We start from the raw sequence: 279430 nt of genomic DNA on the forward strand, positions 1-279430 counted from the left end.
CTCTGTTCTGCAGTGTTCCCCACAGTTCCCCACTTTTTCCAATCGGTTCCCCCTGCTCCCTTTGATTACCCTCTGTCATTCAGTGTTATCCATGGGACCCCACTTTTTCCAAACTGTTCCCCTTGTTCCCTTTGGTTCCCCTCTGTCATGCAGTGTTTTCACAGTTCCCCAATTTTTTCCTATCTGTTCCCCCTGATCCCTTTGGTTCTCCTCTGTCGTGCAGTGTTGCCCACGGTTCCCCACTTTTTCCAATCCGGTCCCTCTGCTCCCTTTGGTTCCCCTCTGTTCTGCAGTGTTCCCCACAGTTCTCCACCTTTTCCAATTCGTTCCCCCTGCTCCCTTTGGTTCCCCACCTTTCTGCATTTTTCCACACGGTTCCCTACTTTTTCCAATCGGTTCCCCACTTTTTCCAAACCATACCCCCGGCTCGCTTTGTTTTCATACTGTTCTGCAGCGTTCCCCACGGTTCCCCACTATTTTACAATCTGTTCGCCCTGATCCCTTTGGTTCCCCTCTGTTCTGCAGTGTCCTCCACGCTTCCCAACTCTTTGCAATCCATTCCCCCTGCTCTGTTTGTTTCCCCACTGTTCTACATATTTCCACACAGTTCCCCACTTTTTCCAATCTGTTTCCCCTGCTCCCTTTGGTTCCTCACTGTTCTGCAGTGTTCCTCACGGTTCTCCAAATATTTCCCTACCTGTAGCCACTGCTCCCTATGGTTCCCCTATGCCCTGCAGTATTCCCCATGGTTCCCCACATTTTGCAATCCATTCGCCCTGCTCCGTTTGTTTCCCCTCTGTACTGCAGTTTTCCTCACGGTTCTCCACATTTTTCCAACCTGTACCCCCTGCTCCCTATGGTTCCCCTCTGCCCTGCAGTGTCCCCCATGGTTCCCCACTTTTTCCAATCCGTTCCCCCTGTTCCCTCTGGTTTCCCCTCTGTTCTGCATTTTTCCACACTGTTCCCTACTATTTCCAATCCGTTCCCCCTGCTCCTTTTGGTTCCTCACTGTTCTGCAGTGTTCCCCACGGTTCTCCAAATTTTTTCTAATCTGTTACCCCTTCTCCCTCTGGTTCGTCTCTGTTCTACATTTTTCCACACGGTTCCCCATATTTTCCAATCTGTTCCCCCTACTTCCTTTGGTCCACCTCTTTTCTGCAGAGTTACCCACGGTCCACTTTTTCGAATCCTTTTCCCCTGCTCCCTTTGGGTCCCCACTGTTCTGCAGAACTCCCCACGATTCCCCACTTTTTCCAATCTGTTCCCCCTTCTCCCTTTGGTTCTTCTCTGTTCTGCATTGTTCCCCACGGTTCCCCACTTTTCCAAACTGTACCCCCTGCTCCCTTTGGTGCCCCTCTGTTCTGCAGTGTTCCTCACGGTTCCCCACTTTTTCCAATCTGTTCTTCCTGCTCCCTTTGGTTCCCCTTTGTTCTGCATGTTCCACACGGTTCCCCTCTTTTTCCAATCTGTTCCCCCTGCTCCCTTTGGTTCCTCTCTGTTCTGAATTGTTCCCCACGGGTCCCCACTTTTCCGAGCTGTTCCCCCTGCTCCCTTTGGTTCCGCTCTGTTCTGCAGTTTTCCCCACTGTTCTCAACTTTTTCCAATCTGTTCCTCCTGCTCCCTTTGTTTCCCCACTGTTTTGCATTTTTGCACAAGGTTCCCCACTTTTTCAAAACTGTTCCCCCTGCTCCCTTTGGTTCCTCACTGTACTGCAGTTTTCCTCACGGTTCTCCACATTTTTCCAACCTGTACCCCCTGCTCCCTATGGTTCCCCTCTGCCCTGCAGTGTCCCCCATGGTTCCCCACTTTTTCCAATCCGTTCCCCCTGTTCCCTTTGGTTCGCCTCTGTTCTGCAGTGTTCCCGACGCTTCCCCACTTTTTCCAATCCGTTTCCCCTGCTCCCTCTGGTTTCCCCTCTGTTCTGCATTTTTCCACACTGTTCCCTACTATTTCCAATCCATTCCCCCTGCTCCTTTTGGTTCCTCACTGTTCTGCAGTGTTCCCCACGGTTCTCCAAATTTTTTCTAATCTTTTACCCCTTCTCCCTCTGGTTCGTCTCTGTTCTACATTTTTCCACACGGTTCCCCATATTTTCCAATCTGTTCCCCCTACTTCCTTTGGTCCACCTCTTTTCTGCAGAGTTACCCACGGTCCACTTTTTCGAATCCTTTTCCCCTGCTCCCTTTGGGTCCCCACTGTTCTGCAGAACTCCCCACGATTCCCCACTTTTTCCAATCTGTTCCCCCTTCTCCCTTTGGTTCTTCTCTGTTCTGCATTGTTCCCCACGGTTCCCCACTTTTCCAAAATGTACCCCCTGCTCCCTTTGGTGCCCCTCTGTTCTGCAGTGTTCCTCACGGTTCCCCACTTTTTCCAATCTGTTCTTCCTGCTCCCTTTGGTTCCCCTTTGTTCTGCATGTTCCACACGGTTCCCCTCTTTTTCCAATCTGTTCCCCCTGCTCCCTTTGGTTCCTCTCTGTTCTGAATTGTTCCCCACGGGTCCCCACTTTTCCGAGCTGTTCCCCCTGCTCCCTTTGGTTCCGCTCTGTTCTGCAGTTTTCCCCACTGTTCTCAACTTTTTCCAATCTGTTCCTCCTGCTCCCTTTGTTTCCCCACTGTTTTGCATTTTTGCACAAGGTTCCCCACTTTTTCAAAACTGTTCCCCCTGCTCCCTTTGGTTCCTCACTGTACTGCAGTTTTCCTCACGGTTCTCCACGTTTTTCCAACCTGTACCCCCTGCTCCCTATGGTTCCCCTCTGCCCTGCAGTGTCCCCCATGGTTCCCCACTTTTTCCAATCCGTTCCCCCTGTTCCCTTTGGTTCGCCACTGTTCTGCAGTGTTCCCGACGCTTCCCCACTTTTTCCAATCCGTTTCCCCTGCTCCCTCTGGTTTCCCCTCTGTTCTGCATTTTTCCACACTGTTCCCTACTATTTCCAATCCGTTCCCCCTGCTCCTTTTGGTTCCTCACTGTTCTGCAGTGTTCCCCACGGTTCTCCAAATTTTTTCTAATCTGTTACCCCTTCTCCCTCTGGTTCGTCTCTGTTCTACATTTTTCCACACGGTTCCCCATATTTTCCAATCTGTTCCCCCTACTTCCTTTGGTCAACCTCTTTTCTGCAGAGTTCCCCACGGTCCACTTTTTCGAATCCTTTCCCCCTGCTCCCTTTGGGTCCCCACTGTTCTGCAGAACTCCCCACGATTCCCCACTTTTTCCAATCTGTTCCCCCTTCTCCCTTTGGTTCCTCTCTGTTCTGCATTGTTCCCCATGGGTCCGACCTTTTCCGAGCTGTACCCCCTGCTCCCTTTGGTTCCGCTCTGTTCTGCAGTTTTCCCCACGGTTCTCCAAATTTTTTTAATCTGTTCCCATGCTCCCTTTGGTTCACCTCTGTTCTGCAGTGTTCCCCACAGTTCCCCACTTTTTCCAATCGGTTCTCCCTGCTCCCTTTGATTACCCTCTGTCATTCAGTGTTCGCCATGGGCCCCACTTTTTGCAACCTGTTTCCCGTGCTCACTTTTGTTCCCCTCTGTGCTCCAGTGTTCTCCACGGTTCACCACTTTTTCCAACCTGTACCTCCTGCTCCCTTTGGTTCTCCTCTGTCATGCAGTGTTCCCCACGGTTCCCCACTTTTTCCAATCCGTTCCCTCTGCTCCCTTTGGTTCCCCTCTGTTCTGCTGTGTTCCCCAAAGTTCTGCACCTTTTCCAATTCGTTCCCCCTGCTTCCTTTGGTTCCCCACCTTTCAGCATTTTTCCACACGGTTCCCTAACTTTACCAATCGGTTTCCCACTTTTTGCAATCTGTTCCCCCTGCTGCCTTTGGTTTTCCTCTGTTCTGCCGTGTTCCCGACGCTTCCCCACTTTTTCCAATCCATTCCCCTGCTCCCTTTGGTTCCACTCTATTCTTTAGTGTTCCCCACGATTCTCCACATTTTTTTCCATCCTGTACCCCCTGCTCCCTATTGTTCCCCTCTGCCTTGCTGTGTTACCCATGGGACCCCACTTTTTCCAACCTGTTGCCCTTGTTCCCTTTGGTTCCCCTCTGTCATGCAGTGTTTTCACAGTTCCCCAATTTTTTCCTATCTGTTCCCCCTGATCCCTTTGGTTCTCCTCTGTCGTGCAGTGTTCCCCACAGTTCGCCACATTTTCCAATCCGGTCCCTCTGCTCCCTTTGGTTCCCCTCTGTTCTGCAATGTTCCCCACAGTTCTCCACCTTTTCCAATTCGTTCCCCCTGCTCCCTTTGGTTCCCCACCTTTCTATTTTTTTCCACACGGTTCCCTACTTTTTCCAATCGTTTCCCCACTTTTTCGAATCTGTTCCCCCTGCTCCCTTTGGTTCTGCTCTGTTCTGCAGTGTTCCCCACAGTTCCCCACTTTTTCCAATCTGTTCCCCCTGCTCCTTTGGCTCCACTCTGTTCTGCAGTTTTCCCCACGGTTCCCCACATTTTCCAAACCATCCCCCCGGATCGCTTTGGTTTCATACTGTTCTGCAGCGTTCCCCGCGGTTCCCCACTATTTTACAATCTGTTCGCCCTGCTCCCTTTGGTTCCCCTCATTTCTGCAGTGTCCTGCACGCTTCCCAACTTTTTGCAATCCATTCCCCCTGCTCTGTTTGTTTCCCCTCTGTCCTGCAGTGTTCCCCACAGTTCCCCACTTTTTCCAATCAGTTCCCCCTGCTCCCTTTGATTCCCCTCTGTCCTGCCGTGTTCCCCATGGGCCCCACTTTTTACAATCCGTTCCCCCTGCTTCCTTTGGTTCCCCTCTGTCGTGTAGTGTTCCAAACGGTTCCCCACATTTTCCAATGCGTTCCCTCTGCTCCCTTTGGTGCCCCTCTGTTCTGCAGTGTTCCCCACGGTTCCCCACTTTTTCCCATCTGTTTCCCCTGCTCCCTCTGGTTTCCCCTCTGTTCTGCATTTTTCCACACTGTTCCCTACTATTTCCAATCCGTTCCCCCTTCTTCCTTTGGTTCACCTCTGTTCTGCAGATCTCTCCACGTATTCCCACTTTTTCCAATCCGTTCCCTCTGCTCCCTTTGGTTCCCCTCTGTTCTGCTGTGTTCCCCACAGTTCTCCACCTTTTCCAATTCGTTCCCCCTGCTCCCTTTGGTTCCCCTCTATTCTGCAGTGTTCCCCACGATTCTCCACATTTTTATCCATCCTGCACCCCCTGCTCCCTTTGGTTCCCCTCTGTTCTGCAGTGTTCCCCACAGTTCCCCACTTTTTCCAATCGGTTCCCCCTGCTCCCTTTGATTACCCTCTGTCATTCAGTGTTACCCATGGGACCCCACTTTTTCCAAACTGTTCCCCTTGTTCCCTTTGGTTCCCCTCTGTCATGCAGTGTTTTCACAGTTCCCCAATTTTTTCCTATCTGTTCCCCCTGATCCCTTTGGTTCTCCTCTGTCGTGCAGTGTTGCCCACGGTTCCCCACTTTTTCCAATCCGGTCCCTCTGCTCCCTTTGGTTCCCCTCTGTTCTGCAGTGTTCCCCACAGTTCTCCACCTTTTCCAATTCGTTCCCCCTGCTCCCTTTGGTTCCCCACCTTTCTGCATTTTTCCACACGGTTCCCTACTTTTTCCAATCGGTTCCCCACTTTTTCCAAACCATTCCCCCGGCTCGCTTTGGTTTCATACTGTTCTGCAGCGTTCCCCACGGTTCCCCACTATTTTACAATCTGTTCGCCCTGCTCCCTTTGGTTCCTCACTGTTCTGCAGTGTTCCTCACGGTTCTCCAAATATTTCCCTACCTGTAGCCCCTGCTCCCTATGGTTCCCCTATGCCCTGCAGTATTCCCCATGGTTCCCCACATTTTGCAATCCATTCGCCCTGCTCCGTTTGTTTCCCCTCTGTTCTGCAGTTTTCCCCACAGTTCCCCACTTTTTCCAATCAGTTCCCCCTGCTCCCTTTGATTCCCATCTGTCCTGCAGTGTTTCCCATGGGCCCCACTTTTTACAATCCGTTCCCCCTGCTTCCTTTGGTTCCCCTCTGTCGTGTAGTGTTCCAAACGGTTCCCCACATTTTCCAATGCGTTCCCTCTGCTCCCTTTGGTGCCCCTCTGTTCTACAGTGTTCCCCACGGTTCCCCACTTTTTCCAATCTGTTTCCCCTGCTCCCTCTGGTTTCCCCTCTGTTCTGCATTTTTCCACACTGTTCCCTACTATTTCCAATCCGTTCGCCCTGCACCCTTTGGTTCCCCTCTGTTCTGCATTGTTCCCCACGGTTCCCCACTTTTCCAAACTGTACCCCCTGCTCCCTTTGGTGCCCCTCTGTTCTGCAGTGTTCCTCACGGTTCCCCACTTTTTCCAATCTGTTCTTCCTGCTCCCTTTGGTTCCCCTTTGTTCTGCATGTTCCACACGGTTCCCCTCTTTTTCCAATCTGTTCCCCCTGCTCCCTTTGGTTCCTCTCTGTTCTGAATTGTTCCCCACGGGTCCCCACTTTTCCGAGCTGTTACCCCTGCTCCCTTTGGTTCCGCTCTGTTCTGCAGTTTTCCCCACTGTTCTCAACTTTTTCCAATCTGTTCCTCCTGCTCCCTTTGTTTCCCCACTGTTTTGCATTTTTGCACAAGGTTCCCCACTTTTTCAAAACTGTTCCCCCTGCTCCCTTTGGTTCCTCACTGTACTGCAGTTTTCCTCACGGTTCTCCACATTTTTCCAACCTGTACCCCCTGCTCCCTATGGTTCCCCTCTGCCCTGCAGTGTCCCCCACGGTTCCCCACTTTTTCCAATCTGTTCCCTCTGCTCCCTTTGGTTCGCCTCTGTTCTGCAGTGTTCCCGACGCTTCCCCACTTTTTCCAATCCGTTTCCCCTGCTCCCTCTGGTTTCCCCTCTGTTCTGCATTTTTCCACACTGTTCCCTACTATTTCCAATCCGTTCCCCCTGCTCCTTTTGGTTCCTCACTGTTCTGCAGTGTTCCCCACGGTTCTCCAAATTTTTTCTAATCTGTTACCCCTTCTCCCTCTGGTTCGTCTCTGTTCTACATTTTTCCACACGGTTCCCCATATTTTCCAATCTGTTCCCCCTACTTCCTTTGGTCCACCTCTTTTCTGCAGAGTTACCCACGGTCCACTTTTTCGAATCCTTTTCCCCTGCTCCCTTTGGGTCCCCACTGTTCTGCAGAACTCCCCACGATTCCCCACTTTTTCCAATCTGTTCCCCCTTCTCCCTTTGGTTCTTCTCTGTTCTGCATTGTTCCCCATGGGTCCGCACTTTACCGAGCTGTACCCCCTGCTCCCTTTCGTTCCGCTCTGCTCTGCAGTTTTCCCCACGGTTCTCCAAATTTTTTGTAATCTGTTGCCATGCTCCCTTTGGTTCCCCTCTACTCTGCAGTGTTCCCCACAGTTCCCCACTTTTTCCAATCGGTTCCCCCTGCTCCCTTTGATTACCCTTCTGTCATTCAGTGTTCGCCATGGGCCCCACTTTTTGCAATCCGTTTCCCGTGCTCACTTTTGTTCCCCTCTGTGCTGCAGTGTTCTCCACGGTTCACCAATTTTTCCAACCTGTACCTCCTGCTCCCTTTGGTTCCCCTCTGTCATGCAGTGTTCCCCACGGTTCCCCACTTTTTCCAATCTGTTCCCTCTGCTCCCTTTGGTTCCCCTCTGTTCTGCTGTTTTCCCCACAGTTCTCCACGTTTTCCAATTCGTTCCCCCTGCTCCCTTTGGTTCCCCACCTTTCTGCATTTTTCCACACGGTTACCTTCTTTTTCCAATCGGTTTCCCACATTTTGCAATCTGTTTCCCCTGCTCCCTTTGGTTCTCCTCTGTTCTGCAGTGTTCCCGACGCTTCCCCACTTTTTCCAAACCATTCCCCCTGCTCCCTTTGGTTCCCCTCTATTCTGCAGTGTTCCCCACGATTCTCCACATTTTTTCCAACCTGTAGCCCCTGCTCCCTATGATTCCCCTATGCCCTGCAGCATTCCCCATGGTTCCCCACTTTTTCCAATCCGTTCCCCCTGTTCCCTTTGGTTCGCCTCTGTTCTGCAGTGTTCCCGACGCTTCCCCACTTTTTCCAACCCGTTTCCCCTGCTCCCTCTGGTTTCCCCTCTGTTCTGCATTTTTCCACACTGTTCCCTACTATTTCCAATCCGTTCCCCCTGTTCCCTTTGGTTCCCCTCTGTCCCGCTGTGTTCTGCACGATTCCCCACTTTTTCCAATCAGTTCCCCCTGCTCATTTTGATTCCGCTCTGTTCTGCAGTGTTCCCCATGGGCCCCACTTTTTGCAATCCGTTCCCCCTGCTCCTTTGGCTCCACTCTGTTCTGCAGTTTTCCCCATGGTTCCCCACATTTTGCAATCCATTCCCCCTGCTCCATTTGTTTCCCCTCTGTTCTGCAGTGTTCCCCACAGTTCCCCACTTTTTCCAATCTGTTCCCCCTGCTCCCTTTGATTCCCCTCTGTCCTGCAGTGTTACCCATGGGCCCCACTTTTTACAATCCGTTCCCCCTGCTTCCTTTGGTTCCCCTCTGTCGTGTAGTGTTCCAAACGGTTCCCCACATTTTCCAATGCGTTCCCTCTGCTCCCTTTGGTGCCCCTCTGTTCTGCAGTGTTCCCCACGGTTCCCCACTTTTTCCAATCTGTTCCCCCTGCTCCCTTTGGTTCCCCTCTGTTCTGCATTGTTCCTCACGGTTCCCCAATTTTTCAAAGTGTTCCCCCTGCTCCCTTTGGTTCCCCTCTGTTCTGCATTGTTCCTCACGGTTCCCCACTTTTTCAAACTGTACCCCCTGCTCCCTTTGGTTCCCCTCTACTCTGCAGTGTTCCCCACAGTTCCCCACTTTTTTCAATCGGTTCCCCCTGCTCCCTTTGATTACCCTCTGTCATTCAGTGTTCGCCATGGGCCCCACTTTTTGCAATCCGTTTCCCGTGCTCACTTTTGTTCCCCTCTGTGCTGCAGTGTTCTCCACGGTTCACCACTTTTTCCAACCTGTACCTTCTGCTCCCTTTGGTTCCCCTCTGTCATGCAGTGTTCCCCACAGTTCCCCACTTTTTCCAATCTGTTCCCTCTGCTCCCTTTGGTTCCCCTCTGTTCTGCTGTTTTCCCCACAGTTCTCCACCTTTTCCAAATTGTTCCCCTTGCTCCCTTTGTTTCCCCACCTTTCTGCATTTTTCCACACGGTAACCTACTTTTTCCAATCGGTTTCCCACATTTTGCAATCTGTTCCCCCTGCTCCCTTTGGTTCTCCTCTGTTCTGCAGTGTTCCCGACGCTTCCCCACTTTTTCCAATCCATTCCCCCTGCTCCCTTTGTTTCCCCTCTATTCTGCAATGTTCGCCACGATTCTCCACATTTTTTCCAACCTGTAGCCCCTGCTCCCTATGATTCCCCTATGCCCTGCAGTATTCCCCATGGTTCCCCACTTTTTCCAATCCGTTCCCCCTGTTCCCTTTGGTTCCCCTCTGTCCCGCTGTGTTCTGCACGATTCCCCACTTTTTCCAATCAGTTCCCCCTGCTCATTTTGATTCCGCTCTGTCCTGCAGTGTTCCCCATGGGCCCCACTTTTTGCAATCCGTTCCCCCTGCTCCTTTGGCTCCACTCTGTTCTGCAGTTTTCCCCATGGTTCCCCACATTTTGCAATCCATTCCCCCTGCTCCATTTGTTTCCCCTCTGTTCTGCAGTGTTCCCCACAGTTCCCCACTTTTTCCAATCTGTTCCCCCTGCTCCCTTTGATTCCCCTCTGTCCTGCAGTGTTCCCCATGGGCCCCACTTTTTACAATCCGTTCCCCCTGCTCCCTTTGGTTCCTCACTGTACTGCAGTTTTCCTCACGGTTCTCCACATTTTTCCAACCTGTACCCCCTGCTCCCTATGGTTCCCCTCTGCCCTGCAGTGTCCCCCACGGTTCCCCACTTTTTCCAATCTGTTCCCCCTGCTCCCTTTGGTTCGCCTCTGTTCTGCAGTGTTCCCGACGCTTCCCCACTTTTTCCAATCCGTTTCCCCTGCTCCCTCTGGTTTCCCCTCTGTTCTGCATTTTTCCACACTGTTCCCTACTATTTCCAATCCGTTCCCCCTGCTCCTTTTGGTTCCTCACTGTTCTGCAGTGTTCCCCACGGTTCTCCAAATTTTTTCTAATCTGTTACCCCTTCTCCCTCTGGTTCGTCTCTGTTCTACATTTTTCCACACGGTTCCCCATATTTTCCAATCTGTTCCCCCTACTTCCTTTGGTCCACCTCTTTTCTGCAGAGTTACCCACGGTCCACTTTTTCGAATCCTTTTCCCCTGCTCCCTTTGGGTCCCCACTGTTCTGCAGAACTCCCCACGATTCCCCACTTTTTCCAATCTGTTCCCCCTTCTCCCTTTGGTTCTTCTCTGTTCTGCATTGTTCCCCATGGGTCCGCACTTTACCGAGCTGTACCCCCTGCTCCCTTTCGTTCCGCTCTGCTCTGCAGTTTTCCCCACGGTTCTCCAAATTTTTTGTAATCTGTTGCCATGCTCCCTTTGGTTCCCCTCTACTCTGCAGTGTTCCCCACAGTTCCCCACTTTTTCCAATCGGTTCCCCCTGCTCCCTTTGATTACCCTTCTGTCATTCAGTGTTCGCCATGGGCCCCACTTTTTGCAATCCGTTTCCCGTGCTCACTTTTGTTCCCCTCTGTGCTGCAGTGTTCTCCACGGTTCACCAATTTTTCCAACCTGTACCTCCTGCTCCCTTTGGTTCCCCTCTGTCATGCAGTGTTCCCCACGGTTCCCCACTTTTTCCAATCTGTTCCCTCTGCTCCCTTTGGTTCCCCTCTGTTCTGCTGTTTTCCCCACAGTTCTCCACGTTTTCCAATTCGTTCCACCTGCTCCCTTTGGTTCCCCACCTTTCTGCATTTTTCCACACGGTTACCTTCTTTTTCCAATCGGTTTCCCACATTTTGCAATCTGTTTCCCCTGCTCCCTTTGGTTCTCCTCTGTTCTGCAGTGTTCCCGACGCTTCCCCACTTTTTCCAAACCATTCCCCCTGCTCCCTTTGGTTCCCCTCTATTCTGCAGTGTTCCCCACGATTCTCCACATTTTTTCCAACCTGTAGCCCCTGCTCCCTATGATTCCCCTATGCCCTGCAGCATTCCCCATGGTTCCCCACTTTTTCCAATCCGTTCCCCCTGTTCCCTTTGGTTCGCCTCTGTTCTGCAGTGTTCCCGACGCTTCCCCACTTTTTCCAATCCGTTTCCCCTGCTCCCTCTGGTTTCCCCTCTGTTCTGCATTTTTCCACACTGTTCCCTACTATTTCCAATCCGTTCCCCCTGTTCCCTTTGGTTCCCCTCTGTCCCGCTGTGTTCTGCACGATTCCCCACTTTTTCCAATCAGTTCCCCCTGCTCATTTTGATTCCGCTCTGTTCTGCAGTGTTCCCCATGGGCCCCACTTTTTGCAATCCGTTCCCCCTGCTCCTTTGGCTCCACTCTGTTCTGCAGTTTTCCCCATGGTTCCCCACATTTTGCAATCCATTCTCCCTGCTCCATTTGTTTCCCCTCTGTTCTGCAGTGTTCCCCACAGTTCCCCACTTTTTCCAATCTGTTCCCCCTGCTCCCTTTGATTCCCCTCTGTCCTGCAGTGTTACCCATGGGCCCCACTTTTTACAATCCGTTCCCCCTGCTTCCTTTGGTTCCCCTCTGTCGTGTAGTGTTCCAAACGGTTCCCCACATTTTCCAATGCGTTCCCTCTGCTCCCTTTGGTGCCCCTCTGTTCTGCAGTGTTCCCCACGGTTCCCCACTTTTTCCAATCTGTTCCCCCTGCTCCCTTTGGTTCCCCTCTGTTCTGCATTGTTCCTCACGGTTCCCCAATTTTTCAAAGTGTTCCCCCTGCTCCCTTTGGTTCCCCTCTGTTCTGCATTGTTCCTCACGGTTCCCCACTTTTTCAAACTGTACCCCCTGCTCCCTTTGGTTCCCCTCTACTCTGCAGTGTTCCCCACAGTTCCCCACTTTTTCCAATCGGTTCCCCCTGCTCCCTTTGATTACCCTCTGTCATTCAGTGTTCGCCATGGGCCCCACTTTTTGCAATCCGTTTCCCGTGCTCACTTTTGTTCCCCTCTGTGCTGCAGTGTTCTCCACGGTTCACCACTTTTTCCAACCTGTACCTTCTGCTCCCTTTGGTTCCCCTCTGTCATGCAGTGTTCCCCACAGTTCCCCACTTTTTCCAATCTGTTCCCTCTGCTCCCTTTGGTTCCCCTCTGTTCTGCTGTTTTCCCCACAGTTCTCCACCTTTTCCAATTTGTTCCCCTTGCTCCCTTTGTTTCCCCACCTTTCTGCATTTTTCCACACGGTAACCTACTTTTTCCAATCGGTTTCCCACATTTTGCAATCTGTTCCCCCTGCTCCCTTTGGTTCTCCTCTGTTCTGCAGTGTTCCCGACGCTTCCCCACTTTTTCCAATCCATTCCCCCTGCTCCCTTTGGTTCCCCTCTGTTCTGCAGTGTTCCAAACGGTTCCCCACTTTTTCCAATCTGTTCCCTCTGCTCCCTTTGGTTCCCCTCTGTTCTGCTGTTTTCCCCACAGTTCTCCACCTTTTCCAATTTGTTCCCCTTGCTCCCTTTGTTTCCCCACCTTTCTGCATTTTTCCACACGGTAACCTACTTTTTCCAATCGGTTTCCCACATTTTGCAATCTGTTCCCCCTGCTCCCTTTGGTTCTCCTCTGTTCTGCAGTGTTCCCGACGCTTCCCCACTTTTTCCAATCCATTCCCCCTGCTCCCTTTGTTTCCCCTCTATTCTGCAATGTTCGCCACGATTCTCCACATTTTTTCCAACCTGTAGCCCCTGCTCCCTATGATTCCCCTATGCCCTGCAGTATTCCCCATGGTTCCCCACTTTTTCCAATCCGTTCCCCCTGTTCCCTTTGGTTCCCCTCTGTCCCGCTGTGTTCTGCACGATTCCCCACTTTTTCCAATCAGTTCCCCCTGCTCATTTTGATTCCGCTCTGTCCTGCAGTGTTCCCCATGGGCCCCACTTTTTGCAATCCGTTCCCCCTGCTCCTTTGGCTCCACTCTGTTCTGCAGTTTTCCCCATGGTTCCCCACATTTTGCAATCCATTCCCCCTGCTCCATTTGTTTCCCCTCTGTTCTGCAGTGTTCCCCACAGTTCCCCACTTTTTCCAATCTGTTCCCCCTGCTCCCTTTGATTCCCCTCTGTCCTGCAGTGTTCCCCATGGGCCCCACTTTTTACAATCCGTTCCCCCTGCTTCCTTTGGTTCCCCTCTGTCGTGTAGTGTTCCAAACGGTTCCCCACATTTTCCAATGCGTTCCCTCTGCTCCCTTTGGTGCCCCTCTGTTCTGTAGTGTTCCCCACGGTTCCCCACTTTTTCCAATCTGTTTCCCCTGCCCCCTCTGGTTTCCCATCTGTTCTGCATTTTTCCACACTGTTCCCTACTATTTCCAATCCGTTCCCCCTGCTTCCTTTGGTTCACCTCTGTTCTGCAGATCTCTCCACGTATCCCCACTTTTTCCAATCTGTTCCCCTTGCACCCTTTGGTTCCCCTCTGTTCTGCATTGTTCCCCACGGTTCCCCACTTTTCCAAACTGTACGCCCTGCTCCCTCTGATTTCCCCTCTGTTCTGCATTTTTCCACAGTGTTCCCCACTTTTTCCAATCCATTCCCCCTGCTCCCTTTGGTTCCCCTCTGTTCTGCAGTGTTCCAAACGGTTCCCCACTTTTTCCAATCTGTTCCCCCTGCTCCCTTTGGTTCCCCTCTGTTCTGCATTGTTCCTCACGGTTCCCCACTTTTTCAAAGTGTTCCCCCTGCTCCCTTTGGTTCCCCTCTGTTCTGCATTGTTCCTCACGGTTCCCCACTCTTTCAAACTGTACCCCCTGCTCCCTTTGGTTCCCCTCTATTCTGCAGTGATCCCCACGGTTCCCCACATTTTCCAAGCTGTTCCCCCTGCTCGCTTTGGTTTCATACTGTTCTGCAGTGTTCCCCACGGTTCCCAACTTTTTTACAATCTGTTTGCCCTGCTCCCTTTGGTTCTCCTCTGTCCTGCAGTGTCCTCCACGGTTCCCCACTTTTTACAATCCGTTCCCCCTGCTTCCTTTGGTTCCCCTCTGTCGTGCAGTGTTCCAAACGGTTCCCCACTTTTTGCAATCTGTTCCCCCTGCTCCCTCTGGTTTCCCCTCTGTTCTGCATTTTTCCACAGTGTTCCCCACTTTTTCCAAGCTGTTCCCCCTGCTCCCTTTGGTTCCTCACTGTTCTGCAGTGTTCCTCACGGTTCTCCACTTTTTTTCCAACCTGTACCCCCTGCTCCCTTTGCTTTCCCTCTGTTCTGCAGTGTTCCCCAGAGTTCTCTACCTTTTCCAATCCGTTCCCCCTGATCCTTTTGGTTCCTCACTGTTCTGCAGTGTTCCCCACGGTTCTCCAAATTTTTTCTAATCTGTTCCCCCTTCTCCCTCTGGTTCGCCTCTGTTCTACATTTTTCCACACGGTTCCCCATTTTTTACAATCCGTTCCCCCTGCTTCCTTTGGTCAACCTCTTTTCTGCAGAGTTCCCCACGGTCCACTTTTTCGAATCCTTTCCCCCTGCTCCCTTTGGGTCCCCACTGTTCTGCAGAACTCCCCACGATTCCCCACTTTTTCCAATCTGTTCCCCCTTCTCCCTTTGGTTCCTCTCTGTTCAGCATTGTTCCCCATGGGTCCGCACTTTTCCGAGCTGTACCCCCTGCTCCCTTTGGTTCCGCTCTGTTCTGCAGTTTTCCACACGGTTCTCCAAATTTTTTTAATCTGTTCCCATGCTCCCTTTGGTTCACCTCTGTTCTGCAGTGTTCCCCACAGTTCCCCACTTTTTCCAATCGGTTCTCCCTGCTCCCTTTGATTACCCTCTGTCATTCAGTGTTCGCCATGGGCCTCACTTTTTGCAATCCGTTTCCCGTGCTCACTTTTGTTCCCCTCTGTGCTCCAGTGTTCTCCACGGTTCACCACTTTTTCCAACCTGTACCTCCTGCTCCCTTTGGTTCTCCTCTGTCATGCAGTGTTCCCCACGGTTCCCCACTTTTTCCAATCCGTTCCCTCTGCTCCCTTTGGTTCCCCTCTGTTCTGCTGTGTTCCCCAAAGTTCTCCACCTTTTCCAATTCGTTCTCCCTGCTTCCTTTGGTTCCCCACCTTTCAGCATTTTTCCACACGGTTCCCTAACTTTTCCAATCGGTTTCCCACTTTTTGCAATCTGTTCCCCCTGCTCCCTTTGGTTCTCCTCTGTTCTGCCGTGTTCCCGACGCTTCCCCACTTTTTCCAATCCATTCCCCTGCTCCCTTTGGTTCCCCTCTATTCTTCAGTGTTCCCCACGATTCTCCACATTTTTTTCCATCCTGTACCCCCTGCTCCCTATTGTTCCCCTCTGCCTTGCTGTGTTACCCATGGGACCCCACTTTTTCCAACCTGTTCCCCTTGTTCCCTTTGGTTCCCCTCTGTCATGCAGTGTTTTCACAGTTCCCCAATTTTTTTCCTATCTGTTCCCCCTGATCCCTTTGGTTCTCCTCTGTCGTGCAGTGTTCCCCACAGTTCCCCACATTTTCCAATCCGGTCCCTCTGCTCCCTTTGGTTCCCCTCTGTTCTGCAGTGATCCCCACAGTTCTCCACCTTTTCCAATTCGTTCCCCCTGCTCCCTTTGGTTCCCCACCTTTCTATTTTTTTCCACACGGTTCCCTACTTTTTCCAATCGTTTCCCCACTTTTTCGAATCTGTTCCCCCTGCTCCCTTTGGTTCTGCTCTGTTCTGCAGTGTTCCCCACAGTTCCCCACTTTTTCCAATCTGTTCCCCCTGCTCCTTTGGCTCCACTCTGTTCTGCAGCTTTCCCCACGGTTCCCCACATTTTCCAAACCATACCCCCGGCTCGCTTTGGTTTCATACTGTTCTGCAGCGTTCCCCGCGGTTCCCCACTATTTTACAATCTCTTCGCCCTGCTCCCTTTGGTTCCCCTCATTTCTGCAGTGTCCTGCACGCTTCCCAACTTTTTGCAATCCATTCCCCCTGCTCTGTTTGTTTCCCCTCTGTCCTGCAGAGTTCCCCACAGTTCCCCACTTTTTCCAATCAGTTCCCCCTGCTCCCTTTGATTCCCCTCTGTCCTGCCGTGTTCCCCATGGGCCCCACTTTTTACAATCCGTTCCCCCTGCTTCCTTTGGTTCCCCTCTGTCGTGTAGTGTTCCAAACGGTTCCCCACATTTTCCAATGCGTTCCCTCTGCTCCCTTTGGTGCCCCTCTGTTCTGCAGTGTTCCCCACGGTTCCCCACTTTTTCCCATCTGTTTCCCCTGCTCCCTCTGGTTTCCCCTCTGTTCTGCATTTTTCCACACTGTTCCCTACTATTTCCAATCCGTTCCCCCTTCTTCCTTTGGTTCACCTCTGTTCTGCAGATCTCTCCACGTATTCCCACTTTTTCCAATCTGTTCCCCCTGCACCCTTTGTTTCCCCTCTGTTCTGCATTGTTCCCCACGGTTCCCCACTTTTCCAAACTGTACCCCCTGTTCCCTTTGGTGCCCCTCTGTTCTGCAGTGTTCCTCACGGTTCCCCACTTTTTCCAATCTGTTCTTCCTGCTCCCTTTGTTTCCTCTTTGTTCTGCATGTTCCACACGGTTCCCCTCTTTTTCCAATCTGTTCCCCCTGCTCCCTTTGGTTCCTCTCTGTTCTGCATTGTTCCCCACGGGTCCCCACTTTTCCGAGCTGTTCCCCCTGCTCCCTTTGGTTCCGCTCTGTTCTGCACTTTTCCCCACTGTTCTCAACTTTTTCCAATCTGTTCCTCCTGCTCCCTTTGTTTCCCCACTGTTCTGCATTTTTGCACACGGTTCCCCACTTTTTCAAAACTGTTCCCCCTGCTCCCTTTGGTTCCTCACTGTACTGCAGTTTTCCTCACGGTTCTCCACATTTTTCCAACCTGTACCCCCTGCTCCCTATGGTTCCCCTCTGCCCTGCAGTGTCCCCCATGGTTCCCGACTTTTTCCAATCCGTTCCCCCTGTTCCCTTTGGTTCGCTTCTGTTCTGCAGTGTTCCCGACGCTTCCCCACTTTTTCCAATCCGTTTCCCCTGCTCCCTCTGGTTTCCCCTCTGTTCTGCATTTTTCCACACTGTTCCCTACTATTTCCAATCCGTTCCCCCTGCTCCTTTTGGTTCCTCACTGTTCTGCAGTGTTCCCCACGGTTCTACAAATGTTTTCTAATCTGTTCCCCCTTCTCCCTCTGGTTCGCCTCTGTTCTACATTTTTCCACACGGTTCCCCATTTTTTCCAATCCGTTCCCCCTGCTTCCTTTGGTCCACCTCATTTCTGCAGAGTTCCCCACGGTCCACTTTTTCGAATCCTTTTCCCCTGCTCCCTTTGGGTCCCCACTGTTCTGCAGAACTCCCCACGATTCCCCACTTTTTCCAATCTGTTCCCCCTTCTCCCTTTGGTTCTTCTCTGTTCTGCATTGTTCCCCATGGGTCCGCACTTTACCGAGCTGTACCCCCTGCTCCCTTTGGTTCCGCTCTGTTCTGTAGTTTTCCCCACGGTTGTCCAAATTTTTTGTAATCTGTTCCCATGCTCCCTTTGGTTCCCCTCTGCTCTGCAGTGTTCCCCACAGTTCCCCACTTTTTCCAATCGGTTCCCCCTGCTCCCTTTGATTACCCTCTGTCATTCAGTGTTCGCCATGGGCCCCACTTTTTGCAATCCGTTTCCCGTGCTCACTTTTGTTCCCCTCTGTGCTGCAGTGTTCTCCACGGTTCACCACTTTTTCCAACCTGTACCTCCTGCTCCCTTTGGTTCCCCTCTGTCATGCAGTGTTCCCCACGGTTCCCCACTTTTTCCAATCTGTTCCCTCTGCTCCCTTTGGTTCCCCTCTGTTCTGCTGTTTTCCCCACAGTTCTCCACGTTTTCCAATTCGTTCCCCCTGCTCCCTTTGGTTCCCCACCTTTCTGCATTTTTCCACACGGTTACCTACTTTTTCCAATCGGTTTCCCACATTTTGCAATCTGTTCCCCCTGCTCCCTTTGGTTCTCCTCTGTTCTGCAGTGTTCCCGACGCTTCCCCACTTTTTCCAATCCATTCCCCTGCTCCCTTTGGTTCCCCTCTATTCTGCAGTGTTCCCCACGATTCTCCACATTTTTTCCAACCTGTAGCCCCTGCTCCTTATGATTCCCCTATGCCCTGCAGTATTCCCCATGGTTCCCCACTTTTTCCAATCCATTCCCCCTGTTCCCTTTGGTTCCCCTCTGTCCCGCAGTGTTCTGCACGATTCCCCACTTTTTCCAATCAGTTCCCCCTGCTCATTTTGATTCCGCTCTGTCCTGCAGTGTTCCCAATGGGCCCCACTTTTTGTAATCTGTTCCCATGCTCCCTTTGGTTCCCCTCTGTTCTGCAGTGTTCCCCACAGTTCCCCACTTTTTCCAATCGGTTCCCCCTGCTCCCTTTGATTACCCTCTGTCATTCAGTGTTCGCCATGGGCCCCACTTTTTGCAATCCGTTTCCCGTGCTCACTTTTGTTCCCCTCTGTGCTGCAGTGTTCTCCACGGTTCACCACTTTTTCCAACCTGTACCTCCTGCTCCCTTTGGTTCCCCTCTGTCATGCAGTGTTCCAAACGGTTCCCCACTTTTTCCAATCTGTTCCCTCTGCTACCTTTGGTTCCCCTCTGTTCTGCTGTTTTCCCCACAGTTCTCCACCTTTTCCAATACGTTCCCCGTGCTTCCTTTGGTTCCCTACCTTTCTGCATTTTTCCACATGGTTCCCTACTTTTTCCAATCGGTTTCCCACATTTTGCAATCTGTAACCCCTCCTCCCTTTGGTTCTCCTCTGTTCTGCAGTGTTCCCGACGCTTCCCCACTTTTTCCAATCCATTCCCCCTGCTCCCTTTGGTTCCCCTCTATTCTGCAGTGTTCCCCACGATTCTCCACATTTTTTTCCATCCTGTACCCCCTGCTCCCTATAGTTCCCCTTCTGCCTTGCAGTGTTACCCATGGGACCCCACTTTTTCCAACCTGTTCCCCTTGTTCCCTTTGGTTCCCCTCTGTCATGCAGTGTTTTCACAGTTCCCCAATTTTTTCCTATCTGTTTCCCCTGCTCCCTTTGGTTCCCCTCTGTTCTGCATTGTTCCTCACAGTTCCCCACTTTTTCAAACTGTACCCCCTGCTCCCTTTGGTTCCCCTCTGTTCTGCAGTATTCCTCACGGTTCCCCACTACTTCCAATCTGTTCTTCCTGCTCCCTTTGGTTCCCCACTGTTCTGCATTTTTCCACACGGTTCCCCACTTTTTCCAAGCTGTTCCCCCTGCTCCCTTTGGTTCCTCACTGTTCTGCAGTGTTCCTCATGGTTCTCCACATTTTTTCCAACCTGTAGCCCCTGCTCCCTATGGTTCCCCTATGCCCTGCAGTATTCCCCATGGTTCCCCACTTTTTCCAATCCGTTCCCCCTGTTCCCTTTGGTTCCCCTCTGTCCCGCAGTGTTCCTCACGGTTCCCCACTTTTTCAAACTGTACCCCCTGCTCCCTTTGGTTCCCCTCTATTCTGCTGTGATCCCCACGGTTCCCCACATTTTCCAAGCTGTTCCCCCTGCTTGCTTTGTTTCATACTGTTCTGCAGTGTTCCCCACGGTTCCCAACTTTTTTACAATCTGTTCGCCCTGCTCCCTTTGGTTCTCCTCTGTCCTGCAGTGTCCTCCACGGTTCCCCACTTTTTACAATCCGTTCCCCCTGCTTCCTTTGGTTCCCCTCTGTCGTGCAGTGTTCCAAACGGTTCCCCACTTTTTGCAATCTGTTCCCCCTGCTCCCTCTGGTTTCCCCACTGTTCTGCATTTTTCCACAGTGTTCCCGACTTTTTCCAATCCATTCCCCCTGCTCCCTTTGGTTCCCCTCTGTTCTGGCTTGTTCCTCATGGTTCCCCACTTTTTCAAACTGTACCCCCTGCTCCCTTTGGTTCCCCTCACTTCTGCAGTATTCCTCACGGTTCCCCACTTTTTCCAATCTGTTCTTCCTGCTCCCTTTGGTTCCCCACTGTTCTGCATTTTTCCACACTGTTCCCCAATTTTTCCAATCTGTTCCCCCTGCTCCCTTTGGTTCCTCACTGTTCTGCAGTGTTCCACACAGTTCTCCACATTTTTTCCAACCTGTACCCCCTGCTCCCTTTGCTTTCCCTCTGTTCTGCAGTGTTCCCCAGAGTTCTCTACCTTTTCCAATCCGTTCCCCCTGCTCCTTTTGGTTCCTCACTGTTCTGCAGTGTTCCCCACGGTTCTCCAAATTTTTTCTAATCTGTTCCCCTTCTCCCTCTGGTTCGCCTCTGTTCTACATTTTTCCACATGGTTCCCCATTTTTTCCAATCCGTTCCCCCTTCTTCCTTTGGTCAACCTCTTTTCTGCAGATTTCCCCACGGTCCACATTTTCGAATCCTTTCCCCCTGCTCCCTCTGGGTCCCCACTGTTCTGCAGAACTCCCCACGATTCCCCACTTTTTCCAATCTGTTCCCCCTTCTCCCTTTGGTTCCTCTCTGTTCTGCATTGTTCCCCATGGGTCCGCACTTTTCCGAGCTGTTCCCCCTGCTCCCTTTGGTTCCGCTCTCTTCTGCAGTTTTCCCCACGGTTCTCCAAATTTTTTGCAATCTGTTCCCATGCTCCCTTTGGTTCCCCTCTGTTCTGCAGTGTTCCCCACAGTTCCCCACTTTTTCCAATCGGTTCCCCCTGCTCCCTTTGATTACCCTCTGTCATTCAGTGTTCGCCATGGGCCCCACTTTTTGCAATCCGTTTCCCGTGCTCACTTTTGTTCCCCTCTGTGCTGCAGTGTTCTCCACGGTTCACCACTTTTTCCAACCTGTACCTCCTGCTCCCTTTGGTTCCCCTCTGTCATGCAGTGTTCCCCACGGTTCCACACTTTTTCCAATCTGTTCCCTCTGCTCCCTTTGGTTCCCCTCTGTTCTGCTGTTTTCCCCACAGTTCTCCACCTTTTCCAATACGTTCCCCGTGCTCCCTTTGGTTCCACACCCTTCTGCATTTTTCCACACAGTTCCCTACTTTTTCCAATCGGTTTCCCACATTTTGCAATCTGTTCCCCCTCCTCCCTTTGGTTCTCCTCTGTTCTGCAGTGTTCCCGACGCTTCCCCACTTTTTCCAATACATTCCCCCTGCTCCCTTTGGTTCCCCTCTGTCATGCAGTGTTTTCACAGTTCCCCAATATTTTCCTATCTGTTCCCCCTGATCCCTTTGGTTCTCCTCTGTCGTGCAGTGTTCCCCACGGTTCCCCACTTTTTCCAATCCGGTCCCTCTGCTCCCTTTGGTTCCCCTCTGTTCTGAAGTGTTCCCCACAGTTCCCCACTTTTTCCAATCAGTTCCCCCTGTTCCCTTTGGTTCGCTTCTGTTCTGCAGTGTTCCCGACGCTTCCCCACTTTTTCCAATCCGTTTCCCCTGCTCCCTCTGGTTTCCCCTCTGTTCTGCATTTTTCCACACTGTTCCCTACTATTTCCAATCCGTTCCCCCTGCTCCTTTTGGTTCCTCACTGTTCTGCAGTGTTCCCCACGGTTCTCCAAATTTTTTCTAATCTGTTCCCCCTTCTCCCTCTGGTTCGCCTCTGTTCTACATTTTTCCACACGGTTCCCCATTTTTTCCAATCCGTTCCCCCTGCTTCCTTTGGTCCACCTCTTTTCTGCAGATTTCCCCACGGTCCACATTTTCGAATCCTTTTCCCCTGCTCCCTTTGGGTCCCCACTGTTCTGCAGAACTCCCCACGATTCCCCACTTTTTCCAATCTGTTCCCTCTGCTCCCTTTGGTTCCCCTCTGTTCTGCTGTGTTCCCCAAAGTTCTCCACGTTTTTCCAATTCGTTCCCCCTGCTTCCTTTGGTTCCCCACCTTTCAGCATTTTTCCACACGGTTCCCTAACTTTTCCAATCGGTTTCCCACTTTTTGCAATCTGTTCCCCCTGCTCCCTTTGGTTCTCCTCTGTTCTGCCGTGTTCCCCACGATTCTCCACATTTTTTTCCATCCTGTACCCCCTGCTCCCTATTGTTCCCCTCTGCCTTGCAGTGTTACCCATGGGACCCCACTTTTTCCAACCTGTTCCCCTTGTTCCCTTTGGTTCCCCTCTGTCATGCAGTGTTTTCACAGTTCCCCAATTTTTTCCTATCTGTTCCCCCTGATCCCTTTGGTTCTCCTCTGTCGTGCAGTGTTCCCCACGGTTCCCCACATTTTCCAATCCGGTCCCTCTGCTCCCTTTGGTTCCCCTCTGTTCTGCAGTGTTCCCCACAGTTCTCCACCTTTTCCAATTCGTTCCCCCTGCTCCCTTTGGTTCCCCACCTTTCTGCATTTTTCCACACGGTTCCCTACTTTTTCCAATCGTTTCCCCACTTTTTCGAATCTGTTCCCCCTGCTCCCTTTGGTTCCCCTCTATTCTGCAGTGATCCCCACGGTTCCCCACATTTTCCAAGCTGTTCCCCCTGCTCGCTTTGGCTTCATACTGTTCTGCAGTGTTCCCCACGGTTCCCCACTTTTTTACAATCTGTTCGCCCTGCTCCCTTTGGTTCTCCTCTGTCCTGCAGTGTCCTCCACGGTTCCCCACTTTTTACAATCCATTACCCCTGCTTCCTTTGGTTCCCCTCTGTCGTGCAGTGTTCCAAACGGTTCCCCACTTTTTGCAATCTGTTCCCCCTGCTCCCTCTGGTTTCCCCTCTGTTCTGCATTTTTCCACAGTGTTCCCCACTTTTTCCAATCCATTCCCCCTGCTCCCTTTGGTTCCCCTCTGTTCTGCATTGTTCCTCACGGTTCCCCACTTTTTCAAACTGTACCCCCTGCTCCCTCTGGTTCCCCTCTGTTCTGCAGTATTCCTCACGGTTCCCCATTTTTTCCAATCCGTTCCCCCTGCTTCCTTTGGTCAACCTCTTTTCTGCAGAGTTCCCCACGGTCCACTTTTTCGAATCATTTCCCCCTGCTCCCTTTGGGTCCCCACTGTTCTGCAGAACTCCCCACGATTCCCCACTTTTTCCAATCTGTTCCCCCTTCTCCCTTTGGTTCCTCTCTGTTCTGCATTGTTCCCCATGGGTCCGCACTTTTCCGAGCTGTTCCCCCTGCTCCCTTTGGTTCCGCTCTGTTCTGCAGTTTTCCCCACGGTTCTCCAAATTTTTTGTAATCTGTTCCCATGCTCCCTTTGGTTCCCCTCTGTTCTGCAGTGTTCCCCACAGTTCCCCACTTTTTCCAATCGGTTCCCCCTGCTCCCTTTGATTACCCTTCTGTCATTCAGTGTTCGCCATGGGCCCAACTTTTTGCAATCCGTTTCCCGTGCTCACTTTTGTTCCCCTCTGTGCTGCAGTGTTCTCCACGGTTCACCACTTTTTCCAACCTGTACCTCCTGCTCCCTTTGGTTCCCCTCTGTCATGCAGTGTTCCCCACGGTTCCCCACTTTTTCCAATCTGTTCCCTCTGCTCCCTTTGGTTCCCCTCTGTTCTGCTGTTTTCCCCACAGTTCTCCACCTTTTCCAATACGTTCCCCGTGCTCCCTTTGGTTCTCCACCTTTCTGCATTTTTCCACACGGTTCCCTACTTTTTCCAATCGGTTTCCCACATTTTGCAATCTGTTCCCCCTCCTCCCTTTGGTTCTCCTCTGTTCTGCAGTGTTCCCGACGCTTCCCCACTTTTTCCAATCCATTCCCCCTGCTCCCTATAGTTCCCCTCTGCCTTGCAGTGTTACCCATGGGACCCCACTTTTTCCAACCTGTTCCCCTTGTTCCCTTTGGTTCCCCTCTGTCATGCAGTGTTTTCACAGTTCCCCAATTTTTTCCTATCTGTTCCCCCTGATCCCTTTGGTTCTCCTCTGTCGTGCAGTGTTCCACACGGTTCCCCACTTTTTCCAATCCGGTCCCTCTGCTCCCTTTGGTTCCCCTCTGTTCTGCAGTGTTCCCCACAGTTCTCCACCTTTTCCAATTCGTTCCCCCTGCTCCCTTTGGTTCCCCACCTTTCTGCATTTTTCAACACGATTCCCTACTTTTTCCAATCGGTTTCCCACTTTTTCGAATCTGTTCCCCCTGCTCCCTTTGGTTCTGCTCTCTTCTGCAGTGTTCCCCACAGTTCCCCACTTTTTCCAATCTGTTCCCCCTGCTCCTTTTGCTCCACTCTGTTCTGCAGTTTTCCCCACGGTTCCCCACATTTTCCAAACCATTCCCCCGGCTCGCTTTGGTTTCATACTGTTCTGCAGCGTTCCCCACGGTTCCCCACTATTTTACAATCTGTTCGCCCTGCTCCCCTTCGTTCCCCTCATTTCTGCAGTGTCCTCCACGCTTCCCAACTTTTTGCAATCCATTCCCCCTGCTCTGTTTGTTTCCCCACTGTTCTACATTTTTCCACACGGTTCCCCACTTTTTCCAATCTGTTCCCCCTGCTCCCTTTGGTTCCTCACTGTTCTGCAGTGTTCCTCATGGTTCTCCACATTTTTTCCAACCTGTAGCCCCTGCTCCCTATGGTTCCCCTATGCCCTGCAGTATTCCCCATGGTTCCCCACTTTTTCCAATCCGTTCCCCCTGTTCCCTTTGGTTCCCCTCTGTCCAGCAGTGTTCCTCACGGTTCCCCACTTTTTCAAACTGTACCCCCTGCTCCCTTTGGTTCCCCTCTATTTTGCTGTGATCCCCACGGTTCCCCACATTTTCCAAGCTGTTCCCCCTGCTTGCTTTGGTTTCATACTGTTCTGCAGTGTTCCCCACGGTTCCCAACTTTTTTACAATCTGTTCGCCCTGCTCCCTTTGGTTCTCCTCTGTCCTGCAGTGTCCTCCACGGTTCCCCACTTTTTACAATCCGTTCCCCCTGCTTCCTTTGGTTCCCCTCTGTCGTGCAGTGTTCCAAACGGTTCCCCACTTTTTGCAATCTGTTCCCCCTGCTCCCTCTGGTTTCCCCACTGTTCTGCATTTTTCCACAGTGTTCCCGACTTTTTCCAATCCATTCCCCCTGCTCCCTTTGGTTCCCCTCTGTTCTGCGTTGTTCCTCATGGTTCCCCACTTTTTCAAACTGTACCCCCTGCTCCCTTTGGTTCCCCTCACTTCTGCAGTATTCCTCACGGTTCCCCACTTTTTCCAATCTGTTCTTCCTGCTCCCTTTGGTTCCCCACTGTTCTGCATTTTTCCACACTGTTCCCCAATTTTTCCAATCTGTTCCCCCTGCTCCCTTTGGTTCCTCACTGTTCTGCAGTGTTCCTCACAGTTCTCCACATTTTTTCCAACCTGTACCCCCTGCTCCCTTTGCTTTCCCTCTGTTCTGCAGTGTTCCCCAGAGTTCTCTACCTTTTCCAAGCCGTTCCCCCTGCTCCTTTTGGTTCCTCACTGTTCTGCAGTGTTCCCCACGGTTCTCCAAATTTTTTCTAATCTGTTCCCCTTCTCCCTCTGGTTCGCCTCTGTTCTACATTTTTCCACATGGTTCCCCATTTTTTCCAATCCGTTCCCCCTTCTTCCTTTGGTCAACCTCTTTTCTGCAGATTTCCCCACGGTCCACATTTTCGAATCCTTTCCCCCTGCTCCCTCTGGGTCCCCACTGTTCTGCAGAACTCCCCACGATTCCCCACTTTTTCCAATCTGTTCGCCCTTCTCCCTTTGGTTCCTCTCTGTTCTGCATTGTTCCCCATGGGTCCGCACTTTTCCGAGCTGTTCCCCCTGCTCCCTTTGGTTCCGCTCTGTTCTGCAGTTTTCCCCACGGTTCTCCAAATTTTTTGTAATCTGTTCCCATGCTCCCTTTGGTTCCCCTCTGTTCTGCAGTGTTCCCCACAGTTCCCCACTTTTTCCAATCGGTTCTCCCTGCTCCCTTTGATTACCCTCTGTCATTCAGGTTTCGCCATGGGCCCCACTTTTTGCAATCCGTTTCCCGTGCTCACTTTTGTTCCCCTCTGTGCTCCAGTGTTCTCCACGGTTCACCACTTTTTCCAACCTGTACCTCCTGCTCCCTTTGGTTCTCCTCTGTCATGCAGTGTTCCCCACGGTTCCCCACTTTTTCCAATCCGTTCCCTCTGCTCCCTTTGGTTCCCCTCTGTTCTGCTGTGTTCCCCAAAGTTCTCCACCTTTTCCAATTCGTTCCCCCTGCTTCCTTTGGTTCCCCACCTTTCAGCATTTTTCCACACGGTTCCCTAACTTTTCCAATCCGTTTCCCACTTTTTGCAATCTGTTCCCCCTGCTCCCTTTGGTTCTCCTCTGTTCTGCCGTGTTCCCCACGATTCTCCACATTTTTTTCCATCCTGTACCCCCTGCTCCCTATTGTTCCCCTCTGCCTTGCAGTGTTACCCATGGGACCCCACTTTTTCCAACCTGTTCCCCTTGTTCCCTTTGGTTCCCCTCTGTCATGCAGTGTTTTCACAGTTCCCCAATTTCTTCCTATCTGTTCCCCCTGATCCCTTTGGTTCTCCTCTGTCGTGCAGTGTTCCCCACGGTTCCCCACATTTTCCAATCCGGTCCCTCTGCTCCCTTTGGTTCCCCTCTGTTCTGCAGTGTTCCCCACAGTTCTCCACCTTTTCCAATTCGTTCCCCCTGCTCCCTTTGGTTCCCCACCTTTCTGCATTTTTCCACACGGTTCCCTACTTTTTCCAATCGTTTCCCCACTTTTTCGAATCTGTTCCCCCTGCTCCCTTTGGTTCCCCTCTATTCTGCAGTGATCCCCACGGTTCCCCACATTTTCCAAGCTGTTCCCCCTGCTCGCTTTGGTTTCATACTGTTCTGCAGTGTTCCCCACGGTTCCCCACTTTTTTACAATCTGTTCGCCCTGCTCCCTTTGGTTCTCCTCTGTCCTGCAGTGTCCTCCACGGTTCCCCACTTTTTACAATCCATTACCCCTGCTTCCTTTGGTTCCCCTCTGTCGTGCAGTGTTCCAAACGGTTCCCCACTTTTTGCAATCTGTTCCCCCTGCTCCCTCTGGTTTCCCCTCTGTTCTGCATTTTTCCACAGTGTTCCCCACTTTTTCCAATCCATTCCCCCTGCTCCCTTTGGTTCCCCTCTGTTCTGCATTGTTCCTCACGGTTCCCCACTTTTTCAAACTGTACCCCCTGCTCCCTCTGGTTCCCCTCTGTTCTGCAGTATTCCTCACGGTTCCCCATTTTTTTCCAATCCGTTCCCCCTGCTTCCTTTGGTCAACCTCTTTTCTGCAGAGTTCCCCACGGTCCACTTTTTCGAATCATTTCCCCCTGCTCCCTTTGGGTCCCCACTGTTCTGCAGAACTCCCCACGATTCCCCACTTTTTCCAATCTGTTCCCCCTTCTCCCTTTGGTTCCTCTCTGTTCTGCATTGTTCCCCATGGGTCCGCACTTTTCCGAGCTGTTCCCCCTGCCCCCTTTGGTTCCGCTCTGTTCTGCAGTTTTCCCCACGGTTCTCCAAATTTTTTGTAATCTGTTCCCATGCTCCCTTTGGTTCCCCTCTGTTCTGCAGTGTTCCCCACAGTTCCCCACTTTTTCCAATCGGTTCCCCCTGCTCCCTTTGATTACCCTCTGTCATTCAGTCTTCGCCATAGGCCCCACTTTTTGCAATCCGTTTCCTGTGCTCACTTTTGTTCCCCTGTGTGCTCCAGTGTTCTCCACGGTTCACCACTTTTTCCAACCTGTACCTCCTGCTCCCTTTGGTTCTCCTCTGTCATGCAGTGTTCCCCACGGTTCCCCACTTTTTCCAATCCGTTCCCTCTGCTCCCTTTGGTTCCCCTCTGTTCTGCTGTTTTCCCCAAAGTTCTCCACCTTTTCCAATTCGTTCCCCCTGCTTCCTTTGGTTTCCCACCTTTCTGCATTTTTCCACACGGTTCCCTAACTTTTCCAATCAGTTTCCCACATTTTGCAATCTTTTCCCCCTGCTCCTTTGGTTCTCCTCTGTTCTGCCGTGTTCCCGACGCTTCCCCACTTTTTCCAATCCATTCCCCTGCTCCCTTTGGTTCCCCTCTATTCTGCAGTGTTCCCCACGATTCTCCACATTTTTTTCCATCCTGTACCCCCTGCTGCCTATTGTTCCCCTCTGCCTTGCAGTGTTACCCATGGGACCCCACTTTTTCCAACCTGTTCCCCTTGTTCCCTTTGGTTCCCCTCTGTCATGCAGTGTTTTCACAGTTCCCCAATATTTTCCTATCTGTTCCCCCTGATCCCTTTGGTTCTCCTCTGTCATGCAGTGTTCCACACGGTTCCCCACTTTTTCCAATCCGGTCCCTCTGCTCCCTTTGGTTCCCCTCTGTTCTGCAGTGTTCCCCACAGTTCTCCACCTTTTCCAATTCGTTCCCCCTGCTCCCTTTGGTTCCCCACCTTTCTGCATTTTTCAACACGATTCCCTACTTTTTCCAATCGGTTTCCCACTTTTTCGAATCTGTTCCCCCTGCTCCCTTTGGTTCTGCTCTCTTCTGCAGTGTTCCCCACAGTTCCCCACTTTTTCCAATCTGTTCCCCCTGCTCCTTTTGCTCCACTCTGTTCTGCAGTTTTCCCCACGGTTCCCCACATTTTCCAAACCATTCCCCCGGCTCGCTTTGGTTTCATACTGTTCTGCAGCGTTCCCCACGGTTCCCCACTATTTTACAATCTGTTCGCCCTGCTCCCCTTCGTTCCCCTCATTTCTGCAGTGTCCTCCACGCTTCCCAACTTTTTGCAATCCATTCCCCCTGCTCTGTTTGTTTCCCCACTGTTCTACATTTTTCCACACGGTTCCCCACTTTTTCCAATCTGTTCCCCCTGCTCCCTTTGGTTCCTCACTGTTCTGCAGTGTTCCTCATGGTTCTCCACATTTTTTCCAACCTGTAGCCCCTGCTCCCTATGGTTCCCCTATGCCCTGCAGTATTCCCCATGGTTCCCCACTTTTTCCAATCCGTTCCCCCTGTTCCCTTTGGTTCCCCTCTGTCCCGCAGTGTTCCTCACGGTTCCCCACTTTTTCAAACTGTACCCCCTGCTCCCTTTGGTTCCCCTCTATTTTGCTGTGATCCCCACGGTTCCCCACATTTTCCAAGCTGTTCCCCCTGCTTGCTTTGGTTTCATACTGTTCTGCAGTGTTCCCCACGGTTCCCAACTTTTTTACAATCTGTTCGCCCTGCTCCCTTTGGTTCTCCTCTGTCCTGCAGTGTCCTCCACGGTTCCCCACTTTTTACAATCCGTTCCCCCTGCTTCCTTTGGTTCCCCTCTGTCGTGCAGTGTTCCAAACGGTTCCCCACTTTTTGCAATCTGTTCCCCCTGCTCCCTCTGGTTTCCCCACTGTTCTGCATTTTTCCACAGTGTTCCCGACTTTTTCCAATCCATTCCCCCTGCTCCCTTTGGTTCCCCTCTGTTCTGCGTTGTTCCTCATGGTTCCCCACTTTTTCAAACTGTACCCCCTGCTCCCTTTGTTTCCCCTCACTTCTGCAGTATTCCTCACGGTTCCCCACTTTTTCCAATCTGTTCTTCCTGCTCCCTTTGGTTCCCCACTGTTCTGCATTTTTCCACACTGTTCCCCAATTTTTCCAATCTGTTCCCCCTGCTCCCTTTGGTTCCTCACTGTTCTGCAGTGTTCCTCACAGTTCTCCACATTTTTTCCAACCTGTACCCCCTGCTCCCTTTGCTTTCCCTCTGTTCTGCAGTGTTCCCCAGAGTTCTCTACCTTTTCCAATCCGTTCCCCCTGCTCCTTTTGGTTCCTCACTGTTCTGCAGTGTTCCCCACGGTTCTCCAAATTTTTTCTAATCTGTTCCCCTTCTCCCTCTGGTTCGCCTCTGTTCTACATTTTTCCACATGGTTCCCCATTTTTTCCAATCCGTTCCCCCTTCTTCCTTTGGTCAACCTCTTTTCTGCAGATTTCCCCACGGTCCACATTTTCGAATCCTTTCCCCCTGCTCCCTCTGGGTCCCCACTGTTCTGCAGAACTCCCCACGATTCCCCACTTTTTCCAATCTGTTCGCCCTTCTCCCTTTGGTTCCTCTCTGTTCTGCATTGTTCCCCATGGGTCCGCACTTTTCCGAGCTGTTTCCCCTGCTCCCTTTGGTTCCGCTCTGTTCTGCAGTTTTCCCCACGGTTCTCCAAATTTTTTGTAATCTGTTCCCATGCTCCCTTTGGTTCCCCTCTGTTCTGCAGTGTTCCCCACAGTTCCCCACTTTTTCCAATCGGTTCCCCCTGCTCCCTTTGATTACCCTCTGTCATTCAGTCTTCGCCATGGGCCCCACTTTTTGCAATCCGTTTCCCGTGCTCACTTTTGTTCCCCTCTGTGCTCCAGTGTTCTCCACGGTTCACCACTTTTTCCAACCTGTACCTCCTGCTCCCTTTGGTTCTCCTCTGTCATGCAGTGTTCCCCACGGTTCCCCACTTTTTCCAATCCGTTCCCTCTGCTCCCTTTGGTTCCCCTCTGTTCTGCTGTGTTCCCCAAAGTTCTCCACCTTTTCCAATTCGTTCCCCCTGCTTCCTTTGGTTCCCCACCTTTCAGCATTTTTCCACACGGTTCCCTAACTTTTCCAATCGGTTTCCCACTTTTTGCAATCTGTTCCCCCTGCTCCCTTTGGTTCTCCTCTGTTCTGCCGTGTTCCCCACGATTCTCCACATTTTTTTCCATCCTGTACCCCCTGCTCCCTATTGTTCCCCTCTGCCTTGCAGTGTTACCCATGGGACCCCACTTTTTCCAACCTGTTCCCCTTGTTCCCTTTGGTTCCCCTCTGTCATGCAGTGTTTTCACAGTTCCCCAATTTTTTCCTATCTGTTCCCCCTGATCCCTTTGGTTCTCCTCTGTCATGCAGTGTTCCCCACGGTTCCCCACATTTTCCAATCCGGTCCCTCTGCTCCCTTTGGTTCCCCTCTGTTCTGCAGTGTTCCCCACAGTTCTCCACCTTTTCCAATTCGTTCCCCCTGCTCCCTTTGGTTCCCCACCTTTCTGCATTTTTCCACACGGTTCCCTACTTTTTCCAATCGTTTCCCCACTTTTTCGAATCTGTTCCCCCTGCTCCCTTTGGTTCCCCTCTATTCTGCAGTGATCCCCACGGTTCCCCACATTTTCCAAGCTGTTCCCCCTGCTCGCTTTGGTTCCATTCTGTTCTGCAGTTTTCCCCACGGTTCCCCACATTTTCCAAACCATTCCCCCAGCTTGCTTTGTTTTCATACTGTTCAGCAGCGTTCCCCACGGTTCCCAACTTTTTTACAATCTGTTCGCCCTGCTCCCTTTGGTTCCCCTCTGTTCTGCAGCGTCCTCCACGCTTACCAACTTTTTGCAATCCATTCCCCCTGCTCCGTTTGTTTGCCCTCTGTTCTGCAGTGTTCCCCACAGTTCCCCACTTTTTCCACTCAGTTCCCCCTGCTCCCTTTGATTCCACTTTGTCCTACAGTGTTTCCCATCGGCCAAACATTTTACAATGCGTTCCCCCTGCTTCCTTTGGTTCCCCTCTGTCGTGCAGTGTTCCCCACGGTTCCCCAGTTTTCCAATGCTTTCCCTCTGCTCCCTTTGGTGCCCCTCTGTTCTGCAGTGTTCCCCACGGTTCCCCACTTTTTCCAATCTGTTTCCCCTGCTACCTCTGGTTGCCCTCTGTTCTGCATTTTTCCACACTGTTCCCCACTTTTGCCAATCCGTTCCCCCTGCTTCCTTTGGTTCACCTCTGTTCTGCAGATCTCTCCACGACTCCCCACTTTTTACAATCTGTTCCCCCTGCTCCCTTTGGTTCCCCTCTGTTCTGCATTGTTCCCCACGGTTCCCCACTTCTCCAAACTGTACCCCCTGCTCCCTTTGGTTCCCCTCTGTTCTGCAGTGTTCCTCACGGTTCCCCACTTTTTCCAATCTGTTCTTCCTGCTCCCTTTGGTTCCCCACTGTTCTGCATTTTTCCACACGGTTCCCCACTTTTTTCCAATCTGTTCCCCCTGCTTCCTTTGATTCCCCACTGTTCTGCATTTTTCCACACGGATCCCCACTTTTTCCAATCTGTTCCACCTGCTCCCTTTGGTTCGTCACTGTTCTGCAGTGTTCCTCACGGTTCTCCAAATTTTTTCTAATCTGTTCCCCCTTCTCCCTCTGGTTCGCCTCTGTTCAACATTTTTCCACACGGTTCCCCACTTTTTCCAATCCGTTCCCCCTGCTTCATTTGGGTCCCCACTGTTCTGCAGAACTCCCCACGATTCCGCACTTTTTCCAATCTGTTCCCCCTTCTCCCTTTGGTTCCTCTCTGTTCTGCATTGTTCCCCACGGGTCGCCACTTTTCCGAGTTGTTCCCCCTTCTCCCTTTGTTTCCTCTCTGTTCTGCAGTTTTCCCCACGGTTCTACAAATTTTTTCTATTCTGTTCCCATGCTCCCTTTGGTTCCCCTCTGCCCTGCAGTATCCCCCATGGTTCCTTACTTTTTCCAATCCGTTCCCCCTGCTACCTTTGGTTCCCCTCTGTTCTGCAGTGTTCCCCACAGTTACCCACTTTTTCCAATCGGTTCCCCCTGCTCCCTTTGATTACCCTCTGTCATGCAGTGTTCGCCTTGGGCCCCACTTTTTGCAATCCGTTTCCCCTGCTCCCTTTGGTTCCCCTCTGTGCTGCAGTGTTCACCACGGTTCCCCACTTTTTACAACCTGTACCTCCTGCTCCCTTTGGTTCCCCTCTGAAAATGCAGTGTCCCCCATGGTTCCCCACTTATTCCAATCCGTTCCCCCTGTTCCCTTTGGTTCTCCTCTGTTCTGCAGTGTTCCCGACGCTTCCCTACTTTTTCCAATCGGTTCCCCACTTTTTCCAATCTGTTCACACTGCTCTCTTTGCATCTCCTCTGTTCTGCAATGTTCCCGACGCTTCCCCACTTTTTCCAATCCGTTCCCCCGTTCCCTTTGGTTCCCCTCTATTCTGCAGTGTTCCCCACGATTCTCCACATTTTTTTCCATCCTGTATCCCCGGCTCCCTATGGTTCCCCTCTGCATTGAAGTGTTACCCATGGGACCACACTTTTCCCAACCTGTTGCACTTGTTCCCTTTGGTTCCCCTCTGTCCTGCCATGTTCTCCACAATTATCAACTTTTTGCAATCCATTCCCCCTGCTCCGTTTGGTTCCCCTCTGTTCTGCAGTGTTCCCCACGGTTCCCCACTTTTTCCAATCTGTTCTTCCTGCTCCCTTTGGTTCCCCACTGTTCTGCATTTTTCCACACTGTTCCCCAATTTTTCCAATCTGTTCCCCCTGCTCCCTTTGGTTCCTCACTGTTCTGCAGTGTTCCTCACAGTTCTCCACATTTTTTCCAACCTGTACCCCCTGCTCCCTTTGTTTTCCCTCTGTTCTGCAGTGTTCCCCAGAGTTCTCTACCTTTTCCAATCCGTTCCCCCTGCTCCTTTTGGTTCCTCACTGTTCTGCAGTGTTCCCCACGGTTCTCCAAATTTTTTCTAATCTGTTCCCCTTCTCCCTCTGGTTCGCCTCTGTTCTACATTTTTCCACATGGTTCCCCATTTTTTCCAATCCGTTCCCCCTTCTTCCTTTGGTCAACCTCTTTTCTGCAGATTTCCCCACGGTCCACATTTTCGAATCCTTTCCCCCTACTCCCTCTGGGTCCCCACTGTTCTGCAGAACTCCCCACGATTCCCCACTTTTTCCAATCTGTTCGCCCTTCTCCCTTTGGTTCCTCTCTGTTCTGCATTGTTCCCCATGGGTCCGCACTTTTCCGAGCTGTTCCCCCTGCTCCCTTTGGTTCCGCTCTGTTCTGCAGTTTTCCCCACGGTTCTCCAAATTTTTTGTAATCTGTTCCCATGCTCCCTTTGGTTCCCCTCTGTTCTGCAGTGTTCCCCACAGTTCCCCACTTTTTCCAATCGGTTCTCCCTGCTCCCTTTGATTACCCTCTGTCATTCAGTGTTCGCCATGGGCCCCACTTTTTGCAATCCGTTTCCCGTGCTCACTTTTGTTCCCCTCTGTGCTCCAGTGTTCTCCACGGTTCACCACTTTTTCCAACCTGTACCTCCTGCTCCCTTTGGTTCTCCTCTGTCATGCAGTGTTCCCCACGGTTCCCCACTTTTTCCAATCCGTTCCCTCTGCTCCCTTTGGTTCCCCTCTGTTCTGCTGTGTTCCCCAAAGTTCTCCACCTTTTCCAATTCGTTCCCCCTGCTTCCTTTGGTTCCCCACCTTTCAGCATTTTTCCACACGGTTCCCTAACTTTTCCAATCCGTTTCCCACTTTTTGCAATCTGTTCCCCCTGCTCCCTTTGGTTCTCCTCTGTTCTGCCGTGTTCCCCACGATTCTCCACATTTTTTTCCATCCTGTACCCCCTGCTCCCTATTGTTCCCCTCTGCCTTGCAGTGTTACCCATGGGACCCCACTTTTTCCAACCTGTTCCCCTTGTTCCCTTTGGTTCCCCTCTGTCATGCAGTGTTTTCACAGTTCCCCAATTTTTTCCTATCTGTTCCCCCTGATCCCTTTGGTTCTCCTCTGTCGTGCAGTGTTCCCCACGGTTCCCCACATTTTCCAATCCGGTCCCTCTGCTCCCTTTGGTTCCCCTCTGTTCTGCAGTGTTCCCCACAGTTCTCCACCTTTTCCAATTCGTTCCCCCTGCTCCCTTTGGTTCCCCACCTTTCTGCATTTTTCCACACGGTTCCCTACTTTTTCCAATCGTTTCCCCACTTTTTCGAATCTGTTCCCCCTGCTCCCTTTGGTTCCCCTCTATTCTGCAGTGATCCCCACGGTTCCCCACATTTTCCAAGCTGTTCCCCCTGCTCGCTTTGGTTTCATACTGTTCTGCAGTGTTCCCCACGGTTCCCCACTTTTTTACAATCTGTTCGCCCTGCTCCCTTTGGTTCTCCTCTGTCCTGCAGTGTCCTCCACGGTTCCCCACTTTTTACAATCCATTACCCCTGCTTCCTTTGGTTCCCCTCTGTCGTGCAGTGTTCCAAACGGTTCCCCACTTTTTGCAATCTGTTCCCCCTGCTCCCTCTGGTTTCCCCTCTGTTCTGCATTTTTCCACAGTGTTCCCCACTTTTTCCAATCCATTCCCCCTGCTCCCTTTGGTTCCCCTCTGTTCTGCATTGTTCCTCACGGTTCCCCACTTTTTCAAACTGTACCCCCTGCTCCCTCTGGTTCCCCTCTGTTCTGCAGTATTCCTCACGGTTCCCCATTTTTTTCCAATCCGTTCCCCCTGCTTCCTTTGGTCAACCTCTTTTCTGCAGAGTTCCCCACGGTCCACTTTTTCGAATCATTTCCCCCTGCTCCCTTTGGGTCCCCACTGTTCTGCAGAACTCCCCACGATTCCCCACTTTTTCCAATCTGTTCCCCCTTCTCCCTTTGGTTCCTCTCTGTTCTGCATTGTTCCCCATGGGTCCGCACTTTTCCGAGCTGTTCCCCCTGCTCCCTTTGGTTCCGCTCTGTTCTGCAGTTTTCCCCACGGTTCTCCAAATTTTTTGTAATCTGTTCCCATGCTCCCTTTGGTTCCCCTCTGTTCTGCAGTGTTCCCCACAGTTCCCCACTTTTTCCAATCGGTTCCCCCTGCTCCCTTTGATTACCCTCTGTCATTCAGTCTTCGCCATAGGCCCCACTTTTTGCAATCCGTTTCCTGTGCTCACTTTTGTTCCCCTCTGTGCTCCAGTGTTCTCCACGGTTCACCACTTTTTCCAACCTGTACCTCCTGCTCCCTTTGGTTCTCCTCTGTCATGCAGTGTTCCCCACGGTTCCCCACTTTTTCCAATCCGTTCCCTCTGCTCCCTTTGGTTCCCCTCTGTTCTGCTGTTTTCCCCAAAGTTCTCCACCTTTTCCAATTCGTTCCCCCTGCTTCCTTTGGTTTCCCACCTTTCTGCATTTTTCCACACGGTTCCCTAACTTTTCCAATCAATTCCCCTGCTCCCTTTGGTTCCCCTCTATTCTGCAGTGTTCCCCACGATTCTCCACATTTTTTTCCATCCTGTACCCCCTGCTCCCTATTGTTCCCCTCTGCCTTGCAGTGTTACCCATGGGACCCCACTTTTTCCAACCTGTTCCCCTTGTTCCCTTTGGTTCCCCTCTGTCATGCAGTGTTTTCACAGTTCCCCAATATTTTCCTATCTGTTCCCCCTGATCCCTTTGGTTCTCCTCTGTCGTGCAGTGTTCCCCACGGTTCCCCACTTTTTCCAATCTGGTCCCTCTGCTCCCTTTGGTTCCCCTCTGTTCTGCAGTGTTCCCCACAGTTCTCCACCTTTTCCAATTCGTTCCCAATGCTCCCTTTGGTTCCCCACCTTTCTGCATTTTTCCACACGGTTCCCTACTTTTTCCAATCGGTTCCCCACTTTTTTGAATCTGTTCCCCCTGCTCCTTTTGGTGTTGCTCTGTTCTGCAGTGTTCCCCACAGTTCACCACTTTTTCCAATCTGTTCCCCCTGCTCCTTTGGCTCCACTCTGTTCTGCAGTTTTCCCCACGGTTCCCCACATTTTCCAAACCATTCCGCCGGCTCGCTTTGGTTTCATACTGTTCTGCAGCGTTCCCCGCGGTTCCCCACTATTTTACAATCTGTTCGCCCTGCTCCCTTTGGTTCCCCTCATTTCTGCAGTGTCCTCCACTCTTCACAACTTTTTGCAATCCATTCCCCCTGCTCTGTTTGTTTCCCCACTGTTCTACATTTTTCCACACGGTTCCCCACTTTTTCCAATCTGTTTCCCCTGCTCCCTTTGGCTCCTCACTGTTCTGCAGTGTTCCTCACGGTTCTCCACATTTTTTCCAACCTGTAGCCCCTGCTCCCTATGGTTCCCCTATGCCCTGCAGTATTCCCCATGGTTCCCCACTTTTTCCAATCCGTTCCCCCTGTTCCCTTTGGTTCCCCTCTGTCCCACAGTGTTCTGCACGATTCCCCACTTTTTCCAATCAGTTCCCCCTGCTCCCTTTGATTCCGCTCTGTACTGCAGTGTTCCCCATGGGCCCCACATTTGCAATCCGTTCCCCCTGCTCCTTTGGCTCCACTCTGTTCTGCAGTTTTCCCCATGGTTCCCCACATTTTGCAATCCATTCCCCCTGCTCCGTTTGTTTCCCCTCTGTTCTGCAGTGTTCCCCACAGTTCCCCACTTTTTCCAATCAGTTTCCCCTGCTCCCTTTGATTCCCCTCTGTCCTGCAGTGTTCCCCATTTGCCCCACTTTTTACAATCCGTTCCCCCTGCTTCCTTTGGTTCCCCTCTGTCGTGTAGTGTTCCAAACGGTTCCCCACATTTTCCAATGCGTTCCCTCTGCTCCCTTTGGTGCCCCTCTGTTCTGTAGTGTTCCCCACGGTTCCCCACTTTTTCCAATCTGTTTCCCCTGCTCCCTCTGGTTTCCCATCTGTTCTGCATTTTTCCACACTGTTCCCTACTATTTCCAATCCGTTCCCCCTGCTTCCTTTGGTTCACCTCTGTTCTGCAGATCTCTCCACGTATCCCCACTTTTTCCAATCTGTTCCCCTTGCACCCTTTGGTTCCCCTCTGTTCTGCATTGTTCCCCACGGTTCCCCACTTTTCCAAACTGTACCCCCTGCTCCCTCAGATTTCCCCTCTGTTCTGCATTTTTCCACAGTGTTCCCCACTTTTTCCAATCCATTCCCCCTGCTCCCTTTGGTTCCCCTCTGTTCTGCATTGTTCCTCACGGTTCCCCACTTTTTCAAACTGTACCCCCTGCTCCCTTTGGTGCACCTCTGTTCTGCAGTGTCCTCCACGCTTCACAACTTTTTGCAATCCATTCCCCCTGCTCTGTTTGTTTCCCCATTGTTTTACATTTTTCCACACGGTTCCCCACTTTTTCCAATCTGTTCCCCCTGCTCCCTTTGGTTCCTCACTGTTCTGCAGTGTTCCTCACGGTTCTCCACATTTTTTCCAACCTGTAGCCCCTGCTCCCTATGGTTCCCCTATGCACTGCAGTATTCCCCATGGTTCCCCACTTTTTCCAATCCGTTCCCCCTGCTCCCTTTGATTCCGCTCTGTCCTGCAGTGTTCCCCATGGGCCCCAATTTTTGCAATCCGTTCCCCCTGCTCCTTTGTCTCCACTCTGTTCTGCAGGTATCCCCATGGTTCCCCACATTTTGCAATCCATTCCCCCTGCTCCGTTTGGTTCCCCTCTGTTCTGCAGTGTTCCCCACATTCCCCACTTTTTCCAATCAGTTCCCCCTGCTCCCTTTGATTCCCCTATGTCCTGCAGTGTTCCCCATGGGCCCCACTTTTTACAATCCGTTCCCCCTGCTACCTTTGGTTTCCCTTTGTCGTGTAGTGTTCCAAACGGTTCCCCACATTTTCCAATGCGTTCCCTCTGCTCCCTTTGGTGCCCCTCTGTTCTGCAGTGTTCCCCACGGTTCCCCACTTTTTCCAATCTGTTTCCCCTGCTCCCTCTGGTTTCCCCTCTGTTCTGCATTTTTCCACACTGTTCCCTACTATTTCCAATCCGTTCCCCCTGCTTCCTTTGGTTCACCTCTGTTCTGCAGACCTCTCCACGTATCCCCACTTTTTCCAATCTGTTCCCCCTGCACCCTTTTGTTCCCCTCTGTTCTGCATTGTTCCCCACGGTTCCCCACTTTTCCAAACTGTACCCCCTGCTCCCTTTGGTGCCCCACTGTTCTGCAGTGTTCCTCACGGTTCCCCACTTTTTCCAATCTGTTCTTCCTGCTCCCTTTGTTTCCCCTTTGTTCTGCATTTTTCCACACGGTTCCCCTCTTTTTCCAATCTGTTCCCCATGCTCCCTTTTGTTCCTCTCTGTTCGGCATTGTTCCCCACGGGTCCCCACTTTTCCGAGCTGTTCCCCCTGCTCCCTTTGGTTCCGCTCTGTTCTGCAGTTTTCCCCAATGTTCTCAACTTTTTCCAATCTGTTCCTCTTGCTCCCTTTGTTTCCCCACTGTTCTGCATTTTTGGACACGGTTCCCCACTTTTTCAAAACTGTTCCCCCTGCTCCCTTTGGTTCTTCACTGTTCTGCAGTTTTCCTCACGGTTCTCCACATTTTTCCAACCTGTACCCCCTGCCCCCTATGGTTCCCCTCTGCCCTGCAGTGTCCCCCATGGTTCCCCACTTTTTCCAATCCGTTCCCCCTGTTCCCTTTGGTTCGCCTCTGTTCTGCAGTGTTCCCGACGCTTCCCCACTTTTTCCAATCCGTTTCCCCTGCTCCCTCTGGTTTCCCCTCTGTTCTGCATTTTTCCACACTGTTCCCTACTATTTCCAATCCGTTCCCCCTGCTCCTTTTGGTTCCTCACTGTTCTGCAGTGTTCCCCACGGATCTCCAAATTTTTTCTAATCTGTTCCCCCTTCTCCCTCTGGTTCGCCTCTGTTCTACATTTTTCCACACGGTTCCCCATTTTTTCCAATCCGTTCCCCCTGCTTCCTTTGGTCCACCTCTTTTCTGCAGGGTTCCCCACGGTCCACTTTTTCGAATCCTTTCCCCCTGCTCCCTTTGGGTCCCCACTGTTCTGCAGGACTCACCACGATTCCCCACTTTTTCCAATCTGTTCCCCCTTCTCCCTTTGGTTCCTCTCTGTTCTGCATTGTTCCCCATGCGTCTGCACTTTTCCGAGCTGTTCACCCTGGTCCATTTGGTTCCGCTCTGTTCTGCAGTTTTCCCCACGGTTCTCCAAATTTTTTGTAATCTGTTCCCATGCTCCCTTTGGTTCCCCTCTGTTCTGCAGTGTTCCCCACTGTTCCCCACTTTTTCCAATCGGTTCCCCCTGCTCCCTTTGATTACCCTCTGTCATTCAGTGTTCGCCATGGGCCCCACTTTTTGCAATCCGTTTCCCGTGCTCACTTTTGTTCCCCTCTGTGCTGCAGTGTTCTCCACGGTTCACCACTTTTTCCAACCTGTACCTCCTGCTCCCTTTGGTTCCCCTCTGTCATGCAGTGTTCCCCACGGTTCCCCACTTTTTCCAATCCGTTCCCTCTGCTCCCTTTGGTTCCCCTCTGTTCTGCTGTGTTCCCCACAGTTCTCCACCTTTTCCAATTCGTTCCCCCTGCTCCCTTTGGTTCCCCACATTTCTGCATTTTTCCACACGGTTCCCTACTTTTTCCAATCGGTTTCCCACTTTTTGCAATCTGTTCCCCCTGCTCCCTTTGGATCTCCTCTGTTCTGCCGTGTTCCCGACGCTTCCCCACTTTTTCAATCCATTCCCCCTGCTCCCTTTGGTTCCCCTCTATTCTGCAGTGTTCCCCACGATTCTCCACATTTTTTTACATCCTGTACCCCCTGCTCCCTATAGTTCCCCTCTGCCTTGCAGTGTTACCCATGGGACCCCACTTTTTCCAACCTGTTCCCCTTGTTCCCTTTGGTTCCCCTCTGTCATGCAGTGTTTTCACAGTTCCCCAATTTTTTCCTATCTGTTCCCCCTGAAACCTTTGGTTCTCCTCTGTCGTGCAGTGTTCCCCTCGGTTCCCCACTTTTTCCAATCTGTTCCCCCTGCTCCCTTTGGTTCTGCTCTGTTCTGCAGTGTTCCCCACAGTTCCCCACTTTTTCCAATCTGTTCCCCCTGTCCTTTTGCTCCACTCTATTCTGCAGTTTCCCCCACGGTTCCCCACATTTTCCAAACCATTTCCCCGGCTCGCTTTGGTTTCATACTGTTCTGCAGCGTTCCCCACGGTTCCCCACTATTTTACAATCTGTTCGCCCTGCTCCCTTTAGTTCCCCTCTGTTCTGCAGTGTCCTCCACGCTTCCCAACTTTTTGCAATCCATTCCCCCTGCTCTGTTTGTTTCCCCACTGTTCTACATTTTTCCACACGGTTCCCCACTTTTTCCAATCTGTTCCCCCTGCTCCCTTTGGTTCCTCACAGTTCTGCAGTGTTCCTCACGGTTCTTCACATTTTTTCCAACCTGTAGCCCCTGCTCCCTATGGTTCCCCTATGCCCTGCAGTATTCCCCATGGTTCCCCACTTTTTCCAATCCGTTCCCCCTGTTCCCTTTGGTTCCCCTCTGTCCCGCAGTGTTCTGCACGATTCCCCACTTTTTCCAATCAGTTCCCCCTGCTCCCTTTGGTACCCCTCTGTTCTGCATTGTTCCCCATGGGTCCGCACTTTTTCCAATCTGTTTCCCCTGCTACCTCTGGTTCCCCTCTGTTCTGCATTTTTCCACACTGTTCCCCACTTTTTCCAATCTGTTCCCCCTGCTCCCTTTGATTCCCCTCTGTCCTACAGTGTTCCCCATCGGCCCAACTTTTTACAATCCGTTCCCCCTGCTTCCTTTGGTTCCCCTCTATTCTGCAGTGTTCCACACGATTCTCCACATTTTTTTCCATCCTGTACCCCCTGCTCCCTTTGGTTCCCCACTGTTGTGCATTTTTCCACAAGGTACCCCACTTCTTCTAATCTGTTCCTCCTGCACCCTTTGTTTCCCCACTGTTCTGCATTTTTCCACACGGTTCCCCACTTTTTCCAATCTGTTCCCCCTGCTCCCTTTGGTTCCTCACTGTTCTGCAGTTTTCCCCACGGTTCCCCACTTTTTCCAATGCATTCCCCTGCTCCCTTTGGTTCCCCTCTGTTCTGCAGTGATCCTCACGGTTCCCCACATTTTCCAAACTGTTCCCCCTGCTCGCTTTGGTTTCATACTGTTCTGCAGTGTTCCCCACTTTTTTACAATCTGTTCCCCCTGAAACCTTTGGTTCTCCTCTGTCGTGCAGTGTTCCCCACAGTTCCCCACTTTTTCCAATCTGTTCCCCCTGCTCCCTTTGGTTCCTCACTGTTCTGCAGTGTTCCTCACGGTTCTTCACATTTTTTCCAACCTGTAGCCCCTGCTCCCTATGGTTCCCCTATGCCCTGCAGTATTCCCCATGGTTCCCCACTTTTTCTAATCCGTTCCCCCTGTTCCCTTTGGTTCCCCTCTGTCCCGCAGTGTTCTGCACGATTCCCCACTTTTTCCAATCAGTTCCCCCTGCTCCCTTTGGTACCCCTCTGTTCTGCAGCGTCCTCCATGTTTCCCAACTTTTTGGAATCCATTCCCCCTGCTCCGTTTGTTTGCCCTCTGTTCTGCAGTGTTCCCCACAGTTCCCCACTTTTTCCAATCAGTTCCCCCTGCTCCCTTTGATTCCCCTCTGTCCTACAGTGTTCCCCATCGGCCCAACTTTTTACAATCCGTTCCCCCTGCTTCCTTTGGTTCCCCTCTGTCGTGCAGTATTCCCCACGGTTCCCCGGTTTTCCAATGCCTTCCCTCTGCTCCCTTTGGTGCCCCTCTGTTCTGCAGTGTTCCCCACGGTTCCCCACTTTTTCCAATCTGTTTCCCCTGCTACCTCTGGTTGCCCTCTGTTCTGCATTTTTCCACACTGTTCCCCACTTTTTCCAATCCGTTCCCCCTGCTTCCTTTGGTTCACCTCTGTTCTGCAGTGTGCCCCACGGTTCCCCACTTTTTCCAATCCGTTCCCTCTGCTCCCTTTGGTGCCCCTCTGTTCTGCAGTGTTGCGCACGGTTCCCCACTTTTTCCAATCTGTTTCCCCTGCTACCTCTGGTTCCCCTCTGTTCTGCATTTTTCCACACTGTTCCCCACTTTTTCCAATCTGTTTACCCTGCTACCTCTGTTTCCCCTCTGTTCTGCATTTTTCCACACTGTTCCCCACTTTTTCCAATCCGTTCCCCCTGCTTCCTTTGGTTCACCTCTGTTCTGCAGATCTCTCCACGAATCCCCACATTTTCCAATCTGTTCTCCCTGCTCCCTTTGGTTCCCCTTTGTTCTGCATTTTTCCACACGGTTCCCCACATTTTCCAATCTCTTCCCCCTGCTCCCTTTGGTTCCTCTCTTTTCTGCATTGTTCCCCACGGGTCCCCATTTTCCGAGCTGTTCCCCCTGCTCCCTTTGGTTCCGCTCTGTTCTGCAGTTTTCCCCACTGTTCTCAACCTTTTCCAATCTGTTCCTCCTGCTCCCTTTGGTTCCCCACTGTTCTGCATTTTTGCACACGGTTCCCGACTTTTTCACAACTGTTCCCCCTTCTCCCTTTGGTTCCTCTCTGTTCTGCAGTTTTCCTCACGGTTCTCCACATTTTTCCAACCTGTTCCCCCTGCTCCCTATGGTTCCCCTCTGCCCTGCAGTGTCCCCCATGTTTCCCCACTTTTTCCAATCCGTTCCCCCTGTTCCCTTTGGTTCGCCTCTGTTCTGCAGTGTTCCCGACACTTCCCCACTTTTTCCAAACCGTTCCACCTTCTCCCTTTGGTTCCCCTCTATTCTGCAGTGTTCCCCACGATTCTCTACATTTTTTTCCATCCTGTACCCCCTGCTCCCTTTGGTTCCCCACTGTTGTGCATTTTTCCACAAGTTACCCCACTTCTTCTAATCTGTTCCTCCTGCACCCTTTGTTTCCCCACTGTTCTGCATTTTTCCACACGGTTCCCCACTTTTTCCAATCTGTTCCCCCTGCTCCCTTTGGTTCCTCAATGTTCTGCAGTGTTCCCCACGGTTCCCCACTTTTTCCAATGCATTCCCCTGCTCCCTTTGGTTCCCCTCTGTTCTGCAGTGATCCTCACGGTTCCCCACATTTTCCAAACTGTTCCCCCTGCTCGCTTTGGTTTCATACTGTTCTGCAGTGTTCCCCACTTTTTTACAATCTGTTCGCCCTGCTCCCTTTGGTTCCCCTCTGTCCTGCAGTGTCCTCCACGGTTCCCCACTTTTTCCAACCTGTACCTCCTGCTCCCTTTGGTTCCCCTCTGTCATGCAGTGTTTTCACAGTTCCCCAATTTTTTCCTATCTGTTCCCCCTGATCCCTTTGGTTCCCCTCTGTCATGCAGTGTTTTCACAGTTCCCCAATTTTTTCCTATCTGTTCCCCCTGAAACCTTTGGTTCTCCTCTGTCGTGCAGTGTTCCCCACAGTTCCCCACTTTTTCCAATCCGGTCCCTCTGCTCCCTTTGGTTCCCCTCTGTTCTGCAGTGTTCCCCACAGTTCTCCACCTTTTCCAATTCGTTCCCCCTGCTCCCTTTGGTTCCCCACCTTTCTGCATTTTTCCACACGGTTCCCTACTTTTTCCAATCGGTTCCCCACTTTTTCCAATCTGTTCCACCTGCTCCCTTTGGTTCTGCTCTGTTCTGCACTGTTCCCCACAGTTACCCACTTTTTCCAATCTGTTCCCCCTGTTTCTTTGGCTCCACTCTGTTCTGCAGTTTTCCCCACGGTTCCCCACATTTTCCAAACCATTCCCCCAGCTTGCTTTGTTTTCATACTGTTCAGCAGCGTTCCCCACGGTTCCCCACTTTTTTACAATCTGTTCGCCCTGCTCCCTTTGGTTCCCCTCTGTTCTGCAGCGTCCTCCACGCTTACCAACTTTTTGCAATCCATTCCCCCTGCTCCGTTTGTTTGCCCTCTGTTCTGCAGTGTTCCCCAAAGTTCCCCACTTTTTCCACTCAGTTCCCCCTGCTCCCTTTGATTCCACTTTGTCCTACAGTGTTTCCCATCGGCCAAACATTTTACAATGCGTTCACCCTGCTTCCTTTGGTTCCCCTCTGTCGTGCAGTGTTCCCCACGGTTCCCCAGTTTTCCAATGCTTTCCCTCTGCTCCCTTTGGTGCCCCTCTGTTCTGCAGTGTTCCCCACGGTTCCCCACTTTTTCCAATCTGTTTCCCCTGCTACCTCTGGTTGCCCTCTGTTCTGCATTTTTCCACACTGTTCCCCACTTTTGCCAATCCGTTCCCCCTGCTTCCTTTGGTTCACCTCTGTTCTGCAGATCTCTCCACAACTCCCCACTTTTTACAATCTGTTCCCCCTGCTCCCTTTGGTTCCCCTCTGTTCTGCATTGTTCCCCACGGTTCCCCACTTCTCCAAACTGTACCCCCTGCTCCCTTTGGTTCCCCTCTGTTCTGCAGTGTTCCTCACGGTTCCCCACTTTTTCCAATCTGTTCTTCCTGCTCCCTTTGGTTCCCCACTGTTCTGCATTTTTCCACACGGTTCCCCACTTTTTTCCAATCTGTTCCCCCTGCTTCCTTTGATTCCCCACTGTTCTGCATTTTTCCACACGGATCCCCACTTTTTCCAATCTGTTCCACCTGCTCCCTTTGGTTCGTCACTGTTCTGCAGTGTTCCTCACGGTTCTCCAAATTTTTTCTAATCTGTTCCCCCTTCTCCCTCTGGTTCGCCTCTGTTCAACATTTTTCCACACGGTTCCCCACTTTTTCCAATCCATTCCCCCTGCTTCATTTGGGTCCCCACTGTTCTGCAGAACTCCCCACGATTCCCAACTTTTTCCAATCTGTTCCCCCTTCTCCCTTTGGTTCCTCTCTGTTCTGCATTGTTCCCCACGGGTCGCCACTTTTCCGAGTTGTTCCCCCTTCTCCCTTTCTTTCCTCTCTGTTCTGCAGTTTTCCCCACGGTTCTACAAATTTTTTCTATTCTGTTCCCATGCTCCCTTTGGTTCCCCTCTGCCCTGCAGTATCCCCCATGGTTCCTTACTTTTTCCAATCCGTTCCCCCTGCTACCTTTGGTTCCCCTCTGTTCTGCAGTGTTCCCCACAGTTACCCACTTTTTCCAATCGGTTCCCCCTGCTCCCTTTGATTACCCTCTGTCATGCAGTGTTCGCCTTGGGCCCCACTTTTTGCAATCCGTTTCCCCTGCTCCCTTTGGTTCCCCTCTGTGCTGCAGTGTTCACCACGGTTCCCCACTTTTTACAACCTGTACCTCCTGCTCCCTTTGGTTCCCCTCTGAAAATGCAGTGTCCCCCATGGTTCCCCACTTATTCCAATCCGTTCCCCCTGTTCCCTTTGGTTCTCCTCTGTTCTGCAGTGTTCCCGACGCTTCCCTACTTTTTCCAATCGGTTCCCCACTTTTTCCAATCTGTTCACACTGCTCCCTTTGCATCTCCTCTGTTCTGCAATGTTCCCGACGCTTCCCCACTTTTTCCAATCGGTTCCCCACTTTTTCCAATCTGTTCACACTGCTCCCTTTGCATCTCCTCTGTTCTGCAATGTTCCCGACGCTTCCCCACTTTTTCCAATCCGTTCCCCCGTTCCCTTTGGTTCCCCTCTATTCTGCAGTGTTCCCCACGATTCTCCACATTTTTTTCCATCCTGTATCCCCGGCTCCCTATGGTTCCCCTCTGCATTGAAGTGTTACCCATGGGACCACACTTTTCCCAACCTGTTGCACTTGTTCCCTTTGGTTCCCCTCTGTCCTGCCATGTTCTCCACAATTATCAACTTTTTGCAATCCATTCCCCCTGCTCCGTTTGGTTCCCCTCTGTTCTGCAGTGTTCCCCACGGTTCCCCACTTTTTCCAATCTGTTCTTCCTGCTCCCTTTGGTTCCCCACTGTTCTGCATTTTTCCACACTGTTCCCCAATTTTTCCAATCTGTTCCCCCTGCTCCCTTTGGTTCCTCACTGTTCTGCAGTGTTCCTCACAGTTCTCCACATTTTTTCCAACCTGTACCCCCTGCTCCCTTTGCTTTCCCTCTGTTCTGCAGTGTTCCCCAGAGTTCTCTACCTTTTCCAATCCGTTCCCCCTGCTCCTTTTGGTTCCTCACTGTTCTGCAGTGTTCCCCACGGTTCTCCAAATTTTTTCTAATCTGTTCCCCTTCTCCCTCTGGTTCGCCTCTGTTCTACATTTTTCCACATGGTTCCCCATTTTTTCCAATCCGTTCCCCCTTCTTCCTTTGGTCAACCTCTTTTCTGCAGATTTCCCCACGGTCCACATTTTCGAATCCTTTCCCCCTGCTCCCTCTGGGTCCCCACTGTTCTGCAGAACTCCCCACGATTCCCCACTTTTTCCAATCTGTTCCCCCTTCTCCCTTTGGTTCCTCTCTGTTCTGCATTGTTCCCCATGGGTCCGCACTTTTCCGAGCTGTTCCCCCTGCTCCCTTTGGTTCCGCTCTGTTCTGCAGTTTTCCCCACGGTTCTCCAAATTTTTTGTAATCTGTTCCCATGCTCCCTTTGGTTCCCTTCTGTTCTGCAGTGTATCCCACAGTTCCCCACTTTTTCCAATCGGTTCTCCCTGCTCCCTTTGATTACCCTCTGTCATTCAGTGTTCGCCATGGGCCCCACTTTTTGCAATCCGTTTCCCGTGCTCACTTTTGTTCCCCTCTGTGCTCCAGTGTTCTCCACGGTTCACCACTTTTTCCAACCTGTACCTCCTGCTCCCTTTGGTTCTCCTCTGTCATGCAGTGTTCCCCACGGTTCCCCACTTTTTCCAATCCGTTCCCTCTGCTCCCTTTGGTTCCCCTCTGTTCTGCTGTGTTCCCCAAAGTTCTCCACCTTTTCCAATTCCTTCCCCCTGCTTCCTTTGGTTCCCCACCTTTCAGCATTTTTCCACACGGTTCCCTAACTTTTCCAATCGGTTTCCCACTTTTTGCAATCTGTTCCCCCTGCTCCCTTTGGTTCTCCTCTGTTCTGCCGTGTTCCCCACGATTCTCCACATTTTTTTCCATCCTGTACCCCCTGCTCCCTATCGTTCCCCTCTGCCTTGCAGTGTTACCCATGGGACCCCACTTTTTCCAACCTGTTCCCCTTGTTCCCTTTGGTTCCCCTCTGTCATGCAGTGTTTTCACAGTTCCCCAATTTTTTCCTATCTGTTCCCCCTGATCCCTTTGGTTCTCCTCTGTCGTGCAGTGTTCCCCACGGTTCCCCACATTTTGCAATCCGGTCCCTCTGCTCCCTTTGGTTCCCCTCTGTTCTGCTGTGTTCCCCACAGTTCTCCACCTTTTCCAATTCGTTCCCCCTGCTCCCTTTGGTTCCCCACCTTTCTGCATTTTTCCACACGGTTCCCTACTTTTTCCAATCGTTTCCCCACTTTTTCGAATCTGTTCCCCCTGCTCCCTTTGGTTCCCCTCTATTCTGCAGTGATCCCCACGGTTCCCCACATTTTCCAAGCTGTTCCCCCTGCTCGCTTTGGTTTCATACTGTTCTGCAGTGTTCCCCACGGTTCCCCACTTTTTTACAATCTGTTCGCCCTGCTCCCTTTGGTTCTCCTCTGTCCTGCAGTGTCCTCCACGGTTCCCCACTTTTTACAATCCATTACCCCTGCTTCCTTTGGTTCCCCTCTGTCGTGCAGTGTTCCAAACGGTTCCCCACTTTTTGCAATCTGTTCCCCCTGCTCCCTCTGGTTTCCCCTCTGTTCTGCATTTTTCCACAGTGTTCCCCACTTTTTCCAATCCATTCCCCCTGCTCCCTTTGGTTCCCCTCTGTTCTGCATTGTTCCTCACGGTTCCCCACTTTTTCAAACTGTACCCCCTGCACCCTCTGGTTCCCCTCTGTTTTGCAGTATTCCTCACGGTTCCCCATTTTTTCCAATCCGTTCCAACTGCTTCCTTTGGTCAACCTCTTTTCTGCAGAGTACCCCACTGTCCACTTTTTCGAATCATTTCCCCCTGCTCCCTTTGGGTCCCCACTGTTCTGCAGAACTCCCCACGATTCCCCACTATTTCCAATCTGTTCCCCCTTCTCCCTTTGGTTCCTCTCTGTTCGGCATTGTTCCCCATGGGTCCGCACTTTTCCGAGCTGTTCCCCCTGCTCCCTTTGGTTCCGCTCTGTTCTGCAGTTTTCCCCACGGTTCTCCAAATTTTTTGTAATCTGTTCCCATGCTCCCTTTGGTTCCCCTCTGTTCTGCAGTGTTCCCCACAGTTCCCCACTTTTTCCAATCGGTTCCCCCTGCTCCCTTTGATTACCCTCTGTCATTCAGTCTTCGCCATAGGCCCCACTTTTTGCAATCCGTTTCCTGTGCTCACTTTTGTTCCCCTCTGTGCTCCAGTGTTCTCCACGGTTCACCACTTTTTCCAACCTGTACCTCCTGCTCCCTTTGGTTCTCCTCTGTCATGCAGTGTTCCCCACGGTTCCCCACTTTTTCCAATCCGTTCCCTCTGCTCCCTTTGGTTCCCCTCTGTTCTGCTGTTTTCCCCAAAGTTCTCCACCTTTTCCAATTCGTTCCCCCTGCTTCCTTTGGTTTCCCACCTTTCTGCATTTTTCCACACGGTTCCCTAACTTTTCCAATCAGTTTCCCACATTTTGCAATCTTTTCCCCCTGCTCCTTTGGTTCTCCTCTGTTCTGCCGTGTTCCCGACGCTTCCCCACTTTTTCCAATCCATTCCCCTGCTCCCTTTGGTTCCCCTCTATTCTGTAGTGTTCCCCACGATTCTCCACATTTTTTTCCATCCTGTACCCCCTGCTCCCTATTGTTCCCCTCTGCCTTGCAGTGTTACCCATGGGACCCCACTTTTTCCAACCTGTTCCCCTTGTTCCCTTTGGTTCCCCTCTGTCATGCAGTGTTTTCACAGTTCCCCAATATTTTCCTATCTGTTCCCCCTGATCCCTTTGGTTCTCCTCTGTCGTGCAGTGTTCCCCACGGTTCCCCACTTTTTCCAATCTGGTCCCTCTGCTCCCTTTGGTTCCCCTCTGTTATGCAGTGTTCCCCACAGTTCTCCACCTTTTCCAATTCGTTCCCCCTGCTCCCTTTGGTTCCCCACCTTTCTGCATTTTTCCACACGGTTCCCTACTTTTTCCAATCGGTTCCCCACTTTTTTGAATCTGTTCCCCTTGCTCCTTTTGGTTCTGCTCTGTTCTGCAGTGTTCCCCACAGTTCACCACTTTTTCCAATCTGTTCCCCCTGCTCCTTTGGCTCCACTCTGTTCTGCAGTTTTCCCCACGGTTCCCCACATTTTCCAAACCATTCCGCCGGCTCGCTTTGGTTTCATACTGTTCTGCAGCGTTCCCCGCGGTTCCCCACTATTTTACAATCTGTTCGCCCTGCTCCCTTTGGTTCCCCTCATTTCTGCAGTGTCCTCCACTCTTCACAACTTTTTGCAATCCATTCCCCCTGCTCTGTTTGTTTCCCCACTGTTCTACATTTTTCCACACGGTTCCCCACTTTTTCCAATCTGTTTCCCCTGCTCCCTTTGGCTCCTCACTGTTCTGCAGTGTTCCTCACGGTTCTCCACATTTTTTCCAACCTGTAGCCCCTGCTCCCTATGGTTCCCCTATGCCCTGCAGTATTCCCCATGGTTCCCCACTTTTTCCAATCCGTTCCCCCTGTTCCCTTTGGTTCCCCTCTGTCCCACAGTGTTCTGCACGATTCCCCACTTTTTCCAATCAGTTCCCCCTGCTCCCTTTGATTCCGCTCTGTACTGCAGTGTTCCCCATGGGCCCCACTTTTTGCAATCCGTTCCCCCTGCTCCTTTGGCTCCACTCTGTTCTGCAGTTTTCCCCATGGTTCCCCACATTTTGCAATCCATTCCCCCTGCTCCGTTTGTTTCCCCTCTGTTCTGCAGTGTTCCCCACAGTTCCCCACTTTTTCCAATCAGTTCCCCCTGCTCCCTTTGATTCCCCTCTGTCCTGCAGTGTTCCCCATTTGCCCCACTTTTTACAATCCGTTCCCCCTGCTTCCTTTGGTTCCCCTCTGTCGTGTAGTGTTCCAAACGGTTCCCCACATTTTCCAATGCGTTCCCTCTGCTCCCTTTGGTGCCCCTCTGTTCTGTAGTGTTCCCCACGGTTCCCCACTTTTTCCAATCTGTTTCCCCTGCTCCCTCTGGTTTCCCATCTGTTCTGCATTTTTCCACACTGTTCCCTACTATTTCCAATCCGTTCCCCCTGCTTCCTTTGGTTTACCTCTGTTCTGCAGATCTCTCCACGTATCCCCACTTTTTCCAATCTGTTCCCCTTGCACCCTTTGGTTCCCCTCTGTTCTGCATTGTTCCCCACGGTTCCCCACTTTTCCAAACTGTACCCCCTGCTCCCTCTGATTTCCCCTCTGTTCTGCATTTTTCCACAGTGTTCCCCACTTTTTCCAATCCATTCCCCCTGCTCCCTTTGGTTCCCCTCTGTTCTGCATTGTTCCTCACGGTTCCCCACTTTTTCAAACTGTACCCCCTGCTCCCTTTGGTGCTCCTCTGTTCTGCAGTGTCCTCCACGCTTCACAACTTTTTGCAATCCATTCCCCCTGCTCTGTTTGTTTCCCCATTGTTTTACATTTTTCCACACGGTTCCCCACTTTTTCCAATCTGTTCCCCCTGCTCCCTTTGGTTCCTCACTGTTCTGCAGTGTTCCTCACGGTTCTCCACATTTTTTCCAACCTGTAGCCCCTGCTCCCTATGGTTCCCCTATGCACTGCAGTATTCCCCATGGTTCCCCACTGTTTCCAATCCGTTCCCCCTGCTCCCTTTGATTCCGCTCTGTCCTGCAGTGTTCCCCATGGGCCCCAATTTTTGCAATCCGTTCCCCCTGCTCCTTTGTCTCCACTCTGTTCTGCAGGTATCCCCATGGTTCCCCACATTTTGCAATCCATTCCCCCTGCTCCGTTTGGTTCCCCTCTGTTCTGCAGTGTTCCCCACATTCCCCACTTTTTCCAATCAGTTCCCCCTGCTCCCTTTGATTCCCCTATGTCCTGCAGTGTTCCCCATGGGCCCCACTTTTTACAATCCGTTCCCCCTGCTACCTTTGGTTTCCCTTTGTCGTGTAGTGTTCCAAACGGTTCCCCACATTTTCCAATGCGTTCCCTCTGCTCCCTTTGGTGCCCCTCTGTTCTGCAGTGTTCCCCACGGTTCCCCACTTTTTCCAATCTGTTTCCCCTGCTCCCTCTGGTTTCCCCTCTGTTCTGCATTTTTCCACACTGTTCCCTACTATTTCCAATCCGTTTCCCGTGCTCACTTTTGTTCCCATCTGTGCTGCAGTGTTCTCCACGGTTCACCACTTTTTCCAACCTGTACCTCCTGCTCCCTTTGGTTCCCCTCTGTCATGCAGTGTTCCCCACGGTTCCCCACTTTTTCCAATCCGTTCCCTCTGCTCCCTTTGGTTCCCCTCTGTTCTGCTGTGTTCCCCACAGTTCTCCACCTTTTCCAATTCGTTCCCCCTGCTCCCTTTGGTTCCCCACATTTCTGCATTTTTCCACACGGTTCCCTACTTTTTCCAATCGGTTTCCCACTTTTTGCAATCTGTTCCCCCTGCTCCCTTTGGATCTCCTCTGTTCTGCCGTGTTCCCGACGCTTCCCCACTTTTTCAATCCATTCCCCCTGCTCCCTTTGGTTCCCCTCTATTCTGCAGTGTTCCCCACGATTCTCCACATTTTTTTACATCCTGTACCCCCTGCTCCCTATAGTTCCCCTCTGCCTTGCAGTGTTACCCATGGGACCCCACTTTTTCCAACCTGTTCCCCTTGTTCCCTTTGGTTCCCCTCTGTCATGCAGTGTTTTCACAGTTCCCCAATTTTTTCCTATCTGTTCCCCCTGAAACTTTTGGTTCTCCTCTGTCGTGCAGTGTTCCCCTCGGTTCCCCACTTTTCCAATCTGTGCCCCCTGCTCCCTTTGGTTCTGCTCTGTTCTGCAGTGTTCCCCACAGTTCCCCACTTTTTCCAATCTGTTCCCCCTGTCCTTTTGCTCCACTCTATTCTGCAGTTTCCCCCACGGTTCCCCACATTTTCCAAACCATTTCCCCGGCTCGCTTTGGTTTCATACTGTTCTGCAGCGTTCCCCACGGTTCCCCACTATTTTACAATCTGTTCGCCCTGCTCCCTTTAGTTCCCCTCTGTTCTGCAGTGTCCTCCACGCTTCCCAACTTTTTGCAATCCATTCCCCCTGCTCTGTTTGTTTCCCCACTGTTCTACATTTTTCCACACGGTTCCCCACTTTTTCCAATCTGTTCCCCCTGCTCCCTTTGGTTCCTCACTGTTCTGCAGTGTTCCTCACGGTTCTTCACATTTTTTCCAACCTGTAGCCCCTGCTCCCTATGGTTCCCCTATGCCCTGCAGTATTCCCCATGGTTCCCCACTTTTTCCAATCCGTTCCCCCTGTTCCCTTTGGTTCCCCTCTGTCCCGCAGTGTTCTGCACGATTCCCCACTTTTTCCAATCAGTTCCCCCTGCTCCCTTTGGTACCCCTCTGTTCTGCATTGTTCCCCATGGGTCCGCACTTTTTCCAATCTGTTTCCCCTGCTACCTCTGGTTCCCCTCTGTTCTGCATTTTTCCACACTGTTCCCCACTTTTTCCAATCTGTTCCCCCTGCTCCCTTTGATTCCCCTCTGTCCTACAGTGTTCCCCATCGGCCCAACTTTTTACAATCCGTTCGCCCTGCTTACTTTGGTTCCCCTCTATTCTGCAGTGTTCCACACGATTCTCCACATTTTTTTCCATCCTGTACCCCCTGCTCCCTTTGGTTCCCCACTGTTGTGCATTTTTCCACAAGGTACCCCACTTCTTCTAATCTGTTCCTCCTGCACCCTTTGTTTCCCCACTGTTCTGCATTTTTCCACACGGTTCCCCACTTTTTCCAATCTGTTCCCCCTGCTCCCTTTGGTTCCTCACTGTTCTGCAGTGTTCCCCACGGTTCCCCACTTTTTCCAATGCATTCCCCTGCTCCCTTTGGTTCCCCTCTGTTCTGCAGTGATCCTCACGGTTCCCCACATTTTCCAAACTGTTCCCCCTGCTCGCTTTGGTTTCATACTGTTCTGCAGTGTTCCCCACTTTTTTACAATCTGTTCGCCCTGCTCCCTTTGGTTCCCCTCTGTCCTGCAGTGTCCTCCACGGTTCCCCACTTTTTCCAACCTGTACCTCCTGCTCCCTTTGGTTCCCCTCTGTCATGCAGTGTTTTCACAGTTCCCCAATTTTTTCCTATCTGTTCCCCCTGAAACCTTTGGTTCTCCTCTGTCGTGCAGTGTTCCCCACAGTTCCCCACTTTTTCCAATCTGTTCCCCCTGCTCCCTTTGGTTCCTCACTGTTCTGCAGTGTTCCTCACGGTTCTTCACATTTTTTCCAACCTGTAGCCCCTGCTCCCTATGGTTCCCCTATGCCCTGCAGTATTCCCCATGGTTCCCCACTTTTTCCAATCCGTTCCCCCTGTTCCCTTTGGTTCCCCTCTGTCCCGCAGTGTTCTGCACGATTCCCCACTTTTTCCAATCAGTTCCCCCTGCTCCCTTTGGTACCCCTCTGTTCTGCAGCGTCCTCCATGTTTCCCAACTTTTTGGAATCCATTCCCCCTGCTCCGTTTGTTTGCCCTCTGTTCTGCAGTGTTCCCCACAGTTCCCCACTTTTTCCAATCAGTTCCCCCTGCTCCCTTTGATTCCCCTCTGTCCTACAGTGTTCCCCATCGGCCCAACTTTTTACAATCCGTTCCCCCTGCTTCCTTTGGTTCCCCTCTGTCGTGCAGTATTCCCCACGGTTCCCCGGTTTTCCAATGCCTTCCCTCTGCTCCCTTTGGTGCCCCTCTGTTCTGCAGTGTTCCCCACGGTTCCCCACTTTTTCCAATCTGTTTCCCCTGCTACCTCTGGTTGCCCTCTGTTCTTCATTTTTCCACACTGTTCCCCACTTTTTCCAATCCGTTCCCCCTGCTTCCTTTGGTTCACCTCTGTTCTGCAGTGTGCCCCACGGTTCCCCACTTTTTCCAATCCGTTCCCTCTGCTCCCTTTGGTGCCCCTCTGTTCTGCAGTGTTGCCCACGGTTCCCCACTTTTTCCAATCTGTTTCCCCTGCTACCTCTGGTTCCCCTCTGTTCTGCATTTTTCCACACTGTTCCCCACTTTTTCCAATCTGTTTCCCCTGCTACCTCTGTTTCCCCTCTGTTCTGCATTTTTCCACACTGTTCCCCACTTTTTCCAATCCGTTCCCCCTGCTTCCTTTGGTTCACCTCTGTTCTGCAGATCTCTCCACGAATCCCCACATTTTCCAATCTGTTCTCCCTGCTCCCTTTGGTTCCGCTTTGTTCTGCATTTTTCCACACGGTTCCCCACATTTTCCAATCTCTTCCCCCTGCTCCCTTTGGTTCCTCTCTTTTCTGCATTGTTCCCCACGGGTCCCCATTTTCCGAGCTGTTCCCCCTGCTCCCTTTGGTTCCGCTATGTTCTGCAGTTTTCCCCACTGTTCTCAACCTTTTCCAATCTGTTCCTCCTGCTCCCTTTGGTTCCCCACTGTTCTGCATTTTTGCACACGGTTCCCGACTTTTTCACAACTGTTCCCCCTTCTCCCTTTGGTTCCTCACTGTTCTGCAGTTTTCCTCACGGTTCTCCACATTTTTCCAACCTGTTCCCCCTGCTCCCTATGGTTCCCCTCTGCCCTGCAGTGTCCCCCATGTTTCCCCACTTTTTCCAATCCGTTCCCCCTGTTCCCTTTGGTTCGCTTCTGTTCTGCAGTGTTCCCGACACTTCCCCACTTTTTCCAAACCGTTCCACCTTCTCCCTTTGGTTCCCCTCTATTCTGCAGTGTTCCCCACGATTCTCTACATTTTTTTCCATCCTGTACCCCCTGCTCCCTTTGGTTCCCCACTGTTGTGCATTTTTCCACAAGGTACCCCACTTCTTCTAATCTGTTCCTCCTGCACCCTTTGTTTCCCCACTGTTCTGAATTTTTCCACACGGTTCCCCACTTTTTCCAATCTGTTCCCCTGCTCCCTTTGGTTCCTCAATGTTCTGCAGTGTTCCCCACGGTTCCCCACTTTTTCCAATGCATTCCCCTGCTCCCTTTGGTTCCCCTCTGTTCTGCAGTGATCCTCACGGTTCCCCACATTTTCCAAACTGTTCCCCCTGCTCGCTTTGGTTTCATACTGTTCTGCAGTGTTCCCCACTTTTTTACAATCTGTTCGCCCTGCTCCCTTTGGTTCCCCTCTGTCCTGCAGTGTCCTCCACGGTTCCCCACTTTTTCCAACCTGTACCTCCTGCTCCCTTTGGTTCCCCTCTGTCATGCAGTGTTTTCACAGTTCCCCAATTTTTTCCTATCTGTTCCCCCTGATCCCTTTGGTTCCCCTCTGTCATGCAGTGTTTTCACAGTTCCCCAATTTTTTCCTATCTGTTCCCCCTGAAACCTTTGGTTCTCCTCTGTCGTGCAGTGTTCCCCACAGTTCCCCACTTTTTCCAATCCGGTCCCTCTGCTCCCTTTGGTTCCCCTCTGTTCTGCAGTGTTCCCCACAGTTCTCCACCTTTTCCAATTCGTTCCCCCTGCTCCCTTTGGTTCCCCACCTTTCTGCATTTTTCCACACGGTTCCCTACTTTTTCCAATCGGTTCCCCACTTTTTCCAATCTGTTCCACCTGCTCCCTTTGGTTCTGCTCTGTTCTGCACTGTTCCCCACAGTTACCCACTTTTTCCAATCTGTTCCCCCTGTTTCTTTGGCTCCACTCTGTTCTGCAGTTTTCCCCACGGTTCCCCACATTTTCCAAACCATTCCCCCAGCTTGCTTTGTTTTCATACTGTTCAGCAGCGTTCCCCACGGTTCCCCACTTTTTTACAATCTGTTCGCCCTGCTCCCTTTGGTTCCCCTCTGTTCTGCAGCGTCCTCCACGCTTACCAACTTTTTGCAATCCATTCCCCCTGCTCCGTTTGTTTGCCCTCTGTTCTGCAGTGTTCCCCACAGTTCCCCACTTTTTCCACTCAGTTCCCCCTGCTCCCTTTGATTCCACTTTGTCCTACAGTGTTTCCCATCGGCCAAACATTTTACAATGCGTTCACCCTGCTTCCTTTGGTTCCCCTCTGTCGTGCAGTGTTCCCCACGGTTCCCCAGTTTTCCAATGCTTTCCCTCTGCTCCCTTTGGTGCCCCTCTGTTCTGCAGTGTTCCCCACGGTTCCCCACTTTTTCCAATCTGTTTCCCCTGCTACCTCTGGTTGCCCTCTGTTCTGCATTTTTCCACACTGTTCCCCACTTTTGCCAATCCGTTCCCCCTGCTTCCTTTGGTTCACCTCTGTTCTGCAGATCTCTCCACAACTCCCCACTTTTTACAATCTGTTCCCCCTGCTCCCTTTGGTTCCCCTCTGTTCTGCATTGTTCCCCACGGTTCCCCACTTCTCCAAACTGTACCCCCTGCTCCCTTTGGTTCCCCTCTGTTCTGCAGTGTTCCTCACGGTTCCCCACTTTTTCCAATCTGTTCTTCCTGCTCCCTTTGGTTCCCCACTGTTCTGCATTTTTCCACACGGTTCCCCACTTTTTTCCAATCTGTTCCCCCTGCTTCCTTTGATTCCCCACTGTTCTGCATTTTTCCACACGGATCCCCACTTTTTCCAATCTGTTCCACCTGCTCCCTTTGGTTCGTCACTGTTCTGCAGTGTTCCTCACGGTTCTCCAAATTTTTTCTAATCTGTTCCCCCTTCTCCCTCTGGTTCGCCTCTGTTCAACATTTTTCCACACGGTTCCCCACTTTTTCCAATCCGTTCCCCCTGCTTCATTTGGGTCCCCACTGTTCTGCAGAACTCCCCACGATTCCCAACTTTTTCCAATCTGTTCCCCCTTCTCCCTTTGGTTCCTCTCTGTTCTGCATTGTTCCCCACGGGTCGCCACTTTTCCGAGTTGTTCCCCCTTCTCCCTTTGTTTCCTCTCTGTTCTGCAGTTTTCCCCACGGTTCTACAAATTTTTTCTATTCTGTTCCCATGCTCCCTTTGGTTCCCCTCTGCCCTGCAGTATCCCCCATGGTTCCTTACTTTTTCCAATCCGTTCCCCCTGCTACCTTTGGTTCCCCTCTGTCATGCAGTGTTTTCACAGTTCCCCAATTTTTTCCTATCTGTTCCCCCTGATCCCTTTGGTTCCCCTCTGTCATGCAGTGTTTTCACAGTTCCCCAATTTTTTCCTATCTGTTCCCCCTGAAACCTTTGGTTCTCCTCTGTCGTGCAGTGTTCCCCACAGTTCCCCACTTTTTCCAATCCGGTCCCTCTGCTCCCTTTGGTTCCCCTCTGTTCTGCAGTGTTCCCCACAGTTCTCCACCTTTTCCAATTCGTTCCCCCTGCTCCCTTTGGTTCCCCACCTTTCTGCATTTTTCCACACGGTTCCCTACTTTTTCCAATCGGTTCCCCACTTTTTCCAATCTGTTCCACCTGCTCCCTTTGGTTCTGCTCTGTTCTGCACTGTTCCCCACAGTTACCCACTTTTTCCAATCTGTTCCCCCTGTTTCTTTGGCTCCACTCTGTTCTGCAGTTTTCCCCACGGTTCCCCACATTTTCCAAACCATTCCCCCAGCTTGCTTTGTTTTCATACTGTTCAGCAGCGTTCCCCACGGTTCCCCACTTTTTTACAATCTGTTCGCCCTGCTCCCTTTGGTTCCCCTCTGTTCTGCAGCGTCCTCCACGCTTACCAACTTTTTGCAATCCATTCCCCCTGCTCCGTTTGTTTGCCCTCTGTTCTGCAGTGTTCCCCACAGTTCCCCACTTTTTCCACTCAGTTCCCCCTGCTCCCTTTGATTCCACTTTGTCCTACAGTGTTTCCCATCGGCCAAACATTTTACAATGCGTTCACCCTGCTTCCTTTGGTTCCCCTCTGTCGTGCAGTGTTCCCCACGGTTCCCCAGTTTTCCAATGCTTTCCCTCTGCTCCCTTTGGTGCCCCTCTGTTCTGCAGTGTTCCCCACGGTTCCCCACTTTTTCCAATCTGTTTCCCCTGCTACCTCTGGTTGCCCTCTGTTCTGCATTTTTCCACACTGTTCCCCACTTTTGCCAATCCGTTCCCCCTGCTTCCTTTGGTTCACCTCTGTTCTGCAGATCTCTCCACAACTCCCCACTTTTTACAATCTGTTCCCCCTGCTCCCTTTGGTTCCCCTCTGTTCTGCATTGTTCCCCACGGTTCCCCACTTCTCCAAACTGTACCCCCTGCTCCCTTTGGTTCCCCTCTGTTCTGCAGTGTTCCTCACGGTTCCCCACTTTTTCCAATCTGTTCTTCCTGCTCCCTTTGGTTCCCCACTGTTCTGCATTTTTCCACACGGTTCCCCACTTTTTTCCAATCTGTTCCCCCTGCTTCCTTTGATTCCCCACTGTTCTGCATTTTTCCACACGGATCCCCACTTTTTCCAATCTGTTCCACCTGCTCCCTTTGGTTCGTCACTGTTCTGCAGTGTTCCTCACGGTTCTCCAAATTTTTTCTAATCTGTTCCCCCTTCTCCCTCTGGTTCGCCTCTGTTCAACATTTTTCCACACGGTTCCCCACTTTTTCCAATCCGTTCCCCCTGCTTCATTTGGGTCCCCACTGTTCTGCAGAACTCCCCACGATTCCCAACTTTTTCCAATCTGTTCCCCCTTCTCCCTTTGGTTCCTCTCTGTTCTGCATTGTTCCCCACGGGTCGCCACTTTTCCGAGTTGTTCCCCCTTCTCCCTTTGTTTCCTCTCTGTTCTGCAGTTTTCCCCACGGTTCTACAAATTTTTTCTATTCTGTTCCCATGCTCCCTTTGGTTCCCCTCTGCCCTGCAGTATCCCCCATGGTTCCTTACTTTTTCCAATCCGTTCCCCCTGCTACCTTTGGTTCCCCTCTGTTCTGCAGTGTTCCCCACAGTTACCCACTTTTTCCAATCGGTTCCCCCTGCTCCCTTTGATTACCCTCTGTCATGCAGTGTTCGCCTTGGGCCCCACTTTTTGCAATCCGTTTCCCCTGCTCCCTTTGGTTCCCCTCTGTGCTGCAGTGTTCACCACGGTTCCCCACTTTTTACAACCTGTACCTCCTGCTCCCTTTGGTTCCCCTCTGAAAATGCAGTGTCCCCCATGGTTCCCCACTTATTCCAATCCGTTCCCCCTGTTCCCTTTGGTTCTCCTCTGTTCTGCAGTGTTCCCGACGCTTCCCTACTTTTTCCAATCGGTTCCCCACTTTTTCCAATCTGTTCACACTGCTCCCTTTGCATCTCCTCTGTTCTGCAATGTTCCCGACGCTTCCCCACTTTTTCCAATCGGTTCCCCACTTTTTCCAATCTGTTCACACTGCTCCCTTTGCATCTCCTCTGTTCTGCAATGTTCCCGACGCTTCCCCACTTTTTCCAATCCGTTCCCCCGTTCCCTTTGGTTCCCCTCTATTCTGCAGTGTTCCCCACGATTCTCCACATTTTTTTCCATCCTGTATCCCCGGCTCCCTATGGTTCCCCTCTGCATTGAAGTGTTACCCATGGGACCACACTTTTCCCAACCTGTTGCACTTGTTCCCTTTGGTTCCCCTCTGTCCTGCCATGTTCTCCACAATTATCAACTTTTTGCAATCCATTCCCCCTGCTCCGTTTGGTTCCCCTCTGTTCTGCAGTGTTCCCCACGGTTCCCCACATTTTCCAATCTGTTCTTCCTGCTCCCTTTGGTTCCCCACTGTTCTGCATTTTTCCACACTGTTCCCCAATTTTTCCAATCTGTTCCCCCTGCTCCCTTTGGTTCCTCACTGTTCTGCAGTGTTCCTCACAGTTCTCCACATTTTTTCCAACCTGTACCCCCTGCTCCCTTTGCTTTCCCTCTGTTCTGCAGTGTTCCCCAGAGTTCTCTACCTTTTCCAATCCGTTCCCCCTGCTCCTTTTGGTTCCTCACTGTTCTGCAGTGTTCCCCACGGTTCTCCAAATTTTTTCTAATCTGTTCCCCTTCTCCCTCTGGTTCGCCTCTGTTCTACATTTTTCCACATGGTTCCCCATTTTTTCCAATCCGTTCCCCCTTCTTCCTTTGGTCAACCTCTTTTCTGCAGATTTCCCCACGGTCCACATTTTCGAATCCTTTCCCCCTGCTCCCTCTGGGTCCCCACTGTTCTGCAGAACTCCCCACGATTCCCCACTTTTTCCAATCTGTTCCCCCTTCTCCCTTTGGTTCCTCTCTGTTCTGCATTGTTCCCCATGGGTCCGCACTTTTCCGAGCTGTTCCCCCTGCTCCCTTTGGTTCCGCTCTGTTCTGCAGTTTTCCCCACGGTTCTCCAAATTTTTTGTAATCTGTTCCCATGCTCCCTTTGGTTCCCCTCTGTTCTGCAGTGTATCCCACAGTTCCCCACTTTTTCCAATCGGTTCTCCCTGCTCCCTTTGATTACCCTCTGTCATTCAGTGTTCGCCATGGGCCCCACTTTTTGCAATCCGTTTCCCGTGCTCACTTTTGTTCCCCTCTGTGCTCCAGTGTTCTCCACGGTTCACCACTTTTTCCAACCTGTACCTCCTGCTCCCTTTGGTTCTCCTCTGTCATGCAGTGTTCCCCACGGTTCCCCACTTTTTCCAATCCGTTCCCTCTGCTCCCTTTGGTTCCCCTCTGTTCTGCTGTGTTCCCCAAAGTTCTCCACCTTTTCCAATTCCTTCCCCCTGCTTCCTTTGGTTCCCCACCTTTCAGCATTTTTCCACACGGTTCCCTAACTTTTCCAATCGGTTTCCCACTTTTTGCAATCTGTTCCCCCTGCTCCCTTTGGTTCTCCTCTGTTCTGCCGTGTTCCCCACGATTCTCCACATTTTTTTCCATCCTGTACCCCCTGCTCCCTATCGTTCCCCTCTGCCTTGCAGTGTTACCCATTGTACCCCACTTTTTCCAACCTGTTCCCCTTGTTCCCTTTGGTTCCCCTCTGTCATGCAGTGTTTTCACAGTTCCCCAATTTTTTCCTATCTGTTCCCCCTGATCCCTTTGGTTCTCCTCTGTCGTGCAGTGTTCCCCACGGTTCCCCACATTTTGCAATCCGGTCCCTCTGCTCCCTTTGGTTCCCCTCTGTTCTGCTGTGTTCCCCACAGTTCTCCACCTTTTCCAATTCGTTCCCCCTGCTCCCTTTGGTTCCCCACCTTTCTGCATTTTTCCACACGGTTCCCTACTTTTTCCAATCGTTTCCCCACTTTTTCGAATCTGTTCCCCCTGCTCCCTTTGGTTCCCCTCTATTCTGCAGTGATCCCCACGGTTCCCCACATTTTCCAAGCTGTTCCCCCTGCTCGCTTTGGTTTCATACTGTTCTGCAGTGTTCCCCACGGTTCCCCACTTTTTTACAATCTGTTCGCCCTGCTCCCTTTGGTTCTCCTCTGTCCTGCAGTGTCCTCCACGGTTCCCCACTTTTTACAATCCATTACCCCTGCTCCCTTTGGTTCCCCTCTGTTCTGCATTGTTCCTCACGGTTCCCCACTTTTTCAAACTGTACCCCCTGCTCCCTTTGGTGCTCCTCTGTTCTGCAGTGTCCTCCACGCTTCACAACTTTTTGCAATCCATTCCCCCTGCTCTGTTTGTTTCCCCATTGTTTTACATTTTTCCACACGGTTCCCCACTTTTTCCAATCTGTTCCCCCTGCTCCCTTTGGTTCCTCACTGTTCTGCAGTGTTCCTCACGGTTCTCCACATTTTTTCCAACCTGTAGCCCCTGCTCCCTATGGTTCCCCTATGCACTGCAGTATTCCCCATGGTTCCCCACTTTTTCCAATCCGTTCCCCCTGCTCCCTTTGATTCCGCTCTGTCCTGCAGTGTTCCCCATGGGCCCCAATTTTTGCAATCCGTTGCCCCTGCTCCTTTGTCTCCACTCTGTTCTGCAGGTATCCCCATGGTTCCCCACATTTTGCAATCCATTCCCCCTGCTCCGTTTGGTTCCCCTCTGTTCTGCAGTGTTCCCCACATTCCCCACTTTTTCCAATCAGTTCCCCCTGCTCCCTTTGATTCCCCTATGTCCTGCAGTGTTCCCCATGGGCCCCACTTTTTACAATCCGTTCCCCCTGCTACCTTTGGTTTCCCTTTGTCGTGTAGTGTTCCAAACGGTTCCCCACATTTTCCAATGCGTTCCCTCTGCTCCCTTTGGTGCCCCTCTGTTCTGCAGTGTTCCCCACGGTTCCCCACTTTTTCCAATCTGTTTCCCCTGCTCCCTCTGGTTTCCCCTCTGTTCTGCATTTTTCCACACTGTTCCCTACTATTTCCAATCCGTTTCCCGTGCTCACTTTTGTTCCCCTCTGTGCTGCAGTGTTCTCCACGGTTCACCACTTTTTCCAACCTGTACCTCCTGCTCCCTTTGGTTCCCCTCTGTCATGCAGTGTTCCCCACGGTTCCCCACTTTTTCCAATCCGTTCCCTCTGCTCCCTTTGGTTCCCCTCTGTTCTGCTGTGTTCCCCACAGTTCTCCACCTTTTCCAATTCGTTCCCCCTGCTCCCTTTGGTTCCCCACATTTCTGCATTTTTCCACACGGTTCCCTACTTTTTCCAATCGGTTTCCCACTTTTTGCAATCTGTTCCCCCTGCTCCCTTTGGATCTCCTCTGTTCTGCCGTGTTCCCGACGCTTCCCCACTTTTTCAATCCATTCCCCCTGCTCCCTTTGGTTCCCCTCTATTCTGCAGTGTTCCCCACGATTCTCCACATTTTTTTACATCCTGTACCCCCTGCTCCCTATAGTTCCCCTCTGCCTTGCAGTGTTACCCATGGGACCCCACTTTTTCCAACCTGTTCCCCTTGTTCCCTTTGGTTCCCCTCTGTCATGCAGTGTTTTCACAGTTCCCCAATTTTTTCCTATCTGTTCCCCCTGAAACTTTTGGTTCTCCTCTGCCGTGCAGTGTTCCCCTCGGTTCCCCACTTTTCCAATCTGTTCCCCCTGCTCCCTTTGGTTCTGCTCTGTTCTGCAGTGTTCCCCACAGTTCCCCACTTTTTCCAATCTGTTCCCCCTGTCCTTTTGCTCCACTCTATTCTGCAGTTTCCCCCACGGTTCCCCACATTTTCCAAACCATTTCCCCGGCTCGCTTTGGTTTCATACTGTTCTGCAGCGTTCCCCACGGTTCCCCACTATTTTACAATCTGTTCGCCCTGCTCCCTTTAGTTCCCCTCTGTTCTGCAGTGTCCTCCACGCTTCCCAACTTTTTGCAATCCATTCCCCCTGCTCTGTTTGTTTCCCCACTGTTCTACATTTTTCCACACGGTTCCCCACTTTTTCCAATCTGTTCCCCCTGCTCCCTTTGGTTCCTCACTGTTCTGCAGTGTTCCTCACGGTTCTTCACATTTTTTCCAACCTGTAGCCCCTGCTCCCTATGGTTCCCCTATGCCCTGCAGTATTCCCCATGGTTCCCCACTTTTTCCAATCCGTTCCCCCTGTTCCCTTTGGTTCCCCTCTGTCCCGCAGTGTTCTGCACGATTCCCCACTTTTTCCAATCAGTTCCCCCTGCTCCCTTTGGTACCCCTCTGTTCTGCATTGTTCCCCATGGGTCCGCACTTTTTCCAATCTGTTTCCCCTGCTACCTCTGGTTCCCCTCTGTTCTGCATTTTTCCACACTGTTCCCCACTTTTTCCAATCTGTTCCCCCTGCTCCCTTTGATTCCCCTCTGTCCTACAGTGTTCCCCATCGGCCCAACTTTTTACAATCCGTTCCCCCTGCTTACTTTGGTTCCCCTCTATTCTGCAGTGTTCCACACGATTCTCCACATTTTTTTCCATCCTGTACCCCCTGCTCCCTTTGGTTCCCCACTGTTGTGCATTTTTCCACAAGGTACCCCACTTCTTCTAATCTGTTCCTCCTGCACCCTTTGTTTCCCCACTGTTCTGCATTTTTCCACACGGTTCCCCACTTTTTCCAATCTGTTCCCCCTGCTCCCTTTGGTTCCTCACTGTTCTGCAGTGTTCCCCACGGTTCCCCACTTTTTCCAATGCATTCCCCTGCTCCCTTTGGTTCCCCTCTGTTCTGCAGTGATCCTCACGGTTCCCCACATTTTCCAAACTGTTCCCCCTGCTCGCTTTGGTTTCATACTGTTCTGCAGTGTTCCCCACTTTTTTACAATCTGTTCGCCCTGCTCCCTTTGGTTCCCCTCTGTCCTGCCGTGTCCTCCACGGTTCCCCACTTTTTCCAACCTGTACCTCCTGCTCCCTTTGGTTCCCCTCTGTCATGCAGTGTTTTCACAGTTCCCCAATTTTTTCCTATCTGTTCCCCCTGAAACCTTTGGTTCTCCTCTGTCGTGCAGTGTTCCCCACAGTTCCCCACTTTTTCCAATCTGTTCCCCCTGCTCCCTTTGGTTCCTCACTGTTCTGCAGTGTTCCTCACGGTTCTTCACATTTTTTCCAACCTGTAGCCCCTGCTCCCTATGGTTCCCCTATGCCCTGCAGTATTCCCCATGGTTCCCCACTTTTTCCAATCCGTTCCCCCTGTTCCCTTTGGTTCCCCTCTGTCCCGCAGTGTTCTGCACGATTCCCCACTTTTTCCAATCAGTTCCCCCTGCTCCCTTTGGTACCCCTCTGTTCTGCAGCGTCCTCCATGTTTCCCAACTTTTTGGAATCCATTCCCCCTGCTCCGTTTGTTTGCCCTCTGTTCTGCAGTGTTCCCCACAGTTCCCCACTTTTTCCAATCAGTTCCCCCTGCTCCCTTTGATTCCCCTCTGTCCTACAGTGTTCCCCATCGGCCCAACTTTTTACAATCCGTTCCCCCTGCTTCCTTTGGTTCCCCTCTGTCGTGCAGTATTCCCCACGGTTCCCCGGTTTTCCAATGCCTTCCCTCTGCTCCCTTTGGTGCCCCTCTGTTCTGCAGTGTTCCCCACGGTTCCCCACTTTTTCCAATCTGTTTCCCCTGCTACCTCTGGTTGCCCTCTGTTCTGCATTTTTCCACACTGTTCCCCACTTTTTCCAATCCGTTCCCCCTGCTTCCTTTGGTTCACCTCTGTTCTGCAGTGTGCCCCACGGTTCCCCACTTTTTCCAATCCGTTCCCTCTGCTCCCTTTGGTGCCCCTCTGTTCTGCAGTGTTGCCCACGGTTCCCCACTTTTTCCAATCTGTTTCCCCTGCTACCTCTGGTTCCCCTCTGTTCTGCATTTTTCCACACTGTTCCCCACTTTTTCCAATCTGTTTCCCCTGCTACCTCTGTTTCCCCTCTGTTCTGCATTTTTCCACACTGTTCCCCACTTTTTCCAATCCGTTCCCCCTGCTTCCTTTGGTTCACCTCTGTTCTGCAGATCTCTCCACGAATCCCCACATTTTCCAATCTGTTCTCCCTGCTCCCTTTGGTTCCCCTTTGTTCTGCATTTTTCCACACGGTTCCCCACATTTTCCAATCTCTTCCCCCTGCTCCCTTTGGTTCCTCTCTTTTCTGCATTGTTCCCCACGGGTCCCCATTTTCCGAGCTGTTCCCCCTGCTCCCTTTGGTTCCGCTATGTTCTGCAGTTTTCCCCACTGTTCTCAACCTTTTCCAATCTGTTCCTCCTGCTCCCTTTGGTTCCCCACTGTTCTGCATTTTTGCACACGGTTCCCGACTTTTTCACAACTGTTCCCCCTTCTCCCTTTGGTTCCTCACTGTTCTGCAGTTTTCCTCACGGTTCTCCACATTTTTCCAACCTGTTCCCCCTGCTCCCTATGGTTCCCCTCTGCCCTGCAGTGTCCCCCATGTTTCCCCACTTTTTCCAATCCGTTCCCCCTGTTCCCTTTGGTTCGCCTCTGTTCTGCAGTGTTCCCGACACTTCCCCACTTTTTCCAAACCGTTCCACCTTCTCCCTTTGGTTCCCCTCTATTCTGCAGTGTTCCCCACGATTCTCTACATTTTTTTCCATCCTGTACCCCCTGCTCCCTTTGGTTCCCCACTGTTGTGCATTTTTCCACAAGGTACCCCACTTCTTCTAATCTGTTCCTCCTGCACCCTTTGTTTCCCCACTGTTCTGAATTTTTCCACACGGTTCCCCACTTTTTCCAATCTGTTCCCCCTGCTCCCTTTGGTTCCTCAATGTTCTGCAGTGTTCCCCACGGTTCCCCACTTTTTCCAATGCATTCCCCTGCTCCCTTTGGTTCCCCTCTGTTCTGCAGTGATCCTCACGGTTCCCCACATTTTCCAAACTGTTCCCCCTGCTCGCTTTGGTTTCATACTGTTCTGCAGTGTTCCCCACTTTTTTACAATCTGTTCGCCCTGCTCCCTTTGGTTCCCCTCTGTCCTGCAGTGTCCTCCACGGTTCCCCACTTTTTCCAACCTGTACCTCCTGCTCCCTTTGGTTCCCCTCTGTCATGCAGTGTTTTCACAGTTCCCCAATTTTTTCCTATCTGTTCCCCCTGATCCCTTTGGTTCCCCTCTGTCATGCAGTGTTTTCACAGTTCCCCAATTTTTTCCTATCTGTTCCCCCTGAAACCTTTGGTTCTCCTCTGTCGTGCAGTGTTCCCCACAGTTCCCCACTTTTTCCAATCCGGTCCCTCTGCTCCCTTTGGTTCCCCTCTGTTCTGCAGTGTTCCCCACAGTTCTCCACCTTTTCCAATTCGTTCTCCCTGCTCCCTTTGGTTCCCCACCTTTCTGCATTTTTCCACACGGTTCCCTACTTTTTCCAATCGGTTCCCCACTTTTTCCAATCTGTTCCACCTGCTCCCTTTGGTTCTGCTCTGTTCTGCACTGTTCCCCACAGTTACCCACTTTTTCCAATCTGTTCCCCCTGTTTCTTTGGCTCCACTCTGTTCTGCAGTTTTCCCCACGGTTCCCCACATTTTCCAAACCATTCCCCCAGCTTGCTTTGTTTTCATACTGTTCAGCAGCGTTCCCCACGGTTCCCCACTTTTTTACAATCTGTTCGCCCTGCTCCCTTTGGTTCCCCTCTGTTCTGCAGCGTCCTCCACGCTTACCAACTTTTTGCAATCCATTCCCCCTGCTCCGTTTGTTTGCCCTCTGTTCTGCAGTGTTCCCCACAGTTCCCCACTTTTTCCACTCAGTTCCCCCTGCTCCCTTTGATTCCACTTTGTCCTACAGTGTTTCCCATCGGCCAAACATTTTACAATGCGTTCACCCTGCTTCCTTTGGTTCCCCTCTGTCGTGCAGTGTTCCCCACGGTTCCCCAGTTTTCCAATGCTTTCCCTCTGCTCCCTTTGGTGCCCCTCTGTTCTGCAGTGTTCCCCACGGTTCCCCACTTTTTCCAATCTGTTTCCCCTGCTACCTCTGGTTGCCCTCTGTTCTGCATTTTTCCACACTGTTCCCCACTTTTGCCAATCCGTTCCCCCTGCTTCCTTTGGTTCACCTCTGTTCTGCAGATCTCTCCACAACTCCCCACTTTTTACAATCTGTTCCCCCTGCTCCCTTTGGTTCCCCTCTGTTCTGCATTGTTCCCCACGGTTCCCCACTTCTCCAAACTGTACCCCCTGCTCCCTTTGGTTCCCCTCTGTTCTGCAGTGTTCCTCACGGTTCCCCACTTTTTCCAATCTGTTCTTCCTGCTCCCTTTGGTTCCCCACTGTTCTGCATTTTTCCACACGGTTCCCCACTTTTTTCCAATCTGTTCCCCCTGCTTCCTTTGATTCCCCACTGTTCTGCATTTTTCCACACGGATCCCCACTTTTTCCAATCTGTTCCACTTGCTCCCTTTGGTTCGTCACTGTTCTGCAGTGTTCCTCACGGTTCTCCAAATTTTTTCTAATCTGTTCCCCCTTCTCCCTCTGGTTCGCCTCTGTTCAACATTTTTCCACACGGTTCCCCACTTTTTCCAATCCGTTCCCCCTGCTTCATTTGGGTCCCCACTGTTCTGCAGAACTCCCCACGATTCCCAACTTTTTCCAATCTGTTCCCCCTTCTCCCTTTGGTTCCTCTCTGTTCTGCATTGTTCCCCACGGGTCGCCACTTTTCCGAGTTGTTCCCCCTTCTCCCTTTGTTTCCTCTCTGTTCTGCAGTTTTCCCCACGGTTCTACAAATTTTTTCTATTCTGTTCCCATGCTCCCTTTGGTTCCCCTCTGCCCTGCAGTATCCCCCATGGTTCCTTACTTTTTCCAATCCGTTCCCCCTGCTACCTTTGGTTCCCCTCTGTTCTGCAGTGTTCCCCACAGTTACCCACTTTTTCCAATCGGTTCCCCCTGCTCCCTTTGATTACCCTCTGTCATGCAGTGTTCGCCTTGGGCCCCACTTTTTGCAATCCGTTTCCCCTGCTCCCTTTGGTTCCCCTCTGTGCTGCAGTGTTCATCACGGTTCCCCACTTTTTACAACCTGTACCTCCTGCTCCCTTTGGTTCCCCTCTGAAAATGCAGTGTCCCCCATGGTTCCCCACTTATTCCAATCCGTTCCCCCTGTTCCCTTTGGTTCTCCTCTGTTCTGCAGTGTTCCCGACGCTTCCCTACTTTTTCCAATCGGTTCCCCACTTTTTCCAATCTGTTCACACTGCTCCCTTTGCATCTCCTCTGTTCTGCAATGTTCCCGACGCTTCCCCACTTTTTCCAATCGGTTCCCCACTTTTTCCAATCTGTTCACACTGCTCCCTTTGCATCTCCTCTGTTCTGCAATGTTCCCGACGCTTCCCCACTTTTTCCAATCCGTTCCCCCGTTCCCTTTGGTTCCCCTCTATTCTGCAGTGTTCCCCACGATTCTCCACATTTTTTTCCATCCTGTATCCCCGGCTCCCTATGGTTCCCCTCTGCATTGAAGTGTTACCCATGGGACCACACTTTTCCCAACCTGTTGCACTTGTTCCCTTTGGTTCCCCTCTGTCCTGCCATGTTCTCCACAATTATCAACTTTTTGCAATCCATTCCCCCTGCTCCGTTTGGTTCCCCTCTGTTCTGCAGTGTTCCCCACGGTTCCCCACATTTTCCAATCTGTTCTTCCTGCTCCCTTTGGTTCCCCACTGTTCTGCATTTTTCCACACTGTTCCCCAATTTTTCCAATCTGTTCCCCCTGCTCCCTTTGGTTCCTCACTGTTCTGCAGTGTTCCTCACAGTTCTCCACATTTTTTCCAACCTGTACCCCCTGCTCCCTTTGCTTTCCCTCTGTTCTGCAGTGTTCCCCAGAGTTCTCTACCTTTTCCAATCCGTTCCCCCTGCTCCTTTTGGTTCCTCACTGTTCTGCAGTGTTCCCCACGGTTCTCCAAATTTTTTCTAATCTGTTCCCCTTCTCCCTCTGGTTCGCCTCTGTTCTACATTTTTCCACATGGTTCCCCATTTTTTCCAATCCGTTCCCCCTTCTTCCTTTGGTAAACCTCTTTTCTGCAGATTTCCCCACGGTCCACATTTTCGAATCCTTTCCCCCTGCTCCCTCTGGGTCCCCACTGTTCTGCAGAACTCCCCACGATTCCCCACTTTTTCCAATCTGTTCCCCCTTCTCCCTTTGGTTCCTCTCTGTTCTGCATTGTTCCCCATGGGTCCGCACTTTTCCGAGCTGTTCCCCCTGCTCCCTTTGGTTCCGCTCTGTTCTGCAGTTTTCCCCACGGTTCTCCAAATTTTTTGTAATCTGTTCCCATGCTCCCTTTGGTTCCCCTCTGTTCTGCAGTGTATCCCACAGTTCCCCACTTTTTCCAATCGGTTCTCCCTGCTCCCTTTGATTACCCTCTGTCATTCAGTGTTCGCCATGGGCCCCACTTTTTGCAATCCGTTTCCCGTGCTCACTTTTGTTCCCCTCTGTGCTCCAGTGTTCTCCACGGTTCACCACTTTTTCCAACCTGTACCTCCTGCTCCCTTTGGTTCTCCTCTGTCATGCAGTGTTCCCCACGGTTCCCCACTTTTTCCAATCCGTTCCCTCTGCTCCCTTTGGTTCCCCTCTGTTCTGCTGTGTTCCCCAAAGTTCTCCACCTTTTCCAATTCCTTCCCCCTGCTTCCTTTGGTTCCCCACCTTTCAGCATTTTTCCACACGGTTCCCTAACTTTTCCAATCGGTTTCCCACTTTTTGCAATCTGTTCCCCCTGCTCCCTTTGGTTCTCCTCTGTTCTGCCGTGTTCCCCATGATTCTCCACATTTTTTTCCATCCTGTACCCCCTGCTCCCTATCGTTCCCCTCTGCCTTGCAGTGTTACCCATTGTACCCCACTTTTTCCAACCTGTTCCCCTTGTTCCCTTTGGTTCCCCTCTGTCATGCAGTGTTTTCACAGTTCCCCAATTTTTTCCTATCTGTTCCCCCTGATCCCTTTGGTTCTCCTCTGTCGTGCAGTGTTCCCCACGGTTCCCCACATTTTGCAATCCGGTCCCTCTGCTCCCTTTGGTTCCCCTCTGTTCTGCTGTGTTCCCCACAGTTCTCCACCTTTTCCAATTCGTTCCCCCTGCTCCCTTTGGTTCCCCACCTTTCTGCATTTTTCCACACGGTTCCCTACTTTTTCCAATCGTTTCCCCACTTTTTCGAATCTGTTCCCCCTGCTCCCTTTGGTTCCCCTCTATTCTGCAGTGATCCCCACGGTTCCCCACATTTTCCAAGCTGTTCCCCCTGCTCGCTTTGGTTTCATACTGTTCTGCAGTGTTCCCCACGGTTCCCCACTTTTTTACAATCTGTTCGCCCTGCTCCCTTTGGTTCTCCTCTGTCCTGCAGTGTCCTCCACGGTTCCCCACTTTTTACAATCCATTACCCCTGCTTCCTTTGGTTCCCCTCTGTCGTGCAGTGTTCCAAACGGTTCCCCACTTTTTGCAATCTGTTCCCCCTGCTCCCTCTGGTTTCCCCTCTGTTCTGCATTTTTCCACAGTGTTCCCCACTTTTTCCAATCCATTCCCCCTGCTCCCTTTGGTTCCCCTCTGTTCTGCATTGTTCCTCACGGTTCCCCACTTTTTCAAACTGTACCCCCTGCACCCTCTGGTTTCCCTCTGTTTTGCAGTATTCCTCACGGTTCCCCATTTTTTCCAATCCGTTCCAACTGCTTCCTTTGGTCAACCTCTTTTCTGCAGAGTACCCCACGGTCCACTTTTTCGAATCATTTCCCCCTGCTCCCTTTGGGTCCCCACTGTTCTGCAGAACTCCCCACGATTCCCCACTTTTTCCAATCTGTTCCCCCTTCTCCCTTTGGTTCCTCTCTGTTCGGCATTGTTCCCCATGGGTCCGCACTTTTCCGAGCTGTTCCCCCTGCTCCCTTTGGTTCCGCTCTGTTCTGCAGTTTTCCCCACGGTTCTCCAAATTTTTTGTAATCTGTTCCCATGCTCCCTTTGGTTCCCCTCTGTTCTGCAGTGTTCCCCACAGTTCCCCACTTTTTCCAATCGGTTCCCCCTGCTCCCTTTGATTACCCTCTGTCATTCAGTCTTCGCCATAGGCCCCACTTTTTGCAATCCGTTTCCTGTGCTCACTTTTGTTCCCCTCTGTGCTCCAGTGTTCTCCACGGTTCACCACTTTTTCCAACCTGTACCTCCTGCTCCCTTTGGTTCTCCTCTGTCATGCAGTGTTCCCCACGGTTCCCCACTTTTTCCAATCCGTTCCCTCTGCTCCCTTTGGTTCCCCTCTGTTCTGCTGTTTTCCCCAAAGTTCTCCACCTTTTCCAATTCGTTCCCCCTGCTTCCTTTGGTTTCCCACCTTTCTGCATTTTTCCACACGGTTCCCTAACTTTTCCAATCAGCTTCCCACATTTTGCAATCTTTTCCCCCTGCTCCTTTGGTTCTCCTCTGTTCTGCCGTGTTCCCGACGCTTCCCCACTTTTTCCAATCCATTCCCCTGCTCCCTTTGGTTCCCCTCTATTCTGTAGTGTTCCCCACGATTCTCCACATTTTTTTCCATCCTGTACCCCCTGCTCCCTATTGTTCCCCTCTGCCTTGCAGTGTTACCCATGGGACCCCACTTTTTCCAACCTGTTCCCCTTGTTCCCTTTGGTTCCCCTCTGTCATGCAGTGTTTTCACAGTTCCCCAATATTTTCCTATCTGTTCCCCCTGATCCCTTTGGTTCTCCTCTGTCGTGCAGTGTTCCCCACGGTTCCCCACTTTTTCCAATCTGGTCCCTCTGCTCCCTTTGGTTCCCCTCTGTTATGCAGTGTTCCCCACAGTTCTCCACCTTTTCCAATTCGTTCCCCCTGCTCCCTTTGGTTCCCCACCTTTCTGCATTTTTCCACACGGTTCCCTACTTTTTCCAATCGGTTCCCCACTTTTTTGAATCTGTTCCCCTTGCTCCTTTTGGTTCTGCTCTGTTCTGCAGTGTTCCCCACAGTTCACCACTTTTTCCAATCTGTTCCCCCTGCTCCTTTGGCTCCACTCTGTTCTGCAGTTTTCCCCACGGTTCCCCACATTTTCCAAACCATTCCGCCGGCTCGCTTTGGTTTCATACTGTTCTGCAGCGTTCCCCGCGGTTCCCCACTATTTTACAATCTGTTCGCCCTGCTCCCTTTGGTTCCCCTCATTTCTGCAGTGTCCTCCACTCTTCACAACTTTTTGCAATCCATTCCCCCTGCTCTGTTTGTTTCCCCACTGTTCTACATTTTTCCACACGGTTCCCCACTTTTTCCAATCTGTTTCCCCTGCTCCCTTTGGCTCCTCACTGTTCTGCAGTGTTCCTCACGGTTCTCCACATTTTTTCCAACCTGTAGCCCCTGCTCCCTATGGTTCCCCTATGCCCTGCAGTATTCCCCATGGTTCCCCTCTTTTTCCAATCCGTTCCCCCTGTTCCCTTTGGTTCCCCTCTGTCCCACAGTGTTCTGCACGATTCCCCACTTTTTCCAATCAGTTCCCCCTGCTCCCTTTGATTCCGCTCTGTACTGCAGTGTTCCCCATGGGCCCCACTTTTTGCAATCCGTTCCCCCTGCTCCTTTGGCTCCACTCTGTTCTGCAGTTTTCCCCATGGTTCCCCACATTTTGCAATCCATTCCCCCTGCTCCGTTTGTTTCCCCTCTGTTCTGCAGTGTTCCCCACAGTTCCCCACTTTTTCCAATCAGTTCCCCCTGCTCCCTTTGATTCCCCTCTGTCCTGCAGTGTTCCCCATTTGCCCCACTTTTTACAATCCGTTCCCCCTGCTTCCTTTGGTTCCCCTCTGTCGTGTAGTGTTCCAAACGGTTCCCCACATTTTCCAATGCGTTCCCTCTGCTCCCTTTGGTGCCCCTCTGTTCTGTAGTGTTCCCCACGGTTCCCCACTTTTTCCAATCTGTTTCCCCTGCTCCCTCTGGTTTCCCATCTGTTCTGCATTTTTCCACACTGTTCCCTACTATTTCCAATCCGTTCCCCCTGCTTCCTTTGGTTCACCTCTGTTCTGCAGATCTCTCCACGTATCCCCACTTTTTCCAATGTGTTCCCCTTGCACCCTTTGGTTACCCTCTGTTCTGCATTGTTCCCCACGGTTCCCCACTTTTCCAAACTGTACCCCCTGCTCCCTCTGATTTCCCCTCTGTTCTGCATTTTTCCACAGTGTTCCCCACTTTTTCCAATCCATTCCCCCTGCTCCCTTTGGTTCCCCTCTGTTCTGCATTGTTCCTCACGGTTCCCCACTTTTTCAAACTGTAACCCCTGCTCCCTTTGGTGCTCCTCTGTTCTGCAGTGTCCTCCACGCTTCACAACTTTTTGCAATCCATTCCCCCTGCTCTGTTTGTTTCCCCATTGTTTTACATTTTTCCACACGGTTCCCCACTTTTTCCAATCTGTTCCCCCTGCTCCCTTTGGTTCCTCACTGTTCTGCAGTGTTCCTCACGGTTCTCCACATTTTTTCCAACCTGTAGCCCCTGCTCCCTATGGTTCCCCTATGCACTGCAGTATTCCCCATGGTTCCCCACTTTTTCCAATCCGTTCCCCCTGCTCCCTTTGATTCCGCTCTGTCCTGCAGTGTTCCCCATGGGCCCCAATTTTTGCAATCCGTTCCCCCTGCTCCTTTAGCTCCACTCTGTTCTGCAGGTATCCCCATGGTTCCCCACATTTTGCAATCCATTCCCCCTGCTCCGTTTGGTTCCCCTCTGTTCTGCAGTGTTCCCCACATTCCCCACTTTTTCCAATCAGTTCCCCCTGCTCCCTTTGATTCCCCTATGTCCTGCAGTGTTCCCCATGGGCCCCACTTTTTACAATCCGTTCCCCCTGCTACCTTTGGTTTCCCTTTGTCGTGTAGTGTTCCAAACGGTTCCCCACATTTTCCAATGCGTTCCCTCTGCTCCATTTGGTGCCCCTCTGTTCTGCAGTGTTCCCCACGGTTCCCCACTTTTTCCAATCTGTTTCCCCTGCTCCCTCTGGTTTCCCCTCTGTTCTGCATTTTTCCACACTGTTCCCTACTATTTCCAATCCGTTCCCCCTGCTTCCTTTGGTTCACCTCTGTTCTGCAGACCTCTCCACGTATCCCCACTTTTTCCAATCTGTTCCCCCTGCACCCTTTGGTTCCCCTCTGTTCTGCATTGTTCCCCACGGTTCCCCACTTTTCCAAACTGTACCCCCTGCTCCCTTTGGTGCCCCACTGTTCTGCAGTGTTCCTCACGGTTCCCCACTTTTTCCAATCTGTTCTTCCTGCTCCCTTTGTTTCCCCTTTGTTCTGCATTTTTCCACACGGTTCCCCTCTTTTTCCAATCTGTTCCCCATGCTCCCTTTGGTTCCTCTCTGTTCGGCATTGTTCCCCACGGGTCCCCACTTTTCCGAGCTGTTCCCCCTGCTCCCTTTGGTTCCGCTCTGTTCTGCAGTTTTCCCCAATGTTCTCAACTTTTTCCAATCTGTTCCTCTTGCTCCCTTTGTTTCCCCACTGTTCTGCATTTTTGCACACGGTTCCCCACTTTTTCAAAACTGTTCCCCCTGCTCCCTTTGGTTCTTCACTGTTCTGCAGTTTTCCTCACGGTTCTCCACATTTTTCCAACCTGTACCCCCTGCCCCCTATGGTTCCCCTCTGCCCTGCAGTGTCCCCCATGGTTCCCCACTTTTTCCAATCCGTTCCCCCTGTTCCCTTTGGTTCGCCTCTGTTCTGCAGTGTTCCCGACGCTTCCCCACTTTTTCCAATCCGTTTCCCCTGCTCCCTCTGGTTTCCCCTCTGTTCTGCATTTTTCCACACTGTTCCCTACTATTTCCAATCCGTTCCCCCTGCTCCTTTTGGTTCCTCACTGTTCTGCAGTGTTCCCCACGGATCTCCAAATTTTTTCAATTCTGTTCCTCCTTCTCCCTCTGGTTCGCCTCTGTTCTACATTTTTCCACACGGTTCCCCATTTTTTCCAATCCGTTCCCCCTGCTTCCTTTGGTCCACCTCTTTTCTGCAGGGTTCCCCACGGTCCACTTTTTCGAATCCTTTCCCCCTGCTCCCTTTGGGTCCCCACTGTTCTGCAGGACTCACCACGATTCCCCACTTTTTCCAATCTGTTCCCCCTTCTCCCTTTGGTTCCTCTCTGTTCTGCATTGTTCCCCATGGGTCTGCACTTTTCCGAGCTGTTCACCCTGGTCCATTTGGTTCCGCTCTGTTCTGCAGTTTTCCCCACGGTTCTCCAAATTTTTTGTAATCTGTTCCCATGCTCCCTTTGGTTCCCCTCTGTTCTGCAGTGTTCCCCACTGTTCCCCACTTTTTCCAATCGGTTCCCCCTGCTCCCTTTGATTACCCTCTGTCATTCAGTGTTCGCCATGGGCCCCACTTTTTGCAATCCGTTTCCCGTGCTCACTTTTGTTCCCCTCTGTGCTGCAGTGTTCTCCACGGTTCACCACTTTTTCCAACCTGTACCTCCTGCTCCCTTTGGTTCCCCTCTGTCATGCAGTGTTCCCCACGGTTCCCCACTTTTTCCATTCCGTTCCCTCTGCTCCCTTTGGTTCCCCTCTGTTCTGCTGTGTTCCCCACAGTTCTCCACCTTTTCCAATTTGTTCCCCCTGCTCCCTTTGGTTCCCCACATTTCTGCATTTTTCCACACGGTTCACTACTTTTTCCAATCGGTTTCCCACTTTTTGCAATCTGTTCCCCCTGCTCCCTTTGGATCTCCTCTGTTCTGCCGTGTTCCCGACGCTTCCCCACTTTTTCAATCCATTCCCCCTGCTCCCTTTGGTTCCCCTCTATTCTGCAGTGTTCCCCACGATTCTCCACATTTTTTTCCATCCTGTACCCCCTGCTCCCTATAGTTCCCCTCTGCCTTGCAGTGTTACCCATGGGACCCCACTTTTTCCAACCTGTTCCCCTTGTTCCCTTTGGTTCCCCTCTGTCATGCAGTGTTTTCACAGTTCCCCAATTTTTTCCTATCTGTTCCCCCTGAAACCTTTGGTTCTCCTCTGTCGTGCAGTGTTCCCCTCGGTTCCCCACTTTTTCCAATCTGTTCCCCCTGCTCCCTTTGGTTCTGCTCTGTTCTGCAGTGTTCCCCACAGTTCCCCACTTTTTCCAATCTGTTCCCCCTGTCCTTTTGCTCCACTCTATTCTGCAGTTTCCCCCACGGTTCCCCACATTTTCCAAACCATTTCCCCGGCTCGCTTTGGTTTCATACTGTTCTGCAGCGTTCCCCACGGTTCCCCACTATTTTACAATCTGTTCGCCCTGCTCCCTTTAGTTCCCCTCTGTTCTGCAGTGTCCTCCACGCTTCCCAACTTTTTGCAATCCATTCCCCCTGCTCTGTTTGTTTCCCCACTGTTCTACATTTTTCCACACGGTTCCCCACTTTTTCCAATCTGTTCCCCCTGCTCCCTTTGGTTCCTCACTGTTCTGCAGTGTTCCTCACGGTTCTTCACATTTTTTCCAACCTGTAGCCCCTGCTCCCTATGGTTCCCCTATGCCCTGCAGTATTCCCCATGGTTCCCCACTTTTTCCAATCCGTTCCCCCTGTTCCCTTTGGTTCGCCTCTGTCCCGCAGTGTTCTGCACGATTCCCCACTTTTTCCAATCAGTTCCCCCTGCTCCCTTTGGTACCCCTCTGTTCTGCAGCGTCCTCCACGTTTCCCAACATTTTGGAATCCATTCCCCCTGCTCCGTTTGTTTGCCCTCTGTTCTGCAGTGTTCCCCACAGTTCCCCACTTTTTCCAATCAGTTCCCCCTGCTCCCTTTGATTCCCCTCTGTCCTACAGTGTTCCCCATCGGCCCAACTTTTTACAATCCGTTCCCCCTGCTTCCTTTGGTTCCCCTCTATTCTGCAGTGTTCCACACGATTCTCCACATTTTTTTCCATCCTGTACCCCCTGCTCCCTTTGGTTCCCCACTGTTGTGCATTTTTCCACAAGGTACCCCACTTCTTCTAATCTGTTCCTCCTGCACCCTTTGTTTCCCCACTGTTCTGCATTTTTCCACACGGTTCCCCACTTTTTCCAATCTGTTCCCCCTGCTCCCTTTGGTTCCTCACTGTTCTGCAGTGTTCCCCACGGTTCCCCACTTTTTCCAATGCATTCCCCTGCTCCCTTTGGTTCCCCTCTGTTCTGCAGTGATCCTCACGGTTCCCCACATTTTCCAAACTGTTCCCCCTGCTCGCTTTGGTTTCATACTGTTCTGCAGTGTTCCCCACTTTTTTACAATCTGTTCTCCCTGCTCCCTTTGGTTCCCCTCTGTCCTGCAGTGTCCTCCACGGTTCCCCACTTTTTCCAACCTGTACCTCCTGCTCCCTTTGGTTCCCCTCTGTCATGCAGTGTTTTCACAGTTCCCCAATTTTTTCCTATCTGTTCCCCCTGAAACCTTTGGTTCTCCTCTGTCGTGCAGTGTTCCCCACAGTTCCCCACTTTTTCCAATCTGTTCCCCCTGCACCCTTTGGTTCCTCACTGTTCTGCAGTGTTCCTCACGGTTCTTCACATTTTTTCCAACCTGTAGCCCCTGCTCCCTATGGTTCCCCTATGCCCTGCAGTATTCCCCATGGTTCCCCACTTTTTCCAATCCGTTCCCCCTGTTCCCTTTGGTTCCCCTCTGTCCCGCAGTGTTCTGCACGATTCCCCACTTTTTCCAATCAGTTCCCCCTGCTCCCTTTGGTACCCCTCTGTTCTGCAGCGTCCTCCACGTTTCCCAACTTTTTGGAATCCATTCCCCCTGCTCCGTTTGTTTGCCCTCTGTTCTGCAGTGTTCCCCACAGTTCCCCACTTTTTCCAATCAGTTCCCCCTGCTCCCTTTGATTCCCCTCTGTCCTACAGTGTTCCCCATCGGCCCAACTTTTTACAATCCGTTCCCCCTGCTTCCTATGGTTCCCCTCTGTCGTGCAGTATTCCCCACGGTTCCCCGGTTTTCCAATGCCTTCCCTCTGCTCCCTTTGGTGCCCCTCTGTTCTGCAGTGTTCCCGACGGTTCCCCACTTTTTCCAATCTGTTTCCCCTGCTACCTCTGGTTCCCCTCTGTTTTGTATTTTTCCACACTGTTCCCCACTTTTTCCAATCAGTTCCCCCTTCTTCCTTTGGTTCACCTCTGTTCTGCAGAACTCCCCACGATTCCCCACTTTTTCCAATTTGTTCCCCCTGCTCCCTTTGGTTCCCCACTGTTCTGCATTTTTCCACACTGTTCCCCACTTTTTCCAATCCGTTCCCCCTGCTTCCTTTGGTTCACCTCTGTTCTGCAGTGTGCCCCACGGCTCCCCACTTTTTCCAATCCATTCCCTCTGCTCCCTTTGGTGCCCCTCTGTTCTGCAGTGTTGCCCACGGTTCCCCACTTTTTCCAATCTGTTTCCCCTGCTACCTCTGGTTCCCCTCTGTTCTGCATTTTTCCACACTGTTACCCACTTTTTCCAATCTGTTTCCCCTGCTCCCTTTGGTTCCCCTTTGTTCTGCATTTTTCCACACGGTTCCCCACATTTTCCAATCTCTTCCCCCTGCTCCCTTTGGTTCCCCTTTGTTCTGCATTTTTCCACACGGTTCCCCACATTTTCCAATCTCTTCCCCCTGCTCCCTTTGGTTCCTCTCTTTTCTGCATTGTTCCCCACGGGTCCCCACTTTTCCGAGCTGTTCCCCCTGCTCCCTTTGGTTCCGCTCTGTTCTGCAGTTTTCCCCACTGTTCTCAACTTTTTCCAATCTGTTCCTCCTGCTCCCTTTGGTTCCCCACTGTTCTGCATTTTTGCACACGGTTCCCGACTTTTTCACAACTGTTCCCCCTTCTCCCTTTGGTTCCTCACTGTTCTGCAGTTTTCCTCACGGTTCTCCACATTTTTCCAACCTGTACCCCCTGCTCCCTATGGTTCCCCTCTGCCCTGCAGTGTCCCCCATGTTTCCCCACTTTTTCCAATCCGTTCCCCCTGTTCCCTTTGGTTCGCCTCTGTTCTGCAGTGTTCCCGACACTTCCCCACTTTTTCCAAACCGTTCCACCTTCTCCCTTTGGTTCCCCTCTATTCTGCAGTGTTCCCCACGATTCTCTACATTTTTTTCCATCCTGTACCCCCTGTTCCCTTTGGTTCCCCACTGTTGTGCATTTTTCCACAAGGTACCCCACTTCTTCTAATCTGTTCCTCCTGCACCCTTTGTTTCCTCACTGTTCTGCAGTGTTCCCCACGGTTCCCCACTTTTTCCAATGCATTCCCCTGCTCCCTTTGGTTCCCCTCTGTTCTGCAGTGATCCCCACGGTTCCCCACATTTTCCAAACTGTTCCCCCTGCTCGCTTTGGTTTCATACTGTTCTGCAGTGTTCCCCACTTTTTTACAATCTGTTCGCCGTGCTCCCTTTGGTTCCCCTCTGTCCTGCAGTGTCCTCCACGGTTCCCCACTTTTTCCAGCCTGTACCTCCTGCTCCCTTTGGTTCCCCTCTGTCATGCAGTGTTTTCACAGTTCCCCAATTTTTTCCTATCTGTTCCCCCTGAAACCTTTGGTTCTCCTCTGTCGTGCAGTGTTCCCCACAGTTCCCCACTTTTTCCAATCCGTTCCCCCTGCTTCCTTTGGTTCACCTCTGTTCTGCAGATCTCTCCACGAATCCCCACATTTTCCAATCTGTTCTCCCTGCTCCCTTTGGTTCCCCTTTCTTCTGCATTTTTCCACACGGTTCCCCACATTTTCCAATCTCTTCCCCCTGCTCCCTTTGGTTCCTCTCTTTTCTGCATTGTTCCCCACGGGTCCCCATTTTCCGAGCTGTTCCCCCTGCTCCCTTTGGTTCCGCTCTGTTCTGCAGTTTTCCCCACTGTTCTCAACTTTTTCCAATCTGTTCCTCCTGCTCCCTTTGGTTCCCCACTGTTCTGCATTTTTGCACACGGTTCCCGACTTTTTCACAACTGTTCCCCCTTCTCCCTTTGGTTCCTCACTGTTCTGCAGTTTTCCTCACGGTTCTCCACATTTTTCCAACCTGTTCCCCCTGCTCCCTATGGTTCCCCTCTGCCCTGCAGTGTCCCCCATGTTTCCCCACTTTTTCCAATCCGTTCCCCCTGTTCCCTTTGGTTCGCCTCTGTTCTGCAGTGTTCCCGACACTTCCCCACTTTTTCCAAACCGTTCCACCTTCTCCCTTTGGTTCCCCTCTATTCTGCAGTGTTCCCCACGATTCTCTACATTTTTTTCCATCCTGTACCCCCTGCTCCCTTTGGTTCCCCACTGTTGTGCATTTTTCCACAAGGTACCCCACTTCTTCTAATCTGTTCCTCCTGCACCCTTTGTTTCCCCACTGTTCTGCATTTTTCCACACGGTTCCCCACTTTTTCCAATCTGTTCCCCCTGCTCCCTTTGGTTCCTCACTGTTCTGCAGTGTTCCCCACGGTTCCCCACTTTTTCCAATGCATTCCCCTGCTCCCTTTGGTTCCCCTCTGTTCTGCAGTGATCCTCACGGTTCCCCACATTTTCCAAACTGTTCCCCCTGCTCGCTTTGGTTTCATACTGTTCTGCAGTGTTCCCCACTTTTTTACAATCTGTTCGCCCTGCTCCCTTTGGTTCCCCTCTGTCCTGCAGTGTCCTCCACGGTTCCCCACTTTTTCCAACCTGTACCTCCTGCTCCCTTTGGTTCCCCTCTGTCATGCAGTGTTTTCACAGTTCCCCAATTTTTTCCTATCTGTTCCCCCTTAAACCTTTGGTTCTCCTCTGTCGTGCAGTGTTCCCCACGGTTCCCCACTTTTTCCAATGCATTCCCCTGCTCCCTTTGGTTCCTCACTGTTCTGCAGTGTTCCTCACGGATCTTCACATTTTTTCCAACCTGTAGCCCCTGCTCCCTATGGTTCCCCTATGCCCTGCAGTATTCCCCATGGTTCCCCACTTTTTCCAATCCGTTCCCCCTGTTCCCTTTGGTTCCCCTCTGTCCCGCACTGTTCTGCACGATTCCCCACTTTTTCCAATCAGTTCCCCCTGCTCCCTTTGGTACCCCTCTGTTCTGCAGCGTCCTCCACGTTTCCCAACTTTTTGGAATCCATTCCCCCTGCTCCGTTTGTTTGCCCTCTGTTCTGCAGTGTTCCCCACAGTTCCCCACTTTTTCCAATCAGTTCCCCCTGCTCCCTTTGATTCCCCTCTGTCCTACAGTGTTCATCATCGGCCCAACTATTTACAATCCGTTCCCCCTGCTTCCTTTGGTTCCCCTCTGTCGTGCAGTATTCCCCACGGTTCCCCGGTTTTCCAATGCCTTCCCTCTGCTCCCTTTGGTGCCCCTCTGTTCTGCAGTGTTCCCCATGGTTCCCCACTTTTTCCAATCTGTTTCCCCTGCTACCTCTGGTTGCCCTCTGTTCTGCATTTTTCCACACTGTTCCCCACTTTTTCCAATCCGTTCCCCCTGCTTCCTTTGGTTCACCTCTGTTCTGCAGTGTGTCCCACGGTTCCCCACTTTTTCCAATCCGTTCCCTCTGCTCCCTTTGGTGCCCCTCTGTTCTGCAGTGTTGCCCACGGTTCCCCACTTTTTCCAATCTGTTTCCCCTGCTACCTCTGGTTCCCCTCTGTTCTGCATTTTTCCACACTGTTCCCCACTTTTTCCAATCTGTTTCCCCTGCTACCTCTGTTTCCCCTCTGTTCTGCATTTTTCCACACTGTTCCCCACTTTTTCCAATCCGTTCCCCCTGCTTCCTTTGGTTCACCTCTGTTCTGCAGATCTCTCCACGAATCCCCACATTTTCCAATCTGTTCTCCCTGCTCCCTTTGGTTCCCCTTTGTTCTGCATTTTTCCACACGGTTCCCCACATTTTCCAATCTCTTCCCCCTGCTCCCTTTGGTTCCTCTCTTTTCTGCATTGTTCCCCACGGGTCCCCATTTTCCGAGCTGTTCCCCCTGCTCCCTTTGGTTCCGCTCTGTTCTGCAGTTTTCCCCACTGTTCTCAACTTTTTCCAATCTGTTCCTCCTGCTCCCTTTGGTTCCCCACTGTTCTGCATTTTTGCACACGGTTCCCGACTTTTTCACAACTGTTCCCCCTTCTCCCTTTGGTTACTCACTGTTCTGCAGTTTTCCTCACGGTTCTCCACATTTTTCCAACCTGTTCCCCCTGCTCCCTATGGTTCCCCTCTGCCCTGCAGTGTCCCCCATGTTTCCCCACTTTTTCCAATCCGTTCCCCCTGTTCCCTTTGGTTCGCCTCTGTTCTGCAGTGTTCCCGACACTTCCCCACTTTTTCCAAACCGTTCCACCTTCTCCCTTTGGTTCCCCTCTATTCTGCAGTGTTCCCCACGATTCTCTACATTTTTTTCCATCCTGTACCCCCTGCTCCCTTTGGTTCCCCACTGTTGTGCATTTTTCCACAAGGTACCCCACTTCTTCTAATCTGTTCCTCCTGCACCCTTTGTTTCCCCACTGTTCTGCATTTTTCCACACGGTTCCCCACTTTTTCCAATCTGTTCCCCCTGCTCCCTTTGGTTCCTCACTGTTCTGCAGTGTTCCCCACGGTTCCCCACTTTTTCCAATGCATTCCCCTGCTCCCTTTGGTTCCCCTCTGTTCTGCAGTGATCCTCACGGTTCCCCACATTTTCCAAACTGTTCCCCCTGCTCGCTTTGGTTTCATACTGTTCTGCAGTGTTCCCCACTTTTTTACAATCTGTTCGCCCTGCTCCCTTTGGTTCCCCTCTGTCCTGCAGTGTCCTCCACGGTTCCCCACTTTTTCCAACCTGTACCTCCTGCTCCCTTTGGTTCCCCTCTGTCATGCAGTGTTTTCACAGTTCCCCAATTTTTTCCTATCTGTTCCCCCTGATCCCTTTGGTTCCCCTCTGTCATGCAGTGTTTTCACAGTTCCCCAATTTTTTCCTATCTGTTCCCCCTGAAACCTTTGGTTCTCCTCTGTCGTGCAGTGTTCCCCACAGTTCCCCACTTTTTCCAATCCGGTCCCTCTGCTCCCTTTGGTTCCCCTCTGTTCTGCAGTGTTCCCCACAGTTCTCCACCTTTTCCAATTCGTTCCCCCTGCTCCCTTTGGTTCCCCACCTTTCTGCATTTTTCCACACGGTTCCCTACTTTTTCCAATCGGTTCCCCACTTTTTCCAATCTGTTCCACCTGCTCCCTTTGGTTCTGCTCTGTTCTGCACTGTTCCCCACAGTTACCCACTTTTTCCAATCTGTTCCCCCTGTTTCTTTGGCTCCACTCTGTTCTGCAGTTTTCCCAACGGTTCCCCACATTTTCCAAACCATTCCCCCAGCTTGCTTTGTTTTCATACTGTTCAGCAGCGTTCCCCACGGTTCCCCACTTTTTTACAATCTGTTCGCCCTGCTCCCTTTGGTTCCCCTCTGTTCTGCAGTGATCCTCACGGTTCCCCACATTTTCCAAACTGTTCCCCCTGCTCGCTTTGGTTTCATACTGTTCTGCAGTGTTCCCCACTTTTTTACAATCTGTTCGCCCTGCTCCCTTTGGTTCCCCTCTGTCCTGCAGTGTCCTCCACGGTTCCCCACTTTTTCCAACCTGTACCTCCTGCTCCCTTTGGTTCCCCTCTGTCATGCAGTGTTTTCACAGTTCCCCAATTTTTTCCTATCTGTTCCCCCTGAAACCTTTGGTTCTCCTCTGTCGTGCAGTGTTCCCCACGGTTCCCCACTTTTTCCAATGCATTCCCCTGCTCCCTTTGGTTCCTCACTGTTCTGCAGTGTTCCTCACGGATCTTCACATTTTTTCCAACCTGTAGCCCCTGCTCCCTATGGTTCCCCTATGCCCTGCAGTATTCCCCATGGTTCCCCACTTTTTCCAATCCGTTCCCCCTGTTCCCTTTGGTTCCCCTCTGTCCCGCACTGTTCTGCACGATTCCCCACTTTTTCCAATCAGTTCCCCCTGCTCCCTTTGGTACCCCTCTGTTCTGCAGCGTCCTCCACGTTTCCCAACTTTTTGGAATCCATTCCCCCTGCTCCGTTTGTTTGCCCTCTGTTCTGCAGTGTTCCCCACAGTTCCCCACTTTTTCCAATCAGTTCCCCCTGCTCCCTTTGATTCCCCTCTGTCCTACAGTGTTCATCATCGGCCCAACTATTTACAATCCGTTCCCCCTGCTTCCTTTGGTTCCCCTCTGTCGTGCAGTATTCCCCACGGTTCCCCGGTTTTCCAATGCCTTCCCTCTGCTCCCTTTGGTGCCCCTCTGTTCTGCAGTGTTCCCCATGGTTCCCCACTTTTTCCAATCTGTTTCCCCTGCTACCTCTGGTTGCCCTCTGTTCTGCATTTTTCCACACTGTTCCCCACTTTTTCCAATCCGTTCCCCCTGCTTCCTTTGGTTCACCTCTGTTCTGCAGTGTGTCCCACGGTTCCCCACTTTTTCCAATCCGTTCCCTCTGCTCCCTTTGGTGCCCCTCTGTTCTGCAGTGTTGCCCACGGTTCCCCACTTTTTCCAATCTGTTTCCCCTGCTACCTCTGGTTCCCCTCTGTTCTGCATTTTTCCACACTGTTCCCCACTTTTTCCAATCTGTTTCCCCTGCTACCTCTGTTTCCCCTCTGTTCTGCATTTTTCCACACTGTTCCCCACTTTTTCCAATCCGTTCCCCCTGCTTCCTTTGGTTCACCTCTGTTCTGCAGATCTCTCCACGAATCCCCACATTTTCCAATCTGTTCTCCCTGCTCCCTTTGGTTCCCCTTTGTTCTGCATTTTTCCACACGGTTCCCCACATTTTCCAATCTCTTCCCCCTGCTCCCTTTGGTTCCTCTCTTTTCTGCATTGTTCCCCACGGGTCCCCATTTTCCGAGCTGTTCACCCTGCTCCCTTTGGTTCCGCTCTGTTCTGCAGTTTTCCCCACTGTTCTCAACTTTTTCCAATCTGTTCCTCCTGCTCCCTTTGGTTCCCCACTGTTCTGCATTTTTGCACACGGTTCCCGACTTTTTCACAACTGTTCCCCCTTCTCCCTTTGGTTACTCACTGTTCTGCAGTTTTCCTCACGGTTCTCCACATTTTTCCAACCTGTTCCCCCTGCTCCCTATGGTTCCCCTCTGCCCTGCAGTGTCCCCCATGTTTCCCCACTTTTTCCAATCCGTTCCCCCTGTTCCCTTTGGTTCGCCTCTGTTCTGCAGTGTTCCCGACACTTCCCCACTTTTTCCAAACCGTTCCACCTTCTCCCTTTGGTTCCCCTCTATTCTGCAGTGTTCCCCACGATTCTCTACATTTTTTTCCATCCTGTACCCCCTGCTCCCTTTGGTTCCCCACTGTTGTGCATTTTTCCACAAGGTACCCCACTTCTTCTAATCTGTTCCTCCTGCACCCTTTGTTTCCCCACTGTTCTGCATTTTTCCACACGGTTCCCCACTTTTTCCAATCTGTTCCCCCTGCTCCCTTTGGTTCCTCACTGTTCTGCAGTGTTCCCCACGGTTCCCCACTTTTTCCAATGCATTCCCCTGCTCCCTTTGGTTCCCCTCTGTTCTGCAGTGATCCTCACGGTTCCCCACATTTTCCAAACTGTTCCCCCTGCTCGCTTTGGTTTCATACTGTTCTGCAGTGTTCCCCACTTTTTTACAATCTGTTCGCCCTGCTCCCTTTGGTTCCCCTCTGTCCTGCAGTGTCCTCCACGGTTCCCCACTTTTTCCAACCTGTACCTCCTGCTCCCTTTGGTTCCCCTCTGTCATGCAGTGTTTTCACAGTTCCCCAATTTTTTCCTATCTGTTCCCCCTGATCCCTTTGGTTCCCCTCTGTCATGCAGTGTTTTCACAGTTCCCCAATTTTTTCCTATCTGTTCCCCCTGAAACCTTTGGTTCTCCTCTGTCGTGCAGTGTTCCCCACAGTTCCCCACTTTTTCCAATCCGGTCCCTCTGCTCCCTTTGGTTCCCCTCTGTTCTGCAGTGTTCCCCACAGTTCTCCACCTTTTCCAATTCGTTCCCCCTGCTCCCTTTGGTTCCCCACCTTTCTGCATTTTTCCACACGGTTCCCTACTTTTTCCAATCGGTTCCCCACTTTTTCCAATCTGTTCCACCTGCTCCCTTTGGTTCTGCTCTGTTCTGCACTGTTCCCCACAGTTACCCACTTTTTCCAATCTGTTCCCCCTGTTTCTTTGGCTCCACTCTGTTCTGCAGTTTTCCCAACGGTTCCCCACATTTTCCAAACCATTCCCCCAGCTTGCTTTGTTTTCATACTGTTCAGCAGCGTTCCCCACGGTTCCCCACTTTTTTACAATCTGTTCGCCCTGCTCCCTTTGGTTCCCCTCTGTTCTGCAGCGGCCTCCACGCTTACCAACTTTTTGCAATCCATTCCCCCTGCTCCGTTTGTTTGCCCTCTGTTCTGCAGTGTTCCCCACAGTTCCCCACTTTTTCCACTCAGTTCCCCCTGCTCCCTTTGATTCCACTTTGTCCTACAATGTTTCCCATCGGCCAAACATTTTACAATGCGTTCCCCCTGCTTCCTTTGGTTCCCCTCTGTCGTGCAGTGTTCCCCACGGTTCCCCAGTTTTCCAATGCTTTCCCTCTGCTCCCTTTGGTGCCCCTCTGTTCTGCAGTGTTCCCCACGGTTCCCCACTTTTTCCAATCTGTTTCCCCTGCTACCTCTGGTTGCCCTCTGTTCTGCATTTTTCCACACTGTTCCCCACTTTTGCCAATCCGTTCCCCCTGCTTCCTTTGGTTCACCTCTGTTCTGCAGATCTCTCCACGACTCCCCACTTTTTACAATCTGTTCCGCCTGCTCCCTTTGGTTCCCCTCTGTTCTGCATTGTTCCCCACGGTTCCCCACTTCTCCAAACTGTACCCCCTGCTCCCTTTGGTTCCCCTCTGTTCTGCAGTGTTCCTCACGGTTCCCCACTTTTTCCAATCTGTTTTTCCTGCTCCCTTTGGTTCCCCACTGTTCTGCATTTTTCCACACGGTTCCCCACTTTTTTCCAATCTGTTCCCCCTGCTTCCTTTGATTCCCCACTGTTCTGCATTTTTCCACACGGATCCCCACTTTTTCCAATCTGTTCCACCTGCTCCCTTTGGTTCGTCACTGTTCTGCAGTGTTCCTCACGGTTCTCCAAATTTTTTCTAATCTGTTCCCCCTTCTCCCTCTGGTTCGCCTCTGTTCAACATTTTTCCACACGGTTCCCCACTTTTTCCAATCCGTTCCCCCTGCTTCATTTGGGTCCCCACTGTTCTGCAGAACTCCCCACGATTCCCCACTTTTTCCAATCTGTTCCCCCTTCTCCCTTTGGTTCCTCTCTGTTCTGCATTGTTCCCCACGGGTCGCCACTTTTCCGAGTTGTTCCCCCTTCTCCCTTTGTTTCCTCTCTGTTCTGCAGTTTTCCCCACGGTTCTACAAATTTTTTCTATTCTGTTCCCATGCTCCCTTTGGTTCCCCTCTGCCCTGCAGTATCCCCCATGGTTCCTTACTTTTTCCAATCCGTTCCCCCTGCTACCTTTGGTTCCCCTCTGTTCTGCAGTGTTCCCCACAGTTACCCACTTTTTCCAATCGGTTCCCCCTGCTCCCTTTGATTACCCTCTGTCATGCAGTGTTCGTCTTTGGCCCGACTATTTGCAATCCGTTTCCCCTGCTCCCTTTGGTTCCCCTCTGTGCTGCAGTGTTCACCACGGTTCCCCACTTTTTACAACCTGTACCTCCTGCTCCCTTTGGTTCCCCTCTGAAAATCCAGTGTCCTCCATGGTTCCCCACTTATTCCAATCCGTTCCCCCTGTTCCCTTTGGTTCTCCTCTGTTCTGCAGTGTTCCCGACGCTTCCCTACTTTTTCCAATCGGTTCCCCACTTTTTCCAATCTGTTCACACTGCTCCCTTTGCATCTCCTCTGTCCTGCATTGTCCTCCACGGTTCCCAACTTTTTGCAATCCATTCCCCCTGCTCTGTTTGTTTGCCCTCTGTTCTGCAGTGTTCCCCACAGTTCCCCACTTTTTCCAATCAGTTCCCCCTGCTCCCTTTGATTCCCCTCTGTCCTACAGTGTTCCCCATGGGCCCACCTTTTTACAATCCGTTCCCCCTGCTTCCTTTGGTTCCCCTCTGTCGTGCAGTATTCCCCACGGTTCCCCACTTTTTCCAATGTGTTCCCTCTGCTCACTTTGCTGCCCCTCTGTTCTGCAGTGTTCCCGACGGTTCCCCACTTTTTCCAATCTGTTTCCCCTGCTACCTCTGGTTCCCCTCTGTTTTGTATTTTTCCACACTGTTCCCCACTTTTTCCAATCAGTTCCCCCTTCTTCCTTTGGTTCACCTCTGTTCTGCAGAACTCCCCACGATTCCCCACTTTTTCCAATTTGTTCCCCCTGCTCCCTTTGGTTCCCCACTGTTCTGCATTTTTCCACACTGTTCCCCACTTTTTCCAATCCGTTCCCCCTGCTTCCTTTGGTTCACCTCTGTTCTGCAGTGTGCCCCACGGTTCCCCACTTTTTCCAATCCGTTCCCTCTGCTCCCTTTGGTGCCCCTCTGTTCTGCAGTGTTGCCCACGGTTCCCCACTTTTTGCAATCTGTTCCCCCTGCTCCCTCTGGTTTCCCCTCTGTTCTGCATTTTTCCACAGTGTTCCCCACTTTTTCCAATCCATTCCCCCTGCTCCCTTTGGTTCCCCTCTGTTCTGCATTGTTCCTCACGGTTCCCCACTTTTTCAAACTGTACCCCCTGCTCCCTCTGGTTCCCCTCTGTTTTGCAGTATTCCTCACGGTTCCCCATTTTTTCCAATCCGTTCCAACTGCTTCCTTTGGTCAACCTCTTTTCTGCAGAGTTCCCCACGGTCCACTTTTTCGAATCATTTCCCCCTGCTCCCTTTGGGTCCCCACTGTTCTGCAGAACTCCCCACGATTCCCCACTTTTTGCAATCTGTTCCCCCTTCTCCCTTTGGTTCCTCTCTGTTCTGCATTGTTCCCCATGGGTCCGCACTTTTCCGAGCTGTTCCCCCTGCTCCCTTTGGTTCCGCTCTGTTCTGCAGTTTTCCCCACGGTTCTCCAAATTTTTTGTAATCTGTTCCCATGCTCCCTTTGGTTCCCCTCTGTTCTGCAGTGTTCCCCACAGTTCCCCACTTTTTCCAATCGGTTCCCCCTGCTCCCTTTGATTACCCTCTGTCATTCAGTCTTCGCCATAGGCCCCACTTTTTGCAATCCGTTTCCTGTGCTCACTTTTGTTCCCCTCTGTGCTCCAGTGTTCTCCACGGTTCACCACTTTTTCCAACCTGTACCTCCTGCTCCCTTTGGTTCTCCTCTGTCATGCAGTGTTCCCCACGGTTCCCCACTTTTACCAATCCGTTCCCTCTGCTCCCTTTGGTTCCCCTCTGTTCTGCTGTTTTCCCCAAAGTTCTCCACCTTTTCCAATTCGTTCCCCCTGCTTCCTTTGGTTTCCCACCTTTCTGCATTTTTCCACACGGTTCCCTAACTTTTCCAATCAGTTTCCCACATTTTGCAATCTTTTCCCCCTGCTCCTTTGGTTCTCCTCTGTTCCGCCGTGTTCCCGACGCTTCCCCACTTTTTCCAATCCATTCCCCTGCTCCCTTTGGTTCCCCTCTATTCTGTAGTGTTCCCCACGATTCTCCACATTTTTTTCCATCCTGTACCCCCTGCTCCCTATTGTTCCCCTCTGCCTTGCAGTGTTACCCATGGGACCCCACTTTTTCCAACCTGTTCCCCTTGTTCCCTTTGGTTCCCCTCTGTCATGCAGTGTTTTCACAGTTCCCCAATATTTTCCTATCTGTTCCCCCTGATCCCTTTGGTTCTCCTCTGTCGTGCAGTGTTCCCCACGGTTCCCCACTTTTTCCAATCTGGTCCCTCTGCTCCCTTTGGTTCCCCTCTGTTATGCAGTGTTCCCCACAGTTCTCCACCTTTTCCAATTCGTTCCCCCTGCTCCCTTTGGTTCCCCACCTTTCTGCATTTTTCCACACGGTTCCCTACTTTTTCCAATCGGTTCCCCACTTTTTTGAATCTGTTCCCCTTGCTCCTTTTGGTTCTGCTCTGTTCTGCAGTGTTCCCCACAGTTCACCACTTTTTCCAATCTGTTCCCCCTGCTCCTTTGGCTCCACTCTGTTCTGCAGTTTTCCCCACGGTTCCCCACATTTTCCAAACCATTCCGCCGGCTCGCTTTGGTTTCATACTGTTCTGCAGCGTTCCCCGCGGTTCCCCACTATTTTACAATCTGTTCGCCCTGCTCCCTTTGGTTCCCCTCTGTCCCACAGTGTTCTGCACGATTCCCCACTTTTTCCAATGAGTTCCCCCTGCTCCCTTTGATTCCGCTCTGTACTGCAGTGTTCCCCATGGGCCCCACTTTTTGCAATCCGTTCCCCCTGCTCCTTTGGCTCCACTCTGTTCTGCAGTTTTCCCCATGGTTCCCCACATTTTGCAATCCATTCCCCCTGCTCCGTTTGTTTCCCCTCTGTTCTGCAGTGTTCCCCACAGTTCCACACTTTTTCCAATCAGTTCCCCCTGCTCCCTTTGATTCCCCTCTGTCCTGCAGTGTTCCCCATTTGCCCCACTTTTTACAATCCGTTCCCCCTGCTTCCTTTGGTTCCCCTCTGTCGTGTAGTGTTCCAAACGGTTCCCCACATTTTCCAATGCGTTCCCTCTGCTCCCTTTGGTGCCCCTCTGTTCTGTAGTGTTCCCCACGGTTCCCCACTTTTTCCAATCTGTTTCCCCTGCTCCCTCTGGTTTCCCATCTGTTCTGCATTTTTCCACACTGTTCCCTACTATTTCCAATCCGTTCCCCCTGCTTCCTTTGGTTCACCTCTGTTCTGCAGATCTCTCCACGTATCCCCACTTTTTCCAATCTGTTCCCCTTGCACCCTTTGGTTCCCCTCTGTTCTGCATTGTTCCCCACGGTTCCCCACTTTTCCAAACTGTACCCCCTGCTCCCTCTGATTTCCTCTCTGTTCTGCATTTTTCCACAGTGTTCCCCACTTTTTCCAATCCATTCCCCCTGCTCCCTTTGGTTCCCCTCTGTTCTGCATTGTTCCTCACGGTTCCCCACTTTTTCAAACTGTAACCCCTGCTCCCTTTGGTGCTCCTCTGTTCTGCAGTGTCCTCCACGCTTCACAACTTTTTGCAATCCATTCCCCCTGCTCTGTTTGTTTCCCCATTGTTTTACATTTTTCCACACGGTTCCCCACTTTTTCCAATCTGTTCCCCCTGCTCCCTTTGGTTCCTCACTGTTCTGCAGTGTTCCTCACGGTTCTCCACATTTTTTCCAACCTGTAGCCCCTGCTCCCTATGGTTCCCCTATGCACTGCAGTATTCCCCATGGTTCCCCACTTTTTCCAATCCGTTCCCCCTGCTCCCTTTGATTCCGCTCTGTCCTGCAGTGTTCCCCATGGACCCCAATTTTTGCAATCCGTTCCCCCTGCTCCTTTAGCTCCACTCTGTTCTGCAGGTATCCCCATGGTTCCCCACATTTTGCAATCCATTCCCCCTGCTCCGTTTGGTTCCCCTCTGTTCTGCAGTGTTCCCCACATTCCCCACTTTTTCCAATCAGTTCCCCCTGCTCCCTTTGATTCCCCTATGTCCTGCAGTGTTTCCCATGGGCCCCACTTTTTACAATCCGTTCCCCCTGCTACCTTTGGTTTCCCTTTGTCGTGTAGTGTTCCAAACGGTTCCCCACATTTTCCAATGCGTTCCCTCTGCTCCCTTTGGTGCCCCTCTGTTCTGCAGTGTTCCCCACGGTTCCCCACTTTTTCCAATCTGTTTCCCCTGCTCCCTCTGGTTTCCCCTCTGTTCTGCATTTTTCCACACTGTTCCCTACTATTTCCAATCCGTTCCCCCTGCTTCCTTTGGTTCACCTCTGTTCTGCAGACCTCTCCACGTATCCCCACTTTTTCCAATCTGTTCCCCCTGCACCCTTTGGTTCCCCTCTGTTCTGCATTGTTCCCCACGGTTCCCCACTTTTCCAAACTGTACCCCCTGCTCCCTTTGGTGCCCCACTGTTCTGCAGTGTTCCTCACGGTTCCCCACTTTTTCCAATCTGTTCTTCCTGCTCCCTTTGTTTCCCCTTTGTTCTGCATTTTTCCACACGGTTCCCCTCTTTTTCCAATCTGTTCCCCATGCTCCCTTTGGTTCCTCTCTGTTCGGCATTGTTCCCCACGGGTCCCCACTTTTCCGAGCTGTTCCCCCTGCTCCCTTTGGTTCCGCTCTGTTCTGCAGTTTTCCCCAATGTTCTCAACTTTTTCCAATCTGTTCCTCTTGCTCCCTTTGTTTCCCCACTGTTCTGCATTTTTGCACACGGTTCCCCACTTTTTCAAAACTGTTCCCCCTGCTCCCTTTGGTTCTTCACTGTTCTGCAGTTTTCCTCACGGTTCTCCACATTTTTCCAACCTGTACCCCCTGCCCCCTATGGTTCCCCTCTGCCCTGCAGTGTCCCCCATGGTTCCCCACTTTTTCCAATCCGTTCCCCCTGTTCCCTTTGGTTCGCCTCTGTTCTGCAGTGTTCCCGACGCTTCCCCACTTTTTCCAATCCGTTTCCCCTGCTCCCTCTGGTTTCCCCTCTGTTCTGCATTTTTCCACACTGTTCCCTGCTATTTCCAATCCGTTCCCCCTGCTCCTTTTGGTTCCTCACTGTTCTGCAGTGTCCCACACGGATCTCCAAATTTTTTCTAATCTGTTCCTCCTTCTCCCTCTGGTTCGCCTCTGTTCTACATTTTTCCACACGGTTCCCCATTTTTTCCAATCCGTTCCCCCTGCTTCCTTTGGTCCACCTCTTTTCTGCAGGGTTCCCCACGGTCCACTTTTTCGAATCCTTTCCCCCTGCTCCCTTTGGGTCCCCACTGTTCTGCAGGACTCACCACGATTCCCCACTTTTTCCAATCTGTTCCCCCTTCTCCCTTTGGTTCCTCTCTGTTCTGCATTGTTCCCCATGGGTCTGCACTTTTCCGAGCTGTTCACCCTGGTCCATTTGGTTCCGCTCTGTTCTGCAGTTTTCCCCACGGTTCTCCAAATTTTTTGTAATCTGTTCCCATGCTCCCTTTGGTTCCCCTCTGTTCTGCAGTGTTCCCCACAGTTCCCCACTTTTTCCAATCGGTTCCACCTGCTCCCTTTGATTACCCTCTGTCATTCAGTCTTCGCCATAGGCCCCACTTTTTGCAATCCGTTTCCTGTGCTCACTTTTGTTCCCCTCTGTGCTCCAGTGTTCTCCACGGTTCACCACTTTTTCCAACCCGTACCTCCTGCTCCCTTTGGTTCTCCTCTGTCATGCAGTGTTCCCCACGGTTCCCCACTTTTTCCAATCCGTTCCCTCTGCTCCCTTTGGTTCCCCTCTGTTCTGCTGTTTTCCCCAAAGTTCTCCACCTTTTCCAATTCGTTCCCCCTGCTTCCTTTGGTTTCCCACCTTTCTGCATTTTTCCACACGGTTCCCTAACTTTTCCAATCAGTTTCCCACATTTTGCAATCTTTTCCCCCTGCTCCTTTGGTTCTCCTCTGTTCTGCCGTGTTCCCGACGCTTCCCCACTTTTTCCAATCCATTCCCCTGCTCCCTTTGGTTCCCCTCTATTCTGTAGTGTTCCCCACGATTCTCCACATTTTTTTCCATCCTGTACCCCCTGCTCCCTATTGTTCCCCTCTGCCTTGCAGTGTTACCCATGGGACCCCACTTTTTCCAACCTGTTCCCCTTGTTCCCTTTGGTTCCCCTCTGTCATGCAGTGTTTTCACAGTTCCCCAATATTTTCCTATCTGTTCCCCCTGATCCCTTTGGTTCTCCTCTGTCGTGCAGTGTTCCCCACGGTTCCCCACTTTTTCCAATCTGGTCCCTCTGCTCCCTTTGGTTCCCCTCTGTTATGCAGTGTTCCCCACAGTTCTCCACCTTTTCCAATTCGTTCCCCCTGCTCCCTTTGGTTCCCCACCTTTCTGCATTTTTCCACACGGTTCCCTACTTTTTCCAATCGGTTCCCCACTTTTTTGAATCTGTTCCCCTTGCTCCTTTTGGTTCTGCTCTGTTCTGCAGTGTTCCCCACAGTTCACCACTTTTTCCAATCTGTTCCCCCAGCTCCTTTGGCTCCACTCTGTTCTGCAGTTTTCCCCACGGTTCCCCACATTTTCCAAACCATTCCGCCGGCTCGCTTTGGTTTCATACTGTTCTGCAGCGTTCCCCGCGGTTCCCCACTATTTTACAATCTGTTCGCCCTGCTCCCTTTGGTTCCCCTCATTTCTGCAGTGTCCTCCACTCTTCACAACTTTTTGCAATCCATTCCCCCTGCTCTGTTTGTTTCCCCACTGTTCTACATTTTTCCACACGGTTCCCCACTTTTTCCAATCTGTTTCCCCTGCTCCCTTTGGCTCCTCACTGTTCTGCAGTGTTCCTCACGGTTCTCCACATTTTTTCCAACCTGTAGCCCCTGCTCCCTATGGTTCCCCTATGCCCTGCAGTATTCCCCATGGTTCCCCACTTTTTCCAATCCGTTCCCCCTGTTCCCTTTGGTTCCCCTCTGTCCCACAGTGTTCTGCACGATTCCCCACTTTTTCTAATCAGTTCCCCCTGCTCCCTTTGAATCCGCTCTGTACTGCAGTGTTCCCCATGGGCCCCACTTTTTGCAATCCGTTCCCCCTGCTCCTTTGGCTCCACTCTGTTCTGCAGTTTTCCCCATGGTTCCCCACATTTTGCAATCCATTCCCCCTGCTCCGTTTGTTTCCCCTCTGTTCTGCAGTGTTCCCCACAGTTCCCCACTTTTTCCAATCAGTTCCCCCTGCTCCCTTTGATTCCCCTCTGTCCTGCAGTGTTCCCCATTTGCCCCACTTTTTACAATCCGTTCCCCCTGCTTCCTTTGGTTCCCCTCTGTCGTGTAGTGTTCCAAACGGTTCCCCACTTTTTCCAATCCATTCCCTCTGCTCCCTTTGGTGCCCCTCTGTTCTGTAGTGTTCCCCACGGTTCCCCACTTTTTCCAATCTGTTTCCCCTGCTCCCTCTGGTTTCCCATCTGTTCTGCATTTTTCCACACTGTTCCCTACTATTTCCAATCCGTTCCCCCTGCTTCCTTTGGTTCACCTCTGTTCTGCAGATCTCTCCACGTATCCCCACTTTTTCCAATCTGTTCCCCTTGCACCCTTTGGTTCCCCTCTGTTCTGCATTGTTCCCCACGGTTCCCCACTTTTCCAAACTGTACCCCCTGCTCCCTCTGATTTCCTCTCTGTTCTGCATTTTTCCACAGTGTTCCCCACTTTTTCCAATCCATTCCCCCTGCTCCCTTTGGTTCCCCTCTGTTCTGCATTGTTCCTCACGGTTCCCAACTTTTTCAAACTGTAACCCCTGCTCCCTTTGGTGCTCCTCTGTTCTGCAGTGTCCTCCACGCTTCACAACTTTTTGCAATCCATTCCCCCTGCTCTGTTTGTTTCCCCATTGTTTTACATTTTTCCACACGGTTCCCCACTTTTTCCAATCTGTTCCCCCTGCTCCCTTTGGTTCCTCACTGTTCTGCAGTGTTCCTCACGGTTCTCCACATTTTTTCCAACCTGTAGCCCCTGCTCCCTATGGTTCCCCTATGCACTGCAGTATTCCCCATGGTTCCCCACTTTTTCCAATCCGTTCCCCCTGCTCCCTTTGATTCCGCTCTGTCCTGCAGTGTTCCCCATGGGCCCCAATTTTTGCAATCCGTTCCCCCTGCTCCTTTAGCTCCACTCTGTTCTGCAGGTATCCCCATGGTTCCCCACATTTTGCAATCCATTCCCCCTGCTCCGTTTGGTTCCCCTCTGTTCTGCAGTGTTCCCCACATTCCCCACTTTTTCCAATCAGTTCCCCCTGCTCCCTTTGATTCCCCTATGTCCTGCAGTGTTCCCCATGGGCCCCACTTTTTACAATCCGTTCCCCCTGCTACCTTTGGTTTCCCTTTGTCGTGTAGTGTTCCAAACGGTTCCCCACATTTTCCAATGCGTTCCCTCTGCTCCCTTTGGTGCCCCTCTGTTCTGCAGTGTTCCCCACGGTTCCCCACTTTTTCCAATCTGTTTCCCCTGCTCCCTCTGGTTTCCCCTCTGTTCTGCATTTTTCCACACTGTTCGCTACTATTTCCAATCCGTTCCCCCTGCTTCCTTTGGTTCACCTCTGTTCTGCAGACCTCTCCACGTATCCCCACTTTTTCCAATCTGTTCCCCCTGCACCCTTTGGTTCCCCTCTGTTCTGCATTGTTCCCCACGGTTCCCCACTTTTCCAAACTGTACCCCCTGCTCCCTTTGGTGCCCCACTGTTCTGCAGTGTTCCTCACGGTTCCCCACTTTTTCCAATCTGTTCTTCCTGCTCCCTTTGTTTCCCCTTTGTTCTGCATTTTTCCACACGGTTCCCCTCTTTTTCCAATCTGTTCCCCATGCTCCCTTTGGTTCCTCTCTGTTCGGCATTGTTCCCCACGGGTCCCCACTTTTCCGAGCTGTTCCCCCTGCTCCCTTTGGTTCCGCTCTGTTCTGCAGTTTTCCCCAATGTTCTCAACTTTTTCCAATCTGTTCCTCTTGCTCCCTTTGTTTCCCCACTGTTCTGCATTTTTGCACACGGTTCCCCACTTTTTCAAAACTGTTCCCCCTGCTCCCTTTGGTTCTTCACTGTTCTGCAGTTTTCCTCACGGTTCTCCACATTTTTCCAACCTGTACCCCCTGCCCCCTATGGTTCCCCTCTGCCCTGCAGTGTCCCCCATGGTTCCCCACTTTTTCCAATCCGTTCCCCCTGTTCCCTTTGGTTCGCCTCTGTTCTGCAGTGTCCCCCACGGTTCCCCACTTTTTCCAATCCGTTTCCCCTGCTCCCTCTGGTTTCCCCTCTGTTCTGCATTTTTCCACACTGTTCCCTACTATTTCCAATCCGTTCCCCCTGCTCCTTTTGGTTCCTCACTGTTCTGCAGTGTTCCCCACGGATCTCCAAATTTTTTCTAATCTGTTCCTCCTTCTCCCTCTGGTTCGCCTCTGTTCTACATTTTTCCACACGGTTCCCCATTTTTTCCAATCCGTTCCCCCTGCTTCCTTTGGTCCACCTCTTTTCTGCAGGGTTCCCCACGGTCCACTTTTTCGAATCCTTTCCCCCTGCTCCCTTTGGGTCCCCACTGTTCTGCAGGACTCACCACGATTCCCCACTTTTTCCAATCTGTTCCCCCTTCTCCCTTTGGTTCCTCTCTGTTCTGCATTGTTCCCCATGGGTCTGCACTTTTCCGAGCTGTTCACCCTGGTCCATTTGGTTCCGCTCTGTTCTGCAGCTTTCCCCACGGTTCTCCAAATTTTTTGTAATCTGTTCCCATGCTCCCTTTGGTTCCCCTCTGTTCTGCAGTGTTCCCCACTGTTCCCCACTTTTTCCAATCGGTTCCACCTGCTCCCTTTGATTACCCTCTGTCATTCAGTGTTCGCCATGGGCCCCACTTTTTGCAATCCGTTTCCCGTGCTCACTTTTGTTCCCCTCTGTGCTGCAGTGTTCTCCACGGTTCACCACTTTTTCCAACCTGTACCTCCTGCTCCCTTTGGTTCCCCTCTGTCATGCAGTGTTCCCCACGGTTCCCCACTTTTTCCATTCCGTTCCCTCTGCTCCCTTTGGTTCCCCTCTGTTCTGCTGTGTTCCCCACAGTTCTCCACCTTTTCCAATTTGTTCCCCCTGCTCCCTTTGGTTCCCCACATTTCTGCATTTTTCCACACGGTTCCCTACTTTTTCCAATCGGTTTCCCACTTTTTGCAATCTGTTCCCCCTGCTCCCTTTGGATCTCCTCTGTTCTGCCGTGTTCCCGACGCTTCCCCACTTTTTCTATCCATTCCCCCTGCTCCCTTTGGTTCCCCTCTATTCTGCAGTGTTCCCCACGATTCTCCACATTTTTTTCCATCCTGTACCCCCTGCTCCCTATAGTTCCCCTCTGCCTTGCAGTGTTACCCATGGGACCCCACTTTTTCCAACCTGTTCCCCTTGTTCCCTTTGGTTCCCCTCTGTCATGCAGTGTTTTCACAGTTCCCCAATTTTTTCCTATCTGTTCCCGCTGAAACCTTTGGTTCTCCTCTGTCGTGCAGTGTTCCCCTCGGTTCCCCACTTTTTCCAATCTGTTCCCCCTGCTCCCTTTGGTTCTGCTCTGTTCTGCAGTGTTCCCCACAGTTCCCCACTTTTTCCAATCTGTTCCCCCTGTCCTTTTGCTCCACTCTATTCTGCAGTTTCCCCCACGGTTCCCCACATTTTCCAAACCATTTCCCCGGCTCGCTTTGGTTTCATACTGTTCTGCAGCGTTCCCCACGGTTCCCCACTATTTTACAATCTGTTCGCCCTGCTCCCTTTAGTTCCCCTCTGTTCTGCAGTGTCCTCCACGCTTCCCAACTTTTTGCAATCCATTCCCCCTGCTCTGTTTGTTTCCCCACTGTTCTACATTTTTCCACACGGTTCCCCACTTTTTCCAATCTGTTCCCCCTGCTCCCTTTGGTTCCTCACTGTTCTGCAGTGTTCCTCACGGTTCTTCACATTTTTTCCAACCTGTAGCCCCTGCTCCCTATGGTTCCCCTATGCCCTGCAGTATTCCCCATGGTTCCCCACTTTTTCCAATCCGTTCCCCCTGTTCCCTTTGGTTCGCCTCTGTCCCGCAGTGTTCTGTACGATTCCCCACTTTTTCCAATCAGTTCCCCCTGCTCCCTTTTGTACCCCTCTGTTCTGCAGCGTCCTCCACGTTTCCGAACTTTTTGGAATCCATTCCCCCTGCTCCGTTTGTTTGCCCTCTGTTCTGCAGTGTTCCCCACAGTTCCCCACTTTTTCCAATCAGTTCCCCCTGCTCCCTTTGATTCCCCTCTGTCCTACAGTGTTCCCCATCGGCCCAACTTTTTACAATCCGTTCCCCCTGCTTCCTATGGTTCCCCTCTATTCTGCAGTGTTCCACACGATTCTCCACATTTTTTTCCATCCTGTACCCCCTGCTCCCTTTGGTTCCCCACTGTTGTGCATTTTTCCACAAGGTACCCCACTTCTTCTAATCTGTTCCTCCTGCACCCTTAGTTTCCCCACTGTTCTGCATTTTTCCACACGGTTCCCCACTTTTTCCAATCTGTTCCCCCTGCTCCCTTTGGTTCCTCACTGTTCTGCAGTGTTCCCCACGGTTCCCCACTTTTTCCAATGCATTCCCCTGCTCCCTTTGGTTCCCCTCTGTTCTGCAGTGATCCTCACGGTTCCCCACATTTTCCAAACTGTTCCCCCTGCTCGCTTTGGTTTCATACTGTTCTGCAGTGTTCCCCACTTTTTTACAATCTGTTCGCCCTGCTCCCTTTGGTTCCCCTCTGTCCTGCAGTGTCCTCCACGAATCCCCACATTTTCCAATCTGTTCTCCCTGCTCCCTTTGGTTCCCCTTTGTTCTGCATTTTTCCACACGGTTCCCCACATTTTCCAATCTCTTCCCCCTGCTCCCTTTGATTCCTCTCTTTTCTGCATTGTTCCCCACGGGTCCCCACTTTTCCGAGCTGTTCCCCCTGCTCCCTTTGGTTCCGCTCTGTTCTGCAGTTTTCCCCACTGTTCTCAACTTTTTCCAATCTGTTCCTCCTGCTCCCTTTGGTTCCCCACTGTTCTGCAGTGTTCCCCACGGTTCCCCACTTTTTACAATCTGTTTCCCCTGCTACCTCTGGTTGCCCTCTGTTCTGCATTTTTCCACACTGTTCCCCACTTTTGCCAATCCGTTCCCCCTGCTTCCTTTGGTTCACCTCTGTTCTGCAGTGTCCCCCATGTTTCCCCACTTTTTCCAATCCGTTCCCCCTGTTCCCTTTGGTTCGCCTCTGTTCTGCAGTGTTCCCGACACTTCCCCACTTTTTCCAAACCGTTCCACCTTCTCCCTTTGGTTCCCCTCTATTCTGCAGTGTTCCCCACGATTCTCTACATTTTTTTCCATCCTGTACCCCCTGCTCCCTTTGGTTCCCCAATGTTGTGCATTTTTCCACAAGGTACCCCACTCCTTCTAATCTGTTCCTCCTGCACCCTTTGTTTCCTCACTGTTCTGCAGTGTTCCCCACGGTTCCCCACTTTTTCCAATGCATTCCCCTGCTCCCTTTGGTTCCCCTCTGTTCTGCAGTGATCCTCACGGTTCCCCACATTTTCCAAACTGTTCCCCCTGCTCGCTTTGGTTTCATACTGTTCTGCAGTGTTCCCCACTTTTTTACAATCTGTTCGCCCTGCTCCCTTTGGTTCTTCACTGTTCTGCAGTTTTCCTCACGGTTCTCCACATTTTTCCAACCTGTACCCCCTGCCCCCTATGGTTCCCCTCTGCCCTGCAGTGTCCCCCATGGTTCCCCACTTTTTCCAATCCGTTCCCCCTGTTCCCTTTGGTTCGCCTCTGTTCTGCAGTGTTCCCGACGCTTCCCCACTTTTTCCAATCCGTTCCCCTGCTCCCTCTGGTTTCCCCTCTGTTCTGCATTTTTCCACACTGTTCCCTACTATTTCCAATCCGTTCCCCCTGCTCCTTTTGGTTCCTCACTGTTCTGCAGTGTTCCCCACGGATCTCCAAATTTTTTCTAATCTGTTCCTCCTTCTCCCTCTGGTTCGCCTCTGTTCTACATTTTTCCACACGGTTCCCCATTTTTTCCAATCCGTTCCCCCTGCTTCCTTTGGTCCACCTCTTTTCTGCAGGGTTCCCCACGGTCCACTTTTTCGAATCCTTTCCCCCTGCTCCCTTTGGGTCCCCACTGTTCTGCAGGACTCACCACGATTCCCCACTTTTTCCAATCTGTTCCCCCTTCTCCCTTTGGTTCCTCTCTGTTCTGCATTGTTCCCCATGGGTCTGCACTTTTCCGAGCTGTTCACCCTGGTCCATTTGGTTCCGCTCTGTTCTGCAGCTTTCCCCACGGTTCTCCAAATTTTTTGTAATCTGTTCCCATGCTCCCTTTGGTTCCCCTCTGTTCTGCAGTGTTCCCCACTGTTCCCCACTTTTTCCAATCGGTTCCACCTGCTCCCTTTGATTACCCTCTGTCATTCAGTGTTCGCCATGGGCCCCACTTTTTGCAATCCGTTTCCCGTGCTCACTTTTGTTCCCCTCTGTGCTGCAGTGTTCTCCACGGTTCACCACTTTTTCCAACCTGTACCTCCTGCTCCCTTTGGTTCCCCTCTGTCATGCAGTGTTCCCCACGGTTCCCCACTTTTTCCATTCCGTTCCCTCTGCTCCCTTTGGTTCCCCTCTGTTCTGCTGTGTTCCCCACAGTTCTCCACCTTTTCCAATTTGTTCCCCCTGCTCCCTTTGGTTCCCCACATTTCTGCATTTTTCCACACGGTTCCCTACTTTTTCCAATCGGTTTCCCACTTTTTGCAATCTGTTCCCCCTGCTCCCTTTGGATCTCCTCTGTTCTGCCGTGTTCCCGACGCTTCCCCACTTTTTCTATCCATTCCCCCTGCTCCCTTTGGTTCCCCTCTATTCTGCAGTGTTCCCCACGATTCTCCACATTTTTTTCCATCCTGTACCCCCTGCTCCCTATAGTTCCCCTCTGCCTTGCAGTGTTACCCATGGGACCCCACTTTTTCCAACCTGTTCCCCTTGTTCCCTTTGGTTCCCCTCTGTCATGCAGTGTTTTCACAGTTCCCCAATTTTTTCCTATCTGTTCCCGCTGAAACCTTTGGTTCTCCTCTGTCGTGCAGTGTTCCCCTCGGTTCCCCACTTTTTCCAATCTGTTCCCCCTGCTCCCTTTGGTTCTGCTCTGTTCTGCAGTGTTCCCCACAGTTCCCCACTTTTTCCAATCTGTTCCCCCTGTCCTTTTGCTCCACTCTATTCTGCAGTTTCCCCCACGGTTCCCCACATTTTCCAAACCATTTCCCCGGCTCGCTTTGGTTTCATACTGTTCTGCAGCGTTCCCCACGGTTCCCCACTATTTTACAATCTGTTCGCCCTGCTCCCTTTAGTTCCCCTCTGTTCTGCAGTGTCCTCCACGCTTCCCAACTTTTTGCAATCCATTCCCCCTGCTCTGTTTGTTTCCCCACTGTTCTACATTTTTCCACACGGTTCCCCACTTTTTCCAATCTGTTCCCCCTGCTCCCTTTGGTTCCTCACTGTTCTGCAGTGTTCCTCACGGTTCTTCACATTTTTTCCAACCTGTAGCCCCTGCTCCCTATGGTTCCCCTATGCCCTGCAGTATTCCCCATGGTTCCCCACTTTTTCCAATCCGTTCCCCCTGTTCCCTTTGGTTCGCCTCTGTCCCGCAGTGTTCTGCACGATTCCCCACTTTTTCCAATCAGTTCCCCCTGCTCCCTTTGGTACCCCTCTGTTCTGCAGCGTCCTCCACGTTTCCCAACTTTTTGGAATCCATTCCCCCTGCTCCGTTTGTTTGCCCTCTGTTCTGCAGTGTTCCCCACAGTTCCCCACTTTTTCCAATCAGTTCCCCCTGCTCCCTTTGATTCCCCTCTGTCCTACAGTGTTCCCCATCGGCCCAACTTTTTACAATCCGTTCCCCCTGCTTCCTTTGGTTCCCCTCTATTCTGCAGTGTTCCACACGATTCTCCACATTTTTTTCCATCCTGTACCCCCTGCTCCCTTTGGTTCCCCACTGTTGTGCATTTTTCCACAAGGTACCCCACTTCTTCTAATCTGTTCCTCCTGCACCCTTAGTTTCCCCACTGTTCTGCATTTTTCCACACGGTTCCCCACTTTTTCCAATCTGTTCCCCCTGCTCCCTTTGGTTCCTCACTGTTCTGCAGTGTTCCCCACGGTTCCCCACTTTTTCCAATGCATTCCCCTGCTCCCTTTGGTTCCCCTCTGTTCTGCAGTGATCCTCACGGTTCCCCACATTTTCCAAACTGTTCCCCCTGCTCGCTTTGGTTTCATACTGTTCTGCAGTGTTCCCCACTTTTTTACAATCTGTTCGCCCTGCTCCCTTTGGTTCCCCTCTGTCCTGCAGTGTCCTCCACGAATCCCCACATTTTCCAATCTGTTCTCCCTGCTCCCTTTGGTTCCCCTTTGTTCTGCATTTTTCCACACGGTTCCCCACATTTTCCAATCTCTTCCCCCTGCTCCCTTTGATTCCTCTCTTTTCTGCATTGTTCCCCACGGGTCCCCACTTTTCCGAGCTGTTCCCCCTGCTCCCTTTGGTTCCGCTCTGTTCTGCAGTTTTCCCCACTGTTCTCAACTTTTTCCAATCTGTTCCTCCTGCTCCCTTTGGTTCCCCACTGTTCTGCAGTGTTCCCCACGGTTCCCCACTTTTTACAATCTGTTTCCCCTGCTACCTCTGGTTGCCCTCTGTTCTGCATTTTTCCACACTGTTCCCCACTTTTGCCAATCCGTTCCCCCTGCTTCCTTTGGTTCACCTCTGTTCTGCAGTGTCCCCCATGTTTCCCCACTTTTTCCAATCCGTTCCCCCTGTTCCCTTTGGTTCGCCTCTGTTCTGCAGTGTTCCCGACACTTCCCCACTTTTTCCAAACCGTTCCACCTTCTCCCTTTGGTTCCCCTCTATTCTGCAGTGTTCCCCACGATTCTCTACATTTTTTTCCATCCTGTACCCCCTGCTCCCTTTGGTTCCCCAATGTTGTGCATTTTTCCACAAGGTACCCCACTCCTTCTAATCTGTTCCTCCTGCACCCTTTGTTTCCTCACTGTTCTGCAGTGTTCCCCACGGTTCCCCACTTTTTCCAATGCATTCCCCTGCTCCCTTTGGTTCCCCTCTGTTCTGCAGTGATCCTCACGGTTCCCCACATTTTCCAAACTGTTCCCCCTGCTCGCTTTGGTTTCATACTGTTCTGCAGTGTTCCCCACTTTTTTACAATCTGTTCGCCCTGCTCCCTTTGGTTCCCCTCTGTCCTGCAGTGTCCTCCACGGTTCCCCACTTTTTCCAACCTGTACCTCCTGCTCCCTTTGGTTCCCCTCTGTCATGCAGTGTTTTCACAGTTCCCCAATTTTTTCCTATCTGTTCCCCCTGATCCCTTTGGTTCCCCTCTGTCATGCAGTGTTTTCACAGTTCCCCAATTTTTTCCTATCTGTTCCCCCTGAAACCTTTGGTTCTCCTCTGTCGTGCAGTGTTCCCCACAGTTCCCCACTTTTTCCAATCTGGTCCCTCTGCTCCCTTTGGTTCCCCTCTGTTCTGCAGTGTTCCCCACAGTTCTCCACCTTTTCCAATTCGTTCCCCCTGCTCCCTTTGGTTCCCCACCTTTCTGCATTTTTCCATACGGTTCCCTACTTTTTCCAATCGGTTCCCCACTTTTTCCAATCTGTTCCACCTGCTCCCTTTGGTTCTGCTCTGTTCTGCACTGTTCCCCACAGTTACCCACTTTTTCCAATCTGTTCCCCCTGTTTCTTTGGCTCCACTCTGTTCTGCAGTTTTCCCCACGGTTCCCCACATTTTCCAAACCATTCCCCCAGCTTGCTTTGTTTTCATACTGTTCAGCAGCGTTCCCCACGGTTCCCCACTTTTTTACAATCTGTTCGCCCTGCTCCCTTTGGTTCCCCTCTGTTCTGCAGCGTCCTCCACGCTTACCAACTTTTTGCAATCCATTCCCCCTGCTCCGTTTGTTTGCCCTCTGTTCTGCAGTGTTCCCCACAGTTCCCCACTTTTTCCACTCAGTTCCCCCTGCTCCCTTTGATTCCACTTTGTCCTACAGTGTTTCCCATCGGCCAAACATTTTACAATGCGTTCCCCCTGCTTCCTTTGGTTCCCCTCTGTCGTGCAGTGTTCCCCACGGTTCCCCAGTTTTCAAATGCTTTCCCTCTGCTCCCTTTGGTGCCCCTCTGTTCTGCAGTGTTCCCCACGGTTCCCCACTTTTTCCAATCTGTTTCCCCTGCTACCTCTGGTTGCCCTCTGTTCTGCATTTTTCCACACTGTTCCCCACTTTTGCCAATCCGTTCCCCCTGCTTCCTTTGGTTCACCTCTGTTCTGCAGATCTCTCCACGACTCCCCACTTTTTACAATCTGTTCCCCCTGCTCCCTTTGGTTCCCCTCTGTTCTGCATTGTTCCCCACGGTTCCCCACTTCTCCAAACTGTACCCCCTGCTCCCTTTGGTTCCCCTCTGTTCTGCAGTGTTCCTCACGGTTCCCCACTTTTTCCAATCTGTTCTTCCTGCTCCCTTTGGTTCCCCACTGTTCTGCATTTTTCCACACGGTTCCCCACTTTTTTCCAATCTGTTCCCCCTGCTTCCTTTGATTCCCCACTGTTCTGCATTTTTCCACACGGATCCCCACTTTTTCCAATCTGTTCCACCTGCTCCCTTTGGTTCGTCACTGTTCTGCAGTGTTCCTCACGGTTCTCCAAATTTTTTCTAATCTGTTCCCCCTTCTCCCTCTGGTTCGCCTCTGTTCAACATTTTTCCACACGGTTCCCCACTTTTTCCAATCCGTTCCCCCTGCTTCATTTGGGTCCCCACTGTTCTGCAGAACTCCCCACGATTCCCCACTTTTTCCAATCTGTTCCCCCTTCTCCCTTTGGTTCCTCTCTGTTCTGCATTGTTCCCCACGGGTCGCCACTTTTCCGAGTTGTTCCCCCTTCTCCCTTTGTTTCCTCTCTGTTCTGCAGTTTTCCCCACGGTTCTACAAATTTTTTCTATTCTGTTCCCATGCTCCCTTTGGTTCCCCTCTGCCCTGCAGTATCCCCCATGGTTCCTTACTTTTTCCAATCCGTTCCCCCTGCTACCTTTGGTTCCCCTCTGTTCTGCAGTGTTCCCCACAGTTACCCACTTTTTCCAATCGGTTCCCCCTGCTCCCTTTGATTACAATCTGTCATGCAGTGTTCGTCTTGGGCCCCACTTTTTGCAATCCGTTTCCCCTGCTCCCTTTGGTTCCCCTCTGTGCTGCAGTGTTCACAACGGTTCCCCACTTTTTACAACCTGTACCTTCTGCTCCCTTTGGTTCCCCTCTGAAAATCCAGTGTCCCCCATGCTTCCGCACTTATTCCAATCCGTTCCCCCTGTTCCCTTTGGTTCTCCTCTGTTCTGCAGTGTTCCCGACGCTTCCCTACTTTTTCCAATCGATTCCCCACTTTTTCCAATCTGTTCACACTGCTCCCTTTGCATCTCCTCTGTTCTGCAATGTTCCCGACGCTTCCCCACTTTTTCCAATCCGTTCCCCCGTTCCCTTTGGTTCCCCTCTATTCTGCAGTGTTCCCCAGGATTCTCCACATTTTTTTCCATTCTGTATCCCCGGCTCCCTATGGTTCCCCTCTGCATTGAAGTGTTACCCATGGGATCACACTTTTCCCAACCTGTTGCACTTGTTCCCTTTGGTTCCCCTCTGTCCTGCCATGTTCTCCACAATTATCAACTTTTTGCAATCCATTCCCCCTGCTCCGTTTGGTTCCCCTCTGTTCTGCAGTGTTCCCCACGGTTCCCCACTTTTTCCAATCTGTTCCCCCTGCTGCTTTGTCTCCACTCTGTTCTGCAGTTTTCAACACGTTTCCCCACATTTGCCAAACCATTCCCCCGGCTCGCATTGTTTTCATACTGTTCTGGCGCGTTCCCCACGCTTCCCCACTTTTTGACAATCTGTTTGTCCTGCTCCCTTTGGTTCCCCTCTATCTGCAGTGTCCTCCACGCTTACCAACTTTTTGCAATCCATTCCCCCTGCTCTGTTTGTTTCTCCTCTGTCCTGCATTGTCCTCCACGGTTCCCAACTTTTTGCAATCCATTCCCCCTGCTCTGTTTGTTTGCCCTCTGTTCTGCAGTGTTCCCCACAGTTCCCCACTTTTTCCAATCAGTTCCCCCTGCTCCCTTTGATTCCCCTCTGTCCTACAGTGTTCCCCATGGGCCCACCTTTTTACAAACCGTTCCCCCTGCTTCCTTTGGTTCCCCTCTGTCGTGCAGTATTCCCCACGGTTCCCCACTTTTTCCAATGTGTTCCCTCTGCTCCCTTTGCTGCCCCTCTGTTCTGCAGTGTTCCCGACGGTTCCCCACTTTTTCCAATCTGTTTCCCCTGCTACCTCTGGTTCCCCTCTGTTTTGTATTTTTCCACACTGTTCCCCACTTTTTCCAATCAGTTCCCCCTTCTTCCTTTGGTTCACCTCTGTTCTGCAGAACTCCCCACGATTCCCCACTTTTTTCCAATTTGTTCCCCCTGCTCCCTTTGGTTCCCCACTGTTCTGCATTTTTCCACACTGTTCCCCACTTTTTCCAATCCGTTCCCCCTGCTTCCTTTGGTTCACCTCTGTTCTGCAGTGTGCCCCACGGTTCCCCACTTTTTCCAATCCGTTCCCTCTGCTCCCTTTGGTGCCCCTCTGTTCTGCAGTGTTGCCCACGGATCCCCACTTTTTCCAATCTGTTTCCCCTGCTACCTCTGGTTCCCCTCTGTTCTGCATTTTTCCACACTGTTACCCACTTTTTCCAATCTGTTTCGCCTGCTACCTCTGTTTCCCCTCTGTTCTGCATTTTTCCACACTGTTCCCCGCTTTTTCCAATCCGTTCCCCCTGCTTCCTTTGGTTCACCTCTGTTCTGCAGATCTCTCCACGAATCCCCACATTTTCCAATCTGTTCTCCCTGCTCCCTTTGGTTCCCCTTTGTTCTGCATTTTTCCACACGGTTCCCCACATTTTCCAATCTCTTCCCCCTGCTCCCTTTGATTCCTCTCTTTTCTGCATTGTTCCCCACGGGTCCCCACTTTTCCGAGCTGTTCCCCCTGCTCCCTTTGGTTCCGCTCTGTTCTGCAGTTTTCCCCACTGTTCTCAACTTTTTCCAATCTGTTCCTCCTGCTCCCTTTGGTTCCCCACTGTTCTGCAGTGTTCCCCACGGTTCCCTAATTTTTCCAATCTGTTTCCCCTGCTACCTCTGGTTGCCCTCTGTTCTGCATTTTTCCACACTGTTCCCCACTTTTGCCAATCCGTTCCCCCTGCTTCCTTTGGTTCACCTCTGTTCTGCAGTGTCCCCCATGTTTCCCCACTTTTTCCAATCCGTTCCCCCTGTTCCCTTTGGTTCGCCTCTGTTCTGCAGTGTTCCCGACACTTCCCCACTTTTTCCAAACCGTTCCACCTTCTCCCTTTGGTTCCCCTCTATTCTGCAGTGTTCCCCACGATTCTCTACATTTTTTTCCATCCTGTACCCCCTGCTCCCTTTGGTTCCCCAATGTTGTGCATTTTTCCACAAGGTACCCCACTTCTTCTAATCTGTTCCTCCTGCACCCTTTGTTTCCTCACTGTTCTGCAGTGTTCCCCACGGTTCCCCACTTTTTCCAATGCATTCCCCTGCTCCCTTTGGTTCCCCTCTGTTCTGCAGTGATCCTCACGGTTCCCCACATTTTCCAAACTGTTCCCCCTGCTCGCTTTGGTTTCATACTGTTCTGCAGTGTTCCCCACTTTTTTACAATCTGTTCGCCCTGCTCCCTTTGGTTCCCCTCTGTCCTGCAGTGTCCTCCACGGTTCCCCACTTTTTCCAACCTGTACCTCCTGCTCCCTTTGGTTCCCCTCTGTCATGCAGTGTTTTCACAGTTCCCCAATTTTTTCCTATCTGTTCCCCCTGATCCCTTTGGTTCCCCTCTGTCATGCAGTGTTTTCACAGTTCCCCAATTTTTTCCTATCTGTTCCCCCTGAAACCTTTGGTTCTCCTCTGTCGTGCAGTGTTCCCCACAGTTCCCCACTTTTTCCAATCCGGTCCCTCTGCTCCCTTTGGTTCCCCTCTGTTCTGCAGTGTTCCCCACAGTTCTCCACCTTTCCCAATTCGTTCCCCCTGCTCCCTTTGGTTCCCCACCTTTCTGCATTTTTCCACACGGTTCCCTACTTTTTCCAATCGGTTCCCCACTTTTTCCAATCTGTTCCACCTGCTCCCTTTGGTTCTGCTCTGTTCTGCACTGTTCCCCACAGTTCCCCACTTTTTCCAATCTGTTCCCCCTGTTTCTTTGGCTCCACTCTGTTCTGCAGTTTTCCCCACGGTTCCCCACATTTTCCAAACCATTCCCCCAGCTTGCTTTGTTTTCATACTGTTCAGCAGCGTTCCCCACGGTTCCCCACTTTTTTACAATCTGTTCGCCCTGCTCCCTTTGGTTCCCCTCTGTTCTGCAGCGTCCTCCACGCTTACCAACTTTTTGCAATCCATTCCCCCTGCTCCGTTTGTTTGCCCTCTGTTCTGCAGTGTTCCCCACAGTTCCCCACTTTTTCCACTCAGTTCCCCCTGCTCCCTTTGATTCCACTTTGTCCTACAGTGTTTCCCATCGGCCAAACATTTTACAATGCGTTCCCCCTGCTTCCTTTGGTTCCCCTCTGTCGTGCAGTGTTCCCCACGGTTCCCCAGTTTTCCAATGCTTTCCCTCTGCTCCCTTTGGTGCCCCTCTGTTCTGCAGTGTTCCCCACGGTTCCCCACTTTTTCCAATCTGTTTCCCCTGCTACCTCTGGTTGCCCTCTGTTCTGCATTTTTCCACACTGTTCCCCACTTTTGCCAATCCGTTCCCCCTGCTTCCTTTGGTTCACCTCTGTTCTGCAGATCTCTCCACGACTCCCCACTTTTTACAATCTGTTCCCCCTGCTCCCTTTGGTTCCCCTCTGTTCTGAATTGTTCCCCACGGTTCCCCACTTCTCCAAACTGTACCCCCTGCTCCCTTTGGTTCCCCTCTGTTCTGCAGTGTTCCTCACGGTTCCCCACTTTTTCCAATCTGTTCTTCCTGCTCCCTTTGGTTCCCCACTGTTCTGCATTTTTCCACACGGTTCCCCACTTTTTTCCAATCTGTTCCCCCTGCTTCCTTTGATTCCCCACTGTTCTGCATTTTTCCACACGGATCCCCACTTTTTCCAATCTGTTCCACCTGCTCCCTTTGGTTCGTCACTGTTCTGCAGTGTTCCTCACGGTTCTCCAAATTTTTTCTAATCTGTTCCCCCTTCTCCCTCTGGTTCGCCTCTGTTCAACATTTTTCCACACGGTTCCCCACTTTTTCCAATCCGTTCCCCCTGCTTCATTTGGGTCCCCACTGTTCTGCAGAACTCCCCACGATTCCCCACTTTTTCCAATCTGTTCCCCCTTCTCCCTTTGGTTCCTCTCTGTTCTGCATTTTTCCCCACGGGTCGCCACTTTTCCGAGTTGTTCCCCCTTCTCCCTTTGTTTCCTCTCTGTTCTGCAGTTTTCCCCACGGTTCTACAATTTTTTTCTATTCTGTTCCCATGCTCCCTTTGGTTCCCCTCTGCCCTGCAGTATCCCCCATGGTTCCTTACTTTTTCCAATCCGTTCCCCCTGCTACCTTTGGTTCCCCTCTGTTCTGCAGTGTTCCCCACAGTTACCCACTTTTTCCAATCGGTTCCCCCTGCTCCCTTTGATTACCCTCTGTCATGCAGTGTTCGTCTTGGGCCCCACTTTTTGCAATCCGTTTCCCCTGCTCCCTTTGGTTCCCCTCTGTGCTGCAGTGTTCACCACGGTTCCCCACTTTTTACAACCTGTACCTCCTGCTCCCTTTGGTTCCCCTCTGAAAATCCAGTGTCCCCCATGCTTCCGCACTTATTCCAATCCGTTCCCCCTGTTCCCTTTGGTTCTCCTCTGTTCTGCAGTGTTCCCGACGCTTCCCTACTTTTTCCAATCGGTTCCCCACTTTTTCCAATCTGTTCACACTGCTCCCTTTGCATCTCCTCTGTTCTGCAATGTTCCCGACGCTTCCCCAATTTTTCCAATCCGTTCCCCCGTTCCCTTTGGTTCCCCTCTATTCTGCAGTGTTCCCCACGATTCTCCACATTTTTTTCCATCCTGTATCCCCGGCTCCCTATGGTTCCCCTCTGCATTGAAGTGTTACCCATGGGACCACACTTTTCCCAACCTGTTGCACTTGTTCCCTTTGGTTCCCCTCTGTCCTGCCATGTTCTCCACAATTATCAACTTTTTGCAATCCATTCCCCCTGCTCCGTTTGGTTCCCCTCTGTTCTGCAGTGTTCCCCACGGTTCCCCACTTTTTCCAATCTGTTCCCCCTGCTGCTTTGGCTCCACTCTGTTCTGCAGTTTTCAACACGTTTCCCCACATTTGCCAAACCATTCCCCCGGCTCGCATTGTTTTCATACTGTTCTGGCGCGTTCCCCACGCTTCCCCACTTTTTGACAATCTGTTTGTCCTGCTCCCTTTGGTTCCCCTCTATCTGCAGTGTCCTCCACGCTTACCAACTTTTTGCAATCCATTCCCCCTGCTCTGTTTGTTTCTCCTCTGTCCTGCATTGTCCTCCACGGTTCCCAACTTTTTGCAATCCATTCCCCCTGCTCTGTTTGTTTGCCCTCTGTTCTGCAGTGTTCCCCACAGTTCCCCACTTTTTCCAATCAGTTCCCCCTGCTCCCTTTGATTCCCCTCTGTCCTACAGTGTTCCCCATGGGCCCACCTTTTTACAAACCGTTCCCCCTGCTTCCTTTGGTTCCCCTCTGTCGTGCAGTATTCCCCACGGTTCCCCACTTTTTCCAATGTGTTCCCTCTGCTCCCTTTGCTGCCCCTCTGTTCTGCAGTGTTCCCGACGGTTCCCCACTTTTTCCAATCTGTTTCCCCTGCTACCTCTGGTTCCCCTCTGTTTTGTATTTTTCCACACTGTTCCCCACTTTTTCCAATCAGTTCCCCCTTCTTCCTTTGGTTCACCTCTGTTCTGCAGAACTCCCCACGATTCCCCACTTTTTCCAATTTGTTCCCCCTGCTCCCTTTGGTTCCCCACTGTTCTGCATTTTTCCACACTGTTCCCCACTTTTTCCAATCCGTTCCCCCTGCTTCCTTTGGTTCACCTCTGTTCTGCACTGTGCCCCACGGTTCCCCACTTTTTCCAATCCGTTCCCTCTGCTCCCTTTGGTGCCCCTCTGTTCTGCAGTGTTGCCCACGGTTCCCCACTTTTTCCAATCTGTTTCCCCTGCTACCTCTGGTTCCCCTCTGTTCTGCATTTTTCCACACTGTTACCCACTTTTTCCAATCTGTTTCGCCTGCTACCTCTGTTTCCCCTCTGTTCTGCATTTTTCCACACTGTTCCCCGCTTTTTCCAATCCGTTCCCCCTGCTTCCTTTGGTTTCATACTGTTCTGCAGTGTTCCCCACTTTTTTACAATCTGTTCGCCCTGCTCCCTTTGGTTCCCCTCTGTCCTGCAGTGTCCTCCACGGTTCCCCACTTTTTCCAACCTGTACCTCCTGCTCCCTTTGGTTCCCCTCTGTCATGCAGTGTTTTCACAGTTCCCCAATTTTTTCCTATCTGTTCCCCCTGATCCCTTTGGTTCCCCTCTGTCATGCAGTGTTTTCACAGTTCCCCAATTTTTTCCTATCTGTTCCCCCTGAAACCTTTGGTTCTCCTCTGTCGTGCAGTGTTCCCCACAGTTCCCCACTTTTTCCAATCCGGTCCCTCTGCTCCCTTTGGTTCCCCTCTGTTCTGCAGTGTTCCCCACAGTTCTCCACCTTTCCCAATTCGTTCCCCCTGCTCCCTTTGGTTCCCCTCTGTCGTGCAGTGTTCCCCACGGTTCCCCAGTTTTCCAATGCTTTCCCTCTGCTCCCTTTGGTGCCCCTCTGTTCTGCAGTGTTCCCCACGGTTCCCCACTTTTTCCAATCTGTTTCCCCTGCTACCTCTGGTTGCCCTCTGTTCTGCATTTTTCCACACTGTTCCCCACTTTTGGCAATCCGTTCCCCCTGCTTCCTTTGGTTCACCTCTGTTCTGCAGATCTCTCCACGACTCCCCACTTTTTACAATCTGTTCCCCCTGCTCCCTTTGGTTCCCCTCTGTTCTGAATTGTTCCCCACGGTTCCCCACTTCTCCAAACTGTACCCCCTGCTCCCTTTGGTTCCCCTCTGTTCTGCAGTGTTCCTCACGGTTCCCCACTTTTTCCAATCTGTTCTTCCTGCTCCCTTTGGTTCCCCACTGTTCTGCATTTTTCCACACGGTTCCCCACTTTTTTCCAATCTGTTCCCCCTGCTTCCTTTGATTCCCCACTGTTCTGCATTTTTCCACACGGATCCCCACTTTTTCCAATCTGTTCCACCTGCTCCCTTTGGTTCGTCACTGTTCTGCAGTGTTCCTCACGGTTCTCCAAATTTTTTCTAATCTGTTCCCCCTTCTCCCTCTGGTTCGCCTCTGTTCAACATTTTTCCACACGGTTCCCCACTTTTTCCAATCCGTTCCCCCTGCTTCATTTGGGTCCCCACTGTTCTGCAGAACTCCCCACGATTCCCCACTTTTTCCAATCTGTTCCCCCTTCTCCCTTTGGTTCCTCTCTGTTCTGCATTTTTCCCCACGGGTCGCCACTTTTCCGAGTTGTTCCCCCTTCTCCCTTTGTTTCCTCTCTGTTCTGCAGTTTTCCCCACGGTTCTACAATTTTTTTCTATTCTGTTCCCATGCTCCCTTTGGTTCCCCTCTGCCCTGCAGTATCCCCCATGGTTCCTTACTTTTTCCAATCCGTTCCCCCTGCTACCTTTGGTTCCCCTCTGTTCTGCAGTGTTCCCCACAGTTACCCACTTTTTCCAATCGGTTCCCCCTGCTCCCTTTGATTACCCTCTGTCATGCAGTGTTCGTCTTGGGCCCCACTTTTTGCAATCCGTTTCCCCTGCTCCCTTTGGTTCCCCTCTGTGCTGCAGTGTTCACCACGGTTCCCCACTTTTTACAACCTGTACCTCCTGCTCCCTTTGGTTCCCCTCTGAAAATCCAGTGTCCCCCATGCTTCCGCACTTATTCCAATCCGTTCCCCCTGTTCCCTTTGGTTCTCCTCTGTTCTGCAGTGTTCCCGACGCTTCCCTACTTTTTCCAATCGGTTCCCCACTTTTTCCAATCTGTTCCCCCTGCTGCTTTGGCTCCACTCTGTTCTGCAGTTTTCAACACGTTTCCCCACATTTGCCAAACCATTCCCCCGGCTCGCATTGTTTTCATACTGTTCTGGCGCGTTCCCCACGCTTCCCCACTTTTTGACAATCTGTTTGTCCTGCTCCCTTTGGTTCCCCTCTATCTGCAGTGTCCTCCACGCTTACCAACTTTTTGCAATCCATTCCCCCTGCTCTGTTTGTTTCTCCTCTGTCCTGCATTGTCCTCCACGGTTCCCAACTTTTTGCAATCCATTCCCCCTGCTCTGTTTGTTTGCCCTCTGTTCTGCAGTGTTCCCCACAGTTCCCCACTTTTTCCAATCAGTTCCCCCTGCTCCCTTTGATTCCCCTCTGTCCTACAGTGTTCCCCATGGGCCCACCTTTTTACAAACCGTTCCCCCTGCTTCCTTTGGTTCCCCTCTGTCGTGCAGTATTCCCCACGGTTCCCCACTTTTTCCAATGTGTTCCCTCTGCTCCCTTTGCTGCCCCTCTGTTCTGCAGTGTTCCCGACGGTTCCCCACTTTTTCCAATCTGTTTCCCCTGCTACCTCTGGTTCCCCTCTGTTTTGTATTTTTCCACACTGTTCCCCACTTTTTCCAATCAGTTCCCCCTTCTTCCTTTGGTTCACCTCTGTTCTGCAGAACTCCCCACGATTCCCCACTTTTTCCAATTTGTTCCCCCTGCTCCCTTTGGTTCCCCACTGTTCTGCATTTTTCCACACTGTTCCCCACTTTTTCCAATCCGTTCCCCCTGCTTCCTTTGGTTCACCTCTGTTCTGCAGTGTGCCCCACGGTTCCCCACTTTTTCCAATCCGTTCCCTCTGCTCCCTTTGGTGCCCCTCTGTTCTGCAGTGTTGCCCACGGTTCCCCACTTTTTCCAATCTGTTTCCCCTGCTACCTCTGGTTCCCCTCTGTTCTGCATTTTTCCACACTGTTACCCACTTTTTCCAATCTGTTTCGCCTGCTACCTCTGTTTCCCCTCTGTTCTGCATTTTTCCACACTGTTCCCCGCTTTTTCCAATCCGTTCCCCCTGCTTCCTTTGGTTTCATACTGTTCTGCAGTGTTCCCCACTTTTTTACAATCTGTTCGCCCTGCTCCCTTTGGTTCCCCTCTGTCCTGCAGTGTCCTCCACGGTTCCCCACTTTTTCCAACCTGTACCTCCTGCTCCCTTTGGTTCCCCTCTGTCATGCAGTGTTTTCACAGTTCCCCAATTTTTTCCTATCTGTTCCCCCTGATCCCTTTGGTTCCCCTCTGTCATGCAGTGTTTTCACAGTTCCCCAATTTTTTCCTATCTGTTCCCCCTGAAACCTTTGGTTCTCCTCTGTCGTGCAGTGTTCCCCACAGTTCCCCACTTTTTCCAATCCGGTCCCTCTGCTCCCTTTGGTTCCCCTCTGTTCTGCAGTGTTCCCCACAGTTCTCCACCTTTCCCAATTCGTTCCCCCTGCTCCCTTTGGTTCCCCACCTTTCTGCATTTTTCCACACGGTTCCCTACTTTTTCCAATCGGTTCCCCACTTTTTCCAATCTGTTCCACCTGCTCCCTTTGGTTCTGCTCTGTTCTGCACTGTTCCCCACAGTTCCCCACTTTTTCCAATCTGTTCCCCCTGTTTCTTTGGCTCCACTCTGTTCTGCAGTTTTCCCCACGGTTCCCCACATTTTCCAAACCATTCCCCCAGCTTGCTTTGTTTTCATACTGTTCAGCAGCGTTCCCCACGGTTCCCCACTTTTTTACAATCTGTTCGCCCTGCTCCCTTTGGTTCCCCTCTGTTCTGCAGCGTCCTCCACGCTTACCAACTTTTTGCAATCCATTCCCCCTGCTCCGTTTGTTTGCCCTCTGTTCTGCAGTGTTCCCCACAGTTCCCCACTTTTTCCACTCAGTTCCCCCTGCTCCCTTTGATTCCACTTTGTCCTACAGTGTTTCCCATCGGCCAAACATTTTACAATGCGTTCCCCCTGCTTCCTTTGGTTCCCCTCTGTCGTGCAGTGTTCCCCACGGTTCCCCAGTTTTCCAATGCTTTCCCTCTGCTCCCTTTGGTGCCCCTCTGTTCTGCAGTGTTCCCCACGGTTCCCCACTTTTTCCAATCTGTTTCCCCTGCTACCTCTGGTTGCCCTCTGTTCTGCATTTTTCCACACTGTTCCCCACTTTTGCCAATCCGTTCCCCCTGCTTCCTTTGGTTCACCTCTGTTCTGCAGATCTCTCCACGACTCCCCACTTTTTACAATCTGTTCCCCCTGCTCCCTTTGGTTCCCCTCTGTTCTGAATTGTTCCCCACGGTTCCCCACTTCTCCAAACTGTACCCCCTGCTCCCTTTGGTTCCCCTCTGTTCTGCAGTGTTCCTCACGGTTCCCCACTTTTTCCAATCTGTTCTTCCTGCTCCCTTTGGTTCCCCACTGTTCTGCATTTTTCCACACGGTTCCCCACTTTTTTCCAATCTGTTCCCCCTGCTTCCTTTGATTCCCCACTGTTCTGCATTTTTCCACACGGATCCCCACTTTTTCCAATCTGTTCCACCTGCTCCCTTTGGTTCGTCACTGTTCTGCAGTGTTCCTCACGGTTCTCCAAATTTTTTCTAATCTGTTCCCCCTTCTCCCTCTGGTTCGCCTCTGTTCAACATTTTTCCACACGGTTCCCCACTTTTTCCAATCCGTTCCCCCTGCTTCATTTGGGTCCCCACTGTTCTGCAGAACTCCCCACGATTCCCCACTTTTTCCAATCTGTTCCCCCTTCTCCCTTTGGTTCCTCTCTGTTCTGCATTTTTCCCCACGGGTCGCCACTTTTCCGAGTTGTTCCCCCTTCTCCCTTTGTTTCCTCTCTGTTCTGCAGTTTTCCCCACGGTTCTACAATTTTTTTCTATTCTGTTCCCATGCTCCCTTTGGTTCCCCTCTGCCCTGCAGTATCCCCCATGGTTCCTTACTTTTTCCAATCCGTTCCCCCTGCTACCTTTGGTTCCCCTCTGTTCTGCAGTGTTCCCCACAGTTACCCACTTTTTCCAATCGGTTCCCCCTGCTCCCTTTGATTACCCTCTGTCATGCAGTGTTCGTCTTGGGCCCCACTTTTTGCAATCCGTTTCCCCTGCTCCCTTTGGTTCCCCTCTGTGCTGCAGTGTTCACCACGGTTCCCCACTTTTTACAACCTGTACCTCCTGCTCCCTTTGGTTTCCCTCTGAAAATCCAGTGTCCCCCATGCTTCCGCACTTATTCCAATCCGTTCCCCCTGTTCCCTTTGGTTCTCCTCTGTTCTGCAGTGTTCCCGACGCTTCCCTACTTTTTCCAATCGGTTCCCCACTTTTTCCAATCTGTTCACACTGCTCCCTTTGCATCTCCTCTGTTCTGCAATGTTCCCGACGCTTCCCCACTTTTTCCAATCCGTTCCCCCGTTCCCTTTGGTTCCCCTCTATTCTGCAGTGTTCCCCACGATTCTCCACATTTTTTTCCATCCTGTATCCCCGGCTCCCTATCGTTCCCCTCTGCATTGAAGTGTTACCCATGGGACCACACTTTTCCCAACCTGTTGCACTTGTTCCCTTTGGTTCCCCTCTGTCCTGCCATGTTCTCCACAATTATCAACTTTTTGCAATCCATTCCCCCTGCTCCGTTTGGTTCCCCTCTGTTCTGCAGTGTTCCCCACGGTTCCCCACTTTTTCCAATCTGTTCCCCCTGCTGCTTTGGCTCCACTCTGTTCTGCAGTTTTCAACACGTTTCCCCACATTTGCCAAACCATTCCCCCGGCTCGCATTGTTTTCATACTGTTCTGGCGCGTTCCCCACGCTTCCCCACTTTTTGACAATCTGTTTGTCCTGCTCCCTTTGGTTCCCCTCTATCTGCAGTGTCCTCCACGCTTACCAACTTTTTGCAATCCATTCCCCCTGCTCTGTTTGTTTCTCCTCTGTCCTGCATTGTCCTCCACGGTTCCCAACTTTTTGCAATCCATTCCCCCTGCTCTGTTTGTTTGCCCTCTGTTCTGCAGTGTTCCCCACAGTTCCCCACTTTTTCCAATCAGTTCCCCCTGCTCCCTTTGATTCCCCTCTGTCCTACAGTGTTCCCCATGGGCCCACCTTTTTACAAACCGTTCCCCCTGCTTCCTTTGGTTCCCCTCTGTCGTGCAGTATTCCCCACGGTTCCCCACTTTTTCCAATGTGTTCCCTCTGCTCCCTTTGCTGCCCCTCTGTTCTGCAGTGTTCCCGACGGTTCCCCACTTTTTCCAATCTGTTTCCCCTGCTACCTCTGGTTCCCCTCTGTTTTGTATTTTTCCACACTGTTCCCCACTTTTTCCAATCAGTTCCCCCTTCTTCCTTTGGTTCACCTCTGTTCTGCAGAACTCCCCACGATTCCCCACTTTTTCCAATTTGTTCCCCCTGCTCCCTTTGGTTCCCCACTGTTCTGCATTTTTCCACACTGTTCCCCACTTTTTCCAATCCGTTCCCCCTGCTTCCTTTGGTTCACCTCTGTTCTGCAGTGTGCCCCACGGTTCCCCACTTTTTCCAATCCGTTCCCTCTGCTCCCTTTGGTGCCCCTCTGTTCTGCAGTGTTGCCCACGGTTCCCCACTTTTTCCAATCTGTTTCCCCTGCTACCTCTGGTTCCCCTCTGTTCTGCATTTTTCCACACTGTTACCCACTTTTTCCAATCTGTTTCGCCTGCTACCTCTGTTTCCCCTCTGTTCTGCATTTTTCCACACTGTTCCCCGCTTTTTCCAATCCGTTCCCCCTGCTTCCTTTGGTTCACCTCTGTTCTGCAGATCTCTCCACGAATCCCCACATTTTCCAATCTGTTCTCCCTGCTCCCTTTGGTTCCCCTTTGTTCTGCATTTTTCCACACGGTTCCCCACATTTTCCAATCTCTTCCCCCTGCTCCCTTTGGTTCCTCTCTTTTCTGCATTGTTCCCCACGGGTCCCCATTTTCCGAGCTGTTCCCCCTGCTCCCTTTGGTTCCGCTCTGTTCTGCAGTTTTCCCCACTGTTCTCAACTTTTTCCAATCTGTTCCTCCTGCTCCCTTTGGTTCCCCACTGTTCTGCAGTTTTCCTCATGGTTCTCCACATTTTTCCAACCTGTTCCCCCTGCTCCCTATGGTTCCCCTCTGCCCTGCAGTGTCCCCCATGTTTCCCCACTTTTTCCAATCCGTTCCCCCTGTTCCCTTTGGTTCGCCTCTGTTCTGCAGTGTTCCCGACACTTCCCCACTTTTTCCAAACCGTTCCACCTTCTCCCTTTGGTTCCCCTCTATTCTGCAGTGTTCCCCACGATTCTCTACATTTTTTTCCATCCTGTACCCCCTGCTCCCTTTGGTTCCCCACTGTTGTGCATTTTTCAACAAGGTACCCCACTTCTTCTAATCTGTTCCTCCTGCACCCTTTGTTTCCCCACTGTTCTGCATTTTTCCACACGGTTCCCCACTTTTTCCAATCTGTTCCCCCTGCTCCCTTTGGTTCCTCACTGTTCTGCAGTGTTCCCCACGGTTCCCCACTTTTTCCAATGCATTCCCCTGCTCCCTTTGGTTCCCCTCTGTTCTGCAGTGATCCTCACGGTTCCCCACATTTTCCAAACTGTTCCCCCTGCTCGCTTTGGTTTCATACTGTTCTGCAGTGTTCCCCACTTTTTTACAATCTGTTCGCCCTGCTCCCTTTGGTTCCCCTCTGTCCTGCAGTGTCCTCCACGGTTCCCCACTTTTTCCAACCTGTACCTCCTGCTCCCTTTGGTTCCCCTCTGTCATGCAGTGTTTTCACAGTTCCCCAATTTTTTCCTATCTGTTCCCCCTGATCCCTTTGGTTCCCCTCTGTCATGCAGTGTTTTCACAGTTCCCCAATTTTTTCCTATCTGTTCCCCCTGATCCCTTTGGTTCTCCTCTGTCGTGCAGTGTTCCACACGGTTCCCCACTTTTTCCAATCCGGTCCCTCTGCTCCCTTTGGTTCCCCTCTGTTCTGCAGTGTTCCCCACAGTTCTCCACCTTTTCCAATTCGTTCCCCCTGCTCCCTTTGGTTCCCCACCTTTCTGCATTTTTCCACACGGTTCCCTACTTTTTCCAATCGATTCCCCACTTTTTCCAATCTGTTCCACCTGCTCCCTTTGGTTCTGCTCTGTTCTGCACTGTTCCCCACAGTTACCCACCTTTTCCAATCTGTTCCCCCTGTTTCTTTGGCTCCACTCTGTTCAGCAGCGTTCCCCACGGTTCCCCACTTTTTTACAATCTGTTCGCCCTGCTCCCTTTGGTTCCCCTCTGTTCTGCAGCGTCCTCCACGCTTACCAACTTTTAGCAATCCATTCCCCCTGCTCCGTTTGTTTGCCCTCTGTTCTGCAGTGTTCCCCACAGTTCCCCACTTTTTCCACTCAGTTCCCCCTGCTCCCTTTGATTCCACTTTGTCCTACAGTGTTTCCCATCGGCCAAACATTTTACAATGCGTTCCCCCTGCTTCCTTTGGTTCCCCTCTGTCGTGCAGTGTTCCCCACGGTTCCCCAGTTTTCCAATGCTTTCCCTCTGCTCCCTTTGGTGCCCCTCTGTTCTGCAGTGTTCCCCACGGTTCCCCACTTTTTCCAATCTGTTTCCCCTGCTACCTCTGGTTGCCCTCTGTTCTGCATTTTTCCACACTGTTCCCCACTTTTGCCAATCCGTTCCCCCTGCTTCCTTTGGTTCACCTCTGTTCTGCAGATCTCTCCACGACTCCCCACTTTTTACAATCTGTTCCCCCTGCTCCCTTTGGTTCCCCTCTGTTCTGCATTGTTCCCCACGGTTCCCCACTTCTCCAAACTGTACCCCCTGCTCCCTTTGGTTCCCCTCTGTTCTGCAGTGTTCCTCACGGTTCCCCACTTTTTCCAATCTGTTCTTCCTGCTCCCTTTGGTTCCCCACTGTTCTGCATTTTTCCACACGGTTCCCCACTTTTTTCCAATCTGTTCCCCCTGCTTCCTTTGATTCCCCACTGTTCTGCATTTTTCCACACGGATCCCCACTTTTTCCAATCTGTTCCACCTGCTCCCTTTGGTTCGTCACTGTTCTGCAGTGTTCCTCACGGTTCTCCAAATTTTTTCTAATCTGTTCCCCCTTCTCCCTCTGGTTCGCCTCTGTTCAACATTTTTCCACACGGTTCCCCACTTTTTCCAATCCGTTCCCCCTGCTTCATTTGGGTCCCCACTGTTCTGCAGAACTCCCCACGATTCCCAACTTTTTCCAATCTGTTCCCCCTTCTCCCTTTGGTTCCTCTCTGTTCTGCATTGTTCCCCACGGGTCGCCACTTTTCCGAGTTGTTCCCCCTTCTCCCTTTGTTTCCTCTCTGTTCTGCAGTTTTCCCCACGGTTCTACAAATTTTTTCTATTCTGTTCCCATGCTCCCTTTCGTTCCCCTCTGCCCTGCAGTATCCCCCATGGTTCCTTACTTTTTCCAATCCGTTCCCCCTGCTACCTTTGGTTCCCCTCTGTTCTGCAGTGTTCCCCACAGTTACCCACTTTTTCCAATCGGTTCCCCCTGCTCCCTTTGATTACCCTCTGTCATGCAGTGTTCGTCTTGGGCCCCACTTTTTGCAATCCGTTTCCCCTGCTCCCTTTGGTTCCCCTCTGTGCTGCAGTGTTCACCACGGTTCCCCACTTTTTACAACCTGTACCTCCTGCTCCCTTTGGTTCCCCTCTGAAAATCCAGTGTCCCCCATGGTTCCCCACTTATTCCAATCCGTTCCCCCTGTTCCCTTTGGTTCTCCTCTGTTCTGCAGTGTTCCCGACGCTTCCCTACTTTTTCCAATCGGTTCCCCACTTTTTCCAATCTGTTCACACTGCTCCCTTTGCATCTCCTCTGTTCTGCAATGTTCCCGACGCTTCCCCACTTTTTCCAATCCGTTCCCCCGTTCCCTTTGGTTCCCCTCTATTCTGCAGTGTTCCCCACGATTCTCCACATTTTTTTCCATCCTGTATCCCCGGCTCCCTATGGTTCCCCTCTGCATTGAAGTGTTACCCATGGGACCACACTTTTCCCAACCTGTTGCACTTGTTCCCTTTGGTTCCCCTCTGTCCTGCCATGTTCTCCACAATTATCAACTTTTTGCAATCCATTCCCCCTGCTCCGTTTGGTTCCCCTCTGTTCTGCAGTGTTCCCCACGGTTCCCCACTTTTTCCAATCTGTTCCCCCTGCTGCTTTGGCTCCACTCTGTTCTGCAGTTTTCAACACGTTTCCCCACATTTGCCAAACCATTCCCCCGGCTCGCATTGTTTTCATACTGTTCTGGCGCGTTCCCCACGCTTCCCCACTTTTTGACAATCTGTTTGTCCTGCTCCCTTTGGTTCCCCTCTATCTGCAGTGTCCTCCACGCTTACCAACTTTTTGCAATCCATTCCCCCTGCTCTGTTTGTTTCTCCTCTGTCCTGCATTGTCCTCCACGGTTCCCAACTTTTTGCAATCCATTCCCCCTGCTCTGTTTGTTTGCCCTCTGTTCTGCAGTGTTCCCCACAGTTCCCCACTTTTTCCAATCAGTTCCCCCTGCTCCCTTTGGTTCCGCTCTGTTCTGCAGTTTTCCCCACTGTTCTCAACTTTTTCCAATCTGTTCCTCCTGCTCCCTTTGGTTCCCCACTGTTCTGCAGTGTTCCCCACGGTTCCCCACTTTTTCCAATCTGTTTCCCCTGCTACCTCTGGTTGCCCTCTGTTCTGCATTTTTCCACACTGTTCCCCACTTTTGCCAATCCGTTCCCCCTGCTTCCTTTGGTTCACCTCTGTTCTGCAGTGTCCCCCATGTTAACCCACTTTTTCCAATCCGTTCCCCCTGTTCCCTTTGGTTCGCCTCTGTTCTGCAGTGTTCCCGACACTTCCCCACTTTTTCCAAACCGTTCCACCTTCTCCCTTTGGTTCCCCTCTATTCTGCAGTGTTCCCCACGATTCTCTACATTTTTTTCCATCCTGTACCCCCTGCTCCCTTTGGTTCCCCAATGTTGTGCATTTTTCCACAAGGTACCCCACTTCTTCTAATCTGTTCCTCCTGCACCCTTTGTTTCCTCACTGTTCTGCAGTGATCCCCACGGTTCCCCACATTTTCCAAACTGTTCCCCCTGCTCGCTTTGGTTTCATACTGTTCTGCAGTGTTCCCCACTTTTTTACAATCTGTTCGCCCTGCTCCCTTTGGTTCCCCTCTGTCCTGCAGTGTCCTCCACGGTTCCCCACTTTTTCCAACCTGTACCTCCTGCTCCCTTTGGTTCCCCTCTGTCATGCAGTGTTTTCACAGTTCCCCAATTTTTTCCTATCTGTTCCCCCTGATCCCTTTGGTTCCCCTCTGTCATGCAGTGTTTTCACAGTTCCCCAATTTTTTCCTATCTGTTCCCCCTGAAACCTTTGGTTCTCCTCTGTCGTGCAGTGTTCCCCACAGTTCCCCACTTTTTCCAATCCGGTCCCTCTGCTCCCTTTGGTTCCCCTCTGTTCTGCAGTGTTCCCCACAGTTCTCCACCTTTCCCAATTCGTTCCCCCTGCTCCCTTTGGTTCCCCACCTTTCTGCATTTTTCCACACGGTTCCCTACTTTTTCCAATCGGTTCCCCACTTTTTCCAATCTGTTCCACCTGCTCCCTTTGGTTCTGCTCTGTTCTGCACTGTTCCCCACAGTTCCCCACTTTTTCCAATCTGTTCCCCCTGTTTCTTTGGCTCCACTCTGTTCTGCAGTTTTCCCCACGGTTCCCCACATTTTCCAAACCATTCCTCCAGCTTGCTTTGTTTTCATACTGTTCAGCAGCGTTCCCCACGGTTCCCCACTTTTTTACAATCTGTTCGCCCTGCTCCCTTTGGTTCCCCTCTGTTCTGCAGCGTCCTCCACGCTTACCAACTTTTTGCAATCCATTCCCCCTGCTCCGTTTGTTTGCCCTCTGTTCTGCAGTGTTCCCCACAGTTCCCCACTTTTTCCACTCAGTTCCCCCTGCTCCCTTTGATTCCACTTTGTCCTACAGTGTTTCCCATCGGCCAAACATTTTACAATGCGTTCCCCCTGCTTCCTTTGGTTCCCCTCTGTCGTGCAGTGTTCCCCACGGTTCCCCAGTTTTCCAATGCTTTCCCTCTGCTCCCTTTGGTGCCCCTCTGTTCTGCAGTGTTCCCCACGGTTCCCCACTTTTTCCAATCTGTTTCCCCTGCTACCTCTGGTTGCCCTCTGTTCTGCATTTTTCCACACTGTTCCCCACTTTTGCCAATCCGTTCCCCCTGCTTCCTTTGGTTCACCTCTGTTCTGCAGATCTCTCCACGACTCCCCACTTTTTACAATCTGTTCCCCCTGCTCCCTTTGGTTCCCCTCTGTTCTGCATTGTTCCCCACGGTTCCCCACTTCTCCAAACTGTACCCCCTGCTCCCTTTGGTTCCCCTCTGTTCTGCAGTGTTCCTCACGGTTCCCCACTTTTTCCAATCTGTTCTTCCTGCTCCCTTTGGTTCCCCACTGTTCTGCATTTTTCCACACGGTTCCCCACTTTTTTCCAATCTGTTCCCCCTGCTTCCTTTGATTCCCCACTGTTCTGCATTTTTCCACACGGATCCCCACTTTTTCCAATCTGTTCCACCTGCTCCCTTTGGTTCGTCACTGTTCTGCAGTGTTCCTCACGGTTCTCCAAATTTTTTCTAATCTGTTCCCCCTTCTCCCTCTGGTTCGCCTCTGTTCAACATTTTTCCACACGGTTCCCCACTTTTTCCAATCCGTTCCCCCTGCTTCATTTGGGTCCCCACTGTTCTGCAGAACTCCCCACGATTCCCCACTTTTTCCAATCTGTTCCCCCTTCTCCCTTTGGTTCCTCTCTGTTCTGCATTTTTCCCCACGGGTCGCCACTTTTCCGAGTTGTTCCCCCTTCTCCCTTTGTTTCCTCTCTGTTCTGCAGTTTTCCCCACGGTTCTACAATTTTTTTCTATTCTGTTCCCATGCTCCCTTTGGTTCCCCTCTGCCCTGCAGTATCCCCCATGGTTCCTTACTTTTTCCAATCCGTTCCCCCTGCTACCTTTGGTTCCCCTCTCTTCTGCAGTGTTCCCCACAGTTACCCACTTTTTCCAATCGGTTCCCCCTGCTCCCTTTGATTACCCTCTGTCATGCAGTGTTCGTCTTGGGCCCCACTTTTTGCAATCCGTTTCCCCTGCTCCCTTTGGTTCCCCTCTGTGCTGCAGTGTTCACCACGGTTCCCCACTTTTTACAACCTGTACCTCCTGCTCCCTTTGGTTCCCCTCTGAAAATCCAGTGTCCCCCATGCTTCCGCACTTATTCCAATCCGTTACCCCTGTTCCCTTTGGTTCTCCTCTGTTCTGCAGTGTTCCCGACGCTTCCCTACTTTTTCCAATCGGTTCCCCACTTTTTCCAATCTGTTCACACTGCTCCCTTTGCATCTCCTCTGTTCTGCAATGTTCCCGACGCTTCCCCACTTTTTCCAATCCGTTCCCCCGTTCCCTTTGGTTCCCCTCTATTCTGCAGTGTTCCCCACGATTCTCCACATTTTTTTCCATCCTGTATCCCCGGCTCCCTATGGTTCCCCTCTGCATTGAAGTGTTACCCATGGGACCACACTTTTCCCAACCTGTTGCACTTGTTCCCTTTGGTTCCCCTCTGTCCTGCCATGTTCTCCACAATTATCAACTTTTTGCAATCCATTCCCCCTGCTCCGTTTGGTTCCCCTCTGTTCTGCAGTGTTCCCCACGGTTCCCCACTTTTTCCAATCTGTTCCCCCTGCTGCTTTGGCTCCACTCTGTTCTGCAGTTTTCAACACGTTTCCCCACATTTGCCAAACCATTCCCCCGGCTCGCATTGTTTTCATACTGTTCTGGCGCGTTCCCCACGCTTCCCCACTTTTTGACAATCTGTTTCTCCTGCTCCCATTGGTTCCCCTCTATCTGCAGTGTCCTCCACGCTTACCAACTTTTTGCAATCCATTCCCCCTGCTCTGTTTGTTTCTCCTCTGTCCTGCATTGTCCTCCACGGTTCCCAACTTTTTGCAATCCATTCCCCCTGCTCTGTTTGTTTGCCCTCTGTTCTGCAGTGTTCCCCACAGTTCCCCACTTTTTCCAATCAGTTCCCCCTGCTCCCTTTGATTCCCCTCTGTCCTACAGTGTTCCCCATGGGCCCACCTTTTTACAAACCGTTCCCCCTGCTTCCTTTGGTTCCCCTCTGTCGTGCAGTATTCCCCACGGTTCCCCACTTTTTCCAATGTGTTCCCTCTGCTCCCTTTGCTGCCCCTCTGTTCTGCAGTGTTCCCGACGGTTCCCCACTTTTTCCAATCTGTTTCCCCTGCTACCTCTGGTTCCCCTCTGTTTTGTATTTTTCCACACTGTTCCCCACTTTTTCCAATCAGTTCCCCCTTCTTCCTTTGGTTCACCTCTGTTCTGCAGAACTCCCCACGATTCCCCACTTTTTCCAATTTGTTCCCCCTGCTCCCTTTGGTTCCCCACTGTTCTGCATTTTTCCACACTGTTCCCCACTTTTTCCAATCCGTTCCCCCTGCTTCCTTTGGTTCACCTCTGTTCTGCAGTGTGCCCCACGGTTCCCCACTTTTTCCAATCCGTTCCCTCTGCTCCCTTTGGTGCCCCTCTGTTCTGCAGTGTTGCCCACGGTTCCCCACTTTTTCCAATCTGTTTCCCCTGCTACCTCTGGTTCCCCTCTGTTCTGCATTTTTCCACACTGTTACCCACTTTTTCCAATCTGTTTCGCCTGCTACCTCTGTTTCTCCTCTGTTCTGCATTTTTCCACACTGTTCCCCGCTTTTTCCAATCCGTTCCCCCTGCTTCCTTTGGTTCACCTCTGTTCTGCAGATCTCTCCACGAATCCCCACATTTTCCAATCTGTTCTCCCTGCTCCCTTTGGTTCCCCTTTGTTCTGCATTTTTCCACACGGTTCCCCACATTTTCCAATCTCTTCCCCCTGCTCCCTTTGGTTCCTCTCTTTTCTGCATTGTTCCCCACGGGTCCCCATTTTCCGAGCTGTTCCCCCTGCTCCCTTTGGTTCCGCTCTGTTCTGCAGTTTTCCCCACTGTTCTCAACTTTTTCCAATCTGTTCCTCCTGCTCCCTTTGGTTCCCCACTGTTCTGCAGTTTTCCTCACGGTTCTCCACATTTTTCCAACCTGTTCCCCCTGCTCCCTATGGTTCCCCTCTGCCCTGCAGTGTCCCCCATGTTTCCCCACTTTTTCCAATTCGTTCCCCCTGTTCCCTTTGGTTCGCCTCTGTTCTGCAGTTTTCCCGACACTTCCCCACTTTTTCCAAACCGTTCCACCTTCTCCCTTTGGTTCCCCTCTATTCTGCAGTGTTCCCCACGATTCTCTACATTTTTTTCCATCCTGTACCCCCTGCTCCCTTTGGTTCCCCACTGTTGTGCATTTTTCAACAAGGTACCCCACTTCTTCTAATCTGTTCCTCCTGCACCCTTTGTTTCCCCACTGTTCTGCATTTTTCCACACGGTTCCCCACTTTTTCCAATCTGTTCCCCCTGCTCCCTTTGGTTCCTCACTGTTCTGCAGTGTTCCCCACGGTTCCCCACTTTTTCCAATGCATTCCCCTGCTCCCTTTGGTTCCCCTCTGTTCTGCAGTGATCCTCACGGTTCCCCACATTTTCCAAACTGTTCCCCCTGCTCGCTTTGGTTTCATACTGTTCTGCAGTGTTCCCCACTTTTTTACAATCTGTTCGCCCTGCTCCCTTTGGTTCCCCTCTGTCCTGCAGTGTCCTCCACGGTTCCCCACTTTTTCCAACCTGTACCTCCTGCTCCCTTTGGTTCCCCTCTGTCATGCAGTGTTTTCACAGTTCCCCAATTTTTTCCTATCTGTTCCCCCTGATCCCTTTGGTTCCCCTCTGTCATGCAGTGTTTTCACAGTTCCCCAATTTTTTCCTATCTGTTCCCCCTGAAACCTTTGGTTCTCCTCTGTCGTGCAGTGTTCCCCACAGTTCCCCACCTTTTCCAATCCGGTCCCTCTGCTCCCTTTGGTTCCCCTCTGTTCTGCAGTGTTCCCCACAGTTCTCCACCTTTTCCAATTCGTTCCCCCTGCTCCCTTTGGTTCCCCACCTTTCTGCATTTTTCCACACGGTTCCCTACTTTTTCCAATCGGTTCCCCACTTTTTCGAATCTGTTCCACCTGCTCCCTTTGGTTCTGCTCTGTTCTGCACTGTTCCCCACAGTTACCCACTTTTTCCAATCTGTTCCCCCTGTTTCTTTGGCTCCACTCTGTTCAGCAGCGTTCCCCACGGTTCCCCACTTTTTTACAATCTGTTCGCCCTGCTCCCTTTGGTTCCCCTCTGTTCTGCAGCGTCCTCCACGCTTACCAACTTTTAGCAATCCATTCCCCCTGCTCCGTTTGTTTGCCCTCTGTTCTGCAGTGTTCCCCACAGTTCCCCACTTTTTCCACTCAGTTCCCCCTGCTCCCTTTGATTCCACTTTGTCCTACAGTGTTTCCCATCGGCCAAACATTTTACAATGCGTTCCCCCTGCTTCCTTTGGTTCCCCTCTGTCGTGCAGTGTTCCCCACGGTTCCCCAGTTTTCCAATGCTTTCCCTCTGCTCCCTTTGGTGCCCCTCTGTTCTGCAGTGTTCCCCACGGTTCCCCACTTTTTCCAATCTGTTTCCCCTGCTACCTCTGGTTGCCCTCTGTTCTGCATTTTTCCACACTGTTCCCCACTTTTGCCAATCCGTTCCCCCTGCTTCCTTTGGTTCACCTCTGTTCTGCAGATCTCTCCACGACTCCCCACTTTTTACAATCTGTTCCCCCTGCTCCCTTTGGTTCCCCTCTGTTCTGCATTGTTCCCCACGGTTCCCCACTTCTCCAAACTGTACCCCCTGCTCCCTTTGGTTCCCCTCTGTTCTGCAGTGTTCCTCACGGTTCCCCACTTTTTCCAATCTGTTCTTCCTGCTCCCTTTGGTTCCCCACTGTTCTGCATTTTTCCACACGGTTCCCCACTTTTTTCCAATCTGTTCCCCCTGCTTCCTTTGATTCCCCACTGTTCTGCATTTTTCCACACGGATCCCCACTTTTTCCAATCTGTTCCATCTGCTCCCTTTGGTTCGTCACTGTTCTGCAGTGTTCCTCACGGTTCTCCAAATTTTTTCTAATCTGTTCCCCCTTCTCCCTCTGGTTCGCCTCTGTTCAACATTTTTCCACACGGTTCCCCACTTTTTCCAATCCGTTCCCCCTGCTTCATTTGGGTCCCCACTGTTCTGCAGAACTCCCCACGATTCCCCACTTTTTCCAATCTGTTCCCCCTTCTCCCTTTGGTTCCTCTCTGTTCTGCATTGTTCCCCACGGGTCGCCACTTTTCCGAGTTGTTCCCCCTTCTCCCTTTGTTTCCTCTCTGTTCTGCAGTTTTCCCCACGGTTCTACAAATTTTTTCTATTCTGTTCCCATGCTCCCTTTGGTTCCCCTCTGCCCTGCAGTATCCCCCATGGTTCCTTACTTTTTCCAATCCGTTCCCCCTGCTACCTTTGGTTCCCCTCTGTTCTGCAGTGTTCCCCACAGTTACCCACTTTTTCCAATCGGTTCCCCCTGCTCCCTTTGATTACCCTCTGTCATGCAGTGTTCGTCTTGGGCCCCACATTTTGCAATCCGTTTCCCCTGCTCCCTTTGGTTCCCCTCTGTGCTGCAGTGTTCACCACGGTTCCCCACTTTTTACAACCTGTACCTCCTGCTCCCTTTGGTTCCCCTCTGAAAATCCAGTGTCCCCCATGGTTCCCCACTTATTCCAATCCGTTCCCCCTGTTCCCTTTGGTTCTCCTCTGTTCTGCAGTGTTCCCGACGCTTCCCTACTTTTTCCAATCGGTTCCCCACTTTTTCCAATCTGTTCACACTGCTCCCTTTGCATCTCCTCTGTTCTGCAATGTTCCCGACGCTTCCCCACTTTTTCCAATCCGTTCCCCCGTTCCCTTTGGTTCCCCTCTATTCTGCAGTGTTCCCCACGATTCTCCACATTTTTTTCCATCCTGTATCCCCGGCTCCCTATGGTTCCCCTCTGCATTGAAGTGTTACCCATGGGACCACACTTTTCCCAACCTGTTGCACTTGTTCCCTTTGGTTCCCCTCTGTCCTGCCATGTTCTCCACAATTATCAACTTTTTGCAATCCATTCCCCCTGCTCCGTTTGGTTCCCCTCTGTTCTGCAGTGTTCCCCACGGTTCCCCACTTTTTCCAATCTGTTCCCCCTGCTGCTTTGGCTCCACTCTGTTCTGCAGTTTTCAACACGTTTCCCCACATTTGCCAAACCATTCCCCCGGCTCGCATTGTTTTCATACTGTTCTGGCGCGTTCCCCACGCTTCCCCACTTTTTGACAATCTGTTTGTCCTGCTCCCTTTGGTTCCCCTCTATCTGCAGTGTCCTCCACGCTTACCAACTTTTTGCAATCCATTCCCCCTGCTCTGTTTGTTTCTCCTCTGTCCTGCATTGTCCTCCACGGTTCCCAACTTTTTGCAATCCATTCCCCCTGCTCTGTTTGTTTGCCCTCTGTTCTGCAGTGTTCCCCACAGTTCCCCACTTTTTCCAATCAGTTCCCCCTGCTCCCTTTGATTCCCCTCTGTCCTACAGTGTTCCCCATGGGCCCACCTTTTTACAATCCGTTCCCCCTGCTTCCTTTGGTTCCCCTCTGTCGTGCAGTATTCCCCACGGTTCCCCACTTTTTCCAATGTGTTCCCTCTGCTCCCTTTGCTGCCCCTCTGTTCTGCAGTGTTACCGACGGTTCCCCACTTTTTCCAATCTGTTTCCCCTGCTACCTCTGGTTCCCCTCTGTTTTGTATTTTTCCACACTGTTCCCCACTTTTTCCAATCAGTTCCCCCTTCTTCCTTTGGTTCACCTCTGTTCTGCAGAACTCCCCACGATTCCCCACTTTTTCCAATTTGTTCCCCCTGCTCCCTTTGGTTCCCCACTGTTCTGCATTTTTCCACACTGTTCCCCACTTTTTCCAATCCGTTCCCTCTGCTCCCTTTGGTGCCCCTCTGTTCTGCAGTGTTGCCCACGGTTCCCCACTTTTTCCAATCTGTTTCCCCTGCTACCTCTGGTTCCCCTCTGTTCTGCATTTTTCCACACTGTTACCCACTTTTTCCAATCTGTTTCCCCTGCTACCTCTGTTTCCCCTCTGTTCTGCATTTTTCCACACTGTTCCCCACTTTTTCCAATCCGTTCCCCCTGCTTCCTTTGGTTCACCTCTGTTCTGCAGATCTCTCCACGAATCCCCACATTTTCCAATCTGTTCTCCCTGCTCCCTTTGGTTCCCCTTTGTTCTGCATTTTTCCACACGGTTCCCCACATTTTCCAATCTCTTCCCCCTGCTCCCTTTGATTCCTCTCTTTTCTGCATTGTTCCCCACGGGTCCACACTTTTCCGAGCTGTTCCCCCTGCTCCCTTTGGTTCCGCTCTGTTCTGCAGTTTTCCCCACTGTTCTCAACTTTTTCCAATCTGTTCCTCCTGCTCCCTTTGGTTCCCCACTGTTCTGCATTTTTGCACACGGTTCCCGACTTTTTCACAACTGTTCCCCCTTCTCCCTTTGGTTCCTCACTGTTCTGCAGTTTTCCTCACGGTTCTCCACATTTTTCCAACCTGTACCCCCTGCTCCCTATGGTTCCCCTCTGCCCTGCAGTGTCCCCCATGTTTCCCCACTTTTTCCAATCCGTTCCCCCTGTTCCCTTTGGTTCGCCTCTGTTCTGCAGTGTTCCCGACACTTCCACACATTTTCCAAACCGTTCCACCTTCTCCCTTTGGTTCCCCTCTATTCTGCAGTGTTCCCCACGATTCTCTACATTTTTTTCCATCCTGTACCCCCTGTTCCCTTTGGTTCCCCACTGTTGTGCATTTTTCCACAAGGTACCCCACTTCTTCTAATCTGTTCCTCCTGCACCCTTTGTTTCCTCACTGTTCTGCAGTGTTCCCCACGGTTCCCCACTTTTTCCAATGCATTCCCCTGCTCCCTTTGGTTCCCCTCTGTTCTGCAGTGATCCCCACGGTTCCCCACATTTTCCAAACTGTTCCCCGTGCTCGGTTTGGTTTCATACTGTTCTGCAGTGTTCCCCACTTTTTTACAATCTGTTCGCCCTGCTCCCTTTGGTTCCCCTCTGTCCTGCAGTGTCCTCCACGGTTCCCCACTTTTTCCAACCTGTACCTCCTGCTCCCTTTGGTTCCCCTCTGTCATGCAGTGTTTTCACAGTTCCCCAATTTTTTCCTATCTGTTCCCCCTGAAACCTTTGGTTCTCCTCTGTCGTGCAGTGTTCCCCACAGTTCCCCACTTTTTCCAATCCGGTCCCTCTGCTCCCTTTGGTTCCCCTCTGTTCTGCAGTGTTCCCCACAGTTCTCCACCTTTTCCAATTCGTTCCCCCTGCTCCCTTTGGTTCCCCACCTTTCTGCATTTTTCCACACGGTTCCCTACTTTTTCCAATCGGTTCCCCATTTTTTCCAATCTGTTCCACCTGCTCCCTTTGGTTCTGCTCTGTTCTGCACTGTTCCCCACAGTTACCCACTTTTTCCAATCTGTTCCCCCTGTTTCTTTGGCTCCACTCTGTTCTGCAGTTTTCCCCACGGTTCCCCACATTTTCCAAACCATTCCCCCAGCTTGCTTTGTTTTCATACTGTTCAGCAGCGTTCCCCACGGTTCCCCACTTTTTTACAATCTGTTCGCCCTGCTCCCTTTGGTTCCCCTCTGTTCTGCAGCGTCCTCCACGCTTACCAACTTTTTGCAATCCATTCCCCCTGCTCCGTTTGTTTGCCCTCTGTTCTGCAGTGTTCCCCACAGTTCCCCACTTTTTCCACTCAGTTCCCCCTGCTCCCTTTGATTCCACTTTGTCCTACAGTGTTTCCCATCGGCCAAACATTTTACAATGCGTTCCCCCTGCTTCCTTTGGTTCCCCTCTGTCGTGCAGTGTTCCCCACGGTTCCCCAGTTTTCCAATGCTTTCCCTCTGCTCCCTTTGGTGCCCCTCTGTTCTGCAGTGTTCCCCACGGTTCCCCACTTTTTCCAATCTGTTTCCCCTGCTACCTCTGGTTGCCCTCTGTTCTGCATTTTTCCACACTGTTCCCCACTTTTGCCAATCCGTTCCCCCTGCTTCCTTTGGTTCACCTCTGTTCTGCAGATCTCTCCACGACTCCCCACTTTTTACAATCCGTTCCCCCTGCTCCCTTTGGTTCCCCTCTGTTCTGCAGTGTTCCCGACACTTCCCCACTTTTTCCAAACCGTTCCACCTTCTCCCTTTGGTTCCCCTCTATTCTGCAGTGTTCCCCACGATTCTCTACATTTTTTTCCATCCTGTACCCCCTGCTCCCTTTGGTTCCCCACTGTTGTGCATTTTTCCACAAGGTACCCCACTTCTTCTAATCTGTTCCTCCTGCACCCTTTGTTTCCCCACTGTTCTGCATTTTTCCACACGGTTCCCCACTTTTTCTAATCTGTTCCCCCTGCTCCCTTTGGTTCCTCACTGTTCTGCAGTGTTCCCCACGGTTCCCCACTTTTTCCAATGCATTCCCCTGCTCCCTTTGGTTCCCCTCTGTTCTGCAGTGATCCTCACGGTTCCCCACATTTTCCAAACTGTTCCCCCTGCTCCCTTTGGTTCCCCTCTGTCCTGCAGTGTCCTCCACGGTTCCCCACTTTTTCCAACATGTACCTCCTGCTCCCTTTGGTTCCCCTCTGTCATGCAGTGTTTTCACAGTTCCCCAATTTTTTCCTATCTGTTCCCCCTGATCCCTTTGGTTCCCCTCTGTCATGCAGTGTTTTCACAGTTCCCCAATTTTTTCCTATCTGTTCCCCCTGAAACCTTTGGTTCTCCTCTGTCGTGCAGTGTTCCCCACAGTTCCCCACTTTTTCCAATCCGGTCCCTCTGCTCCCTTTGGTTCCCCTCTGTTCTGCAGTGTTCCCCACAGTTCTCCACCTTTTCCAATTCGTTCCCCCTGCTCCCTTTGGTTACCCACCTTTCTGCATTTTTCCACACGGTTCCCTACTTTTTCCAATCGGTTCCCCACTTTTTTCAATCTGTTCCACCTGCTCCCTTTGGTTCTGCTCTGTTCTGCACTGTTCCCCACAGTTACCCACTTTTTCCAATCTGTTCCCCCTGTTTCTTTGGCTCCACTCTGTTCTGCAGTTTTCCCCACGGTTCCCCACATTTTCCAAACCATTCCCCCAGCTTGCTTTGTTTTCATACTGTTCAGCAGCGTTCCCCACGGTTCCCCACTTTTTTACAATCTGTTCGCCCTGCTCCCTTTGGTTCCCCTCTGTTCTGCAGCGTCCTCCACGCTTACCAACTTTTTGCAATCCATTCCCCCTGCTCCGTTTGTTTGCCCTCTGTTCTGCAGTGTTCCCCACAGTTCCCCACTTTTTCCACTCAGTTCCCCCTGCTCCCTTTGATTCCACTTTGTCCTACAGTGTTTCCCATCGGCCAAACATTTTACAATGCGTTCCCCCTGCTTCCTTTGGTTCCCCTCTGTCGTGCAGTGTTCCCCACGGTTCCCCAGTTTTCCAATGCTTTCCCTCTGCTCCCTTTGGTGCCCCTCTGTTCTGCAGTGTTCCCCACGGTTCCCCACTTTTTCCAATCTGTTTCCCCTGCTACCTCTGGTTGCCCTCTGTTCTGCATTTTTCCACACTGTTCCCCACTTTTGCCAATCCGTTCCCCCTGCTTCCTTTGGTTCACCTCTGTTCTGCAGATCTCTCCACGACTCCCCACTTTTTACAATCCGTTCCCCCTGCTCCCTTTGGTTCCCCTCTGTTCTGCATTGTTCCCCACGGTTCCCCACTTCTCCAAACTGTACCCCCTGCTCCCTTTGGTTCCCCTCTGTTCTGCAGTGTTCCTCACGGTTCCCCACTTTTTCCAATCTGTTCTTCCTGCTCCCTTTGGTTCCCCACTGTTCTGCATTTTTCCACACGGTTCCCCACTTTTTTCCAATCTGTTCCCCCTGCTTCCTTTGATTCCCCACTGTTCTGCATTTTTCCACACGGATCCCCACTTTTTCCAATCTGTTCCACCTGCTCCCTTTGGTTCATCACTGTTCTGCAGTGTTCCTCACGGTTCTCCAAATTTTTTCTAATCTGTTCCCCCTTCTCCCTCTGGTTCGCCTCTGTTCAACATTTTTCCACACGGCTCCCCACTTTTTCCAATCCGTTCCCCCTGCTTCATTTGGGTCCCCACTGTTCTGCAGAACTCCCCACGATTCCCCACTTTTTCCAATCTGTTCCCCCTTCTCCCTTTGGTTCCTCTCTGTTCTGCATTGTTCCCCACGGGTCGCCACTTTTCCGAGTTGTTCCCCCTTCTCCCTTTGTTTCCTCTCTGTTCTGCAGTTTTCCCCACGGTTCTACAAATTTTTTCTATTCTGTTCCCATGCTCCCTTTGGTTCCCCTCTGCCCTGCAGTATCCCCCATGGTTCCTTACTTTTTCCAATCCGTTCCCCCTGCTACCTTTGGTTCCCCTCTGTTCTGCAGTGTTCCCCACAGTTACCCACTTTTTCCAATCGGTTCCCCCTGCTCCCTTTGATTACCCTCTGTCATGCAGTGTTCGTCTTGGGCCCCACTTTTTGCAATCCGTTTCCCCTGCTCCCTTTGGTTCCCCTCTGTGCTGCAGTGTTCACCACGGTTCCCCACTTTTTACAACCTGTACCTCCTGCTCCCTTTGGTTCCCCTCTGAAAATCCAGTGTCCCCCATGGTTCCCCACTTATTCCAATCCGTTCCCCCTGTTCCCTTTGGTTCTCCTCTGTTCTGCAGTGTTCCCGACGCTTCCCTACTTTTTCCAATCGGTTCCCCACTTTTTCCAATCTGTTCACACTGCTCCCTTTGCATCTCCTCTGTTCTGCAATGTTCCCGACGCTTCCCCACTTTTTCCAATCCGTTCCCCCGTTCCCTTTGGTTCCCCTCTATTCTACAGTGTTCCCCACGATTCTCCACATTTTTTTCCATCCTGTATCCCAGGCTCCCTATGGTTCCCCTCTGCATTGAAGTGTTACCCATGGGACCACACTTTTCCCAACCTGTTGCACTTGTTCCCTTTGGTTCCCCTCTGTCCTGCCATGTTCTCCACAATTATCAACGTTTTGCAATCCATTCCCCCTGCTCCGTTTGGTTCCCCTCTGTTCTGCAGTGTTCCCCACGGTTCCCCACTTTTTCCAATCTGTTCCCCCTGCTGCTTTGGCTCCACTCTGTTCTGCAGTTTTCAACACGTTTCCCCACATTTACCAAACCATTCCCCCGGCTCGCATTGTTTTCATACTGTTCTGGCGCGTTCCCCACGCTTCCCCACTTTTTGACAATCTGTTTGTCCTGCTCCCTTTGGTTCCCCTCTATCTGCAGTGTCCTCCACGCTTACCAACTTTTTGCAATCCATTCCCCCTGCTCTGTTTGTTTCTCCTCTGTCCTGCATTGTCCTCCACGGTTCCCAACTTTTTGCAATCCATTCCCCCTGCTCTGTTTGTTTGCCCTCTGTTCTGCAGTGTTCCCCACAGTTCCCCACTTTTTCCAATCAGTTCCCCCTGCTCCCTTAGATTCCCCTCTGTCCTACAGTGTTCCCCATGGGCCCACCTTTTTACAATCCGTTCCCCCTGCTTCCTTTGGTTCCCCTCTGTCGTGCAGTATTCCCCACGGTTCCCCACTTTTTCCAATGTGTTCCCTCTGCTCCCTTTGCTGCCCCTCTGTTCTGCAGTGTTCCCGACGGTTCCCCACTTTTTCCAATCTGTTTCCCCTGCTACCTCTGGTTCCCCTCTGTTTTGTATTTTTCCACACTGTTCCCCACTTTTTCCAATCAGTTCCCCCTTCTTCCTTTGGTTCACCTCTGTTCTGCAGAACTCCCCACGATTCCCCACTTTTTCCAATCAGTTCCCCCTGCTCCCTTTGATTCCCCTCTGTCCTACAGTGTTCCCCATGGGCCCACCTTTTTACAATCCGTTCCCCCTGCTTCCTTTGGTTCCCCTCTGTCGTGCAGTATTCCCCACGGTTCCCCACTTTTTCCAATGTGTTCCCTCTGCTCCCTTTGCTGCCCCTCTGTTCTGCAGTGTTCCCGACGGTTCCCCACTTTTTCCAATCTGTTTCCCCTGCTACCTCTGGTTCCCCTCTGTTTTGTATTTTTCCACACTGTTCCCCACTTTTTCCAATCAGTTCCCCCTTCTTCCTTTGGTTCACCTCTGTTCTGCAGAACTCCCCACGATTCCCCACTTTTTCCAATTTGTTCCCCCTGCTCCCTTTGGTTCCCCACTGTTCTGCATTTTTCCACACTGTTCCCCACTTTTTCCAATCCGTTCCCCCTGCTTCCTTTGGTTCACCTCTGTTCTGCAGTGTGCCCCACGGTTCCCCACTTTTTCCAATCCGTTCCCTCTGCTCCCTTTGGTGCCCCTCTGTTCTGCAGTGTTGCCCACGGTTCCCCACTTTTTCCAATCTGTTTCCCCTGCTACCTCTGGTTCCCCTCTGTTCTGCATTTTTCCACACTGTTACCCACTTTTTCCAATCTGTTTCCCCTGCTACCTCTGTTTCCCCTCTGTTCTGCATTTTTCCACACTGTTCCCCGCTTTTTCCAATCCGTTCCCCCTGCTTCCTTTGGTTCACCTCTGTTCTGCAGATCTCTCCACGAATCCCCACATTTTCCAATCTGTTCTCCCTGCTCCCTTTGGTTCCCCTTTGTTCTGCATTTTTCCACACGGTTCCCCACATTTTCCAATCTCTTCCCCCTGCTCCCTTTGGTTCCTCTCTTTTCTGCATTGTTCCCCACGGGTCCCCACTTTTCCGAGCTGTTCCCCCTGCTCCCTTTGGTTCCGCTCTGTTCTGCAGTTTTCCCCACTGTTCTCAACTTTTTCCAATCTGTTCCTCCTGCTCCCTTTGGTTCCCCACTGTTCTGCAGTGTTCCCCACGGTTCCCCACTTTTTCCAATCTGTTTCCCCTGCTACCTCTGGTTGCCCTCTGTTCTGCATTTTTCCACACTGTTCCCCACTTTTGCCAATCCGTTCCCCCTGCTTCCTTTGGTTCACCTCTGTTCTGCAGTGTCCCCCATGTTTCCCCACTTTTTCCAATCCGTTCCCCCTGTTCCCTTTGGTTCGCCTCTGTTCTGCAGTGTTCCCGACACTTCCCCACTTTTTCCAAACCGTTCCACCTTCTCCCTTTGGTTCCCCTCTATTCTGCAGTGTTCCCCACGATTCTCTACATTTTTTTCCATCCTGTACCCCCTGCTCCCTTTGGTTCCCTAATGTTGTGCATTTTTCCACAAGGTACCCCACTTCTTCTAATCTGTTCCTCCTGCACCCTTTGTTTCCTCACTGTTCTGCAGTGTTCCCCACGGTTCCCCACTTTTTCCAATGCATTCCCCTGCTCCCTTTGGTTCCCCTCTGTTCTGCAGTGATCCTCACGGTTCCCCACATTTTCCAAACTGTTCCCCCTGCTCGCTTTGGTTTCATACTGTTCTGCAGTGTTCCCCACTTTTTTACAATCTGTTCGCCCTGCTCCCTTTGGTTCCCCTCTGTCCTGCAGTGTCCTCCACGGTTCCCCACTTTTTCCAACCTGTACCTCCTGCTCCCTTTGGTTCCCCTCTGTCATGCAGTGTTTTCACAGTTCCCCAATTTTTTCCTATCTGTTCCCCCTGATCCCTTTGGTTCCCCTCTGTCATGCAGTGTTTTCACAGTTCCCCAATTTTTTCCTATCTGTTCCCCCTGAAACCTTTGGTTCTCCTCTGTCGTGCAGTGTTCCCCACAGTTCCCCACTTTTTCCAATCCGGTCCCTCTGCTCCCTTTGGTTCCCCTCTGTTCTGCAGTGTTCCCCACAGTTCTCCACCTTTTCCAATTCGTTCCCCCTGCTCCCTTTGGTTCCCCACCTTTCTGCATTTTTCCACACGGTTCCCTACTTTTTCCAATCGGTCCCCACTTTTTCCAATCTGTTCCACCTGCTCCCTTTGGTTCTGCTCTGTTCTGCACTGTTCCCCACAGTTCCCCACTTTTTCCAATCTGTTCCCCCTGTTTCTTTGGCTCCACTCTGTTCTGCAGTTTTCCCCACGGTTCCCCACATTTTCCAAACCATTCCCCCAGCTTGCTTTGTTTTCATACTGTTCAGCAGCGTTCCCCACGGTTCCCCACTTTTTTACAATCTGTTCGCCCTGCTCCCTTTGGTTCCCCTCTGTTCTGCAGCGTCCTCCACGCTTACCAACTTTTTGCAATCCATTCCCCCTGCTCCGTTTGTTTGCCCTCTGTTCTGCAGTGTTCCCCACAGTTCCCCACTTTTTCCACTCAGTTCCCCCTGCTCCCTTTGATTCCACTTTGTCCTACAGTGTTTCCCATCGGCCAAACATTTTACAATGCGTTCCCCCTGCTTCCTTTGGTTCCCCTCTGTCGTGCAGTGTTCCCCACGGTTCCCCAGTTTTCCAATGCTTTCCCTCTGCTCCCTTTGGTGCCCCTCTGTTCTGCAGTGTTCCCCACGGTTCCCCACTTTTTCCAATCTGTTTCCCCTGCTACCTCTGGTTGCCCTCTGTTCTGCATTTTTCCACACTGTTCCCCACTTTTGCCAATCCGTTCCCCCTGCTTCCTTTGGTTCACCTCTGTTCTGCAGATCTCTCCACGACTCCCCACTTTTTACAATCTGTTCCCCCTGCTCCCTTTGGTTCCCCTCTGTTCTGCATTGTTCCCCACGGTTCCCCACTTCTCCAAACTGTACCCCCTGCTCCCTTTGGTTCCCCTCTGTTCTGCAGTGTTCCTCACGGTTCCCCACTTTTTCCAATCTGTTCTTCCTGCTCCCTTTGGTTCCCCACTGTTCTGCATTTTTCCACACGGTTCCCCACTTTTTTCCAATCTGTTCCCCCTGCTTCCTTTGATTCCCCACTGTTCTGCATTTTTCCACACGGATCCCCACTTTTTCCAATCTGTTCCACCTGCTCCCTTTGGTTCGTCACTGTTCTGCAGTGTTCCTCACGGTTCTCCAAATTTTTTCTAATCTGTTCCCCCTTCTCCCTCTGGTTCGCCTCTGTTCAACATTTTTCCACACGGTTCCCCACTTTTTCCAATCCGTTCCCCCTGCTTCATTTGGGTCCCCACTGTTCTGCAGAACTCCCCACGATTCCCCACTTTTTCCAATCTGTTCCCCCTTCTCCCTTTGTTTCCTCTCTGTTCTGCATTGTTCCCCACGGGTCGCCACTTTTCCGAGTTGTTCCCCCTTCTCCCTTTGTTTCCTCTCTGTTCTGCAGTTTTCCCCACGGTTCTACAAATTTTTTCTATTCTGTTCCCATGCTCCCTTTGGTTCCCCTCTGCCCTGCAGTATCCCCCATGGTTCCTTACTTTTTCCAATCCGTTCCCCCTGTTCCCTTTGGTTCGCCTCTGTTCTGCAGTGTTCCCGACACTTCCCCACTTTTTCCAAACCGTTCCACCTTCTCCCTTTGGTTCCCCTCTATTCTGCAGTGTTCCCCACGATTCTCTACATTTTTTTCCATCCTGTACCCCCTGCTCCCTTTGGTTCCCTAATGTTGTGCATTTTTCCACAAGGTACCCCACTTCTTCTAATCTGTTCCTCCTGCACCCTTTGTTTCCTCACTGTTCTGCAGTGTTCCCCACGGTTCCCCACTTTTTCCAATGCATTCCCCTGCTCCCTTTGGTTCCCCTCTGTTCTGCAGTGATCCTCACGGTTCCCCACATTTTCCAAACTGTTCCCCCTGCTCGCTTTGGTTTCATACTGTTCTGCAGTGTTCCCCACTTTTTTACAATCTGTTCGCCCTGCTCCCTTTGGTTCCCCTCTGTCCTGCAGTGTCCTCCACGGTTCCCCACTTTTTCCAACCTGTACCTCCTGCTCCCTTTGGTTCCCCTCTGTCATGCAGTGTTTTCACAGTTCCCCAATTTTTTCCTATCTGTTCCCCCTGATCCCTTTGGTTCCCCTCTGTCATGCAGTGTTTTCACAGTTCCCCAATTTTTTCCTATCTGTTCCCCCTGAAACCTTTGGTTCTCCTCTGTCGTGCAGTGTTCCCCACAGTTCCCCACTTTTTCCAATCCGGTCCCTCTGCTCCCTTTGGTTCCCCTCTGTTCTGCAGTGTTCCCCACAGTTCTCCACCTTTTCCAATTCGTTCCCCCTGCTCCCTTTGGTTCCCCACCTTTCTGCATTTTTCCACACGGTTCCCTACTTTTTCCAATCGGTCCCCACTTTTTCCAATCTGTTCCACCTGCTCCCTTTGGTTCTGCTCTGTTCTGCACTGTTCCCCACAGTTCCCCACTTTTTCCAATCTGTTCCCCCTGTTTCTTTGGCTCCACTCTGTTCTGCAGTTTTCCCCACGGTTCCCCACATTTTCCAAACCATTCCCCCAGCTTGCTTTGTTTTCATACTGTTCAGCAGCGTTCCCCACGGTTCCCCACTTTTTTACAATCTGTTCGCCCTGCTCCCTTTGGTTCCCCTCTGTTCTGCAGCGTCCTCCACGCTTACCAACTTTTTGCAATCCATTCCCCCTGCTCCGTTTGTTTGCCCTCTGTTCTGCAGTGTTCCCCACAGTTCCCCACTTTTTCCACTCAGTTCCCCCTGCTCCCTTTGATTCCACTTTGTCCTACAGTGTTTCCCATCGGCCAAACATTTTACAATGCGTTCCCCCTGCTTCCTTTGGTTCCCCTCTGTCGTGCAGTGTTCCCCACGGTTCCCCAGTTTTCCAATGCTTTCCCTCTGCTCCCTTTGGTGCCCCTCTGTTCTGCAGTGTTCCCCACGGTTCCCCACTTTTTCCAATCTGTTTCCCCTGCTACCTCTGGTTGCCCTCTGTTCTGCATTTTTCCACACTGTTCCCCACTTTTGCCAATCCGTTCCCCCTGCTTCCTTTGGTTCACCTCTGTTCTGCAGATCTCTCCACGACTCCCCACTTTTTACAATCTGTTCCCCCTGCTCCCTTTGGTTCCCCTCTGTTCTGCATTGTTCCCCACGGTTCCCCACTTCTCCAAACTGTACCCCCTGCTCCCTTTGGTTCCCCTCTGTTCTGCAGTGTTCCTCACGGTTCCCCACTTTTTCCAATCTGTTCTTCCTGCTCCCTTTGGTTCCCCACTGTTCTGCATTTTTCCACACGGTTCCCCACTTTTTTCCAATCTGTTCCCCCTGCTTCCTTTGATTCCCCACTGTTCTGCATTTTTCCACACGGATCCCCACTTTTTCCAATCTGTTCCACCTGCTCCCTTTGGTTCGTCACTGTTCTGCAGTGTTCCTCACGGTTCTCCAAATTTTTTCTAATCTGTTCCCCCTTCTCCCTCTGGTTCGCCTCTGTTCAACATTTTTCCACACGGTTCCCCACTTTTTCCAATCCGTTCCCCCTGCTTCATTTGGGTCCCCACTGTTCTGCAGAACTCCCCACGATTCCCCACTTTTTCCAATCTGTTCCCCCTTCTCCCTTTGTTTCCTCTCTGTTCTGCATTGTTCCCCACGGGTCGCCACTTTTCCGAGTTGTTCCCCCTTCTCCCTTTGTTTCCTCTCTGTTCTGCAGTTTTCCCCACGGTTCTACAAATTTTTTCTATTCTGTTCCCATGCTCCCTTTGGTTCCCCTCTGCCCTGCAGTATCCCCCATGGTTCCTTACTTTTTCCAATCCGTTCCCCCTGTTCCCTTTGGTTCGCCTCTGTTCTGCAGTGTTCCCGACACTTCCCCACTTTTTCCAAACCGTTCCACCTTCTCCCTTTGGTTCCCCTCTATTCTGCAGTGTTCCCCACGATTCTCTACATTTTTTTCCATCCTGTACCCCCTGCTCCCTTTGGTTCCCTAATGTTGTGCATTTTTCCACAAGGTACCCCACTTCTTCTAATCTGTTCCTCCTGCACCCTTTGTTTCCTCACTGTTCTGCAGTGTTCCCCACGGTTCCCCACTTTTTCCAATGCATTCCCCTGCTCCCTTTGGTTCCCCTCTGTTCTGCAGTGATCCTCACGGTTCCCCACATTTTCCAAACTGTTCCCCCTGCTCGCTTTGGTTTCATACTGTTCTGCAGTGTTCCCCACTTTTTTACAATCTGTTCGCCCTGCTCCCTTTGGTTCCCCTCTGTCCTGCAGTGTCCTCCACGGTTCCCCACTTTTTCCAACCTGTACCTCCTGCTCCCTTTGGTTCCCCTCTGTCATGCAGTGTTTTCACAGTTCCCCAATTTTTTCCTATCTGTTCCCCCTGATCCCTTTGGTTCCCCTCTGTCATGCAGTGTTTTCACAGTTCCCCAATTTTTTCCTATCTGTTCCCCCTGAAACCTTTGGTTCTCCTCTGTCGTGCAGTGTTCCCCACAGTTCCCCACTTTTTCCAATCCGGTCCCTCTGCTCCCTTTGGTTCCCCTCTGTTCTGCAGTGTTCCCCACAGTTCTCCACCTTTTCCAATTCGTTCCCCCTGCTCCCTTTGGTTCCCCACCTTTCTGCATTTTTCCACACGGTTCCCTACTTTTTCCAATCGGTCCCCACTTTTTCCAATCTGTTCCACCTGCTCCCTTTGGTTCTGCTCTGTTCTGCACTGTTCCCCACAGTTCCCCACTTTTTCCAATCTGTTCCCCCTGTTTCTTTGGCTCCACTCTGTTCTGCAGTTTTCCCCACGGTTCCCCACATTTTCCAAACCATTCCCCCAGCTTGCTTTGTTTTCATACTGTTCAGCAGCGTTCCCCACGGTTCCCCACTTTTTTACAATCTGTTCGCCCTGCTCCCTTTGGTTCCCCTCTGTTCTGCAGCGTCCTCCACGCTTACCAACTTTTTGCAATCCATTCCCCCTGCTCCGTTTGTTTGCCCTCTGTTCTGCAGTGTTCCCCACAGTTCCCCACTTTTTCCACTCAGTTCCCCCTGCTCCCTTTGATTCCACTTTGTCCTACAGTGTTTCCCATCGGCCAAACATTTTACAATGCGTTCCCCCTGCTTCCTTTGGTTCCCCTCTGTCGTGCAGTGTTCCCCACGGTTCCCCAGTTTTCCAATGCTTTCCCTCTGCTCCCTTTGGTGCCCCTCTGTTCTGCAGTGTTCCCCACGGTTCCCCACTTTTTCCAATCTGTTTCCCCTGCTACCTCTGGTTGCCCTCTGTTCTGCATTTTTCCACACTGTTCCCCACTTTTGCCAATCCGTTCCCCCTGCTTCCTTTGGTTCACCTCTGTTCTGCAGATCTCTCCACGACTCCCCACTTTTTACAATCTGTTCCCCCTGCTCCCTTTGGTTCCCCTCTGTTCTGCATTGTTCCCCACGGTTCCCCACTTCTCCAAACTGTACCCCCTGCTCCCTTTGGTTCCCCTCTGTTCTGCAGTGTTCCTCACGGTTCCCCACTTTTTCCAATCTGTTCTTCCTGCTCCCTTTGGTTCCCCACTGTTCTGCATTTTTCCACACGGTTCCCCACTTTTTTCCAATCTGTTCCCCCTGCTTCCTTTGATTCCCCACTGTTCTGCATTTTTCCACACGGATCCCCACTTTTTCCAATCTGTTCCACCTGCTCCCTTTGGTTCGTCACTGTTCTGCAGTGTTCCTCACGGTTCTCCAAATTTTTTCTAATCTGTTCCCCCTTCTCCCTCTGGTTCGCCTCTGTTCAACATTTTTCCACACGGTTCCCCACTTTTTCCAATCCGTTCCCCCTGCTTCATTTGGGTCCCCACTGTTCTGCAGAACTCCCCACGATTCCCCACTTTTTCCAATCTGTTCCCCCTTCTCCCTTTGTTTCCTCTCTGTTCTGCATTGTTCCCCACGGGTCGCCACTTTTCCGAGTTGTTCCCCCTTCTCCCTTTGTTTCCTCTCTGTTCTGCAGTTTTCCCCACGGTTCTACAAATTTTTTCTATTCTGTTCCCATGCTCCCTTTGGTTCCCCTCTGCCCTGCAGTATCCCCCATGGTTCCTTACTTTTTCCAATCCGTTCCCCCTGCTACCTTTGGTTCCCCTCTGTTCTGCAGTGTTCCCCACAGTTACCCACTTTTTCCAATCGGTTCCCCCTGCTCCCTTTGATTACCCTCTGTCATGCAGTGTTCGTCTTGGGCCCCACTTTTTGCAATCCGTTTCCCCTGCTCCCTTTGGTTCCCCTCTGTGCTGCAGTGTTCACCACGGTTCCCCACTTTTTACAACCTGTACCTCCTGCTCCCTTTGGTTCCCCTCTGAAAATCCAGTGTCCCCCATGCTTCCGCACTTATTCCAATCCGTTCCCCCTGTTCCCTTTGGTTCTCCTCTGTTCTGCAGTGTTCCCGACGCTTCCCTACTTTTTCCAATCGGTTCCCCACTTTTTCCAATCTGTTCACACTGCTCCCTTTGCATCTCCTCTGTTCTGCAATGTTCCCGACGCTTCCCCACTTTTTCCAATCCGTTCCCCCGTTCCCTTTGGTTCCCCTCTATTCTGCAGTGTTCCCCACGATTCTCCACATTTTTTTCCATCCTGTATCCCCGGCTCCCTATGGTTCCCCTCTGCATTGAAGTGTTACCCATGGGACCACACTTTTCCCAACCTGTTGCACTTGTTCCCTTTGGTTCCCCTCTGTCCTGCCATGTTCTCCACAATTATCAACTTTTTGCAATCCATTCCCCCTGCTCCGTTTGGTTCCCCTCTGTTCTGCAGTGTTCCCCACGGTTCCCCACTTTTTCCAATCTGTTCCCCCTGCTGCTTTGGCTCCACTCTGTTCTGCAGTTTTCAACACGTTTCCCCACATTTGCCAAACCATTCCCCCGGCTCGCATTGTTTTCATACTGTTCTGGCGCGTTCCCCACGCTTCCCCACTTTTTGACAATCTGTTTGTCCTGCTCCCTTTGGTTCCCCTCTATCTGCAGTGTCCTCCACGCTTACCAACTTTTTGCAATCCATTCCCCCTGCTCTGTTTGTTTCTCCTCTGTCCTGCATTGTCCTCCACGGTTCCCAACTTTTTGCAATCCATTCCCTCTGCTCTGTTTGTTTGCCCTCTGTTCTGCAGTGTTCCCCACAGTTCCCCACTTTTTCCAATCAGTTCCCCCTGCTCCCTTTGATTCCCCTCTGTCCTACAGTGTTCCCCATGGGCCCACCTTTTTACAAACCGTTCCCCCTGCTTCCTTTGGTTCCCCTCTGTCGTGCAGTATTCCCCACGGTTCCCCACTTTTTCCAATGTGTTCCCTCTGCTCCCTTTGCTGCCCCTCTGTTCTGCAGTGTTCCCGACGGTTCCCCACTTTTTCCAATCTGTTTCCCCTGCTACCTCTGGTTCCCCTCTGTTTTGTATTTTTCCACACTGTTCCCTACTTTTTCCAATCAGTTCCCCCTTCTTCCTTTGGTTCACCTCTGTTCTGCAGAACTCCCCACGATTCCCCACTTTTTCCAATTTGTTCCCCCTGCTCCCTTTGGTTCCCCACTGTTCTGCATTTTTCCACACTGTTCCCCACTTTTTCCAATCCGTTCCCCCTGCTTCCTTTGGTTCACCTCTGTTCTGCAGTGTGCCCAACGGTTCCCCACTTTTTCCAATCCGTTCCCTCTGCTCCCTTTGGTGCCCCTCTGTTCTGCAGTGTTGCCCACGGTTCCCCACTTTTTCCAATCTGTTTCCCCTGCTACCTCTGGTTCCCCTCTGTTCTGCATTTTTCCACACTGTTACCCACTTTTTCCAATCTGTTTCCCCTGCTACCTCTGTTTCCCCTCTGTTCTGCATTTTTCCACACTGTTCCCCACTTTTTCCAATCCGTTCCCCCTGCTTCCTTTGGTTCACCTCTGTTCTGCAGATCTCTCCACGAATCCCCACATTTTCCAATCTGTTCTCCCTGCTCCCTTTGGTTCCCCTTTGTTCTGCATTTTTCCACACGGTTCCCCACATTTTCCAATCTCTTCCCCCTGCTCCCTTTGGTTCCTCTCTTTTCTGCATTGTTCCCCACGGGTCCCCACTTTTCCGAGCTGTTCCCCCTGCTCCCTTTGGTTCCGCTCTGTTCTGCAGTTTTCCCCACTGTTCTCAACTTTTTCCAATCTGTTCCTCCTGCTCCCTTTGGTTCCCCACTGTTCTGCATTTTTGCACACGGTTCCCGACTTTTTCACAACTGTTCCCCCTTCTCCCTTTGGTTCCTCACTGTTCTGCAGTTTTCCTCACGGTTCTCCACATTTTTCCAACCTGTACCCCCTGCTCCCTATGGTTCCCCTCTGCCCTGCAGTGTCCCCCATGTTTCCCCACTTTTTCCAATCCGTTCTCCCTGTTCCCTTTGGTTCGCCTCTGTTCTGCAGTGTTCCCGACACTTCCCCACTTTTTCCAAACCGTTCCACCTTCTCCCTTTGGTTCCCCTCTATTCTGCAGTGTTCCCCACGATTCTCTACATTTTTTTCCATCCTGTACCCCCTGCTCCCTTTGGTTCCCCACTGTTGTGCATTTTTCCACAAGGTACCCCACTTCTTCTAATCTGTTCCTCCTGCACCCTTTGTTTCCTCACTGTTCTGCAGTGTTCCCCACGGTTCCCCACTTTTTCCAATGCATTCCCCTGCTCCCTTTGGTTCCCCTCTGTTCTGCAGTGATCCCCACGGTTCCCCACATTTTCCAAACTGTTCCCCCTGCTCGCTTTGGTTTCATACTGTTCTGCAGTGTTCCCCACTTTTTTACAATCTGTTCGCCCTGCTCCCTTTGGTTCCCCTCTGTCCTGCAGTGTCCTCCACGGTTCCCCACTTTTTCCAACCTGTACCTCCTGCTCCCTTTGGTTCCCCTCTGTCATGCAGTGTTTTCACAGTTCCCCAATTTTTTCCTATCTGTTCCCCCTGATCCCTTTGGTTCCCTCTGTCATGCAGTGTTTTCACAGTTCCCCAATTTTTTCCTATCTGTTCCCCCTGAAACCTTTGGTTCTCCTCTGTCGTGCAGTGTTCCCCACAGTTCCCCACTTTTTCCAATCCGGTCCCTCTGCTCCCTTTGGTTCCCCTCTGTTCTGCAGTGTTCCCCACAGTTCTCCACCTTTTCCAATTCGTTCCCCCTGCTCCCTTTGGTTCACCACCTTTCTGCATTTTTCCACACGGTTCCCTACTTTTTCCAATCGGTTCCCCACTTTTTCCAATCTGTTCCACCTGCTCCCTTTGGTTCTGCTCTGTTCTGCACTGTTCCCCACAGTTACCCACTTTTTCCAATCTGTTCCCCCTGTTTCTTTGGCTCCACTCTGTTCTGCAGTTTTCCCCACGGTTCCCCACATTTTCCAAACCATTCCCCCAGCTTGCTTTGTTTTCATACTGTTCAGCAGCGTTCCCCACGGTTCCCCACTTTTTTACAATCTGTTCGCCCTGCTCCCTTTGGTTCCCCTCTGTTCTGCAGCGTCCTCCACGCTTACCAACTTTTTGCAATCCATTCCCCCTGCTCCGTTTGTTTGCCCTCTGTTCTGCAGTGTTCCCCACAGTTCCCCACTTTTTCCACTCAGTTCCCCCTGCTCCCTTTGATTCCACTTTGTCCTACAGTGTTTCCCATCGGCCAAACATTTTACAATGCGTTCCCCCTGCTTCCTTTGGTTCCCCTCTGTCGTGCAGTGTTCCCCACGGTTCCCCAGTTTTCCAATGCTTTCCCTTTGCTCCCTTTGGTGCCCCTCTGTTCTGCAGTGTTCCCCACGGTTCCCCACTTTTTCCAATCTGTTTCCCCTGCTACCTCTGGTTGCCCTCTGTTCTGCATTTTTCCACACTGTTCCCCACTTTTGCCAATCCGTTCCCCCTGCTCCCTTTGGTTCCCCTCTGTTCTGCATTGTTCCCCACGGTTCCCCACTTCTCCAAACTGTACCCCCTGCTCCCTTTGGTTCCCCTCTGTTCTGCAGTGTTCCTCACGGTTCCCCACTTCTCCAAACTGTACCCCCTGCTCCCTATGGTTCCCCTCTGCATTGAAGTGTTACCCATGGGACAACACTTTTCCCAACCTGTTGCACTTGTTCCCTTTGGTTCCCCTCTGTCCTGCCATGTTCTCCACAATTATCAACTTTTTGCAATCCATTCCCCCTGCTCCGTTTGGTTCCCCTCTGTTCTGCAGTGTTCCCCACGGTTCCCCACTTTTTCCAATCTGTTCCCCCTGCTGCTTTGGCTCCACTCTGTTCTGCAGTTTTCAACACGTTTCCCCACATTTGCCAAACCATTCCCCCGGCTCGCATTGTTTTCATACTGTTCAGCAGCGTTCCCCACGGTTCCCCACTTTTTTACAATCTGTTCGCCCTGCTCCCTTTGGTTCCCCTCTGTTCTGCAGCGTCCTCCACGCTTACCAACTTTTTGCAATCCATTCCCCCTGCTCCGTTTGTTTGCCCTCTGTTCTGCAGTGTTCCCCACAGTTCCCCACTTTTTCCACTCAGTTCCCCCTGCTCCCTTTGATTCCACTTTGTCCTACAGTGTTTCCCATCGGCCAAACATTTTACAATGCGTTCCCCCTGCTTCCTTTGGTTCCCCTCTGTCGTGCAGTGTTCCCCACGGTTCCCCAGTTTTCCAATGCTTTCCCTCTGCTCCCTTTGGTGCCCCTCTGTTCTGCAGTGTTCCCCACGGTTCCCCACTTTTTCCAATCTGTTTCCCCTGCTACCTCTGGTTGCCCTCTGTTCTGCATTTTTCCACACTGTTCCCCACTTTTGCCAATCCGTTCCCCCTGCTTCCTTTGGTTCACCTCTGTTCTGCAGATCTCTCCACGACTCCCCACTTTTTACAATCTGTTCCCCCTGCTCCCTTTGGTTCCCCTCTGTTCTGCATTGTTCCCCACGGTTCCCCACTTCTCCAAACTGTACCCCCTGCTCCCTTTGGTTCCCCTCTGTTCTGCAGTGTTCCTCACGGTTCCCCACTTTTTCCAATCTGTTCTTCCTGCTCCCTTTGGTTCCCCACTGTTCTGCATTTTTCCACACGGTTCCCCACTTTTTTCCAATCTGTTCCCCCTGCTTCCTTTGATTCCCCACTGTTCTGCATTTTTCCACACGGATCCCCACTTTTTCCAATCTGTTCCACCTGCTCCCTTTGGTTCGTCACTGTTCTGCAGTGTTCCTCACGGTTCTCCAAATTTTTTCTAATCTGTTCCCCCTTCTCCCTCTGGTTCGCCTCTGTTCAACATTTTTCCACACGGTTCCCCACTTTTTCCAATCCGTTCCCCCTGCTTCATTTGGGTCCCCACTGTTCTGCAGAACTCCCCACGATTCCCCACTTTTTCCAATCTGTTCCCCCTTCTCCCTTTGTTTCCTCTCTGTTCTGCATTGTTCCCCACGGGTCGCCACTTTTCCGAGTTGTTCCCCCTTCTCCCTTTGTTTCCTCTCTGTTCTGCAGTTTTCCCCACGGTTCTACAAATTTTTTCTATTCTGTTCCCATGCTCCCTTTGGTTCCCCTCTGCCCTGCAGTATCCCCCATGGTTCCTTACTTTTTCCAATCCGTTCCCCCTGCTACCTTTGGTTCCCCTCTGTTCTGCAGTGTTCCCCACAGTTACCCACTTTTTCCAATCGGTTCCCCCTGCTCCCTTTGATTACCCTCTGTCATGCAGTGTTCGTCTTGGGCCCCACTTTTTGCAATCCGTTTCCCCTGCTCCCTTTGGTTCCCCTCTGTGCTGCAGTGTTCACCACGGTTCCCCACTTTTTACAACCTGTACCTCCTGCTCCCTTTGGTTCCCCTCTGAAAATCCAGTGTCCCCCATGGTTCCCCACTTATTCCAATCCGTTCCCCCTGTTCCCTTTGGTTCTCCTCTGTTCTGCAGTGTTCCCGACGCTTCCCTACTTTTTCCAATCGGTTCCCCACTTTTTCCAATCTGTTCACACTGCTCCCTTTGCATCTCCTCTGTTCTGCAATGTTCCCGACGCTTCCCCACTTTTTCCAATCCGTTCCCCCGTTCCCTTTGGTTCCCCTCTATTCTGCAGTGTTCCCCACGATTCTCCACATTTTTTTCCATCCTGTATCCCCGGCTCCCTATGGTTCCCCTCTGCATTGAAGTGTTACCCATGGGACGACACTTTTCCCAACCTGTTGCACTTGTTCCCTTTGGTTCCCCTCTGTCCTGCCATGTTCTCCACAATTATCAACTTTTTGCAATCCATTCCCCCTGCTCCGTTTGGTTCCCCTCTGTTCTGCAGTGTTCCCCACGGTTCCCCACTTTTTCCAATCTGTTCCCCCTGCTGCTTTGGCTCCACTCTGTTCTGCAGTTTTCAACACGTTTCCCCACATTTGCCAAACCATTCCCCCGGCTCGCATTGTTTTCATACTGTTCTGGCGCGTTCCCCACGCTTCCCCACTTTTTGACAATCTGTTTGTCCTGCTCCCTTTGGTTCCCCTCTATCTGCAGTGTCCTCCACGCTTACCAACTTTTTGCAATCCATTCCCCCTGCTCTGTTTGTTTCTCCTCTGTCCTGCATTGTCCTCCACGGTTCCCAACTTTTTGCAATCCATTCCCTCTGCTCTGTTTGTTTGCCCTCTGTTCTGCAGTGTTCCCCACAGTTCCCCACTTTTTCCAATCAGTTCCCCCTGCTCCCTTTGATTCCCCTCTGTCCTACAGTGTTCCCCATGGGCCCACCTTTTTACAAACCGTTCCCCCTGCTTCCTTTGGTTCCCCTCTGTCGTGCAGTATTCCCCACGGTTCCCCACTTTTTCCAATGTGTTCCCTCTGCTCCCTTTGCTGCCCCTCTGTTCTGCAGTGTTCCCGACGGTTCCCCACTTTTTCCAATCTGTTTCCCCTGCTACCTCTGGTTCCCCTCTGTTTTGTATTTTTCCACACTGTTCCCTACTTTTTCCAATCAGTTCCCCCTTCTTCCTTTGGTTCACCTCTGTTCTGCAGAACTCCCCACGATTCCCCACTTTTTCCAATTTGTTCCCCCTGCTCCCTTTGGTTCCCCACTGTTCTGCATTTTTCCACACTGTTCCCCACTTTTTCCAATCCGTTCCCCCTGCTTCCTTTGGTTCACCTCTGTTCTGCAGTGTGCCCAACGGTTCCCCACTTTTTCCAATCCGTTCCCTCTGCTCCCTTTGGTGCCCCTCTGTTCTGCAGTGTTGCCCACGGTTCCCCACTTTTTCCAATCTGTTTCCCCTGCTACCTCTGGTTCCCCTCTGTTCTGCATTTTTCCACACTGTTACCCACTTTTTCCAATCTGTTTCCCCTGCTACCTCTGTTTCCCCTCTGTTCTGCATTTTTCCACACTGTTCCCCACTTTTTCCAATCCGTTCCCCCTGCTTCCTTTGGTTCACCTCTGTTCTGCAGATCTCTCCACGAATCCCCACATTTTCCAATCTGTTCTCCCTGCTCCCTTTGGTTCCCCTTTGTTCTGCATTTTTCCACACGGATCCCCACTTTTTCCAATCTGTTCCACCTGCTCCCTTTGGTTCGTCACTGTTCTGCAGTGTTCCTCACGGTTCTCCAAATTTTTTCTAATCTGTTCCCCCTTCTCCCTCTGGTTCGCCTCTGTTCAACATTTTTCCACACGGTTCCCCACTTTTTCCAATCCGTTCCCCCTGCTTCATTTGGGTCCCCACTGTTCTGCAGAACTCCCCACGATTCCCCACTTTTTCCAATCTGTTCCCCCTTCTCCCTTTGTTTCCTCTCTGTTCTGCATTGTTCCCCACGGGTCCCCACTTTTCCGAGCTGTTCCCCCTGCTCCCTTTGGTTCCGCTCTGTTCTGCAGTTTTCCCCACTGTTCTCAACTTTTTCCAATCTGTTCCTCCTGCTCCCTTTTGTTCCCCACTGTTCTGCATTTTTGCACACGGTTCCCGACTTTTTCACAACTGTTCCCCCTTCTCCCTTTGGTTCCTCACTGTTCTGCAGTTTTCCTCACGGTTCTCCACATTTTTCCAACCTGTACCCCCTGCTCCCTATGGTTCCCCTCTGCCCTGCAGTGTCCCCCATGTTTCCCCACTTTTTCCAATCCGTTCTCCCTGTTCCCTTTGGTTCGCCTCTGTTCTGCAGTGTTCCCGACACTTCCCCACTTTTTCCAAACCGTTCCACCTTCTCCCTTTGGTTCCCCTCTATTCTGCAGTGTTCCCCACGATTCTCTACATTTTTTTCCATCCTGTACCCCCTGCTCCCTTTGGTTCCCCACTGTTGTGCATTTTTCCACAAGGTACCCCACTTCTTCTAATCTGTTCCTCCTGCACCCTTTGTTTCCTCACTGTTCTGCAGTGTTCCCCACGGTTCCCCACTTTTTCCAATGCATTCCCCTGCTCCCTTTGGTTCCCCTCTGTTCTGCAGTGATCCCCACGGTTCCCCACATTTTCCAAACTGTTCCCCCTGCTCGCTTTGGTTTCATACTGTTCTGCAGTGTTCCCCACTTTTTTACAATCTGTTCGCCCTGCTCCCTTTGGTTCCCCTCTGTCCTGCAGTGTCCTCCACGGTTCCCCACTTTTTCCAACCTGTACCTCCTGCTCCCTTTGGTTCCCCTCTGTCATGCAGTGTTTTCACAGTTCCCCAATTTTTTCCTATCTGTTCCCCCTGATCCCTTTGGTTCCCTCTGTCATGCAGTGTTTTCACAGTTCCCCAATTTTTTCCTATCTGTTCCCCCTGAAACCTTTGGTTCTCCTCTGTCGTGCAGTGTTCCCCACAGTTCCCCACTTTTTCCAATCCGGTCCCTCTGCTCCCTTTGGTTCCCCTCTGTTCTGCAGTGTTCCCCACAGTTCTCCACCTTTTCCAATTCGTTCCCCCTGCTCCCTTTGGTTCACCACCTTTCTGCATTTTTCCACACGGTTCCCTACTTTTTCCAATCGGTTCCCCACTTTTTCCAATCTGTTCCACCTGCTCCCTTTGGTTCTGCTCTGTTCTGCACTGTTCCCCACAGTTACCCACTTTTTCCAATCTGTTCCCCCTGTTTCTTTGGCTCCACTCTGTTCTGCAGTTTTCCCCACGGTTCCCCACATTTTCCAAACCATTCCCCCAGCTTGCTTTGTTTTCATACTGTTCAGCAGCGTTCCCCACGGTTCCCCACTTTTTTACAATCTGTTCGCCCTGCTCCCTTTGGTTCCCCTCTGTTCTGCAGCGTCCTCCACGCTTACCAACTTTTTGCAATCCATTCCCCCTGCTCCGTTTGTTTGCCCTCTGTTCTGCAGTGTTCCCCACAGTTCCCCACTTTTTCCACTCAGTTCCCCCTGCTCCCTTTGATTCCACTTTGTCCTACAGTGTTTCCCATCGGCCAAACATTTTACAATGCGTTCCCCCTGCTTCCTTTGGTTCCCCTCTGTCGTGCAGTGTTCCCCACGGTTCCCCAGTTTTCCAATGCTTTCCCTTTGCTCCCTTTGGTGCCCCTCTGTTCTGCAGTGTTCCCCACGGTTCCCCACTTTTTCCAATCTGTTTCCCCTGCTACCTCTGGTTGCCCTCTGTTCTGCATTTTTCCACACTGTTCCCCACTTTTGCCAATCCGTTCCCCCTGCTCCCTTTGGTTCCCCTCTGTTCTGCATTGTTCCCCACGGTTCCCCACTTCTCCAAACTGTACCCCCTGCTCCCTTTGGTTCCCCTCTGTTCTGCAGTGTTCCTCACGGTTCCCCACTTCTCCAAACTGTACCCCCTGCTCCCTATGGTTCCCCTCTGCATTGAAGTGTTACCCATGGGACCACACTTTTCCCAACCTGTTGCACTTGTTCCCTTTGGTTCCCCTCTGTCCTGCCATGTTCTCCACAATTATCAACTTTTTGCAATCCATTCCCCCTGCTCCGTTTGGTTCCCCTCTGTTCTGCAGTGTTCCCCACGGTTCCCCACTTTTTCCAATCTGTTCCCCCTGCTGCTTTGGCTCCACTCTGTTCTGCAGTTTTCAACACGTTTCCCCACATTTGCCAAACCATTCCCCCGGCTCGCATTGTTTTCATACTGTTCTGGCGCGTTCCCCACGCTTCCCCACTTTTTGACAATCTGTTTGTCCTGCTCCCTTTGGTTCCCCTCTATCTGCAGTGTCCTCCACGCTTACCAACTTTTTGCAATCCATTCCCCCTGCTCTGTTTGTTTCTCCTCTGTCCTGCATTGTCCTCCACGGTTCCCAACTTTTTGCAATCCATTCCCCCTGCTCTGTTTGTTTGCCCTCTGTTCTGCAGTGTTCCCCACAGTTCCCCACTTTTTCCAATCAGTTCCCCCTGCTCCCATTGATTCCCCTCTGTCCTACAGTGTTCCCCATGGGCCCACCTTTTTACAATCCGTTCCCCCTGCTTCCTTTGGTTCCCCTCTGTCGTGCAGTATTCCCCACGGTTCCCCACTTTTTCCAATGTGTTCCCTCTGCTCCCTTTGCTGCCCCTCTGTTCTGCAGTGTTCCCGACGGTTCCCCACTTTTTCCAATCCGTTCCCCCTGTTCCCTTTGGTTCGCCTCTGTTCTGCAGTGTTCCCGACACTTCCCCACTTTTTCCAAACCGTTCCACCTTCTCCCTTTGGTTCCCCTCTATTCTGCAGTGTTCCCCACGATTCTCTACATTTTTTTCCATCCTGTACCCCCTGCTCCCTTTGGTTCCCCAATGTTGTGCATTTTTCCACAAGGTACCCCACTTCTTCTAATCTGTTCCTCCTGCACCCTTTGTTTCCTCACTGTTCTGCAGTGTTCCCCACGGTTCCCCACTTTTTCCAATGCATTCCCCTGCTCCCTTTGGTTCCCCTCTGATCTGCAGTGATCCTCACGGTTCCCCACATTTTCCAAACTGTTCCCCCTGCTCGCTTTGGTTTCATACTGTTCTGCAGTGTTCCCCACTTTTTTACAATCTGTTCGCCCTGCTCCCTTTGGTTCCCCTCTGTCCTGCAGTGTCCTCCACGGTTCCCCACTTTTTCCAACCTGTACCTCCTGCTCCCTTTGGTTCCCCTCTGTCATGCAGTGTTTTCACAGTTCCCCAATTTTTTCCTATCTGTTCCCCCTGATCCCTTTGGTTCCCCTCTGTCATGCAGTGTTTTCACAGTTCCCCAATTTTTTCCTATCTGTTCCCCCTGAAACCTTTGGTTCTCCTCTGTCGTGCAGTGTTCCCCACAGTTCCCCACTTTTTCCAATCCGGTCCCTCTGCTCTCTTTGGTTCCCCTCTGTTCTGCAGTGTTCCCCACAGTTCTCCACCTTTTCCAATTCGTTCCCCCTGCTCCCTTTGGTTCCCCACCTTTCTGCATTTTTCCACACGGTTCCCTACTTTTTCCAATCGGTTCCCCACTTTTTCCAATCTGTTCCACCTGCTCCCTTTGGTTCTGCTCTGTTCTGCACTGTTCCCCACAGTTACCCACTTTTTCCAATCTGTTCCCCCTGTTTCTTTGGCTCCACTCTGTTCTGCAGTTTTCCCCACGGTTCCCCACATTTTCCAAACCATTCCCCCAGCTTGCTTTGTTTTCATACTGTTCAGCAGCGTTCCCCACGGTTCCCCACTTTTTTACAATCTGTTCGCCCTGCTCCCTTTGGTTCCCCTCTGTTCTGCAGCGTCCTCCACGCTTACCAACTTTTTGCAATCCATTCCCCCTGCTCCGTTTGTTTGCCCTCTGTTCTGCAGTGTTCCCCACAGTTCCCCACTTTTTCCACTCAGTTCCCCCTGCTCCCTTTGATTCCACTTTGTCCTACAGTGTTTCCCATCGGCCAAACATTTTACAATGCGTTCCCCCTGCTTCCTTTGGTTCCCCTCTGTCGTGCAGTGTTCCCCACGGTTCCCCAGTTTTCCAATGCTTTCCCTCTGCTCCCTTTGGTGCCCCTCTGTTCTGCAGTGTTCCCCACGGTTCCCCACTTTTTCCAATCTGTTTCCCCTGCTACCTCTGGTTGCCCTCTGTTCTGCATTTTTCCACACTGTTCCCCATTTTGCCAATCCGTTCCCCCTGCTTCCTTTGGTTCACCTCTGTTCTGCAGATCTCTCCACGACTCCCCACTTTTTACAATCTGTTCCCCCTGCTCCCTTTGGTTCCCCTCTGTTCTGCATTGTTCCCCACGGTTCCCCACTTCTCCAAACTGTACCCCCTGCTCCCTTTGGTTCCCGTCTGTTCTGCAGTGTTCCTCACGGTTCCCCACTTTTTCCAATCTGTTCTTCCTGCTCCCTTTGGTTCCCCACTGTTCTGCATTTTTCCACACGGTTCCCCACTTTTTTCCAATCTGTTCCCCCTGCTTCCTTTGATTCCCCACTGTTCTGCATTTTTCCACACGGATCCCCACTTTTTCCAATCTGTTCCACCTGCTCCCTTTGGTTCGTCACTGTTCTGCAGTGATCCTCACGGTTCTCCAATTTTTTTCTAATCTGTTCCCCCTTCTCCCTCTGGTTCGCCTCTGTTCAACATTTTTCCACACGGTTCCCCACTTTTTCCAATCCGTTCCCCCTGCTTCATTTGGGTCCCCACTGTTCTGCAGAACTCCCCACGATTCCCCACTTTTTCCAATCTGTTCCCCCTTCTCCCTTTGGTTCCTCTCTGTTCTGCATTGTTCCCCACGGGTCGCCACTTTTCCGAGTTGTTCCCCCTTCTCCCTTTGTTTCCTCTCTGTTCTGCAGTTTTCCCCACGGTTCTACAAATTTTTTCTATTCTGTTCCCATGCTCCCTTTGGTTCCCCTCTGCCCTGCAGTATCCCCCATGGTTCCTTACTTTTTCCAATCCGTTCCCCCTGCTACCTTTGGTTCCCCTCTGTTCTGCAGTGTTCCCCACAGTTACCCACTTTTTCCAATCGGTTCCCCCTGCTCCCTTTGATTACCCTCTGTCATGCAGTGTTCGTCTTGGGCCCCACTTTTTGCAATCCGTTTCCCCTGCTCCCTTTGGTTCCCCTCTGTGCTGCAGTGTTCACCACGGTTCCCCACTTTTTACAACCTGTACCTCCTGCTCCCTTTGGTTCCCCTCTGAAAATCCAGTGTCCCCCATGCTTCCGCACTTATTCCAATCCGTTCCCCCTGTTCCCTTTGGTTCTCCTCTGTTCTGCAGTGTTCCCGACGCTTCCCTACTTTTTCCAATCGGTTCCCCACTTTTTCCAATCTGTTCACACTGCTCCCTTTGCATCTCCTCTGTTCTGCAATGTTCCCGACGCTTCCCCACTTTTTCCAATCCGTTCCCCCGTTCCCTTTGGTTCCCCTCTATTCTGCAGTGTTCCCCACGATTCTCCACATTTTTTTCCATCCTGTATCCCCGGCTCCCTATGGTTCCCCTCTGCATTGAAGTGTTACCCATGGGACCACACTTTTCCCAACCTGTTGCACTTGTTCCCTTTGGTTCCCCTCTGTCCTGCCATGTTCTCCACAATTATCAACTTTTTGCAATCCATTCCCCCTGCTCCGTTTGGTTCCCCTCTGTTCTGCAGTGTTCCCCACGGTTCCCCACTTTTTCCAATCTGTTCCCCCTGCTGCTTTGGCTCCACTCTGTTCTGCAGTTTTCAACACGTTTCCCCACATTTGCCAAACCATTCCCCCGGCTCGCATTGTTTTCATACTGTTCTGGCGCGTTCCCCACGCTTCCCCACTTTTTGACAATCTGTTTGTCTTGCTCCCTTTGGTTCCCCTCTATCTGCAGTGTCCTCCACGCTTACCAACTTTTTGCAATCCATTCCCCCTGCTCTGTTTGTTTCTCCTCTGTCCTGCATTGTCCTCCACGGTTCCCAACTTTTTGCAATCCATTCCCCCTGCTCTGTTTGTTTGCCCTCTGTTCTGCAGTGTTCCCCACAGTTCCCCACTTTTTCCAATCAGTTCCCCCTGCTCCCTTTGATTCCCCTCTGTCCTACAGTGTTCCCCATGGGCCCACCTTTTTACAATCCGTTCCCCCTGCTTCCTTTGGTTCCCCTCTGTCGTGCAGTATTCCCCACGGTTCCCCACTTTTTCCAATGTGTTCCCTCTGCTCCCTTTGCTGCCCCTCTGTTCTGCAGTGTTACCGACGGTTCCCCACTTTTTCCAATCTGTTACCCCTGCTACCTCTGGTTCCCCTCTGTTTTGTATTTTTCCACACTGTTCCCCACTTTTTCCAATCAGTTCCCCCTTCTTCCTTTGGTTCACCTCTGTTCTGCAGAACTCCCCACGATTCCCCACTTTTTCCAATTTGTTCCCCCTGCTCCCTTTGGTTCCCCACTGTTCTGCATTTTTCCACACTGTTCCCCACTTTTTCCAATCCGTTCCCCCTGCTTCCTTTGGTTCACCTCTGTTCTGCAGTGTGCCCCACGGTTCCCCACTTTTTCCAATCCGTTCCCTCTGCTCCCTTTGGTGCCCCTCTGTTCTGCAGTGTTGCCCACGGTTCCCCACTTTTTCCAATCTGTTTCCCCTGCTACCTCTGGTTCCCCTCTGTTCTGCATTTTTCCACACTGTTACCCACTTTTTCCAATCTGTTTCCCCTGCTATCTCTGTTTCCCCTCTGTTCTGCATTTTTCCACACTGTTCCCCACTTTTTCCAATCCGTTCCCCCTGCTTCCTTTGGTTCACCTCTGTTCTGCAGATCTCTCCACGAATCCCCACATTTTCCAATCTGTTCTCCCTGCTCCCTTTGGTTCCCCTTTGTTCTGCATTTTTCCACACGGTTCCCCACATTTTCCAATCTCTTCCCCCTGCTCCCTTTGGTTCCTCTCTTTTCTGCATTGTTCCCCACGGGTCCCCACTTTTCCGAGCTGTTCCCCCTGCTCCCTTTGGTTCCGCTCTGTTCTGCAGTTTTCCCCAATGTTCTCAACTTTTTCCAATCTGTTCCTCCTGCTCCCTTTGGTTCCCCACTGTTCTGCATTTTTGCACACGGTTCCCGACTTTTTCACAACTGTTCCCCCTTCTCCCTTTGGTTCCTCACTGTTCTGCAGTTTTCCTCACGGTTCTCCACATTTTTCCAACCTGTACCCCCTGCTCCCTATGGTTCCCCTCTGCCCTGCAGTGTCCCCCATGTTTCCCCACTTTTTCCAATCCGTTCCCCCTGTTCCCTTTGGTTCGCCTCTGTTCTGCAGTGTTCCCGACTCTTCCCAACTTTTTCCAAACCGTTCCACCTTCTCCCTTTGGTTCCCCTCTATTCTGCAGTGTTCCCCACGATTCTCTACATTTTTTTCCATCCTGTACCCCCTGCTCCCTTTGGTTCCCCACTGTTGTGCATTTTTCCACAAGGTACCCCACTTCTTCTAATCTGTTCCTCCTGCACCCTTTGTTTCCTCACTGTTCTGCAGTGTTCCCCACGGTTCCCCACTTTTTCCAATGCATTCCCCTGCTCCCTTTGGTTCCCCTCTATTCTGCAGTGATCCCCACGGTTCCCCACATTTTCCAAACTGTTCCCCCTGCTCGCTTTGGTTTCATACTGTTCTGCAGTGTTCCCCACTTTTTTACAATCTGTTCGCCCTGCTCCCTTTGGTTCCCCTCTGTCCTGCAGTGTCCTCCACGGTTCCCCACTTTTTCCAACCTGTACCTCCTGCTCCCTTTGGTTCCCCTCTGTCATGCAGTGTTTTCACAGTTCCCCAATTTTTTCCTATCTGTTCCCCCTGAAACCTTTGGTTCTCCTCTGTCGTGCAGTGTTCCCCACAGTTCCCCACTTTTTCCAATCCGGTCCCTCTGCTCCCTTTGGTTCCCCTCTGTTCTGCAGTGTTCCCCACAGTTCTCCACCTTTTCCAATTCGTTCCCCCTGCTCCCTTTGGTTCCCCACCTTTCTGCATTTTTCCACACGGTTCCCCACTTTTTCCAATCTGTTCCACCTGCTCCCTTTGGTTCTGCTCTGTTCTGCACTGTTCCCCACGGTTACCCACTTTTTCCAATCTGTTCGCCCTGTTTCTTTGGCTCCACTCTGTTCTGCAGTTTTCCCCACGGTTCCCCACATTTTCCAAACCATTCCCCCAGCTTGCTTTGTTTTCATACTGTTCAGCAGCGTTCCCCACGGTTCCCCACTTTTTTACAATCTGTTCGCCCTGCTCCCTTTGGTTCCCCTCTGTTCTGCAGCGTCCTCCACGCTTACCAACATTTTGCAATCCATTCCCCCTGCTCCGTTTGTTTGCCCTCTGTTCTGCAGTGTTCCCCACAGTTCCCCACTTTTTCCACTCAGTTCCCCCTGCTCCCTTTGATTCCACTTTGTCCTACAGTGTTTCCCATCGGCCAAACATTTTACAATGCGTTCCCCCTGCTTCCTTTGGTTCCCCTCTGTCGTGCAGTGTTCCCCACGGTTCCCCAGTTTTCCAATGCTTTCCCTCTGCTCCCTTTGGTGCCCCTCTGTTCTGCAGTGTTCCCCACGGTTCCCCTCTTTTTCCAATCTGTTTCCCCTGCTACCTCTGGTTGCCCTCTGTTCTGCATTTTTCCACACTGTTCCCCACTTTTGCCAATGCGTTCCCCCTGCTTCCTTTGGTTCACCTCTGTTCTGCAGATCTCTCCACGACTCCCCACTTTTTACAATCTGTTCCCCCTGCTCCCTTTGGTTCCCCTCTGTTCTGCATTGTTCCCCACGGTTCCCCACTTCTCCAAACTGTACCCCCTGCTCCCTTTGGTTCCCCTCTGTTCTGCAGTGTTCCTCACGGTTCCCCACTTCTCCAAACTGTACCCCCTGCTCCCTATGGTTCCCCACTGCATTGAAGTGTTACCCATGGGACCACACTTTTCCCAACCTGTTGCACTTGTTCCCTTTGGTTCCCCTCTGTCCTGCCATGTTCTCCACAATTATCAACTTTTTGCAATCCATTCCCCCTGCTCCGTTTGGTTCCCCTCTGTTCTGCAGTGTTCCCCACGGTTCCCCACTTTTTCCAATCTGTTCCCCCTGCTGCTTTGGCTCCACTCTGTTCTGCAGTTTTCAACACGTTTCCCCACATTTGCCAAACCATTCCCCCGGCTCGCATTGTTTTCATACTGTTCTGGCGCGTTCCCCACGCTTCCCCACTTTTTGACAATCTGTTTGTCCTGCTCCCTTTGGTTCCCCTCTATCTGCAGTGTCCTCCACGCTTACCAACTTTTTGCAATCCAGTCCCCCTGCTCTGTTTGTTTCTCCTCTGTTCTGCAGTGTTCCCCACAGTTCCCCACTTTTTCCAATCAGTTCCCCCTGCTCCCTTTGATTCCCCTCTGTCCTACAGTGTTCCCCATGGGCCCACCTTTTTACAATCCGTTCCCCCTGCTTCCTTTGGTTCCCCTCTGTCGTGCAGTATTCCCCACGGTTCCCCACTTTTTCCAATGTGTTCCCTCTGCTCCCTTTGCTGCCCCTCTGTTCTGCAGTGTTCCCGACGGTTCCCCACTTTTTCCAATCTGTTTCCCCTGCTACCTCTGGTTCCCCTCTGTTTTGTATTTTTCCACACTGTTCCCCACTTTTTCCAATCAGTTCCCCCTTCTTCCTTTGGTTCACCTCTGTTCTGCAGAACTCCCCACGATTCCCCACTTTTTCCAATTTGTTCCCCCTGCTCCCTTTGGTTCCCCACTTTTCTGCATTTTTCCACACTGTTCCCCACTTTTTCCAATCCGTTCCCCCTGCTTCCTTTGGTTCACCTCTGTTCTGCAGTGTGCCCCACGGTTCCCCACTTTTTCCAATCCGTTCCCTCTGCTCCCTTTGGTGCCCCTCTGTTCTGCAGTGTTGCCCACGGTTCCCCACTTTTTCCAATCTGTTTCCCCTGCTACCTCTGGTTCCCCTCTCTTCTGCATTTTTCCACACTGTTACCCACTTTTTCCAATCTGTTACCCCTGCTACCTCTGTTTCCCCTCTGTTCTGCATTTTTCCACACTGTTCCCCACTTTTTCCAATCCGTTCCCCCTGCTTCCTTTGGTTCACCTCTGTTCTGAAGATCTCTTCACGAATCCCCACATTTTCCAATCTGTTCTCCCTGCTCCCTTTGGTTCCCCTTTGTTCTGCATTTTTCCACACGGTTCCCCACATTTTCCAATCTCTTCCCCCTGCTCCCTTTGGTTCCTCTCTTTTCTGCATTGTTCCCCACGGGTCCCCACTTTTCCGAGCTGTTCCCCCTGCTCCCTTTGGTTCCGCTCTGTTCTGCAGTTTTCCCCACTGTTCTCAACTTTTTCCAATCTGTTCCTCCTGCTCCCTTTGGTTCCCCACTGTTCTGCATTTTTGCACACGGTTCCCGACTTTTTCACAACTGTTCCCCCTTCTCCCTTTGGTTCCTCACTGTTCTGCACTTTTCCTCACGGTTCTCCACATTTTTCCAACCTGTACCCCCTGCTCCCTATGGTTCCCCTCTGCCCTGCAGTGTCCCCCATGTTTCCCCACTTTTTCCAATCCGTTCCCCCTGTTCCCTTTGGTTCGCCTCTGTTCTGCAGTGTTCCCGACACTTCCCCACTTTTTCCAAACCGTTCCACCTTCTCCCTTTGGTTCCCCTCTATTCTGCAGTGTTCCCCACGATTCTCTACATTTTTTTCCATCCTGTACCCCCTGCTCCCTTTGGTTCCCCACTGTTGTGCATTTTTCCACAAGGTACCCCACTTCTTCTAATCTGTTCCTCCTGCACCCTTTGTTTCCTCACTGTTCTGCAGTGTTCCCCACGGTTCCCCACTTTTTCCAATGCATTCCCCTGCTCCCTTTGGTTCCCCTCTGTTCTGCAGTGATCCCCACGGTTCCCCACATTTTCCAAACTGTTCCCCCTGCTCGCTTTGGTTTCATACTGTTCTGCAGTGTTCCCCACTTTTTTACAATCTGTTCGCCCTGCTCCCTTTGGTTCCCCTCTGTCCTGCAGTGTCCTCCACGGTTCCCCACTTTTTCCAACCTGTACCTCCTGCTCCCTTTGGTTCCCCTCTGTCATGCAGTGTTTTCACAGTTCCCCAATTTTTTCCTATCTGTTCCCCCTGAAACCTTTGGTTCTCCTCTGTCGTGCAGTGTTCCCCACAGTTCCCCACTTTTTCCAATCCGGTCCCTCTGCTCCCTTTGGTTCCCCTCTGTTCTGCAGTGTTCCCCACAGTTCTCCACCTTTTCCAATTCGTTCCCCCTGCTCCCTTTGGTTCCCCACCTTTCTGCATTTTTCCACACGGTTCCCCACTTTTTCCAATCTGTTCCACCTGCTCCCTTTGGTTCTGCTCTGTTCTGCACTGTTCCCCACAGTTACCCACTTTTTCCAATCTGTTCCCCCTGTTTCTTTGGCTCCACTCTGTTCTGCAGTTTTCCCCACGGTTCCCCACATTTTCCAAACCATTCCCCCAGCTTGCTTTGTTTTCATACTGTTCAGCAGCGTTCCCCACGGTTCCCCACTTTTTTACAATCTGTTCGCCCTGCTCCCTTTGGTTCCCCTCTGTTCTGCAGCGTCCTCCACGCTTACCAACTTTTTGCAATCCATTCCCCCTGCTCCGTTTGTTTGCCCTCTGTTCTGCAGTGTTCCCCACAGTTCCCCACTTTTTCCACTCAGTTCCCCCTGCTCCCTTTGATTCCACTTTGTCCTACAGTGTTTCCCATCGGCCAAACATTTTACAATGCGTTCCCCCTGCTTCCTTTGGTTCCCCTCTGTCGTGCAGTGTTCCCCACGGTTCCCCAGTTTTCAAATGCTTTCCCTCTGCTCCCTTTGGTGCCCCTCTGTTCTGCAGTGTTCCCCACGGTTCCCCACTTTTTCCAATCTGTTTCCCCTGCTACCTCTGGTTGCCCTCTGTTCTGCATTTTTCCACACTGTTCCCCACTTTTGCCAATCCGTTCCCCCTGCTTCCTTTGGTTCACCTCTGTTCTGCAGATCTCTCCACGACTCCCCACTTTTTACAATCTGTTCCCCCTGCTCCCTTTGGTTCCCCTCTGTTCTGCATTGTTCCCCACGGTTCCCCACTTCTCCAAACTGTACCCCCTGCTCCCTTTGGTTCCCCTCTGTTCTGCAGTGTTCCTCACGGTTCCCCACTTTTTCCAATCTGTTCTTCCTGCTCCCTTTGGTTCCCCACTGTTCTGCATTTTTCCACACGGTTCCCCACTTTTTTCCAATCTGTTCCCCCTGCTTCCTTTGATTCCCCACTGTTCTGCATTTTTCCACACGGTTCCCCACTTTTTCCAATCTGTTCCACCTGCTCCCTTTGGTTCGTCACTGTTCTGCAGTGTTCCTCACGGTTCTCCAAATTTTTTCTAATCTGTTCCCCCTTCTCCCTCTGGTTCGCCTCTGTTCAACATTTTTCCACACGGTTCCCCACTTTTTCCAATCCGTTCCCCCTGCTTCATTTGGGTCCCCACTGTTCTGCAGAACTCCCCACGATTCCCCACTTTTTCCAATCTGTTCCCCCTTCTCCCTTTGTTTCCTCTCTGTTCTGCAGTTTTCCCCACGGTTCTACAAATTTTTTCTATTCTGTTCCCATGCTCCCTTTGGTTCCCCTCTGCCCTGCAGTATCCCCCATGGTTCCTTACTTTTTCCAATCCGTTCCCCCTGCTACCTTTGGTTCCCCTCTGTTCTGCAGTGTTCCCCACAGTTACCCACTTTTTCCAATCGGTTCCCCCTGCTCCCTTTGATTACCCTCTGTCATGCAGTGTTCGCCTTGGGCCCCAATTTTTCCAATCCGTTCCCCCTGTTCCCTTTGGTTCGCCTCTGTTCTGCAGTGTTCCCGACACTTCCCCACTTTTTCCAAACCGTTCCACCTTCTCCCTTTGGTTCCCCTCTATTCTGCAGTGTTCCCCACGATTCTCTACATTTTTTTCCATCCTGTACCCCCTGCTCCCTTTGGTTCCCCACTGTTGTGCATTTTTCCACAAGGTACCCCACTTCTTCTAATCTGTTCCTCCTGCACCCTTTGTTTCCTCACTGTTCTGCAGTGTTCCCCACGGTTCCCCACTTTTTCCAATGCATTCCCCTGCTCCCTTTGGTTCCCCTCTGTTCTGCAGTGATCCCCACGGTTCCCCACATTTTCCAAACTGTTCCCCCTGCTCGCTTTGGTTTCATACTGTTCTGCAGTGTTCCCCACTTTTTTACAATCTGTTCGCCCTGCTCCCTTTGGTTCCCCTCTGTCCTGCAGTGTCCTCCACGGTTCCCCACTTTTTCCAACCTGTACCTCCTGCTCCCTTTGGTTCCCCTCTGTCATGCAGTGTTTTCACAGTTCCCCAATTTTTTCCTATCTGTTCCCCCTGAAACCTTTGGTTCTCCTCTGTCGTGCAGTGTTCCCCACAGTTCCCCACTTTTTCCAATCCGGTCCCTCTGCTCCCTTTGGTTCCCCTCTGTTCTGCAGTGTTCCCCACAGTTCTCCACCTTTTCCAATTCGTTCCCCCTGCTCCCTTTGGTTCCCCACCTTTCTGCATTTTTCCACACGGTTCCCTACTTTTTCCAATCGGTTCCCCACTTTTTCCAATCTGTTCCACCTGCTCCCTTTGGTTCTGCTCTGTTCTGCACTGTTCCCCACAGTTACCCACTTTTTCCAATCTGTTCCCCCTGTTTCTTTGGCTCCACTCTGTTCTGCAGTTTTCCCCACGGTTCCCCACATTTTCCAAACCATTCCCCCAGCTTGCTTTGTTTTCATACTGTTCAGCAGCGTTCCCCACGGTTCCCCACTTTTTTACAATCTGTTCGCCCTGCTGCCTTTGGTTCCCCTCTGTTCTGCAGCGTCCTCCACGCTTACCAACTTTTTGCAATCCATTCCCCCTGCTCCGTTTGTTTGCCCTCTGTTCTGCAGTGTTCCCCACAGTTCCCCACTTTTTCCACTCAGTTCCCCCTGCTCCCTTTGATTCCACTTTGTCCTACAGTGTTTCCCATCGGCCAAACATTTTACAATGCGTTCCCCCTGCTTCCTTTGGTTCCCCTCTGTCGTGCAGTGTTCCCCACGGTTCCCCAGTTTTCAAATGCTTTCCCTCTGCTCCCTTTGGTGCCCCTCTGTTCTGCAGTGTTCCCCACGGTTCCCCACTTTTTCCAATCTGTTTCCCCTGCTACCTCTGGTTGCCCTCTGTTCTGCATTTTTCCACACTGTTCCCCACTTTTGCCAATCCGTTCCCCCTGCTTCCTTTGGTTCACCTCTGTTCTGCAGATCTCTCCACGACTCCCCACTTTTTACAATCTGTTCCCCCTGCTCCCTTTGGTTCCCCTCTGTTCTGCATTGTTCCCCACGGTTCCCCACTTCTCCAAACTGTACCCCCTGCTCCCTTTGGTTCCCCTCTGTTCTGCAGTGTTCCTCACGGTTCCCCACTTTTTCCAATCTGTTCTTCCTGCTCCCTTTGGTTCCCCACTGTTCTGCATTTTTCCACACGGTTCCCCACTTTTTTCCAATCTGTTCCCCCTGCTTCCTTTGATTCCCCACTGTTCTGCATTTTTCCACACGGTTCCCCACTTTTTCCAATCTGTTCCACCTGCTCCCTTTGGTTCGTCACTGTTCTGCAGTGTTCCTCACGGTTCTCCAATTTTTTTCTAATCTGTTCCCCCTTCTCCCTCTGGTTCGCCTCTGTTCAACATTTTTCCACACGGTTCCCCACTTTTTCCAATCCGTTCCCCCTGCTTCATTTGGGTCACCACTGTTCTGCAGAACTCCCCACGATTCCCCACTTTTTCCAATCTGTTCCCCCTTCTCCCTTTGTTTCCTCTCTGTTCTGCAGTTTTCCCCACGGTTCTACAAATTTTTTCTATTCTGTTCCCATGCTCCCTTTGGTTCCCCTCTGCCCTGCAGTATCCCCCATGGTTCCTTACTTTTTCCAATCCGTTCCCCCTGCTACCTTTGGTTCCCCTCTGTTCTGCAGTGTTCCCCACAGTTACCCACTTTTTCCAATCGGTTCCCCCTGCTCCCTTTGATTACCCTCTGTCATGCAGTGTTCGCCTTGGGCCCCACTTTTTCCAATCCGTTCCCCCTGTTCCCTTTGGTTCGCCTCTGTTCTGCAGTGTTCCCGACACTTCCCCACTTTTTCCAAACCGTTCCACCTTCTCCCTTTGGTTCCCCTCTATTCTGCAGTGTTCCCCACGATTCTCTACATTTTTTTCCATCCTGTACCCCCTGCTCCCTTTGGTTCCCCACTGTTGTGCATTTTTCCACAAGGTACCCCACTTCTTCTAATCTGTTCCTCCTGCACCCTTTGTTTCCTCACTGTTCTGCAGTGTTCCCCACGGTTCCCCACTTTTTCCAATGCATTCCCCTGCTCCCTTTGGTTCCCCTCTGTTCTGCAGTGATCCCCACGGTTCCCCACATTTTCCAAACTGTTCCCCCTGCTCGCTTTGGTTTCATACTGTTCTGCAGTGTTCCCCACTTTTTTACAATCTGTTCGCCCTGCTCCCTTTGGTTCCCCTCTGTCCTGCAGTGTCCTCCACGGTTCCCCACTTTTTCCAACCTGTACCTCCTGCTCCCTTTGATTCCCCTCTGTCATGCAGTGTTTTCACAGTTCCCCAATTTTTTCCTATCTGTTCCCCCTGAAACCTTTGGTTCTCCTCTGTCGTGCAGTGTTCCCCACAGTTCCCCACTTTTTCCAATCCGGTCCCTCTGCTCCCTTTGGTTCCCCTCTGTTCTGCAGTGTTCCCCACAGTTCTCCACCTTTTCCAATTCGTTCCCCCTGCTCCCTTTGGTTCCCCACCTTTCTGCATTTTTCCACACGGTTCCCTACTTTTTCCAATCGGTTCCCCACTTTTTCCAATCTGTTCCACCTGCTCCCTTTGGTTCTGCTCTGTTCTGCACTGTTCCCCACAGTTACCCACTTTTTCCAATCTGTTCCCCCTGTTTCTTTGGCTCCACTCTGTTCTGCAGTTTTCCCCACGGTTCCCCACATTTTCCAAACCATTCCCCCAGCTTGCTTTGTTTTCATACTGTTCAGCAGCGTTCCCCACGGTTCCCCACTTTTTTACAATCTGTTCGCCCTGCTCCCTTTGGTTCCCCTCTGTTCTGCAGCGTCCTCCACGCTTACCAACTTTTTGCAATCCATTCCCCCTGCTCCGTTTGTTTGCCCTCTGTTCTGCAGTGTTCCCCACAGTTCCCCACTTTTTCCACTCAGTTCCCCCTGCTCCCTTTGATTCCACTTTGTCCTACAGTGTTTCCCATCGGCCAAACATTTTACAATGCGTTCCCCCTGCTTCCTTTGGTTCCCCTCTGTCGTGCAGTGTTCCCCACGGTTCCCCAGTTTTCAAATGCTTTCCCTCTGCTCCCTTTGGTGCCCCTCTGTTCTGCAGTGTTCCCCACGGTTCCCCACTTTTTCCAATCTGTTTCCCCTGCTACCTCTGGTTGCCCTCTGTTCTGCATTTTTCCACACTGTTCCCCACTTTTGCCAATCCGTTCCCCCTGCTTCCTTTGGTTCACCTCTGTTCTGCAGATCTCTCCACGACTCCCCACTTTTTACAATCTGTTCCCCCTGCTCCCTTTGGTTCCCCTCTGTTCTGCATTGTTCCCCACGGTTCCCCACTTCTCCAAACTGTACCCCCTGCTCCCTTTGGTTCCCCTCTGTTCTGCAGTGTTCCTCACGGTTCCCCACTTTTTCCAATCTGTTCTTCCTGCTCCCTTTGGTGCCCCTCTGTTCTGCAGTGTTGCCCACGGTTCCCCACTTTTTCCAATCTGTTTCCCCTGCTACCTCTGGTTCCCCTCTGTTCTGCATTTTTCCACACTGTTACCCACTTTTTCCAATCTGTTTCCCCTGCTACCTCTGTTTCCCCTCTGTTCTGCATTTTTCCACACTGTTCCCCGCTTTTTCCAATCCGTTCCCCCTGCTTCCTTTGGTTCACCTCTGTTCTGCAGATCTCTCCACGAATCCCCACATTTTCCAATCTGTTCTCCCTGCTCCCTTTGGTTCCCCTTTGTTCTGCATTTTTCCACACGGTTCCCCACATTTTCCAATCTCTTCCCCCTGCTCCCTTTGGTTCCTCTCTTTTCTGCATTGTTCCCCACGGGTCCCCACTTTTCCGAGCTGTTCCCCCTGCTCCCTTTGGTTCCGCTCTGTTCTGCAGTTTTCCCCACTGTTCTCAACTTTTTCCAATCTGTTCCTCCTGCTCCCTTTGGTTCCCCACTGTTCTGCAGTGTTCCCCACGGTTCCCCACTTTTTCCAATCTGTTTCCCCTGCTACCTCTGGTTGCCCTCTGTTCTGCATTTTTCCACACTGTTCCCCACTTTTGCCAATCCGTTCCCCCTGCTTCCTTTGGTTCACCTCTGTTCTGCAGTGTCCCCCATGTTTCCCCACTTTTTCCAATCCGTTCCCCCTGTTCCCTTTGGTTCGCCTCTGTTCTGCAGTGTTCCCGACACTTCCCCACTTTTTCCAAACCGTTCCACCTTCTCCCTTTGGTTCCCCTCTATTCTGCAGTGTTCCCCACGATTCTCTACATTTTTTTCCATCCTGTACCCCCTGCTCCCTTTGGTTCCCTAATGTTGTGCATTTTTCCACAAGGTACCCCACTTCTTCTAATCTGTTCCTCCTGCACCCTTTGTTTCCTCACTGTTCTGCAGTGTTCCCCACGGTTCCCCACTTTTTCCAATGCATTCCCCTGCTCCCTTTGGTTCCCCTCTGTTCTGCAGTGATCCTCACGGTTCCCCACATTTTCCAAACTGTTCCCCCTGCTCGCTTTGGTTTCATACTGTTCTGCAGTGTTCCCCACTTTTTTACAATCTGTTCGCCCTGCTCCCTTTGGTTCCCCTCTGTCCTGCAGTGTCCTCCACGGTTCCCCACTTTTTCCAACCTGTACCTCCTGCTCCCTTTGGTTCCCCTCTGTCATGCAGTGTTTTCACAGTTCCCCAATTTTTTCCTATCTGTTCCCCCTGATCCCTTTGGTTCCCCTCTGTCATGCAGTGTTTTCACAGTTCCCCAATTTTTTCCTATCTGTTCCCCCTGAAACCTTTGGTTCTCCTCTGTCGTGCAGTGTTCCCCACAGTTCCCCACTTTTTCCAATCCGGTCCCTCTGCTCCCTTTGGTTCCCCTCTGTTCTGCAGTGTTCCCCACAGTTCTCCACCTTTTCCAATTCGTTCCCCCTGCTCCCTTTGGTTCCCCACCTTTCTGCATTTTTCCACACGGTTCCCTACTTTTTCCAATCGGTTCCCCACTTTTTCCAATCTGTTCCACCTGCTCCCTTTGGTTCTGCTCTGTTCTGCACTGTTCCCCACAGTTCCCCACTTTTTCCAATCTGTTCCCCCTGTTTCTTTGGCTCCACTCTGTTCTGCAGTTTTCCCCACGGTTCCCCACATTTTCCAAACCATTCCCCCAGCTTGCTTTGTTTTCATACTGTTCAGCAGCGTTCCCCACGGTTCCCCACTTTTTTACAATCTGTTCGCCCTGCTCCCTTTGGTTCCCCACTGTTCTGCAGCGTCCTCCACGCTTACCAACTTTTTGCAATCCATTCCCCCTGCTCCGTTTGTTTGCCCTCTGTTCTGCAGTGTTCCCCACAGTTCCCCACTTTTTCCACTCAGTTCCCCCTGCTCCCTTTGATTCCACTTTGTCCTACAGTGTTTCCCATCGGCCAAACATTTTACAATGCGTTCCCCCTGCTTCCTTTGGTTCCCCTCTGTCGTGCAGTGTTCCCCACGGTTCCCCAGTTTTCCAATGCTTTCCCTCTGCTCCCTTTGGTGCCCCTCTGTTCTGCAGTGTTCCCCACGGTTCCCCACTTTTTCCAATCTGTTTCCCCTGCTACCTCTGGTTGCCCTCTGTTCTGCATTTTTCCACACTGTTCCCCACTTTTGCCAATCCGTTCCCCCTGCTTCCTTTGGTTCACCTCTGTTCTGCAGATCTCTCCACGACTCCCCACTTTTTACAATCTGTTCCCCCTGCTCCCTTTGGTTCCCCTCTGTTCTGCATTGTTCCCCACGGTTCCCCACTTCTCCAAACTGTACCCCCTGCTCCCTTTGGTTCCCCTCTGTTCTGCAGTGTTCCTCACGGTTCCCCACTTTTTCCAATCTGTTCTTCCTGCTCCCTTTGGTTCCCCACTGTTCTGCATTTTTCCACACGGTTCCCCACTTTTTTCCAATCTGTTCCCCCTGCTTCCTTTGATTCCCCACTGTTCTGCATTTTTCCACACGGATCCCCACTTTTTCCAATCTGTTCCACCTGCTCCCTTTGGTTCGTCACTGTTCTGCAGTGTTCCTCACGGTTCTCCAAATTTTTTCTAATCTGTTCCCCCTTCTCCCTCTGGTTCGCCTCTGTTCAACATTTTTCCACACGGTTCCCCACTTTTTCCAATCCGTTCCCCCTGCTTCATTTGGGTCCCCACTGTTCTGCAGAACTCCCCACGATTCCCCACTTTTTCCAATCTGTTCCCCCTTCTCCCTTTGTTTCCTCTCTGTTCTGCATTGTTCCCCACGGGTCGCCACTTTTCCGAGTTGTTCCCCCTTCTCCCTTTGTTTCCTCTCTGTTCTGCAGTTTTCCCCACGGTTCTACAAATTTTTTCTATTCTGTTCCCATGCTCCCTTTGGTTCCCCTCTGCCCTGCAGTATCCCCCATGGTTCCTTACTTTTTCCAATCCGTTCCCCCTGCTACCTTTGGTTCCCCTCTGTTCTGCAGTGTTCCCCACAGTTACCCACTTTTTCCAATCGGTTCCCCCTGCTCCCTTTGATTACCCTCTGTCATGCAGTGTTCGTCTTGGGCCCCACTTTTTGCAATCCGTTTCCCCTGCTCCCTTTGGTTCCCCTCTGTGCTGCAGTGTTCACCACGGTTCCCCACTTTTTACAACCTGTACCTCCTGCTCCCTTTGGTTCCCCTCTGAAAATCCAGTGTCCCCCATGCTTCCGCACTTATTCCAATCCGTTCCCCCTGTTCCCTTTGGTTCTCCTCTGTTCTGCAGTGTTCCCGACGCTTCCCTACTTTTTCCAATCGGTTTCCCACTTTTTCCAATCTGTTCACACTGCTCCCTTTGCATCTCCTCTGTTCTGCAATGTTCCCGACGCTTCCCCACTTTTTCCAATCCGTTCCCCCGTTCCCTTTGGTTCCCCTCTATTCTGCAGTGTTCCCCACGATTCTCCACATTTTTTTCCATCCTGTATCCCCGGCTCCCTATGGTTCCCCTCTGCATTGAAGTGTTACCCATGGGACCACACTTTTCCCAACCTGTTGCACTTGTTCCCTTTGGTTCCCCTCTGTCCTGCCATGTTCTCCACAATTATCAACTTTTTGCAATCCATTCCCCCTGCTCCGTTTGGTTCCCCTCTGTTCTGCAGTGTTCCCCACGGTTCCCCACTTTTTCCAATCTGTTCCCCCTGCTGCTTTGGCTCCACTCTGTTCTGCAGTTTTCAACACGTTTCCCCACATTTGCCAAACCATTCCCCCGGCTCGCATTGTTTTCATACTGTTCTGGCGCGTTCCCCACGCTTCCCCACTTTTTGACAATCTGTTTGTCCTGCTCCCTTTGGTTCCCCTCTATCTGCAGTGTCCTCCACGCTTACCAACTTTTTGCAATCCATTCCCCCTGCTCTGTTTGTTTCTCCTCTGTCCTGCATTGTCCTCCACGGTTCCCAACTTTTTGCAATCCATTCCCTCTGCTCTGTTTGTTTGCCCTCTGTTCTGCAGTGTTCCCCACAGTTCCCCACTTTTTCCAATCAGTTCCCCCTGCTCCCTTTGATTCCCCTCTGTCCTACAGTGTTCCCCATGGGCCCACCTTTTTACAAACCGTTCCCCCTGCTTCCTTTGGTTCCCCTCTGTCGTGCAGTATTCCCCACGGTTCCCCACTTTTTCCAATGTGTTCCCTCTGCTCCCTTTGCTGCCCCTCTGTTCTGCAGTGTTCCCGACGGTTCCCCACTTTTTCCAATCTGTTTCCCCTGCTACCTCTGGTTCCCCTCTGTTTTGTATTTTTCCACACTGTTCCCTACTTTTTCCAATCAGTTCCCCCTTCTTCCTTTGGTTCACCTCTGTTCTGCAGAACTCCCCACGATTCCCCACTTTTTCCAATTTGTTCCCCCTGCTCCCTTTGGTTCCCCACTGTTCTGCATTTTTCCACACTGTTCCCCACTTTTTCCAATCCGTTCCCCCTGCTTCCTTTGGTTCACCTCTGTTCTGCAGTGTGCCCAACGGTTCCCCACTTTTTCCAATCCGTTCCCTCTGCTCCCTTTGGTGCCCCTCTGTTCTGCAGTGTTGCCCACGGTTCCCCACTTTTTCCAATCTGTTTCCCCTGCTACCTCTGGTTCCCCTCTGTTCTGCATTTTTCCACACTGTTACCCACTTTTTCCAATCTGTTTCCCCTGCTACCTCTGTTTCCCCTCTGTTCTGCATTTTTCCACACTGTTCCCCACTTTTTCCAATCCGTTCCCCCTGCTTCCTTTGGTTCACCTCTGTTCTGCAGATCTCTCCACGAATCCCCACATTTTCCAATCTGTTCTCCCTGCTCCCTTTGGTTCCCCTTTGTTCTGCATTTTTCCACACGGTTCCCCACATTTTCCAATCTCTTCCCCCTGCTCCCTTTGGTTCCTCTCTTTTCTGCATTGTTCCCCACGGGTCCCCACTTTTCCGAGCTGTTCCCCCTGCTCCCTTTGGTTCCGCTCTGTTCTGCAGTTTTCCCCACTGTTCTCAACTTTTTCCAATCTGTTCCTCCTGCTCCCTTTGGTTCCCCACTGTTCTGCATTTTGGCACACGGTTCCCGACTTTTTCACAACTGTTCCCCCTTCTCACTTTGGTTCCTCACTGTTCTGCAGTTTTCCTCACGGTTCTCCACATTTTTCCAACCTGTACCCCCTGCTCCCTATGGTTCCCCTCTGCCCTGCAGTGTCCCCCATGTTTCCCCACTTTTTCCAATCCGTTCTCCCTGTTCCCTTTGGTTCGCCTCTGTTCTGCAGTGTTCCCGACACTTCCCCACTTTTTCCAAACCGTTCCACCTTCTCCCTTTGGTTCCCCTCTATTCTGCAGTGTTCCCCACGATTCTCTACATTTTTTTCCATCCTGTACCCCCTGCTCCCTTTGGTTCCCCACTGTTGTGCATTTTTCCACAAGGTACCCCACTTCTTCTAATCTGTTCCTCCTGCACCCTTTGTTTCCTCACTGTTCTGCAGTGTTCCCCACGGTTCCCCACTTTTTCCAATGCATTCCCCTGCTCCCTTTGGTTCCCCTCTGTTCTGCAGTGATCCCCACGGTTCCCCACATTTTCCAAACTGTTCCCCCTGCTCGCTTTGGTTTCATACTGTTCTGCAGTGTTCCCCACTTTTTTACAATCTGTTCGCCCTGCTCCCTTTGGTTCCCCTCTGTCCTGCAGTGTCCTCCACGGTTCCCCACTTTTTCCAACCTGTACCTCCTGCTCCCTTTGGTTCCCCTCTGTCATGCAGTGTTTTCACAGTTCCCCAATTTTTTCCTATCTGTTCCCCCTGATCCCTTTGGTTCCCTCTGTCATGCAGTGTTTTCACAGTTCCCCAATTTTTTCCTATCTGTTCCCCCTGAAACCTTTGGTTCTCCTCTGTCGTGCAGTGTTCCCCACAGTTCCCCACTTTTTCCAATCCGGTCCCTCTGCTCCCTTTGGTTCCCCTCTGTTCTGCAGTGTTCCCCACAGTTCTCCACCTTTTCCAATTCGTTCCCCCTGCTCCCTTTGGTTCACCACCTTTCTGCATTTTTCCACACGGTTCCCTACTTTTTCCAATCGGTTCCCCACTTTTTCCAATCTGTTCCACCTGCTCCCTTTGGTTCTGCTCTGTTCTGCACTGTTCCCCACAGTTACCCACTTTTTCCAATCTGTTCCCCCTGTTTCTTTGGCTCCACTCTGTTCTGCAGTTTTCCCCACGGTTCCCCACATTTTCCAAACCATTCCCCCAGCTTGCTTTGTTTTCATACTGTTCAGCAGCGTTCCCCACGGTTCCCCACTTTTTTACAATCTGTTCGCCCTGCTCCCTTTGGTTCCCCTCTGTTCTGCAGCGTCCTCCACGCTTACCAACTTTTTGCAATCCATTCCCCCTGCTCCGTTTGTTTGCCCTCTGTTCTGCAGTGTTCCCCACAGTTCCCCACTTTTTCCACTCAGTTCCCCCTGCTCCCTTTGATTCCACTTTGTCCTACAGTGTTTCCCATCGGCCAAACATTTTACAATGCGTTCCCCCTGCTTCCTTTGGTTCCCCTCTGTCGTGCAGTGTTCCCCACGGTTCCCCAGTTTTCCAATGCTTTCCCTTTGCTCCCTTTGGTGCCCCTCTGTTCTGCAGTGTTCCCCACGGTTCCCCACTTTTTCCAATCTGTTTCCCCTGCTACCTCTGGTTGCCCTCTGTTCTGCATTTTTCCACACTGTTCCCCACTTTTGCCAATCCGTTCCCCCTGCTCCCTTTGGTTCCCCTCTGTTCTGCATTGTTCCCCACGGTTCCCCACTTCTCCAAACTGTACCCCCTGCTCCCTTTGGTTCCCCTCTGTTCTGCAGTGTTCCTCACGGTTCCCCACTTCTCCAAACTGTACCCCCTGCTCCCTATGGTTCCCCTCTGCATTGAAGTGTTACCCATGGGACAACACTTTTCCCAACCTGTTGCACTTGTTCCCTTTGGTTCCCCTCTGTCCTGCCATGTTCTCCACAATTATCAACTTTTTGCAATCCATTCCCCCTGCTCCGTTTGGTTCCCCTCTGTTCTGCAGTGTTCCCCACGGTTCCCCACTTTTTCCAATCTGTTCCCCCTGCTGCTTTGGCTCCACTCTGTTCTGCAGTTTTCAACACGTTTCCCCACATTTGCCAAACCATTCCCCCGGCTCGCATTGTTTTCATACTGTTCAGCAGCGTTCCCCACGGTTCCCCACTTTTTTACAATCTGTTCGCCCTGTTCCCTTTGGTTCCCCTCTGTTCTGCAGCGTCCTCCACGCTTACCAACTTTTTGCAATCCATTCCCCCTGCTCCGTTTGTTTGCCCTCTGTTCTGCAGTGTTCCCCACAGTTCCCCACTTTTTCCACTCAGTTCCCCCTGCTCCCTTTGATTCCACTTTGTCCTACAGTGTTTCCCATCGGCCAAACATTTTACAATGCGTTCCCCCTGCTTCCTTTGGTTCCCCTCTGTCGTGCAGTGTTCCCCACGGTTCCCCAGTTTTCCAATGCTTTCCCTCTGCTCCCTTTGGTGCCCCTCTGTTCTGCAGTGTTCCCCACGGTTCCCCACTTTTTCCAATCTGTTTCCCCTGCTACCTCTGGTTGCCCTCTGTTCTGCATTTTTCCACACTGTTCCCCACTTTTGCCAATCCGTTCCCCCTGCTTCCTTTGGTTCACCTCTGTTCTGCAGATCTCTCCACGACTCCCCACTTTTTACAATCTGTTCCCCCTGCTCCCTTTGGTTCCCCTCTGTTCTGCAATGTTCCCGACGCTTCCCCACTTTTTCCAATCCGTTCCCCCGTTCCCTTTGGTTCCCCTCTATTCTGCAGTGTTCCCCACGATTCTCCACATTTTTTTCCATCCTGTATCCCCGGCTCCCTATGGTTCCCCTCTGCATTGAAGTGTTACCCATGGGACCACACTTTTCCCAACCTGTTGCACTTGTTCCCTTTGGTTCCCCTCTGTCCTGCCATGTTCTCCACAATTATCAACTTTTTGCAATCCATTCCCCCTGCTCCGTTTGGTTCCCCTCTGTTCTGCAGTGTTCCCCACGGTTCCCCACTTTTTCCAATCTGTTCCCCCTGCTGCTTTGGCTCCACTCTGTTCTGCAGTTTTCAACACGTTTCCCCACATTTGCCAAACCATTCCCCCGGCTCGCATTGTTTTCATACTGTTCTGGCGCGTTCCCCACGCTTCCCCACTTTTTGACAATCTGTTTGTCCTGCTCCCTTTGGTTCCCCTCTATCTGCAGTGTCCTCCACGCTTACCAACTTTTTGCAATCCATTCCCCCTGCTCTGTTTGTTTCTCCTCTGTCCTGCATTGTCCTCCACGGTTCCCAACTTTTTGCAATCCATTCCCTCTGCTCTGTTTGTTTGCCCTCTGTTCTGCAGTGTTCCCCACAGTTCCCCACTTTTTCCAATCAGTTCCCCCTGCTCCCTTTGATTCCCCTCTGTCCTACAGTGTTCCCCATGGGCCCACCTTTTTACAAACCGTTCCCCCTGCTTCCTTTGGTTCCCCTCTGTCGTGCAGTATTCCCCACGGTTCCCCACTTTTTCCAATGTGTTCCCTCTGCTCCCTTTGCTGCCCCTCTGTTCTGCAGTGTTCCCGACGGTTCCCCACTTTTTCCAATCTGTTTCCCCTGCTACCTCTGGTTCCCCTCTGTTTTGTATTTTTCCACACTGTTCCCTACTTTTTCCAATCAGTTCCCCCTTCTTCCTTTGGTTCACCTCTGTTCTGCAGAACTCCCCACGATTCCCCACTTTTTCCAATTTGTTCCCCCTGCTCCCTTTGGTTCCCCACTGTTCTGCATTTTTCCACACTGTTCCCCACTTTTTCCAATCCGTTCCCCCTGCTTCCTTTGGTTCACCTCTGTTCTGCAGTGTGCCCAACGGTTCCCCACTTTTTCCAATCCGTTCCCTCTGCTCCCTTTGGTGCCCCTCTGTTCTGCAGTGTTGCCCACGGTTCCCCACTTTTTCCAATCTGTTTCCCCTGCTACCTCTGGTTCCCCTCTGTTCTGCATTTTTCCACACTGTTACCCACTTTTTCCAATCTGTTTCCCCTGCTACCTCTGTTTCCCCTCTGTTCTGCATTTTTCCACACTGTTCCCCACTTTTTCCAATCCGTTCCCCCTGCTTCCTTTGGTTCACCTCTGTTCTGCAGATCTCTCCACGAATCCCCACATTTTCCAATCTGTTCTCCCTGCTCCCTTTGGTTCCCCTTTGTTCTGCATTTTTCCACACGGTTCCCCACATTTTCCAATCTCTTCCCCCTGCTCCCTTTGGTTCCTCTCTTTTCTGCATTGTTCCCCACGGGTCCCCACTTTTCCGAGCTGTTCCCCCTGCTCCCTTTGGTTCCGCTCTGTTCTGCAGTTTTCCCCACTGTTCTCAACTTTTTCCAATCTGTTCCTCCTGCTCCCTTTGGTTCCCCACTGTTCTGCATTTTTGCACACGGTTCCCGACTTTTTCACAACTGTTCCCCCTTCTCCCTTTGGTTCCTCACTGTTCTGCAGTTTTCCTCACGGTTCTCCACATTTTTCCAACCTGTACCCCCTGCTCCCTATGGTTCCCCTCTGCCCTGCAGTGTCCCCCATGTTTCCCCACTTTTTCCAATCCGTTCTCCCTGTTCCCTTTGGTTCGCCTCTGTTCTGCAGTGTTCCCGACACTTCCCCACTTTTTCCAAACCGTTCCACCTTCTCCCTTTGGTTCCCCTCTATTCTGCAGTGTTCCCCACGATTCTCTACATTTTTTTCCATCCTGTACCCCCTGCTCCCTTTGGTTCCCCACTGTTGTGCATTTTTCCACAAGGTACCCCACTTCTTCTAATCTGTTCCTCCTGCACCCTTTGTTTCCTCACTGTTCTGCAGTGTTCCCCACGGTTCCCCACTTTTTCCAATGCATTCCCCTGCTCCCTTTGGTTCCCCTCTGTTCTGCAGTGATCCCCACGGTTCCCCACATTTTCCAAACTGTTCCCCCTGCTCGCTTTGGTTTCATACTGTTCTGCAGTGTTCCCCACTTTTTTACAATCTGTTCGCCCTGCTCCCTTTGGTTCCCCTCTGTCCTGCAGTGTCCTCCACGGTTCCCCACTTTTTCCAACCTGTACCTCCTGCTCCCTTTGGTTCCCCTCTGTCATGCAGTGTTTTCACAGTTCCCCAATTTTTTCCTATCTGTTCCCCCTGATCCCTTTGGTTCCCTCTGTCATGCAGTGTTTTCACAGTTCCCCAATTTTTTCCTATCTGTTCCCCCTGAAACCTTTGGTTCTCCTCTGTCGTGCAGTGTTCCCCACAGTTCCCCACTTTTTCCAATCCGGTCCCTCTGCTCCCTTTGGTTCCCCTCTGTTCTGCAGTGTTCCCCACAGTTCTCCACCTTTTCCAATTCGTTCCCCCTGCTCCCTTTGGTTCACCACCTTTCTGCATTTTTCCACACGGTTCCCTACTTTTTCCAATCGGTTCCCCACTTTTTCCAATCTGTTCCACCTGCTCCCTTTGGTTCTGCTCTGTTCTGCACTGTTCCCCACAGTTACCCACTTTTTCCAATCTGTTCCCCCTGTTTCTTTGGCTCCACTCTGTTCTGCAGTTTTCCCCACGGTTCCCCACATTTTCCAAACCATTCCCCCAGCTTGCTTTGTTTTCATACTGTTCAGCAGCGTTCCCCACGGTTCCCCACTTTTTTACAATCTGTTCGCCCTGCTCCCTTTGGTTCCCCTCTGTTCTGCAGCGTCCTCCACGCTTACCAACTTTTTGCAATCCATTCCCCCTGCTCCGTTTGTTTGCCCTCTGTTCTGCAGTGTTCCCCACAGTTCCCCACTTTTTCCACTCAGTTCCCCCTGCTCCCTTTGATTCCACTTTGTCCTACAGTGTTTCCCATCGGCCAAACATTTTACAATGCGTTCCCCCTGCTTCCTTTGGTTCCCCTCTGTCGTGCAGTGTTCCCCACGGTTCCCCAGTTTTCCAATGCTTTCCCTTTGCTCCCTTTGGTGCCCCTCTGTTCTGCAGTGTTCCCCACGGTTCCCCACTTTTTCCAATCTGTTTCCCCTGCTACCTCTGGTTGCCCTCTGTTCTGCATTTTTCCACACTGTTCCCCACTTTTGCCAATCCGTTCCCCCTGCTCCCTTTGGTTCCCCTCTGTTCTGCATTGTTCCCCACGGTTCCCCACTTCTCCAAACTGTACCCCCTGCTCCCTTTGGTTCCCCTCTGTTCTGCAGTGTTCCTCACGGTTCCCCACTTCTCCAAACTGTACCCCCTGCTCCCTATGGTTCCCCTCTGCATTGAAGTGTTACCCATGGGACAACACTTTTCCCAACCTGTTGCACTTGTTCCCTTTGGTTCCCCTCTGTCCTGCCATGTTCTCCACAATTATCAACTTTTTGCAATCCATTCCCCCTGCTCCGTTTGGTTCCCCTCTGTTCTGCAGTGTTCCCCACGGTTCCCCACTTTTTCCAATCTGTTCCCCCTGCTGCTTTGGCTCCACTCTGTTCTGCAGTTTTCAACACGTTTCCCCACATTTGCCAAACCATTCCCCCGGCTCGCATTGTTTTCATACTGTTCAGCAGCGTTCCCCACGGTTCCCCACTTTTTTACAATCTGTTCGCCCTGCTCCCTTTGGTTCCCCTCTGTTCTGCAGCGTCCTCCACGCTTACCAACTTTTTGCAATCCATTCCCCCTGCTCCGTTTGTTTGCCCTCTGTTCTGCAGTGTTCCCCACAGTTCCCCACTTTTTCCACTCAGTTCCCCCTGCTCCCTTTGATTCCACTTTGTCCTACAGTGTTTCCCATCGGCCAAACATTTTACAATGCGTTCCCCCTGCTTCCTTTGGTTCCCCTCTGTCGTGCAGTGTTCCCCACGGTTCCCCAGTTTTCCAATGCTTTCCCTCTGCTCCCTTTGGTGCCCCTCTGTTCTGCAGTGTTCCCCACGGTTCCCCACTTTTTCCAATCTGTTTCCCCTGCTACCTCTGGTTGCCCTCTGTTCTGCATTTTTCCACACTGTTCCCCACTTTTGCCAATCCGTTCCCCCTGCTTCCTTTGGTTCACCTCTGTTCTGCAGATCTCTCCACGACTCCCCACTTTTTACAATCTGTTCCCCCTGCTCCCTTTGGTTCCCCTCTGTTCTGCATTGTTCCCCACGGTTCCCCACTTCTCCAAACTGTACCCCCTGCTCCCTTTGGTTCCCCTCTGTTCTGCAGTGTTCCTCACGGTTCCCCACTTTTTCCAATCTGTTCTTCCTGCTCCCTTTGGTTCCCCACTGTTCTGCATTTTTCCACACGGTTCCCCACTTTTTTCCAATCTGTTCCCCCTGCTTCCTTTGATTCCCCACTGTTCTGCATTTTTCCACACGGATCCCCACTTTTTCCAATCTGTTCCACCTGCTCCCTTTGGTTCGTCACTGTTCTGCAGTGTTCCTCACGGTTCTCCAAATTTTTTCTAATCTGTTCCCCCTTCTCCCTCTGGTTCGCCTCTGTTCAACATTTTTCCACACGGTTCCCCACTTTTTCCAATCCGTTCCCCCTGCTTCATTTGGGTCCCCACTGTTCTGCAGAACTCCCCACGATTCCCCACTTTTTCCAATCTGTTCCCCCTTCTCCCTTTGTTTCCTCTCTGTTCTGCATTGTTCCCCACGGGTCGCCACTTTTCCGAGTTGTTCCCCCTTCTCCCTTTGTTTCCTCTCTGTTCTGCAGTTTTCCCCACGGTTCTACAAATTTTTTCTATTCTGTTCCCATGCTCCCTTTGGTTCCCCTCTGCCCTGCAGTATCCCCCATGGTTCCTTACTTTTTCCAATCCGTTCCCCCTGCTACCTTTGGTTCCCCTCTGTTCTGCAGTGTTCCCCACAGTTACCCACTTTTTCCAATCGGTTCCCCCTGCTCCCTTTGATTACCCTCTGTCATGCAGTGTTCGTCTTGGGCCCCACTTTTTGCAATCCGTTTCCCCTGCTCCCTTTGGTTCCCCTCTGTGCTGCAGTGTTCACCACGGTTCCCCACTTTTTACAACCTGTACCTCCTGCTCCCTTTGGTTCCCCTCTGAAAATCCAGTGTCCCCCATGGTTCCCCACTTATTCCAATCCGTTCCCCCTGTTCCCTTTGGTTCTCCTCTGTTCTGCAGTGTTCCCGACGCTTCCCTACTTTTTCCAATCGGTTCCCCACTTTTTCCAATCTGTTCACACTGCTCCCTTTGCATCTCCTCTGTTCTGCAATGTTCCCGACGCTTCCCCACTTTTTCCAATCCGTTCCCCCGTTCCCTTTGGTTCCCCTCTATTCTGCAGTGTTCCCCACGATTCTCCACATTTTTTTCCATCCTGTATCCCCGGCTCCCTATGGTTCCCCTCTGCATTGAAGTGTTACCCATGGGACCACACTTTTCCCAACCTGTTGCACTTGTTCCCTTTGGTTCCCCTCTGTCCTGCCATGTTCTCCACAATTATCAACTTTTTGCAATCCATTCCCCCTGCTCCGTTTGGTTCCCCTCTGTTCTGCAGTGTTCCCCACGGTTCCCCACTTTTTCCAATCTGTTCCCCCTGCTGCTTTGGCTCCACTCTGTTCTGCAGTTTTCAACACGTTTCCCCACATTTGCCAAACCATTCCCCCGGCTCGCATTGTTTTCATACTGTTCTGGCGCGTTCCCCACGCTTCCCCACTTTTTGACAATCTGTTTGTCCTGCTCCCTTTGGTTCCCCTCTATCTGCAGTGTCCTCCACGCTTACCAACTTTTTGCAATCCATTCCCCCTGCTCTGTTTGTTTCTCCTCTGTCCTGCATTGTCCTCCACGGTTCCCAACTTTTTGCAATCCATTCCCTCTGCTCTGTTTGTTTGCCCTCTGTTCTGCAGTGTTCCCCACAGTTCCCCACTTTTTCCAATCAGTTCCCCCTGCTCCCTTTGATTCCCCTCTGTCCTACAGTGTTCCCCATGGGCCCACCTTTTTACAAACCGTTCCCCCTGCTTCCTTTGGTTCCCCTCTGTCGTGCAGTATTCCCCACGGTTCCCCACTTTTTCCAATGTGTTCCCTCTGCTCCCTTTGCTGCCCCTCTGTTCTGCAGTGTTCCCGACGGTTCCCCACTTTTTCCAATCTGTTTCCCCTGCTACCTCTGGTTCCCCTCTGTTTTGTATTTTTCCACACTGTTCCCTACTTTTTCCAATCAGTTCCCCCTTCTTCCTTTGGTTCACCTCTGTTCTGCAGAACTCCCCACGATTCCCCACTTTTTCCAATTTGTTCCCCCTGCTCCCTTTGGTTCCCCACTGTTCTGCATTTTTCCACACTGTTCCCCACTTTTTCCAATCCGTTCCCCCTGCTTCCTTTGGTTCACCTCTGTTCTGCAGTGTGCCCAACGGTTCCCCACTTTTTCCAATCCGTTCCCTCTGCTCCCTTTGGTGCCCCTCTGTTCTGCAGTGTTGCCCACGGTTCCCCACTTTTTCCAATCTGTTTCCCCTGCTACCTCTGGTTCCCCTCTGTTCTGCATTTTTCCACACTGTTACCCACTTTTTCCAATCTGTTTCCCCTGCTACCTCTGTTTCCCCTCTGTTCTGCATTTTTCCACACTGTTCCCCACTTTTTCCAATCCGTTCCCCCTGCTTCCTTTGGTTCACCTCTGTTCTGCAGATCTCTCCACGAATCCCCACATTTTCCAATCTGTTCTCCCTGCTCCCTTTGGTTCCCCTTTGTTCTGCATTTTTCCACACGGATCCCCACTTTTTCCAATCTGTTCCACCTGCTCCCTTTGGTTCGTCACTGTTCTGCAGTGTTCCTCACGGTTCTCCAAATTTTTTCTAATCTGTTCCCCCTTCTCCCTCTGGTTCGCCTCTGTTCAACATTTTTCCACACGGTTCCCCACTTTTTCCAATCCGTTCCCCCTGCTTCATTTGGGTCCCCACTGTTCTGCAGAACTCCCCACGATTCCCCACTTTTTCCAATCTGTTCCCCCTTCTCCCTTTGTTTCCTCTCTGTTCTGCATTGTTCCCCACGGGTCCCCACTTTTCCGAGCTGTTCCCCCTGCTCCCTTTGGTTCCGCTCTGTTCTGCAGTTTTCCCCACTGTTCTCAACTTTTTCCAATCTGTTCCTCCTGCTCCCTTTTGTTCCCCACTGTTCTGCATTTTTGCACACGGTTCCCGACTTTTTCACAACTGTTCCCCCTTCTCCCTTTGGTTCCTCACTGTTCTGCAGTTTTCCTCACGGTTCTCCACATTTTTCCAACCTGTACCCCCTGCTCCCTATGGTTCCCCTCTGCCCTGCAGTGTCCCCCATGTTTCCCCACTTTTTCCAATCCGTTCTCCCTGTTCCCTTTGGTTCGCCTCTGTTCTGCAGTGTTCCCGACACTTCCCCACTTTTTCCAAACCGTTCCACCTTCTCCCTTTGGTTCCCCTCTATTCTGCAGTGTTCCCCACGATTCTCTACATTTTTTTCCATCCTGTACCCCCTGCTCCCTTTGGTTCCCCACTGTTGTGCATTTTTCCACAAGGTACCCCACTTCTTCTAATCTGTTCCTCCTGCACCCTTTGTTTCCTCACTGTTCTGCAGTGTTCCCCACGGTTCCCCACTTTTTCCAATGCATTCCCCTGCTCCCTTTGGTTCCCCTCTGTTCTGCAGTGATCCCCACGGTTCCCCACATTTTCCAAACTGTTCCCCCTGCTCGCTTTGGTTTCATACTGTTCTGCAGTGTTCCCCACTTTTTTACAATCTGTTCGCCCTGCTCCCTTTGGTTCCCCTCTGTCCTGCAGTGTCCTCCACGGTTCCCCACTTTTTCCAACCTGTACCTCCTGCTCCCTTTGGTTCCCCTCTGTCATGCAGTGTTTTCACAGTTCCCCAATTTTTTCCTATCTGTTCCCCCTGATCCCTTTGGTTCCCTCTGTCATGCAGTGTTTTCACAGTTCCCCAATTTTTTCCTATCTGTTCCCCCTGAAACCTTTGGTTCTCCTCTGTCGTGCAGTGTTCCCCACAGTTCCCCACTTTTTCCAATCCGGTCCCTCTGCTCCCTTTGGTTCCCCTCTGTTCTGCAGTGTTCCCCACAGTTCTCCACCTTTTCCAATTCGTTCCCCCTGCTCCCTTTGGTTCACCACCTTTCTGCATTTTTCCACACGGTTCCCTACTTTTTCCAATCGGTTCCCCACTTTTTCCAATCTGTTCCACCTGCTCCCTTTGGTTCTGCTCTGTTCTGCACTGTTCCCCACAGTTACCCACTTTTTCCAATCTGTTCCCCCTGTTTCTTTGGCTCCACTCTGTTCTGCAGTTTTCCCCACGGTTCCCCACATTTTCCAAACCATTCCCCCAGCTTGCTTTGTTTTCATACTGTTCAGCAGCGTTCCCCACGGTTCCCCACTTTTTTACAATCTGTTCGCCCTGCTCCCTTTGGTTCCCCTCTGTTCTGCAGCGTCCTCCACGCTTACCAACTTTTTGCAATCCATTCCCCCTGCTCCGTTTGTTTGCCCTCTGTTCTGCAGTGTTCCCCACAGTTCCCCACTTTTTCCACTCAGTTCCCCCTGCTCCCTTTGATTCCACTTTGTCCTACAGTGTTTCCCATCGGCCAAACATTTTACAATGCGTTCCCCCTGCTTCCTTTGGTTCCCCTCTGTCGTGCAGTGTTCCCCACGGTTCCCCAGTTTTCCAATGCTTTCCCTTTGCTCCCTTTGGTGCCCCTCTGTTCTGCAGTGTTCCCCACGGTTCCCCACTTTTTCCAATCTGTTTCCCCTGCTACCTCTGGTTGCCCTCTGTTCTGCATTTTTCCACACTGTTCCCCACTTTTGCCAATCCGTTCCCCCTGCTCCCTTTGGTTCCCCTCTGTTCTGCATTGTTCCCCACGGTTCCCCACTTCTCCAAACTGTACCCCCTGCTCCCTTTGGTTCCCCTCTGTTCTGCAGTGTTCCTCACGGTTCCCCACTTCTCCAAACTGTACCCCCTGCTCCCTATGGTTCCCCTCTGCATTGAAGTGTTACCCATGGGACCACACTTTTCCCAACCTGTTGCACTTGTTCCCTTTGGTTCCCCTCTGTCCTGCCATGTTCTCCACAATTATCAACTTTTTGCAATCCATTCCCCCTGCTCCGTTTGGTTCCCCTCTGTTCTGCAGTGTTCCCCACGGTTCCCCACTTTTTCCAATCTGTTCCCCCTGCTGCTTTGGCTCCACTCTGTTCTGCAGTTTTCAACACGTTTCCCCACATTTGCCAAACCATTCCCCCGGCTCGCATTGTTTTCATACTGTTCTGGCGCGTTCCCCACGCTTCCCCACTTTTTGACAATCTGTTTGTCCTGCTCCCTTTGGTTCCCCTCTATCTGCAGTGTCCTCCACGCTTACCAACTTTTTGCAATCCATTCCCCCTGCTCTGTTTGTTTCTCCTCTGTCCTGCATTGTCCTCCACGGTTCCCAACTTTTTGCAATCCATTCCCCCTGCTCTGTTTGTTTGCCCTCTGTTCTGCAGTGTTCCCCACAGTTCCCCACTTTTTCCAATCAGTTCCCCCTGCTCCCTTTGATTCCCCTCTGTCCTACAGTGTTCCCCATGGGCCCACCTTTTTACAATCCGTTCCCCCTGCTTCCTTTGGTTCCCCTCTGTCGTGCAGTATTCCCCACGGTTCCCCACTTTTTCCAATGTGTTCCCTCTGCTCCCTTTGCTGCCCCTCTGTTCTGCAGTGTTCCCGACGGTTCCCCACTTTTTCCAATCCGTTCCCCCTGTTCCCTTTGGTTCGCCTCTGTTCTGCAGTGTTCCCGACACTTCCCCACTTTTTCCAAACCGTTCCACCTTCTCCCTTTGGTTCCCCTCTATTCTGCAGTGTTCCCCACGATTCTCTACATTTTTTTCCATCCTGTACCCCCTGCTCCCTTTGGTTCCCCAATGTTGTGCATTTTTCCACAAGGTACCCCACTTCTTCTAATCTGTTCCTCCTGCACCCTTTGTTTCCTCACTGTTCTGCAGTGTTCCCCACGGTTCCCCACTTTTTCCAATGCATTCCCCTGCTCCCTTTGGTTCCCCTCTGATCTGCAGTGATCCTCACGGTTCCCCACATTTTCCAAACTGTTCCCCCTGCTCGCTTTGGTTTCATACTGTTCTGCAGTGTTCCCCACTTTTTTACAATCTGTTCGCCCTGCTCCCTTTGGTTCCCCTCTGTCCTGCAGTGTCCTCCACGGTTCCCCACTTTTTCCAACCTGTACCTCCTGCTCCCTTTGGTTCCCCTCTGTCATGCAGTGTTTTCACAGTTCCCCAATTTTTTCCTATCTGTTCCCCCTGATCCCTTTGGTTCCCCTCTGTCATGCAGTGTTTTCACAGTTCCCCAATTTTTTCCTATCTGTTCCCCCTGAAACCTTTGGTTCTCCTCTGTCGTGCAGTGTTCCCCACAGTTCCCCACTTTTTCCAATCCGGTCCCTCTGCTCTCTTTGGTTCCCCTCTGTTCTGCAGTGTTCCCCACAGTTCTCCACCTTTTCCAATTCGTTCCCCCTGCTCCCTTTGGTTCCCCACCTTTCTGCATTTTTCCACACGGTTCCCTACTTTTTCCAATCGGTTCCCCACTTTTTCCAATCTGTTCCACCTGCTCCCTTTGGTTCTGCTCTGTTCTGCACTGTTCCCCACAGTTACCCACTTTTTCCAATCTGTTCCCCCTGTTTCTTTGGCTCCACTCTGTTCTGCAGTTTTCCCCACGGTTCCCCACATTTTCCAAACCATTCCCCCAGCTTGCTTTGTTTTCATACTGTTCAGCAGCGTTCCCCACGGTTCCCCACTTTTTTACAATCTGTTCGCCCTGCTCCCTTTGGTTCCCCTCTGTTCTGCAGCGTCCTCCACGCTTACCAACTTTTTGCAATCCATTCCCCCTGCTCCGTTTGTTTGCCCTCTGTTCTGCAGTGTTCCCCACAGTTCCCCACTTTTTCCACTCAGTTCCCCCTGCTCCCTTTGATTCCACTTTGTCCTACAGTGTTTCCCATCGGCCAAACATTTTACAATGCGTTCCCCCTGCTTCCTTTGGTTCCCCTCTGTCGTGCAGTGTTCCCCACGGTTCCCCAGTTTTCCAATGCTTTCCCTCTGCTCCCTTTGGTGCCCCTCTGTTCTGCAGTGTTCCCCACGGTTCCCCACTTTTTCCAATCTGTTTCCCCTGCTACCTCTGGTTGCCCTCTGTTCTGCATTTTTCCACACTGTTCCCCATTTTGCCAATCCGTTCCCCCTGCTTCCTTTGGTTCACCTCTGTTCTGCAGATCTCTCCACGACTCCCCACTTTTTACAATCTGTTCCCCCTGCTCCCTTTGGTTCCCCTCTGTTCTGCATTGTTCCCCACGGTTCCCCACTTCTCCAAACTGTACCCCCTGCTCCCTTTGGTTCCCGTCTGTTCTGCAGTGTTCCTCACGGTTCCCCACTTTTTCCAATCTGTTCTTCCTGCTCCCTTTGGTTCCCCACTGTTCTGCATTTTTCCACACGGTTCCCCACTTTTTTCCAATCTGTTCCCCCTGCTTCCTTTGATTCCCCACTGTTCTGCATTTTTCCACACGGATCCCCACTTTTTCCAATCTGTTCCACCTGCTCCCTTTGGTTCGTCACTGTTCTGCAGTGTTCCTCACGGTTCTCCAATTTTTTTCTAATCTGTTCCCCCTTCTCCCTCTGGTTCGCCTCTGTTCAACATTTTTCCACACGGTTCCCCACTTTTTCCAATCCGTTCCCCCTGCTTCATTTGGGTCCCCACTGTTCTGCAGAACTCCCCACGATTCCCCACTTTTTCCAATCTGTTCCCCCTTCTCCCTTTGGTTCCTCTCTGTTCTGCATTGTTCCCCACGGGTCGCCACTTTTCCGAGTTGTTCCCCCTTCTCCCTTTGTTTCCTCTCTGTTCTGCAGTTTTCCCCACGGTTCTACAAATTTTTTCTATTCTGTTCCCATGCTCCCTTTGGTTCCCCTCTGCCCTGCAGTATCCCCCATGGTTCCTTACTTTTTCCAATCCGTTCCCCCTGCTACCTTTGGTTCCCCTCTGTTCTGCAGTGTTCCCCACAGTTACCCACTTTTTCCAATCGGTTCCCCCTGCTCCCTTTGATTACCCTCTGTCATGCAGTGTTCGTCTTGGGCCCCACTTTTTGCAATCCGTTTCCCCTGCTCCCTTTGGTTCCCCTCTGTGCTGCAGTGTTCACCACGGTTCCCCACTTTTTACAACCTGTACCTCCTGCTCCCTTTGGTTCCCCTCTGAAAATCCAGTGTCCCCCATGCTTCCGCACTTATTCCAATCCGTTCCCCCTGTTCCCTTTGGTTCTCCTCTGTTCTGCAGTGTTCCCGACGCTTCCCTACTTTTTCCAATCGGTTCCCCACTTTTTCCAATCTGTTCACACTGCTCCCTTTCCATCTCCTCTGTTCTGCAATGTTCCCGACGCTTCCCCACTTTTTCCAATCCGTTCCCCCGTTCCCTTTGGTTCCCCTCTATTCTGCAGTGTTCCCCACGATTCTCCACATTTTTTTCCATCCTGTATCCCCGGCTCCCTATGGTTCCCCTCTGCATTGAAGTGTTACCCATGGGACCACACTTTTCCCAACCTGTTGCACTTGTTCCCTTTGGTTCCCCTCTGTCCTGCCATGTTCTCCACAATTATCAACTTTTTGCAATCCATTCCCCCTGCTCCGTTTGGTTCCCCTCTGTTCTGCAGTGTTCCCCACGGTTCCCCACTTTTTCCAATCTGTTCCCCCTGCTGCTTTGGCTCCACTCTGTTCTGCAGTTTTCAACACGTTTCCCCACATTTGCCAAACCATTCCCCCGGCTCGCATTGTTTTCATACTGTTCTGGCGCGTTCCCCACGCTTCCCCACTTTTTGACAATCTGTTTGTCTTGCTCCCTTTGGTTCCCCTCTATCTGCAGTGTCCTCCACGCTTACCAACTTTTTGCAATCCATTCCCCCTGCTCTGTTTGTTTCTCCTCTGTCCTGCATTGTCCTCCACGGTTCCCAACTTTTTGCAATCCATTCCCCCTGCTCTGTTTGTTTGCCCTCTGTTCTGCAGTGTTCCCCACAGTTCCCCACTTTTTCCAATCAGTTCCCCCTGCTCCCTTTGATTCCCCTCTGTCCTACAGTGTTCCCCATGGGCCCACCTTTTTACAATCCGTTCCCCCTGCTTCCTTTGGTTCCCCTCTGTCGTGCAGTATTCCCCACGGTTCCCCACTTTTTCCAATGTGTTCCCTCTGCTCCCTTTGCTGCCCCTCTGTTCTGCAGTGTTCCCGACGGTTCCCCACTTTTTCCAATCTGTTACCCCTGCTACCTCTGGTTCCCCTCTGTTTTGTATTTTTCCACACTGTTCCCCACTTTTTCCAATCAGTTCCCCCTTCTTCCTTTGGTTCACCTCTGTTCTGCAGAACTCCCCACGATTCCCCACTTTTTCCAATTTGTTCCCCCTGCTCCCTTTGGTTCCCCACTGTTCTGCATTTTTCCACACTGTTCCCCACTTTTTCCAATCCGTTCCCCCTGCTTCCTTTGGTTCACCTCTGTTCTGCAGTGTGCCCCACGGTTCCCCACTTTTTCCAATCCGTTCCCTCTGCTCCCTTTGGTGCCCCTCTGTTCTGCAGTGTTGCCCACGGTTCCCCACTTTTTCCAATCTGTTTCCCCTGCTACCTCTGGTTCCCCTCTGTTCTGCATTTTTCCACACTGTTACCCACTTTTTCCAATCTGTTTCCCCTGCTACCTCTGTTTCCCCTCTGTTCTGCATTTTTCCACACTGTTCCCCACTTTTTCCAATCCGTTCCCCCTGCTTCCTTTGGTTCACCTCTGTTCTGCAGATCTCTCCACGAATCCCCACATTTTCCAATCTGTTCTCCCTGCTCCCTTTGGTTCCCCTTTGTTCTGCATTTTTCCACACGGTTCCCCACATTTTCCAATCTCTTCCCCCTGCTCCCTTTGGTTCCTCTCTTTTCTGCATTGTTCCCCACGGGTCCCCACTTTTCCGAGCTGTTCCCCCTGCTCCCTTTGGTTCCGCTCTGTTCTGCAGTTTTCCCCAATGTTCTCAACTTTTTCCAATCTGTTCCTCCTGCTCCCTTTGGTTCCCCACTGTTCTGCATTTTTGCACACGGTTCCCGACTTTTTCACAACTGTTCCCCCTTCTCCCTTTGGTTCCTCACTGTTCTGCAGTTTTCCTCACGGTTCTCCACATTTTTCCAACCTGTACCCCCTGCTCCCTATGGTTCCCCTCTGCCCTGCAGTGTCCCCCATGTTTCCCCACTTTTTCCAATCCGTTCCCCCTGTTCCCTTTGGTTCGCCTCTGTTCTGCAGTGTTCCCGACTCTTCCCAACTTTTTCCAAACCGTTCCACCTTCTCCCTTTGGTTCCCCTCTATTCTGCAGTGTTCCCCACGATTCTCTACATTTTTTTCCATCCTGTACCCCCTGCTCCCTTTGGTTCCCCACTGTTGTGCATTTTTCCACAAGGTACCCCACTTCTTCTAATCTGTTCCTCCTGCACCCTTTGTTTCCTCACTGTTCTGCAGTGTTCCCCACGGTTCCCCACTTTTTCCAATGCATTCCCCTGCTCCCTTTGGTTCCCCTCTATTCTGCAGTGATCCCCACGGTTCCCCACATTTTCCAAACTGTTCCCCCTGCTCGCTTTGGTTTCATACTGTTCTGCAGTGTTCCCCACTTTTTTACAATCTGTTCGCCCTGCTCCCTTTGGTTCCCCTCTGTCCTGCAGTGTCCTCCACGGTTCCCCACTTTTTCCAACCTGTACCTCCTGCTCCCTTTGGTTCCCCTCTGTCATGCAGTGTTTTCACAGTTCCCCAATTTTTTCCTATCTGTTCCCCCTGAAACCTTTGGTTCTCCTCTGTCGTGCAGTGTTCCCCACAGTTCCCCACTTTTTCCAATCCGGTCCCTCTGCTCCCTTTGGTTCCCCTCTGTTCTGCAGTGTTCCCCACAGTTCTCCACCTTTTCCAATTCGTTCCCCCTGCTCCCTTTGGTTCCCCACCTTTCTGCATTTTTCCACACGGTTCCCCACTTTTTCCAATCTGTTCCACCTGCTCCCTTTGGTTCTGCTCTGTTCTGCACTGTTCCCCACGGTTACCCACTTTTTCCAATCTGTTCGCCCTGTTTCTTTGGCTCCACTCTGTTCTGCAGTTTTCCCCACGGTTCCCCACATTTTCCAAACCATTCCCCCAGCTTGCTTTGTTTTCATACTGTTCAGCAGCGTTCCCCACGGTTCCCCACTTTTTTACAATCTGTTCGCCCTGCTCCCTTTGGTTCCCCTCTGTTCTGCAGCGTCCTCCACGCTTACCAACATTTTGCAATCCATTCCCCCTGCTCCGTTTGTTTGCCCTCTGTTCTGCAGTGTTCCCCACAGTTCCCCACTTTTTCCACTCAGTTCCCCCTGCTCCCTTTGATTCCACTTTGTCCTACAGTGTTTCCCATCGGCCAAACATTTTACAATGCGTTCCCCCTGCTTCCTTTGGTTCCCCTCTGTCGTGCAGTGTTCCCCACGGTTCCCCAGTTTTCCAATGCTTTCCCTCTGCTCCCTTTGGTGCCCCTCTGTTCTGCAGTGTTCCCCACGGTTCCCCTCTTTTTCCAATCTGTTTCCCCTGCTACCTCTGGTTGCCCTCTGTTCTGCATTTTTCCACACTGTTCCCCACTTTTGCCAATGCGTTCCCCCTGCTTCCTTTGGTTCACCTCTGTTCTGCAGATCTCTCCACGACTCCCCACTTTTTACAATCTGTTCCCCCTGCTCCCTTTGGTTCCCCTCTGTTCTGCATTGTTCCCCACGGTTCCCCACTTCTCCAAACTGTACCCCCTGCTTCCTTTGGTTCCCCTCTGTTCTGCAGTGTTCCTCACGGTTCCCCACTTCTCCAAACTGTACCCCCTGCTCCCTATGGTTCCCCACTGCATTGAAGTGTTACCCATGGGACCACACTTTTCCCAACCTGTTGCACTTGTTCCCTTTGGTTCCCCTCTGTCCTGCCATGTTCTCCACAATTATCAACTTTTTGCAATCCATTCCCCCTGCTCCGTTTGGTTCCCCTCTGTTCTGCAGTGTTCCCCACGGTTCCCCACTTTTTCCAATCTGTTCCCCCTGCTGCTTTGGCTCCACTCTGTTCTGCAGTTTTCAACACGTTTCCCCACATTTGCCAAACCATTCCCCCGGCTCGCATTGTTTTCATACTGTTCTGGCGCGTTCCCCACGCTTCCCCACTTTTTGACAATCTGTTTGTCCTGCTCCCTTTGGTTCCCCTCTATCTGCAGTGTCCTCCACGCTTACCAACTTTTTGCAATCCAGTCCCCCTGCTCTGTTTGTTTCTCCTCTGTTCTGCAGTGTTCCCCACAGTTCCCCACTTTTTCCAATCAGTTCCCCCTGCTCCCTTTGATTCCCCTCTGTCCTACAGTGTTCCCCATGGGCCCACCTTTTTACAATCCGTTCCCCCTGCTTCCTTTGGTTCCCCTCTGTCGTGCAGTATTCCCCACGGTTCCCCACTTTTTCCAATGTGTTCCCTCTGCTCCCTTTGCTGCCCCTCTGTTCTGCAGTGTTCCCGACGGTTCCCCACTTTTTCCAATCTGTTTCCCCTGCTACCTCTGGTTCCCCTCTGTTTTGTATTTTTCCACACTGTTCCCCACTTTTTCCAATCAGTTCCCCCTTCTTCCTTTGGTTCACCTCTGTTCTGCAGAACTCCCCACGATTCCCCACTTTTTCCAATTTGTTCCCCCTGCTCCCTTTGGTTCCCCACTTTTCTGCATTTTTCCACACTGTTCCCCACTTTTTCCAATCCGTTCCCCCTGCTTCCTTTGGTTCACCTCTGTTCTGCAGTGTGCCCCACGGTTCCCCACTTTTTCCAATCCGTTCCCTCTGCTCCCTTTGGTGCCCCTCTGTTCTGCAGTGTTGCCCACGGTTCCCCACTTTTTCCAATCTGTTTCCCCTGCTACCTCTGGTTCCCCTCTCTTCTGCATTTTTCCACACTGTTACCCACTTTTTCCAATCTGTTACCCCTGCTACCTCTGTTTCCCCTCTGTTCTGCATTTTTCCACACTGTTCCCCACTTTTTCCAATCCGTTCCCCCTGCTTCCTTTGGTTCACCTCTGTTCTGAAGATCTCTTCACGAATCCCCACATTTTCCAATCTGTTCTCCCTGCTCCCTTTGGTTCCCCTTTGTTCTGCATTTTTCCACACGGTTCCCCACATTTTCCAATCTCTTCCCCCTGCTCCCTTTGGTTCCTCTCTTTTCTGCATTGTTCCCCACGGGTCCCCACTTTTCCGAGCTGTTCCCCCTGCTCCCTTTGGTTCCGCTCTGTTCTGCAGTTTTCCCCACTGTTCTCAACTTTTTCCAATCTGTTCCTCCTGCTCCCTTTGGTTCCCCACTGTTCTGCATTTTTGCACACGGTTCCCGACTTTTTCACAACTGTTCCCCCTTCTCCCTTTGGTTCCTCACTGTTCTGCACTTTTCCTCACGGTTCTCCACATTTTTCCAACCTGTACCCCCTGCTCCCTATGGTTCCCCTCTGCCCTGCAGTGTCCCCCATGTTTCCCCACTTTTTCCAATCCGTTCCCCCTGTTCCCTTTGGTTCGCCTCTGTTCTGCAGTGTTCCCGACACTTCCCCACTTTTTCCAAACCGTTCCACCTTCTCCCTTTGGTTCCCCTCTATTCTGCAGTGTTCCCCACGATTCTCTACATTTTTTTCCATCCTGTACCCCCTGCTCCCTTTGGTTCCCCACTGTTGTGCATTTTTCCACAAGGTACCCCACTTCTTCTAATCTGTTCCTCCTGCACCCTTTGTTTCCTCACTGTTCTGCAGTGTTCCCCACGGTTCCCCACTTTTTCCAATGCATTCCCCTGCTCCCTTTGGTTCCCCTCTGTTCTGCAGTGATCCCCACGGTTCCCCACATTTTCCAAACTGTTCCCCCTGCTCGCTTTGGTTTCATACTGTTCTGCAGTGTTCCCCACTTTTTTACAATCTGTTCGCCCTGCTCCCTTTGGTTCCCCTCTGTCCTGCAGTGTCCTCCACGGTTCCCCACTTTTTCCAACCTGTACCTCCTGCTCCCTTTGGTTCCCCTCTGTCATGCAGTGTTTTCACAGTTCCCCAATTTTTTCCTATCTGTTCCCCCTGAAACCTTTGGTTCTCCTCTGTCGTGCAGTGTTCCCCACAGTTCCCCACTTTTTCCAATCCGGTCCCTCTGCTCCCTTTGGTTCCCCTCTGTTCTGCAGTGTTCCCCACAGTTCTCCACCTTTTCCAATTCGTTCCCCCTGCTCCCTTTGGTTCCCCACCTTTCTGCATTTTTCCACACGGTTCCCCACTTTTTCCAATCTGTTCCACCTGCTCCCTTTGGTTCTGCTCTGTTCTGCACTGTTCCCCACAGTTACCCACTTTTTCCAATCTGTTCCCCCTGTTTCTTTGGCTCCACTCTGTTCTGCAGTTTTCCCCACGGTTCCCCACATTTTCCAAACCATTCCCCCAGCTTGCTTTGTTTTCATACTGTTCAGCAGCGTTCCCCACGGTTCCCCACTTTTTTACAATCTGTTCGCCCTGCTCCCTTTGGTTCCCCTCTGTTCTGCAGCGTCCTCCACGCTTACCAACTTTTTGCAATCCATTCCCCCTGCTCCGTTTGTTTGCCCTCTGTTCTGCAGTGTTCCCCACAGTTCCCCACTTTTTCCACTCAGTTCCCCCTGCTCCCTTTGATTCCACTTTGTCCTACAGTGTTTCCCATCGGCCAAACATTTTACAATGCGTTCCCCCTGCTTCCTTTGGTTCCCCTCTGTCGTGCAGTGTTCCCCACGGTTCCCCAGTTTTCAAATGCTTTCCCTCTGCTCCCTTTGGTGCCCCTCTGTTCTGCAGTGTTCCCCACGGTTCCCCACTTTTTCCAATCTGTTTCCCCTGCTACCTCTGGTTGCCCTCTGTTCTGCATTTTTCCACACTGTTCCCCACTTTTGCCAATCCGTTCCCCCTGCTTCCTTTGGTTCACCTCTGTTCTGCAGATCTCTCCACGACTCCCCACTTTTTACAATCTGTTCCCCCTGCTCCCTTTGGTTCCCCTCTGTTCTGCATTGTTCCCCACGGTTCCCCACTTCTCCAAACTGTACCCCCTGCTCCCTTTGGTTCCCCTCTGTTCTGCAGTGTTCCTCACGGTTCCCCACTTTTTCCAATCTGTTCTTCCTGCTCCCTTTGGTTCCCCACTGTTCTGCATTTTTCCACACGGTTCCCCACTTTTTTCCAATCTGTTCCCCCTGCTTCCTTTGATTCCCCACTGTTCTGCATTTTTCCACACGGTTCCCCACTTTTTCCAATCTGTTCCACCTGCTCCCTTTGGTTCGTCACTGTTCTGCAGTGTTCCTCACGGTTCTCCAATTTTTTTCTAATCTGTTCCCCCTTCTCCCTCTGGTTCGCCTCTGTTCAACATTTTTCCACACTGTTCCCCACTTTTTCCAATCCGTTCCCCCTGCTTCATTTGGGTCCCCACTGTTCTGCAGAACTCCCCACGATTCCCCACTTTTTCCAATCTGTTCCCCCTTCTCCCTTTGTTTCCTCTCTGTTCTGCAGTTTTCCCCACGGTTCTACAAATTTTTTCTATTCTGTTCCCATGCTCCCTTTGGTTCCCCTCTGCCCTGCAGTATCCCCCATGGTTCCTTACTTTTTCCAATCCGTTCCCCCTGCTACCTTTGGTTCCCCTCTGTTCTGCAGTGTTCCCCACAGTTACCCACTTTTCCAATCGGTTCCCCCTGCTCCCTTTGATTACCCTCTGTCATGCAGTGTTCGCCTTGGGCCCCACTTTTTCCAATCCGTTCCCCCTGTTCCCTTTGGTTCGCCTCTGTTCTGCAGTGTTCCCGACACTTCCCCACTTTTTCCAAACCGTTCCACCTTCTCCCTTTGGTTCCCCTCTATTCTGCAGTGTTCCCCACGATTCTCTACATTTTTTTCCATCCTGTACCCCCTGCTCCCTTTGGTTCCCCACTGTTGTGCATTTTTCCACAAGGTACCCCACTTCTTCTAATCTGTTCCTCCTGCACCCTTTGTTTCCTCACTGTTCTGCAGTGTTCCCCACGGTTCCCCACTTTTTCCAATGCATTCCCCTGCTCCCTTTGGTTCCCCTCTGTTCTGCAGTGATCCCCACGGTTCCCCACATTTTCCAAACTGTTCCCCCTGCTCGCTTTGGTTTCATACTGTTCTGCAGTGTTCCCCACTTTTTTACAATCTGTTCGCCCTGCTCCCTTTGGTTCCCCTCTGTCCTGCAGTGTCCTCCACGGTTCCCCACTTTTTCCAACCTGTACCTCCTGCTCCCTTTGATTCCCCTCTGTCATGCAGTGTTTTCACAGTTCCCCAATTTTTTCCTATCTGTTCCCCCTGAAACCTTTGGTTCTCCTCTGTCGTGCAGTGTTCCCCACAGTTCCCCACTTTTTCCAATCCGGTCCCTCTGCTCCCTTTGGTTCCCCTCTGTTCTGCAGTGTTCCCCACAGTTCTCCACCTTTTCCAATTCGTTCCCCCTGCTCCCTTTGGTTCCCCACCTTTCTGCATTTTTCCACACGGTTCCCTACTTTTTCCAATCGGTTCCCCACTTTTTCCAATCTGTTCCACCTGCTCCCTTTGGTTCTGCTCTGTTCTGCACTGTTCCCCACAGTTACCCACTTTTTCCAATCTGTTCCCCCTGTTTCTTTGGCTCCACTCTGTTCTGCAGTTTTCCCCACGGTTCCCCACATTTTCCAAACCATTCCCCCAGCTTGCTTTGTTTTCATACTGTTCAGCAGCGTTCCCCACGGTTCCCCACTTTTTTACAATCTGTTCGCCCTGCTCCCTTTGGTTCCCCTCTGTTCTGCAGCGTCCTCCACGCTTACCAACTTTTTGCAATCCATTCCCCCTGCTCCGTTTGTTTGCCCTCTGTTCTGCAGTGTTCCCCACAGTTCCCCACTTTTTCCACTCAGTTCCCCCTGCTCCCTTTGATTCCACTTTGTCCTACAGTGTTTCCCATCGGCCAAACATTTTACAATGCGTTCCCCCTGCTTCCTTTGGTTCCCCTCTGTCGTGCAGTGTTCCCCACGGTTCCCCAGTTTTCAAATGCTTTCCCTCTGCTCCCTTTGGTGCCCCTCTGTTCTGCAGTGTTCCCCACGGTTCCCCACTTTTTCCAATCTGTTTCCCCTGCTACCTCTGGTTGCCCTCTGTTCTGCATTTTTCCACACTGTTCCCCACTTTTGCCAATCCGTTCCCCCTGCTTCCTTTGGTTCACCTCTGTTCTGCAGATCTCTCCACGACTCCCCACTTTTTACAATCTGTTCCCCCTGCTCCCTTTGGTTCCCCTCTGTTCTGCATTGTTCCCCACGGTTCCCCACTTCTCCAAACTGTACCCCATGCTCCCTTTGGTTCCCCTCTGTTCTGCAGTGTTCCTCACGGTTCCCCACTTTTTCCAATCTGTTCTTCCTGCTCCCTTTGGTTCCCCACTGTTCTGCATTTTTCCACACGGTTCCCCACTTTTTTCCAATCTGTTCCCCCTGCTTCCTTTGATTCCCCACTGTTCTGCATTTTTCCACACGGTTCCCCACTTTTTCCAATCTGTTCCACCTGCTCCCTTTGGTTCGTCACTGTTCTGCAGTGTTCCTCACGGTTCTCCAAATTTTTTCTAATCTGTTCCCCCTTCTCCCTCTGGTTCGCCTCTGTTCAACATTTTTCCACACGGTTCCCCACTTTTTCCAATCCGTTCCCCCTGCTTCATTTGGGTCCCCACTGTTCTGCAGAACTCCCCACGATTCCCCACTTTTTCCAATCTGTTCCCCCTTCTCCCTTTGTTTCCTCTCTGTTCTGCAGTTTTCCCCACGGTTCTACAAATTTTTTCTATTCTGTTCCCATGCTCCCTTTGGTTCCCCTCTGCCCTGCAGTATCCCCCATGGTTCCTTACTTTTTCCAATCCGTTCCCCCTGCTACCTTTGGTTCCCCTCTGTTCTGCAGTGTTCCCCACAGTTACCCACTTTTTCCAATCGGTTCCCCCTGCTCCCTTTGATTACCCTCTGTCATGCAGTGTTCGCCTTGGGCCCCACTTTTTACAATCCGTTTCCCCTGCTCCCTTTGGTTCCCCTCTGTGCTGCAGTGTTCACCACGGTTCCCCACTTTTTACAACCTGTACCTCCTGCTCCCTTTGGTTCCCCTCTGAAAATCCAGTGTCCCCCATGGTTCCCCACTTATTCCAATCCGTTCCCCCTGTTCCCTTTGGTTCTCCTCTGTTCTGCAATGTTCCCGACGCTTCCCTACTTTTTCCAATCGGTTCCCCACTTTTTCCAATCTGTTCACACTGCTCCCTTTGCATCTCCTCTGTTCTGCAATGTTCCCGACGCTTCCCCACTTTTTCCAATCCGTTCCCCCGTTCCCTTTGGTTCCCCTCTATTCTGCAGTGTTCCCCACGATTCTCCACATTTTTTTCCATCCTGTATCCCCGGCTCCCTATGGTTCCCCTCTGCATTGAAGTGTTACCCATAGGACCACACTTTTCCCAACCTGTTGCACTTGTTCCCTTTGGTTCCCCTCTGTCCTGCCATGTTCTCCACAATTATCAACTTTTTGCAATCCATTCCCCCTGCTCCGTTTGGTTCCCCTCTGTTCTGCAGTGTTCCCCACGGTTCCCCACTTTTTCCAATCTGTTCCCCCTGCTGCTTTGGCTCCACTCTGTTCTGCAGTTTTCAACACGTTTCCCCACATTTGCCAAACCATTCCCCCGGCTCGCATTGTTTTCATACTGTTCTGGCGCGTTCCCCACGCTTCCCCACTTTTTGACAATCTGTTCGTCCTGCTCCCTTTGGTTCCCCACTATCTGCAGTGTCCTCCACGCTTACCAACTTTTTGCAATCCATGCCCCCTGCTCTGTTTGTTTCTCCTCTGTCCTGCATTGTCCTCCACGGTTCCCAACTTTTTGCAATCCATTCCCCCTGCTCTGTTTGTTTGCCCTCTGTTCTGCAGTGTTCCCCACAGTTCCCCACTTTTTCCAATCAGTTCCCCCTGCTCCCTTTGATCCCCTCTGTCCTACAGTGTTCCCCATGGGCCCACCTTTTTACAATCCGTTCCCCCTGCTTCCTTTGGTTCCCCTCTGTCGTGCAGTATTCCCCACGGTTCCCCACTTTTTCTAATGTGTTCCCTCTGCTCCCTTTGCTGCCCCTCTGTTCTGCAGTGTTCCCGACGGTTCCCCACTTTTTCCAATCTGTTTCCCCTGCTACCTCTGGTTCCCCTCTGTTTTGTAATTTTCCACACTGTTCCCCACTTTTTCCAATCTGTTCCTCCTGCTCCCTTTGGTTCCCCACTGTTCTGCATTTTTGCACACGGTTCCCGACTTTTTCACAACTGTTCCCCCTTCTCCCTTTGGTTCCTCACTGTTCTGCAGTTTTCCTCACGGTTCTCCACATTTTTCCAACCTGTACCCCCTGCTCCCTATGGTTCCCCTCTGCCCTGCAGTGTCCCCCATGTTTCCCCACTTTTTCCAATCCGTTCTCCCTGTTCCCTTTGGTTCGCCTCTGTTCTGCAGTGTTCCCGACACTTCCCCACTTTTTCCAAACCGTTCCACCTTCTCCCTTTGGTTCCCCTCTATTCTGCAGTGTTCCCCACGATTCTCTACATTTTTTTCCATCCTGTACCCCCTGCTCCCTTTGGTTCCCCACTGTTGTGCATTTTTCCACAAGGTACCCCACTTCTTCTAATCTGTTCCTCCTGCACCCTTTGTTTCCTCACTGTTCTGCAGTGTTCCCCACGGTTCCCCACTTTTTCCAATGCATTCCCCTGCTCCCTTTGGTTCCCCTCTGTTCTGCAGTGATCCCCACGGTTCCCCACATTTTCCAAACTGTTCCCCCTGCTCGCTTTGGTTTCATACTGTTCTGCAGTGTTCCCCACTTTTTTACAATCTGTTCGCCCTGCTCCCTTTGGTTCCCCTCTGTCCTGCAGTGTCCTCCACGGTTCCCCACTTTTTCCAACCTGTACCTCCTGCTCCCTTTGGTTCCCCTCTGTCATGCAGTGTTTTCACAGTTCCCCAATTTTTTCCTATCTGTTCCCCCTGATCCCTTTGGTTCCCTCTGTCATGCAGGGTTTTCACAGTTCCCCAATTTTTTCCTATCTGTTCCCCCTGAAACCTTTGGTTCTCCTCTGTCGTGCAGTGTTCCCCACAGTTCCCCACTTTTTCCAATCCGGTCCCTCTGCTCCCTTTGGTTCCCCTCTGTTCTGCAGTGTTCCCCACAGTTCTCCACCTTTTCCAATTCGTTCCCCCTGCTCCCTTTGGTTCACCACCTTTCTGCATTTTTCCACACGGTTCCCTACTTTTTCCAATCGGTTCCCCACTTTTTCCAATCTGTTCCACCTGCTCCCTTTGGTTCTGCTCTGTTCTGCACTGTTCCCCACAGTTACCCACTTTTTCCAATCTGTTCCCCCTGTTTCTTTGGCTCCACTCTGTTCTGCAGTTTTCCCCACGGTTCCCCACATTTTCCAAACCATTCCCCCAGCTTGCTTTGTTTTCATACTGTTCAGCAGCGTTCCCCACGGTTCCCCACTTTTTTACAATCTGTTCGCCCTGCTCCCTTTGGTTCCCCTCTGTTCTGCAGCGTCCTCCACGCTTACCAACTTTTTGCAATCCATTCCCCCTGCTCCGTTTGTTTGCCCTCTGTTCTGCAGTGTTCCCCACAGTTCCCCACTTTTTCCACTCAGTTCCCCCTGCTCCCTTTGATTTCACTTTGTCCTACAGTGTTTCCCATCGGCCAAACATTTTACAATGCGTTCCCCCTGCTTCCTTTGGTTCCCCTCTGTCGTGCAGTGTTCCCCACGGTTCCCCAGTTTTCAAATGCTTTCCCTCTGCTCCCTTTGGTGCCCCTCTGTTCTGCAGTGTTCCCCACGGTTCCCCACTTTTTCCAATCTGTTTCCCCTGCTACCTCTGGTTGCCCTCTGTTCTGCATTTTTCCACACTGTTCCCCACTTTTGCCAATCCGTTCCCCCTGCTTCCTTTGGTTCACCTCTGTTCTGCAGATCTCTCCACGACTCCCCACTTTTTACAATCTGTTCCCCCTGCTCCCTTTGGTTCCCCTCTGTTCTGCATTGTTCCCCACGGTTCCCCACTTCTCCAAACTGTACCCCCTGCTCCCTTTGGTTCCCCTCTGTTCTGCAGTGTTCCTCACGGTTCCCCACTTTTTCCAATCTGTTCTTCCTGCTCCCTTTGGTTCCCCACTGTTCTGCATTTTTCCACACGGTTCCCCACTTTTTTCCAATCTGTTCCCCCTGCTTCCTTTGATTCCCCACTGTTCTGCATTTTTCCACACGGATCCCCACTTTTTCCAATCTGTTCCACCTGCTCCCTTTGGTTCGTCACTGTTCTGCAGTGTTCCTCACGGTTCTCCAAATTTTTTCTAATCTGTTCCCCCTTCTCCCTCTGGTTCGCCTCTGTTCAACATTTTTCCACACGGTTCCCCACTTTTTCCAATCCGTTCCCCCTGCTTCATTTGGGTCCCCACTGTTCTGCAGAACTCCCCACGATTCCCCACTTTTTCCAATCTGTTCCCCCTTCTCCCTTTGGTTCCTCTCTGTTCTGCATTGTTCCCCACGGGTCGCCACTTTTCCGAGTTGTTCCCCCTTCTCCCTTTGTTTCCTCTCTGTTCTGCAGTTTTCCCCACGGTTCTACAAATTTTTTCTATTCTGTTCCCATGCTCCCTTTGGTTCCCCTCTGCCCTGCAGTATCCCCCATGGTTCCTTACTTTTTCCAATCCGTTCCCCCTGCTACCTTTGGTTCCCCTCTGTTCTGCAGTGTTCCCCACAGTTACCCACTTTTTCCAATCGGTTCCCCCTGCTCCCTTTGATTACCCTCTGTCATGCAGTGTTCGTCTTGGGCCCCACATTTTGCAATCCGTTTCCCCTGCTCCCTTTGGTTCCCCTCTGTGCTGCAGTGTTCACCACGGTTCCCCACTTTTTACAACCTGTACCTCCTGCTCCCTTTGGTTCCCCTCTGAAAATCCAGTGTCCCCCATGGTTCCCCACTTATTCCAATCCGTTCCCCCTGTTCCCTTTGGTTCTCCTCTGTTCTGCAGTGTTCCCGAAGCTTCCCTACTTTTTCCAATCGGTTCCCCACTTTTTCCAATCTGTTCACACTGCTCCCTTTGCATCTCCTCTGTTCTGCAATGTTCCCGACGCTTCCCCACTTTTTCCAATCCGTTCCCCCGTTCCCTTTGGTTCCCCTCTATTCTGTAGTGTTCCCCACGATTCTCCACATTTTTTTCCATCCTGTATCCCCGGCTCCCTATGGTTCCCCTCTGCATTGAAGTGTTACCCATGGGACCACACTTTTCCCAACCTGTTGCACTTGTTCCCTTTGGTTCCCCTCTGTCCTGCCATGTTCTCCACAATTATCAACTTTTTGCAATCCATTCCCCCTGCTCCGTTTGGTTCCCCTCTGTTCTGCAGTGTTCCCCACGGTTCCCCACTTTTTCCAATCTGTTCCCCCTGCTGCTTTGGCTCCACTCTGTTCTGCAGTTTTCAACACGTTTCCCCACATTTGCCAAACCATTCCCCCGGCTCGCATTGTTTTCATACTGTTCTGGCGCGTTCCCCACGCTTCCCCACTTTTTGACAATCTGTTTGTCCTGCTCCCTTTGGTTCCCCTCTATCTGCAGTGTCCTCCACGCTTACCAACTTTTTGCAATCCATTCCCCCTGCTCTGTTTGTTTCTCCTCTGTCCTGCATTGTCCTCCACGGTTCCCAACTTTTTGCAATCCATTCCCCCTGCTCTGTTTGTTTGCCCTCTGTTCTGCAGTGTTCCCCACAGTTCCCCACTTTTTCCAATCAGTTCCCCCTGCTCCCTTTGATTCCCCTCTGTCCTACAGTGTTCCCCATGGGCCCACCTTTTTACAATCCGTTCCCCCTGCTTCCTTTGGTTCCCCTCTGTCGTGCAGTATTCCCCACGGTTCCCCACTTTTTCCAATGTGTTCCCTCTGCTCCCTTTGCTGCCCCTCTGTTCTGCAGTGTTACCGACGGTTCCCCACTTTTTCCAATCTGTTTCCCCTGCTACCTCTGGTTCCCCTCTGTTTTGTATTTTTCCACACTGTTCCCCACTTTTTCCAATCAGTTCCCCCTTCTTCCTTTGGTTCACCTCTGTTCTGCAGAACTCCCCACGATTCCCCACTTTTTCCAATTTGTTCCCCCTGCTCCCTTTGGTTCCCCACTGTTCTGCATTTTTCCACACTGTTCCCCACTTTTTCCAATCCGTTCCCTCTGCTCCCTTTGGTGCCCCTCTGTTCTGCAGTGTTGCCCACGGTTCCCCACTTTTTCCAATCTGTTTCCCCTGCTACCTCTGGTTCCCCTCTGTTCTGCATTTTTCCACACTGTTACCCACTTTTTCCAATCTGTTTCCCCTGCTACCTCTGTTTCCCCTCTGTTCTGCATTTTTCCACACTGTTCCCCACTTTTTCCAATCCGTTCCCCCTGCTTCCTTTGGTTCACCTCTGTTCTGCAGATCTCTCCACGAATCCCCACATTTTCCAATCTGTTCTCCCTGCTCCCTTTGGTTCCCCTTTGTTCTGCATTTTTCCACACGGTTCCCCACATTTTCCAATCTCTTCCCCCTGCTCCCTTTGATTCCTCTCTTTTCTGCATTGTTCCCCACGGGTCCACACTTTTCCGAGCTGTTCCCCCTGCTCCCTTTGGTTCCGCTCTGTTCTGCAGTTTTCCCCACTGTTCTCAACTTTTTCCAATCTGTTCCTCCTGCTCCCTTTGGTTCCCCACTGTTCTGCATTTTTGCACACGGTTCCCGACTTTTTCACAACTGTTCCCCCTTCTCCCTTTGGTTCCTCACTGTTCTGCAGTTTTCCTCACGGTTCTCCACATTTTTCCAACCTGTACCCCCTGCTCCCTATGGTTCCCCTCTGCCCTGCAGTGTCCCCCATGTTTCCCCACTTTTTCCAATCCGTTCCCCCTGTTCCCTTTGGTTCGCCTCTGTTCTGCAGTGTTCCCGACACTTCCCCACATTTTCCAAACCGTTCCACCTTCTCCCTTTGGTTCCCCTCTATTCTGCAGTGTTCCCCACGATTCTCTACATTTTTTTCCATCCTGTACCCCCTGCTCCCTTTGGTTCCCCACTGTTGTGCATTTTTCCACAAGGTACCCCACTTCTTCTAATCTGTTCCTCCTGCACCCTTTGTTTCCTCACTGTTCTGCAGTGTTCCCCACGGTTCCCCACTTTTTCCAATGCATTCCCCTGCTCCCTTTGGTTCCCCTCTGTTCTGCAGTGATCCCCACGGTTCCCCACATTTTCCAAACTGTTCCCCGTGCTCGGTTTGGTTTCATACTGTTCTGCAGTGTTCCCCACTTTTTTACAATCTGTTCGCCCTGCTCCCTTTGGTTCCCCTCTGTCCTGCAGTGTCCTCCACGGTTCCCCACTTTTTCCAACCTGTACCTCCTGCTCCCTTTGGTTCCCCTCTGTCATGCAGTGTTTTCACAGTTCCCCAATTTTTTCCTATCTGTTCCCCCTGAAACCTTTGGTTCTCCTCTGTCGTGCAGTGTTCCCCACAGTTCCCCACTTTTTCCAATCCGGTCCCTCTGCTCCCTTTGGTTCCCCTCTGTTCTGCAGTGTTGCCCACGGTTCCCCACTTTTTCCAATCTGTTTCCCCTGCTACCTCTGGTTCCCCTCTGTTCTGCATTTTTCCACACTGTTACCCACTTTTTCCAATCTGTTTCCCCTGCTACCTCTGTTTCCCCTCTGTTCTGCATTTTTCCACACTGTTCCCCACTTTTTCCAATCCGTTCCCCCTGCTTCCTTTGGTTCACCTCTGTTCTGCAGATCTCTCCACGAATCCCCACATTTTCCAATCTGTTCTCCCTGCTCCCTTTGGTTCCCCTTTGTTCTGCATTTTTCCACACGGTTCCCCACATTTTCCAATCTCTTCCCCCTGCTCCCTTTGATTCCTCTCTTTTCTGCATTGTTCCCCACGGGTCCACACTTTTCCGAGCTGTTCCCCCTGCTCCCTTTGGTTCCGCTCTGTTCTGCAGTTTTCCCCACTGTTCTCAACTTTTTCCAATCTGTTCCTCCTGCTCCCTTTGGTTCCCCACTGTTCTGCATTTTTGCACACGGTTCCCGACTTTTTCACAACTGTTCCCCCTTCTCCCTTTGGTTCCTCACTGTTCTGCAGTTTTCCTCACGGTTCTCCACATTTTTCCAACCTGTACCCCCTGCTCCCTATGGTTCCCCTCTGCCCTGCAGTGTCCCCCATGTTTCCCCACTTTTTCCAATCCGTTCCCCCTGTTCCCTTTGGTTCGCCTCTGTTCTGCAGTGTTCCCGACACTTCCCCACATTTTCCAAACCGTTCCACCTTCTCCCTTTGGTTCCCCTCTATTCTGCAGTGTTCCCCACGATTCTCTACATTTTTTTCCATCCTGTACCCCCTGCTCCCTTTGGTTCCCCACTGTTGTGCATTTTTCCACAAGGTACCCCACTTCTTCTAATCTGTTCCTCCTGCACCCTTTGTTTCCTCACTGTTCTGCAGTGTTCCCCACGGTTCCCCACTTTTTCCAATGCATTCCCCTGCTCCCTTTGGTTCCCCTCTGTTCTGCAGTGATCCCCACGGTTCCCCACATTTTCCAAACTGTTCCCCGTGCTCGGTTTGGTTTCATACTGTTCTGCAGTGTTCCCCACTTTTTTACAATCTGTTCGCCCTGCTCCCTTTGGTTCCCCTCTGTCCTGCAGTGTCCTCCACGGTTCCCCACTTTTTCCAACCTGTACCTCCTGCTCCCTTTGGTTCCCCTCTGTCATGCAGTGTTTTCACAGTTCCCCAATTTTTTCCTATCTGTTCCCCCTGAAACCTTTGGTTCTCCTCTGTCGTGCAGTGTTCCCCACAGTTCCCCACTTTTTCCAATCCGGTCCCTCTGCTCCCTTTGGTTCCCCTCTGTTCTGCAGTGTTCCCCACAGTTCTCCACCTTTTCCAATTCGTTCCCCCTGCTCCCTTTGGTTCCCCACCTTTCTGCATTTTTCCACACGGTTCCCTACTTTTTCCAATCGGTTCCCCATTTTTTCCAATCTGTTCCACCTGCTCCCTTTGGTTCTGCTCTGTTCTGCACTGTTCCCCACAGTTACCCACTTTTTCCAATCTGTTCCCCCTGTTTCTTTGGCTCCACTCTGTTCTGCAGTTTTCCCCACGGTTCCCCACATTTTCCAAACCATTCCCCCAGCTTGCTTTGTTTTCATACTGTTCAGCAGCGTTCCCCACGGTTCCCCACTTTTTTACAATCTGTTCGCCCTGCTCCCTTTGGTTCCCCTCTGTTCTGCAGCGTCCTCCACGCTTACCAACTTTTTGCAATCCATTCCCCCTGCTCCGTTTGTTTGCCCTCTGTTCTGCAGTGTTCCCCACAGTTCCCCACTTTTTCCACTCAGTTCCCCCTGCTCCCTTTGATTCCACTTTGTCCTACAGTGTTTCCCATCGGCCAAACATTTTACAATGCGTTCCCCCTGCTTCCTTTGGTTCCCCTCTGTCGTGCAGTGTTCCCCACGGTTCCCCAGTTTTCCAATGCTTTCCCTCTGCTCCCTTTGGTGCCCCTCTGTTCTGCAGTGTTCCCCACGGTTCCCCACTTTTTCCAATCTGTTTCCCCTGCTACCTCTGGTTGCCCTCTGTTCTGCATTTTTCCACACTGTTCCCCACTTTTGCCAATCCGTTCCCCCTGCTTCCATTGGTTCACCTCTGTTCTGCAGATCTCTCCACGACTCCCCACTTTTTACAATCCGTTCCCCCTGCTCCCTTTGGTTCCCCTCTGTTCTGCAGTGTTCCCGACACTTCCCCACTTTTTCCAAACCGTTCCACCTTCTCCCTTTGGTTCCCCTCTATTCTGCAGTGTTCCCCACGATTCTCTACATTTTTTTCCATCCTGTACCCCCTGCTCCCTTTGGTTCCCCACTGTTGTGCATTTTTCCACAAGGTACCCCACTTCTTCTAATCTGTTCCTCCTGCACCCTTTGTTTCCCCACTGTTCTGCATTTTTCCACACGGTTCCCCACTTTTTCTAATCTGTTCCCCCTGCTCCCTTTGGTTCCTCACTGTTCTGCAGTGTTCCCCACGGTTCCCCACTTTTTCCAATGCATTCCCCTGCTCCCTTTGGTTCCCCTCTGTTCTGCAGTGATCCTCACGGTTCCCCACATTTTCCAAACTGTTCCCCCTGCTCCCTTTGGTTCCCCTCTGTCCTGCAGTGTCCTCCACGGTTCCCCACTTTTTCCAACCTGTACCTCCTGCTCCCTTTGGTTCCCCTCTGTCATGCAGTGTTTTCACAGTTCCCCAATTTTTTCCTATCTGTTCCCCCTGATCCCTTTGGTTCCCCTCTGTCATGCAGTGTTTTCACAGTTCCCCAATTTTTTCCTATCTGTTCCCCCTGAAACCTTTGGTTCTCCTCTGTCGTGCAGTGTTCCCCACAGTTCCCCACTTTTTCCAATCCGGTCCCTCTGCTCCCTTTGGTTCCCCTCTGTTCTGCAGTGTTCCCCACAGTTCTCCACCTTTTCCAATTCGTTCCCCCTGCTCCCTTTGGTTACCCACCTTTCTGCATTTTTCCACACGGTTCCCTACTTTTTCCAATCGGTTCCCCACTTTTTTCAATCTGTTCCACCTGCTCCCTTTGGTTCTGCTCTGTTCTGCACTGTTCCCCACAGTTACCCACTTTTTCCAATCTGTTCCCCCTGTTTCTTTGGCTCCACTCTGTTCTGCAGTTTTCCCCACGGTTCCCCACATTTTCCAAACCATTCCCCCAGCTTGCTTTGTTTTCATACTGTTCAGCAGCGTTCCCCACGGTTCCCCACTTTTTTACAATCTGTTCGCCCTGCTCCCTTTGGTTCCCCTCTGTTCTGCAGCGTCCTCCACGCTTACCAACTTTTTGCAATCCATTCCCCCTGCTCCGTTTGTTTGCCCTCTGTTCTGCAGTGTTCCCCACAGTTCCCCACTTTTTCCACTCAGTTCCCCCTGCTCCCTTTGATTCCACTTTGTCCTACAGTGTTTCCCATCGGCCAAACATTTTACAATGCGTTCCCCCTGCTTCCTTTGGTTCCCCTCTGTCGTGCAGTGTTCCCCACGGTTCCCCAGTTTTCCAATGCTTTCCCTCTGCTCCCTTTGGTGCCCCTCTGTTCTGCAGTGTTCCCCACGGTTCCCCACTTTTTCCAATCTGTTTCCCCTGCTACCTCTGGTTGCCCTCTGTTCTGCATTTTTCCACACTGTTCCCCACTTTTGCCAATCCGTTCCCCCTGCTTCCTTTGGTTCACCTCTGTTCTGCAGATCTCTCCACGACTCCCCACTTTTTACAATCCGTTCCCCCTGCTCCCTTTGGTTCCCCTCTGTTCTGCATTGTTCCCCACGGTTCCCCACTTCTCCAAACTGTACCCCCTGCTCCCTTTGGTTCCCCTCTGTTCTGCAGTGTTCCTCACGGTTCCCCACTTTTTCCAATCTGTTCTTCCTGCTCCCTTTGGTTCCCCACTGTTCTGCATTTTTCCACACGGTTCCCCACTTTTTTCCAATCTGTTCCCCCTGCTTCCTTTGATTCCCCACTGTTCTGCATTTTTCCACACGGATCCCCACTTTTTCCAATCTGTTCCACCTGCTCCCTTTGGTTCATCACTGTTCTGCAGTGTTCCTCACGGTTGTCCAAATTTTTTTCTAATCTGTTCCCCCTTCTCCCTCTGGTTCGCCTCTGTTCAACATTTTTCCACACGGCTCCCCACTTTTTCCAATCCGTTCCCCCTGCTTCATTTGGGTCCCCACTGTTCTGCAGAACTCCCCACGATTCCCCACTTTTTCCAATCTGTTCCCCCTTCTCCCTTTGGTTCCTCTCTGTTCTGCATTGTTCCCCACGGGTCGCCACTTTTCCGAGTTGTTCCCCCTTCTCCCTTTGTTTCCTCTCTGTTCTGCAGTTTTCCCCACGGTTCTACAAATTTTTTCTATTCTGTTCCCATGCTCCCTTTGGTTCCCCTCTGCCCTGCAGTATCCCCCATGGTTCCTTACTTTTTCCAATCCGTTCCCCCTGCTACCTTTGGTTCCCCTCTGTTCTGCAGTGTTCCCCACAGTTACCCACTTTTTCCAATCGGTTCCCCCTGCTCCCTTTGATTACCCTCTGTCATGCAGTGTTCGTCTTGGGCCCCACTTTTTGCAATCCGTTTCCCCTGCTCCCTTTGGTTCCCCTCTGTGCTGCAGTGTTCACCACGGTTCCCCACTTTTTACAACCTGTACCTCCTGCTCCCTTTGGTTCCCCTCTGAAAATCCAGTGTCCCCCATGGTTCCCCACTTATTCCAATCCGTTCCCCCTGTTCCCTTTGGTTCTCCTCTGTTCTGCAGTGTTCCCGACGCTTCCCTACTTTTTCCAATCGGTTCCCCACTTTTTCCAATCTGTTCACACTGCTCCCTTTGCATCTCCTCTGTTCTGCAATGTTCCCGACGCTTCCCCACTTTTTCCAATCCGTTCCCCCGTTCCCTTTGGTTCCCCTCTATTCTACAGTGTTCCCCACGATTCTCCACATTTTTTTCCATCCTGTATCCCAGGCTCCCTATGGTTCCCCTCTGCATTGAAGTGTTACCCATGGGACCACACTTTTCCCAACCTGTTGCACTTGTTCCCTTTGGTTCCCCTCTGTCCTGCCATGTTCTCCACAATTATCAACGTTTTGCAATCCATTCCCCCTGCTCCGTTTGGTTCCCCTCTGTTCTGCAGTGTTCCCCACGGTTCCCCACTTTTTCCAATCTGTTCCCCCTGCTGCTTTGGCTCCACTCTGTTCTGCAGTTTTCAACACGTTTCCCCACATTTACCAAACCATTCCCCCGGCTCGCATTGTTTTCATACTGTTCTGGCGCGTTCCCCACGCTTCCCCACTTTTTGACAATCTGTTTGTCCTGCTCCCTTTGGTTCCCCTCTATCTGCAGTGTCCTCCACGCTTACCAACTTTTTGCAATCCATTCCCCCTGCTCTGTTTGTTTCTCCTCTGTCCTGCATTGTCCTCCACGGTTCCCAACTTTTTGCAATCCATTCCCCCTGCTCTGTTTGTTTGCCCTCTGTTCTGCAGTGTTCCCCACAGTTCCCCACTTTTTCCAATCAGTTCCCCCTGCTCCCTTTGATTCCCCTCTGTCCTACAGTGTTCCCCATGGGCCCACCTTTTTACAATCCGTTCCACCTGCTTCCTTTGGTTCCCCTCTGTCGTGCAGTATTCCCCACGGTTCCCCACTTTTTCCAATGTGTTCCCTCTGCTCCCTTTGCTGCCCCTCTGTTCTGCAGTGTTCCCGACGGTTCCCCACTTTTTCCAATCTGTTTCCCCTGCTACCTCTGGTTCCCCTCTGTTTTGTATTTTTCCACACTGTTCCCCACTTTTTCCAATCAGTTCCCCCTTCTTCCTTTGGTTCACCTCTGTTCTGCAGAACTCCCCACGATTCCCCACTTTTTCCAATTTGTTCCCCCTGCTCCCTTTGGTTCCCCACTGTTCTGCATTTTTCCACACTGTTCCCCACTTTTTCCAATCCGTTCCCCCTGCTTCCTTTGGTTCACCTCTGTTCTGCAGTGTGCCCCACGGTTCCCCACTTTTTCCAATCCGTTCCCTCTGCTCCCTTTGGTGCCCCTCTGTTCTGCAGTGTTGCCCACGGTTCCCCACTTTTTCCAATCTGTTTCCCCTGCTACCTCTGGTTCCCCTCTGTTCTGCATTTTTCCACACTGTTACCCACTTTTTCCAATCTGTTTCCCCTGCTACCTCTGTTTCCCCTCTGTTCTGCATTTTTCCACACTGTTCCCCACTTTTTCCAATCCGTTCCCCCTGCTTCCTTTGGTTCACCTCTGTTCTGCAGATCTCTCCACGAATCCCCACATTTTCCAATCTGTTCTCCCTGCTCCCTTTGGTTCCCCTTTGTTCTGCATTTTTCCACACGGTTCCCCACATTTTCCAATCTCTTCCCCCTGCTCCCTTTGGTTCCTCTCTTTTCTGCATTGTTCCCCACGGGTCCCCACTTTTCCGAGCTGTTCCCCCTGCTCCCTTTGGTTCCGCTCTGTTCTGCAGTTTTCCCCACTGTTCTCAACTTTTTCCAATCTGTTCCTCCTGCTCCCTTTGGTTCCCCACTGTTCTGCAGTGTTCCCCACGGTTCCCCACTTTTTCCAATCCGTTCCCCCTGCTACCTTTGGTTCCCCTCTGTTCTGCAGTGTTCCCCACAGTTACCCACTTTTTCCAATCGGTTCCCCCTGCTCCCTTTGATTACCCTCTGTCATGCAGTGTTCGCCTTGGGCCCCAATTTTTCCAATCCGTTCCCCCTGTTCCCTTTGGTTCGCCTCTGTTCTGCAGTGTTCCCGACACTTCCCCACTTTTTCCAAACCGTTCCACCTTCTCCCTTTGGTTCCCCTCTATTCTGCAGTGTTCCCCACGATTCTCTACATTTTTTTCCATCCTGTACCCCCTGCTCCCTTTGGTTCCCCACTGTTGTGCATTTTTCCACAAGGTACCCCACTTCTTCTAATCTGTTCCTCCTGCACCCTTTGTTTCCTCACTGTTCTGCAGTGTTCCCCACGGTTCCCCACTTTTTCCAATGCATTCCCCTGCTCCCTTTGGTTCCCCTCTGTTCTGCAGTGATCCCCACGGTTCCCCACATTTTCCAAACTGTTCCCCCTGCTCGCTTTGGTTTCATACTGTTCTGCAGTGTTCCCCACTTTTTTACAATCTGTTCGCCCTGCTCCCTTTGGTTCCCCTCTGTCCTGCAGTGTCCTCCACGGTTCCCCACTTTTTCCAACCTGTACCTCCTGCTCCCTTTGGTTCCCCTCTGTCATGCAGTGTTTTCACAGTTCCCCAATTTTTTCCTATCTGTTCCCCCTGAAACCTTTGGTTCTCCTCTGTCGTGCAGTGTTCCCCACAGTTCCCCACTTTTTCCAATCCGGTCCCTCTGCTCCCTTTGGTTCCCCTCTGTTCTGCAGTGTTCCCCACAGTTCTCCACCTTTTCCAATTCGTTCCCCCTGCTCCCTTTGGTTCCCCACCTTTCTGCATTTTTCCACACGGTTCCCTACTTTTTCCAATCGGTTCCCCACTTTTTCCAATCTGTTCCACCTGCTCCCTTTGGTTCTGCTCTGTTCTGCACTGTTCCCCACAGTTACCCACTTTTTCCAATCTGTTCCCCCTGTTTCTTTGGCTCCACTCTGTTCTGCAGTTTTCCCCACGGTTCCCCACATTTTCCAAACCATTCCCCCAGCTTGCTTTGTTTTCATACTGTTCAGCAGCGTTCCCCACGGTTCCCCACTTTTTTACAATCTGTTCGCCCTGCTCCCTTTGGTTCCCCTCTGTTCTGCAGCGTCCTCCACGCTTACCAACTTTTTGCAATCCATTCCCCCTGCTCCGTTTGTTTGCCCTCTGTTCTGCAGTGTTCCCCACAGTTCCCCACTTTTTCCACTCAGTTCCCCCTGCTCCCTTTGATTCCACTTTGTCCTACAGTGTTTCCCATCGGCCAAACATTTTACAATGCGTTCCCCCTGCTTCCTTTGGTTCCCCTCTGTCGTGCAGTGTTCCCCACGGTTCCCCAGTTTTCCAATGCTTTCCCTCTGCTCCCTTTGGTGCCCCTCTGTTCTGCAGTGTTCCCCACGGTTCCCCACTTTTTCCAATCTGTTTCCCCTGCTACCTCTGGTTGCCCTCTGTTCTGCATTTTTCCACACTGTTCCCCACTTTTGCCAATCCGTTCCCCCTGCTTCCTTTGGTTCACCTCTGTTCTGCAGATCTCTCCACGACTCCCCACTTTTTACAATCTGTTCCCCCTGCTCCCTTTGGTTCCCCTCTGTTCTGCATTGTTCCCCACGGTTCCCCACTTCTCCAAACTGTACCCCCTGCTCCCTTTGGTTCCCCTCTGTTCTGCAGTGTTCCTCACGGTTCCCCACTTTTTCCAATCTTTTCTTCCTGCTCCCTTTGGTTCCCCACTGTTCTGCATTTTTCCACACGGTTCCCCACTTTTTTCCAATCTGTTCCCCCTGCTTCCTTTGATTCCCCACTGTTCTGCATTTTTCCGCACGGATCCCCACTTTTTCCAATCTGTTCCACCTGCTCCCTTTGGTTCGTCACTGTTCTGCAGTGTTCCTCACGGTTCTCCAAATTTTTTCTAATCTGTTCCCCCTTCTCCCTCTGGTTCGCCTCTGTTCAACATTTTTCCACACGGTTCCCCACTTTTTCCAATCCGTTCCCCCTGCTTCATTTGGGTCCCCACTGTTCTGCAGAACTCCCCACGATTCCCCACTTTTTCCAATCTGTTCCCCCTTCTCCCTTTGTTTCCTATCTGTTCTTCATTGTTCCCCACGGGTCGCCACTTTTCCGAGTTGTTCCCCCTTCTCCCTTTGTTTCCTCTCTGTTCTGCAGTTTTCCCCACGGTTCTACAAATTTTTTCTATTCTGTTCCCATGCTCCCTTTGGTTCCCCTCTGCCCTGCAGTATCCCCCATGGTTCCTTACTTTTTCCAATCCGTTCCCCCTGCTACCTTTGGTTCCCCTCTGTTCTGCAGTGTTCCCCACAGTTACCCACTTTTTCCAATCGGTTCCCCCTGCTCCCTTTGATTACCCTCTGTCATGCAGTGTTCGTCTTGGGCCCCACTTTTTGCAATCCGTTTCCCCTGCTCCCTTTGGTTCCCCTCTGTGCTGCAGTGTTCACCACGGTTCCCCACTTTTTACAACCTGTACCTCCTGCTCCCTTTGGTTCCCCTCTGAAAATCCAGTGTCCCCCATGCTTCCGCACTTATTCCAATCCGTTCCCCCTGTTCCCTTTGGTTCTCCTCTGTTCTGCAGTGTTCCCGACGCTTCCCTACTTTTTCCAATCGGTTCCCCACTTTTTCCAATCTGTTCACACTGCTCCCTTTGCATCTCCTCTGTTCTGCAATGTTCCCGACGCTTCCCCACTTTTTCCAATCCGTTCCCCCGTTCCCTTTGGTTCCCCTCTATTCTGCAGTGTTCCCCACGATTCTCCACATTTTTTTCCATCCTGTATCCCCGGCTCCCTATGGTTCCCCTCTGCATTGAAGTGTTACCCATGGGACCACACTTTTCCCAACCTGTTGCACTTGTTCCCTTTGGTTCCCCTCTGTCCTGCCATGTTCTCCACAATTATCAACTTTTTGCAATCCATTCCCCCTGCTCCGTTTGGTTCCCCTCTGTTCTGCAGTGTTCCCCACGGTTCCCCACTTTTTCCAATCTGTTCCCCCTGCTGCTTTGGCTCCACTCTGTTCTGCAGTTTTCAACACGTTTCCCCACATTTGCCAAACCATTCCCCCGGCTCGCATTGTTTTCATACTGTTCTGGCGCGTTCCCCACGCTTCCCCACTTTTTGACAATCTGTTTGTCCTGCTCCCTTTGGTTCCCCTCTATCTGCAGTGTCCTCCACGCTTACCAACTTTTTGCAATCCATTCCCCCTGCTCTGTTTGTTTCTCCTCTGTCCTGCATTGTCCTCCACGGTTCCCAACTTTTTGCAATCCATTCCCTCTGCTCTGTTTGTTTGCCCTCTGTTCTGCAGTGTTCCCCTCAGTTCCCCACTTTTTCCAATCAGTTCCCCCTGCTCCCTTTGATTCCCCTCTGTCCTACAGTGTTCCCCATGGGCCCACCTTTTTACAAACCGTTCCCCCTGCTTCCTTTGGTTCCCCTCTGTCGTGCAGTATTCCCCACGGTTCCCCACTTTTTCCAATGTGTTCCCTCTGCTCCCTTTGCTGCCCCTCTGTTCTGCAGTGTTCCCGACGGTTCCCCACTTTTTCCAATCTGTTTCCCCTGCTACCTCTGGTTCCCCTCTGTTTTGTATTTTTCCACACTGTTCCCTACTTTTTCCAATCAGTTCCCCCTTCTTCCTTTGGTTCACCTCTGTTCTGCAGAACTCCCCACGATTCCCCACTTTTTCCAATTTGTTCCCCCTGCTCCCTTTGGTTCCCCACTGTTCTGCATTTTTCCACACTGTTCCCCACTTTTTCCAATCCGTTCCCCCTGCTTCCTTTGGTTCACCTCTGTTCTGCAGTGTGCCCAACGGTTCCCCACTTTTTCCAATCCGTTCCCTCTGCTCCCTTTGGTGCCCCTCTGTTCTGCAGTGTTGCCCACGGTTCCCCACTTTTTCCAATCTGTTTCCCCTGCTACCTCTGGTTCCCCTCTGTTCTGCATTTTTCCACACTGTTACCCACTTTTTCCAATCTGTTTCCCCTGCTACCTCTGTTTCCCCTCTGTTCTGCATTTTTCCACACTGTTCCCCACTTTTTCCAATCCGTTCCCCCTGCTTCCTTTGGTTCACCTCTGTTCTGCAGATCTCTCCACGAATCCCCACATTTTCCAATCTGTTCTCCCTGCTCCCTTTGGTTCCCCTTTGTTCTGCATTTTTCCACACGGTTCCCCACATTTTCCAATCTCTTCCCCCTGCTCCCTTTGGTTCCTCTCTTTTCTGCATTGTTCCCCACGGGTCCCCACTTTTCCGAGCTGTTCCCCCTGCTCCCTTTGGTTCCGCTCTGTTCTGCAGTTTTCCCCACTGTTCTCAACTTTTTCCAATCTGTTCCTCCTGCTCCCTTTGGTTCCCCACTGTTCTGCATTTTTGCACACGGTTCCCGACTTTTTCACAACTGTTCCCCCTTCTCCCTTTGGTTCCTCACTGTTCTGCAGTTTTCCTCACGGTTCTCCACATTTTTCCAACCTGTACCCCCTGCTCCCTATGGTTCCCCTCTGCCCTGCAGTGTCCCCCATGTTTCCCCACTTTTTCCAATCCGTTCTCCCTGTTCCCTTTGTTTCGCCTCTGTTCTGCAGTGTTCCCGACACTTCCCCACTTTTTCCAAACCGTTCCACCTTCTCCCTTTGGTTCCCCTCTATTCTGCAGTGTTCCCCACGATTCTCTACATTTTTTTCCATCCTGTACCCCCTGCTCCCTTTGGTTCCCCACTGTTGTGCATTTTTCCACAAGGTACCCCACTTCTTCTAATCTGTTCCTCCTGCACCCTTTGTTTCCTCACTGTTCTGCAGTGTTCCCCACGGTTCCCCACTTTTTCCAATGCATTCCCCTGCTCCCTTTGGTTCCCCTCTGTTCTGCAGTGATCCCCACGGTTCCCCACATTTTCCAAACTGTTCCCCCTGCTCGCTTTGGTTTCATACTGTTCTGCAGTGTTCCCCACTTTTTTACAATCTGTTCGCCCTGCTCCCTTTGGTTCCCCTCTGTCCTGCAGTGTCCTCCACGGTTCCCCACTTTTTCCAACCTGTACCTCCTGCTCCCTTTGGTTGCCCTCTGTCATGCAGTGTTTTCACAGTTCCCCAATTTTTTCCTATCTGTTCCCCCTGATCCCTTTGGTTCCCTCTGTCATGCAGTGTTTTCACAGTTCCCCAATTTTTTCCTATCTGTTCCCCCTGAAACCTTTAGTTCTCCTCTGTCGTGCAGTGTTCCCCACAGTTCCCCACTTTTTCCAATCCGGTCCCTCTGCTCCCTTTGGTTCCCCTCTGTTCTGCAGTGTTCCCCACAGTTCTCCACCTTTTCCAATTCGTTCCCCCTGCTCCCTTTGGTTCACCACCTTTCTGCATTTTTCCACACGGTTCCCTACTTTTTCCAATCGGTTCCCCACTTTTTCCAATCTGTTCCACCTGCTCCCTTTGGTTCTGCTCTGTTCTGCACTGTTCCCCACAGTTACCCACTTTTTCCAATCTGTTCCCCCTGTTTCTTTGGCTCCACTCTGTTCTGCAGTTTTCCCCACGGTTCCCCACATTTTCCAAACCATTCCCCCAGCTTGCTTTGTTTTCATACTGTTCAGCAGCGTTCCCCACGGTTCCCCACTTTTTTACAATCTGTTCGCCCTGCTCCCTTTGGTTCCCCTCTGTTCTGCAGCGTCCTCCACGCTTACCAACTTTTTGCAATCCATTCCACCTGCTCCGTTTGTTTGCCCTCTGTTCTGCAGTGTTCCCCACAGTTCCCCACTTTTTCCACTCAGTTACCCCTGCTCCCTTTGATTCCACTTTGTCCTACAGTGTTTCCCATCGGCCAAACATTTTACAATGCGTTCCCCCTGCTTCCTTTGGTTCCCCTCTGTCGTGCAGTGTTCCCCACGGTTCCCCAGTTTTCCAATGCTTTCCCTTTGCTCCCTTTGGTGCCCCTCTGTTCTGCAGTGTTCCCCACGGTTCCCCACTTTTTCCAATCTGTTTCCCCTGCTACCTCTGGTTGCCCTCTGTTCTGCATTTTTCCACACTGTTCCCCACTTTTGCCAATCCGTTCCCCCTGCTCCCTTTGGTTCCCCTCTGTTCTGCATTGTTCCCCACGGTTCCCCACTTCTCCAAACTGTACCCCCTGCTCCCTTTGGTTCCCCTCTGTTCTGCAGTGTTCCTCACGGTTCCCCACTTCTCCAAACTGTACCCCCTGCTCCCTATGGTTCCCCACTGCATTGAAGTGTTACCCATGGGACCACACTTTTCCCAACCTGTTGCACTTGTTCCCTTTGGTTCCCCTCTGTCCTGCCATGTTCTCCACAATTATCAACTTTTTGCAATCCATTCCCCCTGCTCCGTTTGGTTCCCCTCTGTTCTGCAGTGTTCCCCACGGTTCCCCACTTTTTCCAGTCTGTTCCCCCTGCTGCTTTGGCTCCACTCTGTTCTGCAGTTTTCAACACGTTTCCCCACATTTGCCAAACCATTCCCCCGGCTCGCATTGTTTTCATACTGTTCTGGCGCGTTCCCCACGCTTCCCCACTTTTTGACAATCTGTTTGTCCTGCTCCCTTTGGTTCCCCTCTATCTGCAGTGTCCTCCACGCTTACCAACTTTTTGCAATCCATTCCCCCTGCTCTGTTTGTTTCTCCTCTGTCCTGCATTGTCCTCCACGGTTCCCAACTTTTTGCAATCCATTCCCCCTGCTCTGTTTGTTTGCCCTCTGTTCTGCAGTGTTCCCCACAGTTCCCCACTTTTTCCAATCAGTTCCCCCTGCTCCCTTTGATTCCCCTCTGTCCTACAGTGTTCCCCATGGGCCCACCTTTTTACAATCCGTTCCCCCTGCTTCCTTTGGTTCCCCTCTGTCGTGCAGTATTCCCCACGGTTCCCCACTTTTTCCAATGTGTTCCCTCTGCTCCCTTTGCTGCCCCTCTGTTCTGCAGTGTTCCCGACGGTTCCCCACTTTTTCCAATCCGTTCCCCCTGTTCCCTTTGGTTCGCCTCTGTTCTGCAGTGTTCCCGACACTTCCCCACTTTTTCCAAACCGTTCCACCTTCTCCCTTTGGTTCCCCTCTATTCTGCAGTGTTCCCCACGATTCTCTACATTTTTTTCCATCCTGTACCCCCTGCTCCCTTTGGTTCCCCAATGTTGTGCATTTTTCCACAAGGTACCCCACTTCTTCTAATCTGTTCCTCCTGCACCCTTTGTTTCCTCACTGTTCTGCAGTGTTCCCCACGGTTCCCCACTTTTTCCAATGCATTCCCCTGCTCCCTTTGGTTCCCCTCTGTTCTGCAGTGATCCTCACGGTTCCCCACATTTTCCAAACTGTTCCCCCTGCTCGCTTTGGTTTCATACTGTTCTGCAGTGTTCCCCACTTTTTTACAATCTGTTCGCCCTGCTCCCTTTGGTTCCCCTCTGTCCTGCAGTGTCCTCCACGGTTCCCCACTTTTTCCAACCTGTACCTCCTGCTCCCTTTGGTTCCCCTCTGTCATGCAGTGTTTTCACAGTTCCCCAATTTTTTCCTATCTGTTCCCCCTGATCCCTTTGGTTCCCCTCTGTCATGCAGTGTTTTCACAGTTCCCCAATTTTTTCCTATCTGTTCCCCCTGAAACCTTTGGTTCTCCTCTGTCGTGCAGTGTTCCCCACAGTTCCCCACTTTTTCCAATCCGGTCCCTCTGCTCCCTTTGGTTCCCCTCTGTTCTGCAGTGTTCCCCACAGTTCTCCACCTTTTCCAATTCGTTCCCCCTGCTCCCTTTGGTTCCCCACCTTTCTGCATTTTTCCACACGGTTCCCTACTTTTTCCAATCGGTTCCCCACTTTTTCCAATCTGTTCCACCTGCTCCCTTTGGTTCTGCTCTGTTCTGCACTGTTCCCCACAGTTACCCACTTTTTCCAATCTGTTCCCCCTGTTTCTTTGGCTCCACTCTGTTCTGCAGTTTTCCCCACGGTTCCCCACATTTTCCAAACCATTCCCCCAGCTTGCTTTGTTTTCATACTGTTCAGCAGCGTTCCCCACGGTTCCCCACTTTTTTACAATCTGTTCGCCCTGCTCCCTTTGGTTCCCCTCTGTTCTGCAGCGTCCTCCACGCTTACCAACTTTTTGCAATCCATTCCCCCTGCTCCGTTTGTTTGCCCTCTGTTCTGCAGTGTTCCCCACAGTTCCCCACTTTTTCCACTCAGTTCCCCCTGCTCCCTTTGATTCCACTTTGTCCTACAGTGTTTCCCATCGGCCAAACATTTTACAATGCGTTCCCCCTGCTTCCTTTGGTTCCCCTCTGTCGTGCAGTGTTCCCCACGGTTCCCCAGTTTTCCAATGCTTTCCCTCTGCTCCCTTTGGTGCCCCTCTGTTCTGCAGTGTTCCCCACGGTTCCCCACTTTTTCCAATCTGTTTCCCCTGCTACCTCTGGTTGCCCTCTGTTCTGCATTTTTCCACACTGTTCCCCATTTTGCCAATCCGTTCCCCCTGCTTCCTTTGGTTCACCTCTGTTCTGCAGATCTCTCCACGACTCCCCACTTTTTACAATCTGTTCCCCCTGCTCCCTTTGGTTCCCCTCTGTTCTGCATTGTTCCCCACGGTTCCCCACTTCTCCAAACTGTACCCCCTGCTCCCTTTGGTTCCCCTCTGTTCTGCAGTGTTCCTCACGGTTCCCCACTTTTTCCAATCTGTTCTTCCTGCTCCCTTTGGTTCCCCACTGTTCTGCATTTTTCCACACGGTTCCCCACTTTTTTCCAATCTGTTCCCCCTGCTTCCTTTGATTCCCCACTGTTCTGCATTTTTCCACACGGATCCCCACTTTTTCCAATCTGTTCCACCTGCTCCCTTTGGTTCGTCACTGTTCTGCAGTGTTCCTCACGGTTCTCCAATTTTTTTCTAATCTGTTCCCCCTTCTCCCTCTGGTTCGCCTCTGTTCAACATTTTTCCACACGGTTCCCCACTTTTTCCAATCCGTTCCCCCTGCTTCATTTGGGTCCCCACTGTTCTGCAGAACTCCCCACGATTCCCCACTTTTTCCAATCTGTTCCCCCTTCTCCCTTTGGTTCCTCTCTGTTCTGCATTGTTCCCCACGGGTCGCCACTTTTCCGAGTTGTTCCCCCTTCTCCCTTTGTTTCCTCTCTGTTCTGCAGTTTTCCCCACGGTTCTACAAATTTTTTCTATTCTGTTCCCATGCTCCCTTTGGTTCCCCTCTGCCCTGCAGTATCCCCCATGGTTCCTTACTTTTTCCAATCCGTTCCCCCTGCTACCTTTGGTTCCCCTCTGTTCTGCAGTGTTCCCCACAGTTACCCACTTTTTCCAATCGGTTCCCCCTGCTCCCTTTGATTACCCTCTGTCATGCAGTGTTCGTCTTGGGCCCCACTTTTTGCAATCCGTTTCCCCTGCTCCCTTTGGTTCCCCTCTGTGCTGCAGTGTTCACCACGGTTCCCCACTTTTTACAACCTGTACCTCCTGCTCCCTTTGGTTCCCCTCTGAAAATCCAGTGTCCCCCATGCTTCCGCACTTATTCCAATCCGTTCCCCCTGTTCCCTTTGGTTCTCCTCTGTTCTGCAGTGTTCCCGACGCTTCCCTACTTTTTCCAATCGGTTCCCCACTTTTTCCAATCTGTTCACACTGCTCCCTTTCCATCTCCTCTGTTCTGCAATGTTCCCGACGCTTCCCCACTTTTTCCAATCCGTTCCCCCGTTCCCTTTGGTTCCCCTCTATTCTGCAGTGTTCCCCACGATTCTCCACATTTTTTTCCATCCTGTATCCCCGGCTCCCTATGGTTCCCCTCTGCATTGAAGTGTTACCCATGGGACCACACTTTTCCCAACCTGTTGCACTTGTTGCCTTTGGTTCCCCTCTGTCCTGCCATGTTCTCCACAATTATCAACTTTTTGCAATCCATTCCCCCTGCTACGTTTGGTTCCCCTCTGTTCTGCAGTGTTCCCCACGGTTCCCCACTTTTTCCAATCTGTTCCCCCTGCTGCTTTGGCTCCACTCTGTTCTGCAGTTTTCAACACGTTTCCCCACATTTGCCAAACCATTCCCCCGGCTCGCATTGTTTTCATACTGTTCTGGCGCGTTCCCCACGCTTCCCCACTTTTTGACAATCTGTTTGTCTTGCTCCCTTTGGTTCCCCTCTATCTGCAGTGTCCTCCACGCTTACCAACTTTTTGCAATCCATTCCCCCTGCTCTGTTTGTTTCTCCTCTGTCCTGCATTGTCCTCCACGGTTCCCAACTTTTTGCAATCCATTCCCCCTGCTCTGTTTGTTTGCCCTCTGTTCTGCAGTGTTCCCCACAGTTCCCCACTTTTTCCAATCAGTTCCCCCTGCTCCCTTTGATTCCCCTCTGTCCTACAGTGTTCCCCATGGGCCCACCTTTTTACAATCCGTTCCCCCTGCTTCCTTTGGTTCCCCTCTGTCGTGCAGTATTCCCCACGGTTCCCCACTTTTTCCAATGTGTTCCCTCTGCTCCCTTTGCTGCCCCTCTGTTCTGCAGTGTTCCCGACGGTTCCCCACTTTTTCCAATCTGTTACCCCTGCTACCTCTGGTTCCCCTCTGTTTTGTATTTTTCCACACTGTTCCCCACTTTTCCCAATCAGTTCCCCCTTCTTCCTTTGGTTCACCTCTGTTCTGCAGAACTCCCCACGATTCCCCACTTTTTCCAATTTGTTCCCCCTGCTCCCTTTGGTTTCCCACTGTTCTGCATTTTTCCACACTGTTCCCCACTTTTTCCAATCCGTTCCCCCTGCTTCCTTTGGTTCACCTCTGTTCTGCAGTGTGCCCCACGGTTCCCCACTTTTTCCAATCCGTTCCCTCTGCTCCCTTTGGTGCCCCTCTGTTCTGCAGTGTTGCCCACGGTTCCCCACTTTTTCCAATCTGTTTCCCCTGCTACCTCTGGTTCCCCTCTGTTCTGCATTTTTCCACACTGTTACCCACTTTTTCCAATCTGTTTCCCCTGCTACCTCTGTTTCCCCTCTGTTCTGCATTTTTCCACACTGTTCCCCACTTTTTCCAATCCGTTCCCCCTGCTTCCTTTGGTTCACCTCTGTTCTGCAGATCTCTCCACGAATCCCCACATTTTCCAATCTGTTCTCCCTGCTCCCTTTGGTTCCCCTTTGTTCTGCATTTTTCCACACGGTTCCCCACATTTTCCAATCTCTTCCCCCTGCTCCCTTTGGTTCCTCTCTTTTCTGCATTGTTCCCCACGGGTCCCCACTTTTCCGAGCTGTTCCCCCTGCTCCCTTTGGTTCCGCTCTGTTCTGCAGTTTTCCCCAATGTTCTCAACTTTTTCCAATCTGTTCCTCCTGCTCCCTTTGGTTCCCCACTGTTCTGCATTTTTGCACACGGTTCCCGACTTTTTCACAACTGTTCCCCCTTCTCCCTTTGGTTCCTCACTGTTCTGCAGTTTTCCTCACGGTTCTCCACATTTTTCCAACCTGTACCCCCTGCTCCCTATGGTTCCCCTCTGCCCTGCAGTGTCCCCCATGTTTCCCCACTTTTTCCAATCCGTTCCCCCTGTTCCCTTTGGTTCGCCTCTGTTCTGCAGTGTTCCCGACTCTTCCCAACTTTTTCCAAACCGTTCCACCTTCTCCCTTTGGTTCCCCTCTATTCTGCAGTGTTCCCCACGATTCTCTACATTTTTTTCCATCCTGTACCCCCTGCTCCCTTTGGTTCCCCACTGTTGTGCATTTTTCCACAAGGTACCCCACTTCTTCTAATCTGTTCCTCCTGCACCCTTTGTTTCCTCACTGTTCTGCAGTGTTCCCCACGGTTCCCCACTTTTTCCAATGCATTCCCCTGCTCCCTTTGGTTCCCCTCTATTCTGCAGTGATCCCCACGGTTCCCCACATTTTCCAAACTGTTCCCCCTGCTCGCTTTGGTTTCATACTGTTCTGCAGTGTTCCCCAATTTTTTACAATCTGTTCGCCCTGCTCCCTTTGGTTCCCCTCTGTCCTGCAGTGTCCTCCACGGTTCCCCACTTTTTCCAACCTGTACCTCCTGCTCCCTTTGGTTCCCCTCTGTCATGCAGTGTTTTCACAGTTCCCCAATTTTTTCCTATCTGTTCCCCCTGAAACCTTTGGTTCTCCTCTGTCGTGCAGTGTTCCCCACAGTTCCCCACTTTTTCCAATCCGGTCCCTCTGCTCCCTTTGGTTCCCCTCTGTTCTGCAGTGTTCCCCACAGTTCTCCACCTTTTCCAATTCGTTCCCCCTGCTCCCTTTGGTTCCCCACCTTTCTGCATTTTTCCACACGGTTCCCCACTTTTTCCAATCTGTTCCACCTGCTCCCTTTGGTTCTGCTCTGTTCTGCACTGTTCCCCACAGTTACCCACTTTTTCCAATCTGTTCGCCCTGTTTCTTTGGCTCCACTCTGTTCTGCAGTTTTCCCCACGGTTCCCCACATTTTCCAAACCATTCCCCCAGCTTGCTTTGTTTTCATACTGTTCAGCAGCGTTCCCCACGGTTCCCCACTTTTTTACAATCTGTTCGCCCTGCTCCCTTTGGTTCCCCTCTGTTCTGCAGCGTCCTCCACGCTTACCAACATTTTGCAATCCATTCCCCCTGCTCCGTTTGTTTGCCCTCTGTTCTGCAGTGTTCCCCACAGTTCCCCACTTTTTCCACTCAGTTCCCCCTGCTCCCTTTGATTCCACTTTGTCCTACAGTGTTTCCCATCGGCCAAACATTTTACAATGCGTTCCCCCTGCTTCCTTTGGTTCCCCTCTGTCGTGCAGTGTTCCCCACGGTTCCCCAGTTTTCCAATGCTTTCCCTCTGCTCCCTTTGGTGCCCCTCTGTTCTGCAGTGTTCCCCACGGTTCCCCTCTTTTTCCAATCTGTTTCCCCTGCTACCTCTGGTTGCCCTCTGTTCTGCATTTTTCCACACTGTTCCCCACTTTTGCCAATGCGTTCCCCCTGCTTCCTTTGGTTCACCTCTGTTCTGCAGATCTCTCCACGACTCCCCACTTTTTACAATCTGTTCCCCCTGCTCCCTTTGGTTCCCCTCTGTTCTGCATTGTTCCCCACGGTTCCCCACTTCTCCAAACTGTACCCCCTGCTCCCTTTGGTTCCCCTCTGTTCTGCAGTGTTCCTCACGGTTCCCCACTTCTCCAAACTGTACCCCCTGCTCCCTATGGTTCCCCACTGCATTGAAGTGTTACCCATGGGACCACACTTTTCCCAACCTGTTGCACTTGTTCCCTTTGGTTCCCCTCTGTCCTGCCATGTTCTCCACAATTATCAACTTTTTGCAATCCATTCCCCCTGCTCCGTTTGGTTCCCCTCTGTTCTGCAGTGTTCCCCACGGTTCCCCACTTTTTCCAATCTGTTCCCCCTGCTGCTTTGGCTCCACTCTGTTCTGCAGTTTTCAACACGTTTCCCCACATTTGCCAAACCATTCCCCCGGCTCGCATTGTTTTCATACTGTTCTGGCGCGTTCCCCACGCTTCCCCACTTTTTGACAATCTGTTTGTCTTGCTCCCTTTGGTTCCCCTCTATCTGCAGTGTCCTCCACGCTTACCAACTTTTTGCAATCCATTCCCCCTGCTCTGTTTGTTTCTCCTCTGTCCTGCATTGTCCTCCACGGTTCCCAACTTTTTGCAATCCATTCCCCCTGCTCTGTTTGTTTGCCCTCTGTTCTGCAGTGTTCCCCACAGTTCCCCACTTTTTCCAATCAGTTCCCCCTGCTCCCTTTGATTCCCCTCTGTCCTACAGTGTTCCCCATGGGCCCACCTTTTTACAATCCGTTCCCCCTGCTTCCTTTGGTTCCCCTCTGTCGTGCAGTATTCCCCACGGTTCCCCACTTTTTCCAATGTGTTCCCTCTGCTCCCTTTGCTGCCCCTCTGTTCTGCAGTGTTCCCGACGGTTCCCCACTTTTTCCAATCTGTTACCCCTGCTACCTCTGGTTCCCCTCTGTTTTGTATTTTTCCACACTGTTCCCCACTTTTCCCAATCAGTTCCCCCTTCTTCCTTTGGTTCACCTCTGTTCTGCAGAACTCCCCACGATTCCCCACTTTTTCCAATTTGTTCCCCCTGCTCCCTTTGGTTTCCCACTGTTCTGCATTTTTCCACACTGTTCCCCACTTTTTCCAATCCGTTCCCCCTGCTTCCTTTGGTTCACCTCTGTTCTGCAGTGTGCCCCACGGTTCCCCACTTTTTCCAATCCGTTCCCTCTGCTCCCTTTGGTGCCCCTCTGTTCTGCAGTGTTGCCCACGGTTCCCCACTTTTTCCAATCTGTTTCCCCTGCTACCTCTGGTTCCCCTCTGTTCTGCATTTTTCCACACTGTTACCCACTTTTTCCAATCTGTTTCCCCTGCTACCTCTGTTTCCCCTCTGTTCTGCATTTTTCCACACTGTTCCCCACTTTTTCCAATCCGTTCCCCCTGCTTCCTTTGGTTCACCTCTGTTCTGCAGATCTCTCCACGAATCCCCACATTTTCCAATCTGTTCTCCCTGCTCCCTTTGGTTCCCCTTTGTTCTGCATTTTTCCACACGGTTCCCCACATTTTCCAATCTCTTCCCCCTGCTCCCTTTGGTTCCTCTCTTTTCTGCATTGTTCCCCACGGGTCCCCACTTTTCCGAGCTGTTCCCCCTGCTCCCTTTGGTTCCGCTCTGTTCTGCAGTTTTCCCCAATGTTCTCAACTTTTTCCAATCTGTTCCTCCTGCTCCCTTTGGTTCCCCACTGTTCTGCATTTTTGCACACGGTTCCCGACTTTTTCACAACTGTTCCCCCTTCTCCCTTTGGTTCCTCACTGTTCTGCAGTTTTCCTCACGGTTCTCCACATTTTTCCAACCTGTACCCCCTGCTCCCTATGGTTCCCCTCTGCCCTGCAGTGTCCCCCATGTTTCCCCACTTTTTCCAATCCGTTCCCCCTGTTCCCTTTGGTTCGCCTCTGTTCTGCAGTGTTCCCGACTCTTCCCAACTTTTTCCAAACCGTTCCACCTTCTCCCTTTGGTTCCCCTCTATTCTGCAGTGTTCCCCACGATTCTCTACATTTTTTTCCATCCTGTACCCCCTGCTCCCTTTGGTTCCCCACTGTTGTGCATTTTTCCACAAGGTACCCCACTTCTTCTAATCTGTTCCTCCTGCACCCTTTGTTTCCTCACTGTTCTGCAGTGTTCCCCACGGTTCCCCACTTTTTCCAATGCATTCCCCTGCTCCCTTTGGTTCCCCTCTATTCTGCAGTGATCCCCACGGTTCCCCACATTTTCCAAACTGTTCCCCCTGCTCGCTTTGGTTTCATACTGTTCTGCAGTGTTCCCCAATTTTTTACAATCTGTTCGCCCTGCTCCCTTTGGTTCCCCTCTGTCCTGCAGTGTCCTCCACGGTTCCCCACTTTTTCCAACCTGTACCTCCTGCTCCCTTTGGTTCCCCTCTGTCATGCAGTGTTTTCACAGTTCCCCAATTTTTTCCTATCTGTTCCCCCTGAAACCTTTGGTTCTCCTCTGTCGTGCAGTGTTCCCCACAGTTCCCCACTTTTTCCAATCCGGTCCCTCTGCTCCCTTTGGTTCCCCTCTGTTCTGCAGTGTTCCCCACAGTTCTCCACCTTTTCCAATTCGTTCCCCCTGCTCCCTTTGGTTCCCCACCTTTCTGCATTTTTCCACACGGTTCCCCACTTTTTCCAATCTGTTCCACCTGCTCCCTTTGGTTCTGCTCTGTTCTGCACTGTTCCCCACAGTTACCCACTTTTTCCAATCTGTTCGCCCTGTTTCTTTGGCTCCACTCTGTTCTGCAGTTTTCCCCACGGTTCCCCACATTTTCCAAACCATTCCCCCAGCTTGCTTTGTTTTCATACTGTTCAGCAGCGTTCCCCACGGTTCCCCACTTTTTTACAATCTGTTCGCCCTGCTCCCTTTGGTTCCCCTCTGTTCTGCAGCGTCCTCCACGCTTACCAACATTTTGCAATCCATTCCCCCTGCTCCGTTTGTTTGCCCTCTGTTCTGCAGTGTTCCCCACAGTTCCCCACTTTTTCCACTCAGTTCCCCCTGCTCCCTTTGATTCCACTTTGTCCTACAGTGTTTCCCATCGGCCAAACATTTTACAATGCGTTCCCCCTGCTTCCTTTGGTTCCCCTCTGTCGTGCAGTGTTCCCCACGGTTCCCCAGTTTTCCAATGCTTTCCCTCTGCTCCCTTTGGTGCCCCTCTGTTCTGCAGTGTTCCCCACGGTTCCCCTCTTTTTCCAATCTGTTTCCCCTGCTACCTCTGGTTGCCCTCTGTTCTGCATTTTTCCACACTGTTCCCCACTTTTGCCAATGCGTTCCCCCTGCTTCCTTTGGTTCACCTCTGTTCTGCAGATCTCTCCACGACTCCCCACTTTTTACAATCTGTTCCCCCTGCTCCCTTTGGTTCCCCTCTGTTCTGCATTGTTCCCCACGGTTCCCCACTTCTCCAAACTGTACCCCCTGCTCCCTTTGGTTCCCCTCTGTTCTGCAGTGTTCCTCACGGTTCCCCACTTCTCCAAACTGTACCCCCTGCTCCCTATGGTTCCCCACTGCATTGAAGTGTTACCCATGGGACCACACTTTTCCCAACCTGTTGCACTTGTTCCCTTTGGTTCCCCTCTGTCCTGCCATGTTCTCCACAATTATCAACTTTTTGCAATCCATTCCCCCTGCTCCGTTTGGTTCCCCTCTGTTCTGCAGTGTTCCCCACGGTTCCCCACTTTTTCCAATCTGTTCCCCCTGCTGCTTTGGCTCCACTCTGTTCTGCAGTTTTCAACACGTTTCCCCACATTTGCCAAACCATTCCCCCGGCTCGCATTGTTTTCATACTGTTCTGGCGCGTTCCCCACGCTTCCCCACTTTTTGACAATCTGTTTGTCCTGCTCCCTTTGGTTCCCCTCTATCTGCAGTGTCCTCCACGCTTACCAACTTTTTGCAATCCAGTCCCCCTGCTCTGTTTGTTTCTCCTCTGTTCTGCAGTGTTCCCCACAGTTCCCCACTTTTTCCAATCAGTTCCCCCTGCTCCCTTTGATTCCCCTCTGTCCTACAGTGTTCCCCATGGGCCCACCTTTTTACAATCCGTTCCCCCTGCTTCCTTTGGTTCCCCTCTGTCGTGCAGTATTCCCCACGGTTCCCCACTTTTTCCAATGTGTTCCCTCTGCTCCCTTTGCTGCCCCTCTGTTCTGCAGTGTTCCCGACGGTTCCCCACTTTTTCCAATCTGTTTCCCCTGCTACCTCTGGTTCCCCTCTGTTTTGTATTTTTCCACACTGTTCCCCACTTTTTCCAATCAGTTCCCCCTTCTTCCTTTGGTTCACCTCTGTTCTGCAGAACTCCCCACGATTCCCCACTTTTTCCAATTTGTTCCCCCTGCTCCCTTTGGTTCCCCACTTTTCTGCATTTTTCCACACTGTTCCCCACTTTTTCCAATCCGTTCCCCCTGCTTCCTTTGGTTCACCTCTGTTCTGCAGTGTGCCCCACGGTTCCCCACTTTTTCCAATCCGTTCCCTCTGCTCCCTTTGGTGCCCCTCTGTTCTGCAGTGTTGCCCACGGTTCCCCACTTTTTCCAATCTGTTTCCCCTGCTACCTCTGGTTCCCCTCTCTTCTGCATTTTTCCACACTGTTACCCACTTTTTCCAATCTGTTACCCCTGCTACCTCTGTTTCCCCTCTGTTCTGCATTTTTCCACACTGTTCCCCACTTTTTCCAATCCGTTCCCCCTGCTTCCTTTGGTTCACCTCTGTTCTGCAGATCTCTTCACGAATCCCCACATTTTCCAATCTGTTCTCCCTGCTCCCTTTGGTTCCCCTTTGTTCTGCATTTTTCCACACGGTTCCCCACATTTTCCAATCTCTTCCCCCTGCTCCCTTTGGTTCCTCTCTTTTCTGCATTGTTCCCCACGGGTCCCCACTTTTCCGAGCTGTTCCCCCTGCTCCCTTTGGTTCCGCTCTGTTCTGCAGTTTTCCCCACTGTTCTCAACTTTTTCCAATCTGCTCCTCCTGCTCCCTTTGGTTCCCCACTGTTCTGCATTTTTGCACACGGTTCCCGACTTTTTCACAACTGTTCCCCCTTCTCCCTTTGGTTCCTCACTGTTCTGCAGTTTTCCTCACGGTTCTCCACATTTTTCCAACCTGTACCCCCTGCTCCCTATGGTTCCCCTCTGCCCTGCAGTGTCCCCCATGTTTCCCCACTTTTTCCAATCCATTCCCCCTGTTCCCTTTGGTTCGCCTCTGTTCTGCAGTGTTCCCGACACTTCCCCACTTTTTCCAAACCGTTCCACCTTCTCCCTTTGGTTCCCCTCTATTCTGCAGTGTTCCCCACGATTCTCTACATTTTTTTCCATCCTGTACCCCCTGCTCCCTTTGGTTCCCCACTGTTGTGCATTTTTCCACAAGGTACCCCACTTCTTCTAATCTGTTCCTCCTGCACCCTTTGTTTCCTCACTGTTCTGCAGTGTTCCCCACGGTTCCCCACTTTTTCCAATGCATTCCCCTGCTCCCTTTGGTTCCCCTCTGTTCTGCAGTGATCCCCACGGTTCCCCACATTTTCCAAACTGTTCCCCCTGCTCGCTTTGGTTTCATACTGTTCTGCAGTGTTCCCCACTTTTTTACAATCTGTTCGCCCTGCTCCCTTTGGTTCCCCTCTGTCCTGCAGTGTCCTCCACGGTTCCCCACTTTTTCCAACCTGTACCTCCTGCTCCCTTTGGTTCCCCTCTGTCATGCAGTGTTTTCACAGTTCCCCAATTTTTTCCTATTTGTTCCCCCTGAAACCTTTGGTTCTCCTCTGTCGTGCAGTGTTCCCCACAGTTCCCCACTTTTTCCAATCCGGTCCCTCTGCTCCCTTTGGTTCCCCTCTGTTCTGCAGTGTTCCCCACAGTTCTCCACCTTTTCCAATTCGTTCCCCCTGCTCCCTTTGGTTCCCCACCTTTCTGCATTTTTCCACACGGTTCCCCACTTTTTCCAATCTGTTCCACCTGCTCCCTTTGGTTCTGCTCTGTTCTGCACTGTTCCCCACAGTTACCCACTTTTTCCAATCTGTTCCCCCTGTTTCTTTGGCTCCACTCTGTTCTGCAGTTTTCCCCACGGTTCCCCACATTTTCCAAACCATTCCCCCAGCTTGCTTTGTTTTCATACTGTTCAGCAGCGTTCCCCACGGTTCCCCACTTTTTTACAATCTGTTCGCCCTGCTCCCTTTGGTTCCCCTCTGTTCTGCAGCGTCCTCCACGCTTACCAACTTTTTGCAATCCATTCCCCCTGCTCCGTTTGTTTGCCCTCTGTTCTGCAGTGTTCCCCACAGTTCCCCACTTTTTCCACTCAGTTCCCCCTGCTCCCTTTGATTCCACTTTGTCCTACAGTGTTTCCCATCGGCCAAACATTTTACAATGCGTTCCCCCTGCTTCCTTTGGTTCCCCTCTGTCGTGCAGTGTTCCCCACGGTTCCCCAGTTTTCAAATGCTTTCCCTCTGCTCCCTTTGGTGCCCCTCTGTTCTGCAGTGTTCCCCACGGTTCCCCACTTTTTCCAATCTGTTTCCCCTGCTACCTCTGGTTGCCCTCTGTTCTGCATTTTTCCACACTGTTCCCCACTTTTGCCAATCCGTTCCCCCTGCTTCCTTTGGTTCACCTCTGTTCTGCAGATCTCTCCACGACTCCCCACTTTTTACAATCTGTTCCCCCTGCTCCCTTTGGTTCCCCTCTGTTCTGCATTGTTCCCCACGGTTCCCCACTTCTCCAAACTGTACCCCCTGCTCCCTTTGGTTCCCCTCTGTTCTGCAGTGTTCCTCACGGTTCCCCACTTTTTCCAATCTGTTCTTCCTGCTCCCTTTGGTTCCCCACTGTTCTGCATTTTTCCACACGGTTCCCCACTTTTTTCCAATCTGTTCCCCCTGCTTCCTTTGATTCCCCACTGTTCTGCATTTTTCCACACGGTTCCCCACTTTTTCCAATCTGTTCCACCTGCTCCCTTTGGTTCGTCACTGTTCTGCAGTGTTCCTCACGGTTCTCCAAATTTTTTCTAATCTGTTCCCCCTTCTCCCTCTGGTTCGCCTCTGTTCAACATTTTTCCACACGGTTCCCCACTTTTTCCAATCCGTTCCCCCTGCTTCATTTGGGTCCCCACTGTTCTGCAGAACTCCCCACGATTCCCCACTTTTTCCAATCTGTTCCCCCTTCTCCCTTTGTTTCGTCTCTGTTCTGCAGTTTTCCCCACGGTTCTACAAATTTTTTCTATTCTGTTCCCATGCTCCCTTTGGTTCCCCTCTGCCCTGCAGTATCCCCCATGGTTCCTTACTTTTTCCAATCCGTTCCCCCTGCTACCTTTGGTTCCCCTCTGTTCTGCAGTGTTCCCCACAGTTACCCACTTTTTCCAATCGGTTCCCCCTGCTCCCTTTGATTACCCTCTGTCATGCAGTGTTCGCCTTGGGCCCCACTTTTTCCAATCCGTTCCCCCTGTTCCCTTTGGTTCGCCTCTGTTCTGCAGTGTTCCCGACACTTCCCCACTTTTTCCAAACCGTTCCACCTTCTCCCTTTGGTTCCCCTCTATTCTGCAGTGTTCCCCACGATTCTCTACATTTTTTTCCATCCTGTACCCCCTGCTCCCTTTGGTTCCCCACTGTTGTGCATTTTTCCACAAGGTACCCCACTTCTTCTAATCTGTTCCTCCTGCACCCTTTGTTTCCTCACTGTTCTGCAGTGTTCCCCACGGTTCCCCACTTTTTCCAATGCATTCCCCTGCTCCCTTTGGTTCCCCTCTGTTCTGCAGTGATCCCCACGGTTCCCCACATTTTCCAAACTGTTCCCCCTGCTCGCTTTGGTTTCATACTGTTCTGCAGTGTTCCCCACTTTTTTACAATCTGTTCGCCCTGCTCCCTTTGGTTCCCCTCTGTCCTGCAGTGCCCTCCACGGTTCCCCACTTTTTCCAACCTGTACCTCCTGCTCCCTTTGGTTCCCCTCTGTCATGCAGTGTTTTCACAGTTCCCCAATTTTTTCCTATCTGTTCCCCCTGAAACCTTTGGTTCTCCTCTGTCGTGCAGTGTTCCCCACAGTTCCCCACTTTTTCCAATCCGGTCCCTCTGCTCCCTTTGGTTCCCCTCTGTTCTGCAGTGTTCCCCACAGTTCTCCACCTTTTCCAATTCGTTCCCCCTGCTCCCTTTGGTTCCCCACCTTTCTGCATTTTTCCACACGGTTCCCTACTTTTTCCAATCGGTTCCCCACTTTTTCCAATCTGTTCCACCTGCTCCCTTTGGTTCTGCTCTGTTCTGCACTGTTCCCCACAGTTACCCACTTTTTCCAATCTGTTCCCCCTGTTTCTTTGGCTCCACTCTGTTCTGCAGTTTTCCCCACGGTTCCCCACATTTTCCAAACCATTCCCCCAGCTTGCTTTGTTTTCATACTGTTCAGCAGCGTTCCCCACGGTTCCCCACTTTTTTACAATCTGTTCGCCCTGCTCCCTTTGGTTCCCCTCTGTTCTGCAGCGTCCTCCACGCTTACCAACTTTTTGCAATCCATTCCCCCTGCTCCGTTTGTTTGCCCTCTGTTCTGCAGTGTTCCCCACAGTTCCCCACTTTTTCCACTCAGTTCCCCCTGCTCCCTTTGATTCCACTTTGTCCTACAGTGTTTCCCATCGGCCAAACATTTTACAATGCGTTCCCCCTGCTTCCTTTGGTTCCCCTCTGTCGTGCAGTGTTCCCCACGGTTCCCCAGTTTTCAAATGCTTTCCCTCTGCTCCCTTTGGTGCCCCTCTGTTCTGCAGTGTTCCCCACGGTTCCCCACTTTTTCCAATCTGTTTCCCCTGCTACCTCTGGTTGCCCTCTGTTCTGCATTTTTCCACACTGTTCCCCACTTTTGCCAATCCGTTCCCCCTGCTTCCTTTGGTTCACCTCTGTTCTGCAGATCTCTCCACGACTCCCCACTTTTTACAATCTGTTCCCCCTGCTCCCTTTGGTTCCCCTCTGTTCTGCATTGTTCCCCACGGTTCCCCACTTCTCCAAACTGTACCCCCTGCTCCCTTTGGTTCCCCTCTGTTCTGCAGTGTTCCTCACGGTTCCCCACTTTTTCCAATCTGTTCTTCCTGCTCCCTTTGGTTCCCCACTGTTCTGCATTTTTCCACACGGTTCCCCACTTTTTTCCAATCTGTTCCCCCTGCTTCCTTTGATTCCCCACTGTTCTGCATTTTTCCACACGGTTCCCCACTTTTTCCAATCTGTTCCACCTGCTCCCTTTGGTTCGTCACTGTTCTGCAGTGTTCCTCACGGTTCTCCAATTTTTTTCTAATCTGTTCCCCCTTCTCCCTCTGGTTCGCCTCTGTTCAACATTTTTCCACACGGTTCCCCACTTTTTCCAATCCGTTCCCCCTGCTTCATTTGGGTCCCCACTGTTCTGCAGAACTCCCCACGATTCCCCACTTTTTCCAATCTGTTCCCCCTTCTCCCTTTGTTTCCTCTCTGTTCTGCAGTTTTCCCCACGGTTCTACAAATTTTTTCTATTCTGTTCCCATGCTCCCTTTGGTTCCCCTCTGCCCTGCAGTATCCCCCATGGTTCCTTACTTTTTCCAATCCGTTCCCCCTGCTACCTTTGGTTCCCCTCTGTTCTGCAGTGTTCCCCACAGTTACCCACTTTTTCCAATCGGTTCCCCCTGCTCCCTTTGATTACCCTCTGTCATGCAGTGTTCGCCTTGGGCCCCACTTTTTCCAATCCGTTCCCCCTGTTCCCTTTGGTTCGCCTCTGTTCTGCAGTGTTCCCGACACTTCCCCACTTTTTCCAAACCGTTCCACCTTCTCCCTTTGGTTCCCCTCTATTCTGCAGTGTTCCCCACGATTCTCTACATTTTTTTCCATCCTGTACCCCCTGCTCCCTTTGGTTCCCCACTGTTGTGCATTTTTCCACAAGGTACCCCACTTCTTCCAATCTGTTCCTCCTGCACCCTTTGTTTCCTCACTGTTCTGCAGTGTTCCCCACGGTTCCCCACTTTTTCCAATGCATTCCCCTGCTCCCTTTGGTTCCCCTCTGTTCTGCAGTGATCCCCACGGTTCCCCACATTTTCCAAACTGTTCCCCCTGCTCGCTTTGGTTTCATACTGTTCTGCAGTGTTCCCCACTTTTTTACAATCTGTTCGCCCTGCTCCCTTTGGTTCCCCTCTGTCCTGCAGTGTCCTCCACGGTTCCCCAGTTTTTCCAACCTGTACCTCCTGCTCCCTTTGATTCCCCTCTGTCATGCAGTGTTTTCACAGTTCCCCAATTTTTTCCTATCTGTTCCCCCTGAAACCTTTGGTTCTCCTCTGTCGTGCAGTGTTCCCCACAGTTCCCCACTTTTTCCAATCCGGTCCCTCTGCTCCCTTTGGTTCCCCTCTGTTCTGCAGTGTTCCCCACAGTTCTCCACCTTTTCCAATTCGTTCCCCCTGCTCCCTTTGGTTCCCCACCTTTCTGCATTTTTCCACACGGTTCCCTACTTTTTCCAATCGGTTCCCCACTTTTTCCAATCTGTTCCACCTGCTCCCTTTGGTTCTGCTCTGTTCTGCACTGTTCCCCACAGTTACCCACTTTTTCCAATCTGTTCCCCCTGTTTCTTTGGCTCCACTCTGTTCTGCAGTTTTCCCCACGGTTCCCCACATTTTCCAAACCATTCCCCCAGCTTGCTTTGTTTTCATACTGTTCAGCAGCGTTCCCCACGGTTCCCCACTTTTTTACAATCTGTTCGCCCTGCTCCCTTTGGTTCCCCTCTGTTCTGCAGCGTCCTCCACGCTTACCAACTTTTTGCAATCCATTCCCCCTGCTCCGTTTGTTTGCCCTCTGTTCTGCAGTGTTCCCCACAGTTCCCCACTTTTTCCACTCAGTTCCCCCTGCTCCCTTTGATTCCACTTTGTCCTACAGTGTTTCCCATCGGCCAAACATTTTACAATGCGTTCCCCCTGCTTCCTTTGGTTCCCCTCTGTCGTGCAGTGTTCCCCACGGTTCCCCAGTTTTCAAATGCTTTCCCTCTGCTCCCTTTGGTGCCCCTCTGTTCTGCAGTGTTCCCCACGGTTCCCCACTTTTTCCAATCTGTTTCCCCTGCTACCTCTGGTTGCCCTCTGTTCTGCATTTTTCCACACTGTTCCCCACTTTTGCCAATCCGTTCCCCCTGCTTCCTTTGGTTCACCTCTGTTCTGCAGATCTCTCCACGACTCCCCACTTTTTACAATCTGTTCCCCCTGCTCCCTTTGGTTCCCCTCTGTTCTGCATTGTTCCCCACGGTTCCCCACTTCTCCAAACTGTACCCCCTGCTCCCTTTGGTTCCCCTCTGTTCTGCAGTGTTCCTCACGGTTCCCCACTTTTTCCAATCTGTTCTTCCTGCTCCCTTTGGTTCCCCACTGTTCTGCATTTTTCCACACGGTTCCCCACTTTTTTCCAATCTGTTCCCCCTGCTTCCTTTGATTCCCCACTGTTCTGCATTTTTCCACACGGTTCCCCACTTTTTCCAATCTGTTCCACCTGCTTCCTTTGGTTCGTCACTGTTCTGCAGTGTTCCTCACGGTTCTCCAATTTTTTTCTAATCTGTTCCCCCTTCTCCCTCTGGTTCGCCTCTGTTCAACATTTTTCCACACGGTTCCCCACTTTTTCCAATCCGTTCCCCCTGCTTCATTTGGGTCCCCACTGTTCTGCAGAACTCCCCACGATTCCCCACTTTTTCCAATCTGTTCCCCCTTCTCCCTTTGTTTCCTCTCTGTTCTGCAGTTTTCCCCACGGTTCTACAAATTTTTTCTATTCTGTTCCCATGCTCCCTTTGGTTCCCCTCTGCCCTGCAGTATCCCCCATGGTTCCTTACTTTTTCCAATCCGTTCCCCCTGCTACCTTTGGTTCCCCTCTGTTCTGCAGTGTTCCCCACAGTTACCCACTTTTTCCAATCGGTTCCCCCTGCTCCCTTTGGTTACCCTCTGTCATGCAGTGTTCGCCTTGGGCCCCACTTTTTGCAATCCGTTTCCCCTGCTCCCTTTGGTTCCCCTCTGTGCTGCAGTGTTCACCACGGTTCCCCACTTTTTACAACCTGTACCTCCTGCTCCCTTTGGTTCCCCTCTGAAAATCCAGTGTCCCCCATGGTTCCCCACTTATTCCAATCCGTTCCCCCTGTTCCCTTTGGTTCTCCTCTGTTCTGCAATGTTCCCGACGCTTCCCTACTTTTTCCAATCGGTTCCCGACTTTTTCCAATCTGTTCACACTGCTCCCTTTGCATCTCCTCTGTTCTGCAATGTTCCCGACGCTTCCCCACTTTTTCCAATCCGTTCCCCCGTTCCCTTTGGTTCCCCTCTATTCTGCAGTGTTCCCCACGATTCTCCACATTTTTTTCCATCCTGTATCCCCGGCTCCCTATGGTTCCCCTCTGCATTGAAGTGTTACCCATAGGACCACACTTTTCCCAACCTGTTGCACTTGTTCCCTTTGGTTCCCCTCTGTCCTGCCATGTTCTCCACAATTATCAACTTTTTGCAATCCATTCCCCCTGCTCCGTTTGGTTCCCCTCTGTTCTGCAGTGTTCCCCACGGTTCCCCACTTTTTCCAATCTGTTCCCCCTGCTGCTTTGGCTCCACTCTGTTCTGCAGTTTTCAACACGTTTCCCCACATTTGCCAAACCATTCCCCCGGCTCGCATTGTTTTCATACTGTTCTGGCGCGTTCCCCACGCTTCCCCACTTTTTGACAATCTGTTCGTCCTGCTCCCTTTGGTTCCCCACTATCTGCAGTGTCCTCCACGCTTACCAACTTTTTGCAATCCATGCCCCCTGCTCTGTTTGTTTCTCCTCTGTCCTGCATTGTCCTCCACGGTTCCCAACTTTTTGCAATCCATTCCCCCTGCTCTGTTTGTTTGCCCTCTGTTCTGCAGTGTTCCCCACAGTTCCCCACTTTTTCCAATCAGTTCCCCCTGCTCCCTTTGATCCCCTCTGTCCTACAGTGTTCCCCATGGGCCCACCTTTTTACAATCCGTTCCCTCTGCTTCCTTTGGTTCCCCTCTGTCGTGCAGTATTCCCCACGGTTCCCCACTTTTTCTAATGTGTTCCCTCTGCTCCCTTTGCTGCCCCTCTGTTCTGCAGTGTTCCCGACGGTTCCCCACTTTTTCCAATCTGTTTCCCCTGCTACCTCTGGTTCCCCTCTGTTTTGTAATTTTCCACACTGTTCCCCACTTTTTCCAATCTGTTCCTCCTGCTCCCTTTGGTTCCCCACTGTTCTGCATTTTTGCACACGGTTCCCGACTTTTTCACAACTGTTCCCCCTTCTCCCTTTGGTTCCTCACTGTTCTGCAGTTTTCCTCACGGTTCTCCACATTTTTCCAACCTGTACCCCCTGCTCCCTATGGTTCCCCTCTGCCCTGCAGTGTCCCCCATGTTTCCCCACTTTTTCCAATCCGTTCCCACTGTTCCCTTTGGTTCGCCTCTGTTCTGCAGTGTTCCCGACACTTCCCCACTTTTTCCAAACCGTTCCACCTTCTCCCTTTGGTTCCCCTCTATTCTGCAGTGTTCCCCACGATTCTCTACATTTTTTTCCATCCTGTACCCCCTGCTCCCTTTGGTTCCCCACTGTTGTGCATTTTTCCACAAGGTACCCCACTTCTTCTAATCTGTTCCTCCTGCACCCTTTGTTTCCTCACTGTTCTGCAGTGTTCCCCACGGTTCCCCACTTTTTCCAATGCATTCCCCTGCTCCCTTTGGTTCCCCTCTGTTCTGCAGTGATCCCCACGGTTCCCCACATTTTCCAAACTGTTCCCCCTGCTCGCTTTGGTTTCATACTGTTCTGCAGTGTTCCCCACTTTTTTACAATCTGTTCGCCCTGCTCCCTTTGGTTCCCCTCTGTCCTGCAGTGTCCTCCACGGTTCCCCACTTTTTCCAACCTGTACCTCCTGCTCCCTTTGGTTCCCCTCTGTCATGCAGTGTTTTCACAGTTCCCCAATTTTTTCCTATCTGTTCCCCCTGATGCCTTTGGTTCCCTCTGTCATGCAGGGTTTTCACAGTTCCCCAATTTTTTCCTATCTGTTCCCCCTGAAACCTTTGGTTCTCCTCTGTCGTGCAGTGTTCCCCACAGTTCCCCACTTTTTCCAATCCGGTCCCTCTGCTCCCTTTGGTTCCCCTCTGTTCTGCAGTGTTCCCCACAGTTCTCCACCTTTTCCAATTCGTTCCCCCTGCTCCCTTTGGTTCACCACCTTTCTGCATTTTTCCACACGGTTCCCTACTTTTTCCAATCGGTTCCCCACTTTTTCCAATCTGTTCCACCTGCTCCCTTTGGTTCTGCTCTGTTCTGCACTGTTCCCCACAGTTACCCACTTTTTCCAATCTGTTCCCCCTGTTTCTTTGGCTCCACTCTGTTCTGCAGTTTTCCCCACGGTTCCCCACATTTTCCAAACCATTCCCCCAGCTTGCTTTGTTTTCATACTGTTCAGCAGCGTTCCCCACGGTTCCCCACTTTTTTACAATCTGTTCGCCCTGCTCCCTTTGGTTCCCCTCTGTTCTGCAGCGTCCTCCACGCTTACCAACTTTTTGCAATCCATTCCCCCTGCTCCGTTTGTTTGCCCTCTGTTCTGCAGTGTTCCCCACAGTTCCCCACTTTTTCCACTCAGTTCCCCCTGCTCCCTTTGATTTCACTTTGTCCTACAGTGTTTCCCATCGGCCAAACATTTTACAATGCGTTCCCCCTGCTTCCTTTGGTTCCCCTCTGTCGTGCAGTGTTCCCCACGGTTCCCCAGTTTTCAAATGCTTTCCCTCTGCTCCCTTTGGTGCCCCTCTGTTCTGCAGTGTTCCCCACGGTTCCCCACTTTTTCCAATCTGTTTTCCCTGCTACCTCTGGTTGCCCTCTGTTCTGCATTTTTCCACACTGTTCCCCACTTTTGCCAATCCGTTCCCCCTGCTTCCTTTGGTTCACCTCTGTTCTGCAGATCTCTCCACGACTCCCCACTTTTTACAATCTGTTCCCCCTGCTCCCTTTGGTTCCCCTCTGTTCTGCATTGTTCCCCACGGTTCCCCACTTCTCCAAACTGTACCCCCTGCTCCCTTTGGTTCCCCTCTGTTCTGCAGTGTTCCTCACGGTTCCCCACTTTTTCAAATCTGTTCTTCCTGCTCCCTTTGGTTCCCCACTGTTCTGCATTTTTCCACACGGTTCCCCACTTTTTTCCAATCTGTTCCCCCTGCTTCCTTTGATTCCCCACTGTTCTGCATTTTTCCACACGGTTCCCCACTTTTTCCAATCTGTTCCACCTGCTCCCTTTGGTTCGTCACTGTTCTGCAGTGTTCCTCACGGTTCTCCAAATTTTTTTCTAATCTGTTCCCCCTTCTCCCTCTGGTTCGCCTCTGTTCAACATTTTTCCACACGGTTCCCCACTTTTTCCAATCCGTTCCCCCTGCTTCATTTGGGTCCCCACTGTTCTGCAGAACTCCCCACGATTCCCCACTTTTTCCAATCTGTTCCCCCTTCTCCCTTTGTTTCCTCTCTGTTCTGCAGTTTTCCCCACGGTTCTACAAATTTTTTCTATTCTGTTCCCATGCTCCCTTTGGTTCCCCTCTGCCCTGCAGTATCCACCATGGTTCCTTACTTTTTCCAATCCGTTCCCCCTGCTACCTTTGGTTCCCCTCTGTTCTGCAGTGTTCCCCACAGTTACCCACTTTTTCCAATCGGTTCCCCCTGCTCCCTTTGATTACCCTCTGTCATGCAGTTTTCGCCTTGGGCCCCACTTTTTGCAATCTGTTTCCCCTGCTCCCTTTGGTTCCCCTCTGTGCTGCAGTGTTCACCACGGTTCCCCACTTTTTACAACCTGTACCTCCTGCTCCCTTTGGTTCCCCTCTGAAAATCCAGTGTCCCCCATGGTTCCCCACTTATTCCAATCCGTTCCCCCTGTTCCCTTTGGTTCTCCTCTGTTCTGCAATGTTCCCGACGCTTCCCTACTTTTTCCAATCCGTTCCCCACTTTTTCCAATCTGTTCACACTGCTCCCTTTGCATCTCCTCTGTTCTGCAATGTTCCCGACGCTTCCCCACTTTTTCCAATCCGTTCCCCCGTTCCCTTTCGTTCCCCTCTATTCTGCAGTGTTCCCCACGATTCTCCACATTTTTTTCCATCCTGTATCCCCGGCTCCCTATGGTTCCCCTCTGCATTGAAGTGTTACCCATGGGACCACACTTTTCCCAACCTGTTGCACTTGTTCCCTTTGGTTCCCCTCTGTCCTGCCATGTTCTCCACAATTATCAACTTTTTGCAATCCATTCCCCCTGCTCCGTTTGGTTCCCCTCTGTTCTGCAGTGTTCCCCACGGTTCCACACTTTTTCCAATCTGTTCCCCCTGCTGCTTTGGCTCCACTCTGTTCTGCAGTTTTCAACACGTTTCCCCACATTTGCCAAACCATTCCCCCGGCTCGCATTGTTTTCATACTGTTCTGGCGCGTTCCCCACGCCTCCCCACTTTTTGACAATCTGTTCGTCCTGCTCCCTTTGGTTCCCCATTATCTGCAGTGTCCTCCACGCTTACCAACTTTTTGCAATCCATGCCCCCTGCTCTGTTTGTTTCTCCTCTGTCCTGCATTGTCCTCCACGGTTCCCAACTTTTTGCAATCCATTCCCCCTGCTCTGTTTGTTTGCCCTCTGTTCTGCAGTGTTCCCCACAGTTCCCCACTTTTTCCAATCAGTTCCCCCTGCTCCCTTTGATTCCCCTCTGTCCTACATTGTTCCCCATGGGCCCACCTTTTTACAATCCGTTCCCCCTGCTTCCTTTGGTTCCCCTCTGTTCTGCAGCGTCCTCCACGCTTACCAACTTTTAGCAATCCATTCCCCCTGCTCCGTTTGTTTGCCCTCTGTTCTGCAGTGTTCCCCACAGTTACCCACTTTTTCCAATCGGTTCCCCCTGCTCCCTTTGATTAACCTCTGTCATGCAGTGTTCGCCTTGGGCCCCACTTTTTGCAATCCGTTTCCCCTGTTCGCTTTGGTTCGCCTCTGTTCTGCAGTGTTCCCGACACTTCCCCACTTTTTCCAAACCGTTCCACCTTCTCCCTTTGGTTCCCCTCTATTCTGCAGTGTTCCCCACGATTCTCTACATTTTTTTCCATCCTGTACCCCCTGCTCCCTTTGGTTCCCCACTGTTGTGCATTTTTCCACAAGGTACCCCACTTCTTCTAATCTGTTCCTCCTGCACCCTTTGTTTCCTCACTGTTCTGCAGTGTTCCCCACGGTTCCCCACTTTTTCCAATGCATTCCCCTGCTCCCTTTGGTTCCCCTCTGTTCTGCAGTGTTCCCCACAGTTCTCCACCTTTTCCAATTCGTTCCCCCTGCTCCCTTTGGTTCCCCACCTTTCTGCATTTTTCCACACGGTTCCCTACTTTTTCCAATCGGTTCCCCACTTTTTCCAATCTGTTCCACCTGCTCCCTTTGGTTCTGCTCTGTTCTGCACTGTTCCCCACAGTTACCCACTTTTTCCAATCTGTTCCCCCTGTTTCTTTGGCTCCACTCTGTTCTGCAGTTTTCCCCACGGTTCCCCACATTTTCCAAACCATTCCCCCAGCTTGCTTTGTTTTCATACTGTTCAGCAGCGTTCCCCACGGTTCCCCACTTTTTTACAATCTGTTCGCCCTGCTCCCTTTGGTTCCCCTCTGTTCTGCAGCGTCCTCCACGCTTACCAACTTTTAGCAATCCATTCCCCCTGCTCCGTTTGTTTGCCCTCTGTTCTGCAGTGTTCCCCACAGTTCCCCACTTTTTCCACTCAGTTCCCCCTGCTCCCTTTGATTCCACTTTGTCCTACAGTGTTTCCCATCGGCCAAACATTTTACAATGCGTTCCCCCTGCTTCCTTTGGTTCCCCTCTGTCGTGCAGTGTTCCCCACGGTTCCCCAGTTTTCAAATGCTTTCCCTCTGCTCCCTTTGGTGCCCCTCTGTTCTGCAGTGTTCCCCACGGTTCCCCACTTTTTCCAATCTGTTTCCCCTGCTACCTCTGGTTGCCCTCTGTTCTGCATTTTTCCACACTGTTCCCCACTTTTGCCAATCCGTTCCCCCTGCTTCCTTTGGTTCACCTCTGTTCTGCAGATCTCTCCACGACTCCCCACTTTTTACAATCTGTTCCCCCTGCTCCCTTTGGTTCCCCTCTGTTCTGCATGGTTCCCCACGGTTCCCCACTTCTCCAAACTGTACCCCCTGCTCCCTTTGGTTCCCCTCTGTTCTGCAGTGTTCCTCACGGTTCCCCACTTTTTCCAATCTGTTCTTCCTGCTCCCTTTGGTTCCCCACTGTTCTGCATTTTTCCACACGGTTCCCCACTTTTTTCCAATCTGTTCCCCCTGCTTCCTTTGATTCCCCACTGTTCTGCATTTTTCCACACGGTTCCCCACTTTTTCCAATCTGTTCCACCTGCTCCCTTTGGTTCGTCACTGTTCTGCAGTGTTCCTCACGGTTCTCCAAATTTTTTCTAATCTGTTCCCCCTTCTCCCTCTGGTTCGCCTCTGTTCAACATTTTTCCACACGGTTCCCCACTTTTTCCAATCCGTTCCCCCTGCTTCATTTGGGTCCCCACTGTTCTGCAGAACTCCCCACGATTCCCCACTTTTTCCAATCTGTTCCCCCTTCTCCCTTTGTTTCCTCTCTGTTCTGCAGTTTTCCCCACGGTTCTACAAATTTTTTCTATTCTGTTCCCATGCTCCCTTTGGTTCCCCTCTGCCCTGCAGTATCCCCCATGGTTCCTTACTTTTTCCAATCCGTTCCCCCTGCTACCTTTGGTTCCCCTCTGTTCTGCAGTGTTCCCCACAGTTACCCACTTTTTCCAATCGGTTCCCCCTGCTCCCTTTGATTACCCTCTGTCATGCAGTGTTCGCCTTGGGCCCCACTTTTTGCAATCCGTTTCCCCTGTTCCCTTTGGTTCGCCTCTGTTCTGCAGTGTTCCCGACACTTCCCCACTTTTTCCAAACCGTTCCACCTTCTCCCTTTGGTTCCCCTCTATTCTGCAGTGTTCCCCACGATTCTCTACATTTTTTTCCATCCTGTACCCCCTGCTCCCTTTGGTTCCCCACTGTTGTGCATTTTTCCACAAGGTACCCCACTTCTTCTAATCTGTTCCTCCTGCACCCTTTGTTTCCTCACTGTTCTGCAGTGTTCCCCACGGTTCCCCACTTTTTCCAATGCATTCCCCTGCTCCCTTTGGTTCCCCTCTGTTCTGCAGTGATCCCCACGGTTCCCCACATTTTCCAAACTGTTCCCCCTGCTCGCTTTGGTTTCATACTGTTCTGCAGTGTTCCCCACTTTTTTACAATCTGTTCGCCCTGCTCCCTTTGGTTCCCCTCTGTCCTGCAGTGTCCTCCACGGTTCCCCACTTTTTCCAACCTGTACCTCCTGCTCCCTTTGGTTCCCCTCTGTCATGCAGTGTTTTCACAGTTCCCCAATTTTTTCCTATCTGTTCCCCCTGAAACCTTTGGTTCTCCTCTGTCGTGCAGTGTTCCCCACAGTTCCCCACTTTTTCCAATCCGGTCCCTCTGCTCCCTTTGGTTCCCCTCTGTTCTGCAGTGTTCCCCACAGTTCTCCACCTTTTCCAATTCGTTCCCCCTGCTCCCTTTGGTTCCCCACCTTTCTGCATTTTTCCACACGGTTCCCTACTTTTTCCAATCGGTTCCCCACTTTTTCCAATCTGTTCCACCTGCTCCCTTTGGTTCTGCTCTGTTCTGCACTGTTCCCCACAGTTACCCACTTTTTCCAATCTGTTCCCCCTGTTTCTTTGGCTCCACTCTGTTCTGCAGTTTTCCCCACGGTTCCCCACATTTTCCAAACCATTCCCCCAGCTTGCTTTGTTTTCATACTGTTCAGCAGCGTTCCCCACGGTTCCCCACTTTTTTACAATCTGTTCGCCCTGCTCCCTTTGGTTCCCCTCTGTGCTGCAGTGTTCACCACGGTTCCCCACTTTTTACAACCTGTACCTCCTGCTCCCTTTGGTTCCCCTCTGTCATGCAGTGTCCCCCAGGGTTCCCCACTTATTCCAATCCGTTCCCCCTGTTCCCTTTGGTTCTCCTCAGTTCTGCAGTGTTCCCGACGCTTCCCTACTTTTTCCAATCGGTTCCCCACTTTTTCCAATCTGTTCACCCTGCTCCCTTTGCATCTGCTCTGTTCTGCAATGTTCCCGACGCTTCCCCACATTTTCCAATCCGTTCCCCCTGTTCCCTTTGGTTCCCCTCTATTCTGCAGTGTTCCCCACGATTCTGCACATTTTTTTCCATCCTGTATCCCCGGCTCCCTATGGTTCCCCTCTGCATTGAAGTGTTACCCATGGGACCACACTTTTCCCAACCTGTTCCACTTGTTCCCTTTGGTTCCCCTGTCTCCTGCCATGTTCTCCACAATTATCAACTTTTTGCAATCCATTCCCCCTTCTCCGTTTGGTTCCCCTCTGTTCTGCAGTGTTCCCCACGGTTCCCCACTTTTTCCAATCTGTTCCCCCTGCTCCTTTGGCTCCACTCTGTTCTGCAGTTTTCAACACGTTTCCCCACATTTGCCAAACCATTCCGCCGGCTCGCATTGTTTTCATACTGTTCTGGCGCGTTCCCCACGCTTCCCCACTTTTTGACAATCTGTTCGTCCTGCTCCCTTTGGTTCCCCTCTATCTGCAGTGTCCTCCACGCTTACCAACTTTTTGCAATCCATTCCCCCTGCTCTGTTTGTTTCTCCTCTGTCCTGCATTGTCCTCCACGGTTCCCAACTTTTTGCAATCCATTCCCCCTGCTCTGTTTGTTTGCCCTATGTTCTGCAGTGTTCCCCACAGTTCCCCACTTTTTCCAATCAGTTCCCCCTGCTCCCTTTGATTCCCCTCTGTCCTACAGTGTTCCCCATGGGCCCACCTTTTTACAATCCGTTCCCCGTGCTTCCTTTGGTTCCCCTCTGTCGTGCAGTATTCCCCACGGTTCCCCACTTTTTCTAATGTGTTCCCTCTGCTCCCTATGCTGCCCCTCTGTTCTGCAGTGTTCCCGACGGTTCCCCACTTTTTCCAATCTGTTTCCCCTGCTACCTCTGGTTCCCCTCTGTTCTGTATTTTTCCACACTGTTCCCCACTTTTTCCAATCAGTTCCCCCTTCTTCCTTTGGTTCACCTCTGTTCTGCAGAACTCCCCACGATTCCCCACTTTTTCCAATTTGTTCCCCCTGCTCCCTTTGGTTCCCCACTGTTCTGCATTTTTCCACACGGTTCCCCACTTTTTTCAATCTGTTCCCCCTGCTCCCTTTGATTCCTCACTGTTCTCCACATTTTTTCCAACCTGCAGCCCCTGCTCCCTATGGTTCCCCTCTGCCTTGCAGTGTTCCCCATGGGACCCTACTTTTTCCAATCTGTTCCCCCTGCTCCTTTGGCTCCACTCTGTTCTGCAGTTTTCCCCATGGTTCTCCACATTTTTTCCAATCTATTCCACCTGCTCCCTTTGGTTCTGCAGTGTTTCCCACGGTTCCCCACTTTTTCCAATCCATTTCCCCTGCTCCCTTTTGTTCCCCTCTATTGTTCAATGTTCCCCACGGTCCCCCACTTTTTCCAATCCGTTCCCCTGCTCACTTTGGTTCCCCTCTGTTCTGCAGGATCCCCACGGTTCCCCACATTTTCCAAACTGTTCCCCAGGCTCGATTTGGTTTCATACTGTTCTGCAGTGTTCCCCACGATTCCCCACTTTTTGACAATTTGTTCGCCCTGCTCCCTTTGGTTCCCCTCTGTCCTGCAGTGTCCTTCACGGTTCCCAACTTTTTCCAACATGTACCTCCTGTCCCCTTTGGTTCCCCTCTGTCATGCAGTGTTTTCACAGTTCCCCAATTTTTTCCTATCTGTTCCCCCTGATCCCTTTGGTTCCCCTCTGTTGTGCAGTGTGCCCCAAGGTTCCCCACTTTTTCCAATCCGTTCCCTCTGCTCCCTTTGGTTCCCCTCTGTTCTGCAGTGTTCCCCACAGTTCTCCACCTTTTCCAATTCGTTCCCCCTGCTCCCTTTGGTTCCCCACCTCTCTGCATTTTTCCACACGGTTCCCTACTTTTTTCCAATCGGTTCCCCACTTTTTCAAATCTGTTCCCCCTGCTCCCTTTGGTTCTCATCTCTTCTGCAGTGTTCCCGACGCTTCCCCACTTTTTCCGATTCCGTTCCCCCTGCTCCCTTTGGTTCCCTTCTATTCTACAGTGTTCCCCACGATTCTCCACATTTTTTTACATACTGTACTCCCTTCTCCCTTTGGTTCCCCTCTGCCTTGCAGTGTTACCCATGGGACACCACTTATTCCAACCTGTTCCCCTTGTTCCCTTTGGTTCCCCTCTGTCCTTCCGTGTTCTCCAGTGTTCCCAACTTTTTGCAATCCGTTGCCCCTGCTCCGTTTGGTTCCCCTCTGTTTTGTAGTGTTCCCCACGGTTCCCCACTTTTTCCAAACCATTCCCCCGGCTCGCTTTGGTTTCATACTGTTCTGCAGCGTTCCCCATGGTTCCCCACTTTTTTACAAGCTGTTTGCCCTGCTCCTTTTGGTTCCCCCCTGTTCTGCATTGTCCTCCACGGTTCCCAACTTTTTGGAATCCATTCCCCCTGTTCCGTTTGTTTGCCTTCTGTTCTGCAGTGTTCCCCACAGTTCCCCACTTTTTCCAATCATTTCCCCCTGCTCCCTTTGATTCCCCTCTGTCCTATAGTGTTCCCCATCGGCGCAACTTTTTACAATCCGTTCCCCCTGCTTCCTTTGGTCCACATCTTTTCTGCTGTGTTCCCCACGGTTACCCACTTTTTCCAATGCATTCCCTCTGCTCCCTTTGGTTCCCCTCTGTTCTGCAGTGTTCCCCACGGTTCCCCACATTTTCCAATCTGTTCCCCCTGATCCCTTTGGTTCACCTCTGTTCTGCAGTTTTCCCCACGGTTCCCCACATTTTCCAAACCATTCCCCCGGCTTGCTTTGTTTTCATACTGTTCTGCAGCGTTCCCCACGGTTCCCCACTTTTTTACAATCTGTTCGCCCTGCTCCCTTTGGTTCCCCTCTGTTCTGCAGTGTCCTCCACGCTTACCAACTTTTTGCAATCCATTCCCCCTGCTCCGTTTGTTTCCCTCTGTTCTGCAGTGTTCCCCACAGTTTCCCACTTTTTCCAATCAGTTCCCCCTGCTCCCTTTGATTCCCCTCTGTCCAACAGTGTTGCCCATCGGCCCATCCTTTTACAATCAGTTCCCCCTGCTTCCTTTGGTTCCCCTCTGTCGTGCAGTGTTCCCCACGGTTCCCCAGTTTTCCAATGCGTTCCCTCTGCTCCCTTTGGTGTCCCTCTGTTCTGCAGTGTTCCCTACGGTTCCCCACTTTTTCCAATCTGTTTCCCCTGCTACCTCTGGTTACGCTCTGTTCTGCATTTTTCAACACTGTTCCCCGCTTTTTCCAATCCGTTCCCCCTGCTTCCTTTGGTTCACCTCTGTTCTGCAGTATGCCCCACGGTTCCCCACATTTTCCAATCCGTTCCCTCTGCTCCCTTTGGTTCCCCTCGGTTCTGCAGTGTTCCCCACAGTTCTCCACCATTTCCAATTTGTTCCCCCTGCTCCCTTTGGTTCCCCACCTTTCTGTATTTTTACATACTGTTCCCTACTTTTTCCAATCGGTTCCCCACTTTTTCCAATCTGTTCCCCCTGCTCCCTTTGGTTCTCCTCTGTTCTGCAGTGTTCCCCACGATACTCCACATTTTTTTCCATCCTGTAACCCCTGCTCCCTATGGTTCCCCTCTGCCTTGCAGTGTTACCCATGGGACACCACTTTTTCCAACCTGTTCCCCTTGTTCCCTTTGGTTCCCCTCTGTCCTTCCGTGGGGCAATCCGTTGCCCCTGCTCCATTTGGTTCCCCTCTGTTCTGCAGTGTTCCCCACGGTTCACCCTGTTTCCATTCTGTTCCCCCTGCTCCTTTGGCTCCACTCTGTTCTGCAGTTTTCCCCACGGTTCCCCACATTTTCTAAACCATTCCCCCGGCTTGCTTTGTTTTCATACTGTTCAGCAGCATTCCCCATGGTTCCCCACTTTTCTACAATCTGTTCCCCCTGCTCCCTTTGGTTCCCCTCTGTTCTGCAGTGTCCTCCACGCTTACCAACTTTTTGCAATCCATTCCCCCTGCTCCGTTTGTTTGCCCTCTGTTCTGCAGTTTTCCCCACAGTTCCCCACTTTTTCCAATCAGTTCCCCCTGCTCCCTTTGATTCCCCTTTGTCCTACAGTGTTCCCCATCGGCCAACCTTTTTACAATCCGTTCCCCCTGCTTCCTTTGGTTCCCCTCTGTCGTGCAGTGTTCCCCACGGTTCCCCAGTTTTCTAATGCGTTCCCTCTGCTCCCTTTGGTGCCCCTCTGTTCTGCAGTGTTCCCCACGTTTCCCCATTTTTTCCAATCTGTTTCCCCTGCTACCTCTTGTTGCCCTCTGTTCTGCATTTTTCCACACTGTTCCCCACTTTTGCCCATCCGTTCCCCCTGCTTCCTTTGGTTCACCTCTGTTCTGCAGATCTCTCCAAGAATCCCCACTTTTTCCAATCTGTTCCCCCTGCTCCCTTTGGTTCCCCTCTGTTCTGCATTGTTCCCCACGGTTCCCCACTTCTCCAAACTGTACCCCCTGCTCTCTTTGGTTCCCCTCTGTTCTGCAGTGTTCCTCACGGTTCCCCACTTTTTCCAATCTGTTCTTCCTGCTCCCTTTGGTTCCCCACTGTTCTGCATTTTTCCACACGGTTCCTCACTTTTTCCAATCTGTTCCCCCTGCTTCCTTTGCATCCCCACTGTTCTGCCTTTTTCCACACGGTTCCCCACTTTTTCCAATCTGTTCCACCTGCTCCCTTTGGTTCCTCACTGTTCTGCAGTGTTCCGCACGGTTCTCCAAATTTTTTCTAATCTGTTCCCCCTTCTCCCTCTGGTTCGCCTCTGTTCGACATTTTTCCACACGGTTCCCCATTTTTTCCAATCCGTTCCCCCTGCTTCCTTTGTTCCACCTCTTTTCTGCAAAGCTCCCCACGGTCCAGTTTTTCAAATCCTTTCCCCCTGCTCCCTTTGTGTCCCCACTGTTCTGCAGAACTCCCCACGATTCCCCACTTTTTCCAATCTGTTCCCCCTTCTCCCTTTGGTTCCTCTCTGTTCTGCAGTTTTCCCCACGGTTCTCCAATTTTTTTCTAATCTGTTCCCATGCTCCCTTTGGTTCCCCTCTGCCCTGCAGTGTCCCCCATGGTTCCTTACTTTTTCCAATCCGTTCCCCCTGCTACCTTTGGTTCCCCTCTGTTCTGCAGTGTTCCCCACAGTTCCCCACTTTTTCCAATCAGTACCCCCTGCTCCCTTTGATTCCCCTCTGTCCTACAGTGTTCCCCATGGGCCCAACTTTTTACAATCCGTCCCCCCTGCTTCCTTTGGTTCCCCTCTGTCGTGCAGTATTCCCCACGGTTCCCCACTTTGTCTAATGTGTTCCCTCTGCTTCCTTTGGTGCCCCTCTGTTCTGCAGTGTTCCCCACGGTTCCCCACTTTTTCCAATCTGTTTCCCCTGCTACCTCTGTTTCCCCTCTGTTCTGCATTTTTCCACACTGTTCCCCACTTTTTCCAATCCGTCCCCCTTCTTCCTTTGGTTCACCTCTGTTATGCAGAACTCCCCACGATTCCCCACTTTTGCCAATTTGTTCCCCCTGCTCCCTTTGGTTCCCCACTGTTCTGCATTTTTCCACACGGTTCCCCACTTTTTCCAATCTGTTCCCCTGCTCCCTTTGATTCCTCACTGTCTCCACATTTTTTCCCACCTGCACCCACTGCTCCCTATAGTTCCCCTCTGCCTTGCAGTGTTCCCCATGGGACCCCACTTTTTGCAATCTGTTCCCCCTGCTCCTTTGGCTCCACTCTGTTCTGCAGTTTTCCCCATGGTTCTCCAGATTTTTTCAAATCTGTTCCACCTGCACCCTTTGGTTCTGTAGTGTTTCCCACGGTTCCCCACTTTTTCCAATCCATTTCCCCTGCTCCCTTTGGTTCCCCTCTATTGTTCAGTGTTCCCCACGGGTCCCCACTTTTTCCAATCCGTTCCCCTGCTCCCTTTGGTTCCCCTCTGTTCTGCAGTGATCCCCACGGTTCCCCACATTTTGCAAACTGTTCCCCCGGCTCGCTTTGGTTTCATACTGTTCTGCAGTGTTCCCCACGGTTCCCCACTTTTTTACAATCTGTTCGCCCTGCTACCTTTGGTTCCCCTCTGTCCTGCAGTATCCTTCACGGTTCCCCACTTTTTCCAACATGTACCTCCTGTTCCCTTTGGTATCCCTCTGTCATGCAGCATTTTCACAGTTCCCCAATTTTTTCCTCTCTGTTCCCCCTGATCCCTTTGGTTCCCCTCTGATGTTCAGTGTGCCCCAAGGTTCCCCACTTTTTCCAATCCGTTCCCTCTGATCCCTTTGGTTCCCCTCAGTTCTGCAGTGTTCCCCACAGTTCTCCACCTTTTCCAATTCGTTCCCCCTGCTCCCTTTGGTTCCCCACCTTTCTGCATTTTTCCACACGATTCCCTACTTTTTTCCAATCGGTTCCCCAATTTTTCAAATATGTTCCCCCTGCTCCCTTTGGTTCTCCTCTCTTCTGCAGTGTTCCCGACGCTTCCCCACTTTTTCCAATCCGTTCCCCCTGCTCCCTTTGGTTCCCCTCTATTCTACAGTGTTCCCCACGATTCTCCACATTTTTTACATACTGTACCCCCGCTCCCTATGGTACCCCTCTGCCTTGCAGTGTTACCCATGGGACACCACTTTTTCCAACCTGTTCCGCTTGTTCCCTTTGGTTCCCCTCTGTCCTTCCGTATTTTCCAGGGTCCCAACTTTTTGCAATCTGTTGCCCCTGCTCCGTTTGGTTCCCCTCTGTTTTGTAGTGTTCCCCACGGTTCCCCACTTTTTCCAATCTGTTCCCCCTGCTCCTTTGTCTCCACTCTGTTCTGCAGTTTTCCCCACGGTTCCCCACATTTTCCAAACCATTCCCCCGGCTCGCTTTGGTTTCATACTGTTCTGCAGCGTTCCCCACGGTTCCCCACTTTTTTACAAGCTGTTTGCCCTGCTCCTTTTGGTTCCCCCCTGTTCTGCATTGTCCTCCATGGTCCCAACTTTTTGGAATCCATTCCCCCTGTTCCGTTTGTTTGCCCTCTGTTCTGCAGTGTTCCCCACAGTTCCCCACTTTTTCCAATCAGTTCCCCCTGCTCCCTTTGATTCCCCTCTGTTCTACAGTGTTCCCCATCGGCGCAACTTTTTACAATCCGTTCCCCCTGCTTCCTTTGGTCCACCTCTTTTCTGCAGTGTTCCCCACGGTTCCCCACTTTTTCCAATGCATTCCCTCTGCTCCCTTTGGTGCCCCTCTGTTCTGCAGTGTTCCCCACGGTTCCCCACTTTTTCCAATCTGTTCGCCCTGCTCCCTTTGGTTCCCCTCTGTCCTGCAGTGTCCTCCACGGTTCCCCACTTTTTCCAACCTGTACCTCCTGCTCCCTTTGATTCCCCTCTGCCCTACAGTGTTCCCCATCGGCCCAACTTTTTACAATCCGTTCCCCCTGCTTCCTTTGGTTCCCCTCCGTCGTGCAGTGTTCCCCACGGTTCCCCAGTTTTCCAATGCGTTCCCTCTGCTCCCTTTGGTGCCCCTCTGTTCTGCAGTGTTCCCCACGGTTCCCCACTTCTTCCAATCTGTTTCCCCTGCTACCTCTGGTTGCCCTCTGTTCTGCATTTTTCCACACTTTTCCCCACTTTTGCCAATCCGTTCCCCCTGCGTCCTTTGGTTCACCTCTGTTCTGCAGATCTCTCCACGAATCCCCACTTTTTCAAATCTGTTCCCCCTGCTCCCTTTGGTTCCCCTCTGTGCTGCAGTTTTCTCCACGGTTCCCCACTTTTTCCAACCTGTACCTCCTGCTCCCTTTGTTTCCCCTCTGTCATGCAGTGTTCCCCACGGTTCCCCACTTTTTCCAATCCGTTCCCTCTGCTCCCTTTGGTTCCCCTCTGTTCTGCAGTGTTCCCCACAGTTCTCCACCTTTTCCAATTCGTTCCGCCTGCTCCCTTTGGTTCCCCACCTTTCTGCATTTTTCCACACGTTTCCCTACTTTTTCCAATCTGTTCCCCACTTTTTCCAATCTGTTTCCCCTGCTCCCTTTGGTTCTCCTCTGTTCTGCAGTGTTCCCGACACTTCCCCACTTTTTCCAATCCGTTCCCCCTGCTCCCTTTGGTTCCCCTCTATTCTGCAGTGTTCCCCACGATTCTCCACATTTTTTTCCGTCCTGTACCCCCGGCTCCCTATGATTCCCTTCTGCATTCCAGTGTTACCCATGGGACCACATTTTTTCCAACCTGTTCCCCTTGTTCCCTTTGGTTCCCCTCTGTCCTGCCGTGTTCTCCACAGTTATCAACTTTTTCAATCCGTTCCCCCTGCTCCGTTTGGTTCCCCTCTGTTCTGCAGTGTTCCCCACGGTTCCCCACTTTTTCCAGTCTGTTCCCCCTGCTCCTTTGGCTCCACTCTGTTCTGCAGTTTTCATACTGTTCTGCAGCGTTCCCCACGTTTCCCTACTTTTTTACAATCTGTTCACCCTGCTCCCTTTGGTTCCCCTCTGTTCTGCAGTGTCCTCCACGCTTACCAACTTTTTGCAATCCATTCCCCCTGCTCTGTTTGTTTCCCCTCTGTCCTGCATTGTCCTCCACGGTTCCCAACTTTTTGCAATCATATTCCCCTGCTCCCTTTGATTCCCCTCTGTCCTACAGTGTCCCCCATGGGCCCAACTTTTTACATTCCGTCCCCCCTGCTTCCTTTGGTTCACCTCTGTTCTGCAGAATTCCCCACGATTCCCCACTTTTTCCAATCTGTTCCCCCTGCTCCCTTTGGTTCCCCACTGTTCTGCATTTTTCCACACAGTTCCCCACTTTTTCCAATATGTTCCTCCTGCTCCCTTTGATTCCTCACTGCTCTCCACATTTTTTCCAACCTACACCCCCTGCTCTCTACGGTTCCCCTTTGCCCTGCAGTGTTCCCCATGGTTCCCCACATTTTCCAATCCATTTCCCCTGCTCTCTTGGGTTCCCCTCTATTGTTAAGTGTTCCCCACGGTTCCCCACTTTTTCCAATCCGTTTCCCTGCACCCTTTGGTTCCCCTCTGTTCTGCAGTGATCCTCACGGTTCCCCACATTTTCCAAACTGTTCGCCCGGCTCGCTTTGGTTTCATACTCTTCTGCAGTGTTCCCCACGGTTCCCCACTTTTTTACAATCTGTTCGCCCTGCTCCCTTTGGTTCCCCTCTGTCCTGCAGTGTCCTCCACGGTTCCCCACTTTTTCCAACCTGTACCTCCTGTTCCCTTTGGTTCCCCTCTGTCATGCAGTGTTTTCACAGTTCCCCAATTTTTTCCTGTCTGTTCCCCCTGATCCCTTTGGTTCCCCTCTGCCATTCAGTGTGCCACACGGTTCCCCACTTTTTCCAATCTGTTCCCCCTGCTCCCTTTGGTTCCCCTCTGTCCTGCATTGTTCCCCATGGTTCCCCACTTTTCCGAACTGTACCCCCTCCTCCCTTTGGTTCACCTCTGTTCTGCAGTGTTCCTCACGGTTCCCCACTTTTTCCAATCTGTTCCACCTGCACCCTTTGATTCACCTCTGTTCTGCAGTGTTGCCCACTGTTCTCAACTTTTTCCAATCTGTTCCTCCTGCTCCCTTTGGTTCCCCACTGTTCTGCATTTTTGCACACGGTTCCCCACTTTTTCAAAACTGTTCCCTCTGCTCCCTTTGGTTCCTCACTGTTCTGCAGTTTTCCTCACGGTTCTCCACATATTTCGAACCTCTACCCCCTGCTCCCTATGGATCCCCTCTGCCCTGCAGTTTCCCCCATGGTTCCCCACTTTTTCCAATCCGTTCGCCCTGTTCCCTTAGGTTCGCCTTTGTTCTGCAGTGTTCCCGACGCTTCCCCACTTTTTCCAATCCGTTCCCCCTGCTCCCTCTGGTTCCCCTCTATTCTGCAGTGTTCCCCACGATTCTGCACATTTTTTTCCTTCCTGTACCCCCTGCTCCCTTTGGTTCCCCACTGTTGTGCATTTTTCCACACGGTTCCCCACTTTTTCCAATCTATTCCCCCTGCTCCCTTTGGTTCCTCACTGTTCTGCAGTGTTCCCCACGGTTCCCCACTTTTTCCAAATCGTTCCCCTGCTCCCTTTGGTTCCCCTCTGTTCTGCAGTGATCCCCACGATTCCCCACATTTTCCAAACTGTTCCCCCTGCTCGCTTTTGTTTCATACTGTTCTGCAGTGTTCCCCAGGGTTCCCCACTTTTTTACAATCTGTTCGCCCTGCTCCCTTTGGTTCCCCTCTGTCCTGCAGTGTCCTCCACGGTTCCCCACTTTTTCCAACCTGTACCTCCTGCTCCCTTTGGTTCCCCTCTGTCATGCAGTGTTTTCACAGTTCCCAAATTTTTTCCTATCTATTCGCCCTGATCCCTTTGGTTCCCCTCTGTCGTGCAGTGTTCCCCACGGTTCCCCACTTTTTCCAATCCGTTCCCTCTGCTCCCTTTGGTTCCCCTCTGTTCTGCAGTGTTCCCCACAGTTCTCCACCTTTTCCAATTCGTTCCCCCTGCTCCCTTTGGTTCCCCACCTTTCTGCATTTTTCCACACGGTTCCCTACTTTTTCCAATTGGTTCCCCACTTTTTCCAATCTGTTCCCCCTGCTCCCTTTGGTTCTGCTCTGTTCTGCAGTGTTCCCCACAGTTCCCCACTTTTTCCAATCTGTTCCCCCTGCTCCTTTAGCTCCACTCCGTTCTGCAGTTTTCCCCACGGTTCCCCACATTTTCCAAACCATTCCCACGGCTCGCTTTGGTTTCATACTGTTCTGCAGCGTTCCCCACGGTTCCCCACTATTTTACAATCTATTCGCTCTGCTCCCTTTGGTTCCCCTCTGTTCTGCAGTGTCCTCCACGCTTCCCAACTTTTTGCTATCCATTCCCCCTGCTCTGTTTGTTTCCCCACTGTTCTGCATTTTTCCACACGGTTCCCCACTTTTTCCAATCTATTCCCCCTGCTCCCTATGGTTCCCCTCTGCCCTGCAGTGTTCCTCATGGTTCTCCACATTTTTTCCAATCCGTTCCCCCTGTTCCCTTTGGTTCCCCTCTGTCCTTCCGTGTTCTCCACGGTTCCCAACTTTTTGCAATCCATTGCCCCTGCTCCGTATGGTTCCCCTCTGTTCTGCAGTGTTCCCCACGGTTCCCCCTTTTTCCATTCTGTTTCCCCTGCTCTTTTGGCTCCACTCTGTTCTGCAGTTTTTCCCACGGTTCCCCACATTTTCCAAACCATTCCCCCGGCTTGCTTTGTTTTCATACTGTTCTGCAGCATTCCCCACGGTTCCCCACTTTTTGCAATCCATTCCCCCTGCTCTGTTTGTTTCCCCTCTGTCCTGCATTGTCCTCCACGGTTCCCAACTTTTTGCAATCCATTCCCCCTGCTCTGTTTGTTTCCCCTCTGTCCTGCATTGTCTTCCACGGTTCCAAACATTTTGCAATCCATTCCTCCTGCTCCGTTTGTTTGCCCTCTGTTCTGCAGTGTTCCCCACAGTTCCCCACTTTTTCCAATCAGTTCCCCCTGCTCCCTTTGATTCCCCTCTGTCCTACAGTGTTCCCCACGGTTCCCCACTTTTTCCAATCCGTTCTCTCTGCTCCCTTTGGTTCCCCTCTGTTCTGCAGTGTTCCCCACAGTTCTCCACCTTTTCCAATTCGTTCCCACTGCTCCCTTTGGTTCCCCACCTTTCTGCATTTTTTCACACGTTTCCCTACTTTTTCCAATCGGTTCCCCACTTTTTCCAATCTGTTTCCCCTGCTCCCTTTTGTTCTCCTCTGTTCTGCAGTGTTCCCGACGCTTCCCCACTTTTTCCAATCCGTTCCCCCTGCTCCCTTTGGTTCCCCACTATTCTGCAGTATTCCCCACGATTCTCCACATTTTTTTCCATCCTGTACCCCCGGCTCCCTATGATTTCCCTCTGCATTCCAATGTTACCCATGGGACCACACTTTTTCCAACCTTTTCCCCTTGTTCCCTTTGGTTCCCCTCTGTGCTGCCGTGTTCTCCACAGTTATCAACTTTTTGCAATCCGTTCCCCCTGCTCCGTTTGGTTCCCCTCTGTTCTGCAGTGTTCCCCACGGTTCCCCACTTTTTCCAATCTGTCCCCCTGCTCCTTTGGCTCCACTCTGTTCTGCAGTTTTCCACACGTTTCCCCACATTTTCCAAACCATTCCCCCGGCTCGCTTTGGTTTCATACTGTTCTGCAGCGTTCCCCACGTTTCCCTACTTTTTTACAATCTGTTCACCCTGCTCCCTTTGGTTCCCCTCTGTTCTGCAGTGTTCCCCACGATTCTCCACATTTTTTTCCATCCTGTACCCCCGGCTCCCTATGGTTCCCCTCTGCATTGAAGTGTTACCCATGGGACCACACTTTTCCCAACCTGTTCCCCTTGTTCCCTTTGGTTCCCCTCTGTCCTGCCATATTCTCCACAGTTATCAACTTTTTGCAATCCATTCCCCCTGCTCCGTTTGGTTCCCCGCTGTTCTGCAGTGTTCCCCACGGTTCCGCACTTTTTCCAATCTGTTCCCCCTGCTCCTTTGGCTCCACTCTGTTCTGCAGTTTTCCACACGTTTCCCCACATTTTCCAAACCATTCCCCCGGCTCGCATTGTTTTCATACTGTTCTGGCGCGTTCCCAACGGTTCCCCACTTTTTGACAATCTGTTCGTCCTGCTCCCTTTGGTTCCCCTCTATCTGCAGTGTCCTCCACGCTTACCAACTTTTTGCAATCCATTCCCCCTGCTCTGTTTGTTTCTCCTCTGTCCTGCATTGTCCTCCACGGTTCCCAACTTTTTGCAATGCATTCCACCTGCTCCGTTTGTTTGCCCTCTGTTCTGCAGTGTTACCCACAGTTCCCCACTTTTTCCAATCAGTACCCCCTGCTCCCTTTGATTCCCCTCTGTCCTACAGTGTTCCCCATGGGCCCAACTTTTTACAATCCGTCCCCCCTGCTTCCTTTGGTTCCCCTCTGTCGTGCAGTATTCCCCACGGTTCCCCACTTTTTCTAATGTGTTCCCTCTGCTCCCTTTGGTGCCCCTCTGTTCTGCAGTGTTCCCCTCGGTTCCCCACTTTTTCCAATCTGTTTCCCCTGCTACCTCTGTTTCCCCTCTGTTCTGCATTTTTCCACACTGTTCCCCACTTTTTCCAATCCATCCCCCTTCTTCCTTTGGTTCACCTCTGTTATGCAGAACTCCCCACGATTCCCCACTTTTGCCAATTTGTTCCCCCTGCTCCCTTTGGTTCCCCACTGTTCTGCATTTTTCCACACGGTTCCCCACTTTTTCCAATTTGTTCCCCTGCTCCCTTTGATTCCTCACTGTCTCCACATTTTTTCCAACCTGCACCCACTGCTCCCTATAGTTCCCCTCTGCCTTGCAGTGTTCCCCATGGGACCCCACTTTTTGCAATCTGTTCCCCCTGCTCCTTTGGCTCCACTCTGTTCTGCAGTTTTCCCCATGGTTCTCCAGATTTTTTCCAATCTGTTCCACCTGCACCCTTTGGTTCTGTAGTGTTTCCCACGGTTCCCCACTTTTTCCAATCCATTTCCCCTGCTCCCTTTGGTTCCCCTCTATTGTTCAGTGTTCCCCACGGTTCCCCACTTTTTACAATCCGTTCCCCTGCTCCCTTTGGTTCCCCTCTGTTCTGCAGCGTCCTCCACGCTTACCAACTTTTTGCAATCCATTCCCCCTGCTCTGTTTGTTTCCCCTCTGTCCTGCATTGTCCACCACAATTCCCAACTTTTTGGAATCATATTCCCCTGCTCCCTTTGATTCGCCTCTGTCCTACAGTGTTCCCCATGGGCCCAACTTTTTACAATCCGTTCCCCCTGCTTCCTTTGGTTCCCCTCTGTCGTGCAATATTCCCCACGGTTCCCCACTTATTCCAATGTGTTCCCTGTGCTCCCTTTGGTGCCCCTCTTTTCTGCAGTGTTCCCCACTTTTTCCAATCTGTTTCCCCTGCTTCCTTTGGTTCACCTCTGTTCTGCAGAATTCCCCACGATTCCCCACTTTTTCCAATCTGTTCCCCCTGCTCCCTTTGGTTCCCCACTGTTCTGCATTTTTCCACACAGTTCCCCACTTTTTCCAATATGTTCCTCCTGCTCCCTTTGATTCCTCACTGTTCTCCACATTTTTTCCAACCTGCACCCCCTGCTCTCTATGGTTCCCCTCTGCCCTGCAGTGTCCCCCATGGTTCCCCACTTTTTCCAATCCGTTCCCCCTGTTCCCTTTTGTTTGCCTCTGTTCTGCAGTGTTCCCGACGCTTCCCCACTTTTTCCAATCCGTTCCCCCTGCTCCCTTTGGTTCCCCTCTATTCTGCATTGTTACCCACATTTCTCCACATTTTTTCCATCCTGTACCCCCTGCTCCCTATGAATCCCCTCTGCCTTGCAGTGTTCCCAATGGGACCCCACTTTTTCCAATCTGTTCCCCCTGGTCCTTTCGTTCCACTCTGTTCTGCAGTTTTCCCCATGGTTCTCCACATTTTTTCCAAACTGTTCCACCTGCTCCCTTTGGTTCTGCAGTGCTTCCCACGGTTCCCCACTTTTTCCAATCCATTTCCCCTGCTCCCTTTGGTTCCCCTCTATTGTTCAGTGTTCCCCACGGTTCCCCACTTTTTCCAATCCGTTTCCCTGCTCCCTTTCGTTCCCCTCTGTTCTGCAGTGATCCCCACGTTTCCCAACATTTTCCAAACTGTTCCCCCGGCTCGCTTTGGTTTCATACTCTTCTGCAGTGATCCCCACGGTTCCCCACTTTTTTTACAATCTGTTCGCCCTGCTCCCTTTGGTTCCCCTCTGTCCTGCAGTGTCCTCCACGGTTCCCCACTTTTTCCAACCTGTACCTCCTGTTCCCTTTGGTTCCCCTCTGTCATGCAGTGTTTTCACAGTTCCCCAATTTTTTCCTATCTGTTCCCCCTGATCCCTTTGGTTCCCCTCTATCATGCAGTGTGGCCCACGGTTCCCCACTTTTTCCAATCCGTTCCCTCTGCTCCCTTTGGTTCCCCTCTGTTCTGCAGTGTTCCCCACAGTTCTCCACCTTTTCCAATTCGTTCCCCCTGCTCCCTTTAGTCCCCACCTTTCTGCATTTTTCCACATGGTTCCCTACTTTTTCCAATCGGTTCCCCACTTTTTCCAATCTGTTCCCCCTGCTCCCTTTGGTTCTCCTCTGTTCTGCAGTGTTCCCGACGCTTCCCCACTTTTTCCAATCCGTTCCCCCTGCTCCCTTTGGTTCCCCTCTATTCTACAGTGTTCCCCACGATTCTCCACATTTTTTTACATACTGTACCCCCTGCTCCCTATGGTTCCCCTCTGCCTTGCAGTGTTACCCATGGGACACCACTTTTTCCAACCTGTTCCGCTTGTTCCCTTTGGTTCCCCTCTGTCCTTCCGTATTTTCCAGGGTCCCAACTTTTTGCAATCTGTTGCCCCTGCTCCGTTTGGTTCCCCTCTGTTTTGTAGTGTTCCCCACGGTTCCCCACTTTTTCCAATCTGTTCCCCCTGCTCCTTTGTCTCCACTCTGTTCTGCAGTTTTCCCCACGGTTCCCCACATTTTCTAAACCATTCCCCCGGCTCGCTTTGGTTTCATACTGTTCTGCAGCGTTCCCCACGGTTCCCCACTTTTTTACAAGCTGTTTGCCCTGCTCCTTTTGGTTCCCCCCTGTTCTGCATTGTCCTCCATGGTCCCAACTTTTTGGAATCCATTCCCCCTGTTCCGTTTGTTTGCCCTCTGTTCTGCAGTGTTCCCCACAGTTCCCCACTTTTTCCAATCAGTTCCCCCTGCTCCCTTTGATTCCCCTCTGTTCTACAGTGTTCCCCATCGGCGCAACTTTTTACAATCCGTTCCCCCTGCTTCCTTTGGTCCACCTCTTTTCTGCAGTGTTCCCCACGGTTCCCCACTTTTTCCAATGCATTCCCTCTGCTCCCTTTGGTGCCACTCTGTTCTGCAGTGTTCCCCACGGTTCCCCACTTTTTCCAATCTGTTCGCCCTGCTCCCTTTGGTTCCCCTCTGTCCTGCAGTGTCCTCCACGGTTCCCCACTTTTTCCAACCTGTACCTCCTGCTCCCTTTGATTCCCCTCTGCCCTACAGTGTTCCCCATCGGCCCAACTTTTTACAATCCGTTCCCCCTGCTTCCTTTGGTTCCCCTCTGTCGTGCAGTGTTCCCCACGGTTCCCCAGTTTTCCAATGCGTTCCCTCTGCTCCCTTTGGTGCCCCTCTGTTCTGCAGTGTTCCCCACGGTTCCCCACTTCTTCCAATCTGTTTCCCCTGCTACCTCTGGTTGCCCTCTGTTCTGCATTTTTCCACACTTTTCCCCACTTTTGCCAATCCGTTCCCCCTGCGTCCTTTGGTTCACCTCTGTTCTGCAGATCTCTCCACGAATCCCCACTTTTTCAAATCTGTTCCCCCTGCTCCCTTTGGTTCCCCTCTGTGCTGCAGTTTTCTCCACGGTTCCCCACTTTTTCCAACCTGTACCTCCTGCTCCCTTTGTTTCCCCTCTGTCATGCAGTGTTCCCCACGGTTCCCCACTTTTTCCAATCCGTTCCCTCTGCTCCCTTTGGTTCCCCTCTGTTCTGCAGTGTTCCCCACAGTTCTCCACCTTTTCCAATTCGTTCCGCCTGCTCCCTTTGGTTCCCCACCTTTCTGCATTTTTCCACACGTTTCCCTACTTTTTCCAATCTGTTCCCCACTTTTTCCAATCTGTTTCCCCTGCTCCCTTTGGTTCTCCTCTGTTCTGCAGTGTTCCCGACACTTCCCCACTTTTTCCAATCCGTTCCCCCTGCTCCCTTTGGTTCCCCTCTATTCTGCAGTGTTCCCCACGATTCTCCACATTTTTTTCCGTCCTGTACCCCCGGCTCCCTATGATTCCCTTCTGCATTCCAGTGTTACCCATGGGACCACATTTTTTCCAACCTGTTCCCCTTGTTCCCTTTGGTTCCCCTCTGTCCTGCCGTGTTCTCCACAGTTATCAACTTTTTCAATCCGTTCCCCCTGCTCCGTTTGGTTCCCCTCTGTTCTGCAGTGTTCCCCACGGTTCCCCACTTTTTCCAGTCTGTTCCCCCTGCTCCTTTGGCTCCACTCTGTTCTGCAGTTTTCATACTGTTCTGCAGCGTTCCCCACGTTTCCCTACTTTTTTACAATCTGTTCACCCTGCTCCCTTTGGTTCCCCTCTGTTCTGCAGTGTCCTCCACGCTTACCAACTTTTTGCAATCCATTCCCCCTGCTCTGTTTGTTTCCCCTCTGTCCTGCATTGTCCTCCACGGTTCCCAACTTTTTGCAATCATATTCCCCTGCTCCCTTTGATTCCCCTATGTCCTACAGTGTCCCCCATGGGCCCAACTTTTTACATTCCGTCCCCCCTGCTTCCTTTGGTTCACCTCTGTTCTGCAGAATTCCCCACGATTCCCCACTTTTTCCAATCTGTTCCCCCTGCTCCCTTTGGTTCCCCACTGTTCTGCATTTTTCCACACAGTTCCCCACTTTTTCCAATATGTTCCTCCTGCTCCCTTTGATTCCTCACTGTTCTCCACATTTTTTCCAACCTGCACCCCCTGCTCTCTATGGTTCCCCTTTGCCCTGCAGTGTTCCCCATGGTTCCCCACATTTTCCAATCCATTTCCCCTGCTCCCTTTGGTTCCCCTCTATTGTTAAGTGTTCCCCACGGTTCCCCACTTTTTCCAATCCGTTTCCCTGCACCCTTTGGTTCCCCTCTGTTCTGCAGTGATCCTCACGGTTCCCCACATTTTCCAAACTGTTCGCCCGGCTCGCTTTGGTTTCATACTCTTCTGCAGTGTTCCCCACGGTTCCCCACTTTTTTACAATCTGTTCGCCCTGCTCCCTTTGGTTCCCCTCTGTCCTGCAGTGTCCTCCACGGTTCCCCACTTTTTCCAACCTGTACCTCCTGTTCCCTTTGGTTCCCCTCTGTCATGCAGTGTTTTCACAGTTCCCCAATTTTTTCCTGTCTGTTCCCCCTGATCCCTTTGGTTCCCCTCTGCCATTCAGTGTGCCCCACGGTTCCCCACTTTTTCCAATCCGTTCCCTCTGCTCCCTTTGGTGTCCCTCTGTGCTGCAGTGTTCCCCACGGTTCCCCACTTTTTCCAATCTGTATCCCCTGCTACCTCTGGTTCACCTCTGTTCTGCAAAATTCCCCACGATTCCCCACTTTTTCCAATCTGTTCCCCCTGCTCCCTTTGGTTCCCCTCTGTCCTGCATTGTTCCCCATGGTTCCCCACTTTTCCGAACTGTACCCCCTGCTCCCTTTGGTTCACCTCTGTTCTGCAGTGTTCCTCACGGTTCCCCACTTTTTCCAATCTGTTCCACCTGCACCCTTTGATTCACCTCTGTTCTGCAGTGTTGCCCACTGTTCTCAACATTTTCCAATCTGTTCCTCCTGCTCCCTTTGGTTCCCCACTGTTCTGCATTTTTGCACACGGTTCCCCACTTATTCAAAACTGTTCCCTCTGCTCCCTTTGGTTCCTCACTGTTCTGCAGTTTTCCTCACGGTTCTCCACATATTTTGAACCTCTACCCCCTGCTCCCTATGGATCCCCTCTGCCCTGCAGTTTCCCCCATGGTTCCCCACTTTTTCCAATCCTGTCCCCCTGTTCCCTTAGGTTCGCCTTTGTTCTGCAGTGTTCCCGACGCTTCCCCACTTTTTCCAATCCGTTCCCCCTGCTCCCTCTGGTTCCCCTCTATTCTGCAGTGTTCCCCACGATTCTGCACATTTTTTTCCTTCCTGTACCCCCTGCTCCCTTTGGTTCCCCACTGTTGTGCATTTTTCCACACGGTTCCCCACTTTTTCCAATCTATTCCCCCTGCTCCCTTTGGTTCCTCACTGTTCTGCAGTGTTCCCCACGGTTCCCCACTTTTTCCAAATCGTTCCCCTGCTCCCTTTGGTTCCCCTCTGTTCTGCAGTGATTCCCACGGTTCCCCACATTTTCCAAACTGTTCCCCCTGCTCGCTTTTGTTTCATACTGTTCTGCAGTGTTCCCCAGGGTTCCCCACTTTTTTACAATCTGTTCGCCCTGCTCCCTTTGGTTCCCCTCTGTCCTGCAGTGTCCTCCACGGTTCCCCACTTTTTCCAACCTGTACCTCCTGCTCCCTTTGGTTCCCCTCTGTCATGCAGTGTTTTCACAGTTCCCAAATTTTTTCCTATCTATTCGCCCTGATCCCTTTGGTTCCCCTCTGTCGTGCAGTGTTCCCCACGGTTCCCCACTTTTTCCAATCCGTTCCCTCTGCTCCCTTTAGTTCCCCTCTGTTCTGCAGTGTTCCCCACAGTTCTCCACCTTTTCCAATTCGTTCCCCCTGCTCCCTTTGGTTCCCCACCTTTCTGCATTTTTCCACACGTTTCCCTACTTTTTCCAATCGTTTCCCCACTTTTTCCAATCTGTTCCCCCTGCTCCCTTTGGTTCTGCTCTGTTCTGCAGTGTTCCCCACAGTTCCCCACTTTTTCCAATCTGTTCCCCCTGCTCCTTTAGCTCCACTCCGTTCTGCAGTTTTCCCCACGGTTCCCCACATTTTCCAAACCATTCCCACGGCTCGCTTTGGTTTCATACTGTTCTGCAGCGTTACCAACGGTTCCCCACTATTTTACAATCTATTCGCTCTGCTCCCTTTGGTTCCCCTCTGTTCTGCAGTGTCCTCCACGCTTCCCAACTTTTTGCTATCCATTCCCCCTGCTCTGTTTGTTTCCCCACTGTTCTGCATTTTTCCACACGGTTCCCCACTTTTTCCAATCTGTTCCCCCTGCTCCCTATGGTTCCCCTCTGCCCTGCAGTGTTCCTCATGGTTCTCCACATTTTTTCCAATCCGTTCCCCCTGTTCCCTTTGGTTCCCCTCTGTCCTTCCGTGTTCTCCACGGTTCCCAACTTTTTGCAATCCATTGCCCATGCTCCGTATGATTCCCCTCTGTTCTGCAGTGTTCCCCACGGTTCCCCCTTTTTCCATTCTGTTTCCCCTGCTCTTTTGGCTCCACTCTGTTCTGCAGTTTTTCCCACGGTTCCCCACATTTTCCAAACCATTCCCCCGGCTTGCTTTGTTTTCATACTGTTCTGCAGCATTCCCCACGGTTCCCCACTTTTTGCAATCCATTCCCCCTGCTCTGTTTGTTTCCCCTCTGTCCTGCATTGTCCTCCACGGTTCCCAACTTTTTGCAATCCATTCCCCCTGCTCTGTTTGTTTCCCCTCTGTCCTGCATTGTCTTCCACGGTTCCAAACATTTTGCAATCCATTCCTCCTGCTCCGTTTGTTTGCCCTCTGTTCTGCAGTGTTCCCCACAGTTCCCCACTTTTTCCAATCAGTTCCCCCTGCTCCCTTTGATTCCCCTCTGTCCTACAGTGTTCCCCACGGTTCCCCACTTTTTCCAATCCGTTCTCTCTGCTCCCTTTGGTTCCCCTCTGTTCTGCAGTGTTCCCCACAGTTCTCCACCTTTTCCAATTCGTTCCCACTGCTCCCTTTGGTTCCCCACCTTTCTGCATTTTTTCACACGTTTCCCTACTTTTTCCAATCGGTTCCCCACTTTTTCCAATCTGTTTCCCCTGCTCCCTTTGGTTCTCCTCTGTTCTGCAGTGTTCCCGACGCTTCCCCACTTTTTCCAATCCGTTCCCCCTGCTCCCTTTGGTTCCCCTCTATTCTGCAGTATTCCCCACGATTCTCCACATTTTTTTCCATCCTGTACCCCCGGCTCCCTATGATTTCCCTCTGCATTCCAATGTTACCCATGGGACCACACTTTTTCCAACCTTTTCCCCTTGTTCCCTTTGGTTCCCCTCTGTCCTGCCGTGTTCTCCACAGTTATCAACTTTTTGCAATCCGTTCCCCCTGCTCCGTTTGGTTCCCCTCTGTTCTGCAGTGTTCCCCACGGTTCCCCACTTTTTCCATTCTGTCCCCCTGCTCCTTTGGCTCCACTCTGTTCTGCAGTTTTCCACACGTTTCCCCACATTTTCCAAACCATTCCCCCGGCTCGCTTTGGTTTCATACTGTTCTGCAGCGTTCCCCACGTTTCCCTACTTTTTTACAATCTGTTCACCCTGCTCCCTTTGGTTCCCCTCTGTTCTGCAGTGTTCCCCACGATTCTCCACATTTTTTTCCATCCTGTACCCCCGGCTCCCTATGGTTCCCCTCTGCATTGAAGTGTTACCCATGGGACCACACTTTTCCCAACCTGTTCCCCTTGTTCCCTTTGGTTCCCCTCTGTCCTGCCATATTCTCCACAGTTATCAACTTTTTGCAATCCATTCCCCCTGCTCCGTTTGGTTCCCCGCTGTTCTGCAGTGTTCCCCACGGTTCCGCACTTTTTCCAATCTGTTCCCCCTGCTCCTTTGGCTCCACTCTGTTCTGCAGTTTTCCACACGTTTCCCCACATTTTCCAAACCATTCCCGCGGCTCGCATTGTTTTCATACTGTTCTGGCGCGTTCCCAACGGTTCCCCACTTTTTGACAATCTGTTCGTCCTGCTCCCTTTGGTTCCCCTCTATCTGCAGTGTCCTCCACGCTTACCAACTTTTTGCAATCCATTCCCCCTGCTCTGTTTGTTTCTCCTCTGTCCTGCATTGTCCTCCACGGTTCCCAACTTTTTGCAATGCATTCCACCTGCTCCGTTTGTTTGCCCTCTGTTCTGCAGTGTTACCCACAGTTCCCCACTTTTTCCAATCAGTACCCCCTGCTCCCTTTGATTCCCCTCTGTCCTACAGTGTTCCCCATGGGCCCAACTTTTTACAATCCGTCCCCCCTGCTTCCTTTGGTTCCCCTCTGTCGTGCAGTATTCCCCACGGTTCCCCACTTTTTCTAATGTGTTCCCTCTGCTCCCTTTGGTGCCCCTCTGTTCTGCAGTGTTCCCCACGGTTCCCCACTTTTTCCAATCTGTTTCCCCTGCTACCTCTGTTTCCCCTCTGTTCTGCATTTTTCCACACTGTTCCCCACTTTTTCCAATCCGTCCCCCTTCTTCCTTTGGTTCACCTCTGTTATGCAGAACTCCCCACGATTCCCCACTTTTGCCAATTTGTTCCCCCTGCTCCCTTTAGTTCCCCACTGTTCTGCATTTTTCCACATGGTTCCCCACTTTTTCCAATTTGTTCCCCTGCTCCCTTTGATTCCTCACTGTCTCCACATTTTTTCCAACCTGCACCCACTGCTCCCTATAGTTCCCCTCTGCCTTGCAGTGTTCCCCATGGGACCCCACTTTTTGCAATCTGTTCCCCCTGCTCCTTTGGCTCCACTCTGTTCTGCAGTTTTCCCCATGGTTCTCCAGATTTTTTCCAATCTGTTCCACCTGCACCCTTTGGTTCTGTAGTGTTTCCCACAGTTCCCCACTTTTTCCAATCCATTTCCCCTGCTCCCTTTGGTTCCCCTCTATTGTTCAGTGTTCCCCATGGTTCCCCACTTTTTACATTCCGTTCCCCTGCTCCCTTTGGTTCCCCTCTGTTCTGCAGTGATCCCCACGGTTCCCCACATTTTGCAAACTGTTCCCCCGGCTCGCTTTGGTTTCATACTGTTCTGCAGTGTTCCCCACGGTTCCCCACTTTTTTACAATCTGTTCGCCCTGCTCCCTTTGGTTCCCCTCTGTCCTGCAGTATCCTTCACGGTTCCCCACTTTTTCCAACATGTACCTCCTGTTCCCTTTGGTATCCCTCTGTCATGCAGCATTTTCACAGTTCCCCAATTTTTTTCCTATCTGTTCCCCCTGATCCCTTTGGTTCCCCTCTGACGTGCAGTGTGCCCCAAGGTTCCCCACTTTTTCCAATCCGTTCCCTCTGATCCCCTTGGTTCCCCTCAGTTCTGCAGTGTTCCCCACAGTTCTCCACCTTTTCCAATTCGTTCCCCCTGCTCCCTTTGGTTCCCCACCTTTCTGCATTTTTCCACATGATTCCCTACTTTTTTCCAATCGGTTCCCCAATTTTTCAAATATGTTCCCCCTGCTCCCTTTGGTTCTCCTCTCTTCTGCAGTGTTCCCGACGCTTCCCCACTTTTTCCAATCCGTTCCCCCTGCTCCCTTTGGTTCCCCTCTATTCTACAGTGTTCCCCACGATTCTCCACATTTTTTTACATACTGTACCCCCGCTCCCTATGGTACCCCTCTGCCTTGCAGTGTTACCCATGGGACACCACTTTTTCCAACCTGTTCCGCTTGTTCCCTTTGGTTCCCCTCTGTCCTTCCGTATTTTCCAGGGTCCCAACTTTTTGCAATCCGTTGCTCCTGCTCCGTTTGGTTCCCCTCTGTTTTGTAGTGTTCCCCACGGTTCCCCACTTTTTCCAATCTGTTCCCCCTGCTCCTTTGTCTCCACTCTGTTCTGCAGTTTTCCCCACGGTTCCCCACATTTTCCAAACCATTCCCCCGGCTCGCTTTGGTTTCATACTGTTCTGCAGCGTTCCCCACGGTTCCCCACTTTTTTACAAGCTGTTTGCCCTGCTCCTTTTGGTTCCCCCCTGTTCTGCATTGTCCTCCATGGTCCCAACTTTTTGGAATCCATTCCCCCTGTTCCTTTTGTTTGCCCTCTTTTCTGCAGTGTTCCCCACGGTTCCCCACTTTTTCCAATGCATTCCCTCTGCTCCCTTTGGTGCCCCTCTGTTCTGCAGTGTTCCCCACGGTTCCCCACTTTTTCCAATCTGTTCGCCCTGCTCCCTTTGGTTCCCCTCTGTCCTGCAGTGTCCACCACGGTTCCCCACTTTTTCCAACCTGTACCTCCTGCTCCCTTTGATTCCCCTCTGCCCTACAGTGTTCCCCATCAGCCCAACTTTTTACAATCCGTTCCCCCTGCTTCCTTTGGTTCCCCTCTGTCGTGCAGTGTTCCCCACGGTTCCCCTGTTTTCCAATGCGTTCCCTCTGCTCCCTTTGGTGCCCCTCTGTTCTGCAGTGTTCCCCACGGTTCCCCACTTTTTCCAATCTGTTTCCCCTGCTACCTCTGGTTGCCCTCTGTTCTGCATTTTTCCACACTTTTCCCCACTTTTGCCAATCCGTTCCCCCTGCGTCCCCTGGTTCACCTCTGTTCTGCAGATCTCTCCACGAATCCCCCCTTTTTCAAATTTGTTCCCCCTGCTCCCTTTGGTTCCCCTCTGTGCTGCAGTTTTCTCCACGGTTCCCCACTTTCTCCAACCTGTACCTCCTGCTCCCTTTGTTTCCCCTCTGTCATGCAGTGTTCCCCACGGTTCCCCACTTTTTCCAATCCGTTCCCTCTGCTCCCTTTGGTTCCCGTCTGTTCTGCAGTGTTCCCCACAGTTCTCCACCTTTTCCAATTCGTTCCGCCTGCTCCCTTTGGTTCCCCACCTTTCTGCATTTTTCCACACGTTTCCCTACTTTTTCCAATCTGTTCCCCACTTTTTCCAATCTGTTTCCCCTGCTCCCTTTGGTTCTCCTCTGTTCTGCAGTGTTCCCGACACTTCCCCACTTTTTCCAATCCGTTCCCCCTGCTCCCTTTGGTTCCCCTCTATTCTGCAGTGTTTCCCACGATTCTCCACATTTTTTTCCGTCCTGTACCCCCGGCTCCCTATGATTCCCTTCTGCATTCCAGTGTTACCCATGGGACCACATTTTTTCCAACCTGTTCCCCTTGTTCCCTTTGGTTCCCCTCTGTCCTGCCGTGTTCTCCACAGTTATCAACTTTTTCAATCCGTTCCCCCTGCTCCGTTTGGTTCCCCTCTGTTCTGCAGTGTTCCCCACGGTTCCCCACTTTTTCCAGTCTGTTCCCCCTGCTCCTTTGGCTCCACTCTGTTCTGCAGTTTTCATACTGTTCTGCAGCGTTCCCCACGTTTCCCTACTTTTTTACAATCTGTTCACCCTGCTCCCTTTGGTTCCCCTCTGTTCTGCAGTGTCCTCCACGCTTACCAACTTTTTGCAATCCATTCCCCCTGCTCTGTTTGTTTCCCCTCTGTCCTGCATTGTCCTCCACGGTTCCCAACTTTTTGCAATCATATTCCCCTGCTCCCTTTGATTCCCCTCTGTCCTACAGTGTCCCCCATGGGCCCAACTTTTTACAATCCGTCCCCCCTGCTTCCTTTGGTTCACCTCTGTTCTGCAGAATTCCCCATGATTCCCCACTTTTTCCAATCTGTTCCCCCTGCTCCCTTTGGTTCCCCACTGTTCTGCATTTTTCCACACAGTTCCCCACTTTTTCCAAAATGTTCCTCCTGCTCCCTTTGATTCCTCACTGTTCTCCACATTTTTTCCAACCTGCACCCCCTGCTCTCTATGGTTCCCCTTTGCCCTGCAGTGTTCCCCATGGTTCCCCACTTTTTCTAATCAGTTCCCCCTGTTCCCTTTAGTTTCCCTCTGTTCTGCAGTGTTCCCGACGCGTCCCCACTTTTTCCAATCCGTTCCCCCTGGTCCTTTCGCTCCACTCTGTTCTGCAGTTTTCCCCATGGATCTCCACATTTTTTCCAAACTGTTCCACCTGCTCCCTTTGGTTCTGCAGTGTTTCCCACGGTTCCCCACTTTTTCCAATCCATTTCCCCTGCTCTCTTTGGTTCCCCTCTATTGTTAAGTGTTCCCCACGGTTCCCCACTTTTTCCAAACTGTTCGCCCGGCTCGCTTTGGTTTCATACTCTTCTGCAGTGTTCCCCACGGTTCCCCACTTTTTTACAATCTGTTCGCCCTGCTCCCTTTGGTTCCCCTCTGTCCTGCAGTGTCCTCCACGGTTCCCCACTTTTTCCAACCTGTACTTCCTGTTCCCTTTGGTTCCCCTCTGTCATGCAGTGTTTTCACAGTTCCCCAATTTTTTCCTGTCTGTTCCCCCTGATCCCTTTGGTTCCCCTCTGTTCTGCATTGTTCCCCATGGTTCCCCACTTTTCCGAACTGTACCCCCTGCTCCCTTTGGTTCACCTCTGTTCTGCAGTGTTCCTCACGGTTCCCCACTTTTTCCAATCTGTTCCACCTGCACCCTTTGATTCACCTCTGTTCTGCAGTGTTGCCCACTGTTCTCAACTTTTTCCAATCTGTTCCTCCTGCTCCCTTTGGTTCCCCACTGTTCTGCATTTTTGCACACGGTTCCCCACTTTTTCAAAACTGTTCCCTCTGCTCCCTTTGGTTCCTCACAGTTCTGCAGTTTTCCTCACGGTTCTCCACATATTTCGAACCTCTACCCCCTGCTCCCTATGGATCCCCTCTGCCCTGCAGTTTCCCCCATTGTTCCCCACTTTTTCCAATCCGTTTACCCTGTTCCCTTTTGTTCGCCTTTGTTCTGCAGTGTTCCCGACGCTTCCCCACTTTTTCCAATCCGTTCCCCCTGCTCCCTCTGGTTCCCCTCTATTCTGCAGTGTTCCCCACGATTCTGCACATTTTTTTCCTTCCTGTACCCCCTGCTCCCTTTGGTTCCCCACTGTTGTGCATTTTTGTACACGGTACCCCACTTCTTCTAATCTGTTCCTCCTGCACCCTTTGTTTCCCCACTGTTCTGCATTTTTCCACACGGTTCCCCACTTTTTCCAATCTATTCCCCCTGCTCCCTTTGGTTCCTCACTGTTCTCCAGTGTTCCCCACGGTTCCCCACTTTTTCCAAATCGTTCCCCTGCTCCCTTTCGTTCCCCTCTGTTCTGCAGTGATCCCCACGGTTCCCCACATTTTCCAAACTGTTCCCCGTGCTCGCTTTTGTTTCATACTGTTCTGCAGTGTTCCCCAGGGTTCCCCACTTTTTTACAATCTGTTCGCCCTGCTCCCTTTGGTTCCCCTCTGTCCTGCAGTGTCCTCCACGGTTCCCCACTTTTTCCAACCTGTACCTCCTGCTCCCTTTGGTTCCCCTCTGTCATGCAGTGTTTTCACAGTTCCCAAATTTTTTCCTATCTATTCGCCCTGATCCCTTTGGTTCCCCTCTGTCGTACAGTGTTCCCCACGGTTCCCCACTTTTTCCAATCCGTTCCCTCTGCTCCCTTTGGTTCCCCTCTGTTCTGCAGTGTTCCCCACAGTTCTCCACCTTTTCCAATTCGTTCCCCCTGCTCCCTTTGGTTCCCCACCTTTCTGCATTTTTCCACACGGTTCCCTACTTTTTCCAATCGGTTCCCCACTTTTTCCAATCTGTTCCCCCTGCTCCCTTTGGTTCTGCTCTGTTCTGCAGTGTTCCCCACAGTTCCCCACTTTTTCCAATCTGTTCCCCCTGCTCCTTTAGCTCCACTCCGTTCTGCAGTTTTCCCCACGGTTCCCCACATTTTCCAAACCATCCCCACGGCTCGCTTTGGTTTCATACTGTTCTGCAGCGTTCCCTACGGTTCCCCACTATTTTACAATCTATTCGCCCTGCTCCCTTTGGTTCCCCTGTGTTCTGCAGTGTCCTCCACGCTTCCCAACTTTTTGCCATCCATTCCCCCTGCTCTGTTTGTTTCCCCACTGTTCTGCATTTTTCCACACGGTTCCCCACATTTTCCAATCTGTTCCCCCTGCTCCCTATGGTTCCCCTCTGCCCTGCAGTGTTCCTCATGGTTCTCCACATTTTTTTCCAATCCGTTCCCCCTGTTCCCTTTGGTTCCCCTCTGTCCTTCCGTGTTCTCCACGGTTCCCAACTTTTTGCAATCCATTGCCCCTGCTCCGTATGGTTCCCCTCTGTTCTGCAGTGTTCCCCACGGTTCCCCCTTTTTCCATTCTCTTTCCCCTGCTCTTTTGGCTCCACACTGTTCTGCAGTTTTTCCCATGGTTCCCCACATTTTCCAAACCATTCCCCCGGCTTGCTTTGTTTTCATACTGTTCTGCAGCATTCCCCACGGTTCCCCACTTTTTGCAATCCATTCCCCCTGCTCTGTTTGTTTCCCCTCTGTCCTGCATTGTCCTCCACGGTTCCCAACTTTTTGCAATCCATTCCCCCTGCTCTGTTTGTTTCCCCTCTGTCCTGCATTGTCTTCCACGGTTCCAAACATTTTGCAATCCATTCCTCCTGCTCCGTTTGTTTGCCCTCTGTTCTGCAGTGTTCCCCACTGTTCCCCACTTTTTCCAATCAGTTCCCTCTGCTCCCTTTGATTCCCCTCTGTCCTACAGTGTTCCCCACGGTTCCCCACTTTTTCCAATCCGTTTTCTCTGCTCCCTTTGGTTCCCCTCTGTTCTGCAGTGTTCCCCACAGTTCTCCACCTTTTCCAATTCGTTCCCACTGCTCCCTTTGGTTCCCCACCTTTCTGCATTTTTTCACACGTTTCCCTACTTTTTCCAATCGGTTCCCCACTTTTTCCAATCTGTTTCCCCTGCTCCCTTTGGTTCTCCTCTGTTCTGCAGTGTTCCCGACGCTTCCCCACTTTTTCCAATCCGTTCCCCCTGCTCCCTTTGGTTCCCCTCTATTCTGCAGTATTCCCCACGATTCTCCACATTTTTTTCCATCCTGTACCCCCGGCTCCCTATGATTTCCCTCTGCATTCCAATGTTACCCATGGGACCACACTTTTTCCAACCTTTTCCCCTTGTTCCCTTTGGTTCCCCTCTGTCCTGCCGTGTTCTCCACAGTTATCAACTTTTTGCAATCCGTTCCCCCTGATCCGTTTGGTTCCCCTCTGTTCTGCAGTGTTCACCACGGTTCCCCACTTTTTCCAATCTGTCCCCCTGCTCCTTTGGCTCCACTCTGTTCTGCAGTTTTCCACATGTTTCCCCACATTTTCCAAACCATTCCCCCGGCTCGCTTTGGTTTCATACTGTTCTGAAGCGTTCCCCACGTTTCCCTACTTTTTTACAATCTGTTCACCCTGCTCCCTTTGGTTCCCCTCTGTTCTGCAGTGTCCTCCACGCTTACCAACTTTTTGCAATCCATTCCCCCTGCTCTGTTTGTTTCCCCTCTGTCCTGCATTGTCCACCACGGTTCCCAACTTTTTGGAATCATATTCCCCTGCTCCCTTTGATTCGCCTCTGTCCTACAGTGTTCCCCATGGGCCCAACTTTTTACAATCCGTTCCCCCTGCTTCCTTTGGTTCCCCTCTGTCGTGCAATATTCCCCACGGTTCCCCACTTATTCCAATGTGTTCCCTGTGCTCCCTTTGGTGCCCCTCTTTTCTGCAGTGTTCCCCACTTTTTCCAATCTGTTTCCCCTGCTTCCTTTGGTTCACCTCTGTTCTGCAGAATTCCCCACGATTCCCCACTTTTTCCAATCTGTTCCCCCTGCTCCCTTTGGTTCCCCACTGTTCTGCATTTTTCCACACAGTTCCCCACTTTTTCCAATATGTTCCTCCTGCTCCCTTTGATTCCTCACTGTTCTCCACATTTTTTCCAACCTGCACCCCCTGCTCTCTATGGTTCCCCTCTGCCCTGCAGTGTCCCCCATGGTTCCCCACTTTTTCCAATCCGTTCCCCCTGTTCCCTTTTGTTTGCCTCTGTTCTGCAGTGTTCCCGACGCTTCCCCACTTTTTCCAATCCGTTCCCCCTGCTCCCTTTGGTTCCCCTCTATTCTGCATTGTTACCCACATTTCTCCACATTTTTTCCATCCTGTACCCCCTGCTCCCTATGAATCCCCTCTGCCTTGCAGTGTTCCCAATGGGACCCCACTTTTTCCAATCTGTTCCCCCTGGTCCTTTCGCTCCACTCTGGTCTGCAGTTTTCCCCATGGTTCTCCACATTTTTTCCAAACTGTTCCACCTGCTCCCTTTGGTTCTGCAGTGCTTCCCACGGTTCCCCACTTATTCCAATCCATTTCCCCTGCTCCCTTTGGTTCCCCTCTATTGTTCAGTGTTCCCCACGGTTCCCCACTTTTTCCAATCCGTTTCCCTGCTCCCTTTGGTTCCCCTCTGTTCTGCAGTGATCCCCACGTTTCCCAACATTTTCCAAACTGTTCCCCCGGCTCGCTTTGGTTTCATACTCTTCTGCAGTGTTCCCCACGGTTCCCCACTTTTTTTACAATCTGTTCGCCCTGCTCCCTTTGGTTCCCCTCTGTCCTGCCGTGTCCTCCACGGTTCCCCACTTTTTCCAACCTATACCTCCTGTTCCCTTTGGTTCCCCTCTGTCATGCAGTGTTTTCACAGTTCCCCAATTTTTTCCTATCTGTTCCCCCTGATCCCTTTGGTTCCCCTCTATCATGCAGTGTGCCCCACGGTTCCCCACTTTTTCCAATCCGTTCCCTCTGCTCCCTTTGGTTCCCCTCTGTTCTGCAGTGTTCCCCACAGTTCTCCACCTTTTCCAATTCGTTCCCCCTGCTCCCTTTAGTCCCCACCTTTCTGCATTTTTCCACATGGTTCCCTACTTTTTCCAATCGGTTCCCCACTTTTTCCAATCTGTTCCCCCTGCTCCCTTTGGTTCTCCTCTGCTCTGCAGTGTTCCCGACGCTTCCCCACTTTTTCCAATCCGTTCCCCCTGCTCCCTTTGGTTCCCCTCTATTCTACAGTGTTCCCCACGATTCTCCACATTTTTTTACATACTGTACCCCCTGCTCCCTATGGTTCCCCTCTGCCTTGCAGTGTTACCCATGGGACACCACTTTTTCCAAACTGTTCCCCTTGTTCCCTTTGGTTCCCCTCTCTCCTTCCGTGTTCTCCACGGTTCCCAACTTTTTGCAATCCGTTGCCCCTGCTCCGTTTGGTTCCCCTCTGTTCTGCAGTGTTCCCCACGGTTCCCCACTTTTTCCAATCTGTTCCCCCTGCTCCTTTGTCTCAACTCTGTTCTGCAGGTTTCCCCACGGTTCCCCACATTTTCCAAACCATTCCCCCGGTTCGCTTTGGTTTCATACTGTTCTGCAGCGTTCCCCACGGTTCCCCACTTTTTTACAAACTGTTTGCCCTGCTCCCTTTGGCTTCCCCTGTTCTGCATTGTCCTCCACAGTTCCAAACTTTTTGCAATCCACTCCCCCTGTTCCATTGTTTGCCCTCTGTTCTGCAGTGTTCCCCACTGTTCCCCACTTTTTCCAATCAGTTCCCCCTGCTCCCTTTGATTCCCCTCTGTACTACAGTGTTCCCCATTGGCGCAACATTTTACAATCCGTTCCCCCTGCTTCCTTTGGTTCCCCTCTCTCCTACAGTGTTCCCCATTGGCGCAACATTTTACAATCCGTTCCCCCTGTTTCCTTTGGTTCCCCTCTGTCGTGCAGTGTTCCCCACGTTTCCCCACTTTTTCCAATGCATTCCCACTGCTCCCTTTGGTGCCCCTCTGTTCTGCAGTGTTCCCCACGGTTCCCCACTTTTTCCAATCTGTTTCCCCTGCTACCTCCGGGTCCCCTCTGTTCTGCATTTTTCTACACTGTTCCCCACTTTTTCCAATCCGATCCCCCTGCTTCCTTTGGTTCACCTCTGTTCTGCAGAACTCCCCACGATTCCCCACTTTTTCCAATCTGTTCCCCCTGCTCCCTTTGGTTCCCCTCTGTTCTGCATTGTTCCCCACGGTTCACCACTTTTCCGAACTGTACCCCCTGCTCCCTTTGGTTCACCTCTGTTCTGCAGTGTTCCTCACGGTTCCCCACTTTTTCCAATCTGTTCCCCCTGCACCCTTTGGTTCCCCACTGTTCTGCATTTTTGCACACAGTTCCCCACTTTTTCAAAACTGTTCCCCCTGCTCCCTTTGGTTCCTCACTGTTCTGCAGTTTTCCTCACGGTTCTCCACATTTTTCCAACCTGTACCCCCTGCTCCCTATGGTTCCCCTCTGCCGTGCAGTGTCCCCCATTGTTCCCCACTTATTCCAATCCGTTCCCCCTGTTCCCTTTGGTTCGCCTCTGTTCTGCAGTGTTCCCGACGCTTCCACACTTTTTCCAATCCATTCCCCCTGCTCCCTTTGGTTTCCCTCTATTCTGCAGTGTTCCCCACGATTCTCCACATTCTTTTCCTTCCTGTACCCCCTGCTCCCTTTGGATCCCCACTGTTGTGCATTTTTGCACACGGTACCCCACTTCTTCAAATCTGTTCCTCCTGCACCCTTTGTTTCCCCACTGTTCTGCATTTTTCCACACGGTTCCCCACTTTTTCCAATCTGTTCCCCCTGCTCCCTTTGGTTCCTCACTGTTCTGCAGTGTTCCCCACGGTTGCCCACTTTTTCCAATGTGTTCCCCTGCTCCCTTTGGTTCCCCTCTGTTCTGTAGTGATCCCCACGTTTCCCCACATTTTCCAAACTGTTCCCCCTGCTCGCTTTGGTTTCATACTGTTCTGCAGTGTTCCCCACAGTTCCCCACTTTTTTACAATCTGTTCGCCCTGCTCCCTTTGGTTCCCCTCTGTCCTGCAGTGTCCTCCACGGTTCCCCACTTTTTCCAACCTGTACCTCCTGCTCCCTTTGGTTCCCCTCTGTCATGCAGTGTTTTCACAGTTCCCCAATTTTTTCCTATCTGTTCCCCCTGATCCCTTTGGTTACCCTCTGTCGTGCAGTGTTCCCCACGGTTCCCCACTTTTTCCAATCCGTTCCCTCTGCTCCCTTTGGTTCCCCTCTTTTCTGCAGTGTTCCCCACAGTTCTCCACCTTTTCCAATTCGTTCCCCCTGCTCCCTTTGGTTCCCCACCTTTCTGCATTTTTCCACACGGTTCCCTACTTTTTCCAATCGGTTTCCCACTTTTTCCAATCTGTTCCCCCTGCTCACTTTGGTTCTGCTCTGTTCTGCAGTGTTCCACACAGTTCCCCACTTTTTCCAATCTGTTCCCCCTGCTCCTTTGCCTCCACTCTGTTCTGCAGTTTTCCCCACGGTACCCCACATTTTCCAAACCATTCCCTCGGCTCGCTTTTGTTTCATACTGTTCTGCAGCGTTCCCCACGGTTCCCCACTATTTTACAATCTATTCGCCCTGCTCCCTTTGGTTCCCCTCTGTTCTGCAGTGTCCTCCACGCGTCCCAAATTTTTGCAATCCATTCCCCCTGCTCTGTTTGTTTCCCCACTGTTCTGCATTTTTCCACACGGTTCCCCACTTATTCCAATCTGTTCCCCCTGCTCCCTTTGGTTCCTCACTGTTCTGCAGTGTTCCTCACGGTTCTCCACATTTTTTCCAACCTGTAGCCCCTGCTCCCTATGGTTCCCCTCTGCCCTGCAGTATTCCCCATGCTTCCCCACTTTTTCCAATCCGTTCCCCCTGTTCCCTTTGGTTCCCCTCTGTCCTGCAGTGTTCTGCACGTTCCCCACTTTTTCCAATCAGTTCACCCTGCTCCCTTTGATTCCGCTCTGTCCTCCAGTGTTCCCCATGGGCCTCACTTTTTGCAATCCGTTCCCCCTGCTCCTTTGGCTCCACTCTGTTCTGCAGTTTTCCCCATGGTTCCCCACATTTTGCAATCCATTCCCCCTGCTCCGTTTGATTCCCCTCTGTTCTGCAGTGTTACCCACAGTTCCCCACTTTTTCGAATCATTACCCCCTGCTCCCTTTGATTCCACTCTGTCCTGCAGTGTTCCCCATTGGCCCCACTTTTTCCACTCTGTTCCCCCTGCTCCCTTTGGTTCCCCTCTGTTCTGCATTTTTCCCCATGGTTCCCCACTTTTTCCAATCTGTACCCCTGCTCCCTTTGGTACCTCACTGTTCTGCAGTGTTCCTCACGGTTCTCCACATTTTTTGTAACCTGTACCCGCTGCTCCCTTTGCTTCCCCTCTGTTCTGCATTGTTCCCCAGAGTTCTATATCTTTTCCAATCCATTCCCCCTGCTCCCTTTGGTTCCTCAATGTTCTGCAGTGTTCCCCACGGTTCTCCAAATTTTTTCTAATCTGTTCCCCCTTCTATCTCTGGTTCGCCTCTGTTCTACATTTTTCCACAAGGTTCCCCATTTTTTCCAATCCGTTCCCCCTGCTTCCTTTGGTCCACCTGTTTTCTGCAGAGTTCCCCACGGTCCACTTTTTCGAATCCTTTCCCCCCGCTCCCTTTGGGTCCCCACTGTTCTGCAGAACTCCCCACGATTCCCCACTTTTTCCAATCAGTTCCCCCTTCTCCCTTTGGTTCCTCTCTGTTCTGCATTGTTCCCCACGGGTCCGCACTTTTCCGAGCTGTTCCCCCTGCTCCCTTTGGTTCCGCTCTGTTCTGCAGTTTTCCCCACGGTTCTCCAAATTTTTTCTAATCTGTTCCCATGCTCCCTTTGGTTCCCGTCTGCCATGCAGTGTCCCCCATGGTTCCCCACTTTTTCCAATCCTTTCCCCCTGCTACCTTTGGTTCCCCTCTGTTCTGCAGTGTTCCCCACAGTTCCCAACTTTTTCCAATCGGTTCCACCTGCTCCCTTTGATTACGCTCTGTCATGCAGTGTTCGCCATGGGCCCCACTTTTTGCAATCTGTTTCCCCTGCTCACTGTTGTTCCCATCTGTGCTGCAGTGTTCTCCACGGTTCCCCACTTTTTACAACCTGTAGCTCCTGCTCCCTTTGGTTCCCCTCTGTCATGCAGTGTTCCCCACGGTTCCCCACTATTTCCAACCTGTACCTCCTGCTCCCTTTGGTGCCCCTCTGTTCTGCAGTGTTGCCCACGGTTCCACACTTTTTCCAATCTGTTTCCCCTGCTACCTCCGGTTCCCCTCTGTTCTGCATTTTTCTACACTGTTCCCCACTTTTTCCAATCCGATCCCCCTGCTTCCTTTGGTTCACCTCTGTTCTGCAGAACTCCCCACGATTCCCCACTTTTTCCAATCTGTTCCCCCTGCTCCCTCTGGTTCCCCTCTTTTCTGCATTTTTCTACACTGTTCCCCACTTATGCCAATCCGTTCCCCCTGCTTCATTTGGTTCCCCTCTGTCCTGCAGTGTCCTCCACGGTTCCACACTTTTTTCAACCTGTACCTCCTGTTCCCTATGGTTCCCCACTGTCATGCAGTGTTTTCACAGTACCCCAATTTTTTCCTATCTGTACCCCCTGATCCCTTTGGTTCCCCTCTGTCGTGCAGTGTGCCCCACGGTTCCCCACTTTTTCCAATCCGTTCCCTCTGCTCCCTTTGGTTCCCCTCTGTTCTGCAGTGTTCCCCACAGTTCTCCACCTTTTCCAATTCTTTCCCTCTGCTCCCTTTGGTTCCCCACCTTTCTGCATTTTTCCACACGGTTCCCCACTTTTTCCAATATGTTCCCCCTGCTCCCTTTGATTCCTCACTGTTCTCCACATTTTTTCCAACCTGCACCCCCTGTTCTCTATGGTTCCCCTCTGCCCTGCAGTGTCCCCCATGGTTCCCCACTTTTTCCAGTCCGTTCCCCCTGTTCCCTTTTGTTTACCTCTGTTCTGCAGTATTCCCGACGCTTCCCCACTTTTTCCAATTCGTTCCCCCTGCTCCCTTTGGTTCCCCTCTATTCTGCATTGTTACCCACGTTTCTCCACATTTTTTTCCATCCTGTTCCCCCTGCTCCCTATGGTTCCCCTCTGCCTTGCAGTGTTCCCCATGGGACCCCACTTTTTTCAATCTGTTCCCCCTGCTCCCTTTTGTTCCCCTCTGTTCTGCATTGTTCGCCACGGTTCACCACTTTTCCGAACTGTACCCCCTGCTCCCTTTGGTTCACCTCTGTTCTGCAGTGTTCCTCACGGTTCCCCACTTTTTCCAATCTTTTCCCCCTGCACCCTTTGATTCACCTCTGTTCTGCAGTGTTGCCCACTGTTCTCAACTTTTTCCAATCTGTTCCTCCTGCTCCCTTTGG

The sequence above is a fragment of the Narcine bancroftii genome, chromosome 3 (genome assembly GCF_036971445.1).
Source record: "Narcine bancroftii isolate sNarBan1 chromosome 3, sNarBan1.hap1, whole genome shotgun sequence".
NCBI lineage: Eukaryota > Metazoa > Chordata > Chondrichthyes > Torpediniformes > Narcinidae > Narcine > Narcine bancroftii.